At 36.4% G+C, this 288,358-nt stretch overlaps 1 protein-coding gene across 2 annotated transcripts; it reads left to right on the top strand.

The window, feature by feature from the left end:
- The first annotated feature begins 94,581 nt into the window (after positions 1-94,581).
- On the top strand, positions 94,582-236,591 carry HTR1F (5-hydroxytryptamine receptor 1F). 2 transcript variants are annotated; one of them, XM_048215006.2, is made up of 4 exons: positions 94,582-94,651; positions 117,147-117,271; positions 151,303-151,490; positions 235,365-236,591. In XM_048215006.2, exon 4 carries the CDS (start codon positions 235,413-235,415, stop codon positions 236,511-236,513), a length of 1,101 nt encoding a protein of 366 aa, XP_048070963.1. In that variant the 5' UTR covers positions 94,582-94,651; positions 117,147-117,271; positions 151,303-151,490; positions 235,365-235,412; the 3' UTR covers positions 236,514-236,591. The 2 variants fall into 2 exon arrangements, with proteins under 2 accessions (XP_048070963.1, XP_057162749.1); XM_057306766.1 differs by lacking the exon at positions 94,582-94,651 and adding an exon at positions 112,482-112,608.
- The last annotated feature ends 51,767 nt before the right edge of the window (positions 236,592-288,358 follow it).

The following is a 288,358-nucleotide window of genomic DNA, read 5'->3' as shown; positions in this document are numbered from 1 at the left end:
GTGCCTGCATACATCAGTTTGCTCAAAAATATATTTGGTGGAAATATATTGTTTTTCCTTTGGAGGCTATACTAATTATTCTTTTATGATTGAATCTACCTAAAAATATTATGAACCTTGGGACCTATATAGTTGTTCATTGGAATGGGGAAAAGTAAATATATTCAATGAAGCAACCAACAACTTTTGGAAATATCTCACAAAGCAGAAAATATTCTTGAGCCATTACTATTTTAGTCCTATACAAGAATGTACCTGTAAATAAAGGGGCGCCTAGTGGCACAGTCAGTTAAGCATCCAACTCTTGGTTTCCACTCGGGTTGTGATCTCAGGATCCTGAGATCGAGCCCCACGTTGGGCTTTGCACTCACTGTGGAGTCTGCTTGAGATTCTCTCTCCTTCTGTCCCTCCCACTCGTGCTCACTCTAAAATAAGTAAATCTTTAAAAATAATTATAAATACAAAACCAGAACCACACAGGTTCATTGGTGTATGTAAAGAAAAGATTAACTAGAATCTGCAAAAACCATGGAGCTCCCCTTGCAACCACAGAACAGAGGAAGTTCAGAGAGCCTTCCAAAAGGAAAGGACAGAGGCATTAGCCAGACATTTGCTAGTCTTTTGGATTTGTTTAATAGGTTGTTTCTGTTAGGTGTTAATATAAGTCAGAGTGGAAGAGAAAGTTTTCAAAGTTATCAAAACTTTCCTCCTAATTGCCAGGAGACTAATTACTGGACACTGTCTTGGTCCCTATTGAAAATAAGATTCCCTAACAGAAATACATGATGTGGGGGAGGAGAGATGGGCAAAATGGGTGAAGGAGCAGGAGATACAGGCCTCCAGTCACTGAACAAAAATCATGGGACGAAAGGCACAGCATGGAGAATATAGTAAATGACGTCGTAATAGTGTTGTAATAGGACATGGTAACTACACTTGTGGGGAGCATAGCATGATGTATAGACTGATCAGATTACTACTAAGTTGTACAGCCAAAACTAAGTTGTACACCCAAAACTAACACTGTTCAACCATACTTCAATAGAGAAATAAAATCCAAGACAGATCTAAGTATATAATATACTACCATCCTTAAAGGTATTTTCACTGTGGGGGGAAAAAAAACAGATAAAAAAGGTTAAAAATTCATTCTCATAATGAAATCCTGAATGCATGTTTTTGAGCAAACTTTAATCACAATCCTGTCAAGTATTTAAAAAAAAAAAAAAAAAACCCACTTTTAAAGGCTGAAAACAAAATGCATGAGCCCTGCTGGCATTACAGAAATAAAGAAACATGAAATTGTCGAAAAGACAATGGGCAGATAGCCTTCCCTTGATAACTATTTTTAGTTGCAGTTAGAAATACGTTTTAAGACTCCATTTCTGTTGGAGTTAGGTCATCATGGCCTTATAAAAACAGATTTTCTTTTTGAATTTAGGTATTATAAGAGTTCTCCCTGCCTACCTAGGAGTTCACCTGTCATTTCTCCTGACTATCCCATTTTTATACATGACATATTCACTTTAGAAAGTATCAGAAAAAACTCTGATAGTTGCCTTTTAGATAACATTTTCTAATTAAATGTTGAAATAGGATCTAAGGTGAAAGATTCATCTAACTTGCTAGGTTATTTGGTATGCTCTTGGCACTTTTGAAACTAAAGTTAGAAATAACTGCAGTGTCTTATCAGTCATATGCTTGGTAACACTATTATGCTATTTAAAGGAAGTGAGAATAAATCTCTTATGGGTGCATATATGGCATTTCATGTAGAAGAAAAAAAAACTTCCATGTTCTTATCTGTTATACTAGACCACTGACAGAGGACATCCTAGGGGTATATAAAACATTTAAAAGGCATGATCAACGAAATTTGGCTTCGATATTTTATTAAATTAAAATACAGTTTTCCATGGGCGCCTAGGTGGATCAGTTGGTTAAGCAACTGCCTTCAGCTCAGGTCATGATCCTGGAGTCCCAGGATCAAGTCCCATGTTGGGCTCCCTTCTCAGTAGGGAGTCTGCTTCTCTCTCTGTCCCTTCCCCTTCTCACGCTCTCTCCTACAAATAAAGTCTTTAAAAAAAATTAGTTTTCCTGATTGCAACTGAGTTTTAACAGAAAAATCCTTGAATCGAGGAATTTTAGATATTTCATCTAAATTAAAAAAAAAATCCATACATGCTATGACCTTAACTTGTAATTCTGTCCTAAAAATTCTTCAATGACTCATTTAAATCCTTTCTGCTCAAATTCCACTTTACCATCTAATTAGGGAAGTCCTAACTATAGGTCATCTCACCCAAGACAATAAAAACAGCTTTCAGCCATCTGTAGTTAGCAAAATTTTTTCAGTCCTTGAGTAAGCCACACTTAAGCAAGCAAACAATTTATGTTGATTCTATGGTCAGTAATGAGTTTCCGTTTGTATCAAAAGTCATCAATGTCCATGATGAAAAAGTGTTTCTGAAGTATGCAATTCTTTAAAACATCAAGAACATAGCTGGTGTTTATAGGCTGCTCATGAAGCTCTCAGTTGGGTTTATGGTTAAGCCAGAGTAGTCTCAAAAGGAGCAAGGAAATCAAAAGGTGGATCCTGGGACAAACTCCTGGCTGTAAGATTTTATTTGCTTTTTTACTTCTAGCCAAGACAAACTTTTACAACCAAGTGATTTGAAAATTAGAACCAATGGAGTGACATTTCATTGTCATGAGCCTCGAACCTCCCATTTCTCCATTTCTCTGACTCACTGGATCTCAGGGTTTTCCTGACTAAATGCCTGTCATCCCGGACCTAATACGCACAGGATAAAGACCAGTTTAATCAGAGTTATCTTCTTGCATGACTCAATAATTCGGTGGTCTGATCTCAAAGACTCAAGTTTAAAAATCTAAGTTTTCTCCATGAATTTCACATCTCTTCCTAAGGGAAAAAACTGACAAAACTGTAAAATTAAGAAAAATCCGACACATAAAGCACTCAAACCTACTAAATTCCTTTCACTAACCAGCTGACAAAGTCTTCAGAAATATACAGGATACTTTATTGGAACATCATTTCTTATTAAAAGAAAAATGGGATTTGGAATAACAGCCTCCTATCCCAAAGGGATATGGAGAACTCTGTGCTCTAGATGCATAGACATTTAATACAGAAATAGCATCTTGATCTCTAGCAATACTGACATGCAAAATTTAACCTTTTAGTAATAAGTATATCAAAACCACCATCTAGGATATTAAGCTAGAATAAATTAAAAAATTCAAATGAATTCGTTACTTGTGGTTTCTTTTTAGGAGTCATACTTTCAAATTTCTCTTACCTTCGACACACATATAAGAGCTCAAATTCCTTTTGTATTGACTTGACTTCTCAAACTGTACATAATTATGCATAGACAATCTTCCTCTATCCCATGTCCCATTGTTAGTTGTCAATTTTTCAGTCCATTTTTTCCTTTGCTGTTGTTGCTATTTGTTTATGAAGTACTTTTGACTTATCTTTATCAAATCAAGAAATTACATCAGAAGCTCTGGGAACAACCACTTAAACTCCTTATCAACATGGTAAAAAAATCATTAAGTTTTAAAGGTATCTGTGGCTCTCATCTCGTCCAATTCCTTCATTTTACAAATAACTGAATTGAAATTCAGAGACAGATGTACCAAAGGACACACAGCTGATTAAAATAAATAGAAACCAAGTTCTTCCCATTTAGTATAGAAATAGTAGCATGTTATCTGCACTATTTCCCACATGATAGTCTTGGGTTTGGGTTTTAAGATTTGAGAGAGGGAGAGAGCACATGTGTGGGGGAGGGACACATGGAGGGAGTGGAGAGAAAGAATCTCAGACTCCCCCACTGAGCACGGAGCCCAGTGTAGGGCTCTCTCTCACCATCCAGGAGAACGTGACCTGAGCTGAAACTGAGAGTCAGATGCATAACCTACTAAGCCACCCAGGCACCCTATGATTTTTTTTTTTAACAAAATTAAATAATCACCATTTTGAAAATTGTGTAAGTTTCTACAATGCAGAAAAACTTTGATATCCATTCTATTTACCATACTTATCAATAGAGTCAATTTCAATATTTATACCTGCCTAATCATTGGTCTATTTTACATAATGGCTTCAAAAATTTGGATTTTAAAACATTCCATAATTACAGAAAATGGAAGTTGTTATGGAATCATGTTACATCATTTGTGAAATATTTTTCATCTTTACAAATCAAATTTGGTAAAACAGCATCTAAATAGAGGAAGATAACTTGTTCTTCAGAGAGCTCATCTAAGAATACTAAATGGCACTTTAAGACATAGTAATGTACAGATTATAAAAATTAATAGTATATGTATTCTTCAATAAGTAATTTTCTTTAAACATGTTTTTCAATTAGGTTCAAAATGTGCTAAGCAGACAACTTAGTCTAAAAGCATATAATAAATGCTGTTCAAACTAATGCCTTCCTTTTAAGCATGAACAATTTTTCAATCTACAGAAAAGCAATGCATATTAAGAGATGTGTTAAAAATACAAGTGAATGTTTACTCGTGTTTTGGGCTACAATAATTGACAACGATTTTCTCATGTTTGCTGATAGGGAGATATTTATTTAAATGCTCTTCAAAAGTGTTCACTTATGCATACTTAAACTGAAAATCTTCTGTGGTTAGAGAAAATAAGGAGGTAGCATATAAAACACTTCTCAAAGGGAAAGATGCAGTGGTACCGACTTGATCTAGTTTTCCCTGTGAGCTAAGATAATGAATTTAATGGCCAAGTTAGCTCACCGGAATTCTATTAAGCATTTTTCTTTCTTCAAGTCTATTTCTCTGAAAGTAGGGGAGATTTAGGAGGTCATATTTTTTTCTAAATTTATCATTTGCTTGTCATTTTATGAGTCCACATAAACTAAAACCGTGATTTTTGGAAGATTAAAAACCGTATACCACATTTCCTGTTATATTTCCAGCTCCTGGAGTTCATTACATATTTCCCATTCTAATGGCTGCTCTGTTCTCCTAGTCCTCAGAACCACCACCTCTAACGCATTTCCTTCTAATCATTGACTAGAGGGAAAGAGGATCTTATGTAAATTGTTCACCTAATGATTTTACTCTGTTAAGAAGCTTTCCTTGTGTGACATTTAACAAGAATCAACAAAGGAAAATATGAAGATCTTAGATTTGAACATTCTGCATTGAGATTTTTTCCCTTGACTCTTACAGTGTCTAACAGCTCTCATTTAAAATCAGATAAGAAATTTATGTAAAGACAATTTTGTGATCTATTACCACAACTCTTACTGATTACGGCATGACACTTGATAATGCAGTACAGATTTGTCGACTTAATTTCCTAATTTTAGGTTTGACAAACATTCCCTTAGAGGTATCCAATGACACCCTAATTTCACGTTTGTCCTTACAACTATACTTGTCCATTTTTTATGCTGTATTTAAAAAGCACTATTATCTATGTTTGGGATATAGAAATGTGAAATCTGACTAAAAACATCTAATGAAACAGACACATATCAAGCAAGTTTTTCCAGGAAGATAGTATTACATTTTTTTTTCCTGTGAAATGCAACATTCATGCAGAACTTGAGGGGGGAAAAAAATCAGAAAATTTGTGCATGGCAGACATTGAGATAATTCTGATTCATTTATGGAGCTAAACTCTGCTGTGAACACTACTGAATAAAGTATATGAAGCCAGGGAAACTAACCTCCTGAGTCTTTCAGCCAATCACAGTTAAATCTTAAAAGCAGTATTTTATTCAAGAAACAAAAGGCAGAAATTAAACTTACCAAGGTTTTAAAACGGAAATGTTTTCAAGGCTTTATGGTTAATACAGGGTCCAGACCAATGATATTACAGATAATGAAAGCTGAACTCATATTTTACAAACAGAAAATAGACTTGCAATTCAATAGGTATTTGTAAGGCTATTTTCCCACTGTGCTGTAACATCTATAGAAATGTCACCTACAACTCTAAGGCCCTTTTAGGAACATCTTAGAGGTCATAATGTAGGGCAAGTTACTGTCTGAATTCTGATTTTTCAGATCAAGTTTTTATGTGCATAAGTTCAAATGCATATGTGTATGTATGCTTATACACGTATTTCGACAAGTACACATAAGCACAAGCCGGTTTGACTGCAAACCTTTGGGGCTTCCAGCATGGCCATCAAGAAATTGGATGAAACAAAATGAGAGGGCAAGGGAGTTAGTGCTCTATGGGGTAAACTTTGATTAATGCAAGGTGGGAACATTAGCTTCTACTCTTGCTCTAGTCTGGAACAAGGGGCAGTACCTCCTTAGAGCCCTTCTAGGAGAGTACTGTGGACCAAGTGAACATGCCTGTAGAGTGACCTGCTGCAGTTCTTCCAGCTTATGGAATAGGGTCCAACGTAAGTATTACATTACATTGTTTCTTTGCCTCAATTTTTATTTTATTTTATTTATTTATTTTTTAAGATTTGAGAGAGAGAGAGAGAGGGAACACAAGCAGGGGGAGTGGGAAAAGAAGAAGCAGGCTCCCAGCGGAGGAGCCTGATGCGGGGCTCGATCCCAGAATGCCGGTATCACGCCCTGAACCGAAAGCAGACGCTTAATGACTGAGCCACCCAGGCGCCCCTCTTTGCCTCACTTCTTTTAAGCTTATCCTCACTGCCCTGGACGTGCTCTTCCCAAATCAAGAATGAGAACTTTAACCCTGTCTCAAGTTCTGCTTTTCTTTTTCTACTGCAAGTGTTTGTCCATAATCGGTATCAGAATGAAAATCAATGCACTGCTTCCTTCCTTAAGAAATGCTTTTTAAAAAAAAGGAACAATGTGCTCAGTGTCATGGTTGATATACATGCTGGTAGAAGTTCCTTAGCTTATTGTAGACTGGTAGCAAAGTGGCTAACAGTCTGTGGGTTACCCTTTGAAAAACAGGGTTTCAGAGGATAAAGTTGTGTGCGCGCGCTTGCCAAACTAAGAGTAAAGCAGAAGTAGCTTTACTGGAGAATTTACATATTTATGTACCTTTTATACAAATCCTAGAAAGATTATTTCACACTAGTGATTAAAAAAAAAAAAAATCACAAGGTCACATTTGATAGCCACTGTTCGGTATTCCACACAATCTTTCTTGATTTTCCTGACACATTTTTCTTATCTGTTTTCCATGGGACTCCAGGGATAAATTCATAGTAGATATCCTATGGCTTTTAGGATTGTGAAGTATACAGTTTGGCATACAGTTGCATAGAATCTTTTAGATAGCAAATTAAGAAAACAAGGCCATGCTAGTTTACCCGTTTGAATTTAATTGTCAAAATGCTCATTTAAAAATAACCTTAACACAAAGGATTAAAATTGATTATAATTATAGTTGGAGAACTTTTGGCATATAATCACAATGATGTCAGATTTTTTAAGGTATCAATGATTGATGTGTAATTTTCCTCCTGAATCTGCACCATTTTCACTTTCAATACAGAAAAATATGATAATATAACAAGTAGTGATGTACTGGCCAAATTAAAGATTACTTTTTGTTATACTTTAAATGTTTCTATAATTACAGACACAGCTGTAACCCCAAATTTCCTTCTATAGTCTATTCCTTCTGTTTCCTATTACAAGCACGAAGATTTAGATATGTGTGCAAGTAGGCTTTGTAGATGTTACATGTATGCTTCTATAATGTTAGGTTATGGAAAATGCAAAATTAACATATATTCTATTGCTAATGTTTTTCTGCAAATAACCTTTATGCAGTATTTTGGACATTCAAGATAACATCAAATGAATAGACTATCATTTTAAAAAATATAATCCCTGAGAAAACTTGATTTCCATTTTTTCCCCCTCTATCGTATGCAAAGATGCAGTAAGCATCCCTACACATGTGTTCTTTGCAGAATTACTCAGGATAGATCCTGAAACAGGATTCCTGTGGCAGGTGATAGGTACATTTTCAACCTAATCAAACATTACCAAGTTGCTTTCTAGAGTCTACCTACAGTTAAAAGTTGACCTGATCAAAATTCATCCAGAATATTTAAGATTTAAGTGATCTAGTAGTATAATTTTTAAATCATTAACCTATTTCAGTTCATACATTTTACTATTTTAAAGACTGTGCCATTTTCAATGACTTTATGTGGAAAAGACCTGATTATTAACAGAATATTTTGAGAGCCCCCTTCATTTACATATTAGGTCTATAAATTTTATGTGAAGTTAAGACAAGTTTTTCCAGTGGCCAAAACTGTTCCATCTATAAGCTTCTGAAACTCCTTGTCAAAAAGCAAAGCCATTCTATTATGCTAAGCAAAGTCAGAGAAAGACAAATACCATGATTTCGCTCATATATGGAATTTAACAAAACAGATGAGCACAGGAAAGAAAAAAAAAGAGGGAGGCAAATCAAGAACATACTCTTAACTACAGAGAAGAAACTGATGGTGACCAGAGGGGAGGTGGGGGGAAATAGGTGATGGGGATTAAGGAGGGCACTTGTGATGAGCATGGGCTGTTGTATGGAAGTATTTAAACACTATGTTGTACACCTGAAACTGATATTACACTGTGTTAACTGGAATTTAAGTAAAAACTTAAAAATCAATTGGAGGAAAAAAGTAGAGCCACTCAAAATTGTAGGGCTTATGAAGATTTTAAAATAATGATTTCTTTTAGAAATGTGAAAAATACCAAAAATTAAATTTGAGTCTGATTGCTACTCTTCAATAAATGGATTAAATTTTTTCACCAACTGAAAAGATTCCAGAACCAAAATCCATATGTAGACATGAGGTCTTTTTTATTCAAAAGCTTTTGTTAGAACAATTCACATAAATTAAAAACTCAAGTCAGACTGTAGCTTTTAAAGCACATTCTATAACTACTAATATCTTGTAATACCAATTAAGTGCTTCTTACATGCTAGACAGCACAATAAATACATGTTGTACCAGCTTTCATTTTCCCCAGACCTCCCTTCCCACAGGCCCTTCTACAATACATTGTAAATCCCATCAACAGTTAGGGTCTACTTGCCTTCTCTTTGAACCTGGAAATATTTGTGGTGGCTGAGAGTTGAGAAGAAGTGATGTTGTGGGACTTCCCAAGGCTGGTTTAAAGCAGTTTTGCCTTGCTTGGAAGTCATGCGCTCCAGACCATTACAAACAATGATACAGTAAACATCCCTATATATGTGTTCTTTGCAAGATTTACTCAAGACACAGCTTGAAGTAGTTTTCCTGTGGCATGGGATAGGTGCATTTACAACATAACAAAGTAATGCCTAGACTTCTAGTCATCCAGCCCAGGTGCCAGGCATGTGATTGAACAAATCCTGTATCATAGATTTATCCTCAGACTTTGAGTCTCCCAAGTCCCAGACATTGTGAAGCAAACAACTCTTTCTGCCATGCTATGTTCAAATTCCTGACCACTGTATCTGTGAGCAGAACAAGGTTTCGAGCTATTAAATTTAAATAACTTGTTCTATGGCAACAATAACTGGAACACATGTGGTAACCTTTTAAAGTCCTAACAGTTTTTTAGATTAATCCAATTTTATCAATGTGTTAAGAATGCTTAATGGTTTCTAACTAAAAACTATACAGGTTAATCATCCCTAACATTACTGTAAATGCCTCCATTCCATTTATGGCCTACTAGAGTATTGGGGGTGGAGGGGATAAAACTTATTAAAAATATTCATGAAAAAAATGTTCCACATAGAATTTTATATTTTACTGAAAAATCCATACTTCTGTCAATTCCTCTCAGAAAAATAATTGGAGGGGCACCTGGGTGGTTTAGTCAGTTAAGCGTCTGCCTTTTTGGCTCAGGTCATGATCCTGGAGTCCCAGGATCGAGCCCCTAGCTGGGCTCCCTGCTCAATGGGGAATCTGTTTCTCCCTCTCCTGCCACCCCTCCCCCAGCTTGTGCTCTCTCGCTCACGCTCTCAAATTAAAAAAAAAAAAAAAAAAAAAAAAAAAAATTGGATAAGCAACACAAGCAGCAGAAGAGACATTTGGGAAAGGTCAATGTATTCTAAACTAACACCTTTAGCTTTCCAAGCTGTTTATACCCAATCTACTGGACTACATCTGCAATTAGAGGATTCTTATTCAAATTGACACTTGGGAAGTAAAGTCATTATTCTAAGTCTGCCCTTTATAATAAATTACACATTTTATTACAATTTTACTATCAAGCAAAACAGATCCAAGTATACTTTTAGTCAAATCCATAAGTTAAATATTGACAAATGACATGTAATCATCATACAATGAAATGCAAAGACCTACCCCCAACATTGGGTACACTTTTATCCTTTCAAAAGGTTAAACAAAGTCTGTATTGGGATTTCAAAAAGACTTACAGTTACGAGGTCATTAAGTGTATGGAGTTTATTGTGGGAAAGAGACTTACTTTCACCTACCTGGATCCATGAAGTTCTCCTGAGTTTTCGTTACCTTAACGTGAGCAAACATTTCTATTGTAACCACCTTAGTTCAAATCATCAACACATTGCCAAGTTAATGCAAAAACATTTGCACGAATCTTTATCTATCAGTGCCCCCTCAATCCTATTTCCATCAAAAAGCCTAGGATTTTTAGAGCACATATTTTTAGAACATAAATCAAATAATGCTGCTTCCCCTGCCTTAAGCTTCCAAACAAAATCCTAACAAAAATAGGAAAAAAAACCCAAAACAAAACCCAGCTCTTACCCTTGCCTGAATTTGGCTTCCTGTGAGACCTCTCTCCCCTTCCCAGCCATACTGTGGTCCTTCTGTCCCCACTGCTCACCAAGCTCCTTCAACCCTTGGGATTTTTGCAGTTTTGGGGGTCTCTATTCAAAGGCTCTGTCCCCATTCAGAGCAGTGCTCTTTCCGGTTTCATTTTTTTGACTGAAATGTCAGTCTCCATTTCAGAAAAGCTTTTCTCAGATATCACGATCTAATATTGCTCTATAGACTCCCACTTCGAGGCACTTTTTACCAACCCACACTTTTTGTTCTTCCCTAGTACTTAATGGCTATCAGAAATTACATTTTGAATTTACTCATCTTCTGTTTACGATCTAACTTGAGGAGAATATAAGTTCCATGAGAGCAAGGTCCTATACCTTCCTTTTCCTCCAGTAACAAATAATCATCTGTTCAACAAATGAAGGACTGGAAACACAAAACACAAACTGATTTTGTATAGAAGTGTGGCCATCAGTATGGAGAAAACAGCTGAATGGATACAAACTCCAACTAAAGCTATAATAAGGACACAGCAAGGGAATAATTTCTTCTCCTAAGAACTACTACTCAATTGCAGATCAGCCCAAAATAAACAGAACCTTTAAACTCATCTTTTGTAAATCCAGGACTGTTACAAATAGGTTGATTTTATGTCTATTTTCAACTGTAAAGTATTTTATAACACCATTAAAGAAAAGGATATTGACATTACACATGTATGTACATAAATGTTGCAGGTTGAACTAAATCCCTCCAAAAATATGATCAGGTCTTAATGCCCAGGACCTAGGAATAGGACCTTATTTGTTGTGGTTAATTTTATGTGTCAACTTGGTTGAGCCACAAGCCCAGATAGGTGGCCAAACATTATTTTGAATGTTTCTGTGAAGTTGTTTCTGGAGGAGATCATCATTTAAATTGGTGAATGTTGAGTCCATTGCCCTCCATCATCAGGGTAGGCCTAATCCAGTCAGCCGAAGGCTTGAACTGGGGGGAGTTGGGGGAGAAAGACTGAACTCTCCCTGAACAAGAGGAAATTTTGCCAAAGACAACCTTCTAACTTGAACTGTATTATTGGCTTTTCCCCGGGGTCTCCAGCCTGCTGGTTTGCCCTGAGGTTTTAGATTTGCCAGCCATGACCTCATGAGCCAATTCTTTAGATCTTTTCCCTATGTATACACAGGTTCTATTGATTCTGTTCTTCCGGAGAACCCTAATACATTTGTAAATAGGGCCCTTGCAGATGTATTCAAATTAGAATGAGATTATACTGAATTAAGGTGAGCCCTAATCTAAGGACTGGTGTTTTGGTAAAAACTGGTAAAAAGAGGGGAATATGCACATAGAGACAACAGGGAGAAAGCTAGGTGACAAAGGAAGCAGAGATTGGAGTAGTCCATCTACAAGCCAAGGAAAGGCAAGGATTTCTCATCAGAATTTCAGGGAGAAACCAACGCTGCCAACACCATTTCAGACTTGCTCTTCCAGAACGGTGAAAGAATACATTCCTGTTTTAGGCCATCCGGTTTGTGATAACTGGTTAGAGTAGCCCTAGGAAACTCACACAAGACATTAAAAAAAAGGTTTCAAAAGTATTATGATGTACTCTCTGAACAGCAACCACAAAAAAATTGAGAACGGATTTTGGAAGTGAAAAGATCAGGTCCAAAGGTAACATGTATAACTCATTAAGCTCTATTCTCTATGTTACTATACTGGCAATGAAGATTTCACCAAATAAATAAAAATAAACCACTACTAAGATATGTTTTTGTTTTGCATTTTAGACGAATTTTTAGATTCTAATTATTCATGTGTTTTACGCCAAACTTTCATGACTATTTTAGCACAGTCTTTTGTTTCACACAACTCCTGCTCTTGAAAATCCCTCATGACCCCTTAGCATTAGTAGAACCACATTCTTAGGGCATGAAAGAATATCCCAAACAGAAGCATTCATTCAGAGACAGCTTAAGCAAAGTGAACTCATAAGGCAGTTATGCATTTGTTAAAGTAATTCTTTAGCTAACATGAAATGAATTCTGATTTGCTGAAATAACTTTTTTCTACTGGCCCCAAGATAATTATTCTAATGTTATCTTGACCTTAGCTATTCAGACCTTCACCCAGAAAGGTTAATGTATTAATCACTATAACTGGGTAACAAATTATAATAAACTTGGTCACTTACAACAACAGAAATTTATTCTTTCAGCTGTGGAGGCCAAAAGTCTCAAATTAAGGAGCCAGCAGGGCCGCCCTCCCTCTGGAGGATATGGGAAGAATCTCTTTCTTGCCTCTTTCAGCTTCTAGTGGCTGTCCCTATTCATAGATTTGTGATCAGGTTACCTCCTCTTTTGCCACCTCTGAGGACCCATCATTGGAATTGGGGTCCACCTGCAGAACACAGGATTTTCTCACATCCTCACCTCAAAATCCTTACTTGCAAGTGCAAATAATTTTTTAAGTTATATATACACACATATATACACACACATATATATACATGCTGTTTTATTATGTTCAATTAGCCAACATATTCTTTTTCATATTCACAGGCTCCAGCAGTGAGGATATGGATATATTTTTGGGAGGTCCACATTCAGACCACTAAGTTTTACTCATGTATTTCTCTTTAATTTGCCCCTCAACTCTGGTAACCCTTTATTCACCTTACAGGAGTTATCTCTTGAATGATTTTATTTTGCATCTGTATCATTTGACACAATTAGCAACAGGTTTTTTAAAAACTCTAATTAGGAAATGGGCAGAAACAGCTTTTATCAAAGACGACCACACATAAAATAAAAAGACCTTCACTCCTGAAACCAATATGACACCATGTTATCTAGAATTTAAACTTGAAATAAAAATTTAAAAGAAAAAATAAAATAGACCTTCAGCATAGCAATTACAATATAACATTTTATACAGCAAGTCCACAAACAACTGAAATTAAAACACATTCCCGAACTGTAAAAAAGATCTACATAGCACACGTCCGCGTGTATTAATGATTTTTCCTACTTGTTTCACTTTATAGCTAGATCCCATCGATTTTCTTTCCGTCCTTTGTCAGAGCCTACTAAATGCTACTAGGCTTCAAATCTGTTCCTTGCATATTCCTTATCTCCTTTAATGACCCGCCCTTAAAAATTGCAAATCTGCCATTTTATTCGCCTTTCCCCCGCCCCGCATCCAGTCATTTATAGAATACCACGAGTTTTACCTTCTAAATGTCTCTCGAATCCATTACATTCTCTCCAGCTGTCCTCTTTATTTCCCGGGCTGCTTGGTTCAGATATCTGTCACCTCTTATTTAATTAATTGCAAAGGACAACCTGAGACTCCTAGCTCACACAAAGACCCAGGACTTCCTGCACAGTCGCCAATTACCGACCCGTTTCCAAACTACAAACCCACTCATTCCGTTCCCTGACTTAGAAGGCTCCCAGGTTCCACACTCACAGGCTAAAGTTATTCTTCATGACACACTCACGAGCTCTTTCAAAACCTCCAGCTCTCCCTGCCGCCCACCACCTCCAGCTAAACGGGGGCTTCCACTCTTGCCCAAGAGGTCCCGACTTTTTTACTCGTGGGTTTCCAACTTGAAACACGCAGCACTGCCCTGCTCTTCATTCTCCTTGTTTAGGGATAAACTCCTGTTCCCATTTCAGGAGACAATTCCAACAGCTCTCACTCTATGACATCCGCTCCGTCGGTTCTCCCTGACGGCGGTAAATTTTTACATACAAAAATAGGGCTGACAAACGTTACTCACCTACCCTCGGCTCACAGCTTCCAGAGGTCAGCGGGTAGAAATCGGAAACCGGCCGCCGCACACGGAGGGCAAGAAGCTGAAGAAAGAGGAACCTACACATACAGCTTGTCTCCGCAAAACCTGCGGACCCATACGCCCGCCCACCAGAATCTTGACTTTATATAGAGGCCTTAATGGGGTTTAGTCCTGTACGTAGTCCATGTGATGTCAATAACATTATGCTTTCAGGGCTGCATCCTGCTTGAAGTGGTCTCCGCTGTGGAAAAGTTAAGCGGAGAGGTTCATTCCAGGGACGGTGAGGGGAAAAGAGCGTCTTATTGCCCCGGATCCAGCTCCGAGGTCAACTGGCGGTCATGTCCTCTGGATGACCTCCTCTAACACCTGTATGGCCTATTGTTCAAGGGTTGAAATAGTTTCATTTGGCTTTATAATTATTTAATCAGTGCCGTGAGCCCTCAAGAATCTTCCCAATGATCGCAGATGCCAACGTCCTTCCTAAAGGAGAAATATTGGGTATTTTAGAGGAGCCGCAAGAATTTGCCCCAACACTATTCTCAACATCGATTCTGATTTGTTGATGCCAATGTGTTGTTTCACTTTTTAAGAATCTTTATATTCTAAGGAGGAAATCTAGGAATTGATACTCTATCAAGTTTTCATAATTTAAAGTATCGTCCATGAGTAGGAAACTATGCAGTTATGCTAGATATTCAAGGTATAATCACGTGTCTTTAAGGGTATGTAGCTAGCAGGCAAAATAATACATTTATACACATAAATACAAGATATCCTATATAACTGAGTCATGCATGGTGCAAAGAACTATGTGTTATAGAAGAGGAAGCAATCAATCACTGCTGGCCAAAAGAAATGAGATAGAATCTGACAAATGCACAAGCTGTATAAAATGTAGAGAGGCATATAGGGAGGCAATTTTGGATCAATTGATTATTTTGTGCAAGTGGTGAACTGAGATAATAGAATGTGCACAGTGATAGCGATTAAATCAGTTTAACTAGAACATTTGCTATGTATAAGCGAACAGGGAAAATTAAGCCCGTAGTTATGGTGGCAAGCATGAAAAAACTTGAAGACTAAAATATGCATTTATTCAAGAGAAGAATATTTATTGCAATACTATTTTTAAACTGTGAACCCAAAGTCATTCTTTGTCCATTAATAGCTCAGTGGTGAAAACATGATACAGTCATGCTACAGAATTTTGAGACAAATGGGGTAAATCCTTATGTATTGACAGGAAAAAACAACTAAGACATATTAAGTTAGGAAAGAAAGTCATAGAGCCATAACTGTCCCTCTCTCTTTTCCCCATTTCTCTCTCCCTATCTCTCTTTCTAACAACAAAGGTATCCATAATTTATTTGGGAAATTTTGGAAGCTAATACAAAGAAAATTTTGGAAATTTTGAAAGCTAATAAAAAGAAATTTGAGAAATTTTGGAAACTAATAAAAAGAAAATCATACCCACCATAAAATAGAATTTTATAAATGTTATACTTTGTAAGGCTGAAAAAAGACAAAATAACCTCCATTCTACACCTCTCCAGGCACCCCTACCAGAACACTTCTAAGACCAAATACGAAAAAAAAAAAAAAAAAAAAGGGACACTGAGGGTATTTAACCATAGGAATCATGATAGTGATGAAATTGATGTGATTTGAAGTTGGGTTCATGAGCGAACGGCTAAGAAAGAATTCTTGAGGCATTTCTGGTGCGAAAAGGTGGTTTTATTATAGCACGGGGACAGGACCCGTGGGCAGAAAAAGCTGCACCTGCAAGTGTGAGGGGTGACTGATTATGTATTTTAAGTTCTGTGGAGGGAGGAGAGGTAGAGATAATATAGGTCTCTAAAGAATTTTCCTATGCAGGACTTTGAAGATGTAACTATTGTCAAGATAAGGTTACTTTTAGTTGTGTGTTTTTTTTTAAGACTTTATTTATTTATTTGTCAGACAGTGAGAACACAAGCAGGGGGAGCAGCAGGCAGAGGGAGAGGGAGAAGCAGGCTCCCAGCTGAACAAGGAGCTCAATCCCAGGACCCCCGTAATCATGACCTGAGCCGAAGGCAGACACTTAACCAGCCTAGCCACCCAGGTGTCCCTACTTTTAGTCTTTAATGAAATATAAACATTATTAAGGCGTAAGGCAGCCATGAACTCCTTGAGGAATGTCGCGCTCTGCATGTCGCAGGTATATATCCATGGGCTGCAAGCTGTTAGGAGATTTCATGTAAACTACATTTTTCTTGCCTTTGTTCTCCTCATCAAGAGGATCTGCTTTTGTGCACATCATTTGTTTCACCCCTAAGACATTGAAAAGGTTTCAAAATTTGAGAACACTAGGGGAGGTCATCGAGAGGGTGTGACCTCCAGCCCACCCAGTGAGAAGGACCCCGCTGCAATTGGAAACTTCTCACCCCCTCCCCTGTCCTTGGAATATACATTCTGCTTGCTTTCCCCACTCCCAGAAGCTGCCCCTAAGATATAGCCTTGAGATAGAGGTTCTAAGAACATCTAGATGTTGCGTGTGACTGAACCCAGTTAAGCCTCTACAGAAACTTTTAAGATTTTGCCGGCAGAGATCTACTTGTTTTGCAGCTGCTCAAGACAAGCCTCGTAAGTTCCCTGCTTATGAAAACTGCCACCTAAAAATCTGGAGGGGCTTGCTTCTTTTGTAGGTCCCTCCCTAAAGTCTGAGTATGGGACCGGTTTCGTATTAAACCTGGAAAGCTCCCAAGGGGGTTGCACACAAGCAGAGAAGCGTCTGCTTTTTATTAATTTTAGTATTAGAGTATATTTTTAAATTTTTATCAAGAAAGTTTAAGAGTTTTTCCCACTGATACTGATTTTAGAGGAGTGAAACCAAATGTAAATGTGAAAGTATATTTCCTGATTACTCAAAATGATTTAGTGGCTTCTCTTAAACTTTTCTAGAAACACAGAAAATTACTCTGTGTCCATAATCATTTGCTTCCTGGGCAAAGAGCTTTTCAAAATCAGAATAAGGATGTGTTAAATAAACCTCAGTTTCTCAAATAAGGCATCTCTGCCAGAAAAAATTGAAAATAAAAATATTCTTTGGTAGAATTTATGGCACAAATTGAACTGTTTCTTCAATGCTTGTTTATAGACCTCATTTAAAAGAATATATGTCACAAGAAAAAAAAAAGATTTGAAGGAGAATTTTAAGACTGAAAAAAGATTGACATAATCTTCACCCCCTTTTCCATACCCCAAGAACACTTATAGGTCCAAAAAAAGGAAGTGGTACCTTTTGATGTCAAGATTCATACAAAATTATTTGGTGCATTTTATTGTTTTTTTCAGGACTATTTTCAATAGAAAAGTTTTTTTTTCTTCCCCTTTGCCTCAGAGCCCTTGTCAAGTTGCTGTTACCTGTAAAAGACAAATGCAAACACCTGCCGAGTAATAACTAGCAGTCCGCAAACCGGAGAATCCTTCAAAACCATACCAAGTACACTGAAAACATTTTTTACGAAAACGTTTCATTCTGTGACTTCAAGTTTAAACAAGAAACCAGAGGAACCTAAGTTTGGTAAGATCCTAAAAAGCTTTAATATTTTATCACTTAAAAGAGTTAAAGGTACTTCATTTTTCTTATGTAGTCATGTAAAAAATAATGAAACTAGAATCATGAGATGTGTTCATATATTCTAAAACCAGTAGGCTGTGTTTAATATTATGATTGAATTTTCTCTATATAATTTTGCATAAGCTCAAAAGAATAATTAAGAGTTGATATATTTAAAAATGAAAAATTTACCTTTTGGGTTAAAAGTAATGATATAGATTATGTATCCAATCATCTGTATTTATATGTTTATAAAGTATATTTATATAAGACATAAATATACATGTATTTTGAATACATATAATGAATACATATTCATTTGCTGAGGTCTAAAAAAGGTGGTTTATATAAGCTAAAATGTTCTAAAGAGACCAAATTTCTGAATTTATATTATATAATTATTCTCAGTGATCAACAATGCAAACTTTAACACTTACAAAATATATTAACTCTCCTTGTAGATGTCATAATAACATGGTCCATATAAAAGAATGAGATATCAAATTTTTTAGGCTGATACCAGATGGTGTAATATTTATTGAAATGTGTGACCTGATATAAAGTCTTCATCCTCAAAAACATTTCTGAAAGTCATAAATGAACTATAGTGGCAAGCAACATTTTTTTAAATGTTTCATTTAATTTGGTTTGCTTTTTTAAGAAAACATTAATTGTATACTAATATCGGATATGAGTAAATATCAGGTAGTATGTATATGAATAAAGAGGCATTTACTTTTCTTGGTATTCAAGTGACTGGCAGTAAGTGGGCAATGCTGACCTGATTCTAAATCAATCTCCACAGAAAATGGCTATTTGAGAGGTAAGTTTAAAAAGGAAATCAGAAGGAAAAAAAAAACAACACAGGATTTGAAGGTCATGGAATTCGCCAAACTTTTCTGTTCAAAGAAACATTCTGCTTTCGATATGCTTTCATTCAGGTTGTAGTATGGATAGATATAGATATGTAGTTTATTTGGGCCTTTAAAACCTGTATATCTATGTGCATGTGTCTATACATAAATACTATAATCAAAAAAGTTTTATAGTGAAAATCTCTTATTTTCACAAGGAACTTCAGATATGAAGTATAAGACAACATAGAAAATGTTTCACTTTGCTTTATTTTTTACTTTTCCTCTAAAGGCAAATATTTAAAATCAGAAATACCTAAGATATGTTTTGCTATGATAGAGAAACTCTATCTCCAGAATTAAGAAAAAGAAAATCTGACTAAACAGTACATCTGGGCCCTCAGAGAAACTTTTGCTCTGATTATTATTCACAATCCCTAAATTGCAGAGGAAATGAAAACGGCAGAGGCAAATTTAGCAGTTCAGTAGTTGGGATCAAGTTGCTTTGTCATCAAAATAAAATAGAATATATTGGTAGCCTGACATATGAACAATAAAAATGGACACTCATTGGGGTGCCGAGGTGGCTCAGTTAGTTAAGCACCCAACTCGATTTCAGCCCAGGTCATGATCTCAGGGTCATGAGATCAAGCCCTGCATCAACTCCATGCTCAGCACAGAGTCTATTTGAGATTCTTTCTCTCCCTCTTCTTGCCCCTCTCTGGCTCTCCCCTCATTCACGCTCGTGCTCTCTGTCTCTCAAATAAGTAAAATCTGAAAAAAAAAAAAAAAAAACTCACTCACGGGTGAGATCTGGCCTTCTGAGTTGAACTGGAAATTGTAGAAAGCAGATAAAAATGCATTATTTGTCCAGCTAGCGTTTCAATCTAAATAACAGCAACTTTTACCAGTGTACCCTTTAGAAGTATATGTATATTTCTAAAGTATATGTATACTTCTTAGAAGTATACCCTTTAGGAGAGCTTTGGAAGTATATGAATTTGTAATTCACACGGATATACATTATCTCATTTTTCAGAACCTCACAAAGTATACCATGGGGTAATTAATTATATTTGTTTATATAAATCATGTTAAATTGTCAAAATAACTCTGAAAGTCTTTCTATCCTATACGCCTAAGACACTGTCTCACCCCAAGAGCTGGGCCCTTCATTTGATCATGTGTGTGGGATTTAGTATGGTGCCCACAATGAGAAGACACCTATTATTTGTGTTGAATGAACTGGATGACTAGGAAAATTCTGATCCCATTCTTAAGCTATATATTTCCTAGTGTGTAAATGATGATGTAGGTCTGGACTTTACAGAGGGGGACTAAAGATTTGGAAACACTAAGAAATATTAGAAAATTACAGAGAAATTTTACCAAAAATAAAATAGATGCCTGAGTTCCACCCTGAGCATTTATGAGTCAGAAAGAAGAGGCAATAAAATACATAGATTTTTAACAATGGTCCCACATGATTTTGAGGTCATTTTCAAGGTGACCAAAATGAAATATTTGTGCAAAGGGACTATACTACACTATTAATCATTTTAATAAAGAACAGAGAAGATGTCAGATATGTTCAACTAAAATATGTTGGCCTTACCCAATTTTGACATTGTGTGTGCGTGTGTGTATCAGTTGCAGTGAACTTAAATTTTTCTAAGTTGTTCAAAACAAATTTTCATAATTAAGAAAAACTATTGACCTTTGAATTAAATGTATAGACCTTTGAACAAAATATAGGACTTATGTTTTCTAGGAAGTTTACTACAAAGAACTGTCAGTTGTCCTGTTCCATTAGGTTGGATTCTCAACCTAGTAGAAAGCTGAGAATTGTAAATCAAAAACCTGAATTGACCAATACTTGCCAGCACCCTATCTTCCAAAAGACTACATACATAAAGAAGCTGGGGTACTCAGACTTCCTTCCTACACATTTTTGTATCCTTCTACAGAAGGGTACAAAAAAAATCCTTCTGTAGAAGGATTTTTTTTGTATCTTCTACAGATAAGCTACTAATGGGAGCATAGGCATTGCCAGGTTTGCCTTTGAGATTAGTTCAGTTTCAGTGGGGAGAAGGCACAGAGAGAAGGTACAGGAAACGAATTGCATAGCATCACCATTCCTATTGGGTCAATATTCTCAGATAAGTGGACTGAAAAATATTTCATGTGATTCACTATATTTTTTTAAAATTTTTAAAACAGGAAGACTACTAGGATCTGACATTAAAAATTACTCTGGTCTTGGGATGCCTGGGTGGCTCAGTGGGTTAAGTATCTGCCTTCAGCTCAGGTCATGATCTCAGGGAACTGGGATAGGGCCCCATGTTGGGCTTCCCGCTCACTGGGAGTCTGCTTGTCCCTCTTCCTCTCCCTCTGTCCCTCCCCTACCACTCACACTCACTCTCTTGCACTCTTTCTCTCTCAAATAAATAAAATCTTTTAAAAAAATTATTCTGGGGGGCACTTGTGTGGCACAGTAGGTTGGGCGCCCAACTTTTGGTTTTGGCTCAGGTCTGATCTCAGGGTCTTGGGATGAGGCTCCACTCTCAGCACAGAGTCTGCTTGAGATTCTCTCTCCCTCTCCCTCTGCCCCTCCCCCCTGCACACGCACACAGGCATGCATGCTCTCTCTCTCTCTCTCTGAAATAAATAGATCTTTAAAAAAAATTATTCTGGTTTGAATAAGAATTTCTCCCATGAATCCAGCTTTGAGAAAGGAGATAGGAAATGTTTTATGAAACTATATTATTTCTAGTGAGACTTGAGAAAGAAAAATTTTAGAAAAATAATTCTATCAGAATTTGAGTTTTAAAAACAAGGCTGAAAACCCTCCAGGTTTACTCCTACAGAGGCGCAGAAATGATGTCTAAGAAAGGAATATGATGCACGTGGCCAGGGGGGTGAAGTCGGAGGTGGTAGAGAGGGCAGAGAAATTGGGCTAATATAGCCTCGGGCCTCAACGAATACCTTCTGCACACAATCCCATAGCTGCTTCCACAACAGGAAGTATAACAATACACTCCACTGCCTTCGTTAAAAGGTACAAGCCTTACTTAAAACTGTAATAGTTTAATTGTTTAGTAAAGGCATGATAAACCAAATAATTTCCAACCTCACATGATATCTGTTAGACAAGCCTAGATCTCAATGTGTGTATTTCTGTTGTCTTAATTATACTGTGTACGATATATCAGGAACCATGTTCTGGTTTACGAATAGCACCTCATCAACCATGCGTTTCATCTGCCATTCACCCATTATTTTTTGGTGACAACCCAATATCTACCTATGGTAATTGCATGCTGGTAATTTATTTTTAATATCTTTCAGCTGGCTTGGCTGGAATTTTAAAATAGATAATAATAGCATTGAATCTTACAACAATGTGATTTTCCCCCTCTCTATTAGTTACAAAATGACTACCTTTTGTGAAATAGAGAAATTACAAAAAGAATTTTCTAAGACACTTGAACGTATTAGAAAAAGACATTTAACAAATCATTAGATTTTGAGTGCTAAATCTGTCATCCAATTGTTTCATGAATGTATGTCTTATTACTTCATCCTTGTAAGTAGAATACTACTTTAGTCTATTTTTTCAAGTAAATGAAATATTAAATAATATTAATTTTCTAGAAAATTTAAATCAACCAATTTTAACTCTTACATTTCTTTTATGTTAACCATTTTGGTTGTCTTTCTAATATATAATGGCTTGTGTTAATCAGGAGGAAAAGGGAATAAAATAAAGAGAAATTATTAAACTACTAAGCGGTTAGGAAGAGGCATCAGGGTGTGACACAATATTTTGGAGATCTTTTGTATGTACCATTAACAAAAATGAAATATATTAAACCAGAAGTTTATGGATCTGCTAGGCATATGAAAACTAGGCAAAATATGAATATATTCAATCACTTTTGAGACAGTGTAGGAAAATAAGCAATGAACATAAGAGAGACTGAGTTAAGAATTGAACAGGCATCATCTTTAACATCTCTCTTTTAACCAAATTTTATTCTCTTGATCAGTACATTAATACCTTTAGTTAAGACCTCTCTTCTGAACTCAAAACACATGTGTAATTGTCTGCTAACATCTCCACTTAGATGTCACAGAGGCACCTTGAATTACACAGACACATCTAAACCTGTTAACCTCCTCCAGCGAGTTCCAAATCAGTTTGAAAAACTTTTTTTTAGGGTGATCATCCCTAATTCATTTGATTAGTCCATTTCTTTCGCAACATCCTTTTATTCTCCTTTCCGCAATACATATTTAAAAATCTGTCTTCCCTGCAAGATTATGAGCTCTTAAAGTAAGGTGTGGCTCTAAAATGTTCACCATTGTTTTCCAAACACAGTGAAATGTCTGTCTCATGGTATGTATTTATTAAATTGAATTGAATTGATTTGAATGAAAAGCATTTACTTGAAAGTAGGGTCAAGAGTGGAGTATTTGTCTCTATAACATGAGTCCATGATTTAAATAAAGTACAAGAAGTATAATGAAGGATAATAAAATAAGAATTAGGAACATAACCCAAGAAGAAAAAAAAAGTTGATAAGAAAATCCCAATGTATATTCCATATGCTGAGTTTACCAACAAAACCAGCCACCCATTCTAGCGATTGTCATTAGAGCATTTTAGCATTATTTTCCAACTTGCCAGTGACATTGATATTTATGTTACAATTCAATATTTTTAAATTACAAAAATGTATATATGAGCATATCTAAAACACACACACACGAATCCATTTCAATGGCTGTTATCATTTGAAGATGAATTTTCAAATGGATGTGAAAATGTAATTTAACTTTAATTGTATTTTATTGATTTTTATATTGAAGTAATTATTTTCCTGTCTGGTATTATAAAATGTACATAGTTCTGCATCTTACTTTAGCAATTAATACCATGTAGGTGTCATGATAATGTTCAAGGCAATTACCTTAAAGGGTACTGCCAAGATGTTTCATTATATCATAATCTTTACATAAATTTGAATCCCCAGACTTCTGTCTTCATAGTTTGATTTTAGTTTGTGTGAAGGGCTGCAAAATAATGTATAAAACTTTGTCAATCTTTTTTGGAGAAAGTATTGACTTCTAATAACCAAATTTAAGCAGTTACTTAAATAGTAGGTAAGAGTCAGCTGTCTTATAAATTAAAAACAACCTTTTATTTAACAGGAATCTGTAGAAAATTAGTAAATAAAAGATCTATTTATCATTAAGTTTCTTTTCAAAATACAATTGGTCTATTTACCTCTTTGCTCAATTTTACTAATATTTTATAGGAGAATTATTAGCAATCTTTCATGTAAGCACTAATATTTTTGTGAAACATGAATTGTCTGAGATGGTCTGAGCTTCCTCTATATTTTAGACAATAAATGGTATTTTTTTGACTTCGTAGTTAGGAAAAAAACCTTATTTTGCAATAAGTACCTATACCAAGAAACAACATAAGCCTCAGGGATAAGTTAATTGTATGAAAGAATTACTCTTTGAATTTCTTAACGATGTGAGGAAAGAACAAGACAATCAAAATTATTTTTCAAGTTAATGTTTTGCACTGATATTTTTCCATTACTTCTTCAAGCATATTTCTTTGACCATTGAGATTGCTTCTAATTTTTTTGTACCTCTCTTAAGGATTTTATATTCTTTGGCTTTGTATTTTATATTCTATTATAGAGAATTTAAACAGGTGTAGAGTAAATTGGATAGCATAACAAATTCCTGTGTATCCTTCCCCAAAATGCAAAAATTATCTCTGTTTACAGTTCTTGTTCATCTATGACTCCTCCCACTTCCCACTCCCTAACATGGCAACAATTGGTAATGATGATGATTACAGTGATTTGGGTTGGGGGGAGCAGTTAGAATTTACACCCATTGAAATACACAAATCTTAAATGTACAATTTTGAAAAAATGGATGCCCCCATAAAGGACATAGGTCTATCATATTTCTGTCTTCCCAGAAATTTCCCATATCCCTTCCCAGTCAATCTAGCCATCAGAGGCAACCACCCTTTGAATTTTTTCAAATTAGATTACTATTGTCTATTCCAGGACTTCACATAAATGGAATTATATTATGTATTCTTTTGTTTATGGCTTTTCTTTCTAGCATTTTTTCTGTGAGATGCATCTCTGTTGATGTGTGTATCACTACTTAATTCTTTGCCATTACTGAGTAGTACTCCATTTTATAAACACACAAAAATGCATTTAATTCCTTCCTTTATTGATGGCTATTTGGGTTGTTACCAGTTTTCAACTGTGTATAAAACTGCTATGAACGTTCTTAAACAAGTCTTACCTGTGGACACATGTTTTTATTTTTCTTGGATAGATAATTAAAAATGGAATCGTTGGGTCAAGAGTAGGTGTGTACTTATTATGAAACTACCAGATCTTTTTCTGAAATAATTATGTCATTGTATTTGTAATGCAGGAGATACTGGTTTCTCCACATTTTCACCGACATTTAGTGTGGTTTGTCTTTTTGCTTTCAGTCATTTTGTTAGGCATGTAGTAGCATTTCATTGTGATCTTAGTTTGCGTTTTCTTAACCAATGGTATACAATTTTGCTTGTGCTTTTTGGCCATTTGTATCTTCCTTTGGGAAATATCTGTTCAAATATTTGTCCATTTTTATTTGTATTTTTCTATTGCACTATCATTGAGCTAAAAGAAGTTTTTAACATGTATATTTGTGGGTACAAGTCTTTTGTCAGATATGTTTTGCAAACACTTTCTTTCAGTCTTTAGCTAGCCTTTTCATTTTTCTCTTAAAGTTGTCTTTTAACAATCAGACATACAACTTTAAGAAAGTTTGGTTTTTGTTTTTGTTTTTTAATTTTTCTGTGTCCTGTTTAAGAAATCTTTACCAAATTGAAAAAAAAAATTTCCAGGGCACCTGGGTGGCTCAGTCAGTTAAGCATCTGCCTTCAGCTCAGGTCATGATACCAGCGTTCTAGGAGTGAGTTCCACTTCAGCGCTCCTTGCTCAGCGGGGAGCCTGCTTCTCCCTCTGCCTGTCGCTCCCCCTGCTTGTGCTCTCTCTCTCTCTCACTCTCTCTGACAAATAGATAAGTAAATAAAATCTTTTTAAAAAAATTTCGTTCCCCCAAAAGATTTATAATTTTAGCTTTTATATTTTTTTCATTTTTCAACTGTTTCCTTCTTATATATAGAAATACCTTGATTTTATATATTCATCTTGCATCTTGAGACCTTGCTAAATACTTACTAGTACTAAAAATTGCTGGTAGTTAACTTTTTGATTGCCGTAAAAACAATCTTATCATATATGACAGAGACAGTTTTATATTTTCTTTCAAATCTGTATGTTCTTTATAAGTATGAGCAATATTTAATGTTATTCAGTTTATTTACAGAAAATACTTGATCACAATTAATAACAAATGTAAATTTATTAAAATTTTGAGAGCTATCTTGGAGCTATCTATCTGTAGAATTCTAGTATTCCAACTTTGTCCAATAACTCCTTTGAAGCTTTATATGAACATTAAGTAGTAAATAATAGTGAACGATTAATTGAATAATGTTATTTTACTTACACACAATTAAAAAATCAAAGTGTTTTGTAATTCAGTCTATTAGGCCATCATTTTGGACATCTAGTTCAGACTACCATTTTATTTTTAGGAACTTACTTCAGTGTAGGAAACTGTTCCACTGTATTCTTTCCCAAAGTTGTTTTCCATAGATACAGCTTCTGTGGGAATAAAGAATTTAGGAATTTTAAATCTTAGGAATCTAAAATTCCAATAGTGTCAAAGTTGAGAAACTCGGTTGTAATGGAAGTTATCCAAAGGCTTCTGGAGATTAGAATGTTACACACTGGATTTATCCTGGAAGGCTTGTTCACCCATTCACTAAGTCTATGCCCTGCTAGGGTCCAGAAGAAACTCTCTTTGCCACTTGCAACAATGAGAAATACATTTTGAGGGAAACGCCAGTATCCTTGAAAAGCTCCGTGGTGGCTCTTTATTCTCTGTATACCAGAAATGACAAGGGAGCTGCTATTATCAAAATATTCTCCCTGAATTCAGATGGGATGATGAAATTCCAGGATGGCAAGAACTTAGCGGCAACACTTAACTGTCAAAAAAGATGAACACGGTTACCATAAGGAACACCAGAATTGAGGTCAGCAGCAGAATGTTTTGACCTACATAGATCTTTAGCTTTGAACAATTGATCATGTCTCTTGAACTGAAATAGAGGGACAATCTACTAAAGTCTTTTAAATTTACATAGAAAAGGTCTAGATCTGGTGAACAGACTTACATCACCACAACTAGAAAGCCACTGCCCTTCCACAATTCCCACAGACTTTAGCAGTTTACAGATCGAGAGCCCTTTAAATGAAAGGGAGCCAGGGTATGCTGGCCCACTACAATGGCAAAAATGTGTACTGTAAATTTTCTTTTGTGATACCCCCAAGGTCACCGGGGTAGCTGCACATTAGAGAGGTGGAATAAGCAACATTTTCAGGTTACTGGCTACTGGTTCTGAAATGACACTAATTCCTGGGGACTCATAACACTATTGTAGTCCAATAGTCAAAATAAGGACTGACAGAGATCAGGTGATCAATGGAGTTTTGGTTCAATAAACCCAGCGTGTCCTCAAAACCATCATGTGGTTATCTCCCCTTATTTGAATTGCAAAATTGGAATAGGCATACTCAGCTCCTGATAGAATTCCCATGTTGGTTTCCTGACCAGTGCAAGAAGGGCTATTATGGTATGAAAAGTCAAGTGGACGCCACTAGAACTGCCTCTAGCTAACAAACATTTAACCAATAGCAATACTACATTTCCTAAGGGATTTCAATAATCAGTGTCAGTATCAAGGACTAAAGTGATGGTAATGCACAGAGAACAATCTGTATCACACATACCCTAGATTTCTCTGAACCCAACCCTTCTTGAAGAGGATACCTAAGGAGTGAAATTCTGTTGTTTCCTTCTTGTTCTCTGTTTTCTCAAAGCAATTTGATGAGTATAGTGGGTGAATCATCATACCTATATTTATTTCCCAAACCCACCTGATCAGAGATGCCAGAGCACCGGAACTATAGGGCTCCATAGCCATAATTGACAGACCCAAGCCAATCCTTTCTTATCTGATTAAAATTATTTTCCTTGGTCAATATTTAGAAACCACTCCCAAAATCATCCATAGTTGTCCCCCTAGAGTTAATTAAACTAAATGTGGTTCAGCTTCTAATTTCAGTCTAACTTCATTTGCATGCCTTGGGGATAGCAATGAAGTGGGAAAGAGGACCCACTCCCCCAGTTGAAGTGGAGCATGAAGAGTTCAACTTCAGTTCTTTTAGTTCCATTTGATCAATGTTCTCATGTTCTTTACTTATTTCCTGGAAAAACTCACATTCCACTTAGAATTTTAATTTGTGTGTGTGTATGTGAAAAGCTATACATGATTCGTTTTTGTTTAATTGAATATGCTAAGTGTGAGCATGTTCTCTTCCTCATCTTTAAAATTTTTTGTCTGTTTGCCCTCCTTGTTTCAGGATGAGACTTACCATAGGTGTTAAAGTTACTGGTTTCCCTCTTGGTATTGCTTTGGACTCATACATTTTGATATGTACTATTGCCCTTGTCATTTATTTCCATTTTTTTGGTTCTATTTCTATGATATGTCTTTATCTCATTTGTTATCCCTTTGTTGTTGTACTCCTGCATATCTAGAGCAACATCTCTTTTTCCCCCTTACTCCTTCCTAATGTTAGGGCCTATCGAAGTGTTCAGAGATTTTTCTGTATGATACTCTTGAAAGAATCCTTTCTTATATTCATAAATTCTACCAGGGTGAGGGGCAGCTACTTTGTTGTTGAGTGGTATTTACAATTCTGTTTCATGAGTTCTGCTTCTAGATTAATTTCTTAGGTCTATATTTGGTTGATTTTGCTCCTTTTTTGTCTCTAATCCTGAGTTGAAATCATTTAGTTTGTTTCCATTTTTTATAGAATTATAAAAAAAAGGTTAAGACTTGATCTCTGACTCGAGCTAAATAAAACAGATTTCTAAATATATTGTCATTATGGTTTTGTTTCCACCTAACAAAAAATATTATAAAATTAATTATAATTCCTCAAATAGTTTTTATATTCTCTATTTCCTAAGAGAGCTTCATTTTTTTTTTAAACATGTGATTTCTTTCAATGCCACTTTTAAAGGAATAGAGGATGGAGAAGTCATTTTGCTAAAGGTCATAAAGCTACCTTCTGCCTAATCTTTGAATTCCTAGGCCTTTTTTTTTTTTTTAAGATTTATTTATTTATTTTATTTTGAGAGACAAAGAGCAAGTGAGCAAGAGAACAGGAGCAGGGGGGAGAGGAAGAAGCAGGCTCAATCCTAGGCCCCTGGGATCATGAGGGGCCCTGAATTCCTAGGTCTTTGTATTTTTCACTCAGCTGCAGAGTATTTTGCTATTTCTCATACCATGTATTCTTAACAGTTAAGTTCTGCCTACCTTTCAATTTCCCAGTTAAATGTCTATTTTATGAATATTATCTTCTACAATATCAATATTACAACTATCTCCCATGAGATAATGTTGAATTGATAGTTTTAAAAAGATATCTTCCCCCACAACTATAAACATACATGCTCCCTCATAGCAGATTCATCTTAAGGACACAAGGCTTTGTCAAAAGTAATTCTATTTGCTTAAAACAAACAGCAAACAACCTCCCCTCAGATTTTATTTTCTTTTAGATGTTTCAAGAGTACTGATTATTAACACAGATCCTCTACTGAATCCCAAGATGATTAATTTTATTTGTTCCCAAGTGTAAACAATAAAACAATAGCTAAAGCAATCATCTTTAGAGTCTCAAAAAAATTGTTTTTTTATCTAATGACACATGCTTCAAAAATTCATCAAGTGTCCTTAAACTGTAGGTATTATCTTGCTTTCTTTGACATGAGGGAAAACCTCTATATGGAGCATATATTTCTGTTTGGTATTTTTCCAAATCATAGTTAAACTGCTTCATTGTCGCTGTTGTTTTTATATTCCTTTCTAATAAATGCAACCATGAAGCATCAAGTGCATGAAAATATGGCTGCTTTTCCTCAGTTATTGATATCAGTAGAATTAAGTGAGCCCTCTGGGGAGAACCAGGCAATCCACTCCCAAGTTTCAGAGATAGATTTTTTAACAAAGCAGCGGCCAGTCATGACGTAAGAATAGAGAAGCACTAAACAATCACTCCTATCTCCACATCTACTCAATTCCAGTAAAGAGGCTTTTTATTTGTGATGAAGAAAAGAATATCCTACAACACTACTAATCATGTTAAATTACCATTACCTATTCCCGTCTTGGACAACTTCATTCAGGAAGCTGTTCTCTTGCCATTCACAAGTGCGGACAGGCAAGCGTTCACGACCTGAGAGGGGCTGAGATTGGAAAGTGGTCAGACACAGGAAGGACAGAAGCCAGAGGCTCTTGGAGCAACATGATTCTAGCAGGTAGACTGTCAGAGAGGGACACGAGGAAGGGTGGGGGGAAAAAGACCACCCTGGACTTCTTCAACAATTTTGTCAAGGGCTCAATACGTGTTTTCAACTACAGTCATAGGATACAATCATCTGGTAAGATTTTAAAAACAACACCGATGCCTCTGTCCCATCTCACAGAACAATTAATTAGAAGTAAGGCCCAGTCATCAGTGTTTTCAAAAGCTCCTTGGTGAAACTAAAGCACAACTTAAGTCCTGGACTAAGTTCTGGTCATGTTACCCTCAGAGATCTGTCCTTGACAGATGAAGGGCAACAAATGACAGCTACCACTAGAAAATTTGAAGAATCGTGTCCCCTCATCTCTCTAGACTAGGATTGGCTTTGACCTCAAGCTATAGGTTTTAGGCTTTCTTAAGTGTTCTAAGGTGAGCCTTGCTTTTCTCTTTCAATAGTTCATCTGACTATGTGGGACTACATTTAAAAATATATAATGGATCCTTTAAGTAGCAGATCCATTTTGGCTTTTTTTTTTTTTAACACCATCCAGCTTCCTGAGTATATTTTCTAGTATTTTCTGGAATCAAAACTAATAACAGAGGATACCACTATACCCTCCAATTTATTAGTTAGCCAATTTATGGACCAATAGTAAACATTACATGGCAGACGACGTACAATGAGACCTCAAGGCTGGTTTGGGATAACAGTGGAATTCCAACCAGACAAATATAGGCCAGTATCCAAGGAATTTGGAAAAGTCTAAGATAAAAAATTCTCCAAGTCGATGTCTGGAAGGAAGGAAATAGAAAGATGAGCTATTGGAGCAGCAGAACACAAGGAGCATAAGAAGAACGATGGGGGATTTAGGAGTGTGACATTTGTATGTGTAGATATAGCAGAAGCCAAGCTACCAGGACTACATACGACAAGTGCTGGGTCCCAGGAATTAGTTCTAAAAGAGAAGGATTACTAAAATAGGACTTCAGTAGGCAAGGAGATACATTTGGGGTAGAGCAGCATGTTAATCAGGAAAACGTATTGTCTGCAATGGAGGAATCCAAACTTAGAATAAAATCCAAGGATTGAAGAATTCCACTAAAAACATAGCTTTGACCTTTTTGTAGTTTTGGCCATCTCCTTTTAGTACCTTGAACATTTCTCTAAGTCTTTTCCTTCCTTAGGGATAAAAAAGACCAAACAAACAAACAAACAAAACCAAACAAAACAAATAAGAAATAAAACTTTTTAAAAATTGCTAACAAGTTTGAAATTCCATAAGGTAATTGCCCAACTCAGGGCTCTCAGGCATTAAAGACACTTTGGTTGCTGTGGTTCTTTCTTCTGTAGAGAGAGTCCATAGGAAGTTCATCTTCAGGTTTTATTATTTCTTAGGGAAAAAATACATTACAGGCTCAGTCTTTAGTGTCTAACTTAATCATAGATTTGTCTGTATCTTAGAGTAAATATAAAAAGAATATTTTAGATGGAAGAAGAATTTGCTATCATCTTCTTTTGCTCAAACTAAAAAAAAAAAAAAAAATCAGACATGGAGGAGGCTCTTTCCATTATGAAAATAAATCCTACAGTTTGCCTATCAGTCACACTTGGTGATCAGAGGTATGTGTAGAACATTCTGTCTTTCAAGTTCAAATGGCCTATTTCAATTTGTATAGATCTACTTTGGGTGCAAAATTAGCATCCACTCCGCACAGGCACACAGACCTTTTTCTTAAAATATGAGAATAAAATGTCAGGACTCTAGCTGCATAATCCTGTATTGCAAATTTTTAAAACTTCATATTACATGATGTCTCAACATCCCCACAAGCAGGCTGGGAGCAACCCCCCCTCCCCGCCCCGCCCCAGGTGACCAGGGACAGCAAAGTGGTAAGGCTTGACCTTGCCACACGTTCGCCTTCTTGCCATCCCCTGTGTCCTAGGGACGTTCAGATACTCCAATAAAAACCCCTCATGCTGACCCCCACAACAGCACTTGGCCATGGGTCCCCATTCTCTCCTGGGCTCCTTGATGTTCTTCCCATACGGCCCCCACATGGTGTGCTGCACCTCCTTCTTCTAGGACTGATGAGTATAATTAATCCCTTTCACTTTGATAGCTTCTCCATGGTCTATTTCATGTCTGCACCAGACTGGACTTCAAACAACCCCGTGTTTAGGTAAGATAATTATTCCTTACAACGCAGATCCCCACTCTCCGGCTTTATCAGGGAGCTAAGTCCATCTGGTGAACACTCCTTCCCCGCATCCCTTTCCCACGGGTTATCTCCAGCTGCCTACTGTTATTCTATGGTTTCCAGTTTCAAGAGGTGAGAGAAAGCAACAGTGGCCACACACATCAGCATGGCTCTAAGTCCAATATCTCCAGAATCTCTTTTGCCCTATATAACATGACTCTTTCTAGCGGAATTACTGCAAATTATTACACTAAAAGAACCTCTCATTTCTCCACTGTGAATTAAATTTAAAACAAATCTCTTCTTTTATTCTAACCTGGTTAGTGTCCACGCCTGGAAAGCAAAATAAAAACCCTAACCTGCCACATGAAACACAGGATTCAATCATTTACACATTTATTTTTGTTAGAGTACAATAAACAATGAAATAGTCCCATTTGGCCTCGTGTCATGAATTGCAATAGCGCACATTCCAAGGAGTCACATAAACATAAAGGCGTAATAAACAACTTATGATTTCAATACTTTAGTAGCTAAGTTGTGATTTTTCTCCTATTACTAAAATATCATAATGTTTAGGCAGAAATTATTTCCGTTGTTTTGATATATTGACATTCTGAGCTCTTTAACAAGATGCTTTGTGCTCTGAACTCATGTTTTCATTGAAAATGAAAGCACAAATATAACAATATGAAAGCAAAACTTGGAGCACATCTAGATGTGAAGAGCTGTTTAATAGCACATCTAAAGTTCAGTGCTACTTTATACTGCTTCCTTCTATGAGAAAATATGGAGGGAAATAATATTTTATTTTTTTAAAAGAAAGAAAAATGAGCTAGAAGTTCATTTTAGAAGTACCCATTTTTTAGCACTATTTTCCAGCTATAAATTGTTCTAACAAAATTTCTTCAAGATTGGATGTGTTTTTTAGATCATTTACACAGGAAAAAGAATATACTTGTATTAACAATTCTAACTTCTAAGGCATTAATTCCTTACCTTAAAATACTGTATCTTTTCAAGTTCTTTGAGATAAACCATTACCATAAGGATTTTTTAGCAGCCATATTCTATAGTTTTTATTTAATAAACTAGATTACCTCATTTATTCAACAAATATTTATAAGTCAACTATGTGCCTGGTATTATCCTTTATCTAACAATTTAATGATGCGTTATTGGGCTTCACGGTGCTGACTGGAGCTAACCGAAATAATCATAAGTTGATAGATAAATCCAAATTTTCAATCAATAGCTTAAAATGAGATGAAAGCCCAGGCATTCATGCTGCCCTGTTAGTGTTCCCTAGGTAGGCAAGTTTACAGAGTCCAATCAGGTAGACCCCAAAATTTCTGTTTAGTGTGTCAGAGCAACTCTTGCTATTGATTGTGGGGCAGAGCTACATACAGACTCTTTATTTCAAGCTCAAAGTGCTTCTCTCAAACCACACATTTGGGGGTGGAGAAAAGGGAGTGTTTGTTATATCTACTTTAAGTCACTTTTCCCACCCACCTGTAAAAATGCAAAACTTTGCAAAGTGTACTTCTGTGATCTGATTCTATAGCTGTCCACATTCCTTACTGATGATGCGTTACTTCTATAGATTACTTAGTATTTCAGTTGGGTCCTCATCTTAGGAATCATTCTGTTTTCATAAGATGACTTTGTCCATTGCTATTCTGATCTATTGTGTGTTTATTTTATAAATGTCTCATACTTTTCTTTTTTGAGTGATAAAGGGATTCATAGTAAGGTATATTTCATTTATTTTTTGCTCTGAAGAACCACCTACAAGCCCTATTTTATAAATGTGATAGCTGAAAATCAGAGGGATTATAGGACTAGCTCATCGATGTTACCAAACAAGTGGAATTAGACTCAAATTATTTTTATCTTCAGTGTAATGACTTCTCTTTACTTCTTGATGTTTCTTCCATATTATGGTAGATATGTGAAAACCCATAGCACAAATGATATCTAGAGTTGAGAAAGAACCCAAAATAGAATGGCAAAATGAGAGTTCACTGCTAGCAGTGCAAGCCATCCCAGGCCAGCACACCTGCTGATTAGGAGTAAGAGATCAAAGACCCCCTACCTTGTTTGGCCTGCAGGCTGGTCAAATTTCTCCACTATTTGTGGAGCCTATGTTTCTTTTCAGGCATATTGGTTATTTTAATTCAGCCTCTGCAGGGGTATTGGGCAGCAGCCAATCTTGAAGGTATTGAAGCTTTTAGAAACCCAAAACTTCCATTGCCAGTTTAGATGGTTTGACAAGGTCTGAGTGAGAACTGGCTCGCTCCTGACAATTTACCAATCATGTAAACTAACAGCACACCTTATGCTAAGAGCAGGATGATAATAAATAAATGAGAAGGACATTACCAAGAGCAGGTTCTGCTTCTGCAAATATATGTGATGGTTACTACAAATACATATAAAAAGATTTACAACCACTTTGTATATTTTAGGAAATTCTACAGAAATGTGACAATGCAACATCAAATTTGAATGTTGCTTTGCCTTCCGTCTTTCTTCTCAAATTTTTTTTTTTTAAGATTTTATTTATTTATTTGACAGAGACAGCCAGCGAGAGAGGGAACACAGGCAGGGGGAGTGGGAGAGGAAGAAGCAGCCTTCCAGCAGAGGAGCCCAATGTGGGGCTCCATCCCAGAATGCCGGGATCACGCCCTGAGCCAAAGGCAGATGCCTAACGACTGAACCACCCAGGCGCCCCTCTTCTCAAATTTTTTAATTTAAAACAATGTTTTTGGTTAGAGGTTCATGTTTCCAAACTTTTATATAATGTACAAGACTATTTTTTGCTAAAAAATAAATATAGAGAAGGATTGTTTAGGAATGAATATTGTAGTTATTCCAAAGAAAGTACAATGTAGTTTATAACTTAAGAATGTTTTTTTGTCTGTGAATTACACTATTTTGCAGAGTTGGTGCAATATTATAAATGTGTTGGTAGTAAGAGGCAGTTGAGCCAGATTAACAAGGAAATTTGGCCCCAGCTTTACAGGAAGACCACCTGGGTAGAATCCTAGCTCCCCAACTGCCTGTCCAGAAACAGATAATTCAGTTGACCTTTTTAAACTTCAGTTTGACAGCTTATAAAGTTGTATCATGCCAGGTCCTCTCTTTTAAGATTATTGTGAAGAATTAAGGAGGATAACCTATGCAAAACCCTAAACCTAGTACTTTTTAAAGTATGAACTATTATTAATATAATCAGTGTAATTTCCCACCAACCCTTGGTCAACTTGTTTCTTCTAAGGATTCATCAATTAGTATTATCATTCACCTACTACCTGGAGAACAACTAAAAATCTCCACTCTAAATAGAAGACAGTGTTAATCCAAGTTTTTGTTATTGTGATGACATCACAGATCATCCCCTGTTGTTTAGATTTCAACAGAATATCACTCTGTTCCAGAAAAGAACCTTCTATATTTTTCTATCAAGGAACCCAGACTTATAAGAAAAATGAATTTGACCTAAAGTTTTACTCAACAGAAATTTATAATTGATGTTAATTATGTGGTAGTATAGTTTTTGATAAATTACAAATGACGTATAGAAATTACAAAACTTGTCTTTAACAAATATAGCAAATATTTAAAGCACTCGCCATTGTTCCATATCATGGTCAGTTGAGAAAAAGAAAGGAAAGGAAGGAGTAATGGGAATGAGAAATGGGGAGATTAAATTGAAAAACAAAGCACAAGAGATTAAAAAGGGAGAGAAAAAAAATGAGAGAAGGGAAATAATTGGATGATTGGAAGGAAAAAGAACTAGATATAGAGAGTTTCTGGAAGAAAACTATGTTTGAGGAGAGAAAGATAAATACCACCACTAGAAAAGTCATGATTCCTCCAGGTATCCAGGCTAGGGCAGGTTTACAGATGCAAGAGGGGCTACTGATCTATCTGCCCTGGTCCATCAGAGAAGACTGGTTTCCTTCTCAGGTCATCCATCAAAATCTCCCGACTCTAGGCCAGATTCCTTCAGTTTCCAAATCCAGACATCCTTCTTGAGATTCTCTCCTTGCCTGTTTGGACAAAATTGCTCATTTGCTCCCCAGTGATGACCAGTTTGTCAAGCTCAGGAGCCAAACAAATGCTCCCCAACTTTAATTAGCCGTAACCCCACATACTGTTACATTGTAAGCCACTCCGCTGCCTCTGCCACCACTGGGTTGATAAAACTGACCCCTAGAAAATCTCATATATGATCGGCTTTTTCTGATCTTTGTGACCTGAAGAGAGCATCAGATTCCCCCACTGGGACCCTTCGATCATGAAATGAATGCTTATATGTGTGTAGATCATTAAGGTAGGATCATCGTCCGTGACTGATCGATGTTTCTGAAAACTCCCTGTGGTACTAGAACATAATTGAAGACATTTGGAATGCACAGTCTTGGAATGAGATTGCCGGGAGGAGAAAATCTGGAGAGTAAACATAGATTTGGTCAATTTTTTTATTTTGCCAATTGAGATATTTTATTTTCAAGAATGCACATTTGTCATTTAATACTCCTGCTCGTTGACATCCATTCCTCTAAGATGAAGTCTCAAATACTTAATAGGACCTCACAGACCCTGCAGGATGTGGCCCCTGGTTGGCATCCCAGACCATTTCCATCCATACCATTCATTGTTCTCTTCACTTCTGCTCAGGATCTGCGCACATGCTGAGTGGTCCACATGGAAATGTGCTTCCCTTCTTTTGCCACATTCTCCAGAGCCCAGCTTAAATATCACTTCTTCCTAGAGCTAAAATAACACTTCTAGACGTTACCTCATCTCTGCTCAGTCAGGCTTCCTTTATTATGTGTTGTGATAGTACCATCTACTTTTCCTTCATAGCATTTTAGCACAGTACAGTGTGTGTGTGTGCATGAGAAATTAGATAATACCTGCTTCCTACTTTAAATTATAAGCTCCATGAAGGAAGAAATCAAGTCTGATATCTTCATCGTTGCACTCCTTTGTCTTGGGAATAATTCACGTATGGTAGATGCTAAAAATAACTTGTTGAATGAGCAAATCAGTGAATTAATCTTTACAAACTAACCATTACTACCACTTTCAATTTCTTGTAAAAGCTCATTTAGTACCAAACAATAAATAAGGACTTAATCCTAGCGCAAAAGAGTTTAAAACTAAAATTCAAAAAGCTCAATAAAAAATTTTGTTTTTCATCCTATAAACTAGGAAAATCTTAATTATGTACTTGAAATTAACCTAAGAACTATTTTTTTCTGCACTTAGAGATTGATTGCTCCGGATATACGTTGTAGCCATTTCAAAAGAGTAGATACTTCTTATGACATTGGCTGTAAATACCCTGAAATGGCACAGGAACCAGTTTTCATTAGTACAGGACCCTGCTTCCTAGCGATAAGAACCATGTGTAAAAGGAATCCTGTCATAAATTTCTCATAGTAGGTACAAGTAGTTTCGACTTCATACGCAAATTTCTGTTACTTCCTCAGACTGTGCCCATAATTTCCCTGGGCCTGTTTTGTCTTATTACTTGACACCAAAAGTTAGTGTGTCTATTTATTGATTGATTTGGTTGGGTTGGGGGGGGGGTGATTGTCAGTAGGTGTGAGAGACACTGGAGAACTAAGATATTAAGCCTCAAGCATGGATTTCTACAGTAAAATTAAACTTTCAGATTGAACATGATATAAGAAGTAGTGAGTCAGCTGGCACTACCTTGCAATGATGTAATTTCTTTTTTATTGACATCCTATCTGTCATGGTCAAAGAGGTTCAGACATCATATAACAACAAGTCAACTCAGGAAAATATAAACTATACACACATATACTTAAAAATCCAACAGGCCATTTGTGTTATGTTTAAATATTGCTATAATATGTAAACCAGAACACTGTTATAAATATTAACTATTAATCAAATATTCTATCTTTCCTACATAAAAAATACTTTATGTTTTGATTTATTCTTGGAACAGGATATTATTTTAGGGCTTAGCAATAACATTTTCAGAAGATTATTCATACATTCAGATAATTACCAAAAAGAGTGTGAAAGATGCCTAATATTTAAGGATTTAGAACACTTATGTCATAAATAGCCTGACATAATATCTGTCACAATGCAAGTGGCTCACCACTGCTCAAGGCTAAAAAGGATCAAGATAATAAGCAATTCTAAAATCTATCCATTCATCACATGAAAGGGTCTCTAATCTTTTGGATGCTGCACCCCCATGAACAGATCATTACTTTTAATAGAAGTGGTTCTATGGACTCTAAGCACTAGTGAGCTGACAACAGTGAAAGCAGTGTGCTACGAACCTGCCCTCAAATTTGTATTTTAGATTACTGAGATGAGCAGTATTTCTCCCTTCTTGGATTTAATATTCGGTTCTTATGCTGATGCTTGGGTTTTGCTATAACTTTTGTTTCCCATTCTGTATGAATCTAATTATAAGAGACCTCATAAAAGTAATTAAACCGAAGAGCAGACACTGATCATAGTAACCTAATATGAGATCATTTCATTCAGGCATTTATAAATCATCCCTTGAATAACTACAGGGTAAGAGCAGAATGTATTTGCTGATTGATGTTATTCCATTTTAGTCACGTCTGTGTTCTCATCATATGCCTTTGGATCTAAAGACTGAAGTAGGTTGAAATGTTTAAAATTATGTACATTAATATAATTTACATCCATATTTTTATCAGTAAATGCACAGAAAGTCTAGCAGCACTCTTTCTGATGATAAACATAAAAATAATCTAATGAAATTCTACCAAAATAGGAGTTTCAACAAACAAATGAGTTTGGAATTAATAACTATGTTGCTGGGGGAAAATTGGAACATTAAACTATTAATTAAGTTTTTGGACAATGATGAACAATTTTGTAATGTAATCATTTAAAAAGAATAAAATTAAACTAAAATTAATGACTTTAAAGATTTAAATTAAGAGGTACAGTTAAAAAGATGTCAAACAAAATATTTAAGCATATAATATTAAACAGTGAAAAAAATTTCCTAAAGAACATCAAAAACACAGTCAGAGAAATTCAAAAATAAGCAATTAAAACAACCCTAATTACTAAGCTAATCTATGTTTTGAAAATTGTTTTCAATTTCAATGTTTTTTTTTAGAAAAATACATGAATGTTGCTAGTTCCCTGTAAGAATAAGGAAATTGTCATATTGATTTACTCTCATATATCTATCCCTAGAACATGATTTTCTTGAAAGCAAGGGTCTTTTATTATTATTTAATCTTTACCTCTCATAATAACTGAGGTATAATTGAATATATTCTTACTTTTTTTTTTTAACACTGTTGGAAACAGAAGACTGGCTAGCTAGGCTCTCTGAAATCAACATTTTGAGTCATGCATATCCCAGTCTCTCTTGATTAATATTCTTTTAAAGTCAAGTTAATCTTTCTCTTTATTCCATTTTTTAGGGAAAAGGTTGATTAACCTATTCCACAAATTTGCTTCCCATTTTGGCTGGTTAACTTGCCTTTGAAAGTTGAACGAAAACTTCATTCTACTATTTAGAGATTAGGTTTACTCTTCTTTTTTTTTTTTTTTTTAAAGATTTTATTTATTTGTTTGACAGAGATAGAGACAGCCAGCGAGAGAGGGAACACAAGCAGGGGGAGTGGGAGAGGAAGAAGCAGGCTCATAGCGGAGGAGCCTGATGTGGGGCTCGATCCCGGAACGCCGGGATCATGCCCTGAGCTGAAGGCAGGCGCTTAACCGCTGTGCCACCCAGGCGCCCCTAGGTTTACTCTTCGTAGACGGGTTTTGTTTTGTTTTGTTTTGTTTTTAATACGCCTTTCATAACTCTTATTCTAAATGAAAGATTCCTTATCGTTCATCTATAAGCTTATACCAGTCTCTTCTCCACTCCAATTATTCTTATTTGTCCTTCTCTGGCATTACTTTGCTACCAATATATTCCCAGCAAAATAAACTATATTTTAATAAAAAGTGGGGCATAAATTTCTTTTTGTTTCAATATCCTTCTTGATTATTCCCAAATACTGTTGTGGAATCAAACATATCAATGTATTTAATTAATAAAAATTGCATGTGAATCTGGTTTTAAAAACTATGTAATCATTTCATTGTGCGTGCATGTGTGTGTGTGTGTGTGTGTGTGTGTGTGTGTGTGTGTGTACCACATCTCCTTATTCATTCATCTGTCAATGGACACTTAGGTTGCTTCCATATCTTGGGTATTGTAAATAATGCTGCAACAAACATAGAGGTGCATATATCTTTTTCAGTTAGTGTTTTCATTTTCTTTGGGTTAATCTCCAGCAGTGGAATTATTGGATTGTATCATATTTCTATTTTAACTTTTTGAAGAACCCCCATACTATTTTCCACAGTACCAATTTATATTCCCATCAATAGTGCATAATAGTCCTTTTTTCCCACATCCTCACCAACACTTGTTATCTCTTGTCTTTTTCATTTTAGCCATTCTGACAGGTGTACGGTAATATCTCATTGTGGTTTTGATTTGCGTTTCCCTGATGATGAATGATGTTGAGCATCTTTTCAAGTGTCTGTTGGCCATCTATAGGTCTTTGGAAAAACATCTGTCCAAGTCCTCTGCCCATTTTTTAATCAGATTGGTTTTTTGGTGTGGAGTTGTATAAGTTCTTTATATATTTTGGGACCTTACCCTTTATCAGGTCATTTGCAAACATATTCTCCCATTCAGTAGGTTGCATTTTTGTTTTGTTGATTGTTTCCTTTGCTGTGCAGAAACTTTTTATTTTTATGTAGTCCCAATAGTTTATTTTTGCTTTTGTTTTTCTTACCTTAGGACACATATCCAGATGAGATCTTGCCATTTGTGACATGAATGGACCTAGAGGGTATTATTTTAACTGGAATAAGTTAGACTGAAAAGACAAATACTATATGATTTCACCTCATATGTGGAATCTAAAAAAATAAAACAAATAAGCAAACAAAAAGAAGAACCAGACTTACAAATACAGAGACAAAACTAATGGTTGCCAGAGGGAAGGGAGACAAAATAGGCAGAACTGTATGAAAAGGAGTAGAAGATACAGCCTTTCAGTTATGGAATGATAGATCATGGGAATAAAAGGGACGGCATAGGGAATATAATCAATGATGTTGTAACAGCATTGTATGGTTACAGATGGTAGATACACTTGTGAGCAAAGCATAATGTGTATGTTGAATCATTATGTTGTACACCTGAAAATAATGTAACATTGTGTGTCAACTATACTCATTAAAAAAATGTTTGTGTAATCAAAAAATTGCAGTAGCGTAAAAAAGGAAGAATTAGGAAAGCTTCATGGAGGAGGTGGCTACTAATTGGAATTTTTCATTACAGAAGTGGTATGCCTAGTGTTTAAAGCATTCATTTTGTAAAATGAAGATGATAATACCTACATCATAGACTTGTTTTGAGGATTAAAACAAGATAATATCTGTGGAGTGCTTTGCTCACTGCCTAACCTATTGGTCCTAAAATTAGTACCTGGCACGTGCATGGAAGGTATGGGAAGATGGTGCTTGTGGTGGCAACAGCAATAGTCAGATCTGGGGAAGAGAATTCCAGATGTTGGCAAAAACCTAAGAAAACATTTTCAGAACAGCAAAGTGCTTCAGTTAAGGTGTAGAGAATATCCTGTTGCAGCTAGAACGTATTGTAGAGTAAACTGATTAAGTCAATAGATTGGAATTTTCCCCTAAGTAGACTTTAGCACCATAATTAGTAAAGTAATAACATCATGTTATAATGTTTCAGAAGTGGCACATAATTGAGAAAAAGATCCATGGATATCCAAAGAAAAGAAAAGTTATCGGGACCAAACATAAATCCACAACAAAATAATACTTTTACTATTACTAATACTTTTAAAAGTAAATACTTCTAATTCCAGTCCACAGACAACCATTTATTTTCTCCATAAATGAGCAGTTAAGAATTATTTATCCAACCTGTTAAGTTACAAACATCACTCTATGTTCAAGAAGCTGTTCATTGGGATCCAAAAGAAGTTATGTGTAGGTGTGTGTGTGTGTACATTCTGTAAAATAGGAACAATAATGGTACCTACTTCACACGCTTATTATAAGGGTTAAGTTAATCACTATAAAGTACTCAAAACAGTGCTGGACACGTAGTAACTTTTCCCATAAACATTAGCTACAATTTATAATGGTGCATTAAATGCTCATTAAGTAGATCCCAAACTTCCACATTATGAAATGCATATAAGCAACTGTATAGAATTTTCATTGAAATACTTGTAATTATTTTGTGGCCTATCAGTTTCATAGAATTTTTGCTTTGCTTTCCATGCTCTGAGTATTTCTATGACATTTGGTTTCAGTAAGACATGATCTTTGCCCATTCAAACCCCACATAACCCTTCAAGGTTCATCTAAATGCTACCTCTTCCATGGTTCTTTTATGCTTTCAACCCCAACATCCACCCCAACCACTATCAGTAGCACAATGACATTCCTAACCCACTGGAAAAAAATATATTCATTCAATGGTCTCATTCAGTTTTCCCTTCCCTTTTATCTCCTAACTTGATTAGAAAATTCTTTGGGGTCAACGGTTACTTCCCTTCTCATTTTTGTATTTCTGGTAATAATGAGCTGTCATTTAGCGGACAAAATCTTGTAAGTAAGACTGTTTTATGCTTAGTATAATTAACATGATTGACTTTCAGGAATAGCAGCTGAAAACAACACTAGCAGAACCGAATTTTCACTGGTAGGGAGCAGGTGTGTGTTTTTTTTGTTTTTTGTTTTTTGTTTTTAAGATTTTATTTATTTATGTGCCAGAGAGACAGCCAGCGGGAGGGAACACAGCAGGGGAGTGGGAGAGGAAGAAGCCGACTCCCAGCGGAGGAGCCCGATGTGGGACTCGATTCCGGAACCACGGGATCACGCCCTGAGCCGAAGGCGCTTAACGACTGCGCTACCCAGGTGCCCCAGGGAGCAGGTTTTAAAAAGGAAAAAAGGGGCGCCTGGGTAGCGCAGTCGTTAAAGCGTCTGCCTTCGGCTCAGGGCGTGATCCTGGCGTACGGGGATCGAGTCCCACATCAGGCTCCTCCGCTATGAGCCTGCTTCTTCCTCTCCCACTCCCTCTGCTGTGTTCCCTCTCTCGCTGGCTGTCTCTCTGTCACATAAATAAATAAAATCTTTAAAAAAATAAATAAATAAATAAATAAAAATAAAAATAAAAAGGAAAAAAAAAACAACAACATGTCAGGCCATCTGTTATGAACTGAATTGTGTTCCCCCAATATTCATATTTTGAAGTGCTATTCCTTAATGCCTCAGAGTGGGACTGTGTTTCAAGGTAGGCCTTTAAAGAGATAATTAAGGTTAAATGAAGTCACAAGGGTAAGCTCTAATCCAATATGACTGGTGTTTTTACAAGAAGTGAAAGAGACACCAGTGATGTGTGCACATAAGGGGACAACCACATGAGGACAGGGCAGTTAGAGGGCAGCGATCCGCCCCCCAAGGGGAGAGGCCTCACAGGAAGCTAATCTTTTTGGCACCTTGAGCTCAGACTTCCTTGACTGGTTGTGCCTCCTCCCCAAATCCATATGTTAAAGGCCTAACCCTCAGCACGTTAGAAGGTGGCCTTATTTGGAAACAGGGCCATGGCAGATATAATGAGTTAACATGAGGTTCTACTGGAGAAGGGTGGGCCTCTAATCCAACATGACTTGCCATCCTTGTAAAAAAGGAAACGGGCACAGAGAAGCACACAGAGGGAGGAAGACGTGTGAAAACCTTCCATGTGGAAAAAAGTCATGTGGAGTTCTGCTGGCCACAAGCCAAGGAACCCCCAGAAGGTAGTAGAGGCATAGTCCTCAGAAGGAACCAACCTTGTGACACTTTGAGCTCAGACTTAAAGCCTCTAGAACTCTGAGACAATAAATTTCTGTTGCTTCAGCCATTCAGGTTTGGTACTTTGTTACAACAGCAAGAGCAAACAAAAATACAAAATTTAAGTTTTGGTCATTTTTATATAAGAAGGACATTTATTGGGACACCTGGGTGGCCCAGTCTGTTAAGTGTCTGCCTTTGGCTCAGGTCATGATCCGGGGTTCTGGGATCAAGTTCTACATTGGGCTCCTTGCTCCGCAGGGAGCCTGCTTCTCCCTCTGCCTGCTGCTCCCCCTGCTTGTGCTTTCTCTCTCTTTCTCTCTCTCTGTCAAATAAATAAATAATCTTAAAAAAAAAAAAGACATTTATTGTAAAACAGACTTTGCTGCTGATAATCCATGGAAGCGTAGTCTGAAATTGACTATTGACTCTAATATACGAAAATGGAGCCAGAGGAGAAGTTAATATTCTAAGAGAAAAAGAAAGAAGTGAGCATGTGTGAAGTTTCTACATAGTTCCAAACAAGGATTATTAGTCCCTCATTTCTCTAGCTTCCCTTCCATTAGCTTGAAGTGCCCCTTTATAATTAGAAATGGTAGAGTAACAACTGCAAAGACCATACAACTGAAGGAGTTGGGATTTAGATATTCCTCTGCCCCACTTCAAACCTTCCATCTCGCCTTCATGCCACTGGAAGCATGCTTGAGAACTAACTGGGAAACATGGCATTATGGAGTAAGAAAAAGGAAAAGCAAAATTCACTGGTCACATTGCCTTGTATTGGCTTTTGCTGAGCAATTTCAAAGAGAACAATTGTAACTGGTTGTAGGGAATTTACACAATAATTGAACTTAATCCTAGAAGAGATATTTGCCTACTCATTGAATGAACATTGAACTAATGGGTAAATCAATTTATAATTTACAATTGCTGGCCAACCATAGGCCATCAGAAAATATTTGGGTATTCTCTTTGAGACAGTCAGAATCAGGAATTGAATTTCTACCCACTTCCTCCAAAATCATTTACAATGAAGCTAACACAGCTTATGATGACTCAGGGCTCCTTATTTGCAACAGCCACTTAGGAGAGGCCCGAGCAATGTGTTCTTTTGGTCAAATGCTTTTTGTAATATTTTGGGAGAAAAATTGTATTCTTTTTTTCTTATAGAAGACCCTCAAAATCGTAGAAGCTTCTGGCTCCATCTCTGCCTCCCAGACAGCCATATTCATACTCTCTGTCAAGAATGAGAGCTTAGAGCTTCCTGGTTGTAGCTTCAGGGAAATGAAGGTGCAGAACCTAACTGAGCAAAGCTAAATCTTGGCCCATTAAATAGCTGATGGGCTCACTCACCGGTGACCGAGAGCTAAAAGAAGTGCCAATTTGTCAAGCACAGCCCGAGACTGCCAGTGAACTCTATGACTACATTAAAAGTTGTTTGGCACTGAAGCCACATACTCTTTCCCTTGGTAATTTAGCCAGTGATGTTCCCATCTTCACTTCTGCTAAATAGGAAGTATATGTCAGAGAAGTTGAGTTGAGGATAGAGAGGATAGACTAAGGGAGAGAGCCAGCGAGAGAATAAAAAGTAAAGAAGTGATCTGGGATAAGACTTTTTAAAAAGGGAGCAATCAATTGAAATACGAAAATCAAGTTTATCTTAGGGAAATCATAATAAGCTTGTAAACCCTCACTGCCTTTTGTAATATACTCCCTTTCTGAAAACTCGAAGAATTAATTTTAAAATGTTGGAAATACATGAAAACTCAAGAATAAAAATATTCTCAATATGTGTGACACAGAGTTAAGGAGATGCAATGACAAAAGAAAAACTTCGAACGCATTTTAATCCTCATGTTGCTGAGGTCAAGTAAAGTGATTAAAAGTGAAGGAAAAACTGTCTTGACTTGATTTTCCTTTTTTATTTCAATAAGTTATACAAAAGGTTGAAATGGGTCCTATTTTTTTAAATGTCACCAATTGTCCTACTATCAAAAAACCATTATCTGCTGACCTAACATCTGAAGGTGATAATCAATCTACCACCAATGTGATAAATTAGCTCTTATTAATCTAGACATGGAAGGCACTAACTGGTTAGGAAATTGTTGCCAAACTTCAACCAAACACTTATTGGAACCTGTCTTAATTAAGCCTAACATCAGGACCTAATTATGAATAATCTTCTAATATAAAAACAAATTTAAAATCTCACAATAAAAATCTGGAAAATTCAATACACAGTCAAAGCATTCCATAATACTCGGTAAAAATTTGACTATAAGTATCAAACCTAAGACCATTTTTAAAAAATTCTATTTATCCTCTGTTTCTAAACCCCACCCCTACCCCAAATCCAGAAAAAGCATTTGTTTTTTGTTCTTACTCCATTTTCATAAAATAATAAGATTACATTAGATGACACATCTTTCCTTAAATATTTAATATAATGTCTTTCATAATAGCCTTTGGGGATAACTCTATTCTTCTTTGGATCTGAAGCATGTGTTTTTCCGATGAGTCACTGTAGCTTAAACTAAGTATTTAGCTGTTATATTTAAATATCTATAATTTCCTAAAGAAGTTCTAAAGAGCTCCTTAGGATATGATCTAATTTGACAACCACTCAGAAATTCATCACTATGATTCGTAACTCTCCTTCAGTGAACAATAAAATAGTACACTGGATTTATTGCTTTTGATTTTACAAACCGAAAAGTCTTTCCTATTAAGCTTTATAATTTAAATAACTAGTTTTTCAATAGTATGCTAACTAGTATGTGTGATAAGTGTGCCAAACTCTTCGACTAATGCCTGACGCTAACGAGAAGTTTCTTGACAATAGATTTGTTATTTAAATCTCAGTTACTAACCTTCATGTGCAACAAGATAGATAGCCATATGAAAAAAAATGTCCTTAAGTATACAACAAAGAAATCAAAATGTTTCCTCCAGTGGGTTGCAGGTTTCTTTGTTTCTATTAGGAATAACTGATAATCAGGGTGGTGCCAGAAGAAGGGCTCAATTTTCAGGAAGTTGCACCTGTGATTTCAGCTGCTGCGGGTCAATGGCAGACACTCTGGCTGAAATTGCAGAAGCTATAAAACTGTTGACAGCAGAACTCAATTTTATTGCTTTCACATTCCAGAGTGAACATAACAGGAATAGGGGTTAACCAGTTGCATCCCAGGCTGTAGACACGACTACCAGATGGAGCCATAATATTTTGATATTGCTTTTCATTTTTGTCATTAATTTTTATTTGAATAATAATAATTACCTTTTACTGAGGTCTTACTGTGAGTCAGGCATCGTCTAGAGGTTTTACATGTTTATGACTCATAGATGAATAAAGTGAAGCCGACAAGAGATAAATAATCTACCCAAATCTTCAAGCCCTTCCCAATCTACATGGTGATTTGAATTGGCCTGCTAAATGGGAAACACATTATATTACGATCCTTCTCCATAGAAGATGGTCCCTGGACTAGCAGCAATGGCTTCCCTTGGGAGCTTGTAAATCTCAGACACCACCCTAAACCTACCGAATCAAATCTTCATTTTAACATGTTTCTCACAGGAGTCAGATGCACATTTAATTCTGTGTCACTGAAAAAAGTTCAAGAGACCCTTACTGACATCCTTTATCTCTTCAGCAAATTAAAATCAGTGATTTACTTGTAAACATTTACAAAAACATTCCAGCATTCACACGTTCAGGTATATAAGTAATGTAAAAATTAAAAGAAAGTGCTTGACAGAAACAGCATGTTGGAGAGCATTGCTAGGAAGTAAGACATATCAAATCTGTCCTAGCCAAAATTCAAAGGTGTTTCATAATGCAGTGTCCGAATCTCAAAGGCATGCATTTACCAGCAGAAATAATTATAGTAACTGTCAGATGTTTTATTTAATAATCAATTAAAAGTATTCACATTTGTTTATTCATGCATCCTTTCAACAGGTGTCTGCTGAATGCCTACAAGAGTGGGTCCCAAATTTCACCAGCATCAGAATCACCTGGAGGACTTGTTAAAGCACAGATTGCTAGGCCCCACCCCCAGAATTTCTGACGCTGTACATTTCTAACAAGTACTCAGGGGATGCTGATGCTGTTAGTCCCGAACCTGTACTTTGAGAACCACTGACTTTGAAGATGTCAGGCATTAGACTAGGTATTTGGATGATTATCATGATGGATGAGATACTGTTTCTTTCTTCTAGAAACCTAAACTTATATTGGGCAGCTATAATGGCCACACAAATATGTGTTAAAGTACAAAGTGATCATCAAAAATGAGTGACAAAATAAATACTACCAGTATTCAAAAAAAAAGATACACTTAGTTCCAGCTGAAAGATTGAAGTGGAATTTGAAGAGGAGCTGGTGTGCTTATAACAAAATGTGGGTAGAATTTGGACAGCTAGAATTTGGAGGGAAAGGTATTCTTGGGGTAAAGAATAATTGAGTATTTACACTAAGATAGACAATTATAAGGCTATAAAATAGAGAATAGTTGATTGCTCCATCGTAGTTGCTGAGAATGGGAAAGAAGAAAATAAGATTGGAAAAATACGCTGCAAATAGTGAAGGGTGAAACTAAGTGCACTGGACATTTATTATAAGACGTGGCGTGCTGATTAATAGTTATCAGAATAGAAGCATAAGAATTTCTGTGGCTTAGGAAGTTTAATGTAGAAACTCTCTTGCCTAAATTCCTACAGCTAGTATGTGTCAGAGGTGGGATTCTAAACACTGGTCCTCCTGACTCCAAAATTTTCTCTATCTACTCTTCCATTTTCCAAATGTTTTAGGGGAAGTGGGGAAAAGAGGGATACAGTGGTGATGTAGCAAGTAGCAGGATGGAAAGAAAGACTAGATAGAAAGGTAGCTAGATGAGAAGAGACAGGAAACTAAGTATGCTTGTAAACTGAAAGAGAAAGAAAAGGAAAAGATTAGGAGGGGCACTTGGTGGCAAGTAGTATTCAAAAAGACAGGAAGATAAGCAACGTGAGTGGCTGGCTGAGCCAAGAAAGGAAGGCAGCTGATGCTCCCATTGTAACAGGAGGAAAGCAGACGTGAGTAAGACGCAGATCATCTTTACCATGTAATAGACACAGACGAAGAAGGTACACAGAAACTTCCAATAAGATTGTTTATCTGAAGGGGTCTCCTATTCTTCACAAAGTGCAACAGGAGGACATTCAGAAAGGATGTAGATGAAAATGTAAACTTTACAAGACTGAGGAATTTAGAGAATTTAAAATGGAGATGTCTGTGATAGAAGAGGCCAATGGTGATTCACTTGCATGATTTTTTTACTCCAGACAAGAAATTCTGTTCCTATAATTCAGGTACTACTTTAAAATATCACCCTCTAAAATACTGCATTCCATACTCACACCCCATGTCCCTGGTTCCTATCACCCTGCTTTATCCCAATCCGTATTTGAAATTATCATGTTAATTCGCTTGTTTCCTATCTCTCCACCACTACGAATTTATACAATTTAGGAAAGTAGATACCTTGTCTGTCTTTCCCACCACATATCCCCAGTGCCTAAAACAACATTTAGTACACGCTATAAGCCCAAACAAACAATACTTGTTAAATGAATAAATGTTACTTATTCATCCTAATATAGCATTCTCAAAAGTTGGAGATTGGGATAACCCAGGATTAGAGTGCTGGAGAGTGTGATTAAAACAAACAAACAAACACAAAAAAGAAGAAGGAGGAGGAGGAGAAGAGAAGAAGAAGAAAGCGGGTAAATTATTTAAAGTAAAACAGATATAGCATAGAAATGTCTGACATGGGAGTATAGATACAAAAGTTACTTTCAGAGTAGTGGTTCTCAAAGTATTGTCCAGGGCCGGCAGGATCAGCATCATTTGGGTACTTGTTAGAAATTCAAATCATCAGCCCCACTTGAGGACTATTGAATCAGAAACATCGGGGCTCTGTATATGTTAGGTGATTTGCAATTGCTTCTCAAACTTTTGGCTAAGTTAAGTATAGGTGATCTGTTGCAAGCTAAAGTTTGAGAACCATAGCTTTACCATGATGATAGGACCTAATGACAATCTTTTACTTAAAAGAAATTGTTGTACATATATCATGAATAATCTATGCAAAGCATGTATTTCACACAAGTCTCCCTCTGCTGAAGGTACTCAGGACAAAATCACATGACTACTTGTTGAGTCTGTTGACTCAATGTGCATCTATGAAGTCAGGCTCAGAGTATGTCACTGGGAGTATTAGATTACTGAATTAACTTTTCAGTTTTGAAAGTCAGTGATTCTAAAAGTTTTTCCCTACATTTACTGCACTGTAGATAAACACTTAAAATGGAATTTCTTCAAATCTCCTCTTTTTATCTGAAAATCATTCACTTCTCTACAAATTTCAGTCATCTCCATTAGCTGAGAACTCATAACTGAGGAGCTGAACTAAACTGATTTCATTACATTTATATAGCCATAAAATTATCACAGATATCATTTATCTCTGTATGTTCCCCAGTTCTTTTCAAGAAAAATTTATGTAGTGCGTCCAATTTTTCCACTTAAAAATTGCCAACACAACAGTAACCAAACACTCCACACTGTAATATTCTTTGAGAAAATAAGAATTAAGTGAATGCAGGAACGTCAACCTAATACCTGGAAACCAGAAACAAGTCTCCAGGACCTCATCTAACAGGTACTGGGAGTTTGGTTAGATTCCTCTGCCAATGAAGTATGGCTTTGCTGTCCAAAAAAGTGTCTGTTTAAGATTTTTAACAGCTTTCCAAATGATCTACATTCCACCACAGATGAAATATCTCTTCCAGACACATCAGACTGATTGAAAAAAAAAAAAAAAACCAAACAACCCATAAACAAGTGCCACATTGCATTCTCTAATGAATTATCTTAGCAAAGAAATCCAGAGAGTGTAGCAAAGTGAAATTTAAATTGGTGTCATGACTGAGGCAGACAACAAAGGGCTGGAAATTAGAGGCTGGAGGTGTTAGATAGGGATACAAGCAGGAAGAGCGTTCTAATGAATGATCTCATGAGAGAGAGACTAAAACTGAGTCACAGAAAAGAGGTAAAAAACCTGACAGAAAAAGCTCCATTTGGTGTAAATAGTTGGGACCCGTAGGGGTGCTTGGTTGGCTCAGTTGGTTAGGTATCCAAATCTTGATTTCAGCTCAGGTCATGATCTCAAGGTCCTGAGACTGAGCCCCGCATCTGGCTCTGTGTTCAGCAGGGAGTCTGCTTGAGATTGTCTCTCTCTTTCTCTCTCTCTCTCAAATAAATAAATAAATAAATCTTAAAAAAAAATAGTTGGAACAAGTAGTAATACTTCTATAAGGCTTCATAATCAGATACTTTTTAGTGTGATTGTTCTGTCTTGTGCGCTTCTGGAAAGAATTACACGATCCTAAAAGACTATGGCTAGAACAGCTCAGATTTACAAAATAAAAGTAATCCAAATTATCTGGGACTTCCTCTCTCTATATTTGAGGGAAGAACTATACCCTCATATTGTGCTTGGTTAGGAGGATTGACTTCCACAAAAGAGGGTTTGAATTCATCAGAGACAGTCTCATAGTTCTTGTCTAGAAAGTGTTGGAAAATTTAAATTGACAAGGTCCTCAGAATATGCTGGCCTGAGGTGAAAGGAGGGTAAAATGTAAGATGCACTGTTTTGTACTCTGGTGTCTGCTCCATAAAGCTGGGTTTAACATACATTTGCCAGAAAGTTTAATAGATATCAGTTATAACTTTTTATTCTACAAATGTATTATAGAAAAACTCATATAAGTTATCTATGAACCGTCACTTAGCTATGTAGAAGACCGAAAAAGAATGTCTTCTTTTTTTTCCCAAAGATTTTGTTTATTCATTTGAGAGAGAGAGCGGGGGGGGGGGGGGAGCAGAGGGAGAGAGAGAAGCAGCCTCCCCACTGAGCAGGGAGCCCAAGGTGGGGCTCAATCCCAGGATCCTGAGATCAGGACCTAAGCTAAAGGCAGACGCTTAACCAACTGAGCCACCCGGGTGCCCCAAGAATATATTCTATAAATGCATTCCACACTTTTTAAAGTGAAGATTTGTTAATCAAGCACTCACTAGACATGAGATTTATAATGTACTTAGCAAGCATTGTGTACCCACACACAGTAGGATTCCTCAATATTTGCTTTTTTAAAATCAGAATACCTATCTGTAATAAAAATATGTGTTTGCCTTTCCAATATAATTCTCTTTAAAGACCATCCACTCCTCCAAATTCATCTCTCAAATACATAAAAGCATTTAAAACTGAAAGTATTAAATGCTGTTGTTTTGCCTTTACGAGATATTCTTCACATGTTGAGGTCATAACTATTATGACAATTTGTAGTCCTCACTATTTGCTTATTCTAGGACCTAAAGAGAAAAAAGATCTGGATATTGAATTTGTCTGGTGGACTTGCAATGGCCACAGATGTTGATACTATTAATGTAACAGTATAGCATGATTAGTCATCTCACTGAAATAGCAAGGATACGATTTTGTTTACCAAGTAAAAGTAAGTGCAATTGTATAGTCATATAGAATTAATATAAAATTGATTGACAGAATATAATGATTGAATAACATTTTTCCTCTTCCCTCTTGTGCTTTCTCCTTCAAGTGTAAGTAATGAATCAGTACCTTTTAAATAGTATTTTCTTCATTGTTGATGAAGTATTCCTGAAATAAAATAAAGCTTCCCGAATCCTAACCAACCAAAGACATTATATGTTATTAATTTAACTATCAGTGGAATTTTTCATCATTTTGTTTCTTTTTAAGATAATCTTTTTCTCATTCCCAAAGTAATATATACCCTTATTTGGAAAAGTTAGGGCAAAGCATCAAGAGTAAATATATAGAACATTTGAATCAAGAAATAAATAATCCCATATAAAGAGAAAACAATTGCTTAATCACTTCTGTCCTGCTCACGCATAGTTAGCTTGGAAACTGCTGGGAAAGGATGTGTTTATTAGGCTGAATAACTGAGCTGAACAGCAAATAATATGTCTGGTTATTAAAAATCAAACTTTAACACATATGTTGTAAATTCCTCTTATTTGAATTATCAAATAATACACAGCATTAGACAGTCTCTATTAAATTTCTCAAGTCAGTCAAATATAGAGTTCATAATTTCGCATAATAGGAGACTCCAGGTAGATAAATCACTATAAATTGCTGGTTTTTAGGACACATTACATTTTTAAAAAATTAAAAGACTGACCATTTCAAAAATATATCAAAGCAAATATGGATCTAGCATAAGCAGCTGGGTTACTACATACATGGCAAATATGATGATGTTTCTATGCTTCTAGAGAGAAGTATATCGAGGATGCCATGGCAGTTGCCGCAGGTTAACAGGAGATATATATATATATATAGATAGATATAGATATAGATATAGATATAGATATAGATATATATGCAGAAAGATAAATCACACTCTGATACCTTCTCTCATCTTGATGATCTGTTTGCGCTCTGACTTGGGCACCTGGATTAATAGAGAACTTGGAGATTTGCAGAGGGAGTTCCTAGGGTGTCACCAACTCTGTATTTGTGCAGGAAGGAGAGGGAAGAAATGATGACTACAATGTGAGGAGAATTTTCTAGATTTCCAAATATATGCTCAATATTCAAATACTACAGCAGCACAGAGCAGCTGGTCGGGGGAAAATTTTGAAGAATGAGTTGCTAATTTTTTTTCTTGTACTTATTTTAGGATTATTCGACTCTTCATTTGCTAGCTTTGTATAGTGAAGCTTACAATATTAAGGTTACATTAGAACATAGACTTCTTTAATTTTTTTCAATAATGTTTTCTCTGTAAAATTTTTGCAATGTTTTATTAGATTTCCTCTTAGGCAGTTAGTATTTTTTTTTTTTAAGATTTTATTTATTTATTTGAGAGAGAGAGAGAGAGAGAGACAACCAGTGAGAGAGGGAACACAAGCAGGGGGAGTGGGAGAGGGAGAAGCAGGCTCCCAGAGTAAGAGCCTGACGTGGGCCTCGATCCCGGAGTTGAGCCGAAGGCAGACACTTAAAGACTGAGCCACCCAGGCGCCCCAAGCAGTTAGTATTTTTTATGTTACTACAAATAGCATCTTCAACATTTCATTTCTAACTTGTATTTTGGTTCGAAAAGAGTTATTTAGCTATTTAGCTATTCTTAGGCAGTGATAAAATTAAAGTAAAAGAAAAAAAAACTAAAGTAAAACTTTACTAAAAGTAAAGTAAAAGAACGCCCCCTCAATAGGGAAAAAAATTGTTTGTAAACTCTATAGTATGATACCTTACCTGTAAGATATTCCCTATTGAAAGAATTACTGTCATCCAAGGAAAAGGGTTCTTATGACTAATAAACATATTTCCCTTTAGCATAACTGGAACTTCCTCAACCTATTCATATAGATGACATTACATTTCTAACAGTAACTCAAATTTCACCAGTTCTTACCCATACCTGGTAATATGAGAATTTCAGCAATTTGAAAGTGGGTCATCCCACATTCCCTACCCCTGCTCAATTATTCTGTAGTGTCCAGAGGGCTCACAATTATTATACAGTCCAGCCAATTCCTGCTAGCTGCTGCCATTACTCTCCCTAGTTGTGCTACAATTCTGCAAGGACACTTCCAGAGACACCGGGAAGACTGTGCTCAATCTTAGGAGAACTCCTCTCTGACCTGTGTTTTCCACTCTGCTAAGATCTCAAAACCTTGATGCTGACACATCAAAATTTTTGAGAGTGTTAGTTACAACTCCTCTGCACTTTATAGAACTCAGTTGGGGGTGAGTCAGAAAACAAATCTAAATAATAGAAACTACAATAGTCCCAATTAACTACTGAGATGTATCTTAATAATCACCTACGATTTTCCCAACATATGCCTAATTGATCAGGCAGTTTTTATATAAATACACATGATGTTATATATTATATACAGTGTGTATGTGTGTGTGTATGAGACATGGTATTGCATGAAACTCATATAGCAGATTTAAAAAAAAAAAACTAACAAATTTGTATTGATATCCAAAAGTTCATACAAGTAGAAAGGGAAATCCTCCCACTTAGGCAAAAATTTACACACCTGCATACACACACACACACACACACACTCATGCACAAAACAAATGTTCTTATAAAAAGACTCAGTTGTCACTTGTATTCCATAATTTGAAAGATATTGCTACGACTTTCACCTCACAGTTTCCATCAAATCAATATCTGAAGTTCCAGCATTTAGATTTCTTTGTCCTAAGCGTGTACACTCATGTTACATTGAAAATGAAATGATTGATTAGGAGCCCACCCTGAGCTACTGTGGCCAGGAGGGATATTTAAAAGACTTACAGAGGAAGAGTGATGTCAGCCATATGTTAGCTCAAAGAGGGATTCTTCTGCTCGGCAAAGCTAAGTCAGGAGTCTCTTCCTGCACAATGGTAGAACGTGGTTCTGCCCAACTCCACAGCATGAGCAGAATTCAGAGGCAGTGCCAGGGTCACTGAGTGCTTAGATAAAGTGAAAAGAGAACACTCTTGATATACAGAAACAGAAATTAAGTCAACACTGTGAAACATGCAGCAGGCATTTTTCAGAGCAAATTGGAGGGAACTAATGTCCTCTAGATTTCCTTGGATAACACTCTGGCATTTAAATTGAACTTTGAAATTCTGCACTAAATGGCAATATAATGGTACTTTCTCCTAAAAATCCAATAAATCTACAGTAAAGAGATTTTAAAGACATAACCTGATAAGCATGGAGGGACAGCAAAGGATACAACAGAAGACAAAGGTGAGAACAGATGATTGATACAGAGTTTCTAAGAAAACCAAACCTTAATTCAGCAAGTGAAGAAAATTTACAGCACATGGTGCTCAAAAATTTCAGGGATCTATAGCACCAGATCCTTCTATAACTGGGGAAGCAGGGAAGCAAAACGTCAGGAGGATTAGGTGAAAGTTGTTTGAGTAGCATGTAGGTTGCCATTTCATACTCCTGGATAACACTCCCTCTCCCAATTCCTTCACCCTCACTACTTTTTTCTGGAAATCTATTCATTATAGAAGATATAATGAAGAGTCTTTGTGGTAAATTTTGCGGATACAGTTGAGAATCTGCATTCTAAACCAAAAATAAAATTAGTGGACGTATGACATTTGAACCTATATCCCTTCAACAACTTAACTCTCAAAAGGCTGGCATGTTCAAACAGTCTTCACATAGCATATTGGGAAGATTTTCACTGGGAAATTTAACAAATCCAAGAGAAAAGACCGAAAAGGGCAGATATGGAGAGTTTCCAACAAATTTCTCATCTAGATTACTTAGAACAAGGTTTCTCAATAGTGCCCATTATTCGAAAAATAAAAGGTAACAAGTTTTGGCAAGGATGTGGAGAAACTGAAACCCTTGTGTACTATAGGTGGGAATATAAAATAGTGCGGCCATTATGGAAAACACTATGGAGTTTCCTTAAAAAATTAAAAATAGAATTACCACATGATCTGGCAATCCTACTTCTGGGTACTTATCCGAAGAATAGTATTCCATTGCATGTGGATGGACTACATGTTGTTTCACTGATCAAGGAAAAAAAATGGCAAAATATTAGCAAAGTACTTATACGTTAAGAAACACTATCTTAAAAACCAATGTTAATAAGAAAAAAAAAAAGCTGACATTATGATTTATCTTTAAAGAAAATAGGCAACTCAAGAAATAAAAACCCAAGCAACTAATAATAAACATAGGGCAAGATTCTCCACCTTAATATTATTCAGGGAAATGCAAATTAAAACAACAAATGTCTATCATATTTCAGTTATCAATTTAGAAAAATGGAAGTGCAATTGCATTAATGCAGACAAATGAATGGAATGAAAATTGCTTTCTCATGTCTTACTGGTGGGACTCCAAACTGATACAATTTTTTTTGGAGAATATATATTGTCCTTTAACCAAACAACTCAAAAATAAAAATAAACGCTTAAGAATATATTTACAAAGATGTTTGCAGAAATATTTCCGAGGTGCCAAAAAAATTCTTGAAAGCCCATCAATTAGAGAATAATTATGTAAATTGTATCACAGTTGTTCTGTGCAATATTATGGGCTTATAACAAGATATCTTTGGAAAAAGAACTTTATTTTTGATTTAGAGGAATATTAATATCAAAGTGAATTCCTGCAGACTGGATGCAGCAAAGTTAGAATATTTATAGATTTATTCCAGTTATATATATGTCCCACAGTGGTAAGATTTCTTAGAAAATAGAGGAAAGCATGGGGTGCCTGGGTGGCTTAGTCGTTAAGTGTCTGCCTTTGACTCAGGTCATGATCCCAGGGTTCTGAGATCCAGCCTGGCATCAGGCTCCCTGCTCAGCTGGAAGCCTGCTTCTCCCTCTCCCACTCCCCCTGCTTGTGTTGTTTCTCTCTGTCAGATAAATAAATAAAATCTTAAAAAAAAAAAAGAAAAGAAAATAGAGGGAAGCAGTGTGTTGGGGAATGTGACATTGGTCTGATGGGTCTTTAGCAATTTGATTTTTTTTCAACTTACATTTTTGGGACTAGCCCTCAACATGTTTTCTGGGTCTTCTGTCTGAATTTCCAGACTTCGGAGATCATTTATCACTCAGTTTTCAATAGTGCTTTCACAGAAAGACCAATGACTGCAACAACCACTTTAGGAAACTAGGAAATGAAGAGAAAATTTCCAAAATAAGAATAGCAATAATGAAGACTGAAGTGGTAATCAATGAAATAGTAAACAGAAAAACAATAAAGTGATGATTCTCCAAAACTGGTTCTTAGAGAGGATTAATAAGATGGGTAAACTACTCACCAGACTTGCCAGGAACAAAAGAGAGGACACAAATTCACAATACCAGAAGTAAGAGACTTGTCATTACTTCAGATTCTACAGAGGTTAAAGTGATAAAAGGAATATTATGAACAACTTTATGTCAATAAATTAGACATTTTAGATGAAATGGAACAATTCCTTAAAAGACAAAAATTACCACAGCTAACTGAAGAAGAAATAGGTAAACTGACGATACCTATATCAAATAAATAAATGCAAAATTAGGCCACAGTAAGATACCACTGCTTTTTAAAAAAAAAAAACAGCTATATCAATTGTTATGAGGATGTGGAGCAAGAGGAACTTTCATACAATGCTGTAGGAGTATAAAATGGTATACCCACTTGGGAAAACAATATGGCAGTTTCTTAAAAAGTTCAGAAACACACCTAAACTTATGATGCAGCCTTTCAGGTATTTATCCTAGGAAAGAAATGAAAGCATCATATGGCCACATAAAGACTCTCACATGAATGTTCATGGAAGCTTTATTGGATAAGCAAAGACTGGAAACAATTTAAACATCTATCAACATTTGAATAAGCAAAGAATAACAAATTGTGGTATATCCATATAATAGAATGCTACTTAGCAATGAAGTGAATGTCATACACACTATAACATATCTTGAAACAATTATGTTGAGTGAAATAAGCCAGACAAAACATTCTATTATTTTCTAGGAAATAGAAGTGGATATATAGTGACAGAAAGCAGATTTATGGCAGCCGGGGGAAAGGAGTAGCAGGGAATACAGGGTAAAATTCCCAAGGAGCAGGAGGAAACTTTTAGGGGTCAGGGATGTGTTCCTTATCTTGATTGTGAGTTTCACAGGTATATACATATGTCAAAAGTTATCACTTTGTACACTTTGAATATGTATTATGTATTAATTATATCTTAAAAGGCATGTGTGTGTGTATGTATATGTGTGTATGTGTAAGTGTGACTCATGGAGCTGTGGCACAGTTATAAATACGTGGCATATATATATATATATATATATATACACACATAAATGCCACATTTACACATGCCACATATATGTACATATATTCCTACATGACATATGTTTATAACTTATGGCATGTGATATATATGTCATATGTATATATGACAATTGTGCCACAGCTCGTCGAGTACCATGACAGAAAGATCATAGTTAGGAGTATGATAGCAGGAGATACTCCTTGCCATTATCTCTGGAGATCTTGTTGCAAAAAAATACTTTCTCTCTTCAAAGATTTGTTTTTCCTCCGCTGATATCTACTCAAGCTAGTGGATGTGGAGAATAACTCTATATGTGATAGGAAAGCAGGCACTCTCCCCTCTGAAGAGGCAGTGGAAATTCCTGAATCAAATATCAGAACCACATACAAGGTTTTCAACTGTATTGAACTGAAACCATTTTACTACAAAGCTCCAAATCTGGCCCATTATTATAATACTGCAATTCTGTGCCAAAAGTCCTATTTCAGGTTTTAGTCATTATAGAATAATATGAATACATTATACGCATAAATCCAGAGTCTCAGAAGACATCAAAAAAATAAGCCCTCATGATATGCTTCTAAAGAAAATCAGTAGCACTAAAAATGATGTCTAATGGCCAAACATTAATCATGGGCTCAGTAATATTTATTTTCAGACATTTTAGAGGCTAAATTTCTAAAGTCAACATGAGAGAAGACATTATTTAAAAACACATTCTATTACAGAGGTTGCTTATAATTTTTGTTGCAAGGGTAATTTTTTTTTTAAAGATTTTATTTATTTATTTGACAGAGAAAGACAGCCAGCGAGAGAGGGAACACAAGCAGGGGGAGTGGGAGAGGAAGAAACAGGCTCCTAGCGGAGGAGCCTGATGTGGGGCTCGATCCCAGAACTCTGGGATCATGCCCTGAGCCGAAGGCAGATGCTTAATGACAGCCCCACCCAGGCACCCTTGCAAGGGTAATTTTTAAAATAAATCAGCCCTGTAGGGCAATCCGAGGCCACCAGTCTGGCTCATTTATGTAGGCCACATACAGCTGGTGTCTTGGATTCTGAACAGGACAAGAAAACAGGGCTTGGAACTGGTGGGCTATACGCCCCTTCATTGCCGTCTTAGGCCAGGCTGGGAGATTTAGGCCCAGAGAGGACCAGGGCAGCTCGTAGTCTAACTCACATCACCTGCCTTTCCCACTGTTACCTCCTGGAATGGGTAAATTCAGCAGTGGGAGCAGTCATCCTAGGGAGAGCAAGGAGCAGCCTAGGGGTTCAGAGTCAAGGGGTAGTGTGATATTGTGATTTATAGTAAGAAATACATATTTGGTCTTTGCATTCCTGGCATAGTACTTCTAAAAGGTTTGGAATTTTCTAAGTGATGAGACTGATAAAGAGTACCTTTTGTTATGTTAATGCAGTACCATTGGGAAGCATCTAAGGATGGGGGCTGGTTGCCAAGGAAACCAACTGAGTTGTTGGAGGGTTGGAACTTTCCATCCCACCCCCTGACCTCCAGGGAGGGGAGAGGCTAAAGGTTGAATCAGTCACCGATTACCAATGATTTAATCAATCATGCCTGTGAAATGAAGCCCCCATAAACCCCAACAGGATGGGGTTTGGAGAGCTTCTGGGTGGAAGATGTGGAGATGGAGTGCATGGCAGCTCCACTCCCCTTCAGCACACCTTATCCTGCGCATCGCTTCCATCCAGCTGTTCCTCAATTATAATTTTTTATAATAAACCGGTAATTCAGTAAGTAAACAGGTTCCCCGAGTTCTGTGAGCCACTGTAGCAAATCAGTCGAAATCAAGGAGGGGTGGATCATGGAAAGCTCTGATTGAGAGCCAGTCAGGCAGAAGTACAGGTGGATTTGTGCCTGAAGTGGGGGACAGGGAGGACCATCTTGTGAGACTCGCCAATCTAAATAAGGAGGTAAACTGAGGACAGGTCCAAAAAACCGAATTCATTCAGGAATTGCAGAGGAATTGCCCTTTGGGACATGCAAACTGCAGCGAGCCACAGGCAAGTCCGTTGAGGGCTTGGCGGGGGGGGGGGGGGGGTTGGGGGGTGGTATTCATGGGCAGAGACTGTAAACCAGGCATGCTCAACAAGCCTCACTTGTCAGGTCGAAATGGCACCGCCTCCTGGCCCCGCAGCCTCTGGGCTTTCCCTGAGGAGTGGCAGCTGCACCTGTGCCGGGCACTTCACCCCTCACCCCCCACCCCCCCCCCACCCCCCCCCCGTTGCCTGAAGCGGAGCTGCCTGCGCAGAGAGTCCTTCCGTCCCCGAGATTCCCCAGAACCGGCCTGCCTCCTGCGGCGCCGCTGCACGGAACCCCGACAGCGAGCACAGGGCTCCTGCGGCCTCGGCCTCCTGAGCAGCTGTGCTGAACTGAAAGGCGCCGTGTTTCTCCGACTGCGTGGGCAGATCTCAAACTGTTCTCATAACTCTGACGAATATTCCCCTTGATGAACTCTGATACGGTTTCACCGACTCCTGAGTTGTTGCAAAAGGCCTAGAGGTTTGGTCAGCCACGTGGAAAACTACAGACTGTTGAAGTCACCTTTCTTCGGGCGCGGAGTGTGAAAACGACGTGCTAATCCAACTCTCTGGGCCACCCGTCCAGATGGCCACGATGAAGTTTGTTCTCTGAGGAGGCCGGCTGGAACCTCACTGCTGATGGAGCCTGCCCTGCACAGACCGCCGCAGTCACTGCAGAGCCGCATCTCCATCTAGGGTACGGCCGTCTACCCTGCGCACAGGCTCAAGGACTCCGTGTTCCTGATGAGGACGCCACCACCACACGCCGGGCTCTTGCCAAAAGTTGGCTGTTGTCTCAAGGTGGGAGGGACCAAATGAAATGGGACTTGGCCCCCAGCCAACGCATACGGCGTGATTATATTAGCCCCTGGCTCTCTTATCGAGGCTACTCATGGTGCCTCACTATTGTGGGCACATTTTTCAGGTTATGGAATTGCTGCCCCAATCCAGGCAGCTGACTCTAGTCACAGCATTGTGGTGCCGGAAATTCATCTTATTATGTGTTCGGCTTTCTGAATCATTGGTAGTCTGACAGTGGTGCTCCTTTCCTCACGAAAGTCATTCAACAATTTTGACAATGTCCTGATAGGTATTTGATGGATCTTCCACACTGCCTACCATCCTAAGACATCTAGTATTTTTGAGCATTGGAAAGTTCTCCTAAAAATCAACTCAAAAAGATTTCTTAGTGTATTTCCCTCACTTCCTCCCAATCCACACACCCAAGTAAGGCAGGTTGGTCATTCAAAGAGCCTCTAATGATCAGGATGAAAATGGTGGTGGTGGAGGGGGGATATGTTGAAAATTCGAGATTCCAACCTGATGAACCCTGAGTCTTACAGTCCTTTCTTTTCCTTAACAGCAACCCCGGGCTTGATGAGCTCTGAGTGGCAACTGAACTATAAGGGGCCTTAAGGGATTCAAACTGAATTCTGGCCCAGCCACCTGGGTTCTCTTGTTAAATGCACATGGTTTGGGACACCTGGGTGGCTCAGTTGGTTAAGCAGCTGCCTTGGGCTCAGGTCATGATTCTGGGGTCCTGGGATCGAGTCCCACATCAGGCTCCTTGCTCAACAGGTAGCTTGCTTCTCCCTCTCCCTGCTCTGCCTACTGCTCCCCCTGCTTGTGCTCTCTCTCTCTCTCTCTCTCTGACAAATAGATAAATAAAATAAATAAATGCACATGGTTTTAGAATGTAAGAGTAAAGACTCTTTGGTCTTTATTATATACAACAAGCATATTGTACAAAAAACCCCCTACAGTGGACTACTTGGTCAAAATAGATTTACTGAGTCTCTGAAGATTTCATAAGAATGTCCTTATTTCTCTTGCACCTTCTGGATAAAAGGTTTAGAGGACAATAGAAGATGGTTGGGAAAAGGTGACATTATAACTACTGCAATAGGATATATAGATTTTGTAGTAGTGGAGAAAGAGCAACAATCCTGACACCTTAGAAGAAATACATACCTTAGAATGAGAAGGTGCAAGAGAGGGAGGGGTCTTCATGATTTCTGCATTTCAGAATTGCCCTGGAAGCTTTCTCTGTGAAAGAAAATGTCCTGCCATAACACTCCCAGATGGTTGCAAGCACCTTGAATTTAACTGGCTGTTGAGTTTTCTGTCCCCTACCAGAGGGCCCTGGCAAGGATTTGATCACTGTTCCCCTTAACCACCCACGCAGTCTATTGGAAAGAGCAGAGGAAGGCCCCATCTCCCACATCTCCCTAAGAAAACACTTGTCAATACTTCTGGGTGTCTTTCCAACCATCATTCTTATAGCTGTTGCTTTGAAGCTCCATGGGACAGATAAATATCCCCCAGCTGTGGCATGTGTGAACCAGACAGAAGAGCCAAACTGCCTTCAGGCAGTCTCTCCAAAAACAAGAATTAGACTCAACTATTCAGACTGAACTGGGAACTAAACCAGCTGAGAGGTGCTGTTAGAGACACTGTCAACCTGTGTCTCCTGACCAACCTAGGTGCCACTTGGAAGATTCTTTTTTAAAATTATTATTATTATTTCTTTCAATTTAGTTTTTCAATTTTTATTTAAAATTTAAGTATAATTAACTTAGTGCTATATTAGTTTCAGGTGTACAATATAGTGATTCAACAATTCTATATGTTACTCAGTGCTCATCATGATAATTGTACTCTTAATCCCCTTCACCTATTTCACCCATCCCCCCACCTCCCATCTGGCAAACTCTAGTTTGTTTTTTATTTGTCTCTTTTTTGTTGTTGTTCATTGGTTTTGTTCTTAAATTCAACATATGAATGAAATCGTATGGTATTTGTCTTTCTCTGACTGACTTATTTCACTTAGCATTATACCCTCTAGGTCCATCCATGTTGTCTCAAATGGCAAAATTTCTTTCTTTTTTATGGCTGAGTAATATTCCATTGTATATATGTACCACTTCTCTCTCTCTCTCTTTTTTTTTAAGATTTTATTTATTTATTTGAGAGAGAGAGCATAAGAGGGGAGGGTGAGAGGGAGAAGCAGACTCCCCACTGGGCAGGGAGCCCAATGCAGGACTCAAACTGGGCAGTCCAGGATCATGACCTGAGCTAAAGGCAGTTGCACAACCAACTGAGCCACCCAGGTGCCCGGTACCACGTCTTCTTTATCCATTTGTCTATCAATGGACACTTGGGTTGCTTCCATAATTTGACTATTGCAAATAACATTACAACAAACATAGGGATGTGTTTACCTTTTCAAATTAGTGTTTTCATTTTCTTTGGATAAATACCCAGTAGTGGAATTATTGGATCATATGGTAATTCTATTTTTAATTTTTTGAGGAACGTCTATACTGTTTTTCACAGTGGCTGCACCACCTTGCATTCCCACCAACAGTGCATGAGGGTTTCTTTTTCTCCACATCCTTTTTGTGCTTTTGACTCTAGCCATTCGTACAAGTATGAGGTGATATCACATTATGGTTTTGATTTGTATTTCTCTGATGATTAGTGATGTTGAACATCTTTTCATCTGTGTCTGTTGGCCATCTGTATGTCTTCTTTGGAAAAATGTCTATTCATATCTTCTCATTTTTCATTGGGTTATTTGTGGTTCTGGTGTTAGAGTTGCATAAGTCCTTTATATATTTTGGCTATTAACCCCTTATTGGATATATTACTTGCAAATATCTTCTTCCATTTGGTAGGCTGCCTTTCTGTTCTGTTGATGGTTTCCTTCACTGTGCAAAAGGGTTTTGTTTTGTTTTGTTTTGTTTTGTTTTGTTTTGTTTTAGTGTGATCTCAGTAGTTTAATTTTGCTTTTGTATCCACTTGGGGGATTCATACAATTGTAAACAACACTTTCTTCCCAAGGTTCACATGTATGCCCTGATGGACCTTCTTATGCAAAAGCCACCATTAACCTTCCTCCTGTCTTCAAGTGTTTAAGGAAACTCAACTGATAATTGATAAAGCCTTCAGATGACTGTGGGGATCTTCTCAAAATGGCTATTTTCTCAATTCCTTAGGGGAACTTCCCAGAAAGATAGCTGATTCATAATTTGTAAGTACTAAGTGGGCAGTTTTACCTACAATGAGAGTCCTTCCATCAGAAAATATGATACAAATTTGGAAAATTAAACTACGGAGTATAGGATTGTTCATATCTCATCATAAACTCCTCATAATGCAAGTCACCATTAATTGTGTCCATTCATGAATATAGGCTTGGCAGTCAGTCTCTCTGAAAGACATGGTTTCAAATTCCATATGTGCCACTTAATAATGGAATGATCTTGAGAAAATTAGAACACTTCAGTGTTTTAGACTTGTTTTATCTCTGAAAATATGGATAATATTACCAAAATTGACAAATTACATAAATTTGTCTGGCACAGTTACTGGCATACAATAGAGGTTCAGATAATTCTTTTCCTTTCTTCACTTAAAATCTTTATGATACAATTGAAATTTTTCCTTGATCATTTATTATTTGGGACTTTAAGCTATTGATTCTTTAAGAGAGAAAAAAACAGTTTTGCCTAAACTATGTGATGTGCTGAAAATAAATTGAACTTTGGAATCTACAAATCTAGATAGAAATTGAGATGCCCTCACTTTTTGTCAGTGTAAGCCTCAGCAAGTTACTTAAATTCCGGGACCTCAAAAATTAGGGATTTGAACTAAATGATCATTACAGTGCCTCAAATTTCTAAAAGAATAATGCCTTTCTGAATAATGTCTGAGATTACTAAAATATCTTTTAAGAGCATTGAGATTTATTTTTTAAGGATTTGGAAGGGTCATCTTTTAAAAATGCATTACATATATTTTTACCTTCTTTAAAAAAGTATTCAGAATACATTTAACTATGTATCGATAAATCAGGATTACTATTAAGGTTATTAAATATCATAACGTGCCGTGCTACTGAATATTCAAAATATTCATGACTTTTAGATTTAGAGCTTCAGATTTGTGGCAACATCCTTCTGAAATCTATAAAGCATAAAATTTTTTTTTAAATAAAGTCAGAAAAATAGATGGTCAAATTTATTTTTCTTTTCAAGTGAAAAATAAGTAAATGTGTTTATCCTAGGCAAAGGCTCTAAGTATACAGTTGACCCTTGAAGAACACAAGGGGAGGGGTACTGACCGCTACAAAGTCAAAAATCATGTATAACTTTTGATTCCCCCAAAACTTTACTAATAGCCTACTGTTGACTGGAAACTTTCTTGATAACATGAACTTCAATTAACACATATTTAGTATGTTTGATGTGTTGTATACTGTATTTTTATAATGAAGTAAGCTAGAGAAAAAATTTTATTTTAAAAAATCATAAGAAAGAGAAAATGTATTAACAGTACCATTTGTATTTATTGAAAAAAAAAAATCCACGTTAAGTAGACCTGCATAGTTTCAAACCTGTGTTGTTGAAGGGTCGACTGTATCTTCAATAAGATTCCCTACATTATTAGCTTTATTCATAGAAACAGCTTGCATTCCAAGTCATTATTAAGCACTAGCCCTGTTGTTTTAAAGTATATGTAGAAAACAACAATAGGATTCCTATTGACAGAGCTCTACAACGCCAGCACTAGCTGAGATTCTGGAAAGTGTTAGGTCCCTGACAGTGAAGTCAATGTGGTCTAAGCACTCTTGCAGCTCATGGCCAGCTCAGGCTCCATACATAGATTTTCACAAATTAATTTTCCAAGCGTGAAGTGTATTCTGGCAGTTCTTTTCAGATACATAGCCAAAGAATGAAATTAGTGTGGAGGGTCTGTGTTGGAGCTTTGGTGGGAAACTGAGGAGAGAAGAAGAAAGATGGGTATTGTATGCCACATCGTTTGAGCTCATTATCTCATTTTTACTTACTGATTATTCAGATTCATTCAGAAGCTAATAATCAATCATGTTTCTTAAAACAGAATATCTAATTGCTGTGAATGTGACATCTGAGAGACTGTCCGGTATGGCAAAACCTTTTGCAGATCACAATGACCTAAACTCTGCTTCCACTACTATTTCAAGGGTATATTGATTGGATTGAGCCCTGACATGTTAAGGGGAAATGGATTTGGTAAGGAGGAGAGGCAAAGATTTGGATGATGCTCCCTGAATGCAGATTGTCTCAGCAGCACAAGGAAAACTTATTTTTAGATGGAAAATTTCAATGTTGAAAGTGTTATCTAATACTATTTTATTAAACATTTGTGGCAAGATAAGTGCTTATTAATAATCTCTATGCAGTATCTTTTTTACAGAGCTGAAGGCATTTTTTCACTCACACCTCCTCAGTCCATTAGTAGAACCACTAAGGGAATCATCTGTTTTAGTGATTTTTTTTTTTTTTTGGTCCTCTTTATTGAGAACTATAATTGTGTCTTCCTGGCTCCCTAACTGTATGAAATAGAACAATTTCTTCACCTAAAGTAAAGTGGTGAAATTATGTGTCCACTCTTTCATTATATTTATAAAGAGTACATGATTTAATTCCAGAACCTCAAAGTATTTTTTTATCACTTTGCTGAAAAGTGTCCAACTAAAATACCAAACCAAGCATGTAATCAAAAGCATTTTTTTTTAATGGATCACTTCTTAGTGTTATTTGTGAACACTCACTAAAGGACAACATGCCAGTTGTGTTGGTAGTGGTAGATTTGATGGTTATGCATAGAAATTACATTTCAATAAGCAACAGAACATCAGTAAGAATTTGAAGGAAGTGCTCTAGACTTTCTAATGTATTTCCCACAGTATGTAGGTTCCTCAAAAGGTTGAAAATAGAGCTACCCTACCACTCAGCAATTGCACCACTGGGCATTTACCCCAAAGATACAAATGTAGTGATCCGAGGGGGCACCTGCACCCCAATGTTTATAGCAGCAATGTCCACAATAGCCAAGCTATGGAAAGAGCCTCGATGTCCATCGACAGAGGAATGGATAAAGAAGATGTGGTATATATATATATATATATATATATATATATATATATATATATATATACACAATAGAATATTACTCAGCCATTAAAAAATGAAATCTTGCCATTTGCAACAACATGGATGGAACTAGAGTGTACTATGCTAAGTGATATAAGTCAATTAGAGAAAGACAACTATCATATGATCTCACTGATATATGGAATTTGAGAAACAAGGCAAAGGATCATAGGGGAAGGAGGAAAAAATGAAACAAGATGAAACCAGAGAGGGAGACAAACCATAAGAGACATGATCTCAGGAAACAAACTGAGGGTTGCTGGAGTGGAGGGGGGTGGGAAGGAAGGGGTGGCTGGGTGATGGACATCGGGGAGCACTGTGTATTGTGCAAGACTGAAGAAACACAGACCTGTACCGCTGAAACAAGTAATACATTATATGTTAATAAAAATATATATATGATATTTCCCAAATTCTCAAATACCCTGGAAAATAGATATATTACTTTCTCCAGGAAAAATTCTAAAGTCTTATTCTCTTAATATAAATAGTAGAGGGTTTCAGTGAATTGAGGAAGTTATTGATAAGGCATTTGTTATATTTCTTCCCTTTAAATTCTAAATGCTACCCACAATCCTGGCTACTTTCTCCACCTGTGACTCCCAATACCTTTCTAAGAATGTCTCCCCATTTATAATTTACTTTCTCTGCAGAAAGACTACTTACTGTCTTCACTATCTCTTCAGAGAGCCTTGTTTGTCAAGTACAAATATGAGACACAGTTCCAAGGAAGAGTGGATGGGATCTAATGACTTATTTGGTACTGGGGGCAAGGGAGATGACAGCATTTAGATAAGGAGAATCAGAAGCCTTTGGTTATCAGCAGAAATGGAGGTAATATATTTATTTATTCCTACAAGTAAGGATCATTGCTGCATAATTTCCTTACGGAAGTTTGTTGCCAGCTTGAGTTCTAGAACATTTACTGGGGTTTCTGTTGTTCTTCCCCAACAATTGAGAAACTGAGAGTGAGAAATTTGTAGTTTCCTAACCACCCATTCCAAGATTCCATCTATTTTAGATAGCCTTTTCTTCTTTATCTGCCAAAATAGTTTAGATTTTTTTCTGTCCGTGCTGCCTCACCTAAAAGTAGATCTTTTCTTCAGATCTCAATTATATACTTGAAACTGGAAACTTGAAAACTTTTCACTGGAAAACATTATCTTCTTTGAAATGTACTTATGCCCAAAGTGTTTAGAGGAAATGGCATTTCTTGTTCATGACTCTTATGAGCTCCATCCACTATAATGCCAGACATTGAACTAGTACCGGGGGTTCCAAGGCAACCCAACCAAGAAAACTTCCCTACCCCCAAAAGCTTACAATTTAAATATGTAAAGCAATAAATGCCACACAATATGGCAGATATATGGTAAAGGGAAAGGGAGAAGTATGCAAGGAATCAACACATTCTACCTAGGAAATGATGCATCGCAAATGGCTTCATAGAGGTGATACCTCTACCTACTTTTGAATAAATAATAGGAGTTGGCATTCCATACAAAGAGAGTAGATCAGTATAGGTACAGATGCAGCAAACAGACTGATGTGCTTAGGGAATGTCAAACAAATCAGCATGTATGAAATGACAGTGCCGACAAGTATTCTACAAGAGAGAAAAATGGATAGGCAAGTAGGATGCCCTTTACAGAAGACTTATGACATTTCTAGGGGCATTGTGATTGCCTGTCCTACACCCTCCCACCTCATCTCTATTATGCGGCAGCTATGTAGTTTGGGATTCACTCCAATCCAAGTTCAGAGGTGGGCCATGATTGATCTCAACCATCAGGGTCATTCCACACCCCTTGCTATTATGGTTGGTTCAGTGAAAGACATTAACCAAGGTCTAAATGAATCAATGCACAGCAATTCCCTAGGGGATTTGTTCAAAGAAGCCCAATCAGCACAAAACTAAAAGCCTTTTTTTAAAAGTTCTTGAGAACTGACTGGAACTACCCTTCCTCTGAAGAAGGAAGCTCCTTGTCTCATTTGCAGCTAAATAAAGTCAGCCTAAGAATGAAGCTAATGGAGTAGAAGGGAGGATCAAAAGAAAAGCAGTAAACAAGTATATGAGGCACAGGCTAAATTTTAGTGAGATGATCCAATCAATTTACTTTACCATAGAGACAGTTGGTGTGAAATTTTCTGATACAGCACCCTCTAGGAGCCACTGAAACATTTTAGTTGGAGATACAATATCACCAGTTTTAAGTTTTAGAGAGACCATTCAAGCCATGTGTGTAGAAAGAATTTGAAAATCACAGGCTACAACACTGGCTACCTAACTTGCTCACAGTGTGCCCCACCCCCGCACTCTCCGACAGGCACATCCTCTCCAACCAAGCCTCAGCTCCAGGTTCCCTCCCACAGCAAACCCAAGCAAACCTGGCTAATGCTGCACATACCTCCCCCACCTGCTTCTGCAAATCTGCCCCCTTCATTATGCCCTTAGCCAGACCCTATCCAAAGTGATATCACAAGCCTGGCATCATGCAAGAAGCCCCAGCAAGAACTCCTACCATGGGGACAGAAGAAGATAACCACACACACCAGTCTGACTGCAGCCCCAACAGTGGGCTGGGGGCAGACATCTGGTCAGACTGCAGGCCCTGCCCACCAGTGAAAGCTTCTCAGGGGACAACACAGGGAAAGTGTCCAGCAGTTTGGTGCTACCACCTCTCTGGCGAATGCCTGGTCTAACTCAGCTCAAGCCTCAGGCAGCTCCAGAATGGCCCACTAACAACAGAGGGACCAAACCCTGCCCACAACAGCCAGAGAGCCATTACAAATGACTGGACTGAGGCAAAAGCAGCTCAGCCACAGCAAAAGGGCATACACAACACACATGGGAGATGTCCCTGATGATCTGAGATCTTGTGAACAGGGGACATTGCACTGCAGGGCACTATACGACCTCTTCTTCATAAGGCCACTGCTTTCAAGAGCAAGTGATGTGGCTGACTTTCCTAACACATAGAAACAGACACAGAGAATTAGTCAAAAAGAGGAGACAGAGGAGTATGTCTTAAATGAAAGAACAGGACAAAGTCACAGCAAGAGAGCTAAACAAAACAGAAATAAATAATATACCAGATAAAGAATTTAAGGTAATCATGGTAAAGATACTCACTAGACTTCTGAAAACAGTGAAGGGCTTCAATGAGACCCTCAACAAAGGGATGGAAGGGCCACCTGGGTGACTCAATTGGTTAAGTGTCTGCCTTTGGCTCAGGTCATGATTCCAGGGTCCTGGGATCAAGTCTGGCATCAGGCTCCTTGCTCAGCAGGTAGCCTGCTTCTGTCTCTGTCTGCTGCTCCCCCTGCTTGTGCATTCCTTCTCTCTCTGACAAATAAATAAATAAAATCTTTTTAAAAAACCCACAAAGATAGAAAACATAAAAAATAACCAATCAGAGACAAAGAACTCAATAACTGAAAATAAAAGTATACTACAAGGGAAACAAAAGCAAAAATGAACTATTGGGACTTCATCAAGATAAAAAGCTTCTGCACAATGAAGGAAACAATCAATGAAACTAAAAGGTAACCTGCAGAATGGGGGAAGATATTTGCAGATGACCTATCTGATAAATGATTAGTACCCCAAATATATAAGAACTTATAAAACTCAACACCCAAAAATGAAATAATCCAGTTAAAAAATGGCCAGAAGACTTGAATAGTTTTCCAAAGAAGACATATAGAAGGCTAAAAGACACATGAAAAAATGCTCAACATCACTGATCATCAGGAAAATGCAAATCAAAACTACAATATCACCTCATATCTGTCAGAATGGCTAAAATTAACAACACAGGAAACACCAGATGTTGGCAAGGATGTGGAGAAAGGAGAACCCTCTTACATTGTTGGTGGGAATGCAAGCTGGTGCAGCCACTCTGGAAAACGGTATGGAGGTTCCACAAAAAGTTAAAAATAAAACTACCCTACAATCCAGCAGTTGCATTACTAGGTATTTTCCCGAAGGACACAAAAATACTGATTCGAAGGTGCACATGCACTCTGATGCTTATAGCAGCATTATCAATGATAGCCAAATTATGCAGAGCCCCGATGTCCATCAACTGACAAATGGATAAAGAAGATGTGGTATATACATGCAATGGAATATTACTCAAGCATAAAAAAGAATGAACTCTTGCCATTTGCAATGATGTGGATGGGAATGACAGTGTATTATGCTAGCAAAATAAGTAGGTTGGAGAAAGACAAATACCATATGATTTCACTAGTATGTGGAATTTAAGAAACAAAACAAATGAACAGGGGAAAAAAGAGCAAATCAGAAAACAGACTCTTAACTATAGAGCACACACTGAGGATTGCTGGAGTGGAAGTGGGCAGGGGGATGGATTAAATGGAGGATGGGTTAAATGGGTGATAGGTATTAAGGAGGGCGCTTATTGTGATGAGCACTGGCTGTTGCATGTAAGTGATGAATCACTAAATTCTACACCTGAAACTAATATTGCACTGTATGCTAACTAACTGGATTTATATAAAAACTTGACACTAAGAGAAAGAAAGAAAAAGAAAAAGAAAAAGAAAAAGAAAGAAAGAAAGAAAGAAAGAAAGAAAGAAAGAAAAGAAAGAAAGAGAAAGAAAGAAAGAAAGAAAGCAGAAGAATGAATCAGTGACCTGGAGGACAGAGTAATGGAAAATAACCAAACTGAACATGAGACAGAGAAAAAAATTAAAAATGAAAATAGACTAAGGGAACTCAGCAACACCATCAAGTGTAATAATGTTCACATTATAGGGATCTCAGAAGGAGAAGAGAGAGAAAAGGGAGCAGAAAATTTATTTGAAGAAATAATAGCTGAAAACTTCCCAAATCTGGGGAAATAAACAGAAATCCAGATCCAGGAGGCACAGAAAGCCCCCAACAAAATCAACCCAAGGAGATCTGCACCAAGACACACAGTAATTAAAATAGCAAAAAGTAATGATAAGGAGAGAATTTTTTAAGGAGCAAGAGAAAAAAAAGAAAACAGTTACATACAAGGGAAACCCCGTAAGACAATCAGCTGACTTTTCAGCAGAAATTTTACAGGACAGATAACAGTGGTATAATATATTCAAACTGCTGAAAGAAAAAAACCTGCCACCAAGAATACTCTACTCATCAAGGCTCTCATTCAGAATAAAAGGAGAGATAAAGGGTTTCCCAGACAAACAGAAGTTAAATGAATTCATGACCACTCAACCAGCCCTATAAGAAATGTTAAAAGACTCTTTGAGTGGAAACGAAAGGCCATAAGTGGGAGTAAGAAAAGTAGGAAGCAGAAAAGCAGTAAAATTAAGTATATCTATAAAAATCAGTTAGGAGTTTCACAAAATAAAAGGGTGTAAAGTATGACACTATATACCTAAAATTTGAGGGGGAAAGGAGTAAAAAATGGGTTCAGACTTAAGTGGTCATCAAGTTAATATAAACTGCTCTGTGCAGAAGATGTTATATAAAAACCTAATGGTAACCACAAATCAAAAGCCCAATGGATACACAAAGAATAAAGAGAAAGGAATCCAAGTATGCCACTAAAGAAAGCCAGCAAACCATGAGAGAAAAGAATAAGAAAAGAAAGGAACAGAGAGGAAGTACAAAAACAACCATAAAACAAGTAACAAAATGGCAGTAAGTACATACCTATCAGTAATTACTTTGAGTATAAATGGACTAAATACTCCAATGAAAGGATATAGGCTGGTGGAATGGATAAAAAGCAGACCCATCTATGTGCTGCTTACAAGGGATTCATTTCAGACCTAAAGACACACACAGACTAAAAGTGAAGAGATAGAAAAGCATTTATCATGCAAATGGAGGTAAAAAGAAAGCCAGGTAGAAATACTTATATTTGGATAAAATAGACTTTAGAACAAAGACTATAACAAGAGACAAAGAAGGACGCTATATAATCATAATGGGAACAATCCGACAAGAAGATATAATGATTGTAAATACTTATGCACCTAACATGGAAGCACCCAAAAACATAAAGCAGCTATTAACAAACATAAATGAAGAGATTAATAGTAATACAATAACAGTAAGGAACTTTAACACCCAGTACATCAATGGACAGATCATCTAAACAGAAAATCAACAAGAACACACTATCTTTGAATGTCACATGGGACCAGATGGATCTAACAGATATATTCAGAATATTCTATCCTAAAACATCAGAAAACACATTGTTTTCAAGTGCACAAAGGAACATTCTCCAGAACAGATTACCTATTAGGCCGCAAAACAAGTCTCAGCAAATTCAAAAAGTTTGAAGTCATACCATGCATCTTTTCCAACTACGGTATCGTGAAACTAGAAGTCAACCACAAGAAAAAATATGGAAAGAACATAAATATATGTAGGTTAGGGGTGCCTGGGTGACTCAGTCAGGTAAGCATCTGCCTTTGGCTCAGGTGATGATCCCAGGATCCTGGGATCAAGTTCCATATTGGACTCCCTGCTCAGTGGGGAGCCTATTTCTCCCTCTCCTCTGTGATCCCCCCTAAATAAATAAATATTTAAAAAAAATACATGGAGGTTAAATAACATGCTACTAAACAATGAATGGGTCAACCAAGAAATCAAAGGGGACATTTTTTAAAAAAATAGAGACAAATGGGATGCCTGGGTGACTCAGTCAGTTAAGCAATTGCCTTCAGCTGCCTTCGGAATCCTGGGATTGAGTTCTGCATCAGTCTCCTGGCTCAATGGGGAGCCTACTTCTCCCTCTTCCTGCTGCTCCCCCTGCTTGTGCACACTCTCTCTCTTTATTTATAAATAAATAAATAAAATCTTTTTAAAAATTAAAAAAAATACAAAGAGACAAATGAAAATTAAAACACAATGGTCCAAAATCTTGAGATGTAGAAAAAGCTGTTCTAAGAAGGAAGTTTATATCAATACAAGCCTACCACAAGAAGAAAGAAAAGTCTCAAATAAACAACATAACTTTACACCTAAAGGAGCTAGGGAAGGAAGGACAAAGAAAACCCAAAACCAGCAGAAGGAAAAAAAAAAAAAAAAAAGATTAGGGCGAAATAAAAGAAATAGAAACAACAACAACAACAAACTAATGGAAAAGATTAGTGAAACCAGGAGCTGGTTCTTTGAAAAGATCAACAACAACAACAACAACAACAACAACAACAACAACAAGACGGCTCAAAAAACCAAAATCATAAATGAAAAAGGAGAAATAACAACTGACACTACAGAAATACAAAGGATTATAAAAGAATATTATGAAAAATTATATGCTAACAAATTGGACAACTAGAAAGAAATGGATAAGTTCCTAGAAACATATAACCTCCCAAAGTGAATCAGGAAGAAACAGAAAACTTGAACAAACTGAATAACAGCAATAAAACTGAATCAGTAATCAAAAAAATCCCAATAAGCATAAATCTGGGACCAGATGGCTTCACAGGTGAATTCTACCAATCATTTGAAGAAGATAGAACTACAGGCCAGTATCTCTGATGAACATAAATGCAAAAAATCTCAACAAAATATTAGAAAGCTGCATCCAACAATACATTAAAAAAAATTATTCACCATGATCAAGTGGGATTTATTTCAGGCATGCAAGTGTGGTTCAATATTCACAAATCAATCAATGTGAAACATCACATCAAGCAAAGGGATAAAAACCATATGATCATTTTGATAGGTGCGTGAAAACCATTTGAGAAAGTACAACAACCATTCATGATAAAAACCCTCAAAAGTAGGTTTAGAAGGATCATACCTCAACATAATAAAGTCCATATATGAAAAACTCATAGCTAACATCACACTCAATGGTAAAAAACTGAAAGTTTTCCCCAAAGGTCAGGAACAAGACAAGGATATCTACTCTCACCACTTTTATTCAACATAGTAATGGAAGTCCTAGCTACAGCAATCAGGCAAGATAAAAATAAATAAAAGGCATCCAAATTGGTAAGGAAGAAGTACATTTTTCACAAATTGCAGATGACATCATACTATATATAGAAAACCTTAGATCCCACCAAAAAACTACTAGAACTAATAAATGAATTTAGGTGAGGTTGCAGGATACAAATTCAATATACAGAGATCTGTTGCATTTCTATACGCTAATAATGAAGAAACAGAAAAAGAAATTAAGAGAACAATCCCATTTATAATTGTACCAATAATAATCAAATACCTAGGAATAAACTTACCCAAGGAGGTGAAAGACCTCTACTCTGAAAACTATAAAACAATGATGAGAGAAATTGAAGACAACACAAGAAAATAGATATTCCATGCTTATGGATTGGAATAACAAATATTGTTAAAATATCCATATTACCCTAAGCAATCTACAGATTTAGTGTAATCCCTATCAAAATAGCAATAGCATTTTTCACAGAACTAGAAAAAATAATCCTAAAATTTGTATGGAACCACGAAAGACCCTGAAGAGCCAAAGCAGCCTTGAAAAAGAACAAAGCTGCAAGTATCACAATCCCAGATTTCAAGATATACTACAAAGCTATAGTAATCAAAACACAATGGTACTGGCACAAAAATAGACAGATTAATGGAACATAATAGAAAACCCAGAAATTAACCACAATTACATGATCAATTAATCTACGACAAAGGAGGTAAAAGTATGCAATGGGAAAAAGATGGTCTTTTCAACAAATTGTGTTGGGAAAATAACATTTACATGCAAAAGAATAAAATTGGAACACTTCCTTACACCATACACAAAAATAAACTCAGATTAAATGTGATACATGAAACCATAAAAATCCTAGGAGAGAGAATAGGCAATAATTTCTCTGACATCAACCAAAGTAACATTTTTCTAGACATGTCTTCTAAGGCAAGGGAAACAAAGCAAAAATAAACTATTGGGACTTCAACAAAATAAAAACCTTCTACACAGCAAAGGAAATAATCAACAAAACTAAAAGGCAACCTACTGAATGGGAGAAGGCATTTGAAATGACACATCTGGTAAAGGGTTAGTATCCCAAATATGTAAAGAACTTATATAATTCAACACCAAACCCACAAATAATCCAATTAAAAATGGGCAGAAGACATGAACAGACATTTCTCCAAAGAAGACCTACAGACGGCCAACAGACATATGAGAAGATGCTCACCATCACTCCTCATCAGGGAAATGTAAATCAAAACCACAATGAGATATCACCTCACATCTGCCAGAATGGCTTAAGTCAAAAGCACAAAAAACAGCAGGTGTTGGTGAGGATGTGGAGAAAAAGGAACTCTTGTGCACTATTGGTGTGAATGCAAATTAGTGCAGCTACTGTGGAAAACAGTATGGACGTCCCTCAAAAAATTAAAATTAGATTTACCATATGATCCAGTAATTCCATTACCAGGTATTTACCCAAAGAAAATGAAAACACTAATTCAAAAAGATATATGCACCCCTATGTTTGTTGCAGCATTATTTACAATACCCAAGATTTGGAAGCAACTTAAGTGTCCATTGATAGATGAAAGGACAAAGAAATAGTATACACACACACACATACACACAGAGTGGAATATTACTCAGCCATAAAAAGGAATGAAATCTTGCCATTTGAGACAACACAGATGGACCTAAAGGGTATAAGTAAATAAGTTAGTCAGAGAAAGATAATTACTATATCATTTCATTTATATGTGAAATTTAGGAAACAAAACAAATGAACAAAGAGACAAAAAACAGGCTCTTAACTATAGAGAACAAGCTGATGGTTACCAGAGGGGAGCTGGGTGGGGGGATGGGTGAAATTGGTGAAGGAGATTAAGAGTACACATATCATGTTGAAGACTTAGTAATTGTATAAAATTGTTGAATCACTATATTGTATACCTGAAACTAATATAACACTGTATATTAATCGTATTGGAATTTAGATGATAGAATATAGATAGGTATATAGTTAGATAGATGATAATAATAATGAGGAGGAATGGGAGGAAGAGGGAAAGAAGGATAGAAGGAAGGAAGGGAGGGAGGGTGGGAGGGAAGGAGGGAGGGACTAAGGGTGGGGTTCTGAGTGCCGAGGTACACAATGCAACCAGCAGATGTTTTATCTTTCGTGGAGTTTACAGTCTCTGTGAGTCATTTCTCACCTTGGACAAAGCAGTTTCAGGTCAATGGTCAAGGCAAAATTCAAATTGTACATGTGGAAAACTGAGTGGAATGAAAAGAAGTAAATCCCTCCATTGTATCCTGAAACATTGAGAAGCTTGGTCTTGAAGCAGGGAGAAAGAGTAACTAGTTGTGGAGTGTCCAATCACAGGCCGTCTTTGATTTGTAAGATGATAATGATCATGTTTAGTCTTCGGGACAGAAGAACACAAGAAAGAAACATTTAAAAATACAGATAGGAAGGTGAACAGTAATGACTGCTTGCAAGGTCCTAGACGAGGTGGGATAAGTTTGAATCAAGAGCACAAATGGAGAAGTCAGCCTTGAATATGAAGAAGATGTGAAAACAAGAAGGTGGTTGGCCATTTTTGGCCTCCCCAGATGGAGTGTGGGGCTCTGCTCCATGGTCTTGCAGAGCCGTGCACACACCTATATTTTACTCTTGTGATTATTTTTAATTTCTTTTCTCCCAGATGAACTTGAGCTAAGTGCAACCAGCAGTAGTGCAAACTATCTGTTCAATAATGAGAGCAGTGCCTGGAATATAGTACCTGCTTAAGAAATGTGTATCGATAACAGAATGCTCCCAGAGCAGGAGTGAGCATTCCTGACTTAAAGGACTATATTCTACAGGTAAAGGAATTTCCAAATAACTTCACTTAGTTCTCACTTTATTTCCACGAGGCTTCAGGAGTCAGTAAATAAAATAAAACACTTCAAAGTTATAGTGGAGTTTTCTTTCTAGTTCTTATGAAACTTTCTTGCCATCATAGCTGTAAATAAATACATAAACAGCTCCATATGCATTCAACCTACACCCATGACAATTGTCATCTATCTTCACTGATTAATGGTCTTCCAAATGGGAACAGCTTATCTGCAGTACCTCTTTCAAAATGTGAAAGTACTTATGAGACTTCAGAGTTAACACTACAACTTAAGTGTTATAGACCTCATAGAGTCCTCTGTATTGATGATAAAATCAGAACTATTTTTTAGTTAAGAGTTCTCTAATGACTCACATAATCAATACTCTCTATGAAAGAATAAGATTTAAAATGCAAATCAAGTCTTTCCCTTTATACAACTAAGCACACTATTGCAATCACCATCCCTGCCCTTTCTTCCCCAAATGTCTCTAATCATATCAACAAAGAATAGTTCATGACCCAGTGAATAAGAATAAAATGCCTTACTTTTGAAAATCCTAATTCATAGAGACCTCAAATAGCTTCGAAGTTCAAGTGACTGAACTTTTTCATTCTTAGTTGATAAACTTGTTTTTAGTTCTGAAGGAGGGGACATTAAGAAATAAAATGTTAATGTATAGCCACTACCATTGACCTCTACGGAAGAGATTACACCCTCTACTGAGAATAAATTCTTGACATTTTGTACCACATTTCAAATCCAATTACAACCAAAAATTAATGTGATAATGATTTCTAAGCCTTTACCAATGATTCACTTAATTCACATGGTTGTTAGGAATACAAAACTTTCTCTGTAAGTGTTGACCCTAATTTATGTTACTCTGGTACATCCCTATTGATCCTTTTGTATATGTGTATCTATTAGGAATTTGTTCCACTGTGACAGAAAGCCCAATTTATAATGATTTATACTAATAGTGGTTTATTTTTCTCACATAAGAAATCTGAAAGTAGGAAGTAGCTGTAGTTGGGTCAGCTGCGCAGTAACATTGTCAGGGAATTGCTCCTTCTATCTCTCTGCTGTACCATATTTAGTGCATTAAATTGTTTCTCATGAATAACAGATTATGATCACAATATGCCTGCTGCAAGTCCGGATACCTGTCTATTTTCAGTGTAGAAAAAAATGGAACAAAAGATGCAGGCCACCACTGTTCTTCATTTCAAGAAAGGAAAAGCCTTTGCAGAATTCCCTCCATATACTATCATTTTGGTCTCATTGGCCACTCTTAGTTGCAAGAGAAATCAAGAAAGAAGAACACAGTATTCCAGAAATTGGATTAAACCAGGGGCACCTGGGTGGCACAGCGGTTAAGCGTCTGCCTTTAGCTCAGGGCGTGATCCCAGCGTTATGGGATCGAGCCCCACATCAGGCTCCTCTGCTATGAGCCTGCTTCTTCCTCTCCCACTCCCCCTGCTTGTGTTCCCTCTCTCGCTGGCTGTCTCTATCTCTGTCAAATAAATAAATAAAATCTTTAAAAAAAAAAAACAAAACAGAAATTGGATTAAACCAAACATTATATTGCCAAGGGTTGTGCTCTTTGTTGTCTCAGACAAAATAACAGAACAATCATAGAAAAAAGGGAGAAGACATGTTTGGGGTAGACAACTAACAATGTCTGCCACAGTACATAATAAAGTCTATTATCTAGAATGTTTAGACTATGCAATTTTACTTTTCCTCACTTTTTCTAGTTAAAAAAAAAGTTTCAGTAGTAACAATTCTACTATAATCTCCTCAAGAGCAGGGACTGATTTCCTCTGTTTTGCTACAACACAGATACAGTAACTGTCATAGCAGATATCCAATACACATTGGGTGGGTGGATAAATAAATAAATGGATGAATTAATCTGTATGTGAATTACTGATTTTCAAAAACTCAAATGCCATAACATCATTCTGTACTAAAATTATATTGAATAATAGATATTTTATGGTGTGTAGTTGTGATCCTCTCATGTCTTTAACTTTGTTCTTATTTAATATATTTTTCCAGCTTTATTGTGATGTAACTGACATGTAACAATGTAAATTTAGGGTGTGCAACATGTTGATTTGATAGACTTATATATGGCAAAGTGATTGCCACTGCAGTATTAGCTAATACCTCCATCATGTCACAGTTACCATTTCTTTTTTGTAGTGAGAACATTTAGGATTTACTCTCTTAGCAACTTTGAAGTATGTATTAAGTATTCTTAACTATAATAACTGTGTTGCACATTAGATCCCTGGAACTTATTTAACTTATTCAACAGGTTGTACTCTTTGATCAACATCTCTCCATTTCCTCCACTCTATAGCCTCTGGTAATTACCATTCTAGCTGTTTCCATGAGGTCGGCTTTTCCAGATTCCACGTATAAGTGAAATCATGTGGTATTTGTCTTTCTCTGTTTGACTTATTTCACTTAGCATAATGCCATCAAGGTCCATCCATATTGTTGCAAATGGCAGGATTTTTTTCTTTTTTTATGTCTGAATAATATTCCACTGTGTATATATGTCACAATTTCTTTATCCATCATCCATCCACAGACACTTAGGTTGTTTCCATATCTTGCTGTTGTAAATAATGCTACAATAAACATGCAAGTGCAGATATCTCTTCAAGATCCTATTCTCATTTCCTTTAGATATATACCCAGAAGTAAGATTGCTGGATCATATGGTAGTTTTATTTTGAATTTTTTGAGGCACCTCCACATGATTTTTAATGGTGTCTGCAATACTTTACATTCTCACCAAAATTGCACAAGTTTTCCTTTTGCTCTACATTCTTGCCAGCACTTTATTTCTTGTCTTTTTGATACCATTCTAACAGGTGTGAGGTGATATCTCATGGTGGTTTTGATTTGCATTTCCTTGACAATTCATGATGTTGAACATCTTTTCATGTACCTGTTGACCATTTGTAGGTTTTCTTTGGAAAAACATCTTCATTTCCTCTGCCCATTTTTTAAATCACATCATTTGATTTTTTGCTAATGAGCTGTGTGAGTTGTTTATATATTTTGGACCTTAACCCCTTATCAGATATATGATTTGCAAATATTTTCTCTCATGCTATAGATTCCTTTTCATTTTGTTGATGGTTTTCTTTGGTGTGCAGCCCATTTTAGTTTGACGTTGTCTCACTTGTTTATTTTTGCTTCTGTTGCCTTTGCTTTTGGTGTCAAATCTCCTAAAAAATCACTGCCAAGAGCCATGTCAAGGAACTTAGCCTTTGTGCTTTCACCTAGGAGTTTTATGGTTTCAAGTCTTAACGTTCAAATCCTTAATCTCTTTCGAGTTGAGTTATGTATATGTTGTAAGATAGGGGTCTAATTTCATTCTTTTGCATCTTGCTATCTTGTTTTTCCAATACTGTTTAGTGAAGAGATTATCTTTTCCCGATTTTATATTCTTGTCTCATCATAAATTAATCTGATCTTTATTTTCTTCCTTTTACTAACTTTGAGGTTAGTGTGTTCTTCTTACGTATTTTTAACTTCTGCAAAGCCATGTGAAATTTAAAGGCAGTATCCTTTCTTAAAAGGGAGACGCTGAATTATTTAGATATTAAAGGTATTAAGGATGAACCACAGAGTAAATGTTCACAGTAAATGGAAGGGAGTAAGGAAGGGAAAAGGGAGTGGAGATGCAGGGGGAAAAAAAGGAAAGGAACAGAAAGGAAGTACTCAAGCTACCAAAAGATTGTAGGGTTTGGATGGCAGCCAGAGGTCCTACCTAGAGCGAAATGCAACATCCGCCAAAGTCCTCGGGGAAAAAACTAAGAAAGTTTAAGTTGATTTAGGTGTGTCTTTTCAAATTTAAAAATAAAACCAGAATTCTATTAAATAGTCTTTGATAATTGTTAAAGTATAATGGAAAAGGATCTAAGTTACATAGTGGCATTAGAAGCTCTTTGAATAATACGCAGAATGATATTTCTATCTTTTTAAACAGTATCAAATAGCATGAACCAGGCAAGGATTTTTTTCCCTGTAAATCCTTTTCTTTATTGCCCAAGCCCCTCCTCAACCTTCCAGCTTTGACAAAAGGGAGTCATTGCTTAGATTGAGAAAAGGCCCCTAGGTTGCCGCTATCGAACTAAGAAAATCTCAATAGGAAAAGTAAAGAAAGTTTCGCACTGTCTTCTGCACTCTCTAGGAGCCTATGATAGATAAAAATAAGTGTTTTCTTTCCAGAAACAAGCTATCTCCACAACCTTGTCAACAGTGCAAATGAGAAGCTTTTTTTGCAGTTACTTTTCAGAGATTTTAATTTTTATAGGAAAAAAAGAAAGTTGAAAAGAATCCCATAATCTATTACTGTTAACCACACAAGAAAAGACTTGTTAAACCGATGGAACAGTGCCCTCCTAGTGTGCAATTGTTTTAGTTGCAAAGCAAATATTAGGAGAAAACAAGCAGCATCATAAATATCATAATTCTATGTAAATACAAATCAGTCAAGTAATGGCAAATTCAATGGAATCTTAAAAATTTAAAGCAGAATGAGACCTTAGAGAACAATGAATCTATCCTCCTCATTTTAATGAAGAACAAACTAAGATTTAAAGCTACATAACTGGGTGACAGAGGTCAGACTAAACTCAGGTATCCATTGGCACGTGATTAAGCCATTTCATCATGCTGTAAATTTTTGGAAAGTAAATGACTACCCGCTGAGTTTATCATTATGATCATCAGATACATATGCAAATTTATATGTAGTTTAGTTAATCCAAAAGTTTGACAGATTTTCATTGACTACTTTCATTTGCCTAATGGCTAACATGATTATGAATTTTAAAACTGTCCATATTAAATGGGTGTTCTTGGCTTTTATTATGCATAAATTATTATGCATATAAAAATTAATGTGTGGAAGTTTATGTATATACTTGCCTATTAAATTCTAATATGCATAATACAGACATTAAACCTGGGGTGAAGTCTGTCAGAGCCATGCTGCAGCTGGTGAATATCAAAGATATGGCTATTTGCCTTCAAGTTAATTGCAAATACCTTTTGTCTGAAATAGAATAGCATTGCTGCAGTTTTACATTCATTTAAAAATCAGTCCAAATTGCATATGTAGTTGCCACAGACTAGATGAAAAAGTTGATATTCCCATTGAAATGGTATGTGCTAATCACATTGCCCTACAATGTCAACTTCTCTGATTGTGTATCAAATGTTTTCTTAATTATATAATATTATATGAAGGATGGCACAATAAATATTATGGCTATGTTTATATTTAACTAGTAATTTGCAATTTGCTGGAAATTAGTGGGGTTTTGCTCTTTAGAAGAGTTTCTCTGTATGTTTTATTTAGAAAATTAGCTGAATGTTATCTTACTGAACATATCAAAGCAAGTCTGAAATAGTTTATTCTAATGAAACTATAGCTATTTCATTTGTGAAGTTATAATCATGTTTTCTAAAAATTCAACAGTAGATACTTTTATATTCTCTTATATCCCGTTCTAAAATTTCTTAAATGATTAATATTTAACCAACAATAGCATACTTATTTTAAATCATTTTCTGCTTCAAAAATTAGATATTCATTTTGAATGAGGAGACAAGAAAGAATGCTCTCTTCTCACACCATGTACAAAGACTAATCAAAATGGATTAAGTACCTAAATATAAGAGCTACAACCCTAAAACTCTTAGAAGAAAATAGATGAGTAATTTCAGAGACCAAGGATTGGATAAAGCCTTCTTAGATACAACATCAAAAGCAAGAGTTGTTTGTTTGTTTGTTTGTCTTACTGCAAAACATAATTTATTGGAGAGTTAAATTGCTCATGTGGGTTAGTGTCACATGGCCTTTCAATTTGGACTTTATCAAAATTTAAAACTTTCAGGAATACCAACTAAGAAAGTTAAAAAAACAACCCAAAGAATGGGAAAAAATATTCAGAAATCATATATCAAGTAAGGAACTTATATCTAAAATATATAAAAACTCTTACAACTCAATAATAAAAGACCAAATAATACAACTAAAAATTGGCAAAGGATCTGAATGAATACTTCTCCAAAGATACACAAATGGCTGATAAGCACATGAAAATTATGCTCAGCACCGTTAATCATTAAGAAAATGCAAATCAGGGGCGCCTGGGTGGCACAGCGGTTGAGCGTCTGCCTTCGGCTCAGGGCGTGATCCTGGTGTTACGGGATCGAGCCCCACATCAGGCTCCTCCACTATGAGCCTGCTTCTTCCTCTCCCACTCCCCCTGCTTGTGTTCCCTCTCTCGCTGGCTGTCTCTATCTCTGTCGAATAAATAAATAAAATCTTAAAAAAAAAAAAAAGAAAAGAAAATGCAAAGCAAAACTCCAGTGAAGTACCACATTGTACCCAGTAGGTTGGTTATAATCAAAAAGGCAGAAAAAGCTAGGGTTGACAAGGATATGGAGAAATTAGAACCCTCATATTGAATGAAAATGCTGCAGATGCTTTGGAAAAGCATCTGGAAGGTCCTGAAAAGGTTAATGTAGAATTACCATATGGCCAGCAGTTCTGCTCCTACATCTAGAAAGAAATGAAATGAAAACATATGACTATGTAAATACTTGTACCCGAGTGTGTATAGCATCATTATTTATAATAGTTAAAAACTGGAAACAACTCCGATGTCTTCACCTGATAAATGGATAAATAAAATGTAGTAAACTCATACAATGGAATACTGCTCTGCAATCAAAGGGAATGAAGTACTAATACATGTTGCAACATGGATGAACTTTGGAAAAATGTTAAGTGAAAGAAATCAGTCACAAAAGACCACATATTGTATATTCCACTTACATTGAATGTTTGGAATAGGCAAATCTATAGAGATGGAAAGTAGACCAGTGGTTACCTAGGACAAGGGAATGGGATGGGGGAAATAAGGAGTAAGGGCTCATGGATGTGGCATTTTCTTAAAAGAATTTTTTTATTTTAGAGAGAGAGAGAGAGAGAGAGCATGAGAAGGGGGAGGGGCAGAGGGAGAGGGAGAGGGAGAGAGACAGAGAAAATCTCAATCAGACTCCCCGCTGAGAACCAAGCCTGACACGGGGCTCAATCCCACAACACTGAGATCATGGCCTGGCCAAAACCAGGTGTCTGACACTTAACCAACTGAGCCACCCAGGCATCCCACATATGGCATTTCTTTTAGGGGTGATGAATATGTTCTAAGATTGATTATAGGGATGGTTGCACAGCTCTGAATATCCTGAAAATCACTGAAGGTAGACTTTATATGGGTGAATTTTATGGTATATGAAGAGGCCTAGGGACAGGGCTGAACAACGAGATAAGGGCTGGAGTTGAAGCTGGTAAGACCGCCTCAGAGGTAGGCAATTAATAATAACAAAAACTCATACTTTATAATAATATAAAGTGTGTTATAATGTATGTATTATATATAAGAACAAATAATATAATAATCAAAACTCAATAATATAACAAAAACTCAGAACTTAAAATACTTAAAACAGCAGCACAAAACCATTCTTAATACTTTGACTTTAAAATTAAGTCAATATATACAACTGTGTTTTAATAATGGTGTTTTGACAGGAAAAGCATTCTTTGGGATCAGTCATAAAATGGATTCAATCCAATATACGCCACTTACTAGCTGATTAACCCTATGAAAGTTATTTAGCTTCTCTAAGGCTCAGTTTTCCTGGTTGTGAAATAGGTACACTGATACATTCCCTTAATCCTACAGTACAGTACATGCAGTGTGCTTCTGTTTGGCATGGTGTAGGATTCCATAAATGGTAGCTTTTAGTAGAATAAGTAGCATAATCTTATCATTCAGTGACAATTACCACCAATTTCCTGTATTCTACTGAAATTTCTATTATATTTACCTATTATAGCAATAGGATAGTCCAAAACGTTGTTACTTAATAGAATTTCGTTTCTAGGTTCTACAGGAAGATGTAGGCAAAAAGAAGCTTTTCTTTTCTATTACATAGCAAACAGTTATAGAAGGGCAAATACTTTTCATTGTATAGAAGAAAATGTAGGGGAAAAGAGAATATTGAAAAACAACTGATCTAAAACCCAACCTTATATTATTACAAAATAATATAACTCTCTCATTGTGGTATCACCATTTAGTAAAGAAAGTTAAAGTGAATGGAAAGTAGAGCTAGAGGAATAGAAAATAGGAAACAAATAAAACTGGATTCTCAAAAAGCAGAAGAAGAACAAGAAACATATATGCAATTGAAGACAAATAATTCTTTATTATCATTCCATCAACTTAAAAAATGGACAGTTCCAGTTATGACAAATAGGCAATAAAATATGACAATAAAAAGGGCAAAATGACATATAAGTTGTATATATTGTCTTACCATATTGTAAAATAAAATAGTATATAATAATACATAATAATTAGTGCCAAACATTTGTCTATTTTACAGAGAGATCCTCCTTTAACTTTGAAAGGTTAAACACATGTATTTGCGCATGTATCCATAATATCCCTTCTAAGATGGCAGTTAAGAAATAAAATGGTGATAAGCCACTAAGGGATAAAACAACAGGAGAGCAGACACGAAATTTCCATATTTTACTAGGAGATGAGAAAACTGAAAGCTGATAGATGATGGAGGCTGGCCCCTCCACACCCATGAAAGGCTCAGAACTGGAGAGCACAAGGCGTCTTAGAGGTGGACGATGCACAGTACTGAAAACAGTTGTGTTGGTTGTTAAGTCTTGTAAGCGTAACAGAAAGCTAGGGCTAGGTCCCATGACCATACATTGTAGCCAGGCAATAATTTCTCTATCTTCACTCCAGGAGAGAGACTGGGATTTATTTTCCAGGAAAATTGCACCTGAGATGTTCTGTACAGAAAACAAGAGACGCAAGGCACCCTGCAGGAAGATAAAGTGAAAATTTACATAATAAAAACTGGAATCTCCAGTTCCCTTATCCGCTATTATTTCCAGAATTCCTTCAGAAAACAGACTGGAAGATTCTTCTCTGCAGGAATTGAACAGCCCCAGAAAATAGATTGTCTTTCCATGGCATCTATAGCTCACTGACCCATCAATTTTAATGAAGCCCATTCTTGGGTAGGCACAACCTGGCACCCAGAGCCTCTGTGTCCCAGGTTTAATTATTGACGCACATTCAAAGAACACCAGACATTTGAAAATACCTCCAACATGGAAAGCAGAGAGGGATGATGGGGGAAGGGAAAGGAGGGATATTTTATATAGCATCATTGGATAACTCTGTAAAAGGCACTAAATAACTTCTACCATTGAAGAAATACCATTTTGGGGGCGCCTGGGTGGCACAGCAGTTGAGCATCTGCCTTCGGCTCAGGGCGTGGTCCCGGCGTTGTGGGATCGAGTCCCACGTCGGGCTCCTCCGCTATGAGCCTGCTTCTTCCTCTCCCACTCCCCCTGCTTGTGTTCTCTCTCTCGCTGGCTGTCTCTATCTCTGTCAAATAAATAAATAAAATCTTAAAAAAAAAAAAAAAGAAATACCATTTTTGAAAAACAGAAGTTATAGGCTTAATTTATTATAAAAGTTAAAGGTATGTACCTGATATATTTATTCATGCATACATTCCAAAGATTCCTGAGCATCTTCCAGTTTCTAGGCACTAGACAAATTACTAAGAGTAAGCCAAGAAGAATAACAGTTTCTCTTTAAAGTAGCTCACAGTCCAGAAGAAAAGAGACAAATACACAACCCCTCCCCAAAATTACAACAAACTATAATAAATGATGAAGTAACAGAATGGACACCATCTGAAGCATCATACAAGAAAAATAATTAAATGTTTGGGAGAGTCTCCTTCCCAAAGCAGCATAAAGACATTCTGTAAAACAAATTCACAAATATTATTACATATGTAAACATGTACTTTTCAAGGTAATATAAGGAAATATTTATAATTAAAAAATGATTAAAAGTTTTTTTCTCTTTGAAAATTAAAAGCTTTATGGTTGAACCCAATTTCAAAGAAACTTGACTACTTCATCAGATATTCTTAGTAGGACTCTAGTGATAGCAGCAGGCTTACTCATATTAATCAACCCCTGCATTAGGCTTTCTATTTTCACCTTTGGACTATTACTATCAAGGTACTTTAAATGGTTACAGAATTGACATGGAGCTTTGAACAAATCATATTAAAATCTTTTGAGAATTGTACTTAATTAAGCAATAATAATTTATCAACAGCTTTACCAAGCTGTTAGCTGGTTAGTCTAATTTCACATGCATAGAAAAACATAATAAGCATACATACAAAACATAACAAGCATATTAATTTTTACTAATCACAATTTGTTCTCCATCAACAACACATATTAATCAATCTCCTAAATACTAATGTTTTGGGGTAATTTTGTTCCATTTTAAACACGCAGAGTCTGCTATTTTGTCTTAGTAAATTTCTAGTAATAGACATTAATTACAGTAGAGCCTGTTTTACATATCTTATTAAGGGCGTCTGGGTGGTGCAGTCAGTTAAGCGTTTGACTCTTGGTTTTGGCTCAGGTCGTGGTCTCTTGGTCCTTAGATTGAGCCCTGTGTGGGGCTCCATGCTCAGCACAGAGTCTGCTTGAGATTGTCTCTTTCTCTCCCTCTGCCCCTCCTGCTCATGCTCTCTCTCTCTCTCTCAAATAAATAAATCTTTTTTTAAAAAACACCCACATAAAAACATTTGTTAGGGAAAAAAAAAGAAAGAAAGAATTGGCAATGGTCCAGCATAGGGTTTTACCTTGATTTTTCCAAAGCATCCTTGTTTTTACCAGCATCATCTCTATCACTACATCTATGTAGAAATAACCAGCAGGACATTGTGGGGACAAGAGAGAAAGCCAGGTTTATCTTAAGTACATACTGGTGTTTTCTCGATGTCGCCACTCCGTACTCCAATTGACTGAGTCCTTACCGCTACAAATGCATGCAAGGCACCCTCTCTGGCTGTCCAGAAGCTATATATGTACATGACACTTCTATGAAATATATTCACTTTAAAATTTGGTTTGTATGTGTTGACATGATAAGATTCTGATCCAAAGATTAGTAACCTTGAAGATATTTTGTAAGGTGTCAAACCTGATGGTTTTGTTCTGATTTCCTTGCTAATTATCTTCACATAAATTTGATCTGTTGCATAATACTTCACTCTTTTTATGAACACTTATATAGTATATCCCAGTATGCTCAGGATAAATTCTAGAGATAGATAGATTTGGCATTAATCCCACCTGGAATTTTAGGAAGCTGAAACTGGGAGAAATTAAATATCTTCTTTAGGTCACCAAACTGGCTAATGGCTAGAAAATTGAATCAAGTTAGTTCAGCTCTAATGCAAGTCTCCTTTATGATTCTTATGCGTAGTTTTCTCATGAATACAGAGAGATAACTGCCATTTTCCTGTTGCCTTAACAAATACAGACTAAATGAGAAATTGTGAAATGGTATTGAAAATATTAAGATTAATATAAATAATGGCTAAAGGTAAAACACAATTATAAAATAACTGAGACTAGCATCAAAATTATTAAGAAACATGGATGTACTGGTATTGACTATCTCTTAGTTGGAGGGTTAGAATATATACCAGTTTCATGTTGTTCATATCTCTTTAACTAAATGTGATCAACAGTTATTCTTCCATTATACCATCATAGTAAACTTAATAATTACTTGTTTATATACTCACATAGTTTACAACTTTTTTGCCCATTCATATTACATGTAGTAGGCAAAGCACCATGCTGGTATTCTTTCAGTTGTGGAACGAAAGAACAACTTGGCAACAGATAAGAATATCATTTAAGTGTTTATGTTTATCTTGTTCACTACTCTTCTGCCCAATAAACTAACTGTGCCCAGTTCACTTATGGTAAGTTTGTTCCAGAGAGACAGACCTGCAACCTTCTGGTTAAGTGGTCTTTCTGTCGTATCATATTGTACCTGTTTGGGAAATAACTCATGAATTTAACTAACTAGAATGAGAATTTTAATGATTTACATATAAAAGAACCAATCTAAACTATGAACCCAGTTTTTCTGTTGGTGTTTTAGATATTATAGTATTCTCTTGAGAGTTGCCTAGGCATACTGTCTGCCAACAAGAAAATAAGCATTATTTTATAATAGGGATTATTTCCCAATCAAGTGTTCCCCTATGTGTTATGGAATTGTTCAATTATATGTATTCAACCTCTTCAATAAATACCTTTTTATTTGACATCTTTTCAAAAGAACTGAGCAATTACCTTATGAATTTAATGAATGAATGAAGTCAATCTAAATTATTATGCAAAAAATAAAACATTTTTCCCATAAACTTAGGGAGAGGTTGCTTATTTGATTGCTTTAATTTGCATTATGAGTTTTCATTTTACTCTGCAGTGTTTTTTCCAAAATAGAAAAAGCAGTACTTAAAATAATGCTCCTAAAAAGTGACTTTTTGATGTGATGGAATGAGTCAGTGGATCTTACTCGTGAGGTTTATGAGGTCAGGTTTATCTTCTGTAGGTAACCAAATAACTTAAGGAAAATATAAGCCATTAAAGGCAGGTTACATTATGTATTCCTGCACTATTTGTGTTAATTCTATCTACACCACTTATATCTTTTTACAACTTTTCAGCTTTTTCCTTAATTTTACACTTTATGTCTGGCTTTTGCAGTTTATTAAAACAGTGCAGTCAGCCTAATTGAAAGGAACAAGGGAGCTTCAACTTAGTCTTAAACTGAGATCAATCAATAGTATCAAAATAGTGTAATTTGTCCTTAATGAAAATCTCCTTTCTGGCAAAATCTCAAGAAATAGACTATTAGCATCTTGCCTATTAATACATGTCCCTGCATATTTAAGATTAAAAATAAACAAGATCTTTAAGCACTGACACTTTCTGGATCTTTCATCTAAACTTTTGAAAAGAACTTGTCTGTGATGATTCAATTCATCTTAAATAAACTAAAAGCAGTGAACTTAATAACTGACTGAGCTTCTGGTCTTTCTCTCACTGAGACTCAGGCTTCTAAGATGTAGTAGGATATCCAAGGAAGCAGCCTACTTACTCATCCTCTAGCTACTCAGAGTAACCCTCACTGAGTGCTATGATTGTGTCTTGCCAACTGGGTTTAAGTGTCTGTGAACTGAATAGCAAATGGAATATCTCTGGGGTACAACATCTTGTGCAGCATGCAAGGTACATTTTCATCACTGATACCTACGTGAATTTGTTTCTGCAGTTGCAATATCAGGAACAACTGAAACCTTAGATCTCCCCTTGTATCGTAGGTAAAGTCTTTCCCCCATCTTCACTTAATATATCTCATTTATTCCCCTGGTGTACTTTAGAATTGATAACTCCAATTGCACAAGGCCACACACGGCATCTGGAAGCATCTCTCTGTGTAGAAGGTGGATACTTCCCCGTCTGTTTGTTGAGGTGGCATAACCTTGGACTCTCTGTCATCTACAATATTTGTTACAAATTACTCTGGATACAAGTGTAAAATCAAGGTGGTCAATATTATATCTTCTGGGGAAATTACTGTGTTCTAGTAGGAAAGCTATAAATCTTGACTTCCTCTGTGATTATTTTCACTATGCTTTCCTAAATGAGTAGCTATTACCTGTAGTCATATATTTATAAGGGATGAGGGCTGAAACTGTGCAAATCATGGCACCAAGAATCAAGTTCCCTTGTTTCAGAATTATGTGAAAGAATAAAAACATGAGATAAATTCCAACGATAATCGGAAATCATTACTCATAATGATTTGGCTAACATTTCTTGACGACTAAGTGCCGAGCATTATGTTTCGTGTTTTTATACAATATATCATTTAAATATGTGATTCCAAAGAACAAAGATGACCTCACCAACAGAAGAAAGTTGGGCTGGAAAATACAGGTTTTATCTATAAAGTAGATGGTCTTTGGAAGGCAGAAAGTATTGCAAAGTGAGAGCAGAAAGGATCTTCAGTATCAAGAGTTCCTTTCTGGGTAAAAGGATGTAGAAGGCTGTCCCAGGGTGAAACAGTCCTGGGAGGGACAATCTGTCAACTGTGGGGGTGGTTCTCTGTACAAAAAAAAAAAAAAAAAAAAAATCTGTCCCACCATTCCTCGCTTTGGAGACCTGTTCCACTGCTGGAGAACTGCCACTCTCCAAGAAGCGCTCCAGTTTCTAGGGGAGTTCCTGGTAGGCTACAGCTGAAGAGACTGTCTCCTGGGCTATAAAACATTAGTCTGGAAAAATGATTTAAGGCCAGCAACAAGAAAGGTCAAGTATTTTCTCAAGGTCACATTCAGATCAAAACACCAGAGACGGATTTTAAGAACCTGGAGAATAAACCACAATGGATGCCTTGGAATAAAGCCTTGAAAAAACTCAGGTCCCATTACCCTGCCTATCTCCTTTGTCATCCTTCCCCCTACCTCATTTTTTGAGGAAATGCCTGCTTTGTGAAATTGTGGGTAAACAGATCTCTGGGCGCACTCAAAGGGTGGTTCTCGATCCCACTCTGAAGACGGCTGCCTCTGACTCCCTCTTGGCTTTCCTCATCTGACTTCGCCTCATTCCTAGCCACTCAATCAAAAGAGACACAGAGAGAGACTGACTTGGAAGGAGAACCAAAAGGAAAAGGAAACTAAAGTCGTTTTATTCTAGATGTTTTCGGACAGGTGTTCACGTCATTTCCAGATTCCATGAAGAGATAATCTCCAAGGTATCAGTCAAGTTAAAGAGACGGCACTTCTTCCCTCCCCCGCCCTTCACCACGCACCAGTGCCAGCCGAGGGAGGGGACGGCTGAGAGAAGAGGGAGGAAGGGGGAAAAGTGAGAGAAGCAAGATGAGAAAGGGGTGTTGAAGGGAGAGATGAAGGCAGGAGGAAAGGAGTGTTAGGGGTGGTGGCGAGCCTCTGGCGACGGCCCGCCCGCGCTCCGGACCCAGCCGGGCGCGGCCCCCGAGCCCCGCGGCGAGCAGCCAGCCCGCGGCCCCGAGAGCAGCCCGGACGCGCTACTGTCCGCCCGGCAGCGGCCGGCGCCCCGCGCGGTGGCCCCCGCCCGCGCGCGCCCGGACCTGGAGCGCCGCCTTCCCGGCTCCGGACTGCTGCGGGCCAGCGCTCCCGGTGAGTGTGCCGGTCTCGCCGGAGCCCGGAGCGCGAGTGGGGAAGCGGAGCGGGGGAGCCCCGGGCAGTGTCCGTCCTCGGCGGGAGGGCCAGGAAGCTCTGCGGGGCTGGAGCCTGATTCCTTTCCGACACTTCTTTGGGGTGAACGAGCAGCGCTGGAATTCAAGAATTGCCCTTCCCCACTCAGCCAGCTACCTCTGCTCCCTGGGGGCGAAGTTGCGGGGGGCGGGAGTGATTCTGGGCGGAGCAGGTGCTCCAGGCTGGGAGGGAGGGGCCCGACCTAGGCCCAAGGGCGAGGGGTGGCGGTCGGAGTCCGCGACACCCCACTTAGGGTGCCGGCTTCCGGCGCTCCTACCTTGAGGAGTCGCTGGGGTGGAGAGAGACCGGGCACCGGCCAGAATCCGGCACTGGAAGGACAGTAGAGTCTTCGCATCCATCCCCCGGTGGGATGATTCTGGGGGGAATGGTTAGAGAAATGTGAGGAGCCGGGAGGAGGCGTAGATTGGGAAAAAATAATGTTGCAGTTTTCTAACTTGACTTCCCGCGGGTACGACCCACTGAGGTAAAGGGCAGGAGAGAGCTTCCACCTCGCGGCCGCCAGGTGCCTGGGCGGCTGCAGGTCCTGCCCGGCAAAGGCAGGCGAGTTCCTGTTGGGGGGGCGGTTGAGCAAAGGAGAAAGGGGGTCTGAATGAGGGTTGATATTCAGGGTTCCGGTCCCCAAAGGGGCTGGGAAAGCCGCGTCTGTGAGCGCGGAAAGTTAGGAAATGAAACGCGGGAGATGAGGAGAGAATATATACGGAGAAGAGCATTTTGGGTGCCTCAAATGCCGAATGGGGCTTTTGGGTTACATCCACTTGCACGAAAGAGGCGGCCCCCGATAGCGCACTGGAGGAGAGCTAAGGATGCACTTCCACGCACTTTGGAAGAAACCTGAGAAGACTTCGTTTTCTGCATGTAAAGTATTTCCCCGGCACTTTGACGATGGTAATATAGTTAAGCTGATTAGTTCAATGAGCATTTAAGATGACATAAGCAGGAAGAGTCACCAGCTACTCATACCATTTTTTTCTGGAATATCTATGTAATCATTGCAGTTTGACTAAATTTTAGTGGGTGTACTATACCAAAAGCCAGGAAAATGAAACAAGTTCAAGATGGGTTTCACTCTGTTTCCATTTATATACAAATCTTTGAAATTTGATTTAGTGATCAAAAATCTAAATCCTTAAGTTTGAGTTGCCCCTTTTGTCCATGTATTTGCTGATGAAGGAGGACTGGACTCTGAGCTGGTTTTCACTGTGGAGTGAGAGTGTCAAGACACAGAGCTAATCTGAGGAAGCCTCTCCATCCCTCTGGGCTTACAATTGCTGTTCCTCCTCTTTCCCTCTGGCCCTCTCCAAACTCATAGGCAGGTTTGAGCATCATCACTGTATGTCTCCTCCAAGGCAAGGGTCGTTCTTGCTCCACCCCATTCAAATCTGTGTGTCACCGTTGCTCTTGATAACTAAAGTAGTTATTCACTATTTCCGATCAGAAGTGTTTTTCTATGCTTTAGGTAGATTGTTCATTAAACTCAGATGTTTCTAGAACAAATGTTATACTTGCCTGATATCAGCTTAGGAGTTCCCAGATGTGAAAAAACTTACTTTGTCCAAGATATTTTAATATATTTTCCCACACCTCCTATGATCAGAATGAGTCATTTGTCAAGCCTGGTCCACTGAGGCTTATTACAGAGCTAATGAGCGTAGTTATATCAAGTGTGTGTTCCCTTTCAGCAGTATATAATGAGCTCTGTTGGAAGGAAGGTTTAAAGAATAATGCCTGACTTTATCTCAGGCAAGTTTTATAGATGCCTGGGATTGAGGAATAGCACATTTGTAAAGGCAGCTTTTTCAGTTTTAAACAATAAATGTATTACTTAACTCGTTTTATAAAATTCTTAAGCATATTGTTCTTATAAAGACTATCATAAAGCTGCTGATAAAAATAATATACCACAACTTTCTTAGCATTTTTTTTTATTTTATTTATTTATTTATTTTTTTTGCTTTTAGTCTAGAATTGGGTGCATATCTCTTTTAGAAGACTTGCAAAATTACAACATAATTCTTAACTGGAAATGAGAGGAGTGATAGTTTGAATTTTCTTATCTACTAAGCATATGGTCCCTTTTGATTAACTATTACTGAAATCACTTCAAAGATTTTTAAAGGGCACTTTCTGGTATATTAGTAATAAATGGCTAGTGTAAAACAACATGGATGTGGTAATATTTAAAAGGCCATGGCAGGATTCTCTTTTTTTCAATATGAATTTAAGAAGTGGGAGGGATACTGTTTGAGGCAGAGTAGCCAAGATGTCATTTGTTGCTTCCTGATTGCTGTTAACTGAAAGCACTAATAATCCTTAGGTGATGGAGTCCTGAGACCCCTAGGGAAGCATCTGTAGTGATCTGATATAGAACCATAGTTCCTGTACCCCACAGTGAGAAACCTTGCTTTTCCATTCCCTCAGCCTTAAATTAGACAGGCAAGAAATACTTCTGCTCTGAAAGTGAGGAACTCCTGAAGTGCAGTAGGGAAACTCAGAACTGGCATCTGTAATGGAAATTATTACTTCCACTTGAGAGGTGCCTGGGCAATGCAGTCGGTTAACTGCCCGAGTCTTGGTTTCCGCATGGGTTTGATCTCAGGGTCATGATCTCGGGGGTGAGATCTAGCCCTGTGAGGGGCTCCATGCTCAGCAGGGAGTCTGCTTGAGATTCTCTCCCCCTCTCCCTTTGTCCCTCCTCACCTCACCCCCACTCTCTCTCTCTCTGAAATAAATAAATCTTAAAAAAAAAGAGAAATGATTACTTCCACTTGAAAAGGTGCAAAGAGAAATGTCAGAGCCTAGGACCGAAAATAAATAAGCAAAATTATATTAATGAGTGCACATAAGTATTAAAGCAGGGGGACTGGGGCGCCTGGGTGGCTCAGTCGTTAAGCGTCTGCCTTTGGCTCAGGGCGTGATCCCGGCGGCGTTCTGGGATCGAGCCCCGCATCGGGTTCCTCCCCTGGGAGCCTGCTTCTTCCTCTCCCACTCCCCCTGCTTGTGTTTCCTCTCTCGCTGGCTGTCTCTCTCTCTGTCAAAAAAATAAATAAAATCTTTAAAATAAATAAATAGATAAAAAATTAAGCAGGGGGACTGTATTGATCTAATAATTTCTCCAATTTCTTGGTGGTGTTTTCTTCTCTCAGAAGTAATAGGTGGCCTTTTAACCCATGGTGTGGAGTCTCTGTTTTCTTCTATGTACAATAGGAGGCCATTAAAGCATTTCTGGTGGGGAACAGTTTTACCAGGATCCTTTTGCTATTGTGTTGAAATAATTTTTTGTAAAGATAAGAGGGAAAGAAAAGAGGTTATTAGGAAGCTACTAGTTTCCAAGCCTCATATTTGACCAGAGTGATAGCAGTGGATATATCAAATCCTGGATATATTTGGAGGTAAAGGTGACAAGACTTCATGACGTATGAGATGTGGCTGCTGACAGAGGAAAGGAATCAAGGTTCATGCCTAGATATATAATCAGAGCAGCTGAAAGTGTGTGCTTGTCACCAACTGATATGGGAAGAATAAGGAAAAGCAGTTAAGTTTTGAGCAGCCTATTAGATCTTCAGATGCAAGCATCACAAGAGTAGTTGGGACAGAGCTCAGGGGAATAGAGTTGGAGGTAAAAATGTGTTAAGTCACTATTGTGTAAATGATACTTAGAACAATGGGGCTTTATGAAATGATTTAAGGAGAAAATGTATTTAAAGCATCAGACTGAGAAAAGAGCTCTAGAACAATCCAAAATATGGACACTGGAAAGAGTAGGAGCCAAAAAAGGAAACAGAAGGAGCAGTTAGTGAAATAGGAAGAAATCCAGAAGGGTGTAGTATCATGGAAGCCAGAAGTAGAAAGTATTTTTAAGAAGGAAGAAGTGAGGATCAGCTATGTTCAATGCTACAGAAGAGTTAAATTATATGAAGACACAGAATTACCTTGAAATTTTATTTGGCCTTGATAAGAGCTATTTCAGTTGAAATGGTGGTGATAAAAGATTGACCGATAAGGATTGAACAAAAACTGGTGACCTTGTGATTCCAGTCCAAGGAATTTATCTTACAGATATATTTGCACTTAGGAAAGATCATTTATGTTCCAAGTTACTCCCCACAGCTCTTTATACAGGTAAACAATTGAACGCAATAAGTACCTGTGAATAGAAAACAAGCCAAATAAACTATGTACATTCATTCAATGGAATACTATCGGGCTGTTCAAATTATTAAGGCAACTTTCTATGTACTATCGTGAAAAGATTTTCAAAATATATTAAAGAGAAAAAATTGCAATGCAGTGTGCATGGTACATTATCATTTATTAAAGAACAAAGAAAAATGAACCTATGTATGAAGTCATATATAAAAAAATGGATAATAGTGTTTGCCTACAGAGAGGAAAACTGAGCAGTAGGGTTCAATAATAAGAGGGAGATAAAGTTTTCTATATACTTTAATTTCTTTGAGTTATGTGCACAGTTATTCAAAATACTAAATAAAATTTTATACACAAATCTGAAAAAATTTTAATTTAAGATAATGAGGAAAAAGGAAAGAATGGGAGGTGAGGAAGTGAAAACTCTGTAAAAAATAGCTCTTTCAGGAAGAGGATAAAAAGTAGCTAGAGCAGGCCATTGAGATTTGTTTTTAAAATGGGAACATTAATGGAATTAGATCAATGAAACTGAACCAGCAACTATGGGAGCAAAGTCATTTAATAATTGGTGGGGGATAGCATTTCAGAACCTAGTGAGGGAGAGAACCAGCAACACTAGGAATAGGGACAGTGTGTTTTCCTACAAAGCCCCAGACCTGTATGAGTTCTTTGGTCAGCCTCCTAATTCTTAGCTCTAAGCACTGCTGCCCGCACTCCTTGAAGCTCTTCTAATTGATGCCACCGTAAAGTCTTAGTTCTAATGTCATTTGGACACAACCTCTCATCAAAGCTTTTCTTACCAGTGGTTGGCATTTTTCACCAGTGGTTGGCGTTCTCTCTAGTTCTCCAAAGCAGCCTCAGCACAGCTTGCCACCCTTCTCATAGCTCTGTCTCTGTCCCTGCCTCCTTTGTTCTCAGGATGATTCTTCTTTACTAGGAATTCAGACACTCCCAGGAATGAAGCTCCCTCCCCTCCTCCAACTTTTATATAATTGGCTGCTCAGCTACTCTCCTCTGCTCCAATCCTGTAGTCAAGCTGACCCCCCTCTGCTCTGGATCCTACAACTGCCCCATTCCAATCTGAACCTTGCTCATTAATCATTTCTTTTATCACCTGCAACTTTAACTTCTTCCTTATGTAATGACTCCATTGATTAAGTTTATTAAGATCATATCACTCTCATCCTTAAAACAAGCAAATAGAAAAAAAGACTGTCATGATCCTGAACAACCCTCTATCTAGTCTTATTCACTCCTTTTCTCAGCTTTTAGAAGAAAACTAATTTTTATTTCTTGCTATCATCTCCCCCCCTCCTATTAACTCCTTTCCCACCATACCCTGACTTCCACCCCTACCACCCCATGAAGCTCCTATGGCCACTGTCATCATATTTTTAAACCAGAGGCTACTGATCACGGAAACCCTAGCTTGCTAAGCTATGTAGGAGTAATTGACAAAGTTAACTATTAACTATCCATGCCTTCTCTTCCTTTAGACTCAAAGGTAACTTTCTTGCTCTTGAAGAAAGTTAGTGACAGTTTCTCTTGGTCCAGCTTGTCTTTGAATTTTACTTCTCCATTCATTTGGTGATCCTCTTCACCTGTCTATCCTTAGCTCTCTTCTCCATTCACTGCCATTTTTCTTATTCTCCATTGGTCAAAGATCCCTTTGAGAATCTAAAAACAAAAAGAAACAAACAACTATGGTATTTCTTCCCAGAAAAATAATTCACATAGATAGAAATATTTGCAGATAATTTTTTCAATGAGGAGACTCACTGAAGTGCATCCATGAGTATTAGGAATCCTTCCTATACCTTCTTATAAAATAATATCATTATCTACTGTGGTTTCAGTTACCTTCAAATGAGATGATGGGTCCCAGTTATTTCGAAAGTGAGGACTAATCTCCTTTCTTTCTTTTTTTTTTTTTTTTAAGATTTTATTTATTTATTCGACAGAGATAGAGACAGCCAGCGAGAGAGGGAACACAAGCAGGGGGAGTGGGAGAGGAAGAAGCAGGCTCATAGCGGAGGAGCCCGATGTGGGGCTCGATCCCGGAACGCCGGGATCACGCCCTGAGCCGAAGGCAGACGCTTAACCGCTGTGCCACCCAGGCACCCCTCCTTTCTAACATTGCCTATTAATGGTTCTCTTATGTGTCCAAGTCCCAACACATACTGCCTTCATAAGTTTTCCATACTTTCATACTACATTACTTCTTTACATAATTTCTCTTTAATTTGAATCAGATCTTAAAATATAAATAAATTATAATTTTCTTATCACTGCAGTTAGTGTAAAATCAATATTACTTCACAAATAATAGGCAATGATTAAAAAAGTAATACAACAACAAAAAAAGTAGTGATCTCATTAAATATCTATCAGGTATTTATTGCCAGCTAAAAGCCTTGAGCTTAAGGCCAACTTCCCCTCTGTTTATAAGGGAGATAGCAGAAGTTAAAAACAAATCTCCAACAAACAGCAACTCTCTCAAGGGCTTCAGCCAAAGGGAAAGAACACTGAAAAGGGAATGAATTCCTCACTTTGTGATACAGTGTTATTTAATGCCATGACCTAGTGCAAGGGAAGTCGTGTTGTATAGCCCTGTGGGACTTGGACTTGGGAAAATTTCCCTCTCTTCTGCATCAAGCAACATACCTGGAGATCACCATATGGACAGATGAATGACCTCTAGGTCCAGTCAACAGGCTCACAATTAAACTCATCTTTTTTCTCCCCTGAATGTGTAAGTCTCTTATATTCCATACCCCGTCAGAGGAACGCCCAGATTCCTTTTGTAAAATTTTTCTGCATACCCAGCCAAACTCAATCAATCTGATGGGTCTCTTGAATCTACTTTCCTGATCATCCCCTAACTTACTTGAACTCAATATGCCTGGCCTGGACCTTTTTAAGTGCCTTTAACCTCATCTCCTTGGACTAAGCCTTACCCCCATGAGTCATTTGTCCCATACTGTCACCAAATTAATTTTAGAGATTAGTTCTGTCCTACGCTTAAAATCCTTTGGTGGCTTCCCATTTCCTTCTGGGAGCGAGTCAAACTATTTAGCTCACTCATCTAGCCTTTGTTTATCTGGATTTCTGCTCCATCTTCCTTCCCACCACTCCACCTTGCCCATGGGCCAGCCATGCTTCAAGTAGGGAACTTCTCACACTCACCTCACACATGCAGTTTTCCTCTCTGTTGTCACTTAGCTCTGGATGTCCTTCCTTCTACCTGAAAATTCTTGGTCATTTGCCAAAATTCAGATTTATTTGTTTTCCTTTTCCAGACCCTTTCTTTAGCCGGAAAACAACTCACTCATGATCCCTGGTTATGACCCTTTTGCAAACTTCTGTGCTGTTCTCACCAGGCTATTTGTATCTTATTTATTTACATATGTCTTCTCTCCAAATAGACCAGTGAGTCCTTGGATGCCAGAATTGAGGCTTTTTCATCTCTGTTTCCCCTGACCGAATGAACCATAGTGTTTGGCATCAAGGGCATCAAAGGCAAACTTCTCTGACTCTCTTGTTGCTCACAGTGAAAACTCCTGTAAAGAAACCATGGCCTTGAACACTTCATAGATACCCTTGGGTGGGAGTGATTTTTGAAAAATCATTTCAAAAACGTCTCTTTCTCTATTCAGTGGTGTCTCTCTCTATGGCATTTCACTCTTTTGAACTATTTCACAAAATTAAAAGGCCAAAAAATTCAGAGAAGCTTCCTAATGTAATCTTCTATACCCACAATTTCCAAGACAGATGGCTGTTTTCTTATATAATGAAACCTCAGGGGAAGAATGTTATATAACTTCACTCAATAACCCACTTTAGTGTTCAACTACCTTTACTTTCTTACACAATATAAATTGACATTGCTGCGATCGCTGTTTTTTTATGAAGTGGACCGTATGTGGTTACATTATATCAATTTCTCATCTATTTCAAAATAATGTCAATGAACATTGAACAAAACTATCTCAATTAAATCGGAAATTATTAATAGTCACTCATCTTTTGCAAATGCCTGCCTCTTAGCTCTTCAAGAGGTCTTTGGCTCCAGTTCAGCTTGCATCTTTCCTCTCTTGTTATTTCTCCATCTTATAATTAGTATATATCATTGTATTTACACACTCATGGTGAGAACTGATGGGATAAAATCACCTTTGAGAGAGAGGTTTTATATAAGCAGAAACCAGTATATACACTAAAGCGGTCAAGGTTATGTGCAAATACTTAGCCATCAAAAGCGGTAATTTTAGAATTAGTTTTTTTAATCTTGCAACACATCACGTCTTGAGGTATTTGTCATATTTTTAAAAGTTTATAAAGTACGATTTTGTTTTCTGATTGCCGTAGCAAGCAAGATTCCTGCCTACTGCATAAATAGCTAAAACAATTTCAGGAAAAGACTGATTTGGCTCGTGCTTTCAAGCACGGGTGGTTTAGTTAGGTGGTACAAGTAATAATGAGTAGGTTAGTTGCGAATTTTCGTAACTTCTTATTAAATAATGTTTGAAATAATGAGTTCCAGATCTGGAAAGTGGTCCTTTCAGCATTCTGTCCGCGTATTATCCAGTGCAGCCACTGCCACACAACAGTAATAATCCAAGGCATCTTGCAGCTGTTCTTTGGCATCTTGGCAGCTGTGCTTGACAAGGCAAGGACCCTTCAATCTTCATAATTCTAGTTGAAGTAAAAGCAATGGAGCTCTCTATTCTTACATTGCATAACTAAATCTAGACTCTGTGATTTTGACCCTTTCTGTTTTGAGAAAAATAGCTTGAATTTTAAGTGCTCGAAGAACCATTTTCTCTCAAAGTCAGCTGTGGATTTTTCTTTCCCCTCTTTCCTGATAAAGTTCACTTAGCCACCATTACTAGTCCTAAAACATATCAGAAGAGAGAAACTCATATTCTTCCCTTCATAGGCATAATCCTGGAAAGGGCTTTCAAATGAATGGGTTAAAGTTCCGACAAACTTCTTTTTTGTCCTAAAGAAGATTACCAAGATATAGTAAAAATCTATGCAAGTGTCCTTTCTATGCGAATCCTCTCCATATACTCTGTCACTAAAAGCATTTGTGACCTTTCATTAAATATCATTTCTACCTCAGGACCTAAGTGGGGAAAATATGTCAAGATTGTTGCACTTTCTAAAAAGTATAGAAGTGTTTCTACCATTGTACAATTGTAGACAGAGCATAATTCTGCAGTGGCTAAAGAAGGTTACCTTAAAACCAGTATCACATGTTAGAACATTAGATTTTTTTGAAAAACATCTCATTAAATGTAAGATACAAATATGTAGAATTCACAGTGAAACAGTAGGGCAGTGTTTTCTGAATGAATAAATGTATGATTGTCTATAGCATGCAAAAGTGGTATTGGACTCACAAAATGAAAATGAAAAGTAGAAGAAATGCTCCTGCCCTGGACACAAATTAATCGAGTAGAAGCAAATTGACAAAATTAGAATTATACATAATTCCATAAGTTCAATCAGAATGGTTTGAGAATGAACTATTTGATAGTTTTTATACTTGCTTTCCAATGTATTATTATATTTTATCTTCACATCCGGCAGGAATGATTATCCCCATTTTACGGAAGAGGGATGTGATGCCCAGAGACTTAAATGGTTTGTCCTAAATGGTGGGACTGGCCTCGTGGTGGCGGGGGGTGGGAACCTGGGGCACAGATCCACATTTCATCTTGGCCCATTCATCTCCCAGCTATAGAATATATTGCCCTTTGGCCCTAAAGTGTTTGAGAAAAAACTATATCCTCCTCTGGTTTCTTTTTTAAAGTATATTTTATCATTTTCATTGCTAGGTTTAAAACAAAAATGAATTGCAAAATTTACACTTAAAACTGAAAAGTATTTTCTTTCATATTACTTTACAGATGCTTCTAATATACAAAATTGTGATTTGATTCTAATAACATTTTCCTCATTATTGAAAACATGAATATATAAAACTATTTAAAGAAAAAAAGTAAAAGTCTCCATAATTCTATCACAACATTCTCACAAGAATTGGGTATTCTATCTTAGTTTTTAACAAACTCTTGCTGAATTGATAACCAAAATTATCTATCTCAACTCCTGTTAATATTGGTGTATTTTTCCTTTGATTACTTATAAGGTTGAATATAATTTTTTTATTTTTATGGTCATTTGAATTTCTTCTTTTTGAATCATCTATCAGTGCTTTTTTTGCTTTTACAATGGACGTGTTTATGTTTTTCCAAAACCTTGTTATATGCTGCAAATTTTCCCCTTTGTTGATTGATACCTTTGAGCTTGTTCCATGGTAATTATTGATGGCACTTAAGTTTAAATTGTATGTCGTTCGACATTTCAATTTTTTACTTTAGTTTGGTTTTAGTTTCATGGAACCAGAAGGAAGTTTACAACTTTCCATCCCAAGGTCAGTTGGATATATGTTGATATTCTCCAATATTTATGATCTTATTTTCTTTATTTTTTATTATGTTCAGTTAGCCAACATATAGTACATCATTAGTTTTGGATGTAGTGTTCAATGATTCATTATTTGTATATAACACCCAGTGCTCATCACAATACATGTACTCCTTAATATCCTTCACCCAGTTACCCCATCCCCCCACCCACTTCCCTTTCTGCAACCCTCAGTTTGTTTCCCTGGAGTCCAGAGTCTCTCTCATGGTTTATCTCCCTCTCTGATTTCTTCCCATTTAGTTTTCCTCCCTTCCCTTGCGGCCCTCCGCATTATTCCTTCCTTACATTCCACAGAAGAGTGAAACCACATGATAATTGTCCTTCTTTGCTTGACTTACTTCACTTAATGTAATCCCCTCCAGTTCCATCCATGTCAATGCAAAAGGTAGGATCTTAATTTCTCTTTAGCTCTTTGTTCAACCTTTAATTCATTTTTATATATCCTGTATGTCCTTTTTTTCCAAAGATTTACCCTATTGTCGTAATACCATGTTTTGAAAAGTCATTCTATCTCCACTGGTATGAAATATTAAATCTATCATCTTCTAGATGCTTCTGTTTGCAGTGATCAGTTCTGTTTCATTGCTGTCTCTCAATGGTTCTAGTACCTGCACTACTTTTAGTTATGGTGAATTGTGCATTATTTTAGCAACTTTTTTTTTTTAAAGATTTTATTTATTTATTTGACAGAGAGAGAGAGACAGCCAGCGAGAGAGGGAACACAAGCAGGGGGAGTGGGAGAGGAAGAAGCAGGCTCCCAGCAGAGGAGCCTGATGTGGGGCTCGATCCCAGGACCCTGGGATCACACCTTGAGCCGAAGGCAGACGCTTAACAACTGAGCCACCCAGGCGCCCCTATTATTTTGAGCCACCCAGGTGCCCCTATTATTTTAGCAACTTTTTGGCAAGGGTTTTCTATCATTCTTCTCCAGAATTTTGTGTATTTTTCCTGTTTGTTCCCCTTTAATGAGCATGGGCAATTTTCTGAGATATCAAAAAAGTTAAGATTTTTATTGGCATAAGCATTTTGAGTACATTTAATGTGAAAGGACTGACTGGGATTTCCCACGGAGGAATACGATATCTCTCAATTTATTTAGGATTTGTTTCATGCTGTGAATAAAGTTTTATAATTGCCTTCTCATGGGTTCTACACATTTCTTATTTCGGTTGTTCCTAGGTATTTTATGTTATGGAATATTAATATGACTTATGATTATTTCTTATCACATCTCTTTGTGGTTATGGCTAGTTCACAGAAAAGCCACTTACTTATATTCATTTATCTTTAATCTATTTAATTGGCTAAATTCTTGTTATGTAAATAGATTTTTTTATTCTCTTGGTTATTTAAAATAGACAATAATATATTCTGAATCCAAAAATTTTGTCTGTTTCATGTTTTAAGCAAAGACAATAGTAGATAATTGTATTTATAAAGGTATTCCATTAGAATTACTAAATATCATTCTCAATAGTACAAACCAAATAGTGTACCATTGAATTCTAATGTTCTTCTTTAATTTAAAAGTTATTTTGAAGAAGCCATTATGGGTGACAAAGTTTTAGGTTTTGTGTTTAAATATTTTCAGTTGATGCTTATTTTATTAATATATTGTGTCCAGAAAATGTGGCCAGCATGATTTCTATTTGAGATGCATATGTAAGGTTTTCTTTTTGATTTATATATGTTTAATTTGTGTAAAATATCACTGCATGTTTGAAAGAGTGAATTATGTGTTGTGTATGGCACTAAAATTTAGCATTATATTCATCACTTCTATACTCTTGTTACTTTATATGATTAATCTGTTACTTATTTATAGAGAGATCCATTATAGTTTCCCTTTATAATTACATTTGTCTATTTCCCAGTGCATATCCAAGTTACTTTTTTTTGTATATTGTGGTGCTTGATTATTGGTTTTTTTATATGAAATTTACTTTCTCTTTTTTTTTTCATTGATTTCATCTCGTTTCATATTAGCCTTCTTGTCCTTCTTTTCTTTAGGTTTGCCTCAAGTTTGTTGGCCCGAATCATATTTGAATTTTTCTTACAAACAAAATATTACTAGCTTTTATTTTTACCAAATCTGGATACTCTTGATCTGGATATTTTTCCCTTTTAATAAATGAGCTTACCTTACATTTTTAATTAGCTACTTTAAATATCACATTCTATTATATCTAGACCAAAATTTTTTCAGTGTTTTTTTCTTTTTTCTTTTGTCACTATCTTTTGATGATGATGGATAATTTCTTGATTTGTTTATTCTTTTTGATATCATAGCCAAGTAGAGTTGATGTGTATTGTATTAGAAATTGATATAGGTCATTTTTTAAATTTGTTATCATTTCCAAGATTGTAAATGAAAGGAACAAATGGTTTGGTTTTTTTCAGGACATTCAGTAGAATTCTGTTGTGGACGGAAGCATTCCTACAGACAAGTGCTCAAACTACTTGATTCAATAGCTCTTGGCACAACTACACATTTAAGTTGCAATTTTAAAAAGGGGCAAAGTAGGGCTATGAATAAGTAAGGGGGGAAAGGAAACTGATGGGTTTTATTTTGTAATAGTGGGAGGTCTTTGAAGCATAAAGGACATGACAATAATGTTTCAAATGTCAACAGATGAAAACTCAGCTCTGAAAGATACATGATAGTAAAGGAAAGAGATTAATGTTAAAAAAATTTTTTAATGCTTTTAAAGATTTTGGATGAAAATGTTTTGACTAGTGGTGTTCTGGTAAATGTTTATTAACCGACAGGGGGAGGGAGAGCAAGAGCCCAGATTTGTAGAGTTTGCCGACCTTCGTAGTGCAAACAATATAAATGCTCCTGAAATAATCAGTTCCAAACTACCAGCTCACGTGAAGTCACTGAACACAGCTCAGTGGGAAGAAATGTGCCCAATGACTTTTAGCCAGTGGGAGCCAACTACAGCATACCTCTAGTATAATCTTTGTCACATTTTTTTTAAACGATTACTAGGCTTTATCAGATCTAACTGGTAAAAATAAAGGATTTTTTTTACCTGGTGGTATGTACTTTCATATTTAAAGTAATGAGTAAGGCCGTGTGGTACAATTCAAAGTGATTGAGACCATTAGGATCAGAAGCTGATGGACTTCAATCTTAGCACCATCACTTAGTGTGTGATTTTAGCAAAATTATCCAATTTAGCTAAGCCTTGATATATTCATCTGTAAAATTCTGAGTAACAAAAGCTATTTCACAGACATCTTTTGATGACTGAAAGGTACAATAAATAAGAATGTAGCTGATGTATAAGTAGATAATAAATAATCTTTTTCTCCATCTTCTGTACTATTCATTTCCTTCTTCTTGTCCTTACTCATTAGAAAGTAGAAAAGTGAGGTCAGAATTGATGCAATATAATTAGTAAAGAAATGGTCATGTCTCTAGTGTTGGCACACCTATGTAGCAACCTAAGAAATAGCTTTTAGGGGTCCCTGGGTGGTGTAGTCGGTTAAGTGTCCAACTCTTGGTTTCTGCTCAGGTCATCATCTCAGGGTTGTGAGATTGAGCCCCATGTCAGGTTCTGAGCTCAGTGGGGAGTCTGCTTGAGACACTTTCTCCCATCCCTCTGCTCTTCTCCCTGCCCTGCCCATGTGAGTTCTCTTTCTTTCAAATAAATAAGTAAGTCTTTTAAAAACTGGCTTTTATATTGGAGGGAGAATTCCTGAGAAATGCAGACACCACAGGAAGAATTCAAGAAGAATCACCTACATTTGTTTGTTTCTATCTTTGAAGTGTCAAAATAAAATAAGCACAAAACTTTGAAGAAGCTAGGGGGCAATGGCACTGGGATAATCTTTATGACTTGATGTCATTGCTCATCAATTTGCAGCCTCTGTAGTGAAGGAAAGGGAAAACAAAGAATGTAGAAAGGGTATTGAGTGGATCAACCTATGTATGGTATTTGCCACAAAAATATAATTCTGCAAAAAGTAGAAAATATATGTCATGGGAATGCATGGAAGAAAATAACTTCTGGCTATAATAAACAGGAAAGACTTAAAAGCCTGACATTTAAAATGATATTTGCAGGATTTCGATGAATAGAAATTGTTGGATTTGGGGCATTTTCAGTGAATCAAAAAAAAAGAATGAATTAACACAGAAATATATGAGATTTTTTTAATGAAAAAGTGAATAACCTAATGTATTTCAAATGCAAACTAGACCCAGGGTAGGATCAGGAGATATACTACAAAAGTAGCTTGGTACCCAATCAACAAATAAGCCTACGTGAGATTTTCTATTTTGTATATAATTAACATCTTTGAAGATGCATACACTATATTAGCTGCTTTATATATGTTTTTATTTAAACCCCAAATCAATACTAAAAAGAAAACATAATCTCATTTTATGGAACAGGAACCTACTGTCTATTATACGTGGATGATCTAGGGTTACACAACTTAACAACAGAGAGACATTTGAAAGGTTTCGACCAGGGAAGTAACATGATGGGGGTGCAAATTCTTAGATATTTGATGTGTGCTAATTAAAATTCTTAATTTACTCTACACCAAATGTAAAATTAGAAGCTATTGATTACTAAGGCAGGGAGGCGTCATTCTTCATGTAGCAGGTGATGATGTCTTAGTAGATTTTCTTATGAAAGCAAGAGTGACCGCCCTAGCATTTCACTTCCTCCCCCTTAACAACATATCATTGAAGGTGCTTTTGCCCTTTCTGGAATATAAAACCAAAATTATCTAGGTAATTATCTCAGGATTATTATCCAAATTTTCATTGAGGGATAAGTTAGCCCATCTACTCTCCTTCAGTGATCAGTTTGGATTAATTTTTCAGTTTCATTTGCAGAGAACCACGCCTTAAGGAAATTTAAAACATGATAAGAGAATGTGATTAAGCAAAGAACATGTACAAATATATGATTCGAGTTAAGAGGAAGGACTTAGTTGAATGGCTAGGGAGATATTCTCTTGTAATTGTTCTTACTGAAATCCCCAGTGACCTCCAAACTGATAAATTCAGAAAACAATCTTCAACTTTCATCCTGTCCTATCGCTTGGCAGTATTTGCTATAATTTACAGAAGTTACTTCTGTTTTTTAAAAAAACCACTTATTGGGGGTGCCTGGGTGGCACAGCGGTTAAGCGTCTGCCTTCGGCTCAGGGTGTGATCCTGTCGTTATGGGATCGAGCCCCACATCAGGCTCTTCCGCTATGAGCCTGCTTCTTCCTCTCCCACTCCCCCTGCTTGTGTTCCCTCTCTCACTGGCTGTCTCTGTCTCTGTCAAATTAATAAAAAAAATCTTTAAAAAAAAAAAAACCACTTATTGGGGGTGTAATTGGCATATAAAAAGCAGTAAATACTTAAAGTATGTATACAACTTGATGTGTTTGAAGTTAAGTACACATCTGTGAAACCATCACTACAATCTGTCATAAACATATCCATCAATTCCAAAAGTTTTATCTTGCCCTCTTTAGTATTTTTTGGTAATAAGGACACATAACATAAGATCTACCTTCTTAGCAAATTTTAAAGTATACAGTACAGTATTATTAATATAGGTGCTATGCTGTTCAGTACATCTCTAGGACGTATTCATCTCCCATAACTGAAACTTGGTACCTTTTAACTAATGCCTCCCCATTTACTCCTCCCCCCTAGGCCCTGGCAATCACCATTCTGCTCTCTGCTTTTATGAGTTTGATTGTTTTAGATTCTCCATATAAAAAGGATCATGTAATAGTTGTCCTTTAGTGACTGGCTTTTTTCCATTAAGATAATGTCCTACATGTCTATTCATGTTGTTGTGAATGGCAGGATTTCCTTCTTTTTAAGGCTGAATAATATCCATTGTGTGTGTATGTATAACTGTATATATATATTATATATAATATATAAATGTGTATATATGTATACATATACACATTTATACATCCAAAGGAATTAAAGAAAATAAAGGAATTAAAGTATTATTCACAAAACCAAGATCAAGAAACAACCCAATGTCCATCAACAGAGGAGTGAATAAAGAACATGATTATATATATATTATATATAATATATAAATTGCTTTGGCTATGTAGGACCTTTTGTGGTTCCATATGAATTTTTAGGATTGTTTTTCCTATTCTCTGAAAAATGACATTGGGATTTTGATAAGGATTGCACTGAATCTGTAGATTGCTTTGGGTGGTATGGACATTTTAATAATATTAACTCTTCCAGTGCATGAACACAGAATGTCTTTGCAGTTATTTGTGTCTGCTTTTTCTTTAATCAGTATTTTATAGCTTTCAGTGTATGTGTCCTCTACCTCCTTGGTTAAGTTTTCTTTTTCTTTCTTTCTTTCTTTCTTTCTTTCTTTCTTTCTTTCTTTCTTTCTTTCTTTCTTTTTTTCTTTTTAAAGATTTATCCATTTATTTGAGGGAGAGAAAGAGAAAGAGAGCCTGAGTGGAGGGAGGGGCAGAGGGAGAGAGAATCCTCAAGCAGACTCCCCACTGAGCTCCCCACTGAGCCTGATGTGGGGCTCAGTCCCATGACCCTGAGATCATGGCCTGAGCCGAAATCAAGAGCCAGCCACTTAACTAAGACACCGAGGCACCCCTAGTTAAGCTGATTTCTTAATATTTTGTTCTTTTTGATTCTGTTGTCAATGGGATTGTTTTTGTAATTTCCTTTTCAGATAGCACATTGTTGGTTTATAGAAACACATGTAATTTTTATATACTGATTTTGTATCCTGCAACTCTGAATTCATTTTTTAGTTCTAATCAAATTGTCAATAAAAAAGCATCTTTGATAGTGATAGTGACTTTCTGAATGGTTATAAATAGGATTGGAAGTAATAAAAAAACTGATGCCCAGTAAGAGGAGTCAGGCAGTGGTCCTTATCATCCGCCCCCATTACAAAATTTCTACATAGAATAGTGTGCATTTTAGCTAGCAAAACATCCTTTCCAAGTCCTTGAAACTACGCTAGTTGGAAGCGCTACACTTGTCGAACTGCTGAGAGCTCCAGCTTTTTATTATCGTTCTGTTCTGTGTGAACTAAGCAATGCTTTTGGCATCCTACAAACTGTTAAATTTTACAAATGAGCTGCACAGCTGGAATGTGACTCGACCTCTGCTTCTGGCGATCTTTCAGATGCTTCATTCCAAGTGACATAAAGGAAGTTTTAATCTAAAAAGTTAAAGAAGACAAAGGGTAAGATTACTAAGGTGTTTCAAAATACATGTCAAATTTGTCACCATTCATTGCTTTAGCAGATGCCGTGTCGGTACTACTGCTCATGTCACTGATGGAGCCATGCTATATAAAGCATAGCGCTGTCAAAGCCAAGAGAGCTAATAGAAGGATATTCTTTGTCAGACATGGAATTGACAAGTACATGTTCTGTGGGAACTGTCTGATAACCTTCAGAATGGCACTCTGCTTTTACGGGATCCTGAAGAGACACCATTATCAGGAAGGAAAACAAGAGTTCTTGTGATTTATTTTTGGTTGCTTTAAAGAATTATTCAAATGTGGGGCACCTGGGTGGCTCAGTGGGTTAAGCATCTGCCTTTGGCTCAGGTCCTGGGATCGAGTCCCACATCGGATTCCCTGCTCATCGGGAAAGCTGCTTCTCCCTCCCCACTCCACCCACCCTGCTTGTGCTCTCTCTCTCTCTCAAATAAATAAGTAAAATTTAAAAAAAAGAATTATACAAATGCTGTGTAACTCTGGGAATTCTGCACATACTTATTCGCTTCATGTTTGAAGAGCTCTCAACAGAGAGACCTTCGCTTACATGTAAAGCAACCCTCTGAATGAATTAGAAAAACTGTCAAGTGCTGTACTAGGTACATGCATATGTAAGACACACACCTTCAGGTTTTTTCCCAAGTATTGACAGTACTGATACCAACTGACACAGAGTCCAGAGAGTTTGTGATAGGAACTTTAAAAATAATCCATGTACAAGGCAATGGGACTGATGTCAGGGTGACAGTGAAGAGTCCAGCCCACCGTTTAGCATAGCGAGGTTGCATATTTCCTGTTTGTCAAAGGAAAATCTGGATGATTCTGTATTTGAGACATCCTGCAAGTACCACACCATGAAGTCTGCTCACAGAGTCAGGCAACTCCAGAAGTAAAAGGATCTGTGGAGCAGGAGGAATGCGGAAGATGACAGCATAGTCCTAAATGTCATCCCAGACCTCCACTTGATCCACAGGAGACCTGCAACCCTACCCCGCCAAAGAGTGGGCCTTCAGCCTCCTCCATGCCACGCCTCCTTCAGCCCCCTCTTCCCTCCCCTCCTATCCCTTCCTCTCTCTCGTTATGGTTTCCCCTGTTTGTGTATCCCACAGACATACCATTGAGTCTATAGGCTAAACCAATATGCAACTAGTAAACAAATCTAGAGCAAAATATTTAAGGAGGCATTTACTCTCAGGGCTCTGTCTGTACCGCCTTCAGTTTTGCTCACTAGGAACCTTACTTGTTTCATCTCAGTTGCACATGTGAGGGAAGGGTATAATGGGGCGTCTTAGTTCAAAATGGTACAACAAAGTACCATAGACTGAGTGGCTTACAAACAACAGAAATTTATTTCTCACAGTTCTGGAGGCTGGGAAGTCTCAGATCAAAGTGTTCACAGATTCGGTGTCCAGAGAGCTTGTTTCCCGGTTTATAGATGGCTGTCTTCTCCCTTCTTCTAATCCTCCCAGGGTCTGGGGTCTCTTTTTTAAGGGCACTAATCCCATTCGTAAGTGTTCATGACCTAATCACTTCCCAAAGGCCCCACCTCCTAATACCATTATATTGGGGGTCAGATTTCAACATAACAAATTTGGGGGAGACAGAAACATTCAGTCTGTAGCGTGGGGTATCTTTGGGCTCTTCTCTGTATGCACTGCAGGAATTTGACTAGCTTTCGCAACTTACTGAAACTTACAGTACCTTATCATTAGATTTATATACTTATATATTGGTTCTTGTTGCCTTCTGGCTTCAGCTTTAGTCTAAAATTCTAGGGAACAAGAAAAATATCCTTTAACTTCTTGTTACCCATAGAACAGCAAAGAGAGTTTATGTCACGTTTTTCACTGTTATAAACAGTTCAATGAATTGTCTCATATGCATACGATTTTACTTCATTTAAATTATTTCTTCATGATAAATATCCAGCAGTAGGATTACTAGTCAAATGATATGAACGTTATTGGGACCCGTTGCCGATTGCCAATGTTCCTTTGAAAAGAATTTTACCAATTGTCACTATAAATTTATATGGTTATATTCATTTCTCCACAACCTGATACACATATAAGTATTTTAATTGCTAATCCAATTGGCATAAGATGATAAGATTTTATTCTCAACTCTTGAATATTTTTATATATTTATGTCAATTGGTTTATCTTTGGCTTATTTTTATAGGGCAGTTTTATTTTTCATCTAGTCTGTGAGTTTGGATCTTTTGAATTCATAGAAGAATACTAGAATTTTAGTAAATTACCTCATTATCTAGACTCTCTATTATTTTTTCTCTTCTTTTTTTCTTTGACATCACCATTATAGTGCTTTTCCTTTTCAAACTATCTTCTGGTTTTGGGGTTTTTTTCCCCCGTTCATGCTGGGTATGGTGAATTGTAGAAAGAAAGAAAACTGAAAGATTAAATAATTTATTATTTATTAATAAAAAACTTCATTATTAAGTAGTATCTCCGTCACACCAACATACACGATCATAAAGTTTTAATGTTTGTAATAAGAATATAAAAGAACATTAGCTATATGAAGTAAAATATTTTTCTATTTTATAAATTCCCTAAGATGAGATTCAGTATTAATTAGTATTTCAACCAAATCTGTGCTTAATATTGACAAACTACAGACTTTAGTAAAATTAGGAAAAATTTAATATTAAATGTGAAAAATTAATTCAAATTTATTGGACCTCTTAATTCTAATTTTTAACTTTGATATTCTGCTTTTTTGCATTTGTGTGTGGATATTTTTATTTCTTTTTGAGCAACCCAACTTTGGGAAGTAATAATAATGAGCAAGTCTAAATCTTAGAATCTGAAAGACAAAAGTGAAAGAAGTAGACATGAATAGATTTTCAATAACATTAGTTTCCTAGAATTATGAACCATTTTACCATGATTTATACTTATATTCAGAGAATGGGATATATTGCTCACTGCCATCTCCAAGATGTTGAGAAACTTGCAATAAGATGGTCCCATACCATCAAAGATGCAATTAGATATTTGGAAATATAGTAATATATTGTTTTAGAATAATTACTTAGTAGCACTTCATAAAAAGTTGGATCATATTTTTACATTCTTTTAATTTAAGAGATAAATTTTAAATCATAAATTTGAGAGTTGATACTGATACACTTGTTTAAAATCAACCTCATAAATGTGTTATTTTTTTTGTTACTATTAATGTTACTAGTTTCTATCTTAAAGGCAAAGGAATAAACCCAAAATAAAGTGGCTGAGATTTATAAATTTGACCAGCAGTATTTATTACCCTATTTATATTTTGTAAGTTTTGCATGACCATTTGAATACTAACTCAAGTAAATCAAATTTTAAGTTTATCTTGAATGGCACTAAATATGATCCAATCAAAAGTTAGTGTAAAGACTCTGGAACATGTCAAATAAAACAATTTTTTTAATTGAAGTTTACTCCATTGATTTCCTGACTAACTGATTAAGACAAGCAGAAATAGGATTGGCAGTTTTAAAACAAAGACTTAAAATAAGCTACATTTATACAATCCTTATATTTTCCAAATTACTTCCAAGTACATTATCTTCTTTGATTTTCTTATCAACTCTATGAATTACAAAAGACCAAAATTATAGGTTTCTTTTTTTTTTTCCATTAGAAATTGACCTCAGCTGACATAGCCAGCAATCTTATGGTATTCTACCCTTAATCCCACAAAGCATGGAATGTAGTATGCTACTAGCTTATTCTATATTAAATGTTAACAATTTGATGTCCCACAGCTGCTAGAAAAGAGCCTTCCCATAACCCCTTAAATCTCAAAATATTTGTGATTGCCTTTCCATTACTGATAACACTAGTTCTGCTCCCCTGTGTAGAATAAGTAGTATCTTTTTTTTCTTTTTTTAAAGAGAGAGAGAGTGTGTGTGAGTGAGAGGGCACCAGCCCAGGGGAGAAGCAGAGAAAGAAGACTCCCCCCCTGAGCAGGGAGCCCAATGCAGGGCTCAATCCCAGGAGCCTGGGATCATGACCTGAGCCAAAGGCAGACGCTTAACCCACTGAGCCACATAGGTGCCCTGAATAAATAGTTTCATAAGGAGCAGGGCAATGAACCCATTCTCCCAAGTGTCATAATTAAATTTGCTCTCAGTTCTCTAATTGATTGTCTAATCCAATGTCTGGTAGATGTTGATAAATGTTAATTACAAAAAGAATAGCCAAATATCCTTATTTAATATGCATTGTATAACACAGCTATTATAGTTTATAATCTCTCTCTCTCTCTCTCTCACACACACACACACACACACACACACAGGTCTTTTTCTCTTCTTTGACTTCTAAACCTGAGGTTTCACTTTTAAAAGTGGCTATTGGTGGTGATGGAAGAGGAGGGGCTACAGCTACAGCAATACATCAGAGCCAGGGTATAGATGGCAGAAAAAGTTTTAAGAGAATCAAAAAGAAATAATTTGCATCATTCTTTTTTTTTTTTATTTATTTAAGGAGGAGCTAAGAAGAGAGGGTGAGATTAAAGCGGACTGTGAGCTTCTAGCGGACTTCTCACAAGAGCAGGAACATGAGGAGGCAGAGTGGTGATGAAAACCAATAATTCAATCTATCACAATATGGTGAGCATTCTCAGATTTAAATGATGAAGAAAAATAAGTTGTGAATTAGGGAGAATATGATAAAAACAATGTGATAAATCAAGGAACTAAAGCAGATGGGACACTGGGGGGATGAAAATCATGAGTACTGTTTCCAGGAAAGGCCACCACCATTGGCTAATCAGTTCACTTATGGCCGGTAGGGTTTAAAGATGCAAGGAGGATAGACCCAAGACCCTGCTGGAAGAAGATAGGGTAGAGACTTAGAAATGTTGCTAAGAGAACAGTTGAGTGAGTGAACATGGATCAAAGAAGTGAATTAAAAGAAATGCTTCTAGAAAATGAAAAATAGACGTAAAATACTGTATCAGAAAGAAAACCTTCAGAATTTCAGATTTAGCAAAGAATTTTAATCATCATCATCATCATCACTTGGAAAATCCAAATTTTCATTTTATTATTTGGAGGGATGATAGTTATCTCTAATAGAATGACAAATCTGTTTTAGCTCTTCTCTCCGTGTTTCTGCAACTGTTAGACGTAATGGTCAAAGTAAAGTATTTTACTCCCAGCTCCTGCTTAGCTTGCTCAGGCTGCTTACTGCCCAGTGCGAAGGGACCATTCATACCTTACCCATGCAGTACACAGTCCGCCAACCCATACACCTGCCTCTCTGATTCTAAGTATAAATAAGAGACCAAATCACATAACAAATGGTGTGATCTTGGGAAGAGCAATGGATTAAGAGTCATAAGATCCTCATTCAGGTCATATACACCTAGCAGGATGACATCATTCAAATCAGTCAGCCTCTCTGAATCCCATTGTGCTTATTAGCAAAATGATGATAATAATATTTACCTTCCAAACCTTACACAGTTGTCTGAGTTAATCAAAGAATGTTTCATAAAATTTCAAGTTGTATAGAAATGCATATTATTTATAGAAATGCAGGATATTAACGCAACCATAAGATGGATTCTGTTGCCATGTATATGGATTTTAATAGTTTTTTTAAGAGACAGTCTGGCATACTATATCATGTAAGCTACAATTCCAAGCTAGAAGTATTTGTTTAATAATTAAACTTTTTTGTTGTTGTTAAATGGATAGCCAAAATGTTACCGTCTGTGAAAAATACTTTTAAATTTATACTAATTTGTAATTCTATATATTACATTTTAAAATCCCAGTGGTCTCCAGTCTCCTTAATATTCTTTTTAAAAGGTTTTTATTTTCCCAATGTGTTGATTCTCAGTTGTGATAGAGAATATCAACAATTTATAAGCTGTAGTGGGTTGCCAGTTTAGACTTACAGAGAAGTAGTGTAGAAAGCAGAGGTATTCTGTTTCAAGAGCTCTTGCTCATGCTGTCTACTTTGCAATTCATCGTCCTCTTCAGGACCTCGAGATGTAGGAATGCTCTAGGAGTCTCAGCCCTCTTCCCTTCTTTATCCACATCCATATTCTCAACTGTTTCCATGGCTTAAAAAAATTTACATAGGCAGAAGTTTTCCAGATTTATAGCCCCAGTCCTGAATTTCCCATGACCTCTAGACTTAGACACCAAATTGCTCTGCACCGTCTTTGTACGTCCAGTCTACATCTCCAGATCAACCTCTCAGTGTTTGACCTAAAATTGTTTCTCCCCAGTTTTTCCCCATTTTTCCTATAGTGCCACTAAACCCTTGGTTGCTTAAGTCAAAAATATGGTGTCACTCATAACTCCTTCCTTTCCTTCTCATCCTCATCCAATCCATCAACAAGTCCTACTGATTCTACTGTAATATATATCCCTTATCATGCCCTGTAAAGTGCTATATGATCAGATCCCTGGCCACTATTTTAAGCTCATCTATGTAAAACAGGCCCTTTTCCTTGTTACTCTTCATAGCACAAAACCCTCTTGAAAATTATATTTCTATTTTTGTGGGGTTTTTTTAAATTGTCTCTCTCCTCTATTAGGAAAGGACTTGTCCAGTTTTATTCTCAGGTCCATACCTACAATGCTGCCTGGCACAATAATACTTGTGAATGAATTAATTCACAGCCATTGTATGAATCCATCCATGGAAACAGGCTTGGAATCCACAGGAATCAGATTAATAGCTGCACGTGATCATCAATGTGCTAGGTGAGCTTCCATCGATGCATTCTTTGTTTATGAGGTACATTCTGGGCATTCCTTTTGAACACAGAGAACCAAAAATATCATATTGATTCAAAGATATAATTCTACCTATTTTCAACTCAGGGTAATTCTATAAGAATGGAAGCTCTCAAAAACTAAGAAAGGGAAAGTCATTTTTGTTTTTGTTTGAATTATTCATCTCTCCAACTTTCACCCTACCTCCTGAACGTTTCTACTTAGGATCACCCTTCGTCTTTTCCCTCATAGTGGAAAATGGTGTTTAGACTTAGTGATAGTGATCATGAGAAGTAATATCATGCCAAATCCTTTCAAATTGTGCGGTAGCTAAAGCACATAAAAATACATCATGGTGGGGAAAAAATGTCATGGTGGTAAATCTGTTTTCCGACTCTTCAAACCTCTTATTTGCCCTGACAGCTTTGCAGACCATAGCCACCATACAGTAACTTTGCAGAGTGGATCTACATATCTCTTACCAGAAAAGTAGTGTCTACTTCAGATCTTTAAGTTGTATTTGAAATATTTAAATGATCCCAAATAATAAGTTGTCTGAACCTGATTGATAATGAGTTCTATAGTGTACTATGGTGTTCATTTGCTTGGGCTTGCAATAATTAATGACCAGTAAATGTATGAAATGTGGTATGGTAAAATCTCTGCTTCTTCTTTCCTGAATTTATGAATAATTACTGAAGTATGTCTCATTGTTTTCAGGTCAAATTTAATCTCCTAATCATGGAGCTTGTACCTCCTCCCATATTCTATATGTTGGTTAATGGTACCTTTTTTTATCCAGTCTCTCAAGCCAGAACATTCATTTTTTAATGCCCAGCTTTCCTTCATTTCCTGTATGTATTGGGTCACCATATCCTCTCAGTTCTGCTTACAAAATATCTCTGGCATCTATTCCCTTTTCTCCAGCACTGTGACTTCTTTGAAAGATTGACCCATTCTTGCCTCAGAGGTGTATTGACCTGGGTTCTGCCTGCACCACACCTTCCCTATAAAACCAGAGAGAGGTCAGCTCAGAATCATGTCCCTGAGAGGCAGTAAGGTTTGGGAATGGTGGGTTGGAGAGATGCTGCATAGAGATAGGAGATTCTACAAAAAGAGTGTAAGTGATGATACCAGACAGGCAGGGTTTCAGATCCTGTCTCTACCTCTACCAGTGGTATCATCCTGGGCAAATTCCTCTCTGGAATGTAACTTAACCGTATTTGACTTTGAGATAATAATTCACACTTCATAGGGTTATTGTGAAGACCACATAAGACCATGTTACTAAAAAGTATTTCCTGACATGTGTTGGATGCTCACCAGACATTAGTTCTCTTGCATTCTCCTACCATTCTCGGCACCATTGTCTGTTACCCAGAACACACTTGCAGGAACTCTGTGTGCTTTCCTAGGCCTCTTGTACTGATGTCTTTGGAGTAGTAAGGATTTCCTTTTTTCTCTATACCAGGATAAAGGAACTTGAATAAGACCCTATTCTGTCTCAGGGAACCTGTTTCTTTTTATGCTTCTGCAGATCTTCATTCTAGAATAGCTGGAACCTATTTCCCTTCATGCTGTTTTCTTGCTTTGATGTACATCAATGACCCTCTCTAGGTGAGAAATAAAAATACAGATTTTTTTAGCTTTCTCCCCCCTACCGTTGCATATTTTTCCAAACTGAGTTCTGACACTCGTTCTTTTCAGCAGCTTGGCTTTCTCATAAAGTTCATCTTTGTTCACTCCTTTGTACCCACATGACCAGTCTCTTCAATTAGAATGCCTCTCACCACTTGCTGCTTATATGTCCAGTGAATGCCTGATAGTTTCAGATCAAGTCCTTTATAAAGCTTTGTCAGCCTTGGCCTCATCTCAGTCCATTTTTCTCAGCTTAGTATTCCCCTTGCACTTGGATATGTCTCTATAAGCATGTATCTTGTCATATTGGTACTGTTTATGTGATTCTTGTCTTACCCATATCAAATCAATTCCTTGAATGGATGACTGTACCACAGCCCCTACAATATGCTTGAAGGTCCATAAATAATGAATGGCTAATGGAAGGTGTTATTATCATTATTTCTATTGCCCTATTTAAAATTTTATTTCCAAGATTTTGTCAGACTATACCACCATTTTGTACTCTATATCAGAAACAAATATGATTTTTATGTAAAGCAGTTTTCATGTAATTCTAAACATCAAGATTTAAAGGCCTAAGCAAATAGTCTAGTATGTGCGCTTTTCTCATTTGCATGAAAATAATGTTCTGCAATTGAGATTTTAAGTTCAGAAATTTCAAAGCCCTGTTTTAAAAAAACTGAGTCCTTAGTAAAAATTATTCATATTTTAGCCAGTTTATTTAAATAAATTGGAAAGCAATAGAGTGTAATTTCATCAGCCTTCAAAATAAGCACTCACTTTTATTCCTAAATTTCTTTCATATTAGAAATTGGTGCCAAAAAATAGATCTGCCTTGCTAGCCTTGAGAGAAACTCCTTTCTTGGAAAAGGATGAGGAGATATGGGAATAACCGGTATCCAGCTGGTGTTCCACATTTAGCCTCAATACAGCCAGCCCCAAAGCGACCACACACACCCACAATCTATAACTTTCTCTCCTAAGATAACTTAATGCACTTCTATGGTTCCTTGCCCTGGGTCTTCATCACTAAGGGAAAGGTCAGAGAGAGCAGAGCATTTGAACATCTAGCCAGCAAGCCTACTCTATAGTGGATGTAGACCAGGAGCCTTCAAGATTTCTATAATTTTATCTGGGGATGGGGAGGGTAATTGTACAGTCTCTTCCCATATATGTGATGTGTTTATATTATTTACATTATCTGAAGATCTTTTTATACATTTTGTCCTATCTCCTAATAAATCTGGTAGGTTATCTATGTCTTTACATTCTTTGGTTTGTGTATGACAATTTTCAAGAACCCACTTTGTAAAATAGCTGACAAAGTAGGGAACTTCTACTTCCTGACAAAACATGAGTTGAGAGTGTCATTCAAGTTTGATTAGTTAAACATTAAAAAATATTAGTCCCATGCCTGGGGAAAGATAAGAATACCTTTAGCCCCTTTTCATTACTTTAAAAGGAATTTTCTAACAAATCCAGTTTAAGTATAAATACAGCTCTTTTTTTAAAAAAAAGGTTTTATTTATTTATTTGAGAGAAAGAGAGAGAGAGCAGGAACAAAGGGGAGGAGCAGAGGCAGCGGGAGAAGAAGACTCACTGCAGAGCAGTGAGCCTGACTCAGGGTTCAATCCCAGGACCCCGGGACCATGACCCAAGCCCAAGGCAGACACTTAACCTACTGAGCCACCCAGGCATCCCATAAGTACAATTCTTTTTTTTTTTTTTTAAAGATTTTATTTATTTGACAGAGATAGAGACAGCCAGTGTGAGAGGGAACACAAGCAGGGGGAGTGGGAGAGGAAGAAGCAGGCTCATAGTGGAGGAGCCTGATGTGGGGCTCGATCCCATAATGCCAGGATCACGCCCTGAGCCGAAGGCAGACGCTTAACCGCTGTGCCACCCAGGCGCCCCCCATAAGTACAATTCTTAATTGTCTATAACAATGGAGAATGGAAAATTGAAACCTACAGGTAATCCAAATTTTTATTTTAAAGAGCACATTAAACCTTTGTTCCCAGTGAGCTTCTTAACATTGGTCAGAGTTGAGAATTAATTAGTGTGAATTCTATCTTTCTGTGTTTGACACCTCACCCATGGAGGATGGGCTGATCAGTAGGAAATTAGGCACTCAGTAGAGGGTAGCCAGAAAACATTGAAATCAGAAACCAAAGGACTTAAATCAACCACAAAATTCACATCTAGCCCTTGAAAGTTTAAAATAAAATAAATCTTCGTTTGGTTTTATTATAGCAATGGACATTCTGAGAACTAAGTACAAAACATTTCGAGTGTGTGGATTTTCTAGAAAAGAGTCTCTCATCATTTGAAAGTACAGATTAGTATCTTTGATTCAACTTTCTGAGTCAAACAGTGAAATAACTATTTCCTACCGTGTCAAGCCCATTCCTTCTTGAGCAACAAAACAGAAAAAGAGAAAGTTTACTTTCTCTGTTTCCCTTCTGGATTTTTCAAGTGAATTTCATCAACAGAAAACCATTTCGAAGGTAGACAAGTAATAGTTTTTATTTGTGATACAAAGTCAGCATGCAAAAAAGTAAATAAATAACAAGTCAGTAAGATCTGTCCAGACGGTATCTTTGGTTCGGCCCCTCCCTTTGAAAAGGCTCACCGCCAGGCCAGCCCCCACCACCCAGCAAACAAAGCCTCAACCACAGAGAGCTACCTCCTTACACTCACCAACACTTCCTACTGCCTGTCGCACGGGTTTGTCTCCAAACTGACAGTTTGGTTGGGTGATTTCATGAGAATTTCTGAAGAGATATGCATGTTCACTTACTATCATTTGAGGCTAAGTCATATTCTGTAGTTTTATGTAACATGCAGAATCTGAAACCCAGCACTGAAATTATCAAATGAAACGTAAGTGGCATGTTCGATGTGCCTAAAGAAATAGCCATCTTCCTTAATAAGCTCAAATCCAAAGCCTCCAAAGTTGGCAAAGAGAGAGGAATCCCGCGCTCAGGAGAAGGCATGCAGAGCCATACCCTTCACAGCCATGCTCCTGGGACTTCCCATTTCTTTAGCTCTCTCTTGATTCCATTTCCACATCCACACTGACTTGAGTGGAACTGAGAAGGTTCAAACACTTGCCTTCCATTCTCCAAACATGTAACTACTACTGTGTGTTGCTCCAAGGAAACCAGCCACTCTTGTAAGATGCACCATTATTCTCACAGAGAAAATACTCAAGCCCTCCTTTGGAAAGAGAATCGCTTCCTTAAATTGTGAAAATAGTGATGGAGACTGTGCTTTTTAATCAAAGGTGTATGCAATTTGTAAATACTTTGGAAATTACTGATAGCCTCACTTAAACCCAATAATGAATATTTTCGACAAAAGTGTAAATATGATCTCAGTGAAAAGATGAACTAGTCCTTGTTTAAAATTTGTAGCCCCAAAATAGTATTTAGTCTAATATATATAATGGTATTCCCCTAATTTATGCACAAATTTCATCTTATTTACAAAATAAATTGAGTCATATTATAAGATTTAAAAATGAATTTTACATTTTAAAGTGAAAAGAATTTGACAGAGCATACTTTAAAAAAAATCTCCCTGGTCATTTAAATATTTAATGTAGATACAAGTTTTTTTGTAGTGTATTTGTTACTCTAGAATACAATTCTAGAGGGATATAAGCCCCTTGAACTCATGTGCAAAAATGTACCTGTCTGCATATAATCTTTTTGGGGAAAAGATAAAATTATTTACCTTAGAACCATAGTATAAGGTAAAATCCACTTATTACGTGTAAATTCCTCTATGTGGCCAGGTTTTTAAATAGTAAAAAATATCCATGTGTACGGACTCACTGAAACGTATGAGAAAATCAAAGAGTCCATCAGCATATGCTCATAGATATATTTTCAGAACAGCAGGAATACTCTTGGTCATAAGATAAATTATATGCTTTATAATGATACAATTTTATTATTCATTAGCTCATTTTATTGTGCTCTGGTTTATCATCATAAGGATATTAATTTCTCATGACTTCTCTTGTTCACTTTATGGAAAGAAATTCTTTATTGAGAAACCAAATATCTTGAAATTAATAGTAGCAAAATAGATTTGAGAGGATCTCTTTAATGAGCGTTTAGTGATATGTCACTACATTTTGGTTGCTTTATTTTAAGATACAGAAAAATATTTTGGATGTTTAAAAAGTGAATGTGCAGTGGAGAGCTACAAACCATGAGCCCCAGCATTGTATTGCCTATGTATTACCTATGTATTACCATTGTATTACCTATGTCTTGAATTAGGAAACTGATGGACATGCTCCAGATAATTTGTATGAAGAAGTTTTGGGGTAAAAATGAATATCACTTAACAAAAGTGCTTTTCCATGGTTCTTTTTTCTAATCAATGCTTATGGCACATTTGAAGTAGAAATAGGTCTTAAATATTGCATATAAATATGAGATACAGTTTCATTAAAGAAAGGACTGTGTCCCATTCAGTGCAGTATTCTCAGAGTCTGACATTCAGTCAATAATTGATTAATGAAGAAACAATCAACTGGACAGTATATACAGTAAATCAATAGTTATTTTTCTGATTTCTGCAAGTAGTAGGTGCATTCTGTGACTGAAGAATAGCCCAAATAGCTAGATGTTCTTATATATATGAGAGGAATTTGCTCTTATGATGGGCAAACATCATGATGCAGGAAAGTGATAATTTAGTTGAAGTGCACAAACATGTTGGCCTACAAAATACACAATGGTGATAAAAATATTAGAAACTAAGTTTTATTGGGTCTTCATACATTAAAGGATATTAAGAAAAATCATATAAACAAAGCAAGGGAGCATGCTTTTAATATCTAATAGGCACGCTCCAAATTATCTGATAATCTAGAGAATGTGCTGTTAAATTCACTGCTATTGATGAAAAGTCCAGACTCAGTTACGTGTTAGCTTGCAGGAGTTTTTCGAACGCAGAAATAATTTCTGTCCTGGAGAAAAATAAATCCAACTATCATAGATTATTATCCCATAGGACATTAATCAGTGTTGAATCTTACCTAGATCTTGTACTAATAATGTTTCAAAATGCCTAGAAATGCCCAGATCCTCAAAATACTGTGAGTCAGCCTTGCCATCTGATTGGTTTATCCATTAATTAGCAGGTTGAATAAAATCTTTGAGCCCAATTTAACTTATATTTGTAAATGAGTCATGTTGTTAACTTTTTGAAAATTGTTCTTACACTACTATTGTACTCTTCACCACCCCATGAAGTAGATGCTAAAATCATCCCCATGCACCGTTATTATTGTGAATAGTATGATAGCTACTACCATCACCCCTATAAGGAAACTGAGAATTACGGAGGTTAAGTGACTTATTCAAGGTCACACAGTCAGTAAGGATTACAGACTCTAATGCCACAAGCCTGTGCTCTTAACCACTACACTGTGACACCTGCCTAGAGGCTAGAAGAAAACTCACACTGAATAAACTGAAGCTAAAAGCCGTGTCTCATGTGAGTCTGAAAAGCATTGTTAAAGGCAAAGTGAATTTATAAAAGTACTTCCTTCATTAAATGAATGTGATGATAGATACAATGAATAATATATAGAATGTGTAATATGCATAATACATATGTATACACATGTGCATGTAAATACATGCACAGAAATGCTCTTTTTTGTAAGAAATGATCATCATAGTGCCTATTCTGCAATCGAAGTCATAATAGAGGCAAAAACCTTTGTGTCTTTCACCGAATCAAGCTAAACCTTTTTCAGATCACCCCAAGGTTCCACATTTGACATGATCGAGAATTCATATTATAGCAAAATAATGATGTCTGAAAGTTATATTTGAGATATTCAAAACTTGTATTAAAATCTTAGGAATAAAAAGCCTTTGGATGGTGGATGAATAGAGAAAATATTTGCAAGGTCTTGTTTTCCTTGTTTGCTGTGTTGTTTTTATCTTCAAACTGGCAAACTTCAGACTTGTACAACAGGGTTTAAGTGTCTTGAAATCACCATTTTCTTACCTGAAGGTTTTTCTTTAAGGTGTGAGAGTCTGAATCAACACCATCTTTTCTTTAGCTGTTAAGGAAAGGCCATGTATGAGAGATGTTTGCATCTTGTTTAGACTGAAGTTGCAAAGGGTAACACTCAGTTGTCTTCATCTGCATCGGTCTTTATCCTGGCTGCAAACTGCTTAGAAAATTGCCATCGTTTCTGCCGGTGGACTCTGCTTCCTTGAGAGTTGTTTTTTTGAATAAAACCAGATAGAGCAAACAGGCTTCTGCCTCTTTTAAGTGCCTAGAGTGTTCCCAAACTGGAACTAGGAAAAATAAAAATAAAAGCTTTACCTGTTTGCCTCTTAAAGCCATTTCCCAAATGTTGCCCCTGAGCCTACTATATCGAAACAACCTAATCTACCTGTTTAAAAAAGAAATGTATAGGGGCGCCTGGGTGGCACAGTGGTTAAGCCTCTGCCTTCGGCTGAGGGCGTGATCCCGGTATTATGGGATCGAGCCTCACATCAGGCTCCTCTGTTATGAGCCTGCTTCTTCCTCTCCCACTCCCCTGCTTGTGTTCCCTCTCTTGCTGGCTGTCTCTATCTCTGTCGAATAAATAAATAAAATCTTTAAAAAAAAAAAAAGAGAAAGAAATGTATATTTCTTGGCCTTGTTCCTGACCTAGTGGATCAGAACCTCCCAGCTGGAAACAGGGAGACAGTATTCCAATAATCAACACAGATAACCCTTGCACTCTATAAAGCACTTTTTAAAAAAGTCCTCTGTATATTTTTATGCAAGTTGGACATATACAGGGATTCTCAACTTTTTACTCTGAAAAAAGCATCTATTTACATTTTAAATAAGTAACTTAGGAATCAGAGTTCACATGCTAAATTCTGATTAACTTTAAAGGAAAGTTAAAGTAAAATTTAAATTAAATTAAATTAAAAAGGAAAGTTATTTTGTTCCATCTTCAAAATATATATAGATTGGGTACTTAACTCAGGAGGACATTTTGTTTTATGCATGGGAAGAAACTGCTTAATGAGATTAATACCCTAACTGTTGCAAATTAACTGATAATGACGTTCATAATTCAGTGGTTTTATTTCTGAAACAAAGATAGTGGTTATAAAACCCAAAGTGGGAATCCTCTAACCAGTAAACTACATGTGATATGTGATTGAATTTCTAAATTGTAACTGTAAGATGTCTTGTATGTGTGTGTGTGTGTGTGTGTGTGTGTAGATCGATGTATACATATACACACACATACAAGGTATGCATAAGACTTATGTGTATATATGTACGTACATGTGCACACACATACACACACAATGCACTGTTACTCTACCACATAACCAGATATGATGCTTTCCCAAGTTAAAGAATCTATCTGCCCAATTTATACAGTAATGCAGTATTTGGTATCTATCTCAAAAAGTTAGAAAGTCTATAGATCACACATAGAAAGCAATTAACAATGTTCTCGGCTATTTATTTTTCGATTTTCTGTGCTTCCTTCCAGGAGTGATTCAAGAAGTATTATTCCTATCATAAAAGACTAAATGTCATTTCCCAGTTCTTTTTTTTTTTTTTTTTTTAGATTATTTATTTATTTATTTGACAGAGAGAGACAGCCAGCCAGCGAGAGAGGAAACACAAGCAGGGGGAGTGGGAGAAGCAGGCTCCCAGCAGACGAGCCCAATGCGGGGCTCGATCCCAGAACCCTGGGATCACGCCCTGAGCCGAAAGCAGATGCTTAACAACTGTGCCACCCAGGCGCCCCTCATTTCCCAGTTCTTAAGTTGAACCAAATTCCTTCCTACCATGAGCTTCATCTATGACTGCATCATACGTTCTCCTAAAGAGATGTCAAATTAGAAGTAAATTGAACCATTAGTGGGATCCCTTTGACTCCTTGTGAATAAGTCTTTCCCAGAGCATGTGTTAACTAGTCTGTGCCCTCTGGGTATGCACCTTCTAAAACAAATGAGAAACATTCCTCAGGGCACTTTCAGACCTTTGCATTAGTTGTAGTGTGCCAGGGCAAAGAACCCAGGCTTGATAGTTTCATGGTCACAAGCACTCAATTTAAAGGAACACCTTCACTGCTTGTCCTGATTATTCTCCAGGATTCTACCCAGCAGAAAAGGAAGTACCTTTCATTCCCCTCACTATCAGCAGAGCAGTCAATATGTATTTTATTGTCTGCCAATGGATATTCTGCCCTTTGGTAGGATGGATTCCATATTAGTGGTTAGTTTCTTTTGGAAGACTTCATAGTTCTGTGCAATCAACTCACCGCTTTAGGAAGAAAGCAGTAATTCTGTCATTACCACAGAGAACTAAGGCTGTGAATTAACTCAATGTACTCATAAAAGTAGCATTAGCAAAAAGATTGTCTCTCCCACTGAGATGACTGTTTTTAATATGAAGAAGGCCATTTCTTCTTTTAGTTTTTGTTTTTTTGTGCTGAGTCACACAATGTGTCCTAGTAAATAATAATTTCTTAGAAGATTTTATCAGTTTTTCATATTAAGTCATACAACTTTCATTTGGAAAAAAAATTTGGTATCCACAAGTGGTTCTTTTTTTCTCCATAAAAACAAGTCATTTGTTTTGGATAAAGGAAATATTCAGTAAGTGTCAAATTAAGATGAAGCTACAGAATTCCTTAATGCTTTATTTTTTTTAAAGAATTCCTTAATACTTTAAATTTAGTAAGTTTTCAACTTAAGGACTATTATTTATTGGTATGTTAATATAGCCTATCAAATTATAACTCCAAATTGTATTTGTAATGCCCCCATCTCTGAGAAGCTGACAGGACTGTATAAAAGTAATTCACAATCCTTTTGCACTCCAGTATCTACTCATTCCTATCCTTAGTTCTATAATTATAAATTAATAGTGGTGACTTTTAACTTTGAATTATTAATATAGTATCATTACAACAAAATAATACTTTGTAGATTATAGGGAAAGCATTTCATACAAGTCATATCAATGCATTAAATAGCACCTTTTTATTTTTTATTTTTTTTTACTTCGTATAATTAACATAAGAGTGTTATATTAGTTTCAGTGTACAATATAATGATTCAACAATTCTATACATTCCTCATCAAGAGAACTGTACTCTTAAACCCCTTTATCTATTTCACCCATCCCCCACCTGCCTCCCCTTTGGTAACCACGATTTTGTTGTCTGTATTTAAGAGTCTGGGTTTTTTGGTATCTCTTTTTTTCTTTCTTTTTTGTTGGTTTGGATTTTTTTTTCCTTAAATTTCACATATGGGTGAAATCATATGGTATTTGTCTTTCTCTGACTGACTTATTTCACTTAGCATTATGCCCTCTAGTTCAGTGCATGTTGTCTCAAATGGTAAGATTTTATTCTTTTTTATGCCTGAGTAATATTCCAGTGTGTATGTGTGTGTGTGTGTGTGTGTGTGTGTGTGTGTATACACATATACCACTTCTTTATTGGTCTAATGGTGGACACCGGCGTTGCTTCCATATCTTAGCTGTTGTAAATAATGCTACAGTAAACATAGGGATGAATATATCTTTTTGAATTAGTGTTTTTGTTTTCTTTGGGTAATTACCCACTAGTGGAATTACTGGATCTTATGGTAGTTCTATTGTTAATTTTTTGAGGAACAACCATACTGTTTTCCACAGTAGCTACAATAATTTGCATTCCCACCAACAATGTATGAGGGTTCCTTTTTCTCTACATCCTCATCAACACTTGCTGTTTCTTGTATTTTTGATTTTAGCACTTTTTTTTTAGTTGCAATATCAGCAATCCAATCAAACTATCTTCTGTTAATAAAGAATTTGTTAATAAAAAAGAATTTCACTGGGGCGCCTCGGTGGCTCAGTTGGTTAAGCATCAGCCTTCAGCTCGGGTCATGATCTCAGAGTCTTGGGATTGAGCCCCAACGGGGCTCCCTGCTCAGCAGGGAACCTGCTTCTCCCTCTCCCTCTGCTGCTCCCCCTGCTTGTGCTCTCTTGCTCTCTGCCTTTCAAATAAATAAATGGTCATAGCAACTCCAGGTTTATCATTTGCTAGCCTAGCTATACCAACAGAATAGAAAACCTCTTTTCCAGGAGTTCCAGCCAAAGTCCTGAGATTGACCATTATTGCAATTTTTTGATTAGCCAATTTGAGGCATGTTCGCAGTCTAGAAGCTAAGAGTACATGTCTAACCTTGCCTGAATCACAGGAGAAAAGAGTAAAGAGGAATACTTCCCTAAGAAAAATCAGGTGTTCTCCCTGGGAGTGAGGATAATGAATTCTCCATAGAGAAAAACAGGAAACATCCTCCATAATTCAATAATAGAAATTAGATGAGAGATTCAAGGGAAGATACTTGGCTGGAGAGGGCATGGAAGCCCTGTACCCTTGTGCTGTGCATCTAGCTGGACGTTCCTGAGTTACATTCTCTGCAGTAAACTGGTGATCTAAAATATGGCTATACACACCTGTCTGCAGGAGAATTTCTTCATGATGAAAGGAGCAACCCAGACTCACAGTACGATGAACTCACTGAAAAATACATTAAAGATGTATAAAGATTGTGCCAGTTGAGATAACCATCAGTTTGTTAAAGAGGGAACTGGATCAGGGGTGCCTGGTTGGTGCAATTGGTTAAGCAGCTGCCTTTGGCTCTGGTCATGATCTCAGGGTCGTGGTATTGAGCCCCATGTCAAGCTCCCTGCTCCGTGGGGAGTCTGCTTCTCCCTCTCCCACTGCTGCTCCCCTTGCTTGTGCTCTCTTGCTCATGCTCTCTCTTTCTCTCTCAAATAAATAATTAAAATCTTCAAAAAAATTTTTTTTGAAAAGAGGGAAATGGATCAGACAGTGGCTGCCAATGCTCAGAAGAATGAATTCTTGATTGATGGATTTCCAAGAAATCAAGACAACCTTCAAGGTTGGAACAAGACCTGGATGGAAAGGCAGATTTATCTTCCATTCTGTTTTTTTTACTGTAATAATGAGACTTGTATTGAATTATGTTTTAAGAGGGGAAAGAGTAGTACAGGAGTGATGACAACAGAAAGGACTTGGAAAAGAGAATTCAAATGTATCTTCAGTCAGGATACCCAATTATTGGCTTATGTGAGGAAATGGGGAAAGTCAAGAAAATAGCTGCCTCTAAATCTGTCAGTAATGTTTTTGATGAAGTTGTAAAGATTTTCTACAAAGGTAAACTCTAAACTTGAAAGCATCCTTGAAATCATGCTTGAATATTGCTTTGATAGCTGCCATACAACCCCTTTTTAAGGCATTTTAACCTTTCAAAATTACACTTCAGTTAATGGCTGAAAAGTATATAGTAAGGCAAATTAAAATTTTTATCTTCAGTTTTATTTATTTTTTCTTGGTCACAGGGGTAGACAGTGAATTCGGGTCTAACTTCATCTTAGCTGTGGTGCACACAAAACAAAGATATCAGCTAGTTCTTTGTTTTTACTCAAAAAACATATCCTTTTATAGTTTGTGCTTTCTGTGAGCAAAACTTTTTAGTATGTGTGTAAATCCCTTTAGTAATTACAGCACATTAGGATTAGGGATTCCCCCCTTCCTCATTTTCTTGCAGGTTTTAAGTTTTCAACCTGTTAAGTGAATTTGTGGACCAAATACCAAAGGAACATTTTGTGTAGTTAGTTCTTGAAAAATGTATTTGGCAAACTCATAAGGTGAATTACTAGAAGTGTTTTAATATTGGGGCTTCTGGATGGCTCAGTCGGTTAAGTGACTGCCTTCAGCTCAGGTCATGGTCTCAGGGTCCTGGGATCAAGCTCTCGCTGAGACCCACATAGGGCTCGCTACTCAGTTCCTCGGGTTCCCTGCTCAGTGGGGGAGTCTGCTTCTCCCTCTGCCCCTCCTGCTGCTTGTGCTCTTACTTTCTCCCAAATCAATCAATCAATCAATCAATCAATCTTTTATAAAAAAAGGTAAGTTTTAATATTTATCAGATAATTGACCATTTCCTATAACAAGGTGAGAAAACTTAGTCTTTGTTTTATTACAATTTATACAAAGTTGTGTGACAGAACATCTTCATTGCTCCCAGGGATTGGGATACAGTCACTGGCGGTTCAGAGCCTGGGAGAATTATCAGCTTTATTCTGACTTAAATCTGAGGGTAAGAGGCAAGAATCACATCTAATGACATGTGTTCCTGTGCTCTTTTGCATAGTGTTACTAATCATTAAACTGATCTTAACAAAATTCCTAACAGTGAAATCTTGTAATGCATGTACCGGGTTTATGGTAAAATGATTTGGTTAGCATTTTAGTAACCCTTCATTTAGATTTTTTTTTTTTCTAGACTAAATGTAGGGTTGGTATGAAATAAAGAAATCTAATGGTTAAATTTCCCATCTGTGTTTCTTGAATACTTTTTTTTCAGTAACTTGTTTAAGGGTATTTAAAAATCATTGCACTTTGGTCAGAAAAATAATAAATATATCTTTTAAGTGTTATAAAAAGATGAATCTTAAAGACTTCAAATGCATCTTGTTAATTTATTATTAGATTATTTTGAAAATGTATTATATATTGGCTAACAATTTTCTAAATTCTTGCCTCATACTCTCTTTTGTAAATACGACATATTTTTTAAATAAATGGTACTTAACTTATTTCCCTGGATTAAGTTACATTGAATGTGTTCACCTCCTTGCTTGAGTTAAGGCAGATACAATGTTGTTATTAAAGTGTTATAGTTGAAGTATCATTTTATCTCTTATCAAAAACCAGTGTGCCATATTTCTATTTACTTGATATTTTTCTAGAATTTATTTTATCTGTGGGAATACTATCTGGAAATAACAACTGTGATTCTTGAACAATTTCTTTCAGCAAGCAAAACTATTTATTTTGAGATCTCTGGAAAGAAACCAGACTGAAGCCTCCAAGAAGGCCCACTCAAAAAGAATCTTAGAGATATAATAATTCCTAATAGGAACTGACCCATGAGGGAGGAGAGATGTTAAGGGTGAGTTAGCAGGGGATGGAGGAAGCCACTACTAATCAAAACACCAACCCTATAATTTTCTATCTCCTTTCAATGGAAGAGGGACCCATTAAGAGCCAGGATAAATATTTTCCCTTTCTCCTGTATTCAATACCTTCCCACCACTTCAGACACCCAAAGTGTCTCTCTCTCAAGTTCTCTATCCCCCATGTCTCTCTATCTTCAATCTCTCTCCATGATCCTTTGTCTTCTATGCATACGATTTCCCTCACTCTGGGGCGCCTGGGTGGCTGAGTCAGTTAAATATCTGTCTTTAGCTCAGGTCATGATCCCAGGGTCCTGGGATTGAGTCCTGCATTGGGCTCCTTGCTCAGTGGGGAGCCTGCTTCTCCGTCTGTCCCCCAACAACTGCACCACTCCTGTGCACTCTTTCTCTCTCTCTGACAAATAAATAAAATCTTTAAAAAAACATCTCCTTCATTCTGGGTCGATGGTATATTTGTTTCTAACTATTGCCCATCTCTCTCCTTTCCTTGGCATCCGTAATCCTGAGACTGATTTCATGTGATGTTTTTCACTTTTTCGTCTTTTATTTATTCCATTTATTTTTACCATTAAACTCAAACTGCTTTTATCACAATTGCCGTGGCCAAGCATCTGCCTTAGAGCGTCAGATGCTCGGATCTTCATACTGTTTGAACTCAGTAGGTGTTTGGCTCTTTAGGTTGACTACTCACTTATTCTTGAATCCTTTCACCTTTTACCCCCCCATAAACAAGGATTTAACTCTCCCTCTGACTCCATTCTTTTTTTTTTCCATTTACCACACAATTCACTTCAAAGTGACTTTTTCCCTATCCCTTTCTTACAACCAATGAAATCACCAAGCTAGCAAATCACACAGCCGGAAGTTGAACACAGTTCTGCCGGTCCCAAACCCGTACTGTTTCTATTATATTACTCTGTAGAAAGTGTAATGTCACATTCATCATTTTAAATTCTTGGTCTATATAGGAAGTTTAATACAGACGATAAATTGCCGTAGCCCTTTTTATTGATACCAAGGACATTTTTAGAAGTCCATGCATAAAAACCCAGTAAAAATCCATAAAACTACTATAATCTTTTCTTCCTTCTCACTCTGAGACTTCCTACACAATTTTGGCTGGTACATTTATTAGAATCCATTTTCTTGAGTTCTGATTCTTGCCTTTACATTTTGAAAGTTTTAATTTGTTACTAAAATATAATATGCAGGGGAGGCAATTGAACACAAAAGACATTTTTTTATTATATGAAAGACAGACTTCAAGGCTTCAAATTTGGGTTTATTTGGTATCTCTAATATATGACAGGATATTATAAAACCTATCTTAAAAATGAAATTCATAGGTAAGTTTCAAGTGATTAAAATACCTTGATTCTTTGCTAATAATCACGGTCCTTAAAAATTAATTTGAAATAATAGAGTCACAAGAAGTTGCCAAATAGAACAAAGGGGGTCCCAGGTACCCTTTACCCTGTAAATCTGATAGTTACATTTTACATACTGAAATACATTATCAAGATCAGGAAACTAGTTTTGGTAAAATGCACTCACATGTTTCTGTGCCATTTTATCGAATGTGTAGATTTGTGTAACCACCACCACAAACAGGGTATAGAACTGTTCCACACCACAGAGCTCCCCCCTCATACTACCCCCCGCTCTCCCACAACTCCTGGCTCCTGATCACCACTAGTATGTTTTCCATCTCTACAATTTTGTCATTTTGAAAAGGTTGTACAAATGGACTCATGTAGTATGTGAAATTTTAAGATTGGCTTTATTCACTCAACATAATGCCTTGAGATCCGTTCAAATTAGTGTATGTCCATCAGTTATTCCTTTTGATTGCTGTGATTGCTTTTCGGTACTTTGTAGTTGAAGCGTTTTAGATTTAAATTTTTGCCACATCACTCAATAGTGGACTGAAATGAAAACAAACTGAACTATACACACACATTATAGAAATAATATATAAGAAAAGGAACAGGGGAGCCTGAGTGGCTCAGTCACTTAAGCGTCTGCCTTCGGCTCAGGGCATGATCCCAGGGTCTTGGGATGGAGCCCCACATCAGGCTCCCTGCTCAGCAGGGAGTCTGCTTCTGCCTCTGCCTCTGCGGCTCCCCCTACTTGTGTGCTTTCTCTCTCTTTCTCAAATAAATAAATAAAATCTTAAAAAAAAAAAAAAGGAAACAGAATTGGGACAACTCCACATTTTAAAATCCAAGAGTCTCTTCAGTGGGAAATTCTAGAAAAGACCTAACCTATGTCTAAAGTACAGTGGGTGACCTGCTGCATGCTAAAATCTGAGTGGGTCTGAAAGCTTCCTTCCAAAAAAAATAAAATAAATAAATAAATAAGAGAATACTTCTCTAGGTTTGCCTTAGTCCCTGAAATCCCCATCATTTATCAATCCTTTTGATTATAACTGGCAATGAAAACTCTTCTTCACTTATAATTGCATTTTTTGAAAGGACAGAGATGAACTAAAATATTAATCCATTATCCCATTAATTGTTAAATCAAATATATGAGAATACAGGGGGAGCTGAGAACTCAGGTGAGCAGAACCACTAGTTTAAAGAAAATGCATTTTTTCTATATTATTTGGAATTTTAGACTTCTATGGAATTCAATAACCCAAAAAACTAAAATGAAATAAATTTCATGTTTTGAAGATTCCCGAGAACTGCCGCTTATACCTTATTTCTGGTCACTTTTTTTTTCTTCTCTTAAAATTTAAAAGTTGATTAGATTATAAAAGTATCTCTTCATTACCACTAACATAACATTGTATACTCACTCTTCTGGAAGTCGAAGAATATTTTAATATTAACAACTCAAAAAATCCAAAACAATAACTTTTATAAAGAGACCCAATACATTGAAATGAGTTACAAAATATTATTTGAGCTGTAACAGAATTTCAAATATCTAGGATTTTGTATCAGTAAAATAGTCTCCTAGAAAACAAACTCTAAAATAATGGCAACCTCTATGTTATTAAACTCAGAGAAATTGTAATGAAATATTACTGCACATGTGATGGCTCTAAAATTTTTGTACCAAACAGTACCCACATTCTTTCTGGAGGAAGAACAAGAGGCTAGAAATCTCTACAGATTACGAATCAGAAAACTTTGGAAGACTTACACCTTATAAAACAAATTTGTGGCACTTAGTCTGTAGTGTATCGGGATATCTGCCTAAGGAAGAATTGTATTTCCCTCCACCAGAGACCATAGTCAAGTAATTTTTAAAATCTGAAATATTCCTCTAGGAACCATACAACAACAGGCACACATTCAACTACAGGATTGAAAGGACATGCTGTCCAGATGCTGTAGTTGGGTCTTAGTAAACCTGAGTGTCATGATCAAGGTTTCCAAGTTCAGACAAGTTTTCATGACCCTTTAGCTCTGAAGCATGGCTGGCAAACTCCATTATTCAGGCAGACCTGTGTAACTGAAGCCCCTGAGATTGTATTCCCACCTGTGTATCTGGAATGATGCCAGAAGTTTCCTGCAAGTAGTGATAACTTATATTCACTCAAGAACAATCTCAGAAATAAAAATATTGATAAAAGCAAAAGCGAAGATAACTTGTAAAACCTTTTTAAGTTAGTCATATCAATAATACAAGCTAAAATTATTTTAACTTCTTGAGGTAACCTGCCTATGTAACTCATTGATATGTTTAGCTGGATTCTGTTTATGATGTTATTTCTTGAATATTTTCTATTTTCATCCTAAAATAGTAAATGTGAACTGTGTTCTTCCTGTGTGTACTTGATAGTTCTGTTTGATGTTGACATTGTGTCCTTTGAAGTACCTTGTGACCAAACGCAATACATTTATCGATATCACATAAACTTACTGCTGCCCCTTCACTATCTGACTTTCTTTCTCAAACAAAGGCAAGGCCTGGCATAAGTTCTATTTACAAAAGAAAGAGAAAAAGAAAAAAAAATCTATTTCCATGCATTCTTTGAGTTCTCATTATCTGATTTAAGTGAATATATTTGTCAGATGATTTGGACATTTTATATATTTCCCATCTTTTAAGTCCTAATTTCTTATTTAGAGATGGAATTATGCTCTTCTCTGAAAAGATTATTTTGGCATTTTCACTCAGAAACTCATCCACTGCATTATGAACTCCTTCCGAGCATGGGTTTTATTCATCATCATATCCCTAGTACGTAGCACACAACAGGCAGCCAGTTCTTTTGACTTTTTAAAAAAGATTTTATTTATTTATTTGTCAGAGAGAGAGAGCATGAGCAGGCGGGGAGTAGCAGGCAGAGGGAGAAACAGGCTCCCCACTGAGCAAAGAGCCCCATGCGGGATTCGATCCCAGAACCCTGGGATCATGACCTGAGCTGAAGGCAGATGCTTAAACGACCGAGCCAGCCAGGCTCCCCTTTTGACAGTGGTTAATAGAGTACTCACTGTGTGCCTGCAGTCTTCTAGGTGCTAGAGGTAAGCAGTAACTCAAAGTCCCCACTCTTGTGAGGTTTGACATTCCAGTGGGGGAGGAGACAGACCGTAAATATAATCAAATAAACACACAGTGAGTTACATAAAGGTGGGATGAAGACAAAGCAGGAGAAGCGAGAGAAAATGCCAACTTTATAATTTATAATTTAATAAATGAGAAAAATAGGCTCATGAAGGGTCAAATGAGTTTTCCAAATCACCCAGCTACATAGTAACATAGTCAGCATTCCTATTTGGGTTTTTTTTTAATTATAAATCCGACTTTATTGTCATGACTGAATGCTGTCTTTCAACGTTTGACTGGAAGGAAGACACTATTCCATAATATTTACAGACTCCTCCTGAGCATGAAGTTTGAATGAAAATCTTCCTGGCTAAAGACAACTTCTTCACGGATAAGAATGTAATTGTATCTTAATTGCGTAAGATAATTTATAACTGTTGAAATAGAAATTCCAAGTTTTTCACACTGGGGTTTAATTTTTTAAGAGTCTTATGGGAATTTTCTAGCAGACAGTGAAATGTCATTTTGTGGCTAATTACCCTGTTAATTTGCTTTAATTGAAGGTAAAATAATCACATGGTCATTGTATTCAAAAATGTCCATTTTTCCAGGTAAGTGCATTATTCTTTTTAAAATTAATTATTTCTTTGAGAGAGAGAGCAAGGGGGAAGGGCAGAGGGAGAGAGAAAATCTCAAGCAGACTCCTTCCTGCGCACGGAGCCCAATGTGGGGCTCGACCTCACCACTTGAGATCATGACCCTGAGATCATGACCTGAGCCAAAATCAAGAGTTGGACACTTAACTGAATCACCCAGGTGCACCAAGGGTATTATTCTTTTTTAAGGTATGTAGCACACACACACAAACATCCAAATCCAAAATGGGGGAAATAAAACTGAATATAAAATTCATTAAATAACATATACAAATTATTATTTATCATGAAAAATGTACAACTTCACTCAAAAGAAATATAAATTAAAAGATTAATGAAATGCTTTTGGGGGATTTAGGCTTTTAAATTAACAAAGATTTGTAAATAGTAATAATGATGATTTGATGGAGGCACTTTCATCGTATACTTTTGGCAGGAAGATTAATTGGCACAAATTTGCTATAGTTCTACTTGACAGTAAGTATCAAGTACCTAACATCAAGTTCCTAGAGCTTGCACTGAAGAATTCCACTTCCAGAAATTTATTCTTAGGAAAAAGTCATATGAAATCAAAGATGTTTCATATCTTATTGCAATGTGTTGAGTCCTTTTTGTTTTGGGGTTTTGAATGGTAAATATTCAAAGATTCCTTGTTTTCAAGAAGAGTAACCTGAATGGGAGTAGAGATTCTTTCTCAATCCTTCAACATCTAATCTTAGGAGAAGAAGGGGAGAAAAAGTGACCAGGAATGAGGCATGAGCAGAAGTTCTTGGGAAATCTTCAAGAAATAAAATTTGTTTGGGGCACCTGGGTGGTGCAGTTGGTTAAGCGTGGGCTCAGGTCATGATCTCAGGGTCATGGGATCGAGCCCCATGTCAGGCTCTGTGCTCAGTGGAGAGTGCTTGAGATTGTCTGCCTCTGCCCCTCCCCCCTAAAATAAATAAATAAAATCTTTTAAAAAAGAAATAAAATGTGTTTTATTTTAGTGTTTTAAGTTATTAAGCTTCATAGAAGCTTGGAATTTCAAGTAATATTTATAGAAGACTTTTTTAAAAGCAGATATTAGGTACAAGGAGATGCTTAGAATTACAAAAACAAATAATCTGCATGTTTAAAAATGAGAAAATGATTTAACAAATCAATAAATTATGATACATTCATCAATTAAATGTCAATATGAGAAATATTTCCAAAGATTAATGATACAAAACACAGTATTTTATTAAGCAAAAAGTATAAAGAAAAATATATACACCCTGAAAATGCAAAATGGCATATACAAATTTTTTATACAAAGAACCGAAAAAATACTAGAAAAATTTAACAAAAAATGATGCTAGGTATTTCTGTGTCCTGGAATTAAGTGATCTTTATTTTCTTATCATAGTTTTCTTTCTTTTTAAAGATTTTATTTATTTATTTGATATAGAGAGAGAGCACAAGCATGGGGAGCAGCAAGCAGAGGGAGAGGCAGAAGCAGGCTCCTCGCTGAGCGGGTAGACCAACACAGGGCTCAGTCCCAGAACTGTGGTATCATGACCCAGGCCAAAGGCAGATGCTTAACTGACTGAGGCACACAGGTGCCCCTCATCATTTTCTATTTACATAAATTTTCTATACTGGTCTATAATATGTACGTACTACTTTTCTAAAATTTATCTTCATTTGATTGTTTTGTAATAAGTGAAGCAGAATAGCTATGTTAAAATGCAGAATTAACCATTTCTACCTGCCTTCCAACATCTCACCTCTGCTCTCATCCCAGCAAAGTAAGAACATTAACAAGCCTGGGATCTTTCTACCTTTTTCTCATGGTTTATATAAAGATACTTTTTATTTTTTTATTTTATTTTTTTTTAAGATTTTATTTATTATTTGACAGAGATAGAGACAGCCAGCTAGAGAGGGAACACAAGCAGGGGGAGTGGGAGAGAAAGAAGCAGGCTCATAGCGGAAGAGCCTGATGTGGGGCTCGATCCCAGAACGCCGGGATCACGCCCTGAGCCGAAGGCAGACTCTTAAGCACTGTGCCACCCAGGCGCCCCAAGATACTTTTTAAATACTTGTTTCTATTTTCTTTTACCAAAACAAAATTCCATTATGCCCATTATTTTGCAGTTCTCTTTTTTCACATAACAGAATATCATGATCATCTGACAAGCAGATAGATCTAATTCCATATTTTTATTTGAATTTCTTCATGCATGCATGTGTCATTTACACAGATATGATTTTTACCGAAGTGAAATGTCATGTGGATTTATTATTACCATCTTTTTTAACATTCTCTCACTCAGGTCTGTAAGCCTACAAGTATTCCATTCCCACTCCCAGATAGTAATCAATCAAAATCTACTTGTATAATTACCCACATTTACAAGGGGTTTTGTTTGCTTTTTAAAAATACAATAGTGTATACACTTAATTGCTCTTAATTTTATTGCTTAATATTTCATGGGGATCTTCAAGTCAGCTATGCTAACTCACTCTTTTTAAAGACAGTCTAATATTCCATGTTGCTGCTGTGCCATAATTAATCCAATTATTCCTCTATGGTGTTACTTTTACAATGATACAGTAAACATCCCTGAACATCGAGCCTAATGAATTGATGCTTCAGTTGCTAGGGGATAGATTTACAGGAGCGGCATTGCCAGATCTAAGGATATGTATCTTTCAAATTGAAATAGATAGTGCTAGATTCCTCTCCTCCCTACAAACACAAAAAATTTACAGATCTATATAACAATGTACACTATGTACATTGATACAAACAAGAGTTGAGACTATATTTTTCTCAATATCCTCACTAGCAATAAATATTTTTGCCAGTCTGATACATATGAAGTAGTATTTGATGGTTACTTTCAAGCTCATTACCCTGATCAGTAATGAGTTTCATCAAATCATTTATATTAATTGACCTTTGGATTTTCTCTAGTGTGAACTGATTTTACATATTTTTTCCAGTCCAAGTTTTGATTACATTTTTGTCTTCTTGTCAATTTAGCAATTTTTTATTGACTTTTAGCCTTTAACCTACCATTCTTACTATAAATTTTGTAGCAAAAATCTCTTTCTATTGTTTTAATAGTGCATGCACTTCTGTTTTTGTTTAAGAAGTTTTTTCCATACTTGACTTTTGCATGTAGCCTCCAAGGTTTACTTCTAAAACTGCTCTTCCTTAATACATCTGAAATTTATTTTGCATATGATGTAAACTGGGGCTTCAACTTAGTTTCACCCTGAAATAATACCCAGATATGTTTATTAAATAAACCACATTTCCCCCACTGATACTGCCTATGTCATACATTAAATTTTCATATATTCTGCAATTTGTAGAATTTGATTCTGCTACATCAATCTCTTTTTATCTGTATACCACGACTATATGATCTCTTTTTTTAATATAGACTATTTGCTAAAGCAAATTCCACCTTGGTAATCTTTTTTATTTTCACTTGGCTGTTCTTAGACAGCTGTTCTTCCTTGAGAAATTTGTCTTAGGTGTTTTCAACCTTAGGTGTTTTAAACTAAGATCCATTGTGATTCTAATTACAATTTCCTTCCCAAATATCTTGGCATTTCGTTGCTCATATCTTTATGTCCTTTCATAAAGTTTTATACTTTTTCCATAATCTGACATAGTTTAAATAATATTTTAATGCCCGCCTTTTAAAAACTAGTAATATTTACCTGTGAATCCATCTTGATGCCTTTTTAATATCTTCATATTTATTTTTATAGTAATTGATCCATTTAAGTTTGTCCCTTCTTATGTTAATCTTAATGATTTGTTTTTCTGGGAGAAGATTTTCTCTAGGATTTAAACTCCACTTCCAGAATGATGTGTCTAATTGTTCCCTAATGATTCTCAACAGTTCAGAGGGTGAAAGTTCTGCAGTGGCTTTTTCTCCAGCTAGTCTGACTGGCAGAGGCAGAAAAGATCATTTACTTCGACATTGAGAATGGAGGGAAAAGTGGGATGCATTTAGCTGCCACCTTTCCAGAATCCTCTTTCTCCATCCCTTGTGTTACCTCTAATCAGAATAAAGTAATATATTAAAATTAGGTATGGAGGGCAGGGAGCATATGTAAAGTCTCTGTATTTCCTGCTCAGTTTTGTTGTGAATCTAATACCACTCTAAAAAATAAAGGCAATTTTTTAAAAAATGAAATGTGTAGAAGTAAATATATTTGGACATGATTTAAAAGTTTGAAGTATCCAAAGGGACAGTCTGTACTTGTCTCATATGGCGTATATTTGACATTTATACCCCTGTTCTTTGGGGGCATACACAAAACGAAACTGGTTTCTGCAAAGAATTTCTTCCAACATCACTGAGGAAGATAAACCTCCAATCAGTTGTTAACATATAGTTATCAAACCAAAAAAGGTTAGGGATGCCTGGGTGGCTCAGTTAGTTAAGCATTTGCCTTCGGCTCAGGTCATGATCCCAGGGGATCCTGGGCTCCCTGCTCGGCGGGGAGTCTGCTTCTTCCTCTGCCCTCACCCCACTGGTGCTCTCTCTCTCTCTCAAATAAATAAAAGTCTTTAACCCAAAAAGATTAAAAAAAAAATCACCTTGCAGAATATGCAACTAACCCATTTTCTCCAAAGTTTGTGCCAATGTAAATGTCCATTTGGACAAATGGAATGTCATGGAAACTAGTGCAGCCTGCATCATATCTCTAAGAATGGAATAAAAGTCTTATAACTGCTATTGTAAACTTCAATCTGTATGTCTTCACATTAAGTTTTACCCTCTGAGAATCTCAGAACACAGTCTCTGGGACGTTAGTAAAACTGATACACATCAGCTTCTATTGATTCTGTTGCAGTTTACAGCCTGTGCTAGTTACCCTTTTATTTCTCCAGACTTGTTAGTGTTTTCTATGTTTTGCTCTCTGCCTTTATGATGTTGCTCTGCCTAGGACTATTTGGTGAAACAAGAAATTATTTTATTATGTTCATGTTTGCTGCTTGAAGAATACAATGAGACAGAATGGAGACGAGCAGGAGAAAATTGTCTCTGAATATTCAGAAATACAATTTGCCAAATATTTTTATATTGCACCAAATTATGATATTTTCCAATAAACAGAAAATTCTAGACACACTTGTCTAGTTCTGGTAGAGAATACATATTACTACATCATCATAACTTATATTCCATATGCACACTGTAATGAATAGGAAGAATATCAAATGCATAATCCACCTTTTAAAAATTAATTTAATTAATTAATTCTCTATCTAAAGCCAGCCATACAGATTTATAACCCATGACAAATACCTTCCAAAAGGATGAAGGATTGTAGGAATGTTTGTTCATTCATAAATAGACCCAAAATAGGAAAAAAGGATAACTAATTTTGAAGAAGGTATTTTAATATGTCTTTCAAATGTCCATGATCTTCATTCTATTCAGAAGAAGGAGGAATCTCTTAAAGCCTTCCAAAATTATTCTTTAATAAAGCAAGATATCTCGGATTCTGGACTTCAGAGTCATGCAAATTTGGCTACATATCTTGACTCTGTCAGTGGCTCTGAAACTTGTCAGTTTCCCACCCTCCATTCCATTATCACTGGAATAGCATTCCTTAAGGTTCTGTCCCAGGTACTTTTCTTTCCCCCTCGGTATACTCTTGCTTTATTTGTCAGTGACTTCCAGATATGTTTTTCAAGACCAAGCCTGTTCCCTGATTTTCAAATCCATATATCTAATGGCAACTCAGTATCCTTACTTGAATGACTCAAAGACTTTTCAAACTCAATATATCCAACAGAACTCGTAATATTTTTTTCTCAAACATCTCCTGGAACATTGCCCTTCACGATGAATCGCCCCATGTTCCCTGTATTTGATGCCAGAATTTTCAAACTACTATTGGATTCCAAATGCCCCATGCCCAATCAAGTCCATGCCGACCCTAAATATTTCTTGAATGTAGCACATTCTCTCAATCTTCATTTCTATCATTCTTCCCTGGTCTACCACAATGGCCTATTGTCCACACTACCTCCTTTCCAATCCATTTAAACTCTTGCAACCAGAGGAATACTTAAAATGTGAACATTTTTGAGTCGCACACTAGTTTAAAATCCTTCGCTCATTTTCCATTGTTTTTAAGATGAGATCCAGGGACCTCTCTGTGCCTACCTCTTCAGCCTCACCCAGACAATTTTTCCCTTCTTTTGGTCATTCTGAACTGGTTTCAGTTTGTGAAATACTCTAAACTTGGCTTTATCTCTAGACCTGCCTCCATGGCATAGCATTTGCTCAAGAAGGGGTTTCCCCCACCAGCTTCCCTCGCTTCATCAGTCTCACTTACTCCATTCTAGGTCTCATCTAGGACATGGTAGCGTCAGAGCATTCTTCCTGACCTCCTGGGCCGTGTGCTGGTCTCAGTTTTACAGGCCAGTAGCACTCTGATTTTTCCCTTCTGTCACCCATCATACTTCTAATTACATGTCCAATGCCTTTTCCAGCAAAATGTAAGGACAGTGCGAGAAAACTTATGTTGGTGTCATTCTTTTTTTGAGTGAAAAAAGGCTAGACAAATTAAGGTTTCTTCATCTTTAAACTGAGGTATTAATGCATATCTCATAGGGCCACTGTAAAAGATCGGTGTAAAGGGGAGGGCTAAGGTAAAATAAGTTTGTGTCCATTTCTTTTCTTCTTATCAGTCTTGATATATTCATTTTCAGGTGTTGCTGTAACAAATTATTATAAATTTAGCAGCTTAAACAACACAAATTTATTATTTTATACTTCCTGTAGGTGAGAAGTCTAATTCAGGCTACACCAAGTTGAAATAAAAGCAGGGCTGTGTTCCATCTCCAGACTGTAGGGAAGCGTGTGTTCCCATGCCTTTTCCAGCTTCCAGAGGCCACCCCCATTCCTTGTCACCTCTTCCTCCATCTTCAAAGCCAGCAACAACAGGCTGAGTTCTCTCACACTTCAACATTCTTCTCCTTCTTTTCCTGTCTTATCTTTTCACTCCCACCAGAGAATGTTCTCTAAGATTATATTGTACCCACCCAGATAATCCAGGATAATATTCTCATTTTAAGTCTATACTCTTAATAACCTCTGAAAAGTCGTTTTTGCCATGTAAAGTAGCATATTCACAGGATCTGGGGGATTAGAGCACAGACGTCTTTGGGGGTTATTCTGCTTACCACAAGGTGTGATGGTAATATCACTATTGTTTTTATTATTAAACTAAATTTCTTCAGTATTCTAAAGGGAAAAAAAAGAAAAACGAAAAATGGTGAAGCGTACTCTTACTCTATTTGTCCTTCGGTAAAGAATGCAGTAGTAAAAGAAGAAAGAGAATCATAACCTATTCCCCACCCCCAACCCAAACTCAGGACCCAATCAAATTATTTTCAATAAATCTCAAAATATTTTTTGTGGATAAAGGAGTTTATGGCTTGATAAATACGCCTAACATGTAGAGTCTAAATGAGTTCACAACTTTCACTGAGCAAAGTAATATACAGAACAATGTCAAAGTTTGTGTACCTCAGACATACGTCCAGGGCTGGATAGGCCTATCACATTGTGGCTTGTGATCACCTATGAATGTCTGCTCATTCTTAACTGTCTGTATTGCGCTTAATCGTAAAAACTTCACCCTCAGCCAGCGTATTGCATTGGTTAGCCTGAGAAGATAACATTACCTTTGGTTTGTGTTTTGCTACTTCTTTGGGCTTCTCTTTCCACCAACATGAAATGCCCTTCATATCAATCACCTTTTTGCCTTTGCATATTTTACTTTTTAAAAATATTTTGGAATTCCACTGGCTCCTTGAACTTTCTTAAATGTCATCGTCTCTATTATAGAACCCTGAGTACCATATTTGCTAGTGTGGTTTCAGTTTTTTCAAGGACCTGCAATCGCCTGTAAAATTAATTTTATTTGAGAAAGATGGATATTCTGTGGTTTTTTTTTTTTTTTACAACAGTGGGATATTTTGTGTACATTTCCTCCTTTTTACCAAGCATATCTTTACTAGGAATGACAGAGAGATGCTTTACCATAGAGGTCAGCACTTACTTTGTAATGGATCAAACCATTTCTAGTGCCTTTGCAAATCCAGGCTGCAAAAGTCACAGATCTGAGGCAAGTGGCTGCAACACTTGGGTTTTTATTAATTTCCCTGTTCAACAGTGCATTTCCTTCCTTGAATTTAAAAAGTTTTGTCAAAGGAATGCATTACTGCTATTCATTGCTGTAGCACATTAGTCTCATATAAATGGTCATTCTAAAAAGATACTAAATTGGACTGAGTCGCATTTTTGGAGATTGGCCAACACAACCAGCTGGTATCTTAGTATGCAGTATGTCATTCTATAGACAACAGGAATGAGGTACTAATAGAGTGTTGCTTCTGGAGTAGAACCACAAAAAGCATCATCCCTACAGCCATATGACATTGACTGGTTTTCATAGCTACAATGCTAAGGAATTAATAGGGCCACTAATTAAGGGAAGCAAACCTTTTTTCCATGTTCAACACCTAGGGAATTATATCATCTATTGCTCCTATATTTACCCCTAATGGGTAAGTTCCTGCCTAAAACAACGGTATTGATTATTAATATATCAGACAGCAATATAAATCTATCTTCTGTGGAAGGGATGAGCTGGAAAGGGGTTGGGATTTATGAAGTGCTCTAAAGGGTAGTCTATGAGTCCAGCACCATTGACAACACCTGGAAGCTTCTTATATATGTAGGCCACTTAGGCAAAGTATACATTTAACATTAAAGATAATATAGAAATTTCAAAATGCAGTGCATAGATATAGAACTTTGCCAAGAAATGTTTGTCATAATAATCTGAATATCTTATTTTTCATTAACAGCATTTTAGATAACATGCATTTTTAAAGTGAAAAATGGAATTTTTTTTATGAATATAGGTACTTGTAAAATCAATTGTCTTATCTAGAGTGCAACCAATAACTTTTTTTTTTTTTAAGTAGCCTCCACGCCCAGTGTGAGGCTTGAACTCATGACCCTGAGATTAAGAGTCACGTGCTCTACTGACTGAGCCAGCTTGGTGCCCCTCAATAACTATTTTTTAACTTACTATACCAATTGATATATATAAGGGTATTTCTATAATATGTAAATACATGAGTACCATTGAATGCTGGGTTACAGTTTGTGTTATTATTTAACTGAGGCATAACATACATTAGGCTGTAATTTTTAGAGAGCATTAGGCTGAGTTAGGAATTCTTTTGTTGTCCTTTCTCTGTGCCACTCTGACTCAGGCCATATCTGTACCCAGACACACCTTCTTCTTTGGCATTCACCACCCCTCCCCCTTTTTTCCTCTATTGATTTTTATTATTTCCTAGATTCACATTTTTGGTTGCTTTGATAAACTAGCCTATAGATTGAATTTTATATTAAACTTCCCTCTCTTATCATTAGTGATATAATAAATATACAGAGTGAGCTATCCTTTTTTTTCAGTTTTGTTAAGATCCAGGTTTAGAATCAGAACAGGATATTAAGTTTATCTCAATCACAGTTCAGCATTTCTTTGCTTGCATAAGGACATGGCATAATAATTGGAATATTTAAATAAATGCTTTGCCCCAGAAACCTTTAGACTCGTAACAATCGTAAGTGAAACATTGAATAAATAACTCTGGAAGAGAATGCCAGAGTTCAAGCCCATGGTACCTAAGAAGGTATGAAATTTTGCTTTTGCTTGTAGGCAGAAAACTGAAATAGTGTCTCTACTGGTTTTACCAGAAATTAGGTTCACCTATTAAGAAAAACATTGTTTCACCCTTCCTATCACTGTGAATACTAAATCTATTATGAATGGAGTCGAAATAATTAAATTTTGAAGTAAAGCCCCAAAAGTTAGGATGAAGAATTTTACCTCCTGGAAATGACGAGCTTCTTTAATCTTTAGTTAGAAGAAAAAAATCAAAATGATTCCCTTTACAAGAGCTACATTTCCATTAATATACCAACAATAATTATTGACATTAGCCTAAACATCTAGATAAGCCATTTTCATCCCTTGTGTAGAGGAGCAATATTCAACATGCCTTACAGTTTATCTTATATGAGATTTAAATTTCTCTTGCCAAAGTTTAAGGCCACACAGCTCATAAATATTTTTAGAAGACACAAAAATAGTTCTTTTCCACTGCACTGTGAAAATTAGATGGCTGGTCCCTTTCCACATCTCTTCTAGTTACATAAATTTGTGTTTTCCTAAACCTTTGTTGATAGTCATTTATATCTATTGGGTTTTTTTTTTTTTTAGTATTCTTTTAAATGACTTAAGGAATTATAAGGAATTATATCAATTATATCAATTAAATAAGGAATCATCCTTAACTTTTCACATTCTAGTTGCAGTTAATATAGTACTACTACACATAAAATATAAAAACCATGTAACCATGAGAGCTATTTACCCCCCGATCTTTTATGTTACTCATATGTATTACATTTATATATGTTAGAAACTCCACCATCCAGCGTTATAATTTTCCTTTAAACAGTTTATATTTTAGGGCGCCTGGGTGGCTCATCCATAAGCGTCTGCCTTCAGCTCAGGTCATGATCCCAGGGTCCTGGGATCAAGTCCCATGTCGAGGCTCCCTGCTCAATGGGGAGTCTGCCTCTCCCTCTACCCTTCTCCCCTGCTTGTGATCTCTTTCTCTCTCTCTCTCTGACTCTCTCTCTCTCAAATAAGTAAAATCTTTTTTAAAAAATTATTTATGTCTTAAATAAGTTAAGAGGGGAAGGAACAACCTCTTATATTTACTGGCACATTTACTATTTCTGACGTGCTTTATTCCTTCCTGAAGATTCAAGTTATCAACGTTGATCTTTTTTGCCTGATAGTTTTTCTGTAATTTTATCTCTTTCATTTCACATTTTACTCTAAAAAGCAAGAAGAAACCAAACCACAGCTTCCACACTTCGCTTGGAAATGTCCTCAGCTAGATATTCCCGTTCATTACTTACAAGTTCTACTTTGCATATAACTGCAGAACACATGTCTATCTGCTCACTTCTCTGCCGCTATAGATCCCCTTTTTCCGGTTTCCACTAGCATGCTCCATATTCCTTCTGGGTTCTCTCTAGCAAGTTTATTAACATCCGTGTTTTTACTAACAGTCTGTTCAAGGCAATCCAGGCTCTTCCTATAATGTTCCCCCAAAATGTTCCAGCTTTAATCCATTACCCAATTCCAAGGTCACTTCCACATTTTTAGGTGTTTGTTACAGCACCACCCCACTTCCAGTACCAAAATCTGCATTAGTTTTCTATGGCCTTTGTAACAAATCACTACAAGCTTAGTGGATTGAACAACACAAATTTCACTTCCAGTTCTGGACGTCAGAAGTCTGAAATTGTTCTCATGGGCTAACATGAAGATGTCAGCAAGACTGCATTCCTTTCTTAGGAGACACCTAAGGGAAAATTTTTTTTCTTTTTCTCGTGTCTTGAAGCTACAGATTCCTTGGCTGGTGGCTCCTTTCCATATTCAAAGCCAAGAGTAGCTTATCTACTCTTTCTCATATCCCATCACTCTGAAATTACTCTGCTGCTTCCCCCTTAAACATTTTAGGACTCTTAAGATTACACTGGGCCCACAAACATAACGCAGAAAATCTTCCTTTTCCAGTTAAAATGACTAGCAACCTTACTCCATCTACCTGAATTTCCTTTGGCATGTAATTTAACGTATTGACCAGTTCCAAGGATCAGGACATGGACATCTCTGGGAGGCTATTATTCGGCTTGCCGCACACAGCCAGCTTAAACCTGAAACTATCTTTCTTGCAATGGCAGCAGCCCAAATGTCGGTTTATTTTTGTAACCTTAGCTGTGCTGCTAGGGGTCTGTCCCACATATATGTTGTTCAGATCAGCCAAAGAACCGGTTAGGGTTGATACATGGAATTCAGGGCTCCTCCTCTTAGGCTCTCTCATTTTGGGAATCTCACCTGACATTGTTCAGTGACTATGGTTGACCCAAATTCTGTCCTCAGGTTCTTCAAGCCAATAAGGTTGTGGATTTTCTATTGGAGTTTTAGCTACCCTACATGATGAAGACCTGTGCTTGTCATCAGTTGAAAAGTCGTATATATGGGAAGCCCACTCCGTGTGATTCCATTCTACCAAGTGCTGATTTGTCTCCGATATCTGTCTACTTTTGGACACTATCTAGTGCCTTCAGGTAGGTTTTCTTTTTACTTCAGTCATAAAATATAGTTGTGTCTGTGTGAAGGTTGGTATGAAAGTTAATCCAAGGGTTGGTCCCAGCCCTCTAACCATACCAGAAGCTTTGATATTTGTTTTTTAAATTGTTGATGACCAGGCAATTTCTCACTAAAGTGAGGACTAAACAATTTATAAAAATAACTTCAATAAGTCAATATTCCAGTGTTCTAAAAGAATGTCAATTGGTAGTCCACCGCTTCTACCTAGAATATTCAAAATAAGAGCCTCAAATGCAAAAGCAAATATTAGGTACTAAGGTGTTATCAGCATATGTCCGATCTGAATATTTGGATAGTTGGATAGAGATTTAAAGCCACTAGTCAGAACATGACTTTAGATTCAGAGTCTTGCTGGAGAGAGACTAGTTAAGGCAATTAATTTTGTTTATAATGCATCCATAAACAAAATCATAAATACTTTGCAGAAAAAACAACCGGTTGCTTCAGCATGTCTTTTGAGTGTATTAAAACATATCCTCATCTTTATTACAGGGCATCACCAGATTTTACCCTATATTTTCATACATATATATATATATACTTTCCTATACCTTCACATTATAAGGGAATTTAGAAATTGACCTAGAGGGACACCTCAAAACACAGGATGTTTACTGGTTTCATTATGCTTTCCACTGTTTTGTTTCTTGTACACAAGATTTCTTTTTCTGTACTTGTAGAAAGAAACAAAAAAAAAGTTTTAATGGTTTTTCCTGTAAAATATGGCAGTTTGATTTCTTACAGTTATTCACCAGAGTTTCTCTTAGGCCAGTGATTTCCATAAGAAAGGGAAATTGTTTGGGTTAGGATTTATTTCAGAGGCATGCATGCCACAAATTGTGTGTGTGTGTGTGTGTGTGTGTGTGTGTGTGTGTGTGTTTGCGCACATATGTGCACATGTTTGTTTTCAGGTGATAGAGCAATTGAGGAAAAGGAAGGGAGTATAGTACCAATTTTCGAGATTTCTTTACCCCCACCCTGAGCAATATTTCTGTAAAGCACATTAACTTAACTTGAAACGAAAGCTTAGACAATTGTTTAAAGACAAAATGTTGATGCAATATGATTGTTGGAAGAAGTGAACTGCTTTATGAGAAGTGTTTTGATATAGAATACAACAAAAACAATTCGGTACTAGCTTGTAATATGTCAAAGTATTTTTTTTTTAAATACTGGGCCATGAAATTTTTCATACCTCAGAAGAAAATATCCTTGTTTGAGCTCATTTCAACCTGTGGCAGCACTTTTTGTGTGGGTCAGTGATGCAGGCTTAATATACTTTAGCATTTTCCCCTTTGATGAGAATGTGGTATTAAAACAGCAAGTTCTGGGGTGCCTGGGTGGCTCAGTCAGTTAAGCGTCTGCCTTTGGCTCAGGTCATGAACCTGGGGTCCTGGGATTGAGCCTCGTGTCAGGCTCCTTGCTCCGTGGGAAGCCTGCTTCTCCCTCTTTCTCTGCCTGCTGCTCCCTCCCCCTGCTTGTGTGCTCTCTGTCAACTAAATAAATAAATCAATTTTTAAAAAATCAATAAATAAAAATTAAATAAATAAAAACAGCACGTTTTTAGAGAACATAGAGGTATCAGATTTTTAAATCTCTCACTGCACATTAAAATTTTCTATCTTACTCCCTCCTTCCCTCATGTTCTGTTTTCTCACATACCCACACAGAAATCTTCAGAACAGTTAAAATGGGGAAAAAATGAAACACATATTTTATTTGCTCTAGCACTGGATAAAATCTTTAAGGGGGCAAAAATGTTTAACTTTTATTCAGAAATCTCTAAGTAAAATAGATTATCCAGGAAAATAAGTTATATCTTGTATCCTTGAGTCATCTCCAGCAAATCGATGTATATATGTTCCATGGACTATGCATTTCTCACAATAAGAAGTTGGACATGTACTATCCATGAAAGTCTGTTAATTCTTCTAATGAACCTGCAGTTTCTTTGCTTAAAAAATATCAAATTCTATTTCATTCATATTACCATGGGTATTCTCATTTCACTCACTGAAGAAAATGCAATCTGGCTGAAATTTAAAATGGTACCGCTTTATCCAAATAATAGGGACCTTGCAATATACTTTCACTAGAAAACTTTTCCACATCTGGATTTTACTTCATAGCTCCCTTTTTTTCTTGTCTAAATCATTAATTAAAGACTTACATCTAAATATTGTCTCTGCTGCACTAACAGGATAAATGACAGGTCTAAGTAAATATAGATATTTTGCTATGGTTTATCACTTGGTTTCTTTCTATGTTTCCTTCTAGTATTTCCCTCTCTGATGTTCCTTATGGCACTGCTACAATTTGCCCTCTCCTCTCATCTTACAGAGTTAACCAGCCACATCAATTCATGAAATGTGTACAATTTCTGACACTTTAGAAGATGATTTTGTTGCCACAGTGGCTTTTATCTTGAGGTTTCTCACAATTGTTGGATCCCATTGTTTGTTCTAGCTCTTTTTCCTTTTTTATAATAAAGTAAATGGGTTTTGCTCAGATTAACTTTTAATAAATTTATGACCAATTATGAAGAACTAATTAGATTAATTCTATAGTCTCTTGGTGAGATTTGGTTAGTGTGTGATTTTCTTTTACTGTGATGGATAAGTAACGCTTGTGAAAAGATCTGCTTAGAAAAGGAGAAAGAAACAGATGGCTCACAACGATATGCTTCGATAGAAGAGTCAGTTCAACACAAATCTTGGTAGCAGATTTTCTTAAAATATTTTCTTATCCCTACTGACTTTGATACTTCTGATTATATTTTGTTTTCTTAGGTGAAATGTTATCTACCTGAATTGCTATAAAGTAGTTAACATTTCTCAAAGCGTCAGAAAAAAATTTTTTATATAAGGAGTAAATAAAATTGAACTCCAAAATAGATTGCCTTATCAGAGAATTATAGAAAAGCCTCTCTCTGGTTTTAAGCCTGTGTCTCTAAAGTACAAACAAATATTTCATTTATTATTAGTATTTCCTTCTCTATAGAGTGTAGACTTCTATTAAATGTATTTAAAGATCTAGCATTCCCTATGGAATTAGCATTGTTGCATTGAATATCCATGTACATTTACTTGCAACAAACATTCTGGTCCATCGTCTGAACCCTATACGGTCTTGCCTTTTTAAACTATTACTAAACCAGAAGAAATAATTGATACAAGTATTCCAGTAAACTGTCCTCCAAAATGAAGGAGAGATAAAGACTTTAACAGATAAACAAAAGCTAAATGAGTTCATTACTACACTTGCCTTACAAGAAATGCTAAAAAGAAGTCATTCGAGTTCAAATGAAAGGATGCTAGCCAGCAACATGAAGGTAGGTAAAAATATAAAGCTCTCTGGCAATGGTAAATATATAGACAAAAACAGAATCCTGTAACACTACAATCACCTTAATTCTAGCATTAACCATAAATCACCTTAATTCTAGCATAGAATTTAAAGATAAAAGCATTAAAAATAACTGCAACTCTATTATTAGATTAGTGGATACAAGAGATAAAAATACCTAATTTGTGACACTAATGACTTAAAATGGGGAGGATGCAAAGGAGTAGAATTTTTATGTGCAACTGAAATTAAGTTGTTATTAGTTTAGAACAGACTCCTATAACTGTAAGATCTTTTATGTAATCCCCATGGTTAACACAAAGAAAATTCCTAAAGAAAATACATGAAAGGAATCAAGTATGTCAGTAAAAAAAATCAGTGAAACACGAAGATAGGAGAGGAAAAGAAAAACACCCTTTCATGGTAATAATAAAAACAGTCAACAGACTAAGAAACTAAGGAAATTACCTCAACGTAATAAAGGCCACATATGAAAAGCTCATAGATATCATACTCAACAGGGAAATCTGAAAGATTTTCTTCTAAGATCAAAAACAAGGCAAGGATGTCCATTCTGCAGCTCTATTCCACATAGTATTGGAAAGCCTAGCCTGAGCAATTAGGTAAGAAAAAGAAATAAAAGACATCCAAATCAGAAAAGAAGTAAAATTATCTTTGTTCACAGATGATATAATCTTCTTTTTTTTCTTTTTGATGATATAATCTTCTTGTGGAAAATCCTAAAGATTCCACCAAAAACTATTCAAACTAATAAGCAAATTCAGAAAAGTTGCAGGACACAGTCAACACACACACACACACACACACACACACACACAAAATTGGCTTTCTATACACTAACATTGAATAGTCTGAAAAGGAAATTAAGAAAACAATCTCATTTACAGTAGCATTAAAAATAAAAAAATATTTAGGAATAAACATACCTAAGGAAGTTAAAGACTTGAATGCTGAAAATTACAAAATGTTGCCGAAAGAAATTAAAGACACAAATAAATGGAAAAATATCCCATGTTCATGCATGGATTGGAAGACTTAACAATGTTAAAATGTCCATACTACCCAAAGCAAAGATTCAAGTCAATCCTTATCAAAATCTCAAAGGCAATTTCTTTCAGAAATAGAAAAAACAATCTTAAAATTCATATGGAATTGTAAGGGCCTCAAATAGCCAAAACAATCTTGAGAAAGAAAAACAAATTTGGGGTTCTCACACTTCCTGATTTTAAAACATTTTACAAAACTACAGTAACCAAAAGGGTATGGTACTGGCATAAGGACAGACATACAAACCAATGGCACAGAATAGAAAGCTCAGCAGTAAACCTTCATATACATGGTCATATGACTTTCAACTAGAGTGCCAAGACTGCATAAGGGGGAAAGGATAATCACTTCAACAAATGTGTTGGGAAAACTGCATATTCCAACTGTGGAAAAAAATGAAGTTGGACTTTACATTACACCCTATACAAAAATTAAAATGATTTAAAGAACTTAGCATAAGACTTAAACTCTATTTCCGGAGAAGATATAGGTGATAAGCTTCATTACGTTGGATTTGACAATGATTTCTTGGATGTGACAACAACGGCACAAGTAGTAAAAGCAAAAAAAATAAGCAAATGGGACTATATCAAACTTTAAAAGTTCTGTAACCGCAAAAGAAACAATCAACAACTCTTTTCAACAATTGAAAAGAGAACCTATGGAATGGAAGAAAGTATTTTGCAAACTATATATCTGACAGGGGGTTGATAGTCAATATATATAAAGAATTCCTACAACTCAACAAAAACAACAACAAAAGAAAACCAAAAATAACAAAAACTGATTTAAAAATGGATAAAGGATTTAAATAAACATTTTCTTCTTTCTTTCTTTCTTTCTTTCTTTCAAGTAGGCTCCATACCCACTGTGGGGCTTGAACTCATGACCCTGAGATCAAGAGTCAGATGCTGTACCGACTGAGCCACCCAGGGATCCCTTAAGTGGGCATTTTCTTAAGGGATGTATACACATGGCCAACAAGTATATGAGAAGATGCTCAACATCACTAATCTTTAAGTATTTTATGAAATAAAAAATTTAAAAAGTATTGATGAAGATGTGGAGATACTGGAACTCTCATACACTGATGATGGGAACGTAAATGGTGTAGCTGCTATGGAAAACAGTACAGAGATTCCTCTGAAAATTAGACATAGAACTGCCATATGATCCCACAATCCCACTTCTTGGTATTCATTCAAAAAATTTAAAACAGGATCTTGAAGAGATATCTGCACTCCCATGTTCATTGCAACATTATTGACAATAGCCAGGTGCTGGAAACCACCTACATGTCAATGGATGGATTAATGGATAAAGAAAATGTGGTATATACATACAATGGAATATTATTCAGCCTTTAAAAAGAAGGAAATCCTGTCATATTCTACAACATGTATGAACCATAAAGACAGTATACTAAGTGAAATAAGCTAATCACAAAAGATAAATACTGCATGATTCCAATTACATGATGTATCTTGAGTAGTAAGACTCAGAAACATGAAGTAGAATAGTAGTTGCCAGAAGCTGGGGTTAGAGGTGAAAGGAGAGTTGTTGTTCAATGGGTGTAGACTTCCAGTTTTGCAAGATGAAAATTTCTAGAGATCTATTGCGAAACGATATGCATATAGTTAACACTACTGTGCACTTAAAAATGGTTAAGAAGGGAAATCTTATGTTTTGGTTTTTTATCGTAATAAAAATCAAACTTTCAAAAAGTAAATTTAGGCCTATTAAATATTAAAATAAATATTATTAAATATTAAATATTATTAAATATTAATTGATTTATTGTACTTATTTATATAAATAAATATAAATAATATATACTATATATAGTATACTATATATACTATATACTAATATATAATATACTAATATATAGTATATTATATAATATATATAATATATATTATTTATATATAGTGTATTACAAGTTATATTTATATATATTTTATATATAATATATACTATATATAGTATATATATAATATACTATACTAATATATAGTATATTAATATATTATATATATTATTTATATATAGTGTATTACAAGGTATATTTATATTACAGTATATTACAAGTGTATTACAAGGTATATTTATATTACAGTATATTACAAGGTATATTTATATTACAGTATATTACAAGTGTATTACAAGGTATATTTATATTACAGTATATTACAAGTATATTACAATTATACTATATATAGTATATTACAAGGATTGAATGAGATAATGTGCCTGACTTATCTAGCCTAGTGTCTGTCCAGAGTAGATAATGAATTTTCTCATTCCCTCCCTTTTCTTTCCAATTCACAAAATATTGATTGGGTGTCCACTGATGCATGACACTAGAAAATCGTTCCAAAAAGATAGGTGAAGGATTTTTAAATCATGTGGCAAATTATTTAAGAAAATATTAATTTTGATGTAAAATATTAATAATATAAAATTAATTATAAATCAATAATATAAAATAATATTATTGCAATGTGCCAGGCACCATAAATGCATGATTGCCTTTTATCTTAGCATTCTGACAACAAATATGAGGAAGTCACTATTATTACTCTCATTTTATCAATAAGGAACCTGAGGTTTAGAGAATTTAACCTATCCAAAGCTCCAGCTAGTATGAGCAGAGCATAACTCCATATCTAACTCTAAAGTTCAAGCTCCCAATTGTTACTCTACTGTACTGCTTATGGAGAATGAGCTCAAATGTGTAACAATCTTGCCTAGAAATAAAAATCAATCAAAATGTAGCAGTCTTTAACTTAGGTAAGGATAAGGAAAAGGGGAGATAAGTAAGCAAACCTCCTTCCTTCCTATTATACTTCCAAATTTCTACCTCTTTCCAGACCTCAAGTAAAATGGATTTTACAGTTTCCCCAATTTCTTTCTCAGTTTTATTGTCTTGGTAACTAAGGCTTTCCAAAATGCTTTACAAATGGGAAACAACCATGGACTTGGACGATTGATACTAGCTTTAATGGAGGAGGGAGAATGAACTGTACCTTGAGAAATGGGTTAAGTTTGAATAGACTGAGAATATAGGGGAAGGCTCAGAGGTAGGAATTAGCAGGACATTTTTGTGAACAATAATAAGATTCTAGAGCAGAGGTTTTTCTTTGAAAAGATTAAAATGAAACATGTATGGAGCTTTATTAGACCATTAATATATTAGACTAGACCATTCATGACCCAGATCATTGGTTATCAAATCACCTTGAAGAAAACTCGATATTGCTTAAGATTCTGGAAACATTCCCAGAGCAAGCCTGGTAGACCCATTTAGTAACTGCTAAATCATTTGGCACAAAAGATCTAATTGAACCAGAAATGTTGACAAAAATGACTTCCCATAGGACAGGGATATAACAGAGGATTTTGCCTTCCTCAGCTTGATCAGACTCTATCGCTCATGGTTTTGTTTCACTTAGAAGTATAGGATGAGGCAGAGGCAATATCTTTTTAAGCTTGTACATTGTGTCTCTGAGTAAAAATGACGTATTTTGCTTTCAGATCTACTCTTCTGTATTGATCTCGGTCTTTACATACACACACATATATGCATACACACACAGAGATTTTTTTTTCTAATGAATGAAGATAGAGAGAAAAATAAAAACAAGGAAAATATTTGTGGGCTCTTTCCAGACATTATGTAAAGTTATTTGTTGCTAGTTGTTTATCTCTTTCCCTAGGTCTTTGCTTGAACTAGAGTTTTATTAAAAGTCTGTGGCATAAGTGTCATATTGTAGTTGAGAAAAGCAATATCCAGTTTGTTAAAGCTATGAAACACAGTAGGAAATCTGTTATTCTTTTTATCTTTCAGTAAAAAAAAAAAAAAAAAAAAAAAAATGTAATTAACCCCCCAGTGTTTCAGGAATATAGATAGAGGTATAAATACTTTTAAGTAGATAGTGGAAAGTGAATTTGGATTTGTGCTTTTTAAGTTTGTATGCAGTAATCATATAGAATCTTTTGAAATCATGTATGCTATGAATCTGTTCTTGGCTACCTATAGATTTCAACAAAGCTGATTCTTTTTTTAATTTAGAAGTATGCTGGAAGTCAAAAATGGTGACATTATCTGCAATCTAAGTAGGAATGTACTGCATATCATTTATTGTTAAGCAGAGTTAAAATCTTGTTATCACAATAAATCTTTTCTAAAATTCCCAATTAAAATATTCACCTTGGGTTATTTTTAATCATATTTCACTTCCTATTTTCACATAATTATAAATATAATTCTTAACACTGATGTATACATGATACTAAATATCATTAAGGTTTTGTTATTTCTCTGAGTTTTAACTCATAACTCTTCATAACTTAGAGTTGACTTACAAGTGAAATTACTTTATTTAATGTTGAGTTGATGTTCATTAGCCAACCATGGCCCCTAACACATAGAGCACACACACACACACACACCCCTCCTTGGATGCTATATTTAATTAGATTTTTCTGTAATAGTGTCATAACAACATTCTAGTACGTGTAGAATCGTTCATTAATGAAAAAAATGCCAATTTCCCAAGATTCTTAAAAGTTCAGTAAAAGAAACATTTCTTATTATTTTACTCTAATGTAAAGTATTACCAAAATTTCCATAAAATGAATTATTAATTTCCTGTAGAGCTTAGCCAATATACTTATTTGTAAGTAAAATTTAGTTAAATAAGCAAGATTTATTTAACCTCCATACTTAAAACACCAGCCTACCTTATTTCTCACACTATTAATAATATATAAATTTTAATGATAATATTTTTTTCTGTTATCTATCCATAATTTTAAAATATACAGAACTTTAGGTATTTCCTTTCCAGTGATTCTAAGATATCTATCCCCTTATATTTAAGAGAAATATAAAATTTAACATTTAAAAAATATTTTTCATATAACTAGAAGATGAAAATCTGAATACAATCTGAGGGTTAACTCCTAATAAAATTAACTTGACTATGTGCTTCAAATGATTTCTATATTAATTCAAGAAATATTAATAGATTTGCAATCTTAATCATAAAATCACTTCCTTCAAAACAAATATGTATTCTGCAACCTATTTTCACATAAAACTTTCATCAAAAGCCACTTAAATGTACCTTCACTCTAAGTTGCACAAGTGGCTAACATAAACATAAATTATACTCAAGACAAATAGTGGTGTTCACATACAGGATTTTTGCTTCAAGAATGGCACAAAAGGAAGGGTCTTTACAGATTCACACTCCTGCATGTAACAATTATAAACTCTGGACAAAATAAAACAATAACAAAATAAAATTAACAACCTGAAAGCTCGGGAGTATGAATGAAGACATGTAGACCCTTGCAGGAGAGCTAAAATTTGAAAGAAGATTCCAAAATGGTTTGAATTTCCCACTATTGTAGATTTGGTCCAAGAACAGGCCACAGTTATACAGGCAGCCAAGAAAAGTGACCAACTCTCAAGAAGTAAACAATCAATAGAAGCCAATTTCAAGATGCGCCAAAAGGGAAAATTGTCAGAAAAGGACATTTAAGAAGCTATTATAACTATATTTAATATGGCAAAGGAAAATATATTGAAAACCAAGATAGAAAATCTCAACAGAAAGATGGAAAATGTTTTTAAAATCCAAATAAAAACTTTGAAATTGAAAATTTTCTTAAATTAAAAATTCAGTGGAGCTCTATAGTAAGATAATGGAGATAACAGAAAAGAATCAGTGAGCTTAAAAGATAGTTGGTAGATATTATCCAGTCTAAAGAAAAGAGGAGAAAAAAGATAGAAAAACACATACATTTTCAAAAACCAGAGAAAAACAATTAAAATTATTAATTAATGTGTACTTGGAGTCCCAGAAGAGAGGAGAGAAAGAATGAAGGAGAAAAACTATATAAAGAAATTATGACTGATAATCTCTCTAATTTGGTAAAAGATACAAATGTAGAAATCCTCAAAGCTCAGTAGACCCCAGGAAATATAAATGCAAAGAAAATCATGCCTAGGAACAATATACTCAAACTCCTGAAAACCAAAGATAAAATCTTGAAAGTAACCAGAGTAAACAAAGTATTATATACATGGAAACAATGATTCAAATACTCTAGCTTTCTTATTGAAAACCACAGAGGCCAGAAAGCCTGGGAGGGATTATTTAACAGCTGACATTAAAAAACAAAAAACAACAATAACAAAAACCAGTTAACTCACAATTTCTATTTTCAGTGAAAACATCCTCTGAGTACAAAAGTAAAAAAGAAAAAATTTAGGCAAAAAGATTTGTTGCCAGCAAACCTATACTATAAGAAAAGCCAAAAGATGTTTTCAGAGTGAAGGGAAATCTTTTTCGAGAAGTGAATAGCACTGGAAATGATAAATATCTGGATAAAATAAAAGAATATTTTTCTTCTTTATTAAAAATATAACCATTTGAGGCAAAAATTAATGTTATAATGCAGATGTAACATGCATAACAATTGTGACTATAAAATCCTTGTCTAATGAACACAAAAATACTAAGATGGTAGGCCTAAATCTGTATCAATAATATCCACATTAATGGATTAAACAGTCTGATTAAAAGGTGAAAAATTTTCACAGTAGATGTGAAAGCAATACTCAAATACATTCTGTTTACGAGAGATGCACTTTAAATATAAAAGCAAAGAGAGGAGCCTGGGTGGCTCAGTCCATTAAGTGTCCAATTCTTAGTTTCAGCTCAGGTCATGATCTCAGGGTCGTGAGGTTGAGCCCTGTGACGGGCTCCGCTCTCAGCTCAGAGTCTGCTTGAGATTCTTTGCCTCTCCTGCTTCCCCTCCCCCTGCTCATGTGTTCTCTCTCTAAAATAAATAAATAAAATATTTCAAATAAATAAATATAATAGTTGAAAGTAACAGAAGGAAAAAATTGACCATCAGCATAAGTAGTTTGGAAATACTATATTAATATCAGATAAAATAGGCTTTAAGATCAAAAATACTGCCTAAGGTAAAGGACATTTCCTAATGATAAAAAAGGTCAATTCATCAGAAATACATAGCAATCATGAAAGTATACAATAATAAGAGAGCAACAGATTACATGAAACAAATACTGACATAATTAAAGGGAGAAATAAACAGTTCTACAATGTTTGTAGATTTTAACACTCTTTTTTCAGCAATCACTAGAACTAGAAAAAAATAACAGTTAAGACATGGATAATCTGAACAGTGCTGTAGGACCTTGACATCACTGATATTTATAGATTATTATACACAGCAACTGCAGAATACATGTTTCATTCACAAAGATATACCATGTGACAGAAAACACAAATCTCATTACACTTTAAAGGACTGAATGAGTAAGAGTATGTGCTGTGACCACAATTAAATAACCTAATAAACACTAGGCAAAAGAGTGAGAGGACACTCTGCAAGAGAAGATGATTGACCAATTAGCACAAGATTCTCAACAGCATTAGCATTAAGGAACTGTCATTACAATTCACAAGAAGAGAACACTGCACACTCATAAGGATGCCTAAAATTAACATGCTGATGATACCAAGTGCTGGGGAGCATGTGAAGCAACTAGAACTCTCAAACACTGAGGTTACAGAGGCAAACGATACAATAATTGGGAAATTGTTTCACAGTTTTTTAAAACATTAAAGATATACCTATTTTACTATCTAACCATTCCACTCTTACTAAATTACTTAATCACAGTCTTGTACATGAATATTCATAGCTTTTTAAATTCACAGTAGCCAAAAATCGGACACGATTCAAGTGTCCATCAGTCAGCAAATGGATAAACAAGATGTGGTATAGTCATACAGTAGAATACTACTCAGGAATGAAAAGGAGAGACTACATTCAACAGCATGGATGAATCTTGAAATCACTATGCTGAGTGTAAGAATCCAGGCTCAGAAAAGTACACGACATATGATTACATTAATATAAAACTCTAAGAAATGCAAACTAACCTATAGTGACAAATAAATAAGAGGCTGCCTAGTCTCAGGGCAAGATGATGGACTACAAAGGGACACAAGAAAATGTTGGGGAGTGATAGAAAAGTTCCATATCTTGTGGTGTGGTTTTCAGGTGTGTATGTGTTTCAAAAATGTATCAAATTATATATTTTAAGTGGACACAACTTACCATACATAGATTACATCTCAATAAAATTGATTTTAAAAGAGATACACTTTTCACCAATTTAGAACTCATGAAAAGAAAACATCGATTAAAAAAAACCAGAAAATATCAAAAATTTAAGTTGAATGAATAAAAATTCATTTTCTTTTGATAAACTGTGGTTGTTGAAAACCTGATAAGAGTTAAAGTTGATTTAGAAATGTTAGCTGGATTACTCCATTTACCTTGTCAATGCAAAATGAACAAACCTTTTTTAAAATTTTAAAGAGAAAGGAAAAGAGTTTTACTCAAGCCCAAGTTAGGATAGTTGTCCAGGATTCACAATCGTCAGAAAGAAGAGAACGCTCTGGGGAAGGAACATTTGGTGCAGGGCTATATACTTTTTTCCATAAAGAGCTACAAGTCATCATGACGAAGGACATTCCAGAAAGTTACTGACTTAATCTTTTGGTTTTAGTACGAGCAATGCTGTATGACTTTAATCTTATGGGAAGGAGGGAGGATTTTTTCTTTTTCTTATCTTCAGAATGCTTCCTTTTGGTTATTTTTTTAATGAGGCAGATGTACAATCAATGTGTTCTCAGGACAGAAATAGAGCCCATGCTCTGAGGTTTTGTGGAATCATTTTGACCTTCATAAGTAAGTATAGCTTCCCTGGGAGCCTAGGAGCAGGGCCCACAAATGTTGAAGGCTGACATTTTCCTTTATGAACAGAAATAGACTTTTAAAAAAATATTTCTCCAATTTATTCTTTGGTACCTAAAATTAAAATTTGTAACTAACTCTTAAAATTGTTCAGCCAAAAAAGTGTATGTGTATATATATTATACACCTGCATTGAGGAGTATCTGCACATATGTTTGAGAGAGAGAGAGAGAGGGACAGAGAAAGAGGGAGAGCAAATATGTCCAAATGTTAACAAGTTGCATATACAGGTGAGCTTATGTAGATTCTCGTGTTACTGTTTTTTCAATTTGCTTCTAGTTTTGAAATTTTCAAAGTAAAACATAATCAAAGACTTACCAAATTTACATTAATAAGTCTGCCCACTGAAATTTTAATACCCAGAAAATTTTAATTACCCGGAAAGTGATGTGAATACATATTTTATAAAGCATTAAAAATGAAGCATGAAATTACTAAATGTATTGAGGGTGAGAAAAGAGCACTGTGAGATAAGGAATATGGACTACATGGATTGTCAAAAAAAATCCACCTAATCCAAGTAATTTTTATATTGAGAACTCTGATCATTTAATTATTTGGGGAGTATAAAATAATGAATGGCTATGATCATAGGCTCTGCAGTCTATTCCTTCTCGATCCCTTACTAACTATATAACTTTTTTTAAAACTCAGTGTCCCCATATGTAAAAAATGAGGAAAATAAAAGTACTTACCTCAAGGATGTTGTGAAGATTAAATGAGATATGAGCTTGAAGTGTTTAACACAGTGCTTTGTACAAAGAAAGAACTCAAGAAATGTTAGCATCTATAATTCCTATTATTTTAGGAGGAACTGAAGGAGATACATTCATAAAATTGTGAATGACTAAATTTACTATACAAAAAAGAATCCTATTTTTATCCTACCACATGCCATTCCCCAGTTATTGTGGAAGACTATTTCATTTTTAGATTTTAGGTGGTTCCAAGAAGACTTTAGATTCCTTTTTACGTTTTTATTTTAATTCCAGTTAGTTAACATACAGTGTCATATTACTTTGGGTGTGCAATATAGTAATTTAACACGTCCATACATCACCCTGTGCTCATTGCAACAAGTCACTCCTTAATCCCCATCACCTATTTAACACATCCCCCACACCTCCCCTCTGGTAATCATCAGTTTATTCTCTATATTAAGAATCTGCTTCTTGATTTGTCTCTCTCTCTCTCTCTTATTTTTTTCCTTTTGCTTGTTTTGTTTCTGAAATTCCACATATGAGTGAAATCATATGGTATTTGTCTTTGACTGATTTCACTTAGCATTATATTCTCTTGCTCCGTCCATGTTATTGCAAATCGCAAGATTTCATTCTTTTTATGGTGGAATAATATTGCATTGTATATATATACTACTTCTTTTTTAGCCGTTCATCAACTGATGGACATGGGGCTGCTTCCATATCTTGGCTATTGTAAATATTGCTGCTATAAACATTGGGGTGCATGTATCCCTCTGAAATAGTATTCTTGTATTCTTCAGGTAAATACCCACTGGTGCAGTTGCTGGATCATAAGGTAGTTCTATTTTCAACTTTTGAAGGAATCTCCATACTGTTTCCCACAGGGTCTACACCAGTTTGCATTTCCACCAACAGCGCGAGAGGGTTCCTTTTTCTCCACATCTTTGCCAACGCTGGTTATTTCTTGTGTTGTTGATTTTAGCCATTCTGATAGGTGTGAGATGATATCTCATTGTAGTTTTGATTTGCATTTCCCTGATGGTAAGTGATGATGAGCATCTTTTCATGTGTGCTGTTGGCCATCTACATGTCTTCTTTGGAGAAATGTCTGTTCATGTCTTCTGCCCATTTTTAATTGGATTATTTGTTTTTTGGGTGTTGAATTATATCAGTTTTTATATAACTGGATACTACCCCTTTATCAAATATATCATTTGCAAATATCTCCTCCCATTCAGTAGGTTGCCTTTTAGTTTCATTGATTATTTCCTTCACTACACAGAAGCTCTTTATTTTTAGGAAGTTCCAATAGTTTATTTTTGCTTTTATTTCACTTGCCTCAAGAGACGTATCTAGAAAGAAGTTGCTACAGCTGATGTCAAAGAAGTTACTATCTGTGTTGTCCTCTAGGATTTTTATAGTTTCAGGCCTTACATTTAGTTCTTTAATCCACTGTTAATTTATTTTTGTGTATAGTGTAAGAAAGTGGTCCACTTTCATTTTTTTGCATGTTGCTGTCCCGTCTTCCCAACACCATTTGTTGAAGAGAGTGTCATTTTCCCATTGGATATTCTTCCTTGCTTTGTCAGAGATTAATTGACCATATAGTTGTGGGTTTATTTTTGGGTTTTTCATTCTGTTCTATGTTCTTATCTATGTGTCAATTTTTGTGCCAGTACCATACTCTTTGATTACTACAGCTTTATAATAACTTGATATCTGGAATTACAATGCCTCCAGCTTTGCTTTTCTTCTTCAGGGTTGCTTTGGCTATATGCAGTCTTTTGTAGTTCCATACAAATTTTATGATTGTTTGTTCTAGTTCTGTGAAAAATGCTGTTGGTATTTTGATAGGGATTGCATTAAATGTGTAGCTTGCTTTGAGTAGTATAGACATTTTAACTATACTTGTTCTTCCAATCCATGAGCATGGAATGTCTTTTTCATTTCTTTGTGTCATCTTCATTCTCTTTCTTAAGTGTCTTTACAGTACAGGTCTTTCACCTTTTTGATTATTATTTTTGGTACAAGTGTAAATGGGATTGTTTTCTTGACCTCCTTTTCTGACACTTTAATATTGAAGAGTAGACATGCAACAGATTTCTATACATTGATTTTATATCCTGCAACTTTACCAAATTAATTTATCAGTTCCAGCAGTTTTTTCGTGGAGTCTTAAGGGTTTTCTATACATAGTATCATGTCATCTGCAAATAGTAAAAGTTTGACTTCTTCCTTACCAACTTGGATACCTTTTCTTTTTGTTGTCTGATTGGTATACCAAGGACTTCCAGCACTATGTTAAATAACAGTGGTGAGAGTGGACATCCTTGTCTTATTCCTGACCTTTGGGGAAAAACTGAGAGTTTTCCCCTAGTAATGATGATGTTAGCTGTGGGTCTTTCATATATGGCCTTTATTATGTTGAAGTATGTTCCCTCTTAATCTAATTTGTTGAGGGCTTTTTTTAATCATGAACAGATGTTATACTTTGTCAAATCCTTTTTCTTTTTCTTTTTCTTTTTTTTTTAAGATTTCATTTATTTATTTATCAGAGAGAGAGTGTGCACATGCAGGGGGAGGGGAAGGCAGAGGGAGAAGCAGACTCCCCACTGAGCAGGGAGCCAGATGTGGGACTTGATCCCAGGACCCTGATCATGACCTGAGCTGAAGGCAGATGCTTAACCAACAGAGCCACCACGGCATCCCCGTCAAATGTTTTTTCTGCAAAATGATCATATGGTTCTTATCCTTTCTCTTACTGTTGTGACATATCATGGATTCATTTGTGAATATTGAACCACCCTTGCATACCAGGAATAAATCCCACTTGGTCATGGCGAATTATTTTTTTAATGTGTTGTTGAATTCAGTTTGCTAATATTTTGTTGAGAATTTGTTGAGGATAAGGTTTTTAAACACGAAAGCCCTATTTTATCAACTTAAGCCTAGAGAACATTTTTTTCCTTCCAAATTTGGGCAAGTTTTCTGACTGAGAAGATTTAAAAGTGGAAAAAATCTCACATATCTAAGTTTGAGATGCTACAAGAAAAATGTTAGGCAGTTAAAAGAATTTTGAAAGAAGATTTGTCTGTCTGACGATCCAGACTACAGCAAATTGATTTTCTTGTTTCCTTTATTTTTTTTTTTAAAGATTTTATTTATTTATTTGACAGAGATAGAGACAGCCAGCGAGAGAGGGAACACAAGCAGGGGGAGTGGGAGAGGAAGAAGCAGGCTCATAGCGGAAGAGCCTGATGTGGGGCTCGATCCCAGATCGCCGGGATCACACCCTGAGCCGAAGGCAGACGCTTAACCGCTGTGCCACCCAGGCGCCCCTCTTGTTTCCTTTAAATGAGCCCATGTTTGTTCAATTGACATTTGCTATTTGATTATTTAATAACTGAAAGTATTACACTCAGTAATTGCCAGCCTGCTGAGTCTGACAGTGAAATTCTGATATGAAAATGAGATTAATAATTTAACTGTGATTTAGACATGATAGCCTTTGGATTTAGATTGCAAGTCTTACATCAGGGACCTCTGATGAAAATATAATTTGGATTTCATTAAAGTAATAAAGCTGTTTTAAGTTTTCATTAAAATATTTTATCATTCTTTTCCTGGTATCAAATTGTCAGAAAACAACTATAACAAAGGTGATCCTGTGATTTTAATGGGAAGTTTGAAACTCTGTGTTATATATGTGTGGTTCTTACCTTGTATGTACCTTTTATCCTGAACTGCCAGCGCAGACCCAGATAGTATAACGTGATCATGGATAACACCTATAGAATGTGCTCCTTTTAAAGAGTTTGTGTTATCCAACCAATAGTCTGTATGCTCTTCGTTGATGAAGAGTTTGCTTTTTGTGGCATCTTGAGGAAGCAAAAACAATTCAAGGTAATAGTCAATACATTAACACACTTAGATAAGATGTACTCCTATTTTTCAATATATACTTTAAAACTGAACTTCAAAAATATACCTGAGGGAATATAATTGCTTAAAACTGCAGTTTTCACAGAACTTCATATCTACTCATATCTGTTATGAATCCTCTTAGCAATCCTTTAAGGTGTAACAGATAATTTGAGAGATTAGAGTTTTCAAAAGGTTAATGAAAGTGGGAGAGAAGAAGCAAATCTTCCTCACAGAAGGATTCTAAATAATATATGTAGATAGCTCTCCCTCCAGGAGGTGGAATTTAGCTCCCAAAGGCTTCATTTGAGTATGGGCTGGACTTAGAATAGAACATTAAAAGGGGAAAATAGTAACTTGACAGTGGAGAAACCTGCCAACACCTTAACTAAGTGATCAAGATTAAATCACTAGTAATGTCATATGGATATCATGTAGCCTGTAATAGGATGGGATGAGAAGGGAACTTTTCATTATTCCAAGTTATCCAAAATAAAGTTAATTTTTTTCAAAAAAGTACTCACATATGTATACCAGTGCTAGGAGTGAAGTGAGTTCCTGCTGAATGTGTTCTCCACTCCACTTCAAATCCATCATTTCTTAATGTATAGGAAGAAAATTTTGTGCATATATATAAAAAGAATGCTGACAGTGGTGCATATTTTAACTTGCATTCAATTTAATAAAATTACAATTTAAATTAAATCTTCAAAGAGAAATCCTATCTAACAAATGCATATATAAATCTAGTATTTTTGTTAAATAAAAAACATGCAGTTCTCCCTTGTTCTTTGATCAGTGCTCAATTGACTTATAAGGTTGGCAGATCAATTTCCCCTAAACATTTGGAAACATTTATAAGCCTGATTAATTCAATTTCCTTAGACATTTTGAATTACAATTACAAATTTTAACACATCCAAGTCTCTCAAACATTTCAAACACCTAACAAGAGAGATTTGCAAATCTAATAAACAATCTCTTAAGAACTACTACTTACAAACCTAAAAAGTCTAAATTTCTGGAGTACTAATGTCTCAAATAATGTAAGCAATCAAATATCATATACAACTTCTTTTTTCTTACAATTATCAATTTAAAATCATAAGTACAAAATGTACATCTCTTAATTATTATTTCTTAAAATTATAACATCAAATAAATAATCTTGAAAAATCTGAATTAAAAACCATAAAGTTAGGGGTTCCTGGTTGGGTTAGTCAGTAGAGCATGTGACTTTTGATCTCAGGGTAGTGAGTTCAAGCCCCATGTTGAGTGTGGAGCCTACTTAAAATTTTTTCTAAAAAAATTAAAAACCATAAGCTTAATATCAATCACATTTTCTTAAATATTTAAATTAAAACAACAGATCCAACATGACAGATTCTTTAACGTCAAATTATCTTCAACATTTACAAACTTAATAAACAAAACACACACAAGTTACATGAGGCTTATAAAACTATTCCTAAACTTATCATAAATGAATTATATGCATTACTTCCATATTTTCTTTATACATTATAAACATTTACATATTTGTAAACATAATATAAATATTTTCACTGATGTAAATGACCTGCAGAGTCATTTGCTGACTACAGGGGGAGAAGGCCATCCAGGCCAGGTTAGAGGTGTTGGTAAGCCAAGACACCAGTTTATGGGAATTTGGCTTCACCTTTCAAGATGATTTATTAGTACCCTTTTTATAAAGGTCTTTCCTTATAAAAAAAAAAATGGAATTTCCAAATGCTCTCCTTTTCTTGCAAAGACTACATGATTTTTAATTGTCTGATTAGAAAGGAGATTTGGTAGTCCTAAGCACACTGCAGATAATCTTCTCATTATCTTGGTTTCTGAACCCTCTTTATGTTTTACTTCATATCTGTCAGACTCACCATCATTTAAGATCATTTTATTGATACATTGCTGCATCTCATTATATGTCACCTTTTTAGCTCTTTTTCGTGGATGAGTGACCATAAAATTATCCATTCCAGTCTCCAATTTGTTGTCAGATTCCATTCATTAAGGCATCATTATTTCAGGGGATTTTTCAACTCAGCTACTACCTTCACAATTGCTATCATTTGTACTTAATCTCTTCGGCTACTACTGTACAATGCTGGGGGCAGGGCGGGGGGAACAAACAGAAAATTTAAGTCAAACTCATGTTCCTGTTGAACTGCCAATTCAACACTTATTTTCATTTTCCCATGGAATGTCTTCTCCTCTTCGCCAGACCTTGTAGAAAAGTAAAAGGGAAGAATTGCATTAAAATGACATGAGTGTTGCAACCCCATTTCTGATGTCAGCATCCTTGTTTCTTATCAGAGCCCATCAGTTTTGTGACTTCAATTCTGATGATTGTGGATGAAGCATCTCAATGATACAATTTCATTTAACTTAGATAAAAAGCCAAAGATTTATCATTGAGAGACATTGTCATGATACTTTAAAGATATTGATAAAAAGTATTAAAAACTATAAAAGGGGACATACAACAAAAGAGCCAAATTTGGTTTAATTCTGTTATTGGCACTTTCCCTAGAAGATTCAAATACCTAGATCTCTTTAACATTGCTATTTCCAGTGATCAATAGAGTTTTCCATTTAATATCCAGATTTACTATGATGTTTGCATGCTTTACGATTGCCACAAAGGCAGCAAGACATGGTAGAAAGACCTTAGTTTACAAAGTCAAAAATGTGGGTTTAAATTCCAACTCTTTTTACTTCACTTTTCTGACTGTCAGTTTTCTCTTCCTGAACAAGGGGATAAAACCTGGCTTGAAATGAATTCATATTTGCAGAGTTACCCAGTACAGTTGCTGGCACATAGGAGGTGTTCCAAAATAGTAGTATTTTTTCATGTCATTGCTTTTCAGCTTAGATTCACCTATGGTGTTAATTATATAGGAAATGTTGCTCCAAGGGCACATTTTTAAATAAAGCAAAATTATATTATGCACCTTTTTTTGAGGGGCTTTGTTTTGTTTTCTTCTATAATGCAATGAAAAGCAGTTGTCTTGCCTCTTGGATCTCTTGGGTGAGTTGCGAATATTTTTATGATGTAGCTAATATCACAGTTGTTTAATAAAGAATGGCATGCTGCTTGCCACTTTTGTCAAAGTTTTTATGAAAAATTGGTTAAATCCCTAAAAAGAAGAGGGTCACTAACATACTAAAAAGAGAGAGAGTTATCATTGCCTTTATTATGGAACTATAGATTATTAGATTTTAGGTATTTGACATCTGAAAAAGCCTCTTCCAACTTCCATATTTCACTAAGGAGAAAATTGGAAAGCAGAGGTGTGGTACAATTCTAGGTTTGTATGGCAAATCAGCCAGTGAACCCAACTCTTCTGAATCCATTTTGACTGTATATCCATTATGCCATGCAGTCTTGATAAGCTGCTTACCTCATACAGTTTTCTCAAGCAGAATTCTTCTGAGCAGTGATTAACTAGTTGTCTTTTTTTTAAAAGAATCTTTTTTTTTTATTTAAGATTTTATTTATTTATTTGACAGAGATAGACAGCCAGCGAGAGAGGGAAGACAAGCAGGGGGAGTGGGAGAGGAAGAAGCAGGCTCATAACAGAGGAGCCTGATGTGGGGCTCGATCCCGTATCGCCGGGATCACGCCCTTAGCCGAAGGCAGATACTTAACGACTGCGCTACCCAGGTACCCCAACTAGTCATCTTTTTAACTCCAGTTCTTATTAAACCCAAATTTTCTTTCTGGTATCCATTAGTTAAGTAAGTGGCTCAAGCCTCAAATGTAATTTCAGATTTATCCTTATTTGGTTTAGTAGTGAAAACATTTATCTCTGACTTATTCAAAAAGATTATGAAACAAAGATACAAATGCAAAGTGCTAAGTGAGTTGAAACGGTCATCTAATTTCCTCACTGTTATTTTTTTAAAATGTCTCAGGAGTCCTTCTTTTCCTATGAGCAGTGAATGGTATTTCAGCATCATTTGGTCTGAATATTCTAGCACCAATTCTGCTGTTCCAGTAACCATGTAAATAAGTACATGCATGTCTGTTCACATTCTTCATCATTCCCCCAAAAAAGATTAAAGACACAGTAATGTTTTCAATTCACAATGCATAAATTTAAGCAATTATTAACTCCTTTTAAAGAAAAATAAATCGTCATAGAATCCTAATACATTTTTAGACTCCAGAGTTTTGTGGATTCTCATTTCAGAAACACCAACCAATTGTCTCATCTTTTCGACACTTCACTCTAACATACCAAATTAAGGAAAGCTAGGTCTAAACACCATGTCAGCAGCAGAAAGTAGCTGCTAAAACACCTGATCACAAAAAAGAAGTTTTTAAGCACAGTGGCCTGGGACTACTTAGCTTGTTAGTACAAATTTGTGTGTTCGTATAAAAACCTGACCCATGCTAAAGCCCTTTAGAACAACACTGCTTTGCAATACATGACGGTAACCAGTGATTTTTCATAAGACTCATCCAGATTGATCTCAGAGAGTTATACTCTGAATTCTTCCTCAAGAAGACAGGAATATATTCATCCAAAATGAATACATGCATCATTAATTTTATTATGCATAAATAAGGTGCATATAGTTCCTTGAAATCAGTCACTCGTCTTTACACATTATGTTACAGGTTTTGCTTAGCCACTTATCCCTCAATCATCTTCCTCAGTTGGCTTAACTTTTCTGAATTGTTTACTCTTTAAAAAAAAAAAAAAAGTAAAGAGCAAAGACTCTGGAGCCAGACAATCTGGACGTGAAATCTTATCTCTGCATCTACCAGCTGGGTTAACTGGACTGAGGTACGTCATGTCCTTTTGCCTCAGGTTTCCCAACTGGAAAGTGGGGATAATATAATAATCACCACCAAATGAAATTAAGTGTGTTAATATGTGTGTCGTACTTGTAGATAAAAAGCATTTTATTTAGTAGGCATTCATATTTTTTTTAAGTTTCTTAAAATGAAGTCAACACTTTGATGAATTTTTGCATTTTTCTAACAGTTCAGGTGAATGCAGTACAGGTAAGATATGGGTTAAAAGCACTGCACCAAAAAAGAGAGATGGGGGGGAAAGAAACATTGGCAGGTGGTGTGATGAGAAAGTGATTTATAGTAGTAATGAATTGAAGCCCTTCCAAAAGATGTATTTACCAGAAGAGTGCCTTAAAATGTCACCTACATTGCTGAATTATAAATACTTTTAAAATAAAATGGGAAAGAGAAACTGTTGTGAATCATTGATTTCATCCACTTTGGGACAATGACATTGCTAGGGAACAACAGATGACCTACTGGTCTCTGAATGCCACTTTCTCTCAGTGCTGCTCCTCTCGGACCTCTGACTATTTACCTGTCATTCTATTTCATCCCAGAGCCATTAACAAAAAGGGGCCTTACCTGTTCAATGTCTATGCTAATTAATGGTCACAGATGCAGCCTGGGCATCCTCCTGAAGAATGCAAAGGATATCTGGAACCGAACTGAGCTGAATTCAGGAAGGGGGTTTACAGTCCATCTACCATTTTGTATGATTGCCTAATGTGTTTCAGCCACTGTGCTAGACATTATTATACCATGTCATCCAAGATAGAACATTGCTTGTATCTTTATTCAAATTAATTAGCTGAAAGAACACTATGTGATTTAAATTTAAAAGTAGATCTACCTAACTTAAATTTTTGGACTGTAAATAACATAAAAAAATTGTTCTTGGCATCAAAATTTAATCATTTAAAATTTGATCAGTTCTCCACTGTCTATATGTTTCACATTTATTTTAGAATATCCTGTTGTAGAAACAGTTTGTTCAGCTAAAAGGGATCTTCAAAGTAGTTTTGATTTGTTTTCATGAAATTAACAAGAGTTTTGTCTAAATTAGTTTGTCTGCACTGGTTCATAATATTGGTGGATATTTACTCATCATTTCAATTAAGCAAAGGACTTGTGTCATGCCTTTAGATTTCTGAGTTCTTTTTTTTTTTAAGATTTTATTTATTTATTCGACAGAGATAGAGACAGCCAGCGAGAGAGGGAACACAAGCAGGGGAGTGGGAGAGAAAGAAGCAGGCTCATAGCGGAGGAGCCTGATGTGGGGCTCGATCCCATAACGCCGGGATCACACCCTGAGCCGAAGGCAGACGCTTAACCGCTGTGCCACCCAGGCGCCCCTCTGAGTTATCTCTATAATGAATAATATTGAATGCGCTCTAAGGTGAAATTTAATTAAATTGTTAAGTGCATAGCTCTGTAACACAGAGGGCTCCTTAGGATTACAATGCTGCTGAAATTGATGAAGGGTACAAAGCATTTGTCAAATAAGGAAAATTTAACAAATTCTCTGAAATTTAATTAAGCTCAAGTTTCAGGTTTTAGAATATCCCATTGTGGTAAGTAACATTTTTCTTCAAACTTTTCCTCAAATTGGAAATTATTTCACATTTTTCTAATTACTAAATCAATACAATATTACAAAATTATGACTATTACAGGGATGTATAAATTAAATGCCAAAATCTCCTATAATCTACCTGCAGAGAAATAACCATTTTTTAATCAGTCCTACTGGCCCAATATTCAGGTTATTTTTTATTAATTGAATCCCTCAACTTAGCATGTGAACTATGTGTGAATCACTTTTTATAATTCTCATTTTCAATAACTTCTTCATTTTTGTTTCATTTTATTTTTAAGTAATCTCTACACCCAACATGGGGCTCAAACTCACAACCCTAAGATCGAATCATATGCTCTACTGACTGAGCCAGCCAGGTGCCCCTAAATAACTTCTTCAATTACAGACCACCTATCAATTCAACCTTGTCAAACAGGAAAGCTTATTCAGTTTAATTTGACAGTAAAAAATAAAAATCATTTTTAATTTCTTAATGGGTATAATGATCCCGTGATAATATTAGTTTTTTGAACTTATGAACTTATAGCTATCCTATAAAGAGTTTACCTTAATGCGATAGTACCCAATACACTATATGGAACCCTTTGAGATCTGATGGCACCACTTTTCCAGCCTCATTTCTTATTACCCCTCCCTTTTCCTACCTCCCCCTGTACACACACATATGTACTCTCACAGAAACAACAAATTTGCTTTATCCATTTTCATATTCTTTCACATCCCTACACAAGTCATCTCTTCCATTCTATCTGTCCACTTAATCCTGAAACTCTTACAGGTAACTCTTGCTGGTAATTTTTGCTATCTTCAAACAACCTTGTGATGCATATTTATGCAACCTATTTATTATATTTACCTCAGTATATTATCATTGGATAAAGGTATGTCTCCCCAACATTGTAAGGCTGGCCCAAATTAAGTGCTCAATAATTAGTTGATAAACTGAGTGAGTGGATTGATAGATCAGTGGATGAATGATGGGTGCATGGTTGGATGAATGAATAGATGGCTAAAAAAAAATGGCTGAATGTATGACAAGATGCATAGTTGGACAGGTGTAAGTAAGACAGAATGGAATTTCCTGAGACAAAGGAACCACATTTATTCTGAAGTAAGACCCAAGGTTTTCTCTAAACAGGGGGCAGCATATAGAACATGTAGAAGTTTCCATGATGAGCAAACATTTAATAATATCAGAAAAGGAGTTATTATGCTCCCTAATTTCAAACTGTATAACAAAGCTATAGTTATCAAAATAGTGTGGTACTGGCACAAAAACAGACACATAGGTCAATATAATAGAATAGAGAGCCCAGAAAGAAACCCACACTTAAATAGTCAAGTAATCTACAACAAAGGGGATAAAACATCCAATGGCAAAGAGACTGTCTCTTTCAAATAAATAAATGGTGTTGGAAAAAACACAACTAGATGCAAAGGAGTAAAACTGGACCTCTTTCTTAAACCACATACAAAAATAAACTCAAAATAGGTTAAAGATTTAAATGTAAGACCAGAGCCATAAAACTTCTAGAACGAAACAGGCAGTAAACTCTTGGACATTGGTCTGACCAATATTTTTTTGGATCTGTCTCCTCAGGCAAGGCCAACAAAAGCAAATATATATATATATATATATATATATATATATATATATATATATAAAAGGGACTACGTCATACTAAAAAACTTTTGCATAGTGAGGGAAAACATCAATAAGACAAAAAGGTAACCTACTGAATGGGAGAAGATATTTGCAGTCATTATAACTGACAAGAGGTTAATACTGAAAATATATAAAGAACTCACACAACTCAAAACTTTAAAAAAACAAGCAATCCAATTAAAAAATGGGCAGAGGATCTGAATAGACATTTCTCAAAAAAAAAAAAAGACATACAAATAGCCAACAGACAATGAAAAGATGTTCAACATCACTAATTACCAGTGAAATACAAATCAAAACCACAGTGAGATATTTCCTCACACCTGTCAGAATGGCTGTTATAAAAAAAAATAAGAAATAACAAGTGTTGGGAAGTACGTGGAGAAAAGGGAACCCTCATGTACTGTTGATCGGAATGCAAAATGGTACAGCCAATATGGAAAACAGTATGGAGGTTCCTCAAAAAATTAAAAATAGAACTACCATACAATCTAGCAGTTCCACTTCTGGACATTTATCTGAAAAAAATGAAAATACTAACTTGGAAAGATGCAGGCACCCCTGTGTTCATTGTAGCATTATGTACAATAGTCAATGTATGAAAATAAGCTAACTTTCCATTGATAGATGAATGGGTAAAGATTATGTGGTATGTGTTTATGTGGTGGAATAATACTCAGCCATAAAAAAAGAATGAACCCTTGCCATTTGCAGCAACATGGATGGACCTAGAGGGTATTATGCTAAGTGAAATAGGTCAGAAAAATAACAATATATGAGTTCACTTTTATGTGGAATCTAAAAACAAAACAAAAAAAAAATGAACAAGTAAAACAGAAACAGACTCATAGATACAGAAAATAATCTGATGGTTGCCAGTGGGGAGGGTTATAGGTAGGGATAAAATAGGGGAAGAGTATTTTTTTTTTAAGATTTTATTTATTTATTTGAGTGTGAGCAGAGCAAGAGAGAGAGCACACGAGTGGGGGGGTGGCAGAAAGAGAGAGGGAGAAGCAGGCACCCTACTTGAGCAGGGAGCCCAACGTGGGGCTCAATCCCACGACCCTAGGATCGTGACCTGAACGAAGGCAGATGCTTAACCAACTAAGCCACCCAGGAGCTCCAATAGGGGAAGAGTATTAAAAGGTACAAAGTTCTAGTTAGAAAATAAATGAGACACAAGGATGCAATGTACCACATAGGGAATATAGTTAATAATATGTAACAACTTTTTATGCTGACAGATAATAGCTACATTTATCATGGTAATCACTTTGTAAAGTATATAAATGTTGGAAGTGTACTATGTTGTACACCTGAAATTAATATAATATTGTATGTCAGCTGCACATCAAATAAATAAATAAATAAATAACAGAAAAGGTCAATATATTGATACTAACTTTATATCCTAGAGAAACATTTTTAATTTATTTATTTATTGTATTTTTATATTTTTATTGTTTTTAGAGGAGGGGAGGGGCAAAGGAAGAGGGACAGAGAGAATCTTAAGCAGCCTACATGCCCAGTGCAGAGCCTGACTTGGGGCTTGATCTCCCAGCGTGTGATCATGACTTGAGCTGCAATCAAGAGTTTGATGCTTAACAAACTGAACCACCCAGGCACCCAAAAATTTTTTTAAAAGAAGAAAAAAATGTTCTAATCATAATCCTTTATATGAACTGCTTACACTTGTATCTAATTATCATTCAAGAATAAATTATTGGGGTGCCTGGGTGGCTCAGTCAGTTAAGCGTCTGCCTTCGGCTCAGGTCATGATCTCAGGGTCCTGGGATCTAGCCCCATATCAGGCTCCCTGCTCAGCAGGGAGTCTGCTTCTCCCTCTCCCTCTGCCCCTCCCCCTGCTTCTGCTCCCTCTTTCTCTAAAAAATAAATAAAATCTTAAAAAAAAACTTGAAAAAAGAATAAATTATTATATATATCATTAAATATATATCAGATGAGCTGTTTTGCTAGAATTAAAACAATATGCTTGTGTGTCCAAGTACTTATAATTTCCATTTTGTTATCACTATATTTCATATTATATCATACTATATTACTAGTATTATCTATGGATATGATCCATGCCTCCTATTATCCTCAATGGGGTACTTGTGTTTCTAGAATTAGTAGCTGTCTATAGCTAATTCAAACACTTCAATGTATTGGGAGACTGCATTTATCATTCTCCCATTGTTACTCTGCACATGGCAGTGTTGAAATCTTCCCTAAAATACCTAGTAAATTATATTTTCTAATGGTGTTTCATATACTTAAGGCAAAAAAAAGAATCATAAAGATGTTAAGAGAGTAACCAACACTGACCCTACTGTGGGTTATTGACTAATACCTCTTTTGTACCACGTAAGGTAAGGTGTCAAGCACTGGAAACAAACATCAGACATGGCTCTTACCTTCTGGGTGCTCAGTTTCAAAGAGAATTAAGACAAAATAGCTACTTTAAATTTTTACCAGGAAACAAAATGGGCTAAAAATGAAATATGTGAAAAAGCCCAAATTACGATCCAGTGTGATGAGACTTCAGAGAGTGAGGTCAATACAAATCTGTACCAGGTGAGCTAATTGTGTCATCTTAGGCTCTGGAATGGTGGACCCCAGAATTCATCTTCAGTTTTCTAGTCCTAGCCTTTCTTTCATTTTAAGATATAAAAATGAGGGGGCGCCTAGGTGGCTCAGTCGTTAAGCGCCTGCCTTCGGCTCAGGGAGTGATCCCGGAGTTCTGGGATGGAGCCCCATGTCAGGCTCTTCCACTGGGAGCCTGCTTCTTCCTCTCCCACTCCCTCTGCTTGTGTTCCCTCTCTTGCTGGCTCTCTCTCTCTGTCAAATAAATAAATAAAATCTTTAAAAAAAAAAAAAGATATAAAAATGAGGCCCAGAAATACTAAATTACTGGAAGCCTTGAGGAAGTTACTTAGCCTTTATATGTTTTGTCTCATGATGTTTTTCCTATAGGCACAGAGACAATGGGTAAGAATCAAATGGCATATATCATAAAGCTAAATCATAATTCATGCCCCAGGAAGTTAACTACTCATACGATTAAAGTAATATGTTATTACAATATGATCAGTTCTCTAACATTCTAGTTTTTACTAGAAAAAAGTTAGGTACCTACCATGTGCTAGGCTGACTGATATAACTACAGAGATATGGTAGCTGACCACCTTTTTTTTTTTCCTTGGGGACTCTGTATTTCATTTTACCTGTTTTTTTAATGCTTTCAATTTACATACATATTTTTTATTCATCCCCCTGAGTTGTAATTATTTGCCTGCTGAAATTCTTTTTATAAAAATGTTATTAATAATTCAGAGAAATTCAAATTGTATTTTAAAAATAGATGTTTGGATGTTTGAAAGACTGATTTAGCAGTTATTTCTGAGGCAAAGCATTGGTTTATTGTGTGTGTTTTCCCTCCTTAAGAAATAACTTTCCTTTACAAGGGAACTATTTCCCTTTTTGTTCTGAAATTGTAACAAGACTTTGCTGTGAGAAACAAAACATGAAATATACTTAATATGCTTTAGGAAGTAAGCCCTGACATTAAATTTTCTGTGACAGAGCTAATTTTTATCATCTGTGGTCCACTGTTAGCCTTATGAATTTTTCATTCATCAAAATTAATATAAATAACACAAGTAAGCATGGCCCTTTCACAATGCTAGCCAAATAATATATTAAGAAAACGAAATCAACTTATCTTCTCAGTCTCAGACACAAAGGAGAAAATGCCCTAAGTCTTTTTATGTCATCAACATTGTTAATATACCAAGGTATATTTTAAGTGCACTTTCCTTTGGCCACAATAAATACTATCAGAATTCCTTCATTAATACAGCTTTTAAAAAATGTTCACATTAATTTAAGAAACAAAACAGAGGCTCATAGGGGAAGAGAGGAAAAAAATCAAACAAGATGAAATCAGAGAGGGAGACAAAGCGTAAGAGACTCTTATTCATAGGAAACAAACTGAGGGTTGCTGGAGGGGAGCGGGGTGGGGGGAAGGAGTAACTGGGTGATGGACATTAAGGAGGGCATGTGATGTAATGAGCACTGGGTATTACATAAGAATGATGAATCACTGACCTCTACATCTGAAACCGATAATACATTATATGTTAATTAATTGAATTTAAATTTTTAAAAATGTTTTAAAAAATGCTCACACTAATCTATTCTTGGTAGCCAGTTCCTTAGTTTTTGTTTTATTTATAACAAAATGGAGGGGCGCCTGGGTGGCTTAGTGGTTAAGCGCCTGCCTTCGGCTCAGGGTATGATCCCGGCGTTCTGGGATCGAGTCCCACATCGGGCTCCTCCACTGGGAGCCTGCTTCCTCCTCTCCCACTCCCCCTGTTTGTGTTCCCTCTCTCACTGCCTCTCTCTCTGTCAAATAAATAAATAAAATCTTTTAAAAAAATGGAAACTAATTTACAAAGGAACTAGTTGTATGTTAATAAAAATTAAAGCTCATATAGGAAACATATTCAATACTCTTTTACTAAGCAAATTTTATCACTAGCTATTTACTCAACAGATACACCCAATATATACACCTATGTATTCTCCAAAGGAAAAAATAGAAGGCAGCCCCCAGCAGCTTTATTTGTAATAGATCAATAACTGAAAACACTCCAAATGTCCATCAATAGTAGAATGGATAAATTGTGGTATATTCATACAGTAGAATAATATATAGCAGTAAAAACAAAACATATGCAACCATATGAATATCACAATTACAATGTTGACCAAAAATAGCCAAGCACAATAGAATGCATACATATCACATGTTTCCATTTATATAAAATTCAAATACTAGCAAGTTAATATGTTGATGGAATTGAGAATAGTGGTTACCTTTTATAGGGGTGGGAGTGATGTCTGTGAGGACTTAGGGAGCCATCTCAGGTGCTTACAGTGTTCTTCCACAGCCTGATCTGAGGGGTGGTTTATGATACGTTCATTTTATAAAAATCCATCAAGCTGTACACTGATGATTTTTTCACTTTTCCATATTGTCTTATTCTTTAAAAAAAATATTTGTCCAAAAAACAAAGAAAAAGAAATTGGTGCCACTTACATTAATTGTTGGCTTAGACTTACCTAATATTCCCTACTCAAAACTGACTTTTTTCTCTTCTTTTGTCCACTGTCTCTTGATTTTTAAAAATACCTATTTTCTTTTCTCTCTTGGATATATAGGTTGAGATCATTGGTTGTGACAAAAATTTTGTGTGTCCCTCACAAAGAAATAAATGCTATAAAAAATAAATTGTAGAAAGTTTGGATTCTTCCCATGACAATATTGACTACTATTGAAACATTTTTTTACATGGATTTCTTCTAAAGATTGTTATTCCTTATTGTCACTGTTTTGAATAAGTAGGAGAGCAATGCAAATCCCATTCAAGAAAGACTTAGAGGTATAATCTTTTCTATTTAAAGACTTTTTATTTGGCAAAAATGGAAATGGTCACTCCATTTTTCCTTTTGAGAAATTGGCACAAAGAAAGCATTTTTAGCAAAATTCTTGAAGGCTAAACTGTAGATTTAAGGATGCACACTTGGGTGATAAACCCAAGAAACACAGGGATTTGGTATCTGTGGAGTCAACATAATGGTTATTGCAGGGAGGAGAATAAGAGCCATGATTGGGATCAGGAGCAAAGAGGGACTTCTGGGATGGCTGGCAGGGTCCTCTTTCTTGACCTGGATCATGGCTGCAAGAGAGTTCACCTTAAAACAATTCATTGAAGTATACATTTGTTTTGTGTTTGATTTGACAATAAAAATTTTTTTAAATAAAGTAAAATGCTTAAGTTTTCACTTGAAAAAAGTATCCCAAGACTCAGGGGAAAAAAATACCAAAGATTATAATAGTAGACTAACTTTTCGAAGTTGGTTTTCTATAACTCACATTCATTTAAGCTATTTATTATAGGGTCTCATGAAACTTACCTGTCCTTCTCTATCTGTATTGATATCGAACTGTATGTTTTGTGAAAAGCAATCACTTCAGGTTACTAGAAATAATAGCAATTGAACAAGTCATTAGAGGACTGCTATGCCAAAACTGTTTTCTCACATTCAATTTTGAAAAAAATCCTTTACTGTTGACAGCCTACTGATAATGTTGTTTGCTGAACTGTTTTAGTTTTAATTAGTAGGAATGAAGAGTTTATGACATTTTTAATCAAATGATTTGAACATAAAATTTAAGTAGCTATGTTCTCATAATAAAAAAATAATGAGTTGTCCAAAACAAAATTGATTTGCAAGATCCTGTTAAGCCATGGCTAATTTGTCAGATGCTTTAAAGGTAAAAATAACCATAGTGACCATTTATTCTAGAAACTGTTGTTCCATATCCACCATGAGAATGCACTTTTCTAGGTTAAAAGGTGTGCAGGAAAGAAGGAAAAAGTAAAGTAAATGTTAAATAACTAGATTGGAAACAAGAGAATAAAACAAACCATAATACTAGCATTAAATATAGGTAAATAATAGGGAGGGCTTTTTAGCATAAAAGCAGTGGAAGAAATAGCAAAGAGATAGATAATTTTTAATATGATTTTTAAACCAAAATAAAGAGTTATCAATAGACTGACTAAACATTGGAGTATAAATTAGTGTAAGTTTCTGAAAGCAACTTGAATGTATTTTAAATTTGTTCTTTTAAATTTGTGCTCATACACTTTGAACTAATATTTCCATTTCAATGTCATCTAACCTAAAGAAATAATCAGAATTGGGAAAAATACTTTTTCAAGTATTTCTAAAACATTTAGAAATATAATTGGTAGCATAATCGGTCATTTCTTTAATAAGGTATTTCCCATCATAGATTTTTCCCAAGTTATTGTTTAAAAGTTGCCTTATATTGCTGAGTCTGTCATAAGAGATTCTGGTACAGTGCTACTTTATTTAGAGCAGTTCAACAAATACCATTTTAAGGAAATAAAAGGAATGAGACTGATGACTCTTGGATTAAAATGCCAGCGAATCTTGTATTTTGTGAAAAATAGCCACATTGTTATGCAATTGCTAGGAAATGTTTGAAATGTTTATGTAGCTAGCTAGCATCAGCTGGTCAGGAAAGTCTTCTCAGGATCCTATCCACAGAGAAATCTGATTTGTTTACTTAAATATTATTTTAAAAATTCCCCAACTGGGATAAATGTCACAGCAATATATTAGTCATGATGATGTAATTAGTTTCCAGGAACTATCTGATAACTTAAATGTATTTGGAGGCTATAATGTAGTTGCTGTATTCTGAATAAAATTATATTTTGAGAGAGAATTCTAGAAATATTTAGAGTTATGTCCATTTCCCATCACATATCCTATATCCTTTTCCCTATGTTCTGGTTTCAATAAGGCTTATCTGAACTGTACTTAAGAGATGCCCAATCCCTGTCTGCTAAGTGGATGGACGAACAAAACATGCAGGTGCTTGTCACTCTTTAGGATTTAATGCTCATCTTCTTCTCAGGCAAGGAGACTTGTTCTTTCTCAAATTGCCCTATATCTGCCAAAGAGAGATTTGTCTTGGAGAAATTCTTATCTGGAAATCTTTGATCTTTTTCTCTAAAGTGGAAAAACCTTTCTTTCTTTTTTTTTTTTTTTAAGATTTTATTTATTTATTTATTTGACAGAGAGAGAGACAGCCAGTGAGAGAGGGAACACAAGCAGGGGAAGTGGGAGAGGAAGAAGCAGGCTCCCAGCGGAGGAGCCCGATGCGGGGCTCGATCCCAGAACACCGGGATCACACCCTGAAGCTGAAAGCAGACGCTTAACGACTGAGCTACCCAGGCGCCCCTGGAAAAACCTTTTTTAAAAAATTAAATTGCAGTAATCCCCCATATCTGCAGGGAATACATTGCCAAGACCCCCAGTGGATGCCTGAAAACACAAATCGTACCAAACTCTATATGTACCAAACCCATACACACCTATGAAAAAGTTTAATTTATAAATTAGGCACAGTAAGAGGCTAACAATAATAAAATAGAAAAATTAAAACAATATACTGTAATAAAGTTATGTGAATGTGGTTTCTCTCGCTCAAAATATCTTATTGTACTGTTCTCACCCTTCTTGTGCTGATGTGAGATGATAAAATGCCTACGTGGTGAAGTGAAGGGAGGTGATGACTCAGGTGTTGTAAGGTAGCATCAGACCACTGATCTCCGCCGATAACGTCGGGAGGATCCTCGGCTTCAGGGCTGTGGTCCACCTTGGGTAACTGAAACTGTGGAAAGCAAAACCGCAGAGCAGGAGACACTGCTGTAATTATAGTGAAATTTTGTGACCAAAAGAGAAAAGCATTTTTATTGTGCATTAAATGTTCACACACAGATTCTTTTACCTTTTAGTAGGGTAGTAGATACTGCTAATGTTTCCCAATCTCTTCCTTTCTTCTGCTTCTGGGTATGAGGAAGACGATATTTTCCTACCCCTTAAAGTCGATCATGGTCTTATAAGTAATTCTGACAAATGAAATGTGAGGGGAGGTTATGTGTCACCAGCAGTAAGTACTGGTACCCAAGTATCTAGTCCATTCTTCCCCTTCTGTGCAAAGCAGGTATCATATGATGTGGAGTGACTACATGGAAAAGAGCCCCCAATCAACCCATGTTGAACATGTACAGTGAGCAAGAAATTTCATTTTAAGTCACTGAAATTTTGGCGTTCATTGCCACAGAATAACCTAGCTCATATGCTTCAGAATATCACTGGTCTGTCTCCATATACGATCTTTCTTCAAGACCACTTGTGCATTCACTAACAGTGAAAAAAAAAAAAAAAACAGATTGGGATTCACAATATGCTTTAACTCCTTAATTTAAAAGTAGAACAAGTCATCATTACGTGTTTAAAAGATTCAAATCATCAAAGTATAGTTTCCCTTTCTCTTTCCGTTTAGAAGTCCGCTATTGGTAGATACTTTGTAGAAATTCAGGAGCCCTGGAGATACAGAGTCAGTCTCTGTGAGAAGGATTAAATTCAGGTGTAAAATAGAAATAAAAAAAAATATGTCCTTAAACATGATAATTTTTCTTTTAGGTAAAAGAAGCTGATTTTGAAATCTAGGACCCATATGGTAGATCCACAGTTGTCTCCAGAAATCCAAGTTTTATCTTTCTGTTCTACCTTCCTCAGTTCATGGTTTTATCTTCAAGGTTACCCCTTGGTCTAAGATAGCTACCAAAGTTCCAGCTATTACACTGACGTCCAGGCCTGCAATAGGAGAAAGGAAAATGACAAAGAGTGTCCTATCCAGCTTTTTAAAGTAGCCTTCGTTGTTCTTCCTGTAAATTCTTTATACTTCCTTTTACATCTCATTGGCTAGAACTTGGTCATATAAACTCACTGACCTGCAAATTTAGCCAGGATTAAAAGGGGGTTGGATATTAAATGGCAGATACAATCTGGGCCACACTCCTTGCTAAAGAATCTGTCCCATGTTGGCTGTAATAACTTTCTATATAAAAATTCTTTAACCCCTTAAAATCTAACTAATCTCCCCACTTATCCTTCATATACATAATGACATCAATCTCTTAAGTACTATACCTTTTTCTCTTTTCTTGATAAATTAAATGATCCTTTTTGATTTCAAATCCTGTTGACACCTATTACAACTTGAAACTCTTACAAATTGAAATAATACTACTTTCTTCTGCTTCTCCTCTTCCCTCTTTGATTATACCTTTCCTTATATTTTAATTTACTATCTCACATCGCATCCTCCATAGCTCAATACTTGGTCTTTAATATAATTCTATATATACACAATTGAGCTTCTCCTTATTACTGACAAAGTAAGCTTATCTTTCTTATTTGAAGAAGACTCACCAATAGAAGATATCTACTTCCGGGTGTTCAGAGGAATCATTAAAAATTAAGAATAAACCAATATGACATATGAGAACATAATTCTGTTTGCTGCACTGACAGCCTAAAACAAAATAGAAAATGACAAAGCACCTACTGTTTAAGTATATTGATTGGATTTAACTTACACTCTTCCATGTGAGGAGATTATAATTTATCTTAAGAATTATGTTTTTGTTGGAAATTTGCCTCAAAGCAAGGTATTAGGTAATACTGGTTTAACTTATGTGCAAGGCAAATTTCACAAGGTCATGAACATTTTAACTTGACAAATATTATTTACTCTTTGCTTTTTCAAAAACCAGATACATTCATATCATATTTTAAGGAATGAGCTTATATGAGTCCATTTCGCAGCAATACAGTCATACTCACATATTCATAGTTCTGTGGCATTACTGAAACGAGAGTACCTAAGTGGGTAAAGTTGGTTATTGCTGGATCTTCAACATGAAATTGACCCTTGGAGTTTATGTCCATGAGTCCCTTAAAAGGTAATCTCTGCAAGTGACTCAGTGGTGACTCTAAATTTAATAGGGACTTCAGATAAACCAGATATCTTACCTTAGACAGTAGATCAAATTAAGGTATATATATAGACAAGCCTCTTCTTGGAACAATATCTTTCCTGTCTCCCACTTGTCAGAACAGCCTCAGCCATGTATCTTTATTATATGCTCCCATAGTACCCCATTTTGGTCTATCAGAACACTCATAATATTCTAATTATTAGTTCATTTACATGCCCCCTATTCTGTGGACCTCTTATGATGAAACACTGATCATTAATCTTTGTATTCTAGACTATTTGGAAACCCTGAATGGTATATTATATTTGGAAATCTCAAATATTACATTTTGTAAAACTACTTGTTCCTTGAGTTAAGAAAGAAAAAAATGGGGGTGCTTGGGTGGCTCAGTCGTTAAGCGTCTGCCTTTGGCTCAGGGCCTGATCTCAGGGTCCTGGGATCAAGCTCCACATCGAGCCCCGCATTGGGCTCCCTGCTCCGCTGGGAGCCTCCTTCTTCCTCTCCCACTCCCTCTGCTTGTGTTGCCTCTCTCACTGGCTGTCTCTCTCCCTGTCAAATAAATAAATAAAATCTTTAAAAAAATGAATATGAGCCTTTATGGTGCAAATTTATTCTGATTTTCCTTTCTATTTGTTCTGTTTGTACACATACCAATCAGGATTGGCAAATACCTCAACTGAATTACTGCATTTATTCATTTATTATGCAACAGACATTTATAGATGTCTATCTACGCAGAGCATAGTGTCAGATACTGGAGATACAAAAGTAAATAAGACAGGGAACAGTGCAGAGCAAATAAGCCCTTGATGACTTGAATACACAGTAATGTCAATTAATTTTACAGATGGTAATTCTATGGTACATTCATTTTAAAGCTTTTTTTAAAATTTTGCATCAGAGGTAATCATGAAACATGTAAATAACCTCCTCTAGTGCCTTAATAAATAATTTTGTATAATCATTTTCTGTGTCTTAAATTGTGTATATGAATATCTGTAGTTTAGATAATCCTCATTTACTTCTAATTGAAAAATACATAAATGCTTTCTTCAGCTATATAGTGAAATTTGTGGATCGAATATGCTTTATTTGGATGGCTCTAACAGTTCTAAGTCATAATTTTAGAAGATTTTGGATCACTTATTTATATACTTTTTTTAAAATTTCATGATTAAATATGATTTCCTCTATCCCTAAAAATGAATATCTCCACTTGGATGGATACAACTCAGTTATACAGAGTCAGTTCATGTACCAGAAACAAATCTTGCTGTTTGCAATGGTGCATACGTAATCTTGCTCTAGAAACAATGCTGACATGTACTGACTTCTGTGGGTTTTGATTCTCCTCACTTTATGCTTTGGTTTCAGTCCTTTCATTCTTCGTTTCCCCATTTATCTTTTATCAGCTAACTTTTCCTCCTGTGAGATAAAAACACAAAAACTAGGCAAGACCACAGTTCATCAGGAGAAGAAACAGAAAACACTAACTTGTAAAGAGGGAGAAGGAAATACACATTTTGTGTGGGGGGCTGCAACTTACCAGTTCCAGGTGCCAAGAATGCCGTCAGTGAAAAAGAACCATCCCAGTCCAACAGTGCCCCGGAGCAGCTCTCTTGGTAATAATGTAGTGGAAGCACATCCATTTTTATCACAAGGATGCAATGTGTGAGTTCAGAAAAATGAGATGTCTTACTGTTTATGTTACTTTGTCAGCCAGAGGTAAACAGAGATATAAGGCTTGATGGATTTGGATTTGAGGAGTGAGACCTTAGGCTAACAGGAATCAGCTATGTCTGGAAGCAAGGTTCAATATAGTTAAGGTATTTGCCATTCAGACCATGTTGGTGGCTGCAATGAGTGCAACAATAAGGAATAGCCGTGTAAAGTGCTTGGCACCTGATGACTTACTGGTAGAGTGCAGTCCGCAGCAAAACAGTGACAGAGTTCTGCATCAGGGTAGAACTTGCCCCGACTTTGACATGTCACTGAAAATGTGGTGTCTTGAAAGACAAGGGAGAGTATCCCTGGCTGCCATTTTGGTTGGTCTTTCTCAGCTCTTAAGGTCCTCCAGACGCTATATGTTATTCTACTCTCAAACCCAGATATCCTACTCACCCAATGCACTTTCTACAATATTCTATCAGCTAAGGTTCTTTGACTTTCAGTTAACAGAATCTAATTATAGCTATTTGACCAAAAGGGATATTTGGATATTAGAAATTTCAAATGAGGGGTGCCTGGGTGGCACAGTGGTTAAGCGTCTGCCTTCGGCTCAGGGCATGATCCCGGCATTATGGGATCGAGCCCCACATCAGGCTCCCCCACTATGAGCCTGCTTCTTCCTCTCCCACTCCCCCTGCTGTGTTCCCTCTCTCGCTGGCTGTCTCTATCTCTGTTAAATAAATAAATAAAATCTTTTAAAAAAAAAAAGAAATTTCAAATGAGACCTACACTTCAGATAACATTAACAGGATTACATCTAAGCATAAGAAGTTAGAGACTTTTCATCCAAAAGGATTAAAAATCTTATTGGTATACCAGCAGTAAGTCTAGGTCTTTAAAATAAAAGTAGTGGAAAAACAAATAAATAAATAATAAAAGAAAATGAAAGCAGTGAGGAGTTATTTTCCAAAAATGAAATCAAATATCATGGTAAAGTAAGGATTTAAAGTCAGAAAATGTATTCTATTTTCCCACTTTAATTAAATATTCAACAGATAGTTACTATATGTTCATTATAAGCCAAGGACATTGCACCTACTAACTGTAAGACGTTAGGTAATTCTTTTAACTCTCTTGAACCTCAGTTTCTTCCTTTGTTTAAGACAGGGATTTTTAAAATCCCTTACTGGGGATCCAAATGTGATAACATATAAAAGAGCACTGTAAGCTCTAAAGCACTGTACTAAGATCAATCATTGAAAGTCCTTTTACTTTACAAGCTTACCTTAAATTGACTCTGTACTTCTGTATCCATTTGGCAGACTGACTTAATTTTATGTGTTGAGTGACTATTTTTGGTGTCCACAGAAATCAGTGCATGTGTTTAATGACACCAGAAGGGCTACCAAAAATTAAAATATCAAAATTAGTAGGAATTACCAAAATTGCCTCCTCAATTCTAAATATTCCAGACTTGAGTTAATCCACAGTTAGTGATCACTACACAAGAACTCCTTTGAATGAAAAAAACAGAAGGTAGATTCAAGAGATGGAGAGTCTCTTTGAAAGAAAAAATCTAATAACAGCTAAGTGCAATGCCTGAACTCACTGGATAATGGATTACTTAAAAAAAAAAAAGTACAAATAGCATTTATTTGACGGTTGGAGAGATTTGACTATGTCGGATATATTAGATAAGAATATAAACATATTGTGAATTTTCTCCAGTTGTGATAATGGCATTGTAGTTAGATAGTAAAATGACAAGGCACAGAATGGGAGACAATCCACAAAACATATAAATGGCAAAATATTTGTATCCAGAATATACAAACAGCAAAGTAACAGTAACAAAAAATGAATGAGAGGTTGAGATAATGTGAGGTGTATAACAATAAAGGCTAACACATATTGAAAGCGTAACCTTTGCCAAGCAATGCTATGCCAAGTTGTAGCAAAAACTGTTGACTTACAAATTGGGAATTTACAACTTGAAAATTCTTAATTGAGGGATGCCTGGGTGGTTCATTTGGTTAAGTATCTGCCTTCAGCTCAGGTCATGATCCCAGGGTCCTGGAATCAAGCCCCATGTCGGGCCCTCTGCTCAGGGGGAAATCTGCTTCTCCCTCTGCGGCTCCACCTGCTTGTGCATTCTCTCCGTCATAAATAAATAAAATCCTTTAAAAAAAAAACCTGTAAAATATGATTTCATAAAGTTAATGGAATCTTAATTGAGTCATATTTGAGGAAATACTGGCATATGTTAGTTCATATAAACTCTGTAAATATTGGCATTGATTGGTATTTGAATAAGAAACAAGGAAATACAACTTGAAAATACTGAACATTAGTACCAGTGGCATTCAAAGAATTATACTTGATCTTACATAATAAATAACTCTGTTCTAATGTTCTATTTAAAATTTTGAAAAGTCTCAAAGTTATCATTCTAAAAACCAATTATATTTTTCAGTAGATACAGAAAGTTAAAAAAAAAAGATAAAGCTAAAACTGTAATGCCCATTTATAATTTATTTTTCCTAGCCCTTTGATTTATTTCGTTCTTAGTTTAAGTTCCAAAACTATTTTGAAAACTACTACAGAAATATAATTAAATAAAAGAACTTGTAATCTTGCCACCCGAAGAATATATTATACTATAGTAGTTGAATAGAGTTCATTGTTATTTATAAGTATAAAACAAATGTAATTTTTCTAACTTTTCTAAAATCAAATGTTTATTCACACATTTAAAAAAAAGTTGAACGTACTGATACATATGGATAAAAGGATAGAGATAATTCACATATAAACTAAGTCCAGGGAAGGAGTGAAAAGGAAAATAAAAATAAAGTTCTGTCCCTAAATATTCTGAATTGTTAAATTTCTAATTGAAAAGCTCTGTTGAAAATAGTCATGGATATTTGAGTTTAGGAACACATTTGACCTTTCTCGCCAAGCATTTCTTTCAGTGAGTATATTTGAACACCTTTAAGATTAAATCTGTAATTTAAAATCAGCAATTTATGGTATTATTTGATACAATTATTTTTGCCCTCAAAGTACTATTATTGCCGTCACACTATTTTTTCTTTGTTATTCATTCAGAGTAACTTGAAATTTTCATTACTGGAAGGAGTATGCTAAATAGAGGTCTTTTGCTTTCAAATTGCCTTTAAGTTAGATGTTCAAGTATAGGAGAACAGTGGTTTGCGTAGATAGCTTAAGAAAACATGAATATATGTAAAATGGTAGAATAGTTCTCTTGTAATTAAGTAAAAATAAATTAATCCTCTCAGCATATTACATTATAATTTTAAGTCTAAGAGGAAATTATTGACACTTTTCTTTCTGTTCAATGAACTTGGAACTGTTTTCACATACAGTATTAAATAAAACCATAACATTTAGAAAATTAAAAATATTTTTGTTAGCTATAACCACAAATGTCCAAGGTACAGAAAATATGAGAGAAGCTCAATAGTATGGTATTTAAAAGCTTGGATTCTGGGGCGCCTGGGTGGCACAGAGGTTAAGCATCTGCCTTCGGCTCAGGGCGTGATCCTGGCGTTATGGGATCGAGCCCTGCATCAGGCTCCTCTGCTATGAGCCTGCTTCTTCCTCTCCCACTCCCCCTGCTTGTGTTCCCTCTCTCGCTGGCTGTCTCTATCTCTGTCGAATAAATAAATAAAATCTTTAAATAAATAAATAAATAAATAAATAAATAAATAAATAAATAAAAGCTTGGATTGTGGAGTGCAAAAGCCCAACAATAGCCACTTCCTACTGTGAGCCCTTGGGAAAATTATTTAAATTTTCTTGCCTTATTTACTTCATCTGTAGAATAGGATAACAACACCTACCAGCCAGGAATTTGATGAAGGTTAGTGGAGATAATGTATGTGAAAACTAAAATGCTTGGCACAAAATAATTGCTCAAAAATATTAGCTATCTTTATGCTTACTATTATTATTTCATTATGAACAAGGATAGTTACCATTGAACTAGATTAATGAAATGCTAATGTCTTTCCTATAATACGCCCAGCCAAAATAATGTTGATGTGTTACTTTAAATTTGGCTTATTATTGCAAAATCAAAGTTTGAAATTGTCAGGATCAAATCTTCTTGTTTTAAAGTTTATCAAACCACTAATATGTATGGTTTTGTCAAAGAATGAAAAAAAGATTCTTATCTAGTAACACTAATCTCCTTAGATCCTTACTTCGTTGAGAAAACTTACATTCAGAAAAATATTACAAAACATTAAGTCTTATCCTAACATCCTAGAGGAATAAAGAAAAGTAAATATAGTTGACCTTCAATTTTAAAAGTTCTGAATTTTGGTTGACTATTTTCACTGCTTCATTCATTCTGGCTGAGTTGCCCCCAGTTTTCAGAGCAGCCTAGTTAATTATTTAAGATCTTCTGTGTCTAAATGAGTTTGAAAGACCAAAAGGCAAGTACCCTTACTTAAAAATGAAGAGGTCACTAGAATAAAAAACCTCCAGGATATTGTGCTGTGTCTAAAACTTCATATCTTTGTCCTATTAAGTTACTTCTTCATTAAATCCATTTATGTATAAATTGTAAGTCCCAAGTAAGATGAGGACTGAGGAAAAATCTCATTTTAGACCTACCAGCTGGTATCCTTTTTTATATACTGCTCTTTTAAAATCACTATTTCAGGACTATTCTATAAAGACTTTAATTTTTAATATTATGTTTGCTTTCTGGTAACAGAACTGAAAGCCATGTTATAAAACCTTGCTTTTGAAGTACTTACTAAACCCTCATAACACTCTCAATGTTGTTAAACACTAAAACCTTACTCTGAGCATATTTACTAAGGTCTATAAAAGAGGAAGTATATTTATTTTCAGATTAGTTACACAGACTATTCTGTGTCTACCAAATTTTGTATCACTAACTTCAATCAGTGTTTATTTACCTTAGCTTAGGCTTTAGAAATTACAGTTTTTAAAGACAACTCTCAAACCAGACTACCAACTTGCTGAAGTCTTTGTGTAAATTTGCTCTTCAGAGCCAAAAGGGTTTGTGTACACACGACCCACACAGACCCAATAGAAGTTCATTGTATTGCCAAGTAGACTGGAGATTCTTCATGGCATAGTTTCTAATACTGCCCTACAAATAACTCCATTCTGCATACTTAGGAAATGATTAATGACTCAAGTGCCTCCACTACTGACAACAGTCAATTATGAAGAATAGCAGCAGCTTGAATGTATGAATCTACATCTTTAGAAAAGAAGGTCATTTGGGGATGTAAATCATGCCTCTTCTGCCCCAGTCTTTGGGGAAGGACAACTCTTGCAGAAAGATAGGCTACTGTAAAGGACTGCCAAGTTCTTTCAAGTCTGATATATGTGTTGAGGGAAAGACGTCACACTGAGAAAAGTAAATAGTTTGATGGCAGATAATAAAGTTCAAATGAAAGCCACTACCATCTGTCTTCTGTCTCCTGGAACCAGCACGACACGCTGGCCGTTTTGTTTCTTACTGACACTTCCAGATCTTTAGTGTCTCACCAGAAGTCTAAAATCCCTTCCCCCTTGAAGTCCACATCATCTTCTTTGTATCACTCTTCCTGTACCCTCACTATTACCATCTACTGACCTAAGGTCAGAGGTCAGAGGTTTTTAGAATTTGCTTTATGGAGTCTTGTTTTTCTCCCATTCCCTGTCAGGACCCTTGGGTATTCAAAACATAAAACCCTGTAGCCTCACAGTTCCCAGTTTAAATGATTTTTACCTATATTCTAATTTTTCCTCTCACAAGTACTTTCACACCTTGGACTTTTCCTATTGAAAAAGGAAATCTGGCCCATTGAAGAACCTTCTAGTTCCAAAATCTGGTATTCTAAAACTATCTTTTCTTTCCTTCTTTCATACTTCTTCATTCATAACAAACTCTTAATTTCTCCTGGTCTTTCAGTTCATCAGTATACCCCGGGTTTCACCTCCTTCTGGATTTATCCTGGACTTCAGGATCATTGTCAGTGATGCCCTCACAAGCCCCTCTGTCTCAAATTCCCCTGACTAGTGGCCAGTCTCCAAAACTGGGGGAGCCCTATCAATTGTTTATACTGCTGAGTGCAAGTGAAGTTAGTTTATTAACAATCACTATGATTTCAAACTATAGGCTGTTACATACCACTTATCAAAGACATCCAGTTTAGTGCCTGGACCATTGTATTATCTATAATAACAACAATACATTAAAGTTCACTATGTGCTAGATACTCTATACTTTGTTGTAGCATTTTAGTTAATCCCCCAACAACCCTAGAATGTAGATACTGTTACCATCCTCAGAGTAAAAGGATCAAAGTAGGCACAAGGAAGTCAACACCATTCAATAAATACTTGCTAAAGAAACTAATTAATGTATATTGTTACATTGCCCAGACTTTTTCTTTTTTTTTTTTTTAAAGAGACAGCCAGCGAGAGAGGGAACACAAGCAGGGGGAGTGGGAGAGGAAGAAGCAGGCTCATAGCAGAAGAGCCTGATGTGGGGCTCGATCCCATAATGCCGGGATCACACCCTGAGCCGAAGGCAGACGCTTAACCACCGTGCCACCCAGGCGCCCCGCCCAGACTTTTTCTTAAATAGACTTTATTTTTCAGTTTGGGTTCACAGTAAAATTGAGTGAAAGGTACACAGATTTCCCTTATGCATCTCTGCCTCCTCCACTGTCAGGATCGTAGTCTCCCTCATTACCAACATCCCCCACCAGAGTGGTTCATATGTCAACAGTTGATGAACCTACACTAACACACCATTGTATCTCAGAGCCCATAATTTATGATAGGGCTCTCTCTTGGCGTTGTGCATTTTATGGGTTTAGAACAACATGTACCCACCATTATAGAATTATACAGAATAGCATCACTGCCTTTAACTATTCACCCCTCCCTACCCCCTTAACCTTGATCTTTTTACTATCTCCATAGTTTTGCCTTTTCCACAATGTCACATAGTTGGAATTATACAGTATGTAGGCTTTTCAAATTGGCTTCTTTCTCTTAGTAACATGCATTTAAGGCTCATCCAAGTTTTTTCATTACTTGATAGCTCATTTCTTTTTAACCCTGAATAGTATTCCATTGTCTGAATAACCACAGTCTATGTATCCATTCACCTTCTGAATAACATCTTGGCTGAGATTTTTTTTTTGCAAAAAAAAAAAAAAAAGGATTAACTCATATCAACTTAGGGTCCTGATATTAATGAATTACTTATAAGACACAAGGTCTTATTCTAAACTGACTCAATAGATTTGAATAAGACATGTTGTTTATATTTTACTATGACGTAACAACAAAATTCTATTATCTTATTTTCTTAACAAAACTGTAATTAAACCTTTAATATTTACCAGTTTTATACCTGTTCTTTTAGTTTGTAAAGTAATTTAGTGCATCCCCAAAGGGCAACTAAGGCATTTCAGAATCCAATAATTTAGTGGCGATATTGCTACGGAAACAGGCAGACTTTGGGGAATTGCTCCGAGCCTCAGTTTCCTAATCTTTAAAATTGGGATTAAAAATAGTATCTTCCTCATAAAACTATTGTCAGGAGAAAAAGACATGGTGGGTACTTACCACAAGTGCTAAAACATTACTGGAAAGAGTCAGTAAGAAGCAGTCAGCCAAATGTTGAATTTAAATTGAATTTAAATTAAAAAAAATTAAAATTAAAAAGGAAGCAATCAGCCCTGAACCTGATAAAGGAAACAATACCTTCAAGTAGAAATTTTAAAATTTGTTTCTCAATTTCTTTTGCATATTTTCAATTTACATATTCACTTTCTGATGAAATTCAAAAGATGAATAATGCATAGAACAGAGTTAATTATACCAAGAATTGGTCTTCTTCCTCCCCCCTCCCCGTAATCAACATAATACATACTCTAGGATGTTAAAAAGCAGTGAACTTCACCATTCTCTTCTCAGTCCCAATAGCTTTCTCCAGAGCCAGCCACCTATACCTCTTTTAACTTCTTTTTTTCCTGGCATTTACAGTATTTTCAGCACAGAAAAATTACCTCTTACACGTATGTTCTTAAAAATCAGTTGAATATGTTCAAAGGCAGTAACTAAGAAACATGAAGTTATGAGTTCCCAGAACCAACCCTGGAAAGCAGTTATTGGAAGGCCCAGGGTAACAATTTGTAGCAAGATTAGAGAACAAAACAGCTCTCCTGGAGCAAGAGGCAACAGAGTCCCTAGAAAGTTATCTGTGAAGGAAAAATATGACTATATATGAAAATTAGATTGCGTGATTAACTTTAGGAAAAAATGAGGCTATCATGAAGGAAATTGTGCAAGAAAAATGTCGGGAAACTAGAAACTTCAGGAAAAGGGAAAACTGGAGTGAAAAAGACTTGTAATATGAGTAGTCATTGGTTCTGAGATAAATAATATTTGCATATTATATGTAAATACATGTAATTATATATAAATCAAATACACTCCCACAAATATGTATTTGATTTTCAACTTATTCTAAACTATGTGAACTTAGTGATGATAAAATTAAATTGAAATGTTATGAACTTCCACAACATGAAAGTAGAAGTTGTAAGGTATAAGGCAAAAGGAAATTTAAAGGATTGACTGGGGTATAAATATCCTCATTTCACATAATAGAGAGTCAAAAAATATTTTTTGTTAATGAAAGCAAAAAGAAAATTGATAGGATGTTTCTAATAATCACAAAGATAACCAATGAAAACATTTTAAGTACTGTTATAAATATGTAGGAGGAATGGAGCATAGAAGGCTGGATAATAGAGTAAATAAACTAAATCACATTCTATTATAGCAAAAAAAGGATAGATTTTTTTAAAAGATCTGAATTTTTAAAAAGCATTGGGAGAAGCTTATTAAACTTTCAGTTCATTTTCCTGTCTTCAGCCCCTCATCCTGCTCCCATCTTATATCATACCTGGTGTTTGTAGATCATCAATTCTTTTCAGGTTCTCCAAGATAAACTGTTCTACTCTATGCTATATTCTGCTTGGTAAATATTCTGGGCTATGGCTACTCTGCTTTACGGCCTCAATTATTATGCCTCCATCTATGTTTTGTTTTATTTTTGCCTATCTACTTTACTGAGCGTAATTTGCATAAGATAAATTATATCAATTTAAAATATAAAATTCAATGAATTTTAATGGTTGTAGATACCATGAGGCCACCACCATAATCAAGTTACACATTTAAACTACCCTCAAAAGATTCATTGAGCCTCTTTGTAGCCCTTCCTTCCCTTTGTCCCTGGAGCCAGCAACCATTGATCTGCTTTTGGGCACCTATATTAGTTTGCATGTTTTATAAGTGTTATAATACAAAATGTACACTTTTCTGTTTGGCTTCTCTAACTCAGCACGATTTTGAGGTCCATCCATGTTATTCCATGTGTCAGTAGTCTGTTGTTCTATACTAGTGAGTAGCATTCAGTGGTACAAATGACGTATCTTATTTATCCATTCACCTTGATGGACATTTGGGTTGCGTCTAGTTTGAGGTTGTAATGAGTAAAGTGTACTGAACATTCATGTGCAGGGCTTTCTGTGGACATACATTTTCATTTCTCACGAGTAAAGATCTAACAATGGAATGGCTGGATCATATGACATGTATATGTTTAAAGTTTGTTTGTTTGTTTGTTTGTTTGTTTGTTTGTTTAGATGCAGAGTTTTCCAAAGTAGTTGTATAATTTTATACTCCCATTGATAGTACATGAGAATTCCACTTGCTTCATGATCTCACCAGCAACTGGTATTTTCCATCATTTTAGCATTGGCCATTCTAGTGATAATTTCATTATTATTTTAAATTAAATTTCCCTGATGACTATGATGTTGACTATATTCCATGAAATTTGGGCTATTCGGATATCTTCTTTTGTGAGGTGTCTTTTAAACCATGTGTTCACCTTTTAAAATGAATTATTTGTCTCATTAGCAAGTTATAAGAGATCCTTATATATTCTGGATATAAACCTTTTGCCATTTATATGCCAAATGGATATTGTCTCCCATTCTGTGGCTAGACTTTTTATTTCTTAAGAACGTTTTTCAGAAATGGAAAGGTTAAAACATCAATAAATTCTTATTTAATGATTTTCTTTCACTATGCTTTGTATTAATTAATCCTATCTATGAAAGCTTTGCTTAGTCTAAAGTGACTAAGATTTTTTCCTATGTTTTATTTAAAAAGTTTTAAAGCTTTGGCTTTTACTTTTATGTCTGTGATTCAAGTTATATTTTTTCATTGGTGAAGGACCAATATTCATTTTTTTTTCCATATGGATAACCAGGTGTTTCAGCATGATTTACTGAAAAGACCTTCCTTCTCCTGAATGGATTACCCTAGCAATTTCTTCAAAATTCATTGACCATATATGTATGTGTCTGTTTCCAGACTCTTTTTCTTTTTTCTGTTGCTTTTTAAGTTTTTAATTCCAATTAGTTAAAATACACTTTTTAAGTTTTTAATTCCAATTGTACACCTGTTTCAGGTGTACAAAATAGTGATTTAACAGTTCCATACATCACCCTGTGCTTATCACAAGGGCCCTCCTTAATCCCTATCACGTATTTAACCCATCTCCCCCACCCATCTCCCCTCTGGTAACTATCAGTTTATTCTTTATAATTAAGAGTCTGTTTCTTTAAAAAAGAGAGATTTAATTTGCTTATGCTTAATTTCTCTCTTTTTTCTTTTTTGTTCATTTGTTTCTAAAATTCTACATATGAGTGAAAGCATATGGTATTTGTCTTTCTTTGACTTATTTTGCTTAGCAATATATTCTCTAGCTCTATCTGTGTCATTGCAAATGGCAAGATTTCATTTTTTTGTTTATGACTGAATAATATTCCAGCGTGTACCAACTTCTTTATCCATTCATCAACTGATGGACACGGGGCTGCTTCCATATCTTGGCTATTGTAAATATTGCTGCTATAAACATTGGGGTGCAGTGCATGTATCCCTCTGAATTAGTGTTCTTGTATTCTTTGGGTAAATACCCACTGATGCTGTTGCTGGAACATAAGGTAGTTCTATTTTCAACTTTATAAGGAATCTCCATACTGTTTTCCACAGTGGCTACACCAGTTTGCCTTCCCACCAACAGTGCAAGAGGGTTCATTTTTCTCCACTTCCTTGCCAATGCTGGTTATTTCTTGTGTTGTTGATTTTAGCCATTCTGACAGTGTGAGATGATATCTCATTGTAGTTTTGATTTGCATTTCCCTGATGGTAAGTGATGATGAGCATTTTTTCATGCGTCTGTTGGCCATCTACATGTCTTCTTTGAAGAAATGTCTGTTCGTGTCTTCTGGCCATTTTTAATTGGATTATTTGTTTTTGGGGCGTTGAGTTGTATCAGATCTTTATATATTTTGGATACTAACCCTTTATTGAATATATCATTTGTAAATATGTCCTCCATTCTGTATGTTGCCTTTTAGTTTTGTTGATTGTTTCCTTTGCTGTGCAGAAGCTTTCTATTTTGATGTTGATCCCAACAGTTTACTTTTGCTTTTGTTTCTCTTACTTCAGGAGACACATCTAGGAAGATGTTGCTATGGCCAATATAAAAGAGGTTACTGCCTGTGTTCTCTTCTAGGATTTTTAGGTTTCAGATCTCACATTTAGGTCTTTAATCCATTTTGAATTTATTTTTGTGTCTGGTGTAATAAAGTGGTTCAATTTCTTTCTTTTGCTTGTTGCTGTCCAGTTTTCCCAACACCATTTGTTGAAGAGACTGTCCTTTTCCCATTGAATATTCTTTTTTTTTTTTTTTAAAGATTTTATTTATTTATTCGACAGAGATAGAGACAGCCAGCGAGAGAGGGAACACAAGCAGGGGGAGTGGGAGAGGAAGAAGCAGGCTCATAGCAGAGGAGCCTGATGTGGGGCTTGATCCCATAATGCCAGGATCACTCCCTGAGCCGAAGGCAGACGCTTAACCGCTGTGCCACCCAGGCACCCCCCATTGAATATTCTTTCCTGCTTTGTCAAAGATTAATTGATCATATAGTTGTGAGTTTATTTCTGGGTTTTCTATTCTGTTCCTTTGATCAATGTGTCTATTTTTGTGCCAGTACCATACCGTTTTGTTTACTACAGCTTTGTAATATAACTTGAAGTCTGGAATTGTGATGCCTCCAAACTTGCTTTTCTTTTTCAAGATTGTTTTGGCTCTTTGGGATCTTTTGTGGTTCCATACAAATTTTAGAATTGTTTGTTCTATTGTTTCCAGACAATAAAGTATTCCTATGATTTATGCATCCATCTTTTCACCAATACTACACTGTCTTTATTACAATAACTTTAGAATATGCCTTGAATTCAAGAACTGTACATCCTATATGTTCTTTTTCTGAGAAGTAGGTTTAACTTTTCATTAAATTTTAGTTACAGCTTGCCAATTTCTAAAAGTAAGCCTACTTGAATTCTGACTGGTACTAATACTGAACTAATAGATAAACTTAGAGGAAATTATTTCTGTAGAGTCTTCAGATCCATGCCTCTCCATTTATTTAGGTCTTTAAATTTCTCTCAGCCATGTTCTATAATTTTCAGAACAAATGGTTTGCAATTAATTTCATAAGATTAATTCCCAAATACTTTGCATTTTTAGTGTTTTCTTGGAAATGGAGTTTTATAATTTCATTTACACCAGTATATAAAACTCCAAATGATTTTATTAACCTTGTGTTCTGCAACTTGGAAAAATTCACTTATTCTTATAATTGGTTTTTAGATTCCTGTACATTTTCTAAGTAAATAGATGTGCCATCTGCAAGTAGAGAAGCTTTACCTCTTTATCTGACCCTTAAGAATTTTTTTCTTGTCTTTTTTGATATGTCTGTAGCATACAATGTTGAACAGAAGCTGTGAGAGCAAGCCTCTTTGCCTGTTCTCAGGCTTAGGAGAGTAGCATTCAGACTTGCTCAAGGAAGTATGATGTTAGCTATAGATTTCTAATAAGTAACTTTTGTCAGATGGGGAAGTTCCTTCTATTCCTAGTTTTCAGAGAGGTTTTGTTTTTTGTTTTTTACCATGAATGGGTGGTGAATTCTATTAATTTTTTTTCTCTGCTTCTATTGGAATAATAGCATGGTTTTTCTCCATTATTCTGTTAATATGTTGAAATACACTGATTGATTTTATTAACGTCAATGTAACTTTGCAGTCCTGAGATAAATCCCACTTAATCATGATATGTTATCCTTTTTAAATAGTGCAGGATTCAGTTGTTAGTATTTTGGTAAAGATTTTAACATGTAAATTAATGGGACTATTAGGTGTTTTTGTTTTTGTCTTTAATGTCCTTTTCTGTTTTCCTTATCAGGATAACATTGTAAATGTTCCCTCCTCTTCTATTTGCTGAAAGCATTTTTATTAAATTTATATCATTTTTTTGCTTTAGATATTTGGTAGAATTTGCCAGTGATACCATGTGGAGTTTTCCTTATGGGAAGGTGTTTAATGACCAGTTTAGTCTCTTTTACGGATATAAGGCTCTTCAGATTATCTTTTTTTTTTCCTTGAGTGAACTTTGTTAATTTGTGTCATAAATTACCTGCAATGACCTGTAATTCTGACACTCTCTCTTCATAGATAGCATCAGATCTCGCAAGTAGGAACAACTCAGTTCCACAAGACTGCTTCCCACCCCCTTCAGAAAGCTAGGTTATCACCTGTGCTTCCAATTGACTGGCTAGAGATCCAAGGTTCTAATGACCCCTCCTTGAGTTCCATTAATTCGGTAGAGCTGTAATCTGAAACTGGGTTCACCTCTTGGTGGGCATCCAGCCAAAAGACACAACCAAGAATCTAAGTCCTAGTTGACTGAAGTCCTGAGGGCCAGCAAGGGTCAGCATTATCAGTTTGCTGGCTCCAGTTAGTCTGGTGTTGAAGTGCACAAAGAGGCTTGAATCCTGCAAAAATGACTCAAGAATGTGTGCTAGGTCAATCTCTACCAGGAGTTTTACCACTAATGTGGCTTAGGCTATTTTTTGGCCTGGTAGAGACCGTAAGTTTTTACATTCCCTTTCCTTCCTGAAAATCCGTAACTACTGAGGGTTTTGCATTTCTTTATAATTCCAATGCCTTTAGAAAGTTCTGCAAGAAGTTTTCTTGGGCAAATAGAGCCAGTTGGACAGAGATTATGAAAATAGCTTGGGGTCTAAAAGTGGCTTTTCTTGTGTCCTGGAAGCTATGTCTCATCTTTCTTTTTCTGGGGACCACTAACTCTGCTTACAGAGCAGCTCACAGACTTAGGAAAATGCTTACTTACCTTTACCAGTTTATTAAAGAATATAATAAAGGATCCAGATGAAGAAATACGTCAGGCAAGGTCTGGGAAGGTCCCAGCTCAGGAGCTTCTGTCCCTGTGGAGTTGGGGTGTGCCACCTCCTGGTATGGCTGTGTTCACCAGCCTGGAAGCTCACCAAACCCTACACGGCTGAGATTTTTATGGAGGCTTCCTCACATAAGCATAATTCATTATTAACTTCATTTCTAGCCCCCCCCCCCCCCCCCCCCCCCCGCCGTGGAAGATGAGGGGTGGAGTGGAAACAGCCAAGCTCCTAATCATGGATTGGTCTTTCTGGTGACCACCCCTCATCCAGGAGTCCACCCAGAGTCACCTCAATTGAACAGAAGATGCTCCTGCTGCTCTTAAAACTTAGTTTACAAGGGTTTTAAGAGCCCTGTGTCAGGACCTGCAGCAGAGACCAGTATAAATATTCTCTATTATCTCATTGTATCCTTCAAGGAATTTGTCCATTTTATCTAAATTGTCTAATTTGTTGACATTATTATTCCTAATATTCTCTTAATTATCCTTTCAATATCTGTATGATTTGTATGGAAAACTCTTCTTTCAGTTTTGATATTGCTGATTTGGTTTTAATCTTTAATTTTTCTTGATTAATCTAGAATTTCATCACTTGTCTTTTCAAAAAACAACTTTTTGACTGTTAATTTTCTTTATCTTTTTATTTCATTGATTGCTACTCTTTATTATTCCTTTTTTTTCTACTTACTTGGGTTTAATTTGCTCTTCTTTTTCTAGTTTATTGAGTTGGAGTCTTTTTTTCTTCCAAGCTTTTATTTAAATTCCAGTTAGTTAACATACAGTGTAATATTAGCTTCACTAGAATTCAGTGATTCATTACTTACATACAACACCCAGTGCTCATCATGAGTGCCCTCCTTAAGCCCCATCACCCATTTAACCTATCTCCCTGCCCACCTCCTCTCCAGGAACCCTCAGTTTGTTCTCTATAGGTAAGAGTCTGCTTTCTGTTTTGCCTCTCTCTTTTTTCCCCATGGTAAGCAAAATAAGTCAGAGAAAGACAAATACTACATGATTTCACTCATATGGAGAACTTGAGTTGGAGTCTTAAGTCATTGATTTCTAATACAGGCAATAAGTTCTAAATTTTCCTCTAAGAACTATTTAGTTGTCTACTGAAATTTTGATATATAGTATTTTTATTATTATTCATTTCAAAATATGTACACTTTCCTTGTAATTCTTTATTTGACCCATGGATTATTTAGAAATGTGTTTTTCAATTTCCAAATACTTAGGGTTCATCTTATGTATATTTCATTGTATATATTGTCAGGTATTCTATAAATATAAATTAGACCATGTTAGAAAACATGTTGTTTAGATCCTCTGTGTTCTTACTCTTCTCTTTCTGTTTTTTTCTTTCGTTCTTTTCTTTCTTTTTTGATCTAAATGTTTTATCATTTGCTGAAGAAGGGTTTATGGGGTTTTTTGTATTTTTTAGGATTTATTTATTTATTTTAGAGAGAGAGCGAGCAGGGGGGAGGAGCAGAGGGAGAGAGAGAATCTCAAGCAGACTCCCCACTGAGCATAGAGCCTGAAGCGTGGCTCGATCTCACAACCCTGCAACCAAGACCTGAGCTGAAACCAGGAGTCCCGTGCTCAACCAGCTGAGCCACCCAGGTGCCCCAGTTTTGTTTTGTTTTATTTTAAGATTTTATTTATTTGACACAGAGAGAGAGAGAGACAGAACAAGCAGGAGGAGCAACAGACAGAGGCAGAGGGAGAGGGAGAAACAAGCTCCTGCTGAGCAAGGAGCTCGATGCAGGGCTCAATCCTGGGACCCTGGGATCAAGACCTGAGCTGAAGGCAGAGTCTTAACCAACTGAGCCACCCAGGTGCCCCTTGGTTTTTTTTTAAACTTCTACCATGTAGTCTATTTTTCTCTTTAATCCTTTAATTCTGTGTGCCCTTGAACACACAGAATCCCCAAGTAGGGTTGTTAACTCATTTAAAAACATGTCAAACCCTTCAACAGTTCATGGCCGATAAGAAGCATTCCAGAAATATTAGCTACTTCTAAACTAACACTCTTTGTTTACTCAATAAGCTAACAGTCTCTATTCCAGCCCTACAAGGATATTAAAACCATACCTTAGAAGGTTGCTAATAATTTGCCAACAGTCAAATCCAAATCCAGGATCCCTGTACCTTCACCCTCTTCCAGTATAGTTCTGGTGCATTTGACACACCACTCATCATTTCTTTCTTAAAATCTCTTCCCTTGATTTCAGTGATGTACATGCACTTTATTTTGTCATCTCCTTCCCTAATCTACTTGTGCCCTATCTGCTTCACAATTAGAGATGTTCCCTTACAGGATTCAGTGTTTAAAACTTTTCTTGTTTTTTGGATTTTTTGTTTGTTTGTTTTTAGCAAGGAAGAAAGAGACTGTGAGCAGGGAAGGGAGGTTGCAGAGGGAAAGAGAGAATCTTAAGCAGGCTCCACGCTCAGCAGGGAGCCATACATGGGGCTCCTGAGATCATGACCTAAGCCAAAATCAAGAGTTGAGTGCTTAACCAACTGAGCTACACAGGCGCCCCTAAAACTCTTCTTGTTTTATACTTCTTCCTTTGGTTATTTCATCTCAACTACCACCTCTATGCATATAGTACCCACATCTTTTTTGCTAGCTCTGAACTTTCTCCTGAATTTCAGATCCATATTGTCAACTGCTTGATGAATACTACCTCCAGGTCAAATTCCAGCACCCCAGATTACATATGTCTAAGTACAAACTCATTACCTTGACCACTACCCTGAAACTATTAATTGACTTGAATTATACATCTATGTTGTTTGACATAATCAACCTCTCAGTCACTCAAGTTGAGGAAGGCAAAAACATATATTGGTTAGGACTACAGGCTCTAGAGCCAGATTGAGTTCAAAACTGCTCTCTGAATTCAATTCCCCCATCTGTATAGTTGGGATAATAATTGAACATAAATCTTAGTATTGTTGGGAGCCTGAACTGAGCTGATGACTATGATGCAATTAGTACATCATAGACTTTTGCCAGCCTTATTATCTTTGAATTACCCCATGCTTCCTACACCCATTCAGTGCCACAGCCTGGCAATTTGAGCTCTTTGCCTTTTCCATAAACACCATTGTTATTGTCATTACTGTTACTTTAGCATTTTTTTTAATTAAAATTATACTAGAGCAAATCTAATAAAGTCTTCTTTAATTTTCTGTCTTCAGTTTTGCAAATTAAAAAAAACAAATTAATATCCAAAATTAAGGAAGATTTTGAAAAATGTTTTGGTACAGCAAAAAAAGTGGTAGTTTGCCTAAGTTCACTTTGTGATACTTCAGACAACGTTAGTATGAGAGACACAAATGTGAGATGTAAAAAGTGCATTAGCAAAAGGATTTAAGATATTGCTATGAGATATTTCATGCTGTTCTGATAATGTGATTTTCTTACTGCAATAATTAAATTTACACTGAGATGTGATGTGAGACCACCATGGTTTAGGGAGGATTATGAGTTTTACAGATTAAATAGAAATGACTCAGTAACCTAACTAATGAAATAAGTACATATTTTACACCACAGTAGCCCAACTGAATATAAATATCATTTAAATAGGAAAAGATGCCAAGTTGCAACTTGCTCATTTTCCATCTGAAAAAATTGACTGGGCATCTGTTTTTTTAAAAGTGAGTTTGTTAAATAAAAACTAACATTGACTAGTTTCCTTTGCTTCTTTATGGAAATACTTAAAAATTCACCTTGATCACCTAAAAACAGTGATTCTCAAGGCCTGCCTACACATTACAATCACCTAGGTAGTGTTTTAAAATCCCAGTGCCACACAAGAGATCAATTAAATCAGGATTTCTGGGACTGAGACCAGGCATCAGCATTTTTAAAAGTCCCCAGGTGATTTCAAAATGGCAGCCAGCAACTTAAGAACAGCTCCCTTTTCAGTACCTGATGAGCCTTCTTTTACCCCTGTGAGTGGTTACTGATCTACAATTTGGAAAGCATTCTAGATGAACCACAAAAAGAAGTAGTCATTGTAAATTTCCAGGAAATAGCTGTCCAGTTGATTAACTTAAAAAAATTTAAAAAAAATAATTGCTGCTTTAGAGTGGTAATTCTAAAAACTGAAGTAGTCTGGATAGTTCTTGAGATAGCAAAATTCAAAAGAAATTGACTTTAAGTGGATTTCTATGAGTAAGGAAACAATACATGTTTGTTGCCTAAAGAACCTGCAACAAATCCCAGTTGTGCCAACTTGACTGGAAATATGACAATAAACAAATCACTAGACTTCTGAGCCTCAGTTTCTTATATAAAAGGGTATGATGCTTTTGTTATGAGGATATTATGAAAATCATATAAACAAGACATATAAGGCATCTTGCACGTTTTCTAATACTATAGTGGATACCCAACAAAGGTTATTTTCAAATTTTGACCTCTAAAGACAAAATATTTCTGCTAAAAATTTTTCATACAAATTGAGATGTACCAGAAGTTTAAAATACACACTGAATTGAAGACAGCACAAAAAAAAAAAGTAAATACTTAATGAAAAATTATTTATATTGATTGCATGTGAAAATAATAGTATTTTGGATATATACAGATGAATAAAATGTTATTAGCATTAATTTTAGCTGTTTCTTTTAAATGTTTTAATGTGTTTATTATAAAGTTTTAAATTACATAGTATGTAATTCCTATCATATTTCTCTTGGATAGTGTTGTTCTAGATTCTATCCTGTGAACAGACTAACTTTTCAAGACAGCTCAGTATCACCTTATGTGGAGTCAATAACCCTATACTGAAATATTAATAACAATAGTTAATAACTTTAATAATCATTAACACAAATTAATCTTGTACACCAACTATAGTAAATGCATTTTTTAGCATTATACCTATATTATGTTAGTATATTTATCCTTTAGAAATTCACTTACTAAATATTTAATGAGTGTTTACTATGTTTCAGTTTCTAGAAATGAAGAAGGCCATGCCACACACAAAAAAGTTTATTTCCAATTTTCCTTTTATTCCACTCCTGTGCCTTCCCTATTCTCTATTCCCTGTTACTTGTTAATTGAGTTTATTCAATTTGAAATAACCCACCAATGATCAGAGTGGGCCATTTGAAATCTGTCCCTTAGATGCAGCCTTACTGATACTATGGTAGACTGGTTTCTGGTGATTGTCATACTACTCTAGCATTCAAGCCACCCATGATCTGGAAATCACATGAAAATGAGCTGGAACTTTTTTTAGAATCCCCTGTGTTTCCTAAAACTCTAATGTCTCACAAAATGTGTGTACACACACAAAAAGGTGTATAGTCAAAAAAAAAAACAAAAACAAAGACTAGGGAAAAGCTGTAAACTGTGGTCCCCTCTTACAGATGCCCAGCAAAAAGTAGCGTAGTGAAGCTTCAGAGTTCTACAGTAGAGATATGCCTTAACCCATAATATCCTAATTTTAATTGACCACCCTTGCCCCACGGAGGCACCCATTAACAGCTTTCGGAGGCCAAGTCCGAGGAGCACAGTTTGAGAAATACTGCTGAATAATATTGTTGATGACTAGTCAAAAGCCAGAAAACTTGTTTTAACTTGCTCCCCCATGTCATTAGGGAATAGCCTATCCCCAGCCAACTCCAATGCAGGGACAAAGCCTAAAAGCTGTGGGGGAAGTTTTAAAGTAAATTCTGAGGTAAAATGCTGAAGTGGAGATTTAGTTAGAGCTCAAAGTGTCGTCAGGATTGTGACTACTTGTGCTGTTGAATTTTCTTATAACTTTACAGTATTATGTGTAAATATAGCATCTGGTATTATGACAACTCCTCTGTATGGCAAAAATTATACAACTGGATTCACTGTTTTCTCATTTTGTAATCCAAAAATAAATAAAGAAGACAGTAAAAAAGAGAGGAGATAGGATCTAAAAAGGAATGGAATGTTTACACAAATCCTACCAAATACGATAAAATGCATTACGGTTGCCAGACAAAATGCAGGACACCAACTTAAATTTGCAGTTTAGATAAACAATGAATATTTTTGTCAGAATAAGCATTCCAGACATACTACAAAAAGTATTCATTGTTTATCTGAAATTCAGATTTAACTAGGCATTCTCTATTTTTTCACTTGTTAAATCTGGCAACCTGAATGTGTTAAATATCTAGACTGCATTAAAAATAATACACATAGAAGACAAGCAATGAAAATTGATGATTTTTTAGCTTTCAACTATTGACATGCCACAATTAAAAAGACAAAGGGAAACAGAATGAGGCAACTTTGATTTTTTGCAAACAGATGATAAAAATTAGGATCTGTCTAGGAATTCAGAATAGTTTATTTGGCAATGACTTAGGACAGCAATATTTACGAGCAAAAATGGATAACTAATAAGCAAATAAATTTTGCAGAAACTGTTTTGGGAAATGGAGATTAATACTGTGAGAAATAGCTACAAAGGCTATTTTAAACCGCATTTTTTAAGAGTCGTAAACCCATAAACAGCTTTTATTTGAATGAATGTAAAATGTCTTGAGCATAAAACTAAAGATAAGCCAAGGAAGACATTCACATGCAAAAAGAAAACATGAACTTCATTATAGTCGAGTCAACATTTGAGAATTGCACTGTCAGAGAACTGCTTTTAAAAATAAAAAAGGAGCAGAGGTGCCTGGGTGGCTCCAGTCAGTCAAGCATCCTACTCTTGGTTTCAGCTCAGGTCCTGATCTCAGGCTCAGCTCGGAGTCAGGCTTGCACTTTGGTGTGGAGTCTGCCTCAGATTCTCTCTCCCTCCCCCTCTCCGTCTGCCCCTTCCCTCTCTCGCTTGCACTCTTAAATAAATAATATTTTATATGTTTAGGATATAAAATAAAATTAAAATTAAAAAATTAAAATAAAAAAGGAGCTAAATGCATATCTGCATTATGATTTAATTCATTATAAACATAATAGATTTTTCCCTTATATTTAAAATAACAAGATATGAAGTAATCAGAAATTTTTGAAAACTAAATTATATCAATTGCATTGATTGGCATTTTATCTCAATATTTATAACTCCTTAGATTTATATCAACAAAATTTTTATAGTATCTAACTAATGGGGGGAAAAACAGAAACACGGAATATAACTGACAATTTGCTTTGTCCTTGTTAGGAAAGATCATTTTGTTTTGTTTTGTTTTTTGTTTTTTAAGATTTTATTTATTTATTTGACAGAGAGAGAGAGACAGCTAGCAAGAGAGGGAACACAAGCAGGGGAAGTGGGAGAGGAAGAAACAGGCTCCCAGCGGAGCAGGGAGCCGGATGAGGGGCTCGATCCTCTGGGATCATGCCCTGAGCCGAAGGCAGCTGCTTAACGACTGAGCCACCCAGGCGCCCCAGAAAAGATCATTTTTAAATAATCAGAATTTTTTAAATTAGAAATAAATAATCAAAATTAAATTGTTTCTTAATAGCTCTTAAACAATTGCAGACAACACCACTCCCCTATACACACACACACACAAACACACACCCCACTACCGCTACCACCACCACCACCAAATTCTCCCTTTGATTCCAGGGTTAAACCTAATGATCCTTATGTATAATAAATACCACCCTAATAACACCAAATATTATGTTTCATTTTTTTAACTCTTTTCATTAATTCCTAATAGAGCAAATAATTGTGATTTCATCTTTTTCAGTAGTCTGCTTAGGATTAAAATACTGATTTTATACCCTGATAATGATATTTTACTAAATGTTTCAATAAATAGAAAATGAGTAGTCTTAGGCAAGAGTTAGTGACATGTTTAACCTTTCCGACCACATGAATCTAACAAATCTGAATTATTGGCTTGCTTATTCATTGAACCATCTTTGTTTTCTTGATTTGTTTTTCATACTAAATTTATCTTAAGAACATTTTCATTTGCTTCAAACGTGTTTAGAACTCACACACAGTATCTTCTCAATAAGGATTGCTTTTGGACATTAATCAGAGACGTTAATACTATTTCTGAAAAAGTTTCACATTATGGAAAAAAAAACAATTTCTGCCACATCTCTAGAAAAGCTTCTTATAATATATTTATTTGAATATTAGGTGGGAAGGAGGCGATAATTGTCCTGGTCTACCTCATTGCCTAAGCATGAAGAATTTAAGAAACCCAGAGTTATCTTGCTACATCTTACTTGTTCTTAAAGTAAAGGCTGCAAGAAGAAAATGAGACTTGAGGTGTGTTGTGTACTCCATGGTGACACAAAACTACCGCCTTCCCCTGGCCAGGTTCCAGCCCTCACTTTTGACATTTTTGTTGCCTCAACATTGACATTGTGTTACTTACAACATTGGTTCCTGAGTAGGAAATCCATGATTTTGTAGCTCAGAACTAAAAACTGGCTTCATGACTCCTCAAACTCCGGAGAGTTGAAAGCATTTGGGAGAGAGCAATTACGCTATGGCCTCAGGGCCAGAGAGCTTAACTCCCTCTAAATTCATGGTGTATCTTATCCAAGTTTATCTAGCAATTCATGTGATGTGTCATTCTGGCCGAGTTGTAAACCTTTTGAAATCAAGGTCTATAATTGGTTCTTATTTTTCATAGCCCCAGAGCAACTGACTTCAAACTTGGTAGGAGCTCGTCAAACTTTCAGAGACTAAGACTAAGAAATTAAACACATCCTTCTTCTGTTCAGCACAGGGACCTCTGTCTAGTCCGGGCCAGTTTTATGGGCTTTCCTCCCCTCCTTACAGTAAGATCCAGGTATTCAAACCACTTTCTTTCTCCCCAAAACCCACACAAGCCCTTTAAGGTTCTTTTCCCCTATAATTGATTTCCTAGCAGAAAACAAGTATCACAGTTCTCTGCTTATTTATTTCTCCGACTTAAAGATTTAGATTAACTCTTCTCGAAGAAGCAAGACCCAGGGAGGAAGGGCATGCAAAAAGGCTAGCACTGTAAAAAGTAGTTCAATTAGAGTAATTTCCTCTGAGACTGCCTTGACATAGTCCTGCAAATACAAAGTGACCTGGAGAGGAAGAAGTAGCCACATTTCAAAGAGATTGGGGCAACATCTGTGCCAATTGCCCAAAATATCATGGTCATCAGGTTTTCTGATCTGGTTTTCCTCCCTGCATTGGAAGAACGCCGAAGTATTCAACCTCTTTCAGGGATCTTCTAATGGCAAGTCTGCCTTAAAATGCTATAACATTGTCCACAAATCTTAGAGTATAAAACTGTGGCAGAGCCAGACTCTTACTCTGAATCTTCTCTTCAACTGAGTGTACATTAGGCCAAAGTAAGTCACTGCTAAGGCTCCAATGTCATTTATTTACCCTGATCACAAACATACCAATAAAAATAATCAATATGGAGTAATCAGAAATTCAATCCATCAACACTATCTAATATTTAGATTTTGTTGACATAGTATGGGGTAATTGCCCCTTCTCTGAAATTCCTTTGGCCATCCACCCCACCTTACCATAGCTCCTAAATCCACTCTGTTGACAACACCTAATACCACCTTACATTAAAACAAATTCAAGCTTTCTCCTCAGAAATTACCAATAGGGCAGAGAGATACTGAGTCAGTTAACTGCTGGATGAAACAGGAAGTTGAATGGAAAAGTTATATGACACTGTAGCCAGGACTTCGTGTTGGTCGATAAGCAAACAGAAAAATTTTTTTTTAATTTTTTAAAAAATATTTTATTATGTTATGTTAGTCACCATACAGTACATCATTAGTTTTTGATGTAGTGTTCCATGAGCAAACAGAGAAAATTAGTAAAGAAAACAGCAAAGGCAAATACAGATGAGAGAGACCAACTGAATCTGGAAAGAAAGTAGGATGATTCCCCTTTCCATTTATTTCCCTTTCAGTCCCTTCAGTGGCCTACTATACTTTATTCTCTGACCTAGTGTGATATAAAGTCACTTGTTCCAATGACCCCCCCTTTTTTTTAAGATTTTATTTATTCATTTGACAGAGATAGAGACAGCCAGTGAGAGAGAGAACGCAAGCAGGGGTAGTGGGAGAAGAAGAAGCAGGCTTCCAGCGGAGGAGCCTGACGTGGGGCTCGATCCCAGAATGCCAGGATCACACCCTGAGCCGAACGCAGACACTTAACGACTGAGCCACCCAGGCGCCCCTAATGACCCCCTTTTCTTAAACTGGCTTGATTGGATTTCTTTTTCTTTTTTGTAAGAAGTTATGCCCTTCATAAACCCATATGAATTCAATTAATAACATATATTAATTCAATTAATAACATGAATTTGCTAAAATTGTGAATTAGTGACTTAATTTTTTTTTAATTTATTTATTTGAGAGAGAGAGAGAGAGAGAGAGAGCAGGGGGAGGGGCAGAGGGAGAGGGTAGAGATAATCTTTTTATTTTCCCCCTAGATTATTTTTTTCATTTTTTATGTAAATTCAATTAATTAACATATAGAGTATTATTAGTTTCAGAAGTAGAGTTCAGTGATTCATCAGTCTTATGTAACAGCCAGTGCTCATTACACCACGTGCCCTCTTTAATGTCCATCACCCAGTTACTGTTCCCCCACCCCTCCCCTCCAGCAACCCGTTTGTTTCCTATGATCAAGAGTCTTTTATGGTTTGTCTACCTCTCTGATTTCATCTTGTTTTATTTTTCCCTCCCTTTCCCATGCTTCTCTGTTTTGTTTCTTAAATACCACATATGAGTGAGATCACATGATAATTGTCTTTCTCTGATTGACTTATGTCGCTAAGCATAATACACTCTAGTTCCATCCATGTCATTGCAAATGGCAAGATTTCTTTTTTTTGATGGCTGAGTAATATTCCATTGTATATATATACCATTTCTTCTTTTCCATTCATCTGTTGATGGACATCTGGGCTCTTTCCATAGTTTGCCTATTGTGGTCATTGCTGCTATAAACATTGGGGTGCATGTGCCCCTTCGGATCACTCCATTTGTATCTTTGGGGTAAATTCCTAGTAGCGCAATTGCTGGGTCATAGGGTAGCTCTATTTTTAACTTTTTGAGGAACCTCCATTCTGTTTTCCAGAGTGGCTACACCAGCTTGCATTCCCAGTAATGGTGTAAGAGGGTTCCCCTTTCTCCACATCCTCACCAACATCTGTTGTTTCCTGTGTTGTTAATTTTAGCCATTCTGAATGGTGTGAGGTGGTATCTCATTGTGGTTTTTATCTGTATTTCCCTAATGCTGAGTGAAGGTGAGCATTTTTTCGTGTGTCTGTTGGCCATTTGTATGTCTTCTTTGGAAAAATGTCTGTTCATGACTTCTGCCCATTTCTTGATTAGATTATTTGTTCTTTGGGTGTTGAGTTTGAGCAGTTCTTTATTGATTTTAGATACTAGCCCTTTATCTAATAAGACATTTACAAATATCATTGGGGAGAGAGAATCTTAAGCAGACTGCTCTGAGCACAGAGCCCCATGTGGGGCTTGATCCCACGACCCTGAGATCATGACCTGAGCTGAAGCCAAGAGTTGGATGCTTAACCGACTGCACCACCCAGGGACCCCAGTGACCTACGTTTTTATACAAACAATATGCTACATCATATGGTCTCTAAAAAGATGTTCCAAAAGCTGTTTAATAGACATTTCCTATCCTTTTTTGCACTATTCACTTACTTTTTCATATATATTACAAAAGTAAACTTCAGTCAAAAGGAGGTAACTGATATCAAATTATGAAATAGAAGAATGGAAATTGTACAACTGAACTGGACCATACAAAGCCAAAACAAAATGGAGAGGATGCCATTTCATTCTGGACCTTCCATATAGACAAAAAGCATTTTGATTGTATGCTGCCTTCTTAACAGTAAAGTCAGTAGACATATTCCAAGGACAATAGATAATAATGATGTCCTTAGAGATAACTGATGCCATAACCTATGAGTAATATAGTTTTGCAAGACATTTTGAGGATACTAAACAAACACAGAATTAACACAAATGCCAAATGTTATACCCACAAAACACTAATTTTAAATATGCTGTACAAAGACAAAATTTAACACAAAATTTAGCTAGGAGAGATCAAGACAAGGAATATCTATATACCCATGAGTTGCTCTTCAAGTCAATGCCAAAAGGTTATTGACTAAGGCTAGACCTGCCAAGGTTAGAGCCACATCAGCTGAAACTGCTAGCACTCTACTTTCCCTTAGCTCCCCTGCATCTCAGATGGCCTTTTGAATTATCTACTAAAATGTCCTTTAGGGACTTCACATAATGCCCTCCCTTTCTTAGAGTAGGACACCTAGAGAGGTATCAGAACTGTTGCATAATTAACTTCTGAATCGTTTTTTCTCTCACTTTTGTGAGCCTTTTTTTCTATTCAAAGGAGAAAATTGATTGCTAAATATGGTATTCTATTTCTATTATAGGTTAAACTTCAGCTTTGATACAAAAATAATGGTCTGTCACATGGACATTTTTTGCATTGTAATTTCTTTTCATCATTTTATGACAATTGACATCTGACAGAAAATGGTAAATAAGTTAAATTTTAAGTTGATGATAACCCAAATGACAAAAATACACCCAGTTCATTAGTGATCTAAGAATTAAAATGAATATTTATTGATTAATTAGATTATTTTACATGCTTTTTAAAACTCATAAGATAAAAAAAACAGCTCTGCTTTAACAGGGCTTAGAAAATCTTTCAAATACATTAACTCATATACTCTTAATTATTCTGCTTGCTGAATTTACAAAGGGTGTTTGCTTCCAGAATTATTTACATGATTTGTTGACCTTAAAAACTCCTATTACAGTACAGATCATTAAAATATTAACCTAAGTCTACTCAAGCAGTAATAAAATTTAAATAGAAATGGGTTCAATCATGTTTGTTTAATTCTTTTGTTTATAGTACTCATGTTTATGGTTTTTAAGCCCTTTTTGAGCAAAAAGATCAATACTTTAATAGTCAAGTGTGCTGGAAACAAATGTCTGAGAAATAAATAGAAATTTTATATATATTTAGTTTTCTGGATATTATTGTAGACATTCTACTATAGCAGAATACCATTGTCACATGATACCACTAAATTTAGTCTTAGAAAAGCTGTTATATTTTAGATGCGTAGATCTATGCAACGTAAGCAGTGACAGAAGTGGATAAATTCTGGAAGACAAGTCCAAGTGGGCTCCCATTTCAACACCAAGTCCTTCAGACAGTGTAGAGACACCAAAAATGAAAGAAAAGGTCACCCATCCCCACTACCCAACCACCACCTTCCCCCTCTGCCCCTAGCTATTTCCATCCCTCATTCAGCTCTCCATGAACATCAGGAAGTAGTCTATGCATTTTGAAATCCCACCTTGTACCCTCTGACACCGCTGTCCCCACCGCTAGTTCTCTACTACCATGGAACCCCTTACACTTTGATCTTATCTAACACTTATCAGGCCACATGAAAAGTTGGCTCTTTTCTTTCTTTCTTTCTTTCTTTCTTTTGAAAGATTTTATTTATTTATTTGAGAGGGAGAGAGAAAGAGCAGGGGGAGGGAGAAGCAGACTCCCTGCTGAGCAGGGAGCCTGCTGGTGGGGCTCCATCCCAAAACACTGGGATCATGACCTGAGCTGAAAGCAGACGCTTAACTGACTGAGCCACCCAGGCACCCCTCTTATTTCTTTCATACTCTAACTGAAGTTTCTTAAGGGCAGGGACTAAAAAAATTTTTTTAATTGAAACTGTGTAACCAGCAGAGGGCCTAGAATGTAGGAGGCATATAATAAAATGTTTGTCAAGTATTTACTAAAATCTTACATACTAGATATTGTTCTTGGCACTGAGGTTACAGCATTGAACCAAAAATCTGGATCCTTGTTTCATGACTCTTACATTCTAACAGGCAAAACAGATAATACCTGGGAAAAAACTGTAAGAATTTTAGATAGGGATAAATACTATAAAGAAAAATAACGTAGTATGAGAGTGTCTGAAACTTTAATGAGGAAGAACCAGTTCTCCAGGAGAGAAACTTCCAAGCAGAGGGAACAGCAAGCCCAAAGGCCATAACCTAGGAAGGAGTCTGATTTTATCAAGTAGCAAAACTAGGAAGGCCCAGGGTGCCTAGTTGGCTCAGTCAGTGAAGCATACAACTCTTGATCTTGGGGTTGTGGGTTAGAGCCCTATGTTGGGTGTAGATATTACTTAAAAATGAAATCTTAAAAAAAAAAAAAAGTTAAAAAAAAACTAAGAAGGCCTGTAGCCTCAAGAATAGTAAGCATACACGAACTGACACCCTAGGAGACCGATAATGTGAGTGAGAACCAATTCATAAGGGCCTTGAGGGCAATGTTAAGGATCTAGACTTTATTCTAAGTGTACTGGGAAGTCATTGAAAATTTTGAAGAGCAGAAAAGAATCATTTAGCCATGTTTTTAAGGACTCGCTTTGCCTAAAATATAAAAAATGGACTATAAAAGCCAAGAACACCATGTGACATGAATAAAAATTAAACATTCTATTTTGGGCTGATACCCTAAGAAAGCAGATATCAACTACCATATTCCAGTACAAGATGCTAGACTAAATTATGCCCTGTTCAGAACTGTTCGGAAAGCAGTGGGGAAACCGAGTTTTATATCTCTTAGCTTTCACTACCTGAAGATTACTGTTGTGTTAAAATTGAAGAGAGTAAGAATTGGAAAAAAAGGATGAGGACAATATTTGGAGAAAGTTATAGATTCGCTGAGAGTTTACCTCCACTTTCTATAAGTGAGTATGTTTGGACGTGAGGGAGGTTTGGGGGTGAGGGTGGAGGTCTCATCTCAAACCGAGAGAGAGGAACTCTAAGGAGACTGCCCATGGCTCCTACAGTCTGGAAAACTGAGATTGGTGGGAGACCCACACCTGAAAAATTCTCAGGTGGAACACTGTTGTTGGCCAACTGTTTCGCCACAAACCCCGCAAAGGGGACTGCTTTGGAAATGGCTCTTGATTAGACAATGGACAAATAATCATTTTACAAATATCAATTGAGGTCCTATTATACATTAGGCACTGTTCTAGGAACTTGGAAGATATCAATGTCAACAAAACAAAAAGATTCCTGCACTCAAATCAATTAGACAAAAACATTCATATGAAGTAAGTATATAGTGCAGGAAATTATAAGGGCTAAGGATAAAAGAACAAATAAAGCTGATGAGGAAGAAGAAGGGGAAGGGGTACCATAAGAAGTATGAAAGGTAAAGGTGGGTTGACATATTAAGTAGAGTGGTGGGAATGTAAGGCAAACACTTAAAGGAGTTGATGAGGTTAATTAACTAAGTGGTTATCTCAGGTAAGAGAGAACAACTAGAGCAGTTGTTTCTAACGTGAGCATGTGTCCAAAACCTCTAGAGGCTTTAATATACCCCCAAAGTTTCCGATTCAGTGTCAAGAGAGGGGAAGAGAATTTGCATTTCTGTAAGTTTTCTCCTGATGCTGATGCTGCTGGTTCAGGACCTACACTTTGAGAACCACTGAATTAGAGCAAAGGCCCCCAAGTGGTAATGTGTTCAGATGCTTACTTGTCATGATTGCTCAGCAAAGAGCTAGCTGGAGCCATTCTGGAAGAATTTTACCCTGGAGGGCTACCTTCTGAGGCTGTGGGCTGAGCAACAGAAAACCACAGGTTAAGGGAGAATTTTCGTGATCAACTGGACAAGATCACAGCTCAGACTTGAAATTCTCATTTGACTCATTAAATTCATCCCTTCCTTCAAAATGCTACCTCCTCCAGTTGTAATCTAAACTTATTTCCCAATTGGTGTCCTTATCATTTAACTTTAGCTACTTTTCTGCAAATATCCTCATTGTGCTTCTTCCATAAAAATACATATAATCCAACATTTATTTTACACTCTTATACCAGGGGTACTGAGGATTTCCAAATGGCAACTGGGGCACCTGAGTGGCTCAGTAGGTTAAGCGACCTACTCTTGATTTCAGCCCAGGTCATGATCTCGTTGGTTCTGGGATTGAGCCCCACATTCGGCTCCATGCCTAGTGGGGAGTCTACGTCAAGATTCTCTCCCTCTGCCCCTCCCTTCACTTGTGTGTGGGTGCCCTCTCTCTCTCTCTCTCTCTCTAAAATAAATAAATAAATCTTTTTAAAAAATTGCACTGTGGTAAAGAATGATGCCCAAACAGCATTAAACAATACACAGAATTCTTTTTTTCTGCCTTTGATCATTCCCTTCCTATTCTCTATAGCAACTGTGCCAAATATTCTTCTTACCCTTCATGATCCCTGCCTCCTCCCCCTCAACAGATGACAATGTCTCCTATTCAGAGAGAAAACACAGTCTATGACACGTGAAAACCTCCAAGTTCCTGCCATTTTCCACCCTCCTCCAATACATATGTGCTCACATGTTCACTAGCTACAAACTTATTTCCTTCACGTATCTTCTTTCCCCTGGTCTCAAATAAGACCATACAAAGTATTTAGGAAGGTGTTTGACATAAACTAATGTGCTCAAATAAGTTTGGTACTTCTTTTTTTTGCTTTATTAGTTTATTACTTTTGAAAAATAGGTAAACACATAATGAGTATAAAATTTTAGAGTCTTTTCTATTCCCAGGAGACAACCACAATTATCAGTTTCTTGTGTATTTTTCCAGAGAGAGTGTATGTATAAATAAGCAACTGTATTCAGACATATTCTTTATGTTACACAAATAGTAACATACCATACAAACTTTTTTACCCTCTGATTTTTCACTTTAAAACATGTTTTAAGAAATCTTATGTCAGAATATAAAGGGCTTACTTATTCATTATAAGTATGCACAATAATTTATTTGTCTGTATGTATTGATGGACATTCATTTCTTATACATGGAAATATATTCTTAGGATAAATTCTTAGAAATAGAATGATTGTATCAAAGGTTATCACCACATTGTCTCCATGGGTAGTTTATTTCAGCAATGTGTAAGAGTATATGCTTCCCTCAGTCTCAATCAACACAGAGTATTTTCCATTCATTATTCATTCATCAAATATTTTTTGAGTGACTATTATGAGCCAAATTTTGTGCTAGGCCCAGGAACTAAAGTTTCTGCTCTTATATACTTTACATTCTAATGAGGGAAAGTGCAATAAACAAATAAAGAAATGACAGTTGAGTTTATAATTTTACTTTTCACTTTGCTTGAGACCTTTAGTTCCCATACTGCATAAGTACACCAAATTATGTTTGTGTTTTAAAAAATCAAATCTCTCAACCCAGAGTTTCTATTTTTTTTACCTTTGGAAAAGATTTTTAATTTTAAGTTTTTCATTAGTAATCAAACATCTTAAAGGAATACTTCATACTGACTTTATCCAATTCTTCATCTTACATTCATTCTTCCATGCACTGCCTTCTTCAATCCCTAGTGATTTTGTAGATATGCAGGGATTCAGCTAATAATGTATGAATTAAATTTCCAATCCTGATCTGCCTTCTAGATGATTCCATACAGGTTGTCTTATATGTTAGTCTCAGTGTGTTTGAAACTATTACTTTCACCATGGCCCTATCCTTTTACCTCCCCACCAAACCTCCTTTTCCTGTGTCCTCTTCATGTATATGGTATCATAATCCAACTGGTTGCCTCTCATGGAACACAGGAATCATTCTAGGCTCCTCCTTTCACCTCAACCTTTCACCACCCCCCAAATTAAGTTATCTGTCAAACCCTGTCATACACTAAAAAGGTGTTTAAAACTATTTTCTCTCCTCAGCCCTTTGTTTCATTCCTTGGCTGAAGACTCATTGTCTCTCACCTAGCCCTACTTACAAATCTCTTATCATAGCCTCCAACCTTTACCTAATTCTGCTTCATATTCTCCAGTGGTTCTGCATGGCCTCCACCATCGTGGTATTTAAAACTCTTACTTCCTGTCCAATTTTTTAGCTTCAACTGTCATACCCATGCAAATTATCTCCTACCATACTCCTCCTGATATTATATCTTTGCAAATTATTTCCTCCCTCAAAAGGCCTTCACTGCAACCTACTCCCCCCAACCACCTAATGATCCAGGAAACTCATTCTTCAAGTCTTAGTTTAAATTTAAATTCCTGTGTTAGGTCTTTTCTGGTCTTTCCCGACAGAACTGCTGCTCTTCCTATGAATGATCATGGCTTCTTTCTTACATATTTACCAATGCATATATTACATAGTACATTTCAGGTTATAAGTACTGGCTTCATTCTCAGACTTCACGTGGTAGCAAAGGATTTCAAGAGATCTAAACTTAAATAATCATGGCTTAATGTCCAGTGGAAAAATAAAAATTCCCCTTCTTTGGAACTCCTACAAAATCACTAAGATTCACTTGTCCTTGGTACATGCTCATTACCAAACTCATCATTGTTAGTTACAATCATTGCCATGACCTGAGCTGAAATCAAGAGTCAGACGCTTAACCAACTGAGCCACCCAGGTGCCCCATGACATATTCATTTTTATATCCAGACTGCCAACTACAATGCTGAAACTCAGTTAATATTTCCTCAATAAATAAATGTCTCTTTCCCCCAACTACTGATAAACAATAGAGTCCTTGATGTCATGGGCTGCATGTTTCATGCATATGCATCACGTGTAGAACCTAACACACACGGCATTGCCTAATAAATTTTATCAACTGATGCTCAAAAGTTAGGAAGCAAAATCAGGACATTCAAACATTGTGTTCTCCAGTATTTTGCCATTCTGTCCAGATGACAGTTCAGATTTGTTCTATGCTAAGTCACAACTAGGTAATATATAAATCATCATCATTTAGCCATGCCATATATAAAACATCCAACAAACTCTTTATAACTTGTTTATAATTTTCTCTAAAATATATGACTTTACTAGTGTCAATTCCAAGTACATGCATTAAAATACTTTTAATCTAAAGATAATAATAGCCACTACTATGATAGTAAACAAAGTAGAAGAAGGGTAGAAGTAATTGAAGTTACTGAATGAGAACTTGTATTTTAAATTATAAAAAGCTAGCCCAAAAATCTTGGACCAGAGAAAAACTATTTGGTAGCAACTTCAGTATTCTCAGATGGAAAAAAAAAAGGTAAGTCAAAGTACATGAAGAGGAGTTCTCCTTTCTTGTTATTCAGATATAGACAGATTTCTCATAATTATTTTGGGATCGAGTCTTAAAATGTTACTATCTTAACCCTGTGCTTTAATCTATATCTTGGCATTTTAGGATACTTTACTGTGTAAAGCACAGAAATACAAGATACTATATTCCACAGCATTATGTAAAGCCAACTAAATAAAATGAAAATAGAAAGATGCCCATCTTATTTAACACTGTGGCTACTTTATACCATATATTTAAAGAAAGCAGTGTATGTTTAAGCTAAACGTTTCAATCACTGCCTATCTTTTCCAAGTTTAAAAGTTAAGCTTTTCTTCATATTATAGTTAATAGTCTGTAGTTAATAACCAGCAGACTGGAAGACCAGATTATGCTTAAGCAGAGCCCCAAGTCATGGCTATATAATATCTGTCTTGTGTTTCAGTGCTGAACATTCTATGCTATCATTAATTGAAGATGACAAATCAATTACCCAATTTCAACTGACAGCAATTAAGCACTTATACTATGTTACTAGATATTCTGCTTTGTATATCAGACCTAGGAAGCCAGTGGTGTCCAATAAATGTCAATATTAATCATTTGTTTTTTTCTATGATACTCAGTTAATCGAAGTGGTACTTACTAAACCTACCAAATATAGATCTGTGCTTTATAAAGCTTAAGTAAAAGGGGTCAAAAGAGAGAAAGTGAATTAAAGATGAAAAAAGGAGAAATACTCCAATTTAACATATTTACAAAAGAAAAATAGAATAAAATGGAAGAGCATACATCCCACTGGAGTGAAATACCTTTCATTCCATTAGTTACATTTGCATAAAATGTAAAATATAATAGCCTAATGTTTTTCAAGTGCTGGTTTAAAAAAAAAAAAGAGAGAAAGATAAAAAGAGATTTTTGTGCTTGAAATGGCTTAAAACTCACCAGCTTGGTGCAGTTAACTAGATATTATGCGTCAAAAAGATTGAAGTTGTCAAATCAAAAATCATCACTAAAATTAGATCTCTTTTAATCTCACAACAGCTTTCACTGAGTTTTAACACATCCCAAGCATGTGACTTTTTTTTAAGAAAATAATTTACCATGACATTTTTATTCATGTGCAGGTAAACCTAGCTATTGTCTCCTCACATTTTAAGATTTTGTCCAATCTGATATTTTATTCTACATTAAGAATACAAAATTAAGTAACTAGATTAAGATATTTACCAGATTGTTGATAATTAATTTGAGAAAGAAATTTTTTAGGGGTGCCTGGGTGCCTCATTTGGTTGGGTGTCTGACTCTTGATTTCAACTCAGGTCATGGTCTCAGGATCGTGGGATCAAGCCCCATCCTGGGCTCCATGCTCAGTGGGAAGTCTGCTTGAGATTCTCTCTCTCCTTCTCCCTCTGCCCCTCCCCTGCCCCCATACACTCTAAATAAATAAATAAATCTTTTTTAAAAAAATAAATTTTAAAAATATTTTTCATATCTGGGGCGCCTGGGTAGCGCAGTCGTTAAGCATCTGCCTTCAGCTCGGGGCATGATCCCAGCGTTCCGGGACTCCCAGCGTTCCAGGATCGAGTCCCACATCGGGCTCCTCCGCTGGGAGCCTGCTGCTTCCTCTCCCACTCCCCTGCTGTGTTCCCTCTCTCTCTGTCACATAAATAAATAAAATCTTTTAAAAATATATTTTTCATATCTAGCATATAGCTAAAACTCAACTTTTATTAACCTTCCAGTAAAGGTACAGAATTTCCAGATTCTTTGTCTTGTTCCTGGTGATAAACACTTACATAAGACATATTATATCCAGTGTCACTATAGAGTGAACTATTTGCCTTACCGAGTACTCAAGAAAAGGTAACGTCAGGCAAGGAGGAGAGAAAGATCATGAACATGTTCTTTCAAAATTTGATCTCTAGCTTGCTAACCAACCTATTACTTGTTTTCCATTTTAACTCAAATATTAGAAGAGTACATCACTTCTCACACATGGTAACTGCACGTTGTTTCCTCGCACTGCCATTTTCTTTTTGTGGAATTAGAAAACTTGGCATTAGACAATGGTGATACTACAGATACTATAAAATGAAGACTAGGTAAAACTAAAAATACTGTAATACTTTTTACCCTGTTAGATGCATTTAATGCTTTCACTAATCCTTACTACAGAGGACAAATATAAATAGTGAGTTTATTAGGTGTCAGGACCTAGATTTGTTTAACTCTAGCACTGTGGCTTTTATTTACAATATGTGATAGTCTCTTACTAAACTGAAGCCCCAATTTCAGAAATAAGCATCAGTTCTTACTGCCTTCACAGCCCTACTTCTTCCATAGCCTCCATCCCTCCTCTGCTCACACATACACACATTTAGCTTCTTCCCCCCAGGTGTCAGCAACAAATAAAGGAAGTAGTATAACATACTGAGTTTGTGCATGTGTATTTGCTTCCTTTTCCATAACAGGTGCTTTTATAGATGTTTTTACAGTTCATTGAATGTAGTGCAGTTTTCCCTAAGATTTTCCATTGTTGCAATTTAATTGTTTTCCCATTTTTATCAGACTACTATGCAGGTGTCTCTTGAAAACAATAACCAGAATCATTCATGCAATGAAATATGTGAATTTCATTTAAAATCAGAATTTCTCTCTTCTTTCTAAAGATTTTTAAGGTTTGGTTAAAGTTGGTTAATCCTTCAATAGTTAAAATTGCTTTCATTAATGGTCTTAATGAAAATATTGCTTAATATTTTCAATATTCAGTTATAGCTGCTTTGGTTATTAATTTCCAACAATCACCTAGCAGTGTATCTGCTTGTATTAGTCTGGGACTGGTCAGGGACACAGAGTCACTCAAAATATTCCTGGAATAAAAGGATTTAATGATGACATTGGAGTTTATGTTAATGTGGAACACCATGAGGTTGGGGGGAAGGTCGGGAAAGTCAAAATTTAATTCAACCCAATTGTTGCCTAAAGTCAAAGGAGACACTGAAGCACCTTAGCCTAAAGGCCCTAAATAGGTAGTTCTCAAAGGCTTTCTTGGAAACTGTTGTAATTCTCAAAAAACCTGAGAAAATTCCCAAGAACTATTTCCAAGAGCACACAGAAGCTGCTGTCAATGTTTGACCATGCATCTGGCTGCAACCACATTCAGAGAGTCATCAACCATCCTTCTCTTCTCCCTCCCAAACCTTGTGGGAATTCCTCTCACTATCAAACTCTGAAGCCAGATTTAAAGCAGATTCTGGGAAATGTTGTTCCCTACTGCTCCTTACATTGCAGGTATTAGGAGCTCAACACTGGAGCATGGTCCATCCTTGTAAAATCAACATCAATACACATGACATTGGCTTTGGAACAAGGTAGTATCCTGAAAAAACAGTGGGAAGACTGTTAGTGCACGAACTTTTATGGAGGCTGGAAAGGAGGTGATGAAACCATCTTGGAGACTAGAAAAACAGCAGCCCATGTGTTGTAGTAGCAAAACAATTTGTAAAAGTGTGGCCTCCAGTAACTTGAAAGATAAATGTGCTTGATGAACTTATGGATCTGGCCAAGAGGATTCCTAGGCAAAATGTTTAAAGTGCCAACTGATAGTTTTTTAGCGGTATATAATAAGGTATGGAAAGAAAGAGAGGAATTAAAGTTTGCAAGCAAAATTTAGAAGAAATATATAAGAGCCAGGACTTGTCAAGATAGGAAAACAAACCTACTTCATATCACTGATCTGTCTAGATAGCAAAAGATTCTCAAAATAAAAAAAGGCCTTAGGATGAAGAATAGATCAAGGGTATAGTTGTAAAAGTGTTTATTAAGACTTCAGAAAGGTTTAAAGGAGTGCCTAGTAGAGTCCTCTGCTAGGCAAATAGGCTTCTGAGAATCTTAAGGATGTTGTCCCACAGACCTAATACTCTAGGCAAAGTAAAGAGAAATCTGTCCTGTAAAACTATGCATGTGGTATTTTGGGGCCTGTCATGACTTCCAATCAGACTCATAGAGAAACAAAGTTTTTAAGAGAATTTTACTTACTTTGGACCAAAGGGGAAAGACACAGTTCAAAATGAAAAGATTTTCTATAGGCAGAAAGCAGGCTGTGAAGTCTACCTAGCTGTAAATCCAGACTATTTCTCATAGAAAGACAGGACCTCTCTGAGAGCACAGTCAAGAGCCCAGAGAGGGGATTCAAGAGCCACAGCAGATTAGAGAACCAAATTAACAAGTAGAAGTGGATCTAATGAAGGTGCATTTCTAACCCTCAGAATAGAGCACTATGACAGCATTTGCCTGGGTGGATTTAAATCAGTGGCTGTTATGTGCCTCCATTTCCTCATCTTTTTGAGATGTGTGTGTGTGTGTGTGTGTGTGTGGCTGTGTGTGGCTGTGTGTCTGTGTGTATTTTAAGTTGATAGCAACTGAAATTTAAACACATTCCAAAACTGTATATTTTGCTCCTTCCCATGTTTTATATTTTTGAATTCACACGTTACATCTTTTTATTGTTTTTTCCCTTCACTAATTATTATATTTTAGTTAATTTTACTAATTTTGTCTTTTAACCTTCACAATAGCTTTATAAGTTATTAACCCACTTTCTTTACTATATATTTACCATTTCCAGTGAGATTTTAACTTTCATATATTTTCTTATTAATTAGCGCTATTTCTTTTCAGCTTAAAGATGTTCCTTTAATATTTCTTGAAAAGTTGGTTTAGTAGTGATTAGCTTTTGCTTGTCTGGAAAACTCTTTATCTCTCCTTCAATTCTAAATGATAGTCTTGCTGGGTAGAATATTCTTGGTTGGAATTTTTTTCCTTTTAGAACTTTAAATATGTCATGCCTCTCCTTTCTGGCCTGCAAAGTTTCTGCTGAGAAATCTTCTGTTAGCTTTATGGGGTTTCCTTTATGTAAACAATTTGTTTTTCTCTTGCTACTTTTAAGATTCTCTCTTTATCTTCAACTTGTGACATTTTAACTACAATGTGTTACGGTGTGGTTTATCTCTTTGGGGTCATCTTATTTGGAACCTCCTGGGCTTTCTGGACCTGGATGTCTGTTTCCTTCCATAGGTTAGGGAAGTTTTCATCCATAATTTCTTCAAATAAGTTTTCTGCCACTTTTCCTCTCTCTTCTCCCTCTGGGACCCCTATAATGCAAATTTTATTCCACTTGATGTTGTCCCATAGGTCCCTTAAGTTATCTTCATTTTAAGAAATTATTTGTTTGTTTGTTTTTGTTTTGCTCCTCTGTCAGGATGAGTTCGACTGCTTTGTCTTCCAGCTCACTGATCTGTTCTGCCTCACCTAATCTGCTGTCGAACCCCTCTAGTATATTTTTCAGTTCAGTTATTGTATTCTTCAGATCTGTGACTTCTATTTTCTATTTTCTTATATTTTCTATCTCTTCGAAGTTTTCACTGTGTTCATCCATTTTTTCTCCCAAGTTCAGTGAACATCTTTATGACCATTACTTTGAATTCTTTACCAGGTAGATTACTTATCTTCTTATCATTAAGGCTTTTTTCTGAGGTTTTGTCTTCTTTCATTTGGAACATACTTGTCTCCTCATTTTGCTTGACTCTCTGTGTTTGCTTCTATGTATTAAGTGAAACAGCTCTCTCTCTCTCTTTGAGGAGTGTCCTTGTGTATGTGATGAGCCTTCTTTTCAACCTAAATTTGGTTGTTTCTCAAACCTTTGTGATTGTCTAAACCACCTGATTTATTCTTTTTTTTTTTTTAAGATTTTATTTATTTATATACAGAGAGAGAGACAGCCAGCGAGAGAGGGAACATAAGCAGGGGAGTGGGAGAGGAAGAAGCAGGCTCCCAGCAGAGCAGGGAGCCTGATATGGGGCTCAATCCCAGAACCCTGGGATCAGGCCGGGGCCCAAAGGCAGATGCTTAACGACTGAGCCACCCAGGTGCCCCCCCCACTTGAGTTATTCTTGATATGCCCTAGCTGTGGAGGGTGTGCCAAGACTTGTCAGTGATCCAAGGGAGGAATCTCATTTAGCACCTGGTTTCAGCCTGATTGGAAGTCAGACCCTGAGGCAACAACTTTTAAAGTATGCAAATATATACAGCCATGTGGGGCCAGAATCAAAATCCCTGCTAGCTTCCAGAACAAGAAATCTGGAGGTATCCCCTAGGTGATAGTTCCAAAAATTGGGACTCCAGATGAGTGTTACGCTCCTTTCTGGAGGTCTCTTCAAGCTATAGGGAGGCTGGTGGGTGCACAAGCATAATTTCTCCCCACTTATATTTTGCAAACACCTCCTTAGCTTCTACTTGTGTGAGAAACCTGAAGCCTGTCCCTTAGGCTGAAGTTCTAGGTTAAGAAAACAGACTTTTTTCACAGGCAGTCAGGGTTGTATTTTAGTCTGCTGTCTGTGTAGCACCTGAAGAGGGGTGGCCTGCCAAGAACTGTCTTCTGGTTGTTACATTCCTGGGAGCACAGGAACCCCAGCCCCCTCGACTAGCAGGGCCAGGCAATTAAAGGGTGTCCTCTATGTGGATTGCATGTGCCTGCTGGCTAGGAAGCTAGAGTGCAAGGGGTGGGGTACTCTGGCAGACTTCAGAATGGCAGCAGGGAAATGTCTTGACAGCAGGCACCCACAGTCTTCAGGAATGCAATGGGAAAGAGCCTTGTCTGTATGTGTGCTGACTTTAAGTTGAGAGCAGGAGGATGCTGTGATTCCTTGCTCACCAGCCTCAGTTAGGAGGGGCTGGGATATTACAACCACCCATTGCTCACTGAGTTTAGCTGGGGCACTGGAGAACACTACAACCACTCATGCTCACAGGGAAGTGCTGCAACCATCTGGGCTCTCCAGCTTCCACAAGGCAGCGTGATAGTGCTGCAACCACTCACCCATGCCTGTCTTAGCAAGATAGCAGAAGGGCGTGATGTCCAATCTCCCTACCTGTGCAGGGTAGGTGAAGTGTGCCAAGATGGTGAAATGTGCAAAAATGGTGTCTACCAGGGCCTCTATCTCCAGGGAGAGTTTCAACTGCCCCGGGCCCCTCCAGCAGATGCTTTTAGATTAGCAAATGAATCTCCTTTACATATAGTCTAGGCGCTTTTCAAATTGCTGTTTTCTCACTGGGTCTCAGGGCAAGTGAGACCACGCCTGAGCCCTTTCAAAGGGAAATCTCAGTTTTCTATAACACTTTGGGTCTCTTCCGTGTGCCAGCCAGACGTTTTGGAGGCTTATCCCTCCCGTGCAGATCCCAGGGGTTAGGCGCCTCATGTGGGGCACCAACACATTGCTCCTCCAGGAGAAGAACCAGACTGGTGAGATCCCACCCTATTGTGTATCACCATACCAGGGATGGGGTTTTTGGTGAGACCGTATCTCTGCCTCTTCTACCTCTCTGGATGTGGTCTTTTAATCCTTCGCTGTGGAGAAGCAGTTCATCTAATTTTCAGATCTTTTTCAGAGGGAAATGGTCCATATGTAGCTGTAGATTTGGTGTGTCCATGGGAGGAGGTGAATTCAGGATCTTTCTATGTAGCCATCTTGCAGAAGTCCACATCCTATATTTCTATGCCTCTGCCTTTGCTCATACTTTCCCCTCTACCTGGAAAGGCTTTCACCGTTTTCACCATGGTATGATTAACTCTCCCTCATCAGTTTTTCTAGGACACTATACACACCTCTATGATGCCCTTATTGCATCGTATTGTTGTATTATATGTTTGGCTGTTTCGTTACTGTGCTAGACTCTTAAAAATAAGAACAATGTGTTGTTTTGCTGTTTTGTTTTGTTCAGCGGTATGTTTGTTTGCTCGTTTGTTTTTTGCCATTCTTTGACACCTAGCAGATTAATCAGCATATAAATAGCACTCAGTAAATATTTCTTTTTTTTTTTTTAAGATTTTATTTATTTATTCGACAGAGATAGAGACAGCCAACGAGAGAGGGAACACAAGCAGGGGGAGTGGGAGAGGAAGAAGCAGGCTCATGGTGGAGGAGCCTGATGTGGGGCTCGATCCCATAACGCCGGGATCACGCCCTGAGCCAAAGGCAGATGCTTAATCGCTGTGTCACCCAGGTGCCCCTGAGTAAATATTTCTTAAATAAATAAATGGGGGCAAAGAAATATAATAAAAACACAAAGGAAGTCTCTGAATTAGAAAGGCAGTAAAAAAAAAATGAAAACACTATGAACACATTTCTATCACAATTTACATATTTAGACATAATCACTATCTTAAACATCCCCATAAAGAAATAAGCAGTTCATTCTACTGGATATTTGCCTACACTTGAAAACACCTCTTACTCTATAACAAAATCTTTACCAAAAAAGTAGTTACTTTGTAGATCTCATGAGTATAACAGACTATAAGTAAAATAAGAAATTTTTCATTGACAGCAAAATGGTGATTAAGGGATGGGTTCGTTCTACCAATTATTTGTTGTTATGTTGTCATCATAAAGAAGTTTATAGAACCCTGGTACCTCAGTTTTCTTATCTATGAAAGGAGAAACAATCATTGCACCTACGTCAGGGTGCCTGGGTGGAACAGTCATTTGAGGCTCCAACTTTTGGTTTTGGCTCAGGTCTGATCTCAGGGTTGTGAGACTGAGCCCCACACCAGGCTCCGTGCTCAGCAGGGAGTCTGCTTAAAAATTCTCTACCTCACCCTCTGTCCCTCCGTCCCTCTCTCTCTAAAATAAATAAATCTTTAAAACAATATTTCCTCTCATTGTAAGTGGGAACTTACCATGTAAAGGAATAGGAAAGAATCTGATTGGAGGTCATGTATGAATTAATGAAGGTAGATGGTTTACTGAAATTCTAAGTGGCGAGGAAAATAAAACAAAAAGAAAAAGAAACCCAATTGTGATTGCTTACATTTGTTTTCCTATTTTCTTTGTTTTCAATAAAAACAACTATCAGAAGATTCGTTTTCTAAATTTAATAATGGTAAGATTTCTTAGACACGGCAATCAAATTTATATGACACATTTCGATTTTTTTCCTTAGCATTAACTACCATTTTATTGAATTTAATTTAAATACTACAACATGATTCTTAGAGGATTCAGTTGAATTATCAAACAATTCACCTGCTAATTTTAAGCTGGTCCATGTACCGAAAGAATTCATTTTTATTATGAAAACACACATAACTATTTCCAAACAGTTCCTCTTGTTCAATATTCTATTCAAAATGTAATTTCAGAATTACCTCTTGAAGAGACTCTTATGTCAAACTGTTTATCAGGCCAATTAAAGTGGAAAGTTATTTTTGCTTATAATATGGAAAATGTCATCACTTTTAAACCAACTCCATAACACTAAATAAACACTAGATGAATTCCCATAGTGCTAAATAATAAATTAACTAATTAAACACTAAATAAACACTGTTGGAAAGAATTAACCAATCAGGAAAATATTTAGTTTTTTAATTGAATATTTAGTACAAGTTTTATGATGAGAGAATGGGGGGGAAATTAGAAGGAAGGTAGAAACTAATTAATCTACCATGTTCCTAATATGTCTAATTGGCTTGGAGTAAGTGTTTCACCATCACATTTGACCATCGACTGCCCAAACACATTTCCAGGGAAAATAGCTAAAGACTGTGAGGTCCACTGATGTTGAAAGCACAAAGCAAGGATTTTCATGACAATCCTAATGGTACAGATAATCACACTATTATACCTCAGGCTGTGATCCAGTAGGGATTTAGGAAATAGGGTCCTATGTCATCTGACCTAACTGAAACTACAGGCTGAAAAGAGTAGAAATGATGTTGGGGGAGGGGAATAACCGTCTTAGAGCAGGAGGTCCAAGAGCTGTACTGCAAAAAGACACCAATAAAAATCGTCACAGAAACATCAGAAGAAAAACTACAGTAAGATCATTTATTTGGAAAACTCCAAGAAATAAGAATGTGAGAAAGAGAGATGCTGAGAAAGTCATACAGCAGAAATGTCAGAGCTGCTCTCATTTGAGAGGACCTCATCGATGCTATAGCAGTAAAAGAATTAGACGAACAGCTGAGTAACACCCATGTTGGGTTCTCCCCAGAAACCTATTCTCAGGACCAACAACAGCAGCAACACCTGGGACCTGGGTAGAAATGCAGGTTTGAGGGCCCCAGCCCAGTTTTACTGAATCTCTAACTCCAAAGGGTGAGACCCAGTAATCCGGGTGTTAACAGTCCTCCTGCCAGTTCTGAGGCAAACTAAAGCAGGGAACCACGGTTTAGAGTATCTAAGGAAATTTTAGCTTCCATTCTTTTTCTGGAGCTATGTTAGTTGTCCTTTACAAATGGGCAAGTGTTGATATAAAGAATGTAGATTTATAACTCCTTCTCAATTACACACAGGACAACTACTCATTTTCTGGGTAGCAGGTATTCAAATTTCTTGTGCCACACAATTCACTTAGGGGCAAGCCATCAGCACCTGCCTTCAATGAATATCAGAAAATAAAAATTAATTTAGTACTGGTAACCAAACACAAGTAGAATACTAGATATGCTGTACCACAAGGTTTTATTATACACACATACACACACACACACTTCACAGGAAGCACTTAATATAATAATATTAAGTATTTTAAAGTATTGTTTTATCAGTTCCAACAGATGAAATATAACCACTTTAAAATAAAAATAATGTAAGGAATATTAAATATGGAGATGCAATAATAAAGCTTCAGATTTCTGTCTTCTGTCTTTTCCTAAGATACGGGTAGTTGCTAAATAATTATTAAAAAAGAGGCATGGGTGGGTGGCTCAGTCGGTTAAGTATCTGCCTTCAGCTAGGTCATGATCCCAGGGTCCTGAGATTGAGCCCCCAGTTGGGCTCCCTGCTCACTGGAGAATCTGCTTCTCCCTCTGCTGCTCCCCCTGCTCCTGCTTGCTCTCTCTCTCTCTCTCTCTCTCTGTCAAATTTTATTTATTTATTTGACACAGAGAGAGAGAGAGCACAGGGGGAGCAGCAGGCAGAGGGAGAGGGAGAAGCAGGCTCCCTACTGAGTGAGGAGCCTGATGCGGGGATCAGTCCCAGCACCCTGGGATCATGACCTGAGCCGAAGGCAGACACTTAACCAACTGAGCCACCCAGGAGCCCCTAAATTAAAAAAAAAAAAAAAAAAAAAAAAAAGAATTATTAAAAAGAGAGAAGGGCTGATGCAATAAATAAATAAGTAAATAAATAAATAAAACTATCTTATAGAAAAGATTAATCCTATTTCATTATACTCCAATTGCACTTTGACTTACAATTAAGCAATAGCATGGACTGAAGCAAAAATTATAAGCCATGTTTGGAGTGTCCTTTTTCAGAAGTAAGGTTACATAGTACTTACAATGGTGACTTGTAAAGAAGAATAATTTCCATTTCAGAGTGAATGCCATTATAAGCTCTCCATGCTGGCAAGTTCACCTTGTTAAGTGAGTTACTTGGTCATATATGTCACTGTATTAATGGGCAGTGATTTATGGCTATTTGACTCCAACTAATTTTATTTCATCTTTTTAAACCAAATTAACTACTTATATCCACAAAGACTGCTAACCACTCTGACATTTTCCTAATTTCATAAAATGATCATAGAATGCTAGGGATATACTAAAAATATTTTATTTTTGTTTATTTCCCTTTTATAATCTTTATATCCTGATATGAAATACACTAAAAATTCCTTTAGTCTCCATGAGCCCAATTATAATATCCTCAATGTAACTTTGAATTAAGTACAAAATTGCTTATGATTTTGAATACTGCCTTTAATATATTTTCTTATATTACATTATATAATGCATAAATATATATTAATGGCATGTACTATTAAACCTTTTCTCCACAGATGAAGGGAAAAACACAGCTAGGATTAATGTAGTTCTTAAAGGCAATTCTATAATGGTAGAGATTTTACTGAGTAATAGGTTAAGTTGACTCATAAAAATTGTTGTATTTGAGCTATATTTTAAGAAATGTTTTGAAAGTTATTATTACTGTTCTCATCAGAATTTTTTAATTAAAATGAGAAAAAAAGAAAATTTTTAATCTAAACTCCCATTTTTTTAATCCATAGAATATTCTGGGAAAACATACACATAGACTTTTTAAAAATGTATTCTGAAAGGCAGAGAAAAATTTTTGAAGACTTTTCTGAACTGATTTTCTCCTCCTTTGTTACAGGTATCCATTTTTTCAGCTATATTGATCTTTTAAAGCAAACCCCAAAAAATGGATTTCTTAAATTCATCGGACCAAAACTTGACCTCAGAAGAACTGTTAAACAGAATGCCATCCAAAATTCTGGTGTCCCTCACTCTCTCCGGGCTGGCACTGATGACAACGACCATCAACTCCCTTGTGATTGCCGCAATTATCGTGACCCGGAAGCTGCACCACCCAGCCAACTATTTAATTTGCTCCCTTGCGGTCACAGATTTTCTTGTCGCTGTCCTGGTGATGCCTTTCAGCATTGTGTATATTGTGAGAGAGAGCTGGATTATGGGGCAGGTGGTCTGTGACATCTGGCTGAGCATTGACATCACGTGCTGCACGTGTTCCATCCTACATCTGTCTGCGATCGCTTTGGATCGGTACCGGGCAATCACAGATGCTGTGGAGTACTCCAGGAAGAGGACTCCCAAGCAGGCTGGCATTATGATTACAATTGTTTGGGTTATATCAATTTTTATCTCGATGCCTCCTTTATTCTGGAGGCATCAAGGAACCAGCCGGGATAATGAGTGCATCATCAAACACGACCACATTGTTTCCACTATTTACTCAACATTTGGAGCCTTCTACATCCCATTAACGTTGATTTTGATCCTCTACTACAAAATATATAAAGCAGCAAAAACGTTATACCACAAGAGACAAGCAAGTAGGATTGCCAAGGAGGAGGTGAATGGCCAAGTCCTCCTGGGGGGTGGTGAGAAAAGCACTAGACTAGCCTCCACACCCTACATGCTAGAAAAATCTTTCTCTGATCCATCAACAGACTTTGATAAAATTCATAGCACGATGAAAAGCCCCAGGTCTGAATTCAAGCATGAGAAATCTTGGAGAAGACAAAAGATCTCAGGCACAAGAGAACGCAAAGCAGCCACTACCCTGGGATTAATCTTGGGTGCATTTGTAATATGTTGGCTGCCTTTCTTTGTTAAGGAATTGGTTGTTAATGTCTGTGAAAAGTGTAAAATTTCTGAAGAAATGTCAAATTTTTTGACATGGCTTGGATATCTCAATTCCCTTATAAATCCACTGATTTATACGATCTTTAATGAAGACTTCAAGAAAGCATTCCAAAAGCTTGTACGATGCCGATGTTAAAGTTCATCATTAAAAGGTTGGGAAGTTCTTGACAGGAAGAAACTAAATGAATGCCAAATGATAAAACATTTAAACTTTTAAAAGGAAATAAAACTGCTAAAATTATAAGAATATAATTTATATTTTAATAGCAACATGACGATAAACTTATTGAGTAAAAGATGTTTCTTTTGACCATCATTCTAGAGTACTCAAATGAGAAGATAATTTATTGTTTATAAACAACATTTTGCCTATGCAATGTCCCTAACAGGCTAACTGGAAATATATATGATAATTATTATTATAAATAACAGTGATTTTCCAGGTTTATGGCTTATAATAATTACAGAAACATGTTCAATTAACAACATCTGTAATTTCTATATAATCCCATGGTTTTATTACATGATTCTATTATTTTATAGGAAAGATAATTCACCACAAAGCACACATTTCTCCTACCTAACTACTCCTGTCCCCTCTTCATCTTATTCTGGGAAAAAAGGGAAGTGGGGGGAAGGAGCAAACAAGGACTCCTGGGGTGCCTGGCTGGTTCAGTCGGGATAGCATGTGACTCTTGATCTCAAGGTTGTGAGTTTGAGCTCATGTTGGGTATAGTGATTACTTACAATTAAACCTTAAACAAACAAACAAACAAAAACAAGGACTCCTACTATGACTGCACAAAATGTCAAAGTCAGAGATTGATACTGACTTTGTATTTAGATAGTAAAGAGTAATCATAAAGTGAGTTAGGCACTCCAAAATAATTCTGAACACAGAACTTGTACACATTTAACATATTCTCTTTGTTCAAAATGAATTCCTAGAATAATATTTTCTTAACCATGTATTACCAACATTTGAAATCAAAAGCTTACCCTAGTAACAGTAATTCAAGAGGGGTGCAGGGGCCACATTCTAATTGCCCCACGTTTATTTAGTTATCAAATTTAAGGCACTAAGGACCCTAGGTTACTCACCATAGTTACTGTATTCCTAATGCCTTTTTTAAAATATAAAATAGATTTCATTTCTGTTAATGCTAACAAGCTCAGTTGCTAACTAAAATGTCAGTGTTACTTGGCACTTCAGCAGCTCCAAACCTTCAATTTAGACATTATATCCCTTTTATTAGAGGGAATGAGACAGAAATTCTTAGAACTTTCCACTGACTTCCAAAACATCTCTAATTTTTCAATTGGTAGAAATCAAGAGGCAGAGATTCATATCATGCTAATTATAAATATATTTTTTTGTATATCTCCCAGTCACTCCACTAGTTCAGTAACCCTAAGGAATATCCTAAGTTTCTCTATTTATTCTCTTACTTATAGAAGGATTTAAAAATAAAATAACCAGGCTTCTGAGAAGATTTCATTTCATTTGAACCAGCAAGTTGATAGACTGCCTTTTGGAAGGTATACCATCAACCAAGATTATTTGAAAAACAATACGTTCCTTTTTTTAAGCTATACCTTTATGTGTATTTTAAATATTATTTCCTGGTCGGGTACTTAAGAATACATCAATTTTTTTTTTAATGTATCTATGACACATTGCTCTCAATCTAACAAATATTTACAGAATTCTCCTTCTGTATAAGGCATTGAGATATACTATATGGAAGATACAGAAAATAATGAAATACAGTTTCTCCCTTTAACATATTTACAACTTAAAAGGTGAAACACAACGGGGCACCTGGCTGGCTCTGTCGGTAGATCACACAAATCTTGAGCTTGGGGTCATGCATTCAACCCCACATTGGGTATAGAGCTTACTTTAAAAAGTAAAAAGGTGAAACAAAGAAACAAATGAACATTATAATAAAGAAGAAAAAACAAAGCTCTCGCATGGAAGTTGTGTGCATAATTATGATGATTCAAAGGAAAAATTGATCACATCTGATTGAGAAAAATAGCAAAATTTCATAAAGAATGTATCTAAAGTAGATAATAAACAGCATTTGGGTAAGAGAAATGGAAAAGCATACTCCAGGCGGTGGCAACATCAGGAGTGAATCCTGCCAGCATTTCATGGGTCTTGTTGATGAAATAGCAATGAATTTGGCAGCTATTTAGGACAAAAGAAGAGATGAAAAGAGAAATTGGCCATTATCGTGGCTGACTCTGAATGTCAGAAAAGGAAGTTTACAGTCAGTTCAGTTCTCTGTCAATGAGTGATTGCTGATGCTCTTTAGTAGAAATATTACAAGCTTAGGTTAATTCTTAAAAAGAAAAATGTATATTTGAATGGATCTGAGCAGAGAGGGTATGGGTGATAATGACTTCTTGTTAGAAAGCAAATCAGTAATCCATGCAAATAAGAGGTAAAGTTCTGAACTTGATCTGGCAATGGGAATGTAAACAACAACAACAACAAAAAAACAGAAGACAGTATGGATAAAGAATCTACAGAATATGGCAGATATGTTAATAAGCAGACAAATGGAGAGACACTGAGGTAACTTGCTCTCAACTGAAATGAGGAACTCGAGAGAAGGGGCCTGTTGGTGAAATGATGACTTCTGTCTTGGATATGTTAAGCATTTAAAGACCTGGGAGAGCTCACAGGCACCGCTGAGCAGGTCTGGCGCAAGCGAAAATGACAAGTTTATCTGGGCTCCTGGCCACCTTTTTTGTCCTCCTTTCTTCTGTCTTTCTCCCAGGGGCCCTGGGCTGTGTTGAGAGTCCAAAGCCTACTCTAGTCCCTATCATTCTCTGCTTGTTTTTCTTGCCCCTTCTCACTAAAATTTGATTTTGTGATTTATTCATTCAAAGACCTTGCTAAAGCAGAAACAATCTGTTCAATTAATTTATTTACAACCACCTCAGATATTTATTTAGTTATATGGGAGATCTCTAAGAGACACACAGCCCATCAACCCAAAGGAGAAAATCTCAAGCATACTACCCTCTACTCTGAGCTGGACTGAAGCTCGAATCCAGGGAAATAATACTATCAAGTGACAGGGAAGTTAAATCTCCCCTTAGAGCTCAGGGAGAATCAAGTTCATTATTTCTGTGTATAGGAAATAGTTTTTAATCCAAAGGGGCCATCACACACTGTACTACTTAGCACTTCATCTTTGTATTTCCTCCACATGCTGAAGGTACAGATCATGCCATCCCTCATTCCCTTTGATCTTTAAGTGGTAGGTAATGTCAGGGCTAATATCTGCCATTTTCACATTAAAACAACAACAACAACAACAACAACAACCAAAGGCCCCAAATGTCATCACTTAAACCAAATCACCTCACTGAAGTGTAATACCCAACCTCCCCCAGAAATGGAAGTTTTAACTGTTCAGTCAGGAATTTTCTGATAAGCACCAATGAGGTAATCAGTCACCTGGGCCCTTTTTGTCCCAAAGGAAGATGAAGTAATCTGCATGATAAGACTCCCTGCTCTTCCCCCTAAGGGAAAGTGACCTTGCCTGCTACAGTCCTTTTCTTTTACTAATAATTTCCTTTCCCCTCCCTTCTTCCTATGAAAAACTCCCATTTCATGCAATTCCTCAGAGCTCTCAACTCATGAATCACTTAATAAAGCCAATTCGATCTTCAAATCTACTCAGTTGAATTTTTGTCCTTTAACAGCAGTTTCTTTGAAATTTATGAAGAACAGATTACACATGACAGGATGTACTTCCTTGAAGATATAGGATTTATTCTCTCAATGAAAATTCCTCAAGTCACTAAAAGCTGAAGATTTTCACAGAAGAATATTTTTTCACATCCTATAACAAATGTAACAATATAATATTGTATATATTTAACTGATAAGGTAGAGAAAGAAAATATAAGTATCACAGAAAGTGGTTAAATATTAGATAATAAAGGTTAACTTCCTGCTACAATTTCAAATATACCAGCACCAGAGATGTAAGTGGAGGTTTTATTTTTGCTCTGCTTCTTCTAATTATTTCCAAGTAAAGGATATATAAAAGGCAAGGACAAAACACCAAAGGAAGATAGGAAGTCAAACTACTAGATAGTAAATTCAGTTCAATACATTGCTATGTACAAATCATGTTTGAAAATCCACTTCTGCTTATGAAGTACCGTCTTTATTTTACTGCCACAGGAATATGGATTGCCTACCTTAATAGTTTTTTTGTTCTTTTGTTCCACAATAGGCCCACAGGGTTCAGTTTATAGCATAAACAGCTTATCCAGGCACTGGCAGCTGATGGATCAATCTTTAATGTAGGACCAATTTCCATTTTGTATCTCTAAAACCAATTCTCCTTGCCCTTTTCTGGTGCAACTGATTTCCCTCCCCCACCCCAATTCCTGGGCTCTAGGGTGTGTGTGTTCCCAGCTTGCAAGTGAAGAAAAACTTCTTTGGGGACCACTTCCTAATTCTTGCTTATATCAGTTACGTCAGTTCCAAATTTTAAAATTCCCTTAGTAGATGGGGCAGCTGGGTGGCTCAGTAGGTTAAAGGTCTGCCTTTGGCTCAGGTCATGATCTCAGGGTCCTGGGATTGAGCCCTACATGGAGCCGTGTGTGGAGTTCCCCGCTCAGCGGGGAATCTGCTTGTCCCTCTCCCTCTGCTGCTCCCCCTGCTTGTGCACTCTCACTCTCTCTCTCTGTCAAATAAATAAATAAAATCTTTAAAAAACAACAAAAATAAATAAAATAAAATTCCCTTAGTGGAACCTAATCCTCACCTTCATTAGCTCAATCTTAAGCTTGTCCCTCTGTATCCACGAGTTTATGTCAGAAAAACAAAAAAAATGAAGAATTAATTGGAAGCCAATTACTAGAAAATGTGTTGCCTTGCTCTACCAAATATTGATGTGAAATGTTGGGATTCTGGAACGAACAATCAAAAAAGAAGTCTTCAGATCGAACAATCAAAAAAGAAGTCTTCAGATATCTCTGGTGCAAAAAAAGGCGGTTTTATTAAAGCACGGGACAGAACCCATGGGCATAAAGCACTGCACTGGGATTGTCAGGGGCGGCAGATCGTATACTTCCAAATTGGGCAAGGGTTAGGAATAGTGTTCAGTCTTTGAGGAATTTGGAAGCAAGGTTTCCAGGAACTTGAGGGGCTAGCTGTTATCAGGATAATGTCTTTTACTACTGTCTAGTAAAACCTTAGTCATGAGACCCTTCGGATGTGTATCAGTGGGCCATATGTTTGGAGGATGATTGCTACATATATCTTGGGGGGTAGAGAAAAGGAAGCCTCCAAAGGGATTTTTTTTTTTTTTAAGATTTAATTTATTTATTTGACAGAGAGAAAGAGGCAGTGAGAGAGGGAACACAAGCAGGGCAAGTGGGAGAGGGAGAAGCAGGCTTCCCGCTGAGCAGGGAGCGGATGTGGGGCTCCATCTCAGGATCCTAGCCAAAGGCAGACACTTCACCACTGAGCCACACAGGCGCCCTCCAAAGGGATTTTTGTAAATTTAAGAAGATTTACACAATCCTGTAAGTAGGGCTATTGTCAAGCTAAGGTTGTCTTTTTGCCTCTAGCAAAGTATTAACATTGAGTCAGTTGAGTTCCTGGAGGAAAGTCACTCTGCCTGTCTCAACTACTTGTCCGCGAGCAGTTAATTTTTTTCCCTATATTTCTTTTGCCTTTGTTCTCCACATCATATATCATGAAAGAAGGGGCGCTCATATGCTTCTTGCTGATATGCTTTCCTCTACATCAAGGAATGAACAGCTTCCTCATGAATTTAGACAAGAGCTTTCTTGACTTACAGTCAGAGAGTATAGGTTTGCTGTATTGCAGTAGCAAGTATTGAAGGATTTTTCTATATTATATTCTAAAGTCCTTCCAAAATAATTGTGTTCAATTCAGAATGTATCCACATTCATTTGTTTCAGAAAATTTATTTCTAATATCCTCCTAATAACTCAAATGATTACATTCAGACCTTTATTCTCCAGAAAATACTTCTAAAGGCAAGTTAATATTTGTCATGAATAAAGTAAGTATTCTTATGATATTGTGGTAATTTTTCTTGGTCTTATGAATCAATATGCTTTCTCCATTATTTAAAATAAAGTTATTGTTGAGAGAAATATTTTCCACATTATACGAAATGTGTAGTCATTGATATAGAATGTCTTCTTTGTATAAAACGTGACAGTAATACTTGAAACCCACCTGGGAAGGATAAAAGTTTTCCAGAGTTTATATTCTCTGCTTAGGCCACAAATCATAAAACCTCTAAGAAAAAAAAATGTACATTATCTTTATCAATAGTAACAACAATGTCTTGTCCAAGCAGCCTTTGGGTAAAGCTGGCATGTAGTCACAGGTCTGAGTTCTGCCTTGGAGAGTTTCCACCTCTGCAAGGGCAACTCAATGACCTTATTGATTTATGTCTGCACAGCAAAGCTTGCTATGTCTTTCTTCCTATGCTCACCAATGGCCTTTTCATAATGTTCTAGTAATATTCCTAATTTATATGTAATTAATATTCACTCCTAAAAATTATACTTATTATATCATCATATTTTTATATTGAATCATTATTAATTATTATAATGTATTTTTTGCTGGATCGGCTGCCTTGGGATTTCCTCTACCAACCCACTTAATAAAGAAAAATTTTACTCATCCCCACGCCCCTTCTCACACATACACATCAACAATTTCCTCCTTATATTGGTTGTCTTGACTAGGATTCAAGTGGCTCTGTGACCCTAGGAGAGAGAGAGAGAGAGAGTGACTTTGTAGATGTTAAGAAGGACTGAACTGGAAAGAAAAAAAATGTTCTCCTTAGTACAGCACATTGAACTTGAAGATGAAGGAGAAAGAGGAAGAAAGGGAGATGTTTTAACAGAAAGGCAGCAGAGCAATTCTAGCATTAGATTTGCAAAACCACTGCACGGAAGAATCACCTGACATGCTGGTGGCAGAGTCCAAAGATTCCAAGTGTGTGAGTCCATAGTGGAGCTGCCAAAATCTGGGTCTTCAGCGAGATTCTCCGCCTTGTCTAACAAAGGGGGAGGATGGAGCTTTCCTAGAGACCACTGCTTGAAAGCTCCTAGCTAGTTAAGTGTTTTGGGGAACAGAGTGAATAACTCAAAATGAAATTTCACCACCATTTCACTAGTACAGAACCCATCAGAATCCAGAAAACTACTTTGCTACTTACATGACAAGTGCCTAACACAAAACTAAACAGAAGTAAAAGTCCCATCAACATCGCTGAGTGTATTATAAAGCATTCAGTTGGGGGGGGGGAATAACCTATTAAAATCTATTTCCAATCAGTATGTTATTTAAATTTTCCTAGGGCAAAGAATATAAGCTTTTCATCACATATAAAGCAGCAATTTGGAGGAGTAGAAAACTCTCTAGATTTGAAATCAGCAAAGGCTAAAATGGGAGTCCTGATTCTGCTAATCACTATCTTAATGTTGAGCAAGTTCCATCTATCCCTCTTGCCTCACATTAGAGTTAAAGGCTAGGAGACAGAGTGAAATAAAGTCAACACCCTTGAAGAATGCTGAAAGACTACCAAATGTAAATTAGCATTCTTCTTCTTCTCTATGGTAGGTCTGGAAGGAGTCAAAGCACATCTGACATGGCACCTGGTCTTCTACATTGTTCACGGCCTTTTTCTGAGTCTGGAGAACAGCAAGTCCTTGATGGCCTCCTGCTCTTGGCTCTCTGGAGGCTCTATCCTGGGTAGAGCAGTAATTCCAAACAGTCCTCTCTGCAGCTATAGAAATGCTGCCCTGCAGGGCCTCACCTCCCTTGCTCTATCCTGGCATTTCTCTTACCAAAAGCCTGGCATCATCAAAAACATGTTGAGCTTTCTAGAAGGATGCAATGCAATCCTTCAACCCTATTAAAACCATCACTACAATTATTCCAGCATTAATTTCTTCTATTAATAGATTCAGAGGTGATTTCCCATATGTCTCGGAATTAGGGTTTTACTTTTAATCCTTTAAACACTACAGGAGAAACTCTATTTGAAACGAGAATTCTAAGTTGATGAAAACAAGACTGCAGGCTTAATTTTTGGCTCTACTGAGTGTAAGAAAAAAATTACTAATTTATAATAAGAATATTAAAATTTAAACTACTCTGTAATGGCTCCCTATGGTTTATGACACTGCATCCAGACTCTCTTGCTTGGCTTTTAAGGCCTGAATATTAGTAACAAAGATACTCTCTAGAAAACCTTACATCCCTTTATCCTACTGAGTCCCAGCAAGTGCTCTCTTCTTTAACCCGGTCCCCCTTTCTTTCCTGTCCTTGCAGTATGTCTGCTCATTCTTGCCTCCATGGCTCTTTTAGCTTTTTTTTTCCCTCGCACCTGAAGCCCCCTCTACATCCTTCATGTTTAAGCATCTTATCATTCAAAGCACAGAATAAATTCGATTTCCTTCTTAGACTGAATTTGTATTCAGTTTCAGTATTGTAAAGACACGATTATATTCACTAATTCTTTATCTGTTCGTAATATCACTAATTTCTTCATGAGTATTTGGTTTTTATATCAACTAAATGTAGTAAGTCACTTGAAGGACATACGTTTATTTCTTTATATTCCGTCTATATCTGTATCTTCTTTTCTAAGGTAATCCGGTCCATTTCACTGTGTACTAGTAAATGAAATGCAGTTAAACAGTTGATTTATTGTTATTCCTAAATTTAACAAAAAGAAATTCCAATGGATTTTTATCAAAAAGGAAACTGAGAGGTAATGTGTGTTTTGCTAAAAATAGAAAACTAACCCTTATTTTTCAATGACTAGGTTGTATATTACTGACAATAAAATAATGAAATACATAAAATTCATAGAACACTAATTTTTGGAAATATCTATGCATAATGATAAATTTTGGCTATTTGGTAATGATATATTATAAATCATATATGCGCTATATAAAAATGTTTTAAATTACCTCTTTATAAAGACAACATTTCCATTGCTATTCTAAAACACATACAAATAAATATGCTTGGTCATATTAAAGTTCAGCTATTGGCTTTCAGCCTGCCTGACGTGAAATCACCCTTCTTCATATACCCTCCCTGGCCCCAGTCCCACTCTGTTTCACAATTTGTATGTGGATGAAAAGAAGAAAGTATTTTAGAAGAGGAAATATCTCTGCAGTTAAGTACAAAATGCAATATAACCTTCAGCTCAAAAAGAAGAGTTCTTACTTCCTGGAGAATTCTAGAAATCATTTCGAATATTTTTAAAAGCTGGAGTCTTCACTTTGACTTAGTCAAGCATCTGAAAAGAAGTAATAAGTAATTGGAGCCCACACCTACCTCACCATCCTATATCTGTCATTGTTGTCCTTGGATTCACAAACTCTGGTTTGAATAACATACTTCTAAAAAAAGGGAATAAAAGGTGAATTACAAGCTCATATTTTTATCTCTCGTGTTTTCATTTGTGCTGATGTTTCAAAATATAAGACAATTCGACTTTTTGTGTTAGGCTTGATTTTCACTTCTATTATCTCTTCCCATCAATCCAAAAGTTTAAATTCTATCTATTCTACTTGTCATACCTACACAAAGTAACTAATTATAAATGCATGGGTACATTAGGAATTTTCTGTCATTTTCCCTGTTCTCAAAGTATGTCATAAACAAAATATCTGGAGGCTCAGACTGGATAATTCACTTCTTATGTTTGTATTTTCTGTTGAGTAATGGCTGAACTAGAATTGTGTATGTACACTATTAAACCTGAGCCTACCCTTCAAATGCATTTTCTTTCCCCCAAATCTTCCCATTGATGAAAAATAATATATAGTAATTATCTTTAGTACAAAAAAAGACATGAAAAACCACTTGTTTATCTTAATAGTTTTAATAGCAATTGCCCAAACTATAGAAAATGTTCAAACATGAATTTTAATAGTCTATGAAATATGAAAGTCTACTCAGTTTGTTGTTGTTAAGAGGGTCATAAAAATAAGTGTATGCTGGAGTTCGATGTTGCTTTAGCCTAAAAACATAGTAAATTGTGAAATAAACCATATTCTTCAAATAATGAGCGTTGGTTTTCACTTTATCATTTCAAAATATCCAATAGCATTCCATTTAAAAAACTACAAAGGAAGAATAAAAAATATGCCGCAGACATGGAGTTTTTAGGTGTTCAAATGTTTTTTCATAGTGTTTGTGGAAGCCTGAGTTTATGAGTCTCTCTTATTTGACCGTATAACCTGGAACAATTTCTCTTACGGCCCTTCACCTTGCTTCACTCAGAACTGACATTCTCATTTTTTTAAACTCTGTTTAGAACAAAGGTAATTCCTTTTACTTTCCTGAATTAAAAAAAAAAAATCAGTTAAAAAGTAGTTCCTGAAATATTGTTACTAAATAGTATTCAAGTACAGATGGAAAAGAACAATGAGAGTTTTCCTCATCTCTGCACTGTTTTATTCTGAGTTCCAATCTTTCAAGAACAGTTTTGAGTGTAATCACGTTGAATTATGTATTAGATTTTGAGAAACAGCGTCTTTCACCTTTTCCCTCTTAAAATAAAGAACACTTACAGAGGACTTAAAGAAGAAAAGGTTACAGTGCCAAAGAAAATGTTTGCACATATTCCACAGACAAAGATATATCTTCATTAATTATTAAGCAAACCATATCGGAAGGAAACAATGGAGGGGAGAGGAAACACATGCACCTATTTCAAAATATTTGTGATACTTCTAGAAAGGTGTGGGTTTGTTTGGTTCTATTTTGTCTTTGTTTCCTTTTCTCCTCCTTCCTCTCCCGTCCTCCTCCTTCTTTCTATTACAGTATCAATTTAGTGTACACACCTGCGATTTAGATAGTGGAGTTTTCCAGCCACTTGATTGCTGAGGTGTATTAAAGGGACTCTGGAGGTCTGTCCTTTTTCTGCAGACAGAAAGCCCACGACCACATCTGCCCCCTGGCGTTGGCTTTGGGGGTTGGCGCGATTCAAAAAGATCGCGGGATTGGAATTTGGAGCATGCGCAATGCAGGACCTCGTGGGGTCTGTGCGTACGCGGACTGGGACGCTTCGCGCTCAGCGACAGGGTTCGCGCAGAGAACTAAGTTGGCTGTACAATGCCGGGGGTGGTTATTTCCACCACGCAGCTTGAGGTAACCGTTTTACCACACAGTGGATTTCTTTGTTGAGGCTTCAGAGCAAATTGTATCTTTGTACTTTGTCAGTTTAATCCAGCTGAATTTAATTTAGTGATAGCAGCACAATTGAAATACCACATTTGCCTGCTTGAAGATGTAAATACTCGTATCACGTCTTGACATTGGTCTGAAAACAATCGTACATCAGGTGCCAACTAAAATAGAACCTTTCCAAATGACCAAAAAAAAAAAAAAAAAGACTTATTCAGGAATAGGATTTACCCCAGCATGGATTTTCTCTAACTGACTTGGAAACATGGAGGAGAATTCGATTTGGATAAATCTCTTCCTCTGATAAGAGCTGCCATATAGAACTTTAAAGATTTTTTCCCCTTTTCTTTTTCTTTTTTCTTTTAAGTGACTTGCAATTTAACCATGGTGGATCCTGACTTTAGATTTCTTTTAAGTTTTTCTCCTTGGACTTTATTGGAATTCCTGGTTCTAATGCTTTTCTTTCAGGAGTTTCTCAAAAGTTCCCAATCACTATTTTCAAATATAGCCCCCTATTGCACCCCCCTCCTTCCTTCTAGAATTCCAGCTGGATCTATGTTAGACCATCTTATTCTGTCCTTCATGTCTCTCTCATATTTTCTACTTCTCTGTTTCCCTGGGCTTCGATTGTAGGAAGACACTTTGTTGTAAAACCATGTATTGAGTTTAAATTTCTGTTATTTGATTATTGTTATTTCTAGAAGCATTGGGTTTTTTACACATCTACTTACTCCTTGTGATTTTATGCTTTTTTACTTTTTGCAACATTTTAAATAATTTTTATTTTTTCCATCTGACGATTCCTGTTATCTGAAGACTTTTGAAACTTTATGTTGTTTATGCTTGCTTTCATTCATGGTGCCTTGTTTTTTTATGTTTATTGATTTTTTTTTTTCCTCTCTCTCTCTTTACTTTGGGCTCTCATTTTCATTTGAATTTTATCAGTGGAAATTCTTTGAGGCCTGGGAGGATTTCTTCCTGGGGGGATTAACATTTACTTCTTTTAGGTATCCATAGGCATTATCAGTGCTGTTTCAATTTAAACTAAATTATTGACTTGAGGTTTTGACTTGTGTGTGTGTGTATTTCATAATACCAGATGGTGTGAATTCAGGATACAAACGTAATGGAAGCCAGATGGTGGTTATGATTCTTGAGGAGAAATCCTTTTCTACCTCCAATCAGAATCAAGGTTCAATGTTTAAGTTTCAAGATGAGCAGGGAAGGTTTTTTGGTCAGTTCAGGACCTGCTGTCAGAGTATATTTTCTAGTTCATTCTTAAAGTGGAAGTATAACACTTCGGGGTTCCAGTGTTATTTTTAAAGGGGTCCCCTAATATAATCCCTAACTTGGGTGAGGTCTGGGTTTTGTCTGCCATCCTTGAAAACTCAAAAATTTATGCTTGAGATCATCTGAGCTCAGCAAATGCTGGTAAGGCAAAAAGCCAACCTCGGTGCCTTACTTATATCTCAGGGTTCCTGCGTTTAACTTATTTTTGGCCTGAGCAGAATTTACCTTTTTTGCCAGTATTTGCACGCATTTAAATTTTTAAAAATATTTTTACTCAGCAGTTGTAGTTGTTTTCAGCAATAGGATCAGTTCAGGTAGTCAGAGGCAAAATTGTTTTAAACGTGTTTTTTTTTTTTTCCTGCATTCATTAGAATTATCTCAAACCTTTACTCCATTTTATTATCATTTTGTCTCTCGCTGTTTCTGATACTGTGATTTATTTGTTAAATTGACAATTATGGGTCAGTTCTCAGATTGTTTTCTTGTCTCTGAAATCTTTTAGCCCATTAACTCTAATCATTTTGGTTTTTAGCTCTTCTTTTATTGGGTTATATTTTGTTATTTTGTTATTTTATAGCATAAAACACTCATGGGGATTCTGCCTCTGTAGTGTGAGTTATGCCTACTTCCAGACTTTTGCATAATATAAACCATAAGTCTCTTTCTTCTTTGTTTCCTCCTTCCCTTCCTTTCTTCATTCTTCTGTTTTTCTTTCCTTTCTTCTTTCCTTCCAGTGTTTTTCTTTTTTACTCTACTATAGTTTCGTTAATTGTCATGTGATTTATTTTTACCTTGATCATATTTATCATCAGGTGTTACTGCCCAGTTCAAAGCAAAGTAGATCATTTTCCTTGAATCACTTGGCATCTAACCTAAAACCAGCTGGTCTTTTCTTCAAGCATTTGAGCATGCAAAGATGGCAGGGTGCAGGCTGAGCACACAGGGGTCATGACAGCGTGGGTGGAGGCTGAGCATTGGGGATGGTGGCAAGGGTGCAGGAGCCTGAAGGCATGGAGGGAGGGGTGCAGGCTGAGCACTGGGGATGACAGGGATGGAGGCTGAGCATGTGGGGGTGGTGGGAGGGGTGCAGGCTGAGCTTGCAAGGATGACGGGTGAGCCCTGTTGTAGGGGAGTTACACTCGTTAGAGATCTGGCATCTGAAGTTCCCTTCTAAGGTTCAGTTATGAATGGATTGTTGGATTGGCTGCCATTACAGTGTCGCACAGTTCCATTAAGCATTGGAAGCCTATTGTCCTTTCCTATCTCTGATGAATTCTCAAGGATGTAGTTAGGATTGCATTTTTGCAGGTCTCACCTTCAATTTTGTTAGGCAACTTAACTCCTCAGTCTGCGTATTCCCAAATTGAGTGACATTAGTGAGAATTTTCAGGATACTCTGGACTCCTTTTTCCCACTAATTCTTCTGGAAAGTGAATGGCAGGTTTAGGAGATCTAACACAATATGACAATATTTTCTGTTTCTTGCTCTGACCCCATTTCTTTTCATTTATGGTCTTAGGTTGTGACCTTTTATTTGTTTTGTTGCTGGTGGTAGGTTTTACCACCACCACCCCCCTTTTGTAAGTGTTTGTCATTATATGACCTTGGTCTACATTTTGGGGAATCTTGCTTCATTTTCACTGCCCTTAGCCAAGCAAAACTTACTTTAAAATGCCATCCTAAAATAAAAAGTATTCTTTTTATGAAAAGCTTACTTTTAGATAATTAAGTTTCAATAATATATATCTGTGAAGGATAATGTGCATATAACAAAGGTAGTTATTTTTTATAAATTATCACTACCCATAAAAGAAGACGTAAGTAGGAATGAAATACAAGATAATTTTTAGTGTTGGAGGGGGTGTAATTCTGGGTGCTGGACTTACATGATAGCCCATTTGAGACCAGTGTTCTCAGTATCTAGAGGTGTTGAATAGGTCCTGGTTGTTTGGAAAAAGGATCCAGAAGTACCAGAGGAATACAAAGCTAACAAAAATAAATTTGACTACTTCTTTTTCACTAACAACCAGCCTGCCACTTATTTTTTTTTTAAAGTAGCTACAAAAGTCTTCCTTATGTCAAGAAAATTGTTCAGTGTTGATTTTAAATGTGAACTAGCATTCATTCTTTATTCAGAATCAACCGCTACTCCAAGACTGAGGTTTAAAGCACTGGGTTTTTTCACTACTATCTGCTGCCCTCTGCAGGCGAATTTTAAACTCACAGATATATTAGAAGTCCGGAAAAAACAACCCTCCGTATATTCCAGTGTAACTTGACACAAGAGTGCTCATAAAATCTCAACATTTTATTTCTATTGCATAGATGCCATATGACTGGGAACTGTTACCTGTTAGATGATTGATACATGGATACTTCTCTTTTGAGTGTAGCAGTGAAAGGAAAAGAGAAATGTGCTTGGGGTAGAGGTTATGTGTCTTTTGGTTTTGATTCTTAAATATATTGCTCAATATGTGAAACATCACTTGTTACATTATTTTCCCCTGAATTTTCTTTCCATTAGTTGATTCTCATTCGAAGCAGTTTCTCTGGAATAAATGCTAAATAGTGGCCTTCAAATTCAGAAGCCTCAAAACAAGTATAACATTGAAGAAATTTTTTTTAAAGATTTATTTATTTATTTTAACAGAGAGAGAAAGAGTCGGAGCAGAGGGAGAGGGAGAGTCTAAGCAGACTCTACCCTGAGGGCGGAGCCCAACACTGGGCTCAATCTTATGACCCTGAGATCACAACCCTGAGCCAAAACCAAGAGTCGGTCACTTAACTGACTGTACTACCCAGGCACCCCTAACATAGAAGAAATTTTAAAACATGTTTGTCTCATTAATTCCTGCCAGTGACTGAGTTACAAAGTACGGAGCTGGGTAATAAAAACCCCAGAATTTATTCAGAGGACCTGAAAGTGAAGGATTTCTGAGCTTACTTTCCTTCTGGGGGCCTTAGCAACTAGGAGTTCCCAGAGAATTTTCCATTCTAGAAGACTGCAGTGGGAATCTCTTTAATATAGTTGCATAGGATACAGGGGTAGAAAAGAGAATGATGCAGGCCCAATGAGCATTCTATGGCCAGGGGTAACAGAGTTCTCTCCAAAGATCCAAGATAGGAGATAAGTCTCGGAAGTGAGAAAGAGAGAGAGAGCCAACCAGCTGCCTCCAGGGGCACCAAGGGCCATTTAGATCACATCTTGAAAATTATGTCAGCATGGAGAGAGAGTGTATGAGTACCATATAAAATGTACTACATTTCAGAGATTATAATACAGCATCGAGACAGATCAAACAAGAGAAGTGTATGTACTTTCCAAACCTGGGAAGAAAGAATGTGGTGGAGAGCAGATTCTGAATTTGAGTAAAATGTGAAATACTCAGATATCCATGGAGCAACTGAATTTACTTGGAAATAATTAACGTTTATCCTTCAGACAGAATAGGGTCTTAAGATAGAATTTTTATCCAGATGCAAAAAAAAAAAAAGTTAAATTTTTCTTACCAGCATTGGTGATTGGGGGGGAGGGGGAAACAATGAAAGATTCAAAAGAGATTTCTGAAGAAATCTTCCTAGTGCTAGAACTTGGCATGTGTCCACCCCTTTGCTAGCATCTTCCTCTCTGTTCATGCTTAATGTTCAGAATGTCTCCTATTCTACCTAGTCCCTTTCTTAGTTTGGTTAACTCTCCCCAGCTAAAAAGAAAGCACCAGGAGGACAGGTGTTGTGTTGGTTTTGTTTATCATTTGTCTTCAGTACCTGAAATGGTTCCTGGCTTATGGTACATGCTCAACCTTCGTTAAAATGAAATAATTAAAAAAAAAAAAACAAAAAAAAAAACTAGATGACTAAAGCTTAGAGGAAAAACAAGTCTTTTGTAAGATATGCAGGGCGAAAAGCAAGATATTATCTTCACCCTTTCCTCCTCATTAATGGACTGTGTATAATTTTTATGGGTACTTAATTTGATATGTGACATTTACTTAGGCCCCGACTTAGAAATAAGAGATTCACCCTTTGTCGACACAAAGGACTGGCAGAGTGTTATCCTTTTCTTAGAATTGTATTTTAAATGTTACTCTTTTTCCCTTTTGGATGCCCCAGTCACCCTCAGTCTTTCTGGCTCAGCATCACTAGGAGAGGGAAGGGGGTCGGAGACGTATTCATGAAGCAAAAGAATGAGAGGACAGGTCCAATAACTTAAGGTATTTCAAACAAACATTGTTGTCTGCTGCCCCTTACTGGTAAGATAATAAAATTGCTAAATTACATTTTAAAAGTGTAGTTCTTGGCACTGAAATCCTATTTTACAGGAAATAGCTCGCTGACCACAACAAAAATTATATAAGTGAATCATCTCAAATGCTAAACACCATATGAGGCAAGTCACTTCATTGAAGGCAGTTTTCTGGCCTTCAATTTGGATAAAGAGAAATGTGAAGTGGGAAAAATACTAAAACAAACCCCTTTAGTAGGGAGCGTTCTCCCTTCCTTGAAAACTTGAAAGTTATCATTGGCAACAAATACTCTCAGTTGATTTCTTTGAACTGACAATCACATTTCATTTATTTTTAAGAAAATATCTGTCTGGGGCACCTGGGTGGCTAAGTCGTTAGGCGTCTGCCTTCAGCTCAGGTCATGATGCCAGGGTCCTGGGATCGAGCCTGTGTCAGGCTCCCTGCTCAGTGGGGAGCCTGCTTCTCCCTCTCCCTCTGCCCCTGCTTGTGTTCCCTCTCTAGCTGTCTCTCTCTTTGTCAAATAAATAAATAAAATCCAAAAAAGGAAAGAAAGTTTCTGCCAAATGCCCACATCTGAATAACCAGGGTCTGTCTGCCAGTCGCCCTTTCAAGTAAAAATGGCATTCCACGAAAAGCAGCAGCTAATTCAGGTTGCAGTTGAAACTGGAGCCCAGGTGCTTTTCTCAAGATAGCCATCATAATACCTCAGTATTCAGCAAATTGCCTTATGCATACTTGCCATGTCATCATACAGGACATTAGAAAGGAGCAGGCCTAACCGCTGGGAAAACGCTTTAGTGGGTGCTTTAGAGTAAACCATCGAATTCTGAGGGCTTGCAGAACTGTGGGGGTTGGACGTCTGAACGCAGAGCCGGCAGTTCTGCCCTGGTCTCTGTTAATGGTTAATGAGCCCGGAGATTCCAGTTACTAGAGTAATGTTCTACCTCTAACTTTAATTTGGGCATGAAATAACCCTGGCTTTACCAAGGAGGTGATCCAGAACTGTAGGTTAACAACCTGATGTGTGGTTTCACGGATATATTTTTAGTCACAGATTTGGCCCTGGGTTTGGGTTGAGATAAGCACCCCAAGGCAGTGCACAGAAGGGACCTCATTCTTTTTTTTTTTTTTTTTTTTTTTTTTTTTTTTAAAGATTTTATTTATTTATTTGACAGAGATAGAGACAGCCAGCGAGAGAGGGAACACAAGCAGGGGGAGTGGGAGAGGAAGAAGCAGGCTCACAGCAGAGGAGCCTGATGTGGGGCTCGATCCCATAACGCCGGGATCACGCCCTGAGCCGAAGGCAGACGCCCAACCACTGTGCCACCCAGGCGCCCCAGAAGGGACCTCATTCTTGATCAAAAAGGAGACACAATCATGGATAAGCAAACAATGCTGAAAATTTAGTCTAAAAGTCAAGGCAAAGTTGAAAATGGAAAGTGAGCACCGAAGTCAGAAGTCAAGATTGGGGGACAGACAGAGGAGGAAGCAACTGAAGAATCAATTTGGCTAAAGGTAAAGAACTAAAAGCCTCCAACAGCACAAGAATTCTGGCCGTCGCCTCTCTGTGGTACCTGGTATGTGACATGGGACTTGTCAGCTCCCAAAGGAGCTATAGAGGACAGCTGGACTGAAGCCAAAAGGAAACGGGATCAGAAATAGTGGCCCCAGAAGGGGAGCTAACTGTCAGATGGTCATTCCAAGCAGAGACATGGCAAATTGTATATTGTTTCTGCTAGACAGAGTGTCTTCTTCTGCTCCAGGAAGAAACTGTTGTCTCTCCTCTTACCTTTTTCGTAAGCTATGGAACAGAATAATGCTGTCTCCCCTCTCTCACTTTCAGCCAGTGTACTTACACGTCATCCCCCATACTCTGCTAAAACTGGTAAAGGTCATCAGTGACTTCCTAAGTGAGAAATCCTATTGACTTGTTTTCGTCCACATGTGCTACTTCCTTTCCATCAAACTTCTCAAAGGTCTCTTCCTGAGAGAGGCCTTCCCTGATCTCCCTAATAAGACAGTGCTCATTATCACAGAGTTGCTTTCCCCTGTGTTATCCTCTTTTTATAGAAAATTTCAAATATAGGAAAGTAGACATGATAGCTTCAACAATTACCAAACTCAGGGGCGCCTGGGTGGCACAGCGGTTAAGCGTCTGCCTTCAGCACAGGGTGTGATCCCGGCGTTATGGGATCGAGCCCCACTCAGGCTCCTCTGCTATGAGCCTGCTTCTTCCTCTCCCACTCCCCCTGCTTGTGTTCCCGCTCTTGCTGGCTGTCTCTATCTCTGTCGTATAAATAAATAAAATCTTTAAAAAAAAAAAAAAACAATTACCAAACTCATAGGCAAATTTGTTTTATCAAGATCCGAACTCACATTCCCCTCACATACTATTTTGAGATCATTCCCAGACATCATATCTTTTTATCCATAAATATTTCATATGTATCTCTACAGGATAAAGACTCTTTTTGTTAAACAATCACAATACCATATCATGACCGAAAACAAGGCAATAATTCTGTAATATATCACGTATCCAGTGTTCAAATTACCAAGTTACTAGTGAATGTCATTTTTCCCTAATTTGAATCAATATTTAAATAAGATATAGAATTGTGATTTGTTGTTAAGTTTCTTAAGTCTTTTTTAACCTATAGGTTCTCTCTCTGTCTCTCTCCCTTCTTTTTCCCCCCTGCAGTCTCTTTATTAAAAAAAAAACAAATCATTTGTCCTGTAACATTTCCCACAGTCTGGATTTTGCTTATGAGTTTCATTACTATGTTCCCTGTCTTTCATATTTCCTGTGCAGTGGTGGCTCGATCATATGAAATTTTCTTGGTGAAACTGCTTCACAGTGGGTGTAGTATTCTTCTAAAAGAAAGTACAGTATTGGCTTTTGTCAGGTAGGTCCATTAGCAGTTGCAAAATGATAAAGTCCAATTCTTTTGTTCCATCTTAATTCATTAACAGGAGTATTTCTATAAAGAGAACCCCACCTCATCAACAGTTTGGTTACTCCATTATAGAGTTCATATAGGAAAGACAGGATACATGCTTGATTGGTTCCTTTTTAAAAATTATTTCAAAATAATGGGTTCACTAGCATTCTGCAACAGTTACCAATCAATGTTGTTTGTTTCAATTAGCTAATTGTTAGGTTAAAAACAACAACAACAAAACTATCTCCCACCCCCTACAAACTCAACTGCTTACAACGAAGCACTTCTGCTTCTGGCCAAGATGGAGAAATAAGGCACAGATTACCTCCTGCCTGAAATAATTTTTTTTTAATATACACGAAACAACTGTTTGCAAGACAGTAGGTGATAGGCAACAAAGGACAGTTATCCCTGAGAGATGGAAAACAAATAAGGTAAGCCCAGTGAATGCCCCACCATACTGACTTGAGGGAATTTATAGGCCATGACACAGGGAGAGAGAATTGAGGCAGACCCCAGAGTACTTACTTCCTGAGTTGAGGAGATATAGTGAAGATTATAGGGAGTACAAAAAACTAGAGTTCATAGGAGAGAGTACCAAAAAAGGAGAGAATTGTTCATAGAGAGGGTTCTAGAGATAGGCAGAGATACTTCCTCAAGTGTTAGCTGAGTGCTTGCATGTGAGGAAACCACTTGAGATTGGAGGAAGAACCATCTGAGAGGATTAGAAGCCACAGTGCCTGCCTCACATAGGGCCAGAAATAGTACTTACCTCCACCAGCCGGTGTAGAAAACCCTATGATTCATTGAGCTTTGGGAATAAAAGTACATGGAAGGGTTTTATCTCCACAGTAGGGATTAATTAGTACTGGACTACATACTGAGTTGGTTTCACATAAGAATCTTAAATTTAAGAGCCAAAGGTCAGGGGCACCCGGGTGGCTCCATTGGTTAAGTGGCTGCCTTGGGTTCAGGTCATGATCTCAGGGTCCTGGGCTTGAGCCCTGCTTCAGGCGCCATGCTCAGCATGGAGTCTGCTTGGGATTCTCTCCCTCTCCTTCTCCTTCTACCTTCCACCTGCTCACTTACTCTCTCTTTCTAAAAATAAACAAAATCTTTAAAAAATAAAATAAAAAGTAAAGACCTAAAAGAAGTTAAAAAGATCCAAAACAAACTTTTAGAGATTAAAACTGCAATGTGTGAAATAAATGTCAAATGTGATTAACGGAAGATTAGACATTTCATAAAGAAAGATTAGAAAATTAAGTAGACTTTAAGATACAGCAGTTGAATCATCCAAAATAAAACACAGAGAACAGGGAATTTTAATAAAAGGAATAAAACTCTGAGTTGGCCCAACTGAAGAAGACTGATCTGCACCTACTCAGAGTTCCCATAAGAGAGGAGAGAGAAGGGGACAGAAAAAGCATTTGAAGAAACACAGCTGAAATTTTTCCAAATGTGATGAAAAGAATAGAGCCACAAATCCAGAAAGCTCAACCAATCTCAAGCACACAAATAGTGAATACTACACCAAGATACATCATAAACAACTTGCTCAAAACCAGGGTAATTTTAAAAGCAACCAGACCAAAAAAAAAAAAAGACAATATATACAGAAAGAAAAATTCAGATATCAGATTTCTTATCAGAAATAATGCAAGCAAGAAGTTAGTGGAGGAACAATTTTAAAGTGCTGAAAGAAAAAAAAATGTTAGGTCTGTACTCAGTGAAATCTTTCAAAAATGAAGGTGAAATAAAGACATCTTCAGACATACAAAAGCTGGAAGATCTCCACCATCCCATGCCATAAGAGGTATTAAAAGAAATCCTTCAGTTAGAAGAACAATGATGGGAATAGGATCTATATCAAGGAATGCAGAGCTCCAGATATGCTAAATCCATCTATATGAGTGAGGGTTTTTTAAAAAAATTATTTAAATATTTTAGAAGATAATTGATTGTTCAAACAAAGATAGTAACAATATAGGGTGGAGTTTATAACATATATAAAAGTAACATGTATGACCATAATAGCACAAAGGTCAGGAGGGGAAGGAGGGGAGTATATTATTGTAAAGTTCTTATGCTGTATTTAAAGGTAGACTGTGATAAAGTAAAGGTGTATATTATAAAACCTAAAGAAACCACTAAAACAATAAGTTATATCCAATAAGGAAACAATGGAAATAAAATGAAATCACATAAAATATTTAGTTAAGCCAAGTAAAGGAAGAAAGAGATGGAAAGGAGAGCAAAGATCACATGAACCAAATAGAAAACAAATAACAAGGTGATATATTTAAACCTACCCATATTTAAAATCACATTAAATATAAATTACCTGAATATCCCAATTAAAATGAGGAAATTGTCATATCGGATTAATAACTCACATCTCAACTCTGTGCTGCCTACCAAAAATGCACTTCATACAAAAATACGAATTGGTTGAGATAAAAAGAATGGAAAGAGATATATCATGCCCATTACTAATCAAAGGAAGTTAGAATGGGTATATCAATACCGTACAAAGTAATGTTAGAGGAAAGACTATTGTGAGGGTAAAGAATGTCATTTCACAATGATAAAATTGTCAATTTATCAAGAGGACAAAAGATTCCTAAATGTTTATTTGCCTAATAGATCTACAAAATATACAAAGCAAAAATGTATAGAACTCTAAGGAGAAATAAGCAAATCCAAAGTACATTCAGGGAGTTCAATACCATTCTCTCAATAATTGATGGAACAAGTAAATAGAAAATCAGTAATGACCTCTGTTCTCAGAGGTCAGCAATCTATGGCCTGAGAGCTAAATCCATTCATCTCCCTGATTTACCTGTTTTTGTAAATTATATTTTATTGGGTGAGAGACAAGCTCATGCATTTATGTATTGTCTATGGCTGCTTTCACATTACAACACAAGATATATATGGCTTCTTTCACATTGTAGCAGAAGAGTAGTATTTAGGGGGAAATTTATAGCACTAGGTGCCAATATTTTGTACAGAATGAAAATAAAAACCAATGTAACAAACTTTATGAAACACCACTAAAGCATCACTTAGAAATTTATAGCACTAAGGGCCAAGATAAGAAAAGAAAAACGATCTCAAATAAATGACTTCAGTTTCCACCTCAAGAATAGCATAATTGTGACAGCAGTTCTATAGCCTGCAAAGCCAAAATATTTACTATCTTTCCCTTTAAAAAAAAGTTTATTGATGCATGACATAAGAGTACAGCCACTTTGACCTAATAGACGTTACAGAGTACTCCATTTAACGAAGCAAAATACACATTCTTTTCAAGTGCACATAGAACACTTAACAAGAAAGACCATATTCTGAGACATAAAACAAGTCTCTGTTAATTCAAAAGGATTGAAGTCATGCAATATATGTCCTCTGATCACAATAGGATTAAATGGAGTTGATGGATATATCTGTCAAATCGTCACGATGATGGTTTCATGTGTGTATACATACACCAAAACTTATCAAGTTATACATGTGAAATATGTATAGCTTATTATGTGTTTGTTATACTTCAGTAAAACTCGTTTAAAAAAATAGGGATTAAAAATAAGCTTGGGCAGGAGCACCCAGGTGGCTCAATTGGTTAAGCATCCAACTCTTGATTTCCGCTCTGGTCATGATCAGAGCTGTGAGATCAGACTCTGTGCTGGGCGTGGATCCTGCTTGGGATTCCCTGTCTCCCCTTCCTTCTGCCCCTCCCCCCCAAAAAAATAAAAAATAAAAAAAATAAGCTTAGGCAGTTCAGCTGCTCTAGGCTGGCCTTGTTGGTCACCAAGTGGCTGGTGACTCTGGAACGGCCTCAGCTGAGATAACATAATTCTGTTCCATGTTATCTCTCATTGGCCAGCAGGCTAGCCCTGACTTTCTTGCAGTGTGGTGGCAGGGTTGCAAAAACAATAAAGCACAATTATATAAGATAGCATGCAGAAGCATATAAGGCTTCTTGAAGACCAGTCTGAGAACTGGCACACTCTCGTTTCTGCTGCATTCAAGCCTGTTACAGAACCAGTTCAGATTCAAGAGATGGGGAAAATACCCCACCTCCTGATGGGAAGAGCTGCAGTCACAGTTGTAAGGGGCGGAGATATAGGAAAGGGAATAATTGAGGTTGTTTTTGTAATCAGTCTAAGAATTATTATTGACTTATAGATTCAATCATATTGATGTATTTTAGTCAATTGCAGTTATTCTTATTGATACTCAAATTGTCTGTATTAGGATGCTGGGAGCTGGTGTTTATTTGGAAAGCTTGCCTCATCCAGTCTGGAAACTACATTTCCCAGAATCACCTTTCCTATGTGATTTGGATCAGATTTTGTCAATGACAGGAACTTGGGTAAAATTTGAAAATTGGAAGAGGAAGCGGAAGTGAAAGCTGTTATTCTCAGGAGTTGCTAGGACCAGGTTCAATCTCTTCACAGACCTATGACCTTCTACTTCCAAGACATTGTAGGTAAATTGACAGCTTCTCAAACTCCTGTAGAATTCATACTTTTCAAACCAAGCTTCAGCTGAAAACAATAACGATGTGATTTTGTGGTTTCTTTCCCAGCTTTCCACACTCATGTAAATTCAAATTCTTGTAATAAACCCCTTTTATTCCCATAATAGTTGTAGTGGCTCTTCTTTTGTTTGACTATGGGAGTTTCTTCAAATTGGTTCCTGAGTCCTTTTGACATAACATCGTGTAGTCTTTGATAATTCATTTACTCTTCCTGGTGTAAGAAGATACTCTTTTTTGTATTATTACTGCCCAAGATCTGGAATTAGCCATTTATTCAGGGATGTCCTGTTTGTTTGTTTTAAGTCACTTGGAATAGTTCCTCTCTACCTGAGTACATGGTTTATTAATAATAGTTTCTATCACTATCTGACATTAAATTTGCTCATTATCTGTCTCTTCCTTTGGAATATGTCTAGTAAGAGCAAGGACTTTGCTTCATATACCACTGTATCCTAGTACATTTCCAGTTACTAAATAATTCTGTTTTCTTACTCTCATCAAGGGATTTCTTATAATTTCTGTTTTATTACTAATAGCTTGAGTCCCTTTAATGCAGAATTCCTCTAACAAAAATTGAACGCGTTATGTTCTTACCTTGTTTATTTATAAAACATGACCCACAGATTTCTGTCTCTTTTTTTCTTAAGGATTTTTCTTATACAGTGAAGAAAATGTTGGTAAACTAAATGAGTATAAACCTTTTATGTTAAAATTATTATGCAAGGTGACAAGTTATTTTTTCATCTTTATTATACTAAAATTAAATTAAACATATTTTTAAATATTTTATTTATTTATTTATTTATTTATTTATTTATTTATTTATTTATTTAAGGGGGGGAGTACGAGCATGGGGAAGGGACAGAGGGAGAAGCAGACTCCCTGCTGATCAGAGAGCCCAATATGGGGCTCCATCCCAGGACTCCAGGAGCATGACCTGAGCCCAAGGCAGACGCTTAACCAACTGAGCCACCCAGGCGCCCCTTAAATTCAACATTTAACAATTAAAAAAAAAAAAAATTCAGAAAACGACTTGTGATGCCAAGCATTTTTCTTCCAGGGACAAGTCTTAGAATACATATAGTAAAAATCCACCACATTGGGGCAAAAGTCAATGTGGCTTTGAGCAAAAATTTGCTGCAATGCAGCTGCTATGTGACACCTAGTAGCTCTGTGGTTTTTGTGGACACAGAAAATAAGTAGTGAACTCAAAAAAAGTATAACCACAGTAGTCTATTCTATACAAATACACTGGTGCCAAACATTTGATGCTAACCACAGAGTGAAAAAGTCAGTATGCAGATTAATACGTGGTAAAAGTTGAAATGTAAGTATTCATAATCACACCACTACAAACCCCATGTTTTTCATAAAATGTTGTTGGCAGGCTGAGTACCTGTAATTGGAGAAAGCCTTCAGACTAAAGAAATATAATCTTCCTACTATAAACTTTAGTGACTTGAATTGATCAAGATAGAGGAGTAGCTATAAATTGGGGGGGTTAACAAATCCAAATTACCACGGCTAAACTAAGAATATAGCTGAAGTGGTCCTTTATGTGTTATTAAATCAATGTGCTTAATATAAAAATGTACATATTGAAATTATATTTGTAAAAAGTGTTTCTAAAATCAAGTTTTTAAAAACAATTCGTGCCTTTATAGTGTAAGCATGCATTCTTTTGTCTTCTTTATGAACTTGCCTAGACATTCTAAGTTCTCAGTGTCTATGTTCTTAAGTTTTAGCATTTTATAAAGTAGCAACACACTGAAGATGGAAAACGTTAACTCTAAATGAGTCAGAAACCACTCACAGATTTCTTAAAACCAGAAAAGTAAGCAGGAATGACCTAACAAGTACTGCCAAACCAATACCCAAGTTGTGACCTACTGTGGCAAAATGAGTCTGGTAAACTATGAATGGGTTAAAGAGATAATAGTAAACAGTTGTATTCTCTTTATACTATAAATATAAAATATGTCAAGCCAGAGAAGGCTATACTAAAAAAAGTCTATTGATCTATAATAAAAATGTATCTACTTTTGATAACCCAAAATTCATTTCATTGCAAGCCTTGATGGGGCGAGGAATAGAAAAAGCAGAGCATGCTGGGTAACAGAAGTACAACTCCCATGGCAGCATGCAGAAAACGATCAGGTTTCAAGTCTTCTGGGCTGCGCTTTCTTAAATAAATAACACACACACACACACACACACACACACACACATACACTCGTTTTTTCCTCTCAGTCTGAGCGTCCCGGAAGCAGACACCAAGATGAGGTTAGAAATGCAAGAGCTAGAGAGGAGGTAACACCTGTGAAAGAGAAAAAGCAGAGGGAGCAAGAGTGGGCAGACAAAGCCTACAGTCCGTTGCGCACGTCTGACACCTGCGAAAGTGAAAGGGGAAGAATGAAAGACCGGCCAAGAAGAGTCACAGACTATGGTGTGTGTCTCTCTGAGAAAGTCTCAGGCAGCCCAACGGGGAGCAATGGTGCAAAGATTTCCCACAGCGGAGTTTCAAAGTGGGAGGAAATAGCCAGGCTCAAGTAGCCTGCTGTGCTTCGTCTCTCCAGGGAGCTGTTTGGAGAGAGCTTGGCCTTGATGTGAACACTGGGGCCGATCCTGAAGGCACTGCACTTGGAGGCGAGCAGCTCATTGCAGCTTCGCCCTTGAGGGAGAGCTAAGTGGCACACCTTCACAACTGCTACATTTCCCAGTCAAATGATAGGGATCCGTAAAGCTTGCTTTTTTTAAATGATAGGATAGTTTTTAAATGCCAAATATGTACTATCTTAACAATGTCATATGGACTATTCTTTCAGTTATTGTGAAAATAAAATATGTACAAGGAAAAATAGGACGTTTCAGAGAAATGCAACAAGACATCTACAGTAGAACAAGATTTAAAATGACATCAGACTTTTCAAGAACAACAATAGAGGGGCACCTGGCTCGCTCAGTCAGAGCAGCTTGTGACTCTTGATCTTGGGGTTGTAAGTTCGAACCCCACATTGGGTGTAGAGGTTACTTAAAAATAAAAATCTGTAAAAGAGAAGAGAAGAAAAGAGAAGAGAAGAGAGGAGAGGAGAGGAGAGGAGAGGAGAGGAGAGGAGAGGAGAGAAGAGAAGAGAAGAGAAGAGAAGAGAAGAGAAGAGAAGAGAAGAAGGAAAGAAAGGAAGGAAGGGAGGGACAATAGAGTACTCATTTGGAAACTCTGAAGGAATTTTAGAGTTTTATATCTAGGTGATATGAGGGTAAATGTGAGGGTAAGATGAAGATGTTCTCAAGTATACAAGGTCTCAGAAATCTTATTATACATAGTTATTATCAAAACCATGGAATAAGCATTCCAAAAAGAAGAGGAATTAACAAAAACATTCACTGTTTTTTATATGATCACTACAAAAAAAAAGAAAGTAAGAAAAAGGGGGGAAGGGGGAAAAGATGTATCAGTAGGATTCTGCAATAAATAAATAACAATGTCAACACCCTTGAAGGGTGCTAAGAAGACCAGTCAGAGTGGGGAAGAGGGCTAAGATACTGATCTTCTTTGAAGGGAACATACCAGTCTTGTTTTAGGCTGGATTTTGCCAGGATCAGACCCTGCGCCAAAGACTTGAGTGCAAATATTTTATTTTGGTGGTGACCCCAAAAAGCACCAATAGGGAAGTGCAGAGGGACACAGGAAAGGGAAGAAAGCCAATATAGGGCATGTTAGGGAGCAGGGTTTCACTTTGGGCAATGAAACTAAATCCCACTGGGGCCTTCTGGAAGATGTAGAACAGGCCTCAGATTTGTGCCATTCAAAGAACAAAAAACCCACCAACTCCTGTCCCTCATTGGCTAAGGGCTCTTTTCATGGGCATTAGCTCCCTGGAGATCCCATTCTGCCCCATATATGGCCAAACAGTCCCCTGAGGCCCAGGAAACTTCTAGCTGAGGGTCACAGTACTTGAAGTAAAAAGCTTTTGGCATGCGTGGAAAACACAGTGGCATGGGGAACAGGGCATGTATGTGCTGGACACCAACAGCATCCTCTGGAGTCCACCCTTGCACTGCACAAATCTGCTCGTGTCCCACATTCAGTTCCTTCTGTCTAGTATTGGTTCTTCAATTGAGTGGCCAGTCACAATTGTAAAATAAAATGAAAAACTAACATTAGGAAGCTAAGAGGACAACCTGCAATCTCTGGGGCTGCAGTTGATCCCGAGGCTATGATTGCTGTTTGTTGTCTTAGTCCGTGAGCAGCCATTTTGTATTCCACTCATTCTTGGCTGGCATTTCTGTTAGTCGAACTTGCTTCATTTGAGTGAAACTCAGACCTCATTCTTAAGGGGTCTTATCTCCTTTTTACTGTTTTCTAACCATTCCATGGTTGTTGCAATTGGCTTTTCATTGTTATCGTCAGACAAAGAAGCACCAAGAAGAACCCAGTGAATCCCCTAAGTTCCAGACATTCTTCTCCTTGGCCTGGGGAGCCAAAAACGACCAGATGGCAGCCAAAGCTTCAGACTGAGTAGAACCTTACTGGCCCCTGTAGTCCAGCGTCATCCAGGTTTTGCAGATGAAAGTCCAAACATCCAAAGTGGTCCATTGTAAGTGGTAAGAACCACTCTTACTTCTACCCTTTGATTCCAGGATTTATGTGTTCCAGCTGTCACAGGGATAGCACATGTAATAAACGTTGCTTCAAAGCATATATCACATTTTGAAGGACAGCACTGCAGTGCCACAGAATGTCATCCACAAACGAATGACTTAGCTTGTACCTATTGTACCTGTTGAAGTCACTTCAACATGCTATCACACTGGCAGGCTTGGGTAATGTAGTGTAGGACCGGTGGATCCTGGTCTTCTGCACATGGTCATGCCTCCTTTGCTGGTAAAGGGGTCCAAAGCAACCAAATTGCCACAAAGTCGTTGATTGATCTCCTTGAGCGAGTGTACCGTTTTGGGGCCCAGCATCAGTCTCTGCTGTGGCAGATCTGACATTCAGCAGCAGCAGTCGATTAGCACTGGTAAGAGGAAGCTGTGCTGTTGAGCCCATGTGCAACCTCCATCTCCACCACCATGACTGCCCTCTATCAGCATGCTGGGACCACTGGCCAAGGACAGAGGCTAGCTAACCTCCATGGATGTGTTATTCTGTACACTTGGTTGTTTAGTTCCTCCTCTTCCATTTTATGCTTATTCCAAAAATCTATCCACATGTCTGTTGCTCAGTCTTCCTTGACTCTGATCTTTCAATCTTGCTCTTTCTAGACTCCTGCCTGACCAGCCAAGGTACCTGGCATGTCTCAAGATCTTACGTATAGTCTTCTTTCAGACTACTCTTCTGTCTACACAAAGGTGGTGACCTAGGGTGCTGCTTGAAGCTGTGTCCTCTGGGAGGATTTCCCTACATCATTGTCTTTCAGTGCCATATCTGAGTAGGTCCATAGTGTAGCAGTGGTTCATTTTCAGCTCACTCCAACATACTGAGCCAACTCATCCATAGAGCCATAAAAGAATGCCTTAAAAAAATAGTTAAAAAAAAAAAAAAGCAACTGTGTTTAGAGATTTTATTTATTTTTTTAAGAAAGGGAGGGGAGTGGTAGAGGGAGAGAAAGAGAATCTGCTCAGGGCTCGACACAGGGGTCGATCTCACAACTCTGAGATCATGACCTGAGCCAAAATCAAGATGCTTAACCAACTGAGCCAACCAGGCACCCCTGTTTGGAGATTTTATTTATTTATTTATTTTTTAAAAATTTTATTTCTTTATTTGACAGAGAGAGACAGCCAGCAAGAGAGGGAACACAAGCAGGGGGAGTGGGAGAGGAAGAAGCAGGCTTCCTAGCGGAGCAGGGAGCCCGATGTGGGGCTCAATCCCAGGACCCTGGGATCAGGCCCTGGGCCGAAGGCAGACGCTTAACAACTGAGCCACCCAGGCGCCCCTGTTCGGAGTTTTTGGATAGCATTCTTCTAAATGACCTCTGATTAAACAGAGAAAAATAAGAGAAACTTGTGAAACACTTAGAACTAAAAAACAATGTACTGTGTATCAAGTCTAAGGAACATTACTGAAGTATTGCTTAATGGAAACGTTATAGTTTTAAATGTATTTATCAGGAAACTGGAACAATTAAAAACAAATGGGCTAGGAGTTCAACCTAAGAAGATAGAGAGAGAACAACAGAGTAAAACTGATGGGGGGTGGGGAGGAAGAAGAAGATAATAAAGACAGAGGAGGAATCAATAAAACAGAAAATAACCAAAAATAGTAATAATGATGAAGGGAAAAGGAGAGATTAATAAGACTAAGAGCTGTTCTTTGAAAAATCAAAGATAGACAAGTAAATACACATACAGCCTATGACTCCGAAACCCCAGTCCTGGTAATGTGCCCAGAGACAATCTTGCACAAACCCCTAAAAGAACAGATACAAGATAGTTTATCTCAGCATTAGTTGTGAAAGTGAGCATTTGAAGGAATCTTAGTTATCCATCACTGAGACAATGGATAGATAAAATGTGATGGTGCATATTATAGAATGCTATGAAGTAGTCAGAAATAATGAACTAGAAATAATCAAAGCCACATGGATAATCTTCAAAACCATGAGAAGTGAAAAAAAAATACATAGTATAATGTCATTTGTGTAAATTAAAAACACATGAATACAAAAGAAACACTACATGTTTTAGGGATACAAAAATGTTCTAGGACATAAAACACATTAGCATATACCCTGGGGGTAGGGGAGCAGATATGAGTTGGAATAAGATCTGAAGAGAAAATATAATGCAATTAAATAAAACAAAATCAAAGAAGAGAAAACTGTGCTAATGGTGATAGTGTACCATGAACCAAGAAATGAGCCTGGCAACTATTTGTACCTGAGGTTTAAAAAGAGATTGTATATCACTATTAACTACTAATTACATGACATGGAAAATTTTATTTTATATAATGTAGAGATCATACTTTTTTCATATGGCCAAATAAATAGACACCAGATTTGATTTCTGATTCAGGTTTCCCTAGGGTTTTATTATGCTTTTTCTGTGAGCAAACTTTGGCCCTAATTTTCTCAATCCCTAAGGAATTCAAGTATTTATCCAATTAAAACTCCATAGAATATTGTCATTCCAGATGAGTTAATTAAAATAATAAATAATATTCAGTGAAAAAAAGGTCAATACTATGACTCATAAATAGAAAATTCAGAAAATATACTTAAAGATATCTGAACAAAATGCATTTCTTCCTATGTATAAATGTTCTAGACAGAAATTATTATATTTCTAAATTCTCAACATTTATACATATAATCTTAGAGGAAACATACGCCTAGTAAACATCAAAATAAAAATCTAAAAGTAGATACTTAACAGAATAAAACATTCCCTAAGTTACATCAGAATCAATTTTATCTTTTTTAAAAAAAATTCATATCTAAATAGGTAAGTTGGAAGTCAGGGGAAAATATATAGTTAATCAAATTTCAAAACATCTTATAAATTATAAATTGTATTATTTGATCCTAAAATCCTAATTTTAGATCTACACTTTTAATGTTTAAATTCCCTTTAACTTTTTTTTTTTAAAGATTTTATTAGTTTGAGAGAGAGAGAGAGAGAGAGTGTGCGCACGAGCAGAGGGAGGGGCAGAGGGAGAGAGAGAGAAGCACACTCCCCGCTGAGCAGGGAGCCTGAAGTGGGGCTTGATCCCAGGACACAGGGGTCATGACCCGAGCTGAAAGCAGACCCTTAACCCACTGAGCCACCCAGGCACCCCAACCTTAAAATATTTTAATGATTTTTGAAGTTGATGTACATGAAGATATTTTTAGGTCAGACCTAAATATTAATTGACTTATGTTATAAAATAAACATTTTGTACGTTTTAAAGTATATGTTTTATAACTATAAGATCTTTCCCAAAGATGTCAATTTATCTTTGTTTTGGATACTTTGGGAACATAATAACCAAATTCATGTATTTTCCATTGTTTTGAATACTGATAATAGCTTTGTCCTATGCCAAACATGGTTTTATGCAAAAACCAACATATTTAAGTTTGGTCATCAGTTTTGGAGTGAAGATAGAATAAAACTGTCCTTTAGGCACAAATAATCCAAACAAAACTTGGCTCCAGGGTTAAGGCTGGAAGAGGCCTTAATATAGTTCATGAAAACTATTATTTAAAAGTATCACTTGTGAGAAAAATAAAATTTACATGATTTGTATACTGGAAATCTAGCTGGTATTCAATTAATACTTTGAATGAATGAAAGGCCAACACATCTTATCACAGCATATCATTTCCTTTTAAATACCTTCATTGATCACTTTTGTCTGGAGAAGTAAGTAGAAGGTTCAGGAGGCAGAACGGTGGGCCTGGAGGATACTGCAGTTGAGGCTGAGTGAAAGTTTTGTCTGCACTTCTAAAATTTTTTCTACTAATGCTCATGTTACCTATAATAGGTCTCTGGCTGAATATGTATCAGGAGGTGTTGATGTCCTCGAGGGTGTAGACTTTGTGACTTTTAGTGCTGTTGTAGATCAGATGCAAACATACGTATGTATGCATTGACGTTGGTAAGTAGGCTACTGAGAATTTATTCCAGTTAGTTTCACTTTCAATTTCTCACGGTGTAATAGTTCAGCTTGGCAATGCGTGTTGCACTCCTGGCACCAACTGTTTAAACTTAGCTTCCTGTAAACCTCTGGAACAAAGAACAGCATCCTATATGAAACGTTTTATAAAATGCCACTCAGAGACTTATGCTTATTCTGCATATTTAAATTACGTGGGCTTTTGTTGCCTATCTTTTGTTTAACAATGTTTTTCTTGTTCTCAACTGGTACTCTGTGATTTTAAGCATATGGTTTTTCCCTTGCCTTACTTGGTGCTTGTAGAGAATCTCTCCTGCTCAGTTTCACATTGATCACTTGGTATCTTAATAACTTCCCTGGATTTTGTGTTTTGTTCTTATAGCTGCTGTGATTGAGAATTGAGGCCTGACAACTCTTCAGATGTGAGCTCTGTAGTTTCACATGCCTGATTTAATTTCCAAACTCCTCCTTGATCTCTGAACTCCTCAAGGCCAAAAGCTGTGACTTACTCATCTTTGTGTATCCAGCATCAAGATCAGAGCCTAAATTATGGCAGGTACTCAGTAATTATTGAACAGAAAGAGAAGCAGATTTGGGACTGGAATCTGGAAGAAATTTATTCTAAGCATCAACTTTGTTCTATACTATATGTCAATGTCATATTATGCGGCCAAGCTATTTTACGGTAGGTCCTTTTTATATATATGCTGCCACCAACCTCACAACAAAGTAGGAATTATTACCCTCGCTTCATTAAAAACAAAACAGAAAACAGCAAATCTAGTGCTCAGAGAGTGTGAGTAACTTGTCTGAGGTGAAACAGGATTAGTATAAGTAGTAAAAGAAAAAAAAAAAATTCTTTCAAAAATTGAAACTCTTTTATCTAATTCCAACTGATAGAAGATTGATACGGAATTTCTCCCAATCCCAACATGGTGTCAACCAAGGAAGGCAGAATATTTGGGGGGAAATTGCCTGTTTAGAACAAGATCTTACTTAATGGAGTTTGGGTTACCAGGTGACAGACCTAAGGGAATTCTGGTCCTGTAACTGGCATGCAACCACCCAAAAACAGAAAGGAGAAGGAGCAGAAAGGAGCGTAGAATTAATGCAATTTTCTGTCTAGATGTTAACATTCAAGTAGTCATCAAATAAGACCCAGAATTAGAAGGTCTGATTTTGTAAACTGCCTTCCCAATATACCATAAACCAAACAAAACCTCCAGGACAAAAAATCTAACAATCTAACAATCATTTATCAGATCATTTCAGTTACCTATTGCTGCATAACAAATTAGCCCAATATTTAGCAATTCAAACAATAATTTTGCTGTATCTCACAATTTTTTGGGGAAGGAAGTTGAGCAGGTCTCAGCTGAGAGACTCTTCTTCTCCATGTGAGATTGATTGAAATCATTGGGTTCTATAAATTCGTGGATGGGATGATCTGGAAGGTCCAAGACCTTTCACCCGCATAACTGATACCTTGGTGGGAAAAATCTAGAAGGCTGAGTTCAGCTGTAACTGTTGCCCAGAGCCCCTGTTTATGGCCTTTCTAGCATGATGGTTGCAAGGTAGTCAGACTTCTTACTTGACAGCCCAGGACTCCCAGAAAGAGTCTTTAAAGAAACAGGAGTTTAAGCTGCCAGTTTCGTAAGGTCTGGTCCTGGAAACTGGCATAGTGTTTTTTCTGCCATAACTTATTGGTCAAAGCAGGCATAGAACCCACAACAATTTAAGGTGAGGGAACATAGACTCTCCCTTCTGGATGACAGGAATGTCAAAGAATTTGGGGCCACTTTTAATCCACTAACAGCCCAATTAACTTTCAGTAATTCTTGCTTATAAATTATATCCTTCAATACATTTTTTTTTCAAAACCAAAAAGAAAGAAACATTTTTTTCCTCTCTGTTTTCAGATTACTACCCTGTAGCCATACCATATTCTACCTCATTTTATGGCTACCATGTATATTTTATCACCACTTCCAGAGTTGACACTGAGATATTTTTACATTTATGCCCCCAAGTTGTTTATATACCAGTATGAATGGACAGGTCAGGGAGAAACTTCATAATGCTTATTGTCATTCCCACTCTTTTCTTCTTTGCCCCCAACTGTTTAAACACTTCCAGACTCCGCTCTTCTAAGAGCAGGCTGAGCGTGCTGCCATTACCAGCATCTCAGTGTGCACAGAATTTTTCTCATTGTCATTAAACAGTAAAATGTAAAGCCAAAAAGCATTTTGGGGACTGTATAGACCAGACTTGACATTTCATGGAAGTAAAAACCAGGGTTCAGAGAACATTATATTAACTTGTCCAAATCATGCAAATGATTTATAGGTCAGCTGGAACTAACATCTAGGGCTCATGGGTCCTCTTCAGTTGTGCTGACAGTATATGTATTTTGTTTTGGTATTTTTTCAAAAGGAATTTTATTTGGAAACTAAGAAGGAGAAACTATGTTTAAAATGCCAATTTAATCAAATAGAATACCAAACCATAGAGTCTAGTGAATTTCCTGAAGGCAGATTTAAAACAAAAACAAAAACAAGGGTGCCTGGATGGCTCAGTCGGTTGAACATCTGACTCTCGATTTCAGCTCAGGTCACAATCTCAGGATGATGAGATTGAGACCCACGTTGGGCTCCACACTCAGCATTGAGTTGGCTTGGGATTCTCTCTCCCCCTCTGCCCTTCCCCACCCCACCCCCCCACCACATACCCCAGGTCGCACGCTCCCACGTGCTGTCATTCTTTCTCTCTCAAAATAAATAAATGAAATCTTAAAAATAAACACTTAAAACTATTGATCAATAGGTGTCACAAGACTCAGTCTAAATGCTATTCATGGTATTCATCTCTCTCTCTCCCTTTCTCTTTCTCTCTCTCTCTCTCTGTGTCTCTCTTTAAACTAACTTCCCTTTGTCTCTTTCCCCTTCTTCAAAGGCATCTTTCCAACCCTTTGTCCTTCTTCTGGCTACCTCTTAGGTCTTTCCTGTCTCCAAGACAGTTCTGGTCACTTTAGCCAAATGGGACCACTGGCTCTTGTTTTCAAGATAATTTCTTGTAGAAACATAGTGTATTTTCCTTCCACAGGAATGTGCTAACATAATTAATCCGTATCTCAGATATCCAGTAGAGAACTGATAAAAGGCAAATCAGATAAAATTATAATGCCAACATTTGTAATTAATGCATTTACTTATTTAATTGGTTTTACAAATAATTAGAAGAAATTCAGTCATTGTGAGAAATCTCACTCCAAGGAAATTATAAATCTCATTCAGTCGAGGTGATAACCAACCCTCTCAAACCACACAAGCTAAATTCTTTTTCTTTACTATACTTCTCCTCTAGCCTATTCTCCCCACTGAGGAAATAGCACTTACTTTATGGAGTCACTGTCAATAAACTCTAGCTGTTATAATGCTGAAAATATAGACAAAATTCTTTAAATAAACCAATAAACACACTAGTCCACTTTACAGGCCTATTAAGCACCATGTGTAGGAGCATTTGGGTAAAGAGGAAGGATGCCAGAACATTCTATATCCTGAGTTGTTAGAGTCTCAGGCATACAATGAGACGTTTGACACCTGCTACACAGATCCTAAAGACAATAATTCTGAATTAATATGACCAACATATCTTGAGGCTCTCTCACAGTCATAAAAAAAAGCAGCGTGTACATAGCTGAATATCTTTGTAATAAATTTGATAGTCTCCCATGTCCCACTGGTCAACTGTTCACTCCAGGGACATTAACTGCCTCACATTTTCAGGTTAGAAATCATGAATATGCATGTACAAGAAAATAAAAATTCCTGAGATTTTACTACCCAAAGACAAATGTAAATACCTCAGGATGGATTTATTTGTAATTTACTTTTTCATTTAATATAAAAATATAATGTGAAAACTTTTTCATGTCTACATCCTCTTCTTACAGCATCTTTTTCTAAGAGCTGTGTAGCATTCTATCCTATTACTGGTTCATAAGAATGTACTAATATTGGTTATTTAAATCCACTTCTTTGTTCTTAAAAAACGCTGTGATGAGTATACGAGAAGCGTATTCATTGCATACATTATGACTATTTCTTCATGACAGAAACAAAGAAGTGCAATCTCTGGACCAAAATATTTGCACGTTTCAAGGCTTTTACTGTGTATTCTCAAATTGTATCCAGAATCTACCATTTTTTATCCTTTCTTCTTTTTCTTTTTTTTTTGAGATTTTATTTATTTATTTGAGAGAGAGTGTGTGTGTGCGTGCGCAGGCACAGGGAAGGGCAGCAGGGGAGAGAGAAGGATAAGCATACTCTCTGCTGAGCAGGGATCCCGGTGCAGGGCTTGATCTCACAACCCCGAGATGATGACCTGAGCCAAAAACAAGAGTTGGACGCTTACCCGAGGGAGCCACCCAGGTGTTCCTCCTCATTTTTTATTCTCTTAACATTATATGAGGTGTTCCTCCTCATTTTTTATTCTCTTAACATCATATGAGATATCCATCTTTCCCATACGCTGATAACATTTAAAAAATAATACTCACCTTTACTAGCCAAAAATAAGTTATCTCACTGATATTTCAATTTTCATTTATTTGAATAGAGTGAAGTTATTATGCTGTACTGAGATATTTTCCCTCAATTCTTTACCCTATTAGAGCTGCTTGAGCTTGCTATCAACTTCATCTTGTGTTCTTCAGGTCTAGAGTAGAGTGTCTCTCACAACACCCAGACCAGTTTGAACCCAATAGTGCTAATTGAATAAATGAAGATGACATCAGAAAAAAAAAAATTAGACCAGAAACTTAATAGATGGTGAGCAAAGGTCACCCATAATTAGGAATTGGTCATATACTCATACACACGCAAATATACAATGGAACGATTCAGACATAAATAATATTAAGAAGAAATTCATTGTCTCAAAAGTGTAATAGAAGAACTTTCTTGGGGACTAATGGGTAAAAGATCATTCTAATGTAGTTAAAATCCTTAACTGTAGAATTCTTAAGTGTGGTTTTACTAATTTATGAATATAGCCCCACAACTTGAAGTAGGAGCTTCTAAATTCCTTTCTAAGCCTATTTCTGGGCCTGCTGCAATGAACAGACGAGATGCATAGATAATTAGAGCTTTCCCTTGTGTATATTAAATTCATTGCTAAAACCTCAAAAAAAGTGTATTCTCTTAAGTAATACAATAGATTCTGTTGATTATTGAATTGCTGATAAAAGAAAAAAACATAGTAATCATATATAATATAATATAATATAATATAATATAATATAATATAATAAAAACCTCAGTTAGATGAAGGAACGTATTGCAAACCAGCACAACACAAGGCATAACTGTGTGGAGTGAGTTGGTGTATATCTGTGTGGGTGTCTTTCCATGACACCACAACCCAGATGAAGGAAAGAAAAAGTTCACTGTTCTGACGACCTTTTAGAGGGTGATGTTCCTTGGTGACAAGGCAGTGTCAACATTTGATGTTACCCTATGGGAACACAGTTCAAGGTCCCAAGCTCCTTTTGTTTTGTCAGTTCTTCCTTCAGAGCCTGGGGTTCAGCAAAGGGGAAAGAGAATGAAAGAGGTTAATGTGGTGTCTCTCCGATTGGATGGGGGCCCCCAAATGTGGGGTGACCAGATTGGGTGGAAGCGGGCGGCTCCACTCGGGCAGTGAAAGAATTCACCTGAGGCAGAACAAAGGAGATAGAATTTTGTTGAATACGGTGCAAGGGCAAGACAGAAGAGGAGAGGTTGTCTGCCACAAGGCAGTGAATGGGTGGGGGCTGTATTTAAAGGGGGAAGGTGAGGAGCTATGGGAGCATATGGAACTTTCCTTTTTTGGTACCTGTGTCCAGGTGTAAATAACCCATTGGAAAGCTAGGGCTTAGAGATATTTTAAGGTGGGTCTCCTGATGAGCCTGTCTGTATTCAGCCAGGGGGTTGGGGTCACTGTGGGCCTTTTCTAATTCCACTGTTAAGACTGTTGCCTAAAATCAGCCTCTACAGGTAACATTTGACTTCCACTCACATTCCACTGGCCAGCATGCCATGACCTGGAGAAGGAGACTGGGAAATGCAGTCCAGCTGTATGCAAGTTTGGGGAGCAGCTGGCCATACTGTGCCACATGGCCTTTGGGTTTTGTCATATCTGTGTCGTGTTACACAGTGTCTTGGAGTATTTTGCTCTACCCAAGTCTCATATATGCTATTATTTATTTGGTAGGTTTTACATTCACTTATTTTTTATACTTCAGGGTGTATTTCAGAAGAAAACTCGCAAAACTGTAATTGGAAAAGCAAAGTGAAATATCCATAAATAGAACTTAACTATAAAAACTAATGTACTAAAAACAAAACAGTGTTATAAATTCTAAGCCTCTGAGCTGAGGCTGGCTCTTTCTTTGATGAAAATGGAGAGTAGAGGGCCAGAAAGAGGCACAGTGCCTATTCTACCAATATCAAAAAAAAGTATTTTTTTCCATTTTACAATTCTGAATTCTATTTGTTCTTTTTTTTTTTTAAGAATTTATTTATTTGACAGAGAGCGCGCGCGCGCATGAGCGGAGGTGGGGGAGCAAGGAGAGGGAGAAGCAGACTCCCCGCTGAGCAGGGAGCCTGACAACAGAGGACTCGATTCCAGGACCCTGGGATCATGACCTGAGCTTAAGGCAGATGCTTGACTGACTAAGCCATCCAGGCCCCCGGATTCTATTCGTTCTTGATTGTGATGTTGTCAAAAATGTTCTCGTTTTCCTAGCCTCTCACTAATACACCATTTTCAAATTTTCCATGTAATTTTGAATACAGTTCTAAGTTACTTTTTAAAAATCCAATATTCTTTCAATAGCAAACTTTTCTATATGATAATGACAGATGTATTTGGATTCATTCCTGCCACCTCATGTTTTGTCTTTCACACTGCTTTCCTCTTGTTTTATTCCTTTCTTGATTTGTTTGAATGGTTTTCTTTTTCTAAATTTCATTTTCATTAACAGAATTGGGAATTATACAGATGGTTCCTGTTCTTTCATTAATACACAAATATATATTTTTTAGCAATATCTATATTTAATTATAGCAACATCTAAAAGTTATAATTTTAGCTATAACTAGGGTTGATCTTAGCATGGTTTTAGGTTTTATTTACTTTCGTTTTTACTCTAAACTTTCATCCCAGTCTCTAAATGTTGTCATCAAGAATTTTAGGACCATGTTTTTCACTGTTTTTAAGCATTATACATCAACAGTTTTAAAATCTAACTGTGGTGGTGCCTGGGTGGCTGAGTCGTTAGGCGTCTGCCTTCAGCTCAGGTCATGATCCCAGGGTCCTGGGATGGAGCTCTGTGTCAAGCTCTCTGCTCAGCGAGAAGCCTGCTTCTCCCTCTTCCACTCCCCCTGCTTGTGTTCCCTCTCTCGCTGTCTCTCTCTGTCAAATAAATAAATAAAATCTTTAAAATAAAATAAAATAAAAAATAAAATCTAACTGTGTATTCATGTTCTGCTCTTGTATATCACATCTTCTGTTATATTCGTTTGAAATTTTTTGTTATGTATTGTCATGTGATTATTTCAGAGAGGTTCTGTGGGTGGTGACTTTTGGAGCCTTTGCAGGTCAGAACATTCTTTTTGATCTTACATTTAAATTCTAGTTTGGATAGGAGTGCCTAGCTGGCTCAGTCAGTGGAGCATGTGACTCTTGAGCTCAAGGTTTTGAGCTCATGCCTCACACTGGGTGTAGAGATTACTTTAAATAAATAAATTCATTCATTCGTTCATTCATTCATTCATTCTAGTTGGATAGGTACATACCTGTGATTTCAGAATAATTCATACCCAGCATTTGGAAGGTATTTCTGGAGTATTTGCCAACAACCACCAAGTGATTCTGCAATTCTCAGTGGACACCTACTGGGTGTCCTACAAATTTAACTCAATTCTGACACTACCTGGAGAGAGCATTAGATCCCACCAGTTAACGACTCAGTCCTAGAAGACTGACCTCATGTCAGATGCCAATCACAAGTTCAGGCTGTCACTTGTGCTTCTGACAGACTGGTTATAAATGGGAGGTTCCTGTGACCCTCTCCTCGGTTGCTATAATTTGCTAGAGGAGTTCACAAAAGTCAGAGAAACATTTACTTACGTTCATCTGTTTATTATAAAAGATACTGATAAATAGCTAGATGAAGAAGTACATAGGTGAGGTCCAGAGGGCCCTTAAGAGCTGGAGCTTCTGTCCTCTTGGAACTGGGATGCAACACCCTCCCAGCACGTGGGTGCCTTCGCCAACCTGGAAGCTCCTCAGGCTCATCAAACTCAGGCATGTTCTAAAGGGTTAGCCGTGAATAACAAAAGACACGCCTCTCTCATCGGAAATTATAGGAACTTTAGGAGCTCTGTGCTATGAACCAGGGATAAAGACCAAATATATTTCTTACTATGCCACAGTATTGATCTATTGACTTCTATTACCCAGTATTTGGTATTATTCGGTACTGAAGTACTGCCCAGCTCCTGGAGGCATTTTCTGACCTCCAGACACAATCTCAGGGAATGTCATGGTGCCCCTAGAGTGTGCAAAGCATCATTTCCTCTTTGGATAATAGTTTTCCTTTTGGGGAGCTTTCAGAAATTTTTCTGAGTCCTAAGAATTCTGAAATTTCACAAGTAATTGTCTAAGGCAAAGATTTTTATTGTGTTAACATTGGAAAAAAAACCATTCAGAGCACTCTTATAAATCTCAACATTTGTGGTTTGGGGCATCATGGAAAATTTCCCTCAGTTGCATATTTGATTATTTGTCCCCTTTAGATTCTCTTTTTCTGTCTTTCTGGAACTTTGATAGACAACATACATGCTCACCTACTCTTTCATGCTCTTTGCCTTTTGCTCTTCAATTGTGGAGAGTTCTATAACTTTATCTCCCAAATCATTTAGTACTGATTGTCCATTTTCATTTAGAGGAACTATTTTTTTTCTCTGATTGCAATCTTTTTGTTGTACCCTATAGTTTTGTGAATACAGTGTTCTCTTGTATGATATCCAATCTGAAGATAGTTCATTTTTTAAATGTTCTCTTTTGGTGTTTTGAATCATCTGATGTGTCATCTTAGTCAATGTTATTTAATGCCTTTGGTTTTGTCATATACCTGGTACACTTTTTGACTGATGCACTAAGTTAATGAGTAAGTTGGTATTATGGTTTGAATTATGTCCTTTGAAAAGACACATTGAAATCCTGATCCCAGTACCTGTGAACGTGACTTTATGTGGGAATAGTCTTTGTAGATGTAATCAATTTAAGATGAGATCACTAGCTTAGGCCCTAATCCAATATGACTGTGTCCCAGTAAGAGGGAAATTTAGGGGCTCCTGGGTGGCTCAGACAGTTAAGTGTCTGGCTCTTGATTTTGACTTAGGTCATGATCTCATGGTCCTGAAATCCGGCCCCACACAGGGCTCCGTGCTGGGTGTGAAGTCTGCCTAAGATTCTCTCTCCATCTCCCTCTGCCCCCTCCTCCTTCTTAAAAAAAAAAAGAGAGAGAGAGAGAAGAGGGTAATTTAAGCACAGGCACACTGGGAGAATGTCAGAATGTGACAACAGAGGCAGAGATTGGAGGGCTGCTGCTGGAGGTCAAAGATTCCCTGTAAGCCACCAGAAGATGGGAAGAGGCAAGGAAGAATTCCCCCCCAATAGGCTTCAGAGGGAATATGGCCTAGTTGACAGGCTTCAGTTCAAATATATAGCCTCCAAAACTGTGAGAGAATATACTTCTGTTTTCATGCGTATATGCATTCATATATATGTACGAAGAGATTTATTATAAGGAATTGGCTCATATGGAAGCTGACAAGTCCCAAGAACTGCAGTTGGTAAGCGAGAGACCCGAGAGCCAATGTTGCAGTTCCAGTGTGAATACTGGCAGGCTTGAGAAGCTGATGTCCCAGCTCAAAGCAGCCAGGCAGGAAGAAATTTCCCCTCCCTTGAGGGAGTGTTAGCTCTTTGTTCTATTCAGGCCTTCCAGTGATTGGATGAGAGGACAATCTGTTTTATTCAGTCTACTGATTCAAAAGTTAGTGTCTTCCAAAAACACCCTTGCAAACACATTCGGAATAATGTTTGACTAAATATTTGGGCATTCCATGACCCAGTCAAGTTGACACATTAAATTGACCGTCACAAATCTGCCCCTGGTCAACCTGGCACCCATACACATCTCATTAAACCATACTTAATCTTCAGATAAAGAAAATAATAAGGTCCTAATTCCACCTAACATGACACAACTATCCTGTGTACAACCAAAAACATACTAAACCTTCCTTAGAAGAAAAGATTAGGTCTTGGAGTGAGGTTTACTCTTCTCTTTAATATCCTTTAACTTAAATTCTATGATATAAAATTAATATGTAAATAGTATGATATAAAGGCAATACATTTATGTACCATGATAAGGGAATAGGATAAGAAAGATACAAAGAAATAGATACAGATATATAAACACACAAATGTATTTGTAGCAAAAAAAAGAAAAAAAGAGGAAATACTCAGTGACAATTACAGTCTTCATTTCTGCGTTTGGTTTTGTGATCATTGCTGGTACATATAACTATCTTCTTTCACTGCCCACTCTGTATTCTTTATCTTCAGGAAGTACCACAGGTGGGCATGTTACCTGGTTGGGAGACCCAAATCTTCATTTCTGAAGGGTTTGGGCCTTTAGTGGCCCTGCCTGGATTAAGTTGTCAAAGTTTTCCATTGACCTAAATCACAGGGCATGGCAATACTAAGAGATACCCTAAGGGATCTCTGTATACTTTTCCTTACCTCCATTGTGGAGTAGCAGTCCAATTCCCGTTGGCAGTCAGGCTCAATTCACCCAGCCAGCACAGTAACTCCCTTCCTTGGCTATTGATGCAGAGACACAAGAAGCCCAAAGTGGCTGGACCGTTGTCTCAACTTCCAGTTTAATAGAACATCATAGTTGTGTCTCCTGGTAGAAGCATTCTTCCCTTTGGAACTAAGACATCTAGGCCGGCAGGGCATAAAGTCATGAGAACAGGAAGCAAATATTTTGCTAGTGGGTCACCAGGGGTAATAATAAATGACACCACTCCCATTTCTACTCCTCGATTCCTGCACTGCTTGTGGGAGAAAGAGTACCATATATCAGATGCTGATTTAGGGTATATTAAACCTTCTGGAGAACATTTCCCCAACCCTGTATGGTATTGCCATCTAGCTAGCCTTATTAGCCATTTACCCTGCTGATTACTCAGAGACAACATCTCCTCTTCATATTCGTTCACTCCGAGCTTGCCATTTTTCTGGATCCATTCTGAATTCTTCAGTGGTTTTCTTCAAAGCACTTGGGCTTTGTTTTTTCTCTCTCTTACTTCTCAATCAATCTAATACCATCTACTTTTCATCATCTATACAATTCAGTCCTTCCATTATTCAGAGATTCCTTAAGATGTCTTATCTGTTCATTGAAGCCTTTCTTATTTTATAATGCTACAATGAATTTCTTCTCAGATTTTAAGGGATTTGAGACATAAAGGGAAGCAAATATATGTGTACGGCTTGTTATATCTATCCACTCTCTGGCTTTGATGTTTAAATGTCACATATTGAGACCAGAAACAAAGGACTTCTAGTTTAAAATGGTGAATTAGTGGGGTGCCTGGCTGGCTCAGTACAGCATGCAATGCTTGACCTTACAGTTGTGAGTTTAAGCCCCACATTGGATGTAGAGCTTACTTTAAAAAAATAAATAAAAATATTTTTTAAAAAATCAAGAAATACTTATTTAAAAAAAAAAACTTGTCTAAGTCTTTATTTAAAAGAAAGGTGAATTTAATCTCCTCTGTCCCATAAAACTTCATTAAAATAAAAATATATAAAAGTGTATGTATGTGTGTGTACATGTGTATAAAACACAAGGACAAATGAAATGGAAAAGGACACTTGATATATGATAAATTTTGCCAACTTTTTTTTTTTTTAGAGGGGGCGGGCAGAGGGAGAGGGAGAGAGAGACTCTTAAGCAGGCTCCACACCCAGACTGGAGCTCAATCTCACAACCTGAGATCATGACCTGAGCCTAAATCAAGAGTCGGATGCCTAACGGACTGAGCCACCCAGGTGCCCTTTTAAAAGACAGAGTGTGGTTGGGTGGGGAATAAGTGACTGACTGCCTGGAGTGGAGGAAGTGCCCAAGTTATTCACTCTATAGAACCCATCAGAGGGGGCGCCTGGGTGGCTCAGTCGTTAAGCATCTGCCTTCAACTCAGGTCATGATCCCAGGCTCCTAGGATCGAGCCCCATGTCAGTCTCCCTGCTCAGCAGGAAACCTGCTTCTCCCTCTCCCTCTGCTGCTCCCCCTGCTTGTGTTGCCTCTCTTGCTGTGTCTGTCTCTGTCAAATAAATACAATCTTAAAAAAAAAATTAAAAAAAAAAAAAAAAAGAACCTGTCAGAGGCTCAGCACTTAAGCTGAAACGAGGCCCTCGGCTTGCTGCAGGCCCACTTCCCTAGACCACGCAAGTAGGTAGGCATTCCCCCACTCATGCATCTCCACCCCTCACCCATCAAAGGACCAGAAGGTTATTGTCTGGAAAATCTGAGCCTGAGAAACTCTGGATTCAAGAAAGTCAGTCAAATAGAGGCTAGTAGGGAGGCAAGGGGCTAACAACATGGGATTAAAAGAATTATTACATATTGACCCATAAACTCCTGTATTAGATTCCTCGTGCTGTGGCAACAAAATACCACAAACCACAAGTCAGCAGCTTAAATAGCAGAAATGTATTGTCTCCCAGCTCTATAGACTCAAAGTCCAAGATTAAAATGTAGGCAGAATAGGTTCCGAGTGCTGGGAGGGAGAATCTGTCCATCTCTCTCCTAGCCTCTGGTGCTTTGCCGGCAATCTTTCATGTTCCTCGGCTTCTGCTGCATCACTCCAATCTCTGCCCTTATCTTTACGTGGCATTCCTCCTGTGAGTGCATGTCTATATTCAAATTTCCCCTTTTCACAAGGGATCGTCATAGTGAACTGGGGACTCATCCTATTCCAGTATGACCTTATCTTAAGAAGCTGCATCTGCAGTGACCCTATTTCCAAATAAGGTCACATTCTGAGATACTGGGGTTTGTTTAGACTTCAGCATTTGAATTTAGGGGTACATAATTCAATCCATAGTAGTTCCCTTACTCGTCCTATTCTCAGAATTCCAATAATTGGGTATTCTATACACATCTCTGTCACCCCTCTCCCTGTGTGTTTGAAAAATTGAAACCACCTAGATAAAGATTTTAAAAAACTGACATTTGGAGTTCTTCAAAGACTGTGTTTTGCTTCTGATTATTCTACCTGTTGTCAAGTCTCACCCATGCGTACAGAGATTGCGATCAGCTCCTTAGTTCTTAAATATGAATGAGCATCCTAGAATCACTAGATACCTAAATAATATTTCCAATAAGGAAGAGACAGATTAAAACAGTCAGAAATAGAAAGGCCTGTAGGAAACAGATACAAAGAAGGATCAGAAGAAAGCTTTTTAAAAATTATAATTAATATTGACAGAGGGATAAAACACTGCAATCATAAATTTATCATTTTTTTTAAGTAAATGCTACCCCCAATACGGGATTCAAAGGCATGACCCCAAGTTCAAGAGTCATATGCTCTACCAAATGAACCAGCTAGGAGGAGCCCCTGCAATCATAAATTTATAATGGGATGCTATGAAAAGGAAATGTTTACAGAAAAAGAAAGAGGTCTTAAAAATCAAAAGCAGGGTAGAATAAATGAAGAAGAGTAGATTATCAAAGAAATATAAGTATAATATGAAATATATATAATGAAACATATGAATATATGAAAATGCATATACATGAATCATTTATGAAATATAATATACATATATTTCATTTATTTCCCTGGAGACCTTCCTTCCCAACTCTTTTCCCTCTTGCTGCACTCTTAAGAGTGTGTTTCTCTAGGTCCAATACAGTAGTCATCTCGCGATGTCTCTTCACTGCTTTTCTGGCAGTAAATATTTACAATCTAAAAATAACGTAAAACCACCTTATAAACTAAGAAACAAGTTTGAAAAAAGCTCTAGACTTATTAATATAACAATAGATGATGAAAGACAATAAAGCAATGACTTCAAATTATCAAAGAAAATTATTTTCAATCTTCTTGGCCAAAATTTTGATTGTGAGGCAATGATGAAGTTATTTTTAGTGACACAACATATCAAGAAATAAATCTTCCATACATTCTTTCTTGGGAAGCTTTTGGATGATACGCTTAAACCAAGCAATGGATTATGCAAAGCATAGGTTGTGGACTACAAGAAAGGAAGACCTAGCCAGACAAGCAGCAAAGCAGCAAAGCAAAGAGACATCTAAGGATGAACATTGTTTTGGACCTAAAAAAAAAAAAAAGCAGATTCAAATTTGAGCAGTAGGAGAAAAGGCTAAGAAAGGTCTCTGGGAAAATAAATAGGATTAATAGATTATTTGACATATTTTTACATTACAAAAGTATCTGCTATAAATAGGTATATAGGTATTTGCCCTATCTCAGTGCATTTGGGAAAAAAGGGAACATAAGCAAAAGAAAAAATGCTATAAAATGATAACGTTTTTTAAAAAATCAAAAAATTGTTTGAGAAAGAAAATAATCACAGTACACTGTTCGGTTCAGTGGTGAACAGTCATTTACATGGCCATAAAAATGGAAACATTTTTTGTTAATTTTAACTACATAAAAATCCGATGGTGAGAGAAAGTGTGGAATGATGGTAGTGGAAAACAACAAAATGTTCATTTTTAAGCATCATGGCTAAAATGAATAAATTAAAGTTGTAGCATAAGCATATTATACTGAAAGTAGAAGAAACAGGTAAAAGAGTTCAAGGTAGGTGATGGGAGAATTGAAGAATAGGGAAGAGTGAGAGGGTGAGGCAGGGATTATTGATTATAAATCATTTACATTATCGGATTTTTAAAACTATATGCATGCGTTATTTTGACGAATGTAACAAATTTTTAAAAAAGAATATAGAAGCAAATAAAATAGCAAAATATGCTGATTATAATTTGAAAACATATTAATAAATGTTATGTCTTTCCCAAATGTGGTATGATGATTGGTAATCTACATACAGCCCTAAGAAAACAATTAAGTTGATCGGGTATTTATATTATTGCTTCATTGTTGATTCAAGTTAACAAACACAAAAGTCAACATGATCGGTACATTTACATACACCTAATGAGTTTAAGGTTAATTGCAAAGGCAGAGAATTTTATTGTAAAACTTATAGAAATGTAGAATCTCGTCATGTTTATGTATAACTCCGTGAGGATACTGGTTGCAGCATTCTGACAGTATTTGCAATTTTTTTAAATTTAGCCTTTTAACCATTTTTTATTTTTATTTTTTTAAAGATTTTATTTATTTATTTGACAGAGATAGAGACAGCCAGCGAGAGAGAGAACACAAGCAGGGGGAGTGGGAGAGGAAGAAGCAGGCTCACAGTGGAGGAGCCTGATGTGGGGCTCGATCCTGTAACGCCGGGATCACGCCCTGAGCCGAAGGCAGGCGCTTAACCGCTGTGCCACCCAGGCGCCCCTTACCATTTTTTAAAATTTATTTATTCATAATCTCCACCCAACGTGGAGCTTGTACTCACAACCCTACCCTGAGATCAAGAGTCATGTGTTCTACTGAGTGAGCCAGCCAGGCGCCCCAGTATTTGCAATTTGAATTACAGAAATCTACTCCACCCTATGGGTATATGTAAAAATGTGGATTAATAACTACATGGATTGTAGACATGAATTTCCTACTTATGACTCTTGTGATGTCAGTGAGTTGATAATATTTTGTTTTAGCCAAAGTTGCAGCATTAAGAATCTACAAGAGGAAGAGATGAAGAAGCATTAGAGAAGAAAGAAGGAAATCTGATTGCACAGAAAGATTAAGAACAGATGGCCATTGGTATAGGGAAAGATTGCACCTTGAATATTCTGTGTCACTGAGATACTGAATAGTAAAGAATTACTGTTGTGCCAATAAGCAAGGGGATGCGAGGCAATCCTCTACTAGAAAGAGTTTTCAAAAGACTGTAAATTTCAGAATAGCTACCTTCATGGAGAGGAATGGAGTTAAATGACAAACAATTACCAGACATGGAGTTTCAATCCTGACATAATGTTGGTTTTCTGAAATAGAAAATTTAAGTGTTTCACAGACATTGTAAGTTATAAAGAACTACCTGATGATATATTATGACATTTCTCTTATTCCCATTAACTGGGAATTTGAAACACGTTGTTGGGGGTTTAGCAGTGATTAAATTTACGTTTGTTATAGGCATTATTGAAACACGGTGGAGTAATGTATACAACTACTATGAACAACTAGAAAGTTTAATCTATTTATAGAAGAAAAATACAGGGATATTAAAGTCGTAGCTTTGAAATTAACTCCCCAGTATGTACTTAGTAATGAATAACTTGGAAAAAAGAAAGGTGACTTAACTTTGTAAATGTGCAACTAAATTTTATGAAAGTAAATTTTAAAGAATTCAACCAAAAAAGATGTTTTAAAATATTTGTTCCGCAAATACTTTAATATTCTCATTAATGATATAAATGAATCATGTGATATTGCTATTCTTCATGGTTGGCTGTAACTATTGTTTGCAGGTTTCAGTAAAAGTCTACTTCATATCTCTACACACACGTGTGCGACAAAAATAACTTTGCTTGTTGTAAATAAGTCAATACACAGGGATGTAAAAATGCAAGTATTCTCTCTCACCACATTCAGTATCACCATGTCAGCAATCTTGGCATATGGCGCGTGCTGAACAACTCATACAAAATGCACTTCTAGAACAGTGTTTTTTTTTTCTCAAAAGTGAGAAAATACACTTTATAATTTTTTTCTTAGTTAATATTGTAGATATCTCTTCAGATCTATACTCTTAGATCACTTGAATAGCTCTATAATATGGATGTGTCATAATTTTTGGACCATTCCCCTATTGCTGGACATTCATAGTATTTGCAGTTGTTCATTATTATTATAATATTAAAATGAACTTCCTTTTCATATATCTTTACATATTGACTATTTTGTTCCATAGGATATATTCATAAAAGTGGAACTTGCTAAATTAAAAAGAATACCTAAAATTATTATTGAATAGGTACTACATGAGCAACGTAAGAAAAAAATCAGAGAGGAAAAACAAATGTAAGTACAATGTCTCCCATTACACATTGATTCATTTGATGCTAAAAAAGAAAAGTTTGGAGAATCTGTCATCTAATATACATACCAGCCCAGGGCATTGGATTATGATAATCATTAGTTAATGTGTGATTAGGTACACCACTGAGTATTGATATCCAATATTCAATGGAGCTCTTGATTTGCCATGCACATTGCAGTAAAATGTGTGGCAGGTTTATATTTTACAGGTATTTAAACTGGTCAATTCCATTGCTTAATAGATTTTAATCTGAAAATATATACTTTGTGGATTACAAAAACTACCAGGTTTTCAAAGGATATGCAGACCATTTAACCCACAAACTTTCAATTTTTACTGCTCTTCTTGTACAAAATCAGACTTTGAGAATCAAAACAAAACCAGTGATAATGGTTTGGCTAACTAGTCTTATGACAAATGCTTGAAGGAGCTGCTTAGAAAAGACAACAATATGTCCCCCTCCACCCCCATCACAGTGTTATGATAATGAATTATGATACTGTATTATCACTAGAATGTATGCTCCTTGAAGGCATAAATTTATTTTCTCTGATGTGTCTCCAGTAGCTAGGGTAGTATTAGGTATAGGATAGGGACTCAATAAATACTAGTTGATTATTATTCAAATCTAACCAAGAACTTAAGGACTTTTAAATGATCTGATTCCAACATTTAAACAACAGGGAGGTAAGAGACATTCACTGTATATGGTATGCATATAAAACAATTGAAATCAAGTAACATATTGAGAGGGTAGTCAGATGGAAATCATGCCCTACATTATCAAGTGCATCAGATCACAAGGAGTCCTATTCTACCACCTAGTTTTAGCTTTCAGAGGACTAGGTTAGTTACTCTGATCCCAGGAGCATCTTTGCATCATGACATACTGTATTACAGGTACATAATACAATTCAACTTACACATAGACAGAAAAAAAAAAAAACAGGAACTGTTATGAGACCCAGAGGCACATATATTCACTTGGTTTACATTTAATAAAAGTTTTGATGAGATTCTTTAGGAAAAGTAAAGATAGTGTTGATTCACTAAACTGGATGCATTAGTATTGACTGATTTTTTAAAGGTCCTTTCTACCATTTTGATTCCAGGAAATATAGTTAAATACTTCATAAATTCATTAATTTTTTGTCAGAAGTGAATAGGAGAAATATATGCCCTCAAAACTATGTAACACTACTAATAGGCAAGACAATTTTCAACTTCTTTGCATTTTTTCACCCCCAGGGGTGAATAAGAATATAGCAGATCTTTGAAAAACCTAATAAAACATATGAAGTGCAAATTAGGCCCTTGTCTTTCATAAATAATATTTCTAGAAGTAGAAAATTAAAATGTTTCCAATTAAAAGCACTTACTAGGTTAATTCAACTATTACCTATGTAACTTTCAAGGAAAAGAGCTATTTGTAGCCATGGTATGTATCTGATTTGACAAAATATATGCTTTTACATTGGCCATAAGGGCTAATAATCCTTTTGAGATATAAGTAGTAGAAAAATAAAACTCAATTAGTAAAATTGTTATTTTGGAACTATATGTTACTTAAAAAAATAAAATATAGGGCACTTGGCTGGCTCAGCTGGTAGAACATGTGACTCTTGATCTTGGGGTCACTGAGTTTGAGCCCTATGTTGGGTGCAGAGATTACTTAAATAATTAAAAAATATAGATGTTACTCACAAAATGTGTTTTCAAAAACTTCTGAAAACAATTTTTGAAATTTATTTCTAAAAGTCACAGAGACAAAACTTTAAAAGTGACACATT

Source organism: Ursus arctos, unplaced genomic scaffold, assembly GCF_023065955.2.
Source record: "Ursus arctos isolate Adak ecotype North America unplaced genomic scaffold, UrsArc2.0 scaffold_4, whole genome shotgun sequence".
NCBI classification, from domain to species: domain Eukaryota; kingdom Metazoa; phylum Chordata; class Mammalia; order Carnivora; family Ursidae; genus Ursus; species Ursus arctos.
Note: the sequence above shows the minus strand (reverse complement) of the source record. Positions and strands in the feature narration are given on the sequence as shown.

Coding starts and splice junctions, on each gene's coding strand:
- HTR1F (XM_048215006.2), top strand. CDS start 235,413: ATGGATTTCTTAAATTCATCGGACCAAAACTTGACCTCAGAAGAACTG.